The sequence below is a fragment of the Aythya ferina genome, assembly GCF_964211825.1.
Source record: "Aythya ferina genome assembly, chromosome: 3".
NCBI classification, from domain to species: Eukaryota; Metazoa; Chordata; class Aves; order Anseriformes; family Anatidae; genus Aythya; species Aythya ferina.
In genome coordinates this window covers 23,775,291-24,010,926 of record NC_140298.1, presented here as the reverse complement: position 1 = coordinate 24,010,926, position 235,636 = coordinate 23,775,291, and the positions used below count along the sequence as shown (strand labels likewise).

General features: G+C 40.7%; 2 protein-coding genes across 13 annotated transcripts; one reads left to right on the top strand and one right to left on the bottom strand.

Moving 5' to 3' along the window:
- Positions 1–3,178: 3,178 nt before the first annotated feature.
- KCNH1 (potassium voltage-gated channel subfamily H member 1) lies at positions 3,179–188,258 on the bottom strand. 5 transcript variants are annotated; one of them, XR_014690875.1, is made up of 12 exons: positions 188,126–188,258; positions 176,453–176,576; positions 176,100–176,206; positions 164,431–164,559; positions 155,870–155,988; positions 148,690–149,082; positions 135,496–135,925; positions 99,008–99,207; positions 95,117–95,369; positions 79,793–79,989; positions 9,032–10,069; positions 3,179–5,246 (listed from the first exon to the last, which is right to left on the bottom strand). XR_014690875.1 is itself a non-coding variant. In XM_084512990.1 (11 exons), exons 1-11 carry the CDS (start codon positions 188,196–188,198, stop codon positions 9,221–9,223), a joined length of 2,874 nt encoding a protein of 957 aa, XP_084369116.1. In that variant the 5' UTR covers positions 188,199–188,258; the 3' UTR covers positions 7,681–9,220. The 5 variants fall into 5 exon arrangements, 4 of the variants coding, with proteins under 4 accessions (XP_084369116.1, XP_084369117.1, XP_084369118.1 ...); XM_084512990.1 differs by lacking the exon at positions 3,179–5,246 and having other exon boundaries at positions 7,681–10,069; XM_084512991.1 differs by lacking the exons at positions 3,179–5,246; positions 9,032–10,069 and adding an exon at positions 45,282–45,438.
- A 14,493-nt stretch (positions 188,259–202,751) lies between these two features.
- Positions 202,752–228,889, top strand: RCOR3 (REST corepressor 3). Of its 8 annotated transcripts, XM_084515150.1 has the most exons (12): positions 202,752–202,927; positions 203,230–203,286; positions 208,457–208,534; positions 210,008–210,060; positions 211,797–211,958; positions 212,319–212,443; positions 213,986–214,082; positions 216,680–216,898; positions 218,501–218,578; positions 219,344–219,401; positions 224,726–224,967; positions 225,398–228,889. In XM_084515150.1, the coding sequence occupies exons 2-12, from the start codon at positions 203,238–203,240 to the stop codon at positions 225,740–225,742; spliced, it is 1,506 nt and encodes a 501-aa protein (XP_084371276.1). In that variant the 5' UTR covers positions 202,752–202,927; positions 203,230–203,237; the 3' UTR covers positions 225,743–228,889. The 8 variants fall into 8 exon arrangements, with proteins under 8 accessions (XP_084371276.1, XP_084371281.1, XP_084371282.1 ...); XM_084515151.1 differs by lacking the exon at positions 202,752–202,927 and having other exon boundaries at positions 202,968–203,286; positions 213,986–214,064; XM_084515149.1 differs by lacking the exon at positions 202,752–202,927 and having other exon boundaries at positions 202,968–203,286.
- Positions 228,890–235,636: the final 6,747 nt, after the last annotated feature.

Sequence of the window (235,636 nt, the reverse complement as noted above, 5' to 3'; positions counted from 1 at the left end):
GGTTTGAAAGCGATCTGTGTTTTCCTTCATTGTAATCCACCGCTTGCAGAGAACCAATTCTTGCCCAGCTGCTGAGCCCACAATAGCTCCCAGGTTTAATACCGCACTCAGTGTGCTACCGCTGCTGAACATTTCTCTCCAAATGGTGACCCCTGCTGAAGAAGAGGCCTTAGTCCTCTGTTTATGGAAAGGCCACACTTGACGTGGATCCTCCAGCAGCGTTTCCTTCTCCCCAAGTTGTGTATTTCAGCTATGAGGAGGGGATGTGGAGGCAAATCCCTGAACCAATACCCACCTCCCTTCAGATTCACATCTACAAATGCAGTGATGGTCACAGGTGCAACACATCCCCCTAGGCAGGCGTTAACAGCAAAGATGTGCCTTCACTTCATGCCTCATCCACTGGGACCGAAACTTTCTCTGGTCATTTTAAGTAAAACTGTAAAAGTGATTAAAGCTAAAAAGAAAAAAGTAAAGAACAAGGAAAAAAAAAAGGAAGGGAAGGGAAGGGAAGGGAAGGGAAGGGAAGGGAAGGGAAGGGAAGGGAAGGGAAGGGAAGGGAAGGGAAGGGAAGGGAAGGGAAGGGAAGGGAAGGGAAGGGAAGGGAAGGGAAGGGAAGGGAAGGGAAGGGAAGGGAAGGGAAGGGAAGGGAAGGGAAGGGAAGGGAAGGGAAGGGAAGGGAAGGGAAGGGAAGGGAAGGGAAGGGAAGGGAAGGGAAGGGAAGGGAAGGGAAGGGAAGGGGGAGGAAGAAACTGTGGAGAACAAGAGAAATGTGTCACCTCACAAGCAAGCTTTCTCTGAGGTTGTTCCTGCACTCCCTTCCTCCATCTGTACCAGGTGGGATTTCTAGGGTGAAAAGCTGAGAAGTTACCCTCATGGACGAAGATGCTGAAGTTAAACTTGTTTTTAAACCTACACCTGTGCCATGGGGGGGGAGAGGGGGGGAGAGACACACTTAAATTTGAACATGGCTGGGCTGTAGGAGGGCTTGAATTTGACCTTGATTAGGAAGGGGGAACAGGAATGGAAAAGGAAAGAGGATTAAAAAAAAAAAAAAGACAGCCCTGAGCAGGTGTATTTTGCAGCTGTACCTGTGCACAAGCGTCCTCATATTTGCTGCTGACAAACACGTTCGGAGTTTGTTTACTCTAATGCCTTCTCTGTCTCCCTCACTGGTTTTTACTCTGTCTGTCTTTGAGGAATAGGACAGATTATTTCCCCCAGCCTCTTCATCCCATCACAGAGGCCGTGCTGAATTATAATGAAGGGAGCAGAAATGCAGGTGAACAATATTTGTTTGCTGTTATTGTTCCTACGCCCTACGCCTGTTGCCTTTAACGCCCTGCCACAGCAGGCAGCCATGAGCACCATGGCACCCCCGCGTCCCTCAGCATTGCCCCACGGGACGGGCAGCTTGGCCGGCCAGCCCAGCCTCGGTGGCACACCAGGCACAGCAGCAGCTGCAAAATGCAAAATTCACAGTGGCCAAACAAGATAACACTGCCTCCCCAGCAGCTGCAGCAAGTGGGTGAGGGGTGCCTGGCTGGGATGGGAAGGGAGGGAGGTGCTGGAGGAGGTCACTCGGCCTGGCACAAGTGCCAGACCAGAGCTCTCCTCCAGCTACCCACCGTCAGGTGTCTTGGAGGTGCTGCCCTTTGCACATGAGCTTATGCTAAAATAGAATAGAGCAGGACCTCCTTTTACTACTCAGACTCTGTCATGTGCACACTGAGGCCAGGACATGTCTCCCCTTGCACAGTCTCCCTCCTGCCAGAGGTGGCTGACAGAAATCTCATGAAGTTCAACAAGAAGTGCGGAGCCCTGCACCTGGGGAGGAACAACCGCAGGCACCAGGACAGGCTGGGGGCCACCCAGCTGGAAAGCAGCTTGGCAGACGAGGACCTGGAGGTCCTGGTGGACACAGAGGGGAACACAAGCCAGCAATGTGCCCTTGTCACTAAGAAGGCTGATGGCATTCTTGGCTGCTTTAGGCCGAGTATCACCAGCAGGTCAGGGGAGGTGGTCCTTCCCCTGTACTCGGTGTTGGTGAGGCTACATCTGGAGCACTGCATCCAGTTCTGTCCCCCAGTGCAAGAGATGTAGTGGAGGGGCCACTGTAGGGCCACCAAGATGATCATGGGGCTGTGGGGCTGGCAAGGGGAGGGCAGCAGGGACAGGGAACATTGTCTGGGCCATGCTATCTGTCCCTGCATTAAGTCGAGCTTGCGACACCACCAGGGAGGCTGCTGAGCACATAAAGAGCCTAAGCAAAGTAAAAAACTGAGAGATCAGAAAATGGGAACAGCAGCCTTCAACGACCTCAGAATTAAATAAAAAAGTGCATGCCTTCACTCTGTTACTCTCCCCTGTTCTAAGTACAGGGAGCACAGTATATATAACATCAGGCAAAATAAAGCTGAGACTTTCATGCTGGTCAGTGAAATAGCAGCAGCTGAAGATCCAGTCACAGCACACACTGCTGTGGATGCAGAAGTGATGGTAAAAATAGCTTCTCCTTGTGCTCCTTGGCTGTAGCTAGTACAGTTTAGCCTCAGCCCTGTAGGCTGAAAGCTTTATGCTTTATTGCTGTTCCTTTGACGATTAGGTTCACAATCCCATGAAGTATTGCTGTGCAGGTGACAGCAGCGCTCACCAGACCCAAAAGGGTGAGGAGGCAATGGGCTAAGATCATGCTGCAGAGAATGAAGCACAAACAGAGGTGTGAAGCTCACGGGGTCTAGGCTGACATCCTGAAGAGTAAAATCCTGTACACATACCCAGACCGGCTGCTGGTCGCAGGAGCAGTGATCTCGGTATGGATTTGCTTCACCTGGCCCAGGCTGGAATCCACAATGCAGGGTGCTAGGATGGTTGTTCCACAGAAAACCTGCCTCCAGCTTCCAGCGGCCCTGCAAGTGTAAATCCTGGCTGTGCTGATATGCAGCAGGCCAAAGTCTGAGGAAACAACCTGAACCATTTACAGCTAAAACAGTGACACCAAACTTCTGTGCTGATAGCACTCCACACACAGAGCAACAGGAACAAAACAGTGAGCCAGAAGCTCTAGAGAGTAAATTAAATCCCCTCATTGCTCTAACACACATATATGCTACACACAGAAAAGCACACCAAGGCGTTTATAATGTATAAAATAGTTTATTACTATAATAAATAAAATTAAACTTTTTTTTTTTACAAATATTATTTGTGCTTGTTTAAAAATGTTGAACAGGGATATCATTATGTAGGTGGCTGCATTTGTAACTGAAACATTCCCAAACAGCGTGTATACGTACGTACACACACTGTCTATCTACTGGCAGCTGCTTTGCTGACCACAAAAATAGTATCTACTTGTTCTCTTTGTCTAGTCATGCTTCATTGAACAAAGTGACAAATGCCAAGAAAAAGAAAGAAGAGTATTTGGTGGATTTCAGAAAGGATAAAACCAAGTGAAATACACTTAAAAGCGCCAAAGCGACTGCATTAACTGCATATCAATAAAGTGTCCATGCAGTGGTGGCTAAATATTGAAACGCAGACAGGTTTCCAACAGATGTACAAATATTGATTGTATGTAGGTACAATAATATAACACATTCATTAGAAAACTTCGTATTTCTTTATATAGCAGTTCATCCTGATACAAGATTATTGAACGTCTTTCATCTACAGCTAAAATGATTCTTTTTCTATGTTAGTGGTCACAGATTCAGTGGGAAGAAGAAAAAAGGACATTAGCCTTTCAGAACAGAGAGTGAAAACCCCAAACTGCTTTGTTAACACCAGGTGTTTAAGTCCACCTACAGAGATGTCCTGGGATTACACATCAAATATGTTTACACAACACTCAACAATCAGTTTGAAACAAATTACAGTTGCAGGTAATTTCACATTAGCGTTGTTGAACTGTAAAAAAAATCTTTGAAACAAACACTTTTGTGATATGACGGGCTGGCTCCCTGATGTACAAAAGTGTTTAGACAATAATTATGTATCTTGGTTTTGTAAGGGGAGAGGACTATTGGAGTAATTTATTATACCAAGAAGAAGGCAATAAGTGGAAAAATAAATGTGATTACCAACAAGTGATTTCCATCAGATTTAGAAAGCTAATCAAAGTGCTTTATCTTTAGGCAACGTTGTAAATACTACAGAACATTAAGAAGGAAGGAGAATGGAATCACAGTTTGAATTATGTCACTTATGAAAGGGTCTTAAGGCTAAATGTCGGATATATCTTATTGCAAAAAGCTTTATTTTCATTTAATTGAATCAACACTTGCCACAACAATGTGGTCAAAACTATGTCTGATTAAAGGATGCAGTAATCTACTGCACCTCACCTCAAATTTCTGGAGCTTCCCTGCACGGGTCTCTCTCTAAAAAGTTTGTTGCAATGAATCAGAAGTGCAGCTGAAACACAGACTTTGTTATTGCCAAAACACCCACAGGAGACTACGTGGAAATGAAGAATTCAGAAGGTGCTCTTCACCACCTAATACCAGGACAAGAAAGCAGAGGTGCGGTGACTGCATGCCACAGAAGGATAGGCTCAGCACCTTTGAGACATCCCCTGGTACCAGGAAAAAGAAATCCGCCTGTTCCACAGTCCCTCTTGCAGGAGAAGCCACGAGAAGCGATACCAGGGCAGCTTAGCTTCAGAGACATTGTGAGTGAGCAACAAATGGTGGCTTATGAGCCGTATTCCCACCAGCTATGATACAGCATTTTTCCAATGTCACACGGTTTCCTTTTCCTATCACAGCATCTGCCAGATCTTCTCTCAGTCACAGCTAGCCAGACTAACAGGATAAAGTTGAGGCCTGCTAGAGAAACCAAAAGTCTTGGCCTTAGAAATTCAACATTTAACAAACAAGATACTAACTAGGACATTCAGTGGGTAGCTACTGGGAAGATTGAAGTTCCCATCTTGAACTGTAATCATTGAATGAGGGATGTGCTTTTACGGAACAGAAACACAATCCATAGACTTATCTGTACATAGATATTATATATATGTGTGTATGTACACGCATTTGCACAAGTGTAATCATACACGTTGTTTATATAGCAAAGACAAATCATGTATTAAATTCTTTCACAGACTGGTTAAGAGTGATTGAAAATATCACCAGATATTCACAGTAAATATCTTGTTCGGTTCATTAAAGTGAAGTACTGTAGAAGCAGAACATCACCTTCGAAGCTGTTAAACAGGGTGCTCGCTGGGATTCAGAGCAGCACTGTGAAAGAGATTTAAAGCAAGAAGGGTGTTTTTAAAAGTATACAGGTAATACCAGACAGAAGTTAATGTATCTGAACACAGTAGGGGTGAGGGTTGGTTTTCGCTTTTTTAATCCTGTGCTGCATATTGGTATTCTGGTTAAGCACGAACTTTTACACGTTTCCATTTTAACAATTCATAACCCAGGCTCTTTCTCTGAACCACCAGCTTTTGACTGAAATCTCATTCGAATATAGGGTAAAAACAGAATGCATGATCACTTTTTGATTAATACAGGCTCTTTAGCAGGCTGTTAAATGGTAGAAGCACTATGCCAGAACACCGTTAAAACAGGGGCTTTGTTTTTTCTATTCTCTTACAGACTGTGTAAACATTTGCTAGTGAAGGGGCAGAATCTCTCATGCTCAGAGGTCATTCATTTCTAAGCTGAAAAATAATTTTATTGAGGAGGCTTGCTCAACATGTAGGGAGAAAAAGGAAAAGCTGACAAAGAAATGGAAGAACAAGTAAAAATTACCATGGGTATGTACACCACCCAGCCTTAGGCATCCAAGTTTAAGGCTCAATAGAGACAGATTTGCAACAGAGGTGCTTTCAATCACTCTCTAAAGGAGAATCACTGGATCTACTGAGCCAGGGCACTACACTACAGCTCCAAACCAGTCTGAGGGCCAAAGCAGTCACTGGTTCCACAGCAGGCAGAGTTGTGCTCAATTTAATCACTAAGTAGCCCAGGTAATCCAAAGACCAAAAGCTCATTCTAAATATTTTTTCAAATTCTCTTACAATGCATACTGGTTACTGAGGGATGATGCAGTCTTCTAGAACTAGTTTTAGTACCTACCAGTTCATAAAATCATAATAAAATAGGTCTGATCTGTTACAGCTGTGCAAATGTGAATGACATTGCCTGCTGCCAGTGCTGACCTGCAGCAGATGCCTTGAAGGTATCACTGGAGGGAGCAGGGTTTTTCTGGAGTTTCATGACTGTAACAGAATCAAATCTGGCCATATTCTTCAAAGACATTACATTTTAAGTGTAATTCCGTAGTATATTACAGTCTTTCAAGGCTTTACAAATGGATTATAAATGGCTTTATAGGCTATTATGAAAGCCTCATAAAAGCCTTCGAAATGGGCTCCGCTACAACCACCCCTTGCTGTACGGCAGGCAGCAGCACACCAAATCACGCTGAATTGGGCTGCACGAGAGGTGCCCCCAGAAGATGGAGACTTGGGCTCCCTTACAGTACTACAGGTGGCAGAGGGGATAACTGGGGGATTCGGCAATCAGCAGCACCAGAAACACCTTAAACACATCCCTGAGGGCACATGAAACATACCACTGAGAAACATCAACAGAGTGCCAGCAGCAAAGGGCCAGGTAACCTGCAACTGCACACATAACTCTATGCCTGCACTGCGATGCTTGAGATATCAGGCACGTCCTTTGGGGGTTATAACCATTTCCTCCCCCATCTGCCTCAGCTAAGCCAATTTTCATGTTTATCCAACTGCAGGGAGATGGGTACCTGCTGAGTTCAGCAAGACTTTCAGCCTGTCACAAATTTTCTGAAGGAAACCCAATGTTGGGAATATAATGCTGCAGAGCACTTCTTCACCTGGATTAGAAAACTGACACCAAGGTAGCCTCTCAAACCCTGCTGGAACTTTTGGGCATCAATTAGAAATACGTACATACTTGTAAACCTGTGGTTTATTCAGGCATAATTTCACTGTTGGATGAATTTACTGACTGACGAGACTAGAGAGAAAAATCACGTAGGAGTTTCTAACTGAAAAAAATGCTGTGTGGATTTCTTATGGTAATCACGGCATAGCTATTGCAGGTAACCATTGCCATTGACAGTGATTAAAGCACTGCACGCACACACACACACACACTGTGATTTGGTCAAAAAGAGCTTTCTGCAGTACTGTACATCTTCGGTACATAGCTGTCACCACTGGAAAAAAATAAACATGAAACCAGAAGTAAATTCAGGAAATAGCACCCCTGTTTCATAGCAAGTCACCTCTCTAATGCCTTTTCTTGGGAATGGGGGAAAGAAAGCGGCATACAGACTTGATCCTGATAGATGTTTCTCGGGAATTTTTCAGTCCTCGGGTAAGATTTTTTAATCTCTGGGCACTTCTGTAGTGGACAAGGGCCTATGACTCTTGAAAGCTAACCCTAAACCAGCTTCAAACCACAGTGCTGCTCTGAATAATCAGCATCTCAGAGCAGGGCAGTTACTGGAAGAGCAGATATTAACAGATATCCTGCCTCCTGAGCTCCCAGCTTGTCACAGCACAGCCCCGACGCTGTGCCACTTCCTCAGGGCACCTTGCACTTCCCCAGGGATGACTGGCACAGTTCTGCATGGCCCCATGCAAGCATCAGGCCACCCGAAATCCTTTCAAATTGGTCATTTCATTTACGTTTTACTTACTTAACCTGAACCAAATTTTCTTCCCCCAAAATCATGTCATATATATATATATTTTTTTTTTTTGAATTACTTTGTACCATAGAAAAAGAATGAGAACTACTACTGAACTGTATCGACCTACTGCCATTAAGAATGAAAACCCCAAAAAGTGTTGCATCATGCTTCTGTGCAATAACCTACTGATAAATAGTGAACGTACCTGATCAGTGGAGAGAATTTACTGTGAATACACACCTCTATCCCAAGCCTTGATACCATTTGCACTACCCTACTTAGTGAATAATGAACAGTAGTTTTGGTAAAGTGCTTCAATCTTCCTCCAAAGAAGTTATGAAAATATAAGTTTTGGAAACATCTTTAAGAAGCAGATCTTCTTGTTTCCTTGCTACAATAGTGCTTGTATACAGTAAGCACTGTATTTCTACCTCTATTATCCATTTGCTTTCTAGCTAGATAAGATCAGGAACAATACATTTGGGCGTAGAGAAAAATGCCACAATCTAAAACCTCTAAAAGTTCTGTGAAAGCCTTTGGCTACAGTGAACATTACCAAAACAGAAACTTCTGAATAATAATTTAACAAGAACTAAAAGAGCAGATTCATAGCAAAAATGGGACATAAATGCCACAGTACATTTTCCCAGGGAGGAACATCTGCAGAACAGCTACTGGCACCGATGCACCACGGTACGTTCTGCAGTGGGCAGGACACATTCTGCACATTCAGTGGCTGGAGTTAAAAGCAAAGGTAACAATATTCCATAACATCTGAGGCAGAAGGTAAGCTTTTGTAAACCAGTATCCTGGCTCACAAAATGAGAACGTGGATGATCCTGTTTATTGACTGACCTGAAATGCTATCCCTGTTTCTGAGGATGTTGTTAAATGTAATTGGTTGAGCAATATGACAATTAAGAAAAAAATGTTCATTTTTTCAAACTTTTTACAACTCCCTTAACTCCCCCAAATGAACTTTGGTATCAAGTAGCACATGTTCATTCTACTGCTCTTTGCTTTATTACATGTATATGAAAACATACTGTGGCATTTAACAAGCTGAACAGGTGACTGAGACAGTGACAGCAGCAGAAAAAAAAAAAAAAGAAAGAAAGAAAGAAAAATGCTGAAAATGTAAGCACCCTGGCAAGTCCTTATTCATATAGGCAAAACTGAGCTAACTACATAAGGCATGCTCCAAAAACCTAAGAGGTCACCTGGCGCTCACTGGGATGGCTGCTGCTTTCCGAGTTCTTATTCCAACATCCTGAGGGAGAGAGGGAGTGGGGGGAATGGGAACCAATGCAGAAAAGAAAAACTTTATAAACTGTACCCTTGCTGTCAAAAAGGCTTCAGAGTCAGCTGCCATCTTGACATGAGGTTGCAATTCCTGCTACCGTACCTTTTTAGACACAGGGAACATGCTTAGTGAATTGGTCCCTCACTCGTTTTTGAGATTAAATTTAAAATGTTAGGGGGGTGGTCTGTTTGTTTGATTGATTGTTTTTCAGAAAGAAACACCTCAGCTAGCTCCAAACATGTCTTTTTCTGATTCTGGAGACTGGGGCCTTGATATTTCAAACAACTCCTGTGGTGACTGGGAGCTTCTTCTTGAGGTTAATATCCTAAGTATCTCTGCAAGCTGTTTTTCTATATTGGTCATTTTTGTGTTTAAAGCCTTGATGTCCTCTTTCAACTCGTGTTTCACTTCCAGCATGGTAGCCTGAAGAGTCTGTTCTGGGATAGGATAAAAGGAATGCTTGACCTCGGTAAGGACCGGGCTGCGGTCCTGCGGGCTTCGTGTCTCCCCAACATTATCCAAGCGCAAGTCACTTTTTGTGATGCCACTGTCACAAGAGTCTGTCTTCTTCAGGGTAGCTTCTCCCGAAGCTTTAGTTCTCTCAGGTAAAGTCTCCATGGATTCTGCTTTGGAGACTTTGTTCCAGTCCTCACCTTTGCCACAGGCATCTTTGAATTTGGCCCAGCCTTTCCGTCGAGGGTAATCCCCCGACGCTTTGCACCCTGTGTACTCCGACGCCGGGGCCTGCAGCTTTGCCTGGTCGGACGCCCCAGACGTCGAAGCAGACTGGTAGGAGACGGGGGTGGCCGGGCTCTCCCGTACGGTCACCACGCTGGCTTTGACCACCGAGCGGGCCGAGGAGTGCTCGCCTAAGACGTTGCCCTTCTCCACATCCAGGTCATCCGGGTCTCTCCCTCTCTCTGCCGCGAGCCGCGCTTCCTTCTGCTGCCTGAAGCGCTGAAACAGCCGGCGGACCGGGTGATCTGGTGGTAAAATCAGAGGGGCTTCGTTCTTCCTCTTCATTCTCTCCTCTTCTTCACGTTTCACGTCGCTGATTTTCCGGAACACAATCTACAGGGGGAAAGAGATTTTGCACAGTCATTAACTGCACCCTTCCCGAGGGGGAGAAGTTGTAGAGAAAGAATTATTTGAAAGAATTAATTATAACCAACAAATGCACAATCTTTGTGCATTTACAGCAACACTACTGCAGTTTTCAAGTGTCTTATTTTGTAAATGTGGCTTATTTCATTATTTAAGCTTATCTGTCTTACAACATCAGAAAAAAAAAAAAAGCTCTCCAGTTCTGAGAAGTCACCAAAGCAGTGCCATGGTACATCTAATGACCCCAGGAAGAGTTACTTGCCCTGCTTTGTCTTACAAGAGACTTCTTGCATTTGTTTTGCTGATTCTAGGATTGAGCACCAATATTCTAGTATTATAAAGAGCCACTCCCATGTCTTACAGTGGCCTCATCCCTGAGCTACACTCAGGGTGATGTGTAGCACCACTTGCTACACATCATGCAAAAGTTCTGGTACTATTTTAGTTCAGTGGACTTTTTTGCACAAAGAAACATTAATTTTCAGTTTACTTTCCTAATTATACCTACCTCAGCCTGTAAGCTAAGCAGTCCCTGTGGGAGCAGCCTAAATGTCTTTGGTACCAATGAAAACGTCATGGTGCCAACACAACCCCAAAACACAGCAAGGGAGCGTTTCTTCCCTGAACTTGATGGTAACACATTCTCTTAAAAAACTCCATGTGCTTTACATTATTATTGGTATTTTTCAAGGAAAAAAAAACAAACAAAACTCCTATGGGGTATCAAAGGTGACCCAGCAAGCAGTTTGGTTTGAAAATGGCAGATCCCCATAGCTGAGGGTCTCAGTACGGAGCATAACTGCTGTATCCCCCAGCTTCTACTGAGCACTGTGCCACCTGATCTCTTCAGCTGCCTTTGGGAAAACCTGCTCTGAATCCTTATACTCCAGTGCAGAAATAGCTTTCAGGTTCAAATCATTATTAGCAAATGTGTAAATAAACCCATCCCTCTGTTGCAGAGAGATTTGAATTAAAATAAACATCATAAGCACTGCTTCACTGGCACACATAAAATGCGTGTTTCTCTCGACTTCAATGCTTCTTGACAGTTCTGTCATTGTGAAGCAGGGAGAAAACAATATCTTAACGCTGCCTATTTGGAAAGAAGAAGTTGTCAGACTTGGCAGCGTTTCCCAAATGCAAAAGAATAAAATTAGCGTGAAGGATATTTTATTTTCAAGCCGCAATTAGGAATCTAAATGTTAGATAAGAATAAGAAAACTGAGTACTTGACAGTACTATTTTTTTTCCCCAGGAAACTCGGTCTGCAGCAGGCTCAGTACAAAGTGGACAAAGAAGCATAATCCTTAGAAGTGAAGGAATACATGTAGCACTTACTCACAGGGTAGGAAGAATCAATACAGTGCTCCAGGCTAATGGCTTCGCACACTGGCAGTCCCCTGCTTTAACTGAAGGAAGGGTGTCAGCCCAGTGCTCGGCTTGAGCTCAGCCTTGCCAGGCAGGGGCTCGGGGTCATTCCTGCAGAAGGCTGAGGCTGGCTCTGGGGGCACAAAGCCCCAGCGAACCAAGGCAGGGCTCCTACCACCTCATGCAGCCAGTAGCACAGGCTCCATGCTGCAGGACAAGAGAAGCCAACTCACCAGCAAACACAAAGAGGTGAGCGCTGGGCAACATGCTGCTGGCAGTGCCCATCACCCCCACGGGTCCCACTGCTTTCCACTGTGCTGCCTGGACGAGACCTGGCGGTGCTGAGCATACCTGGCCATGCAGGAGCTGCCACCAGCTTTCTCCCTGTGTGAAGCTCAGCCTCGGGGCCCTGACCATACCCACATCATTACCTTCAGGGGATCAGATCACAACAGAAGAATGAGCAGAGGTGGAGGGAGCAGTTACAGAAGATACTGCCTTTGTCATGGGTACTGCTACCATGCCGAGGAGATCCCTCATTTCCATTTTGTGTATGAGGCCTTATACCAGCGACAAGGCAAATACACCACGGCAGCAATCACCTGCATGGACGCAAAAATGCAGCCCTCAGGTCTCCCATCCTGTCCAACACACATCTGTGTGACAAGCTGCGCTCATGCAATGCAAATCGAATCTACGTGCATTTTCCAGGGCACGCAGCCTCCAAATCTTGGGTTGGCTTCTCTTACCGACCTCGTAAGACACTGGATAAATACCTGTCAGAGTGCAACTCATCTTTGGGAAGCCCAGGAAAAGCTGCCACTGGTCTCGTTTTTGGCAAGCTCCCCAGTGCCACATTTTCTTAAGAGAAATCCATAGTTATGGATTAAGCAGAAGTTTTATAACTATGCAAAGCTCAGCAGGAACTGAAAATACTGCAAAACTGCATTTTGGATTTTTGTTGTTGCTGTCTTTCTTGATGTTAAATGCAAGTCCTTACACATAAAAATACCCATAACTGCTTTAAATGGACTGCTTTCTTACAATTGTTGAGGAAAAAAAAAAAAAATGGTAAAACAGCCAAAATAAAAGGCATTCAGAAAACGTGGTGGTTATGCTGACATATGTATACCTGCCCCCACAAGCAGTCGGAGTACAAAGGAAGTGAAAATAGTTTTATTTGTTATAAGGAAGAGAAGTCCAGACCTACACATCAGTTTTCATGTGGAATTTGTTAGGGCTACAAATATAAATTTTAATCGAAGTTAAATCCCAAAATGTGGCAAGGCTCCTCAGACAGTTTTTTAGTTCAATTTCTCTTTATCGCTCTCTCCAAGCATTCATTTTTTTCTGAGAAGGGATAGTGCAGAAGTTATGCATACAGAAAAAAACTAGTGGGAACATTTTAAAACTATGTGAAGACCTAAATATGTATGAAGAACCTGAACTGCGATGAAGTAGCAAGAAATACAAACACCAGGCATAAAAATGCACGCATCACACATCCATTCTCAAGTCTGGTGTCATAACTCCATCTTTATTAAACAGGTGCTGCATCTTGTAGCTCCACAGGAAAGACTCACAAGCCAGAAACATGAGTACTTGGGTACTGTGGGAATATTAGCCTAGAATTGCAAAATAAAATAAAATTAAATTAAATTGAAAAATAGCTCTGTTCGGCACAGATTACTGCAGTCACCTCATAAACTCATGACTGAGGTATGCAGTTATGATGACTCAGTAACAATTTTATTTGTGGACAATGCACTCAGAGAAGTAATGCACGCATATGTCCCATTGACCTATGACAGCATAAACCCTGCTGCCACATTCCTGCCTGAACATGAGCAGTGTCCAAGGAAGAAAGACAGGATTACACCCAGAAAGATTTCCTTTCCTCAGTATTAAGCAGTTGTGAAGATGCCACAGTCTTCAGAAAATCTGGGGACAGGTTCCATCCTCTTTTTAACATGCAACAAGTTTTCAAGCTGCATTTGTAGAATCGATGCCTTTAGAGATTAAGGTCAAGATTTATCCCCAAAGTATTCAAAAACTCAGATGGACATAAATGAACACTCAAACTACTTATTTGGTTATCAAATGCAGAGTGCCCATCAACTATTACTTGGATTTTCCTGGGCTCAGCACTGAAACACAAGCATCATTTCAATAACACATCATGGGCATTTTTCATTGCTATGACTTCCGTAATTTCTTTACAATGGGACCAGAGGAACAGGCTGCAATGTGACTTCCAGTGTAAGGTAGGTCCCAGGATTGCTCTGGAGGGGCATTCCCTGAAGGCCACCTCATAGCAACGAGATTACATCATTTAGAAAAATACTCCATTTGATGGCAATGAAGAATCCATCACCACGTCTTGATAAAAGATGCCTGCAATTTTTGCTTTGATACTGAGTTTGTCTGACATCGGTGACGCTTCTGTTCCTTCCTCCCTCACACTGTAAAACATTCGCTTTTAGAAACTGATTACAGAGTCTTATGTTCAAAAATCTCTTCAGAAGTAGTAGAGCTAATCAGGTACTACTGTGAAGGGTTTAGACAATGATGTTTTACTGATATTAAACAGCCAAAGTCCCAATGTTTAGAATTTTCAATTTAACTCTAAGCCTTCCAATTTTAACTCTTCAAAGACATTTGAATTCTTCCTTACCTTCCAGCATTTTCTATAGTCAGTGCTTAAATTCTCACTCTTGCTCATAGCTGGAATATATAGTTGATTTAGTGAAATACGAGGGTCCCTTTAAAAAGGCAAGTAAAACAACTAATCCTACAACGAGTCTTTCAGCTGTTTCCCTCTGCTGTTTCACTGCTATCCATTCCTCTTCCAATCTCACTATTTGCACTGACCTGATGCTTCTCTAGCGCTATCCAGTATAGCTCCAAGTTGTTTCTCCTGGGCCGTAACAAAATGGGAATGGGCACAGGGCTGCTCACTTTGTTTCATGAAGACACTTCTGAGAACCTATCCCAAGTTGGCCATTGCAACACGATAAAAGCCTGACATGCACAACAGACAACAGTGTCCTCTCATCAGAGCAGACTCAAATATAGGTACAGTAACTTAAGTGCCTCCTCCCTTTACACAAAGACTGGGGTTGTGAGGTGAATAATAGGACGGGGGTATATAAAATCAGACACAACACAAAGATGAGTAGGCAAGGATCGATTATATACAGGGTGATATGAAAACATATGAAAGCAACAACAGTGAATGATAGTGGAGTCACATTAAAAAAAAAAAAAAAAAAAAAAAAAAAAAAAAAAAAAAGTTCGTGGTTCTTCGCCTGAATGCAGTAAACATGAAAAAAAGCTAAGAAAGATATTCTGAATGCAAAAAGGCTGCATGGATTCAGCTGGAGAGCAAGCAGCTACTTGGTAGAGAAAGGCATTGAGGGCTACCAAACAGACAAAAGTGGTAACCTGCTCAGGAAATCTCCTCAGTTAAAAATAGTTGGAAGCTGCAGGAAGTTATTTGCAGGAATTGTCACAAAGAAAAGCATTGTTCTTATTGCTTCCTTAGTTATCCCTAGGCAACCCTAAATGATTATATAGGTCAAATCTGGAACTGCTGCCTCAGTACCGAGGAAACATTTTCAGTGAAGGTGATAGAGGAAGTGCCAGAGGGAAAAACATCAGAAGAAAATATAATAAAGGCTCAAAGATCTGAACCTTAAACATTTGAGCAGGCTGTTCACGTATTACAGACAAATGTTTGCTCTGATTGCACCCTTCACTTGCATATAGAGAGAGGCAGGACTAACAAAGCCATTAGTTTGTGGTACTATGTAGATTTGACACAGCTTTGTAACTTCCTCAGGTTTGAATGAAATGACCAAAACTGGCGTGTTATTTTGGTACAACAGGGAAGACCTCTTGGTGCACACGGGAAATTAAGAAGTCCACTGTCTCCAGCTGCTGCTGTAATGAACAGCTTACTGGGGGGCTTCGCCATCTCTGAGCGGCTGGAAGGCTGCAAAATACACCACAGCAATGCTGTCAGCAGCACAACAGCAATTCATTTTCTTTAACACTCTGCCCTGAACGTATGCACGGTCCCTGGAAGGTAAAAAACAGAAGAGTGAGGCAGAAGTAACGTGTTAGCAGCTGTATTCTGGTCTTGTTGTTATCTGATTGTAAATGCAAGCACTGTGCCAGCACTGCATGAGACAGTCTTGAAGATCAGGGGGAGCTTCATTTAAAACACATTATGAATATATTACAAACCTTATCCTGTCAGAGGCTAAAAAAGACCTGCTTGCATCTGAAGTGGAAAGGATTGTTCAGTCTTCCACAAAAATACCCGCATTTCTTTGCAACTTTGATTTGTAAAAACTGATCCAAGACCCACGGGAATAGGTAGAGATATGGATTTCAACACGTTTCAAATCAGACTGTCATCACGGAGTTACAATTATGAGGCTCCCAGCCACAAAGCTGCTGCTATTATTAGCTCTGCAAGCTTCCCTTCTTTCCACCTCTACAGCATGCATGAATACTGCAAGATTTGGCAGGTTGTCCTCAGCGTTAACAGCAAGTAGCATCGCAGCATTTTCCTCTGGTGCTTAATAATTCTCTTTCATGGATACAGAAACATTCACAGAGTCTGGAAGCGCCAGATATCATAAACAATTAAAAGCTTAAAATTACTTCATACGGTGCTCACAGAAAAGGGACTTAAGTGTGAGGAAAACAATTATGAAGAAGGCATTTATTACTATGCAGCCCATCTAGCATCTGCCAGGAACTGATGAAAATATCTTCGGGCTGATGTTAGTCCAATGAAAATTGGATCCAATCTTTTTCCTTTTTTTTTTTTTTTTTTTTTTTTAGAAGAAACTATGAGAAAAAATGATAGAGACAGGCTTGGCAAAAATGCTTTTGACACTGACGTTGAAGAAGCTAAAGCTGCATGCGATCAACATAGTGTGCAATGGTGAAAAATCCTTATAGCAGCACATTAGCAGATCACAGGGAAAATGGTGGAGGAACGAGACTTTGTCTTTTACAATTACAAATTCAGTCCTTAGAAAGGAGTGAATTAACCTCTCACGTAATATAGGATCGAAAGGGCAGGCTCATAAAGCTTCCCACCAAAATCTGCAATGGATTTCACTGCCATTATCTAGATGATTCCTGGGTTAAGCACTAGTCTCAGTTGCACCTCTAGGGCATAAAGGGAATTTGTGTGAGAAGGTATATGAGTACACAGGTCACATTTATGACAGGCGAGAGAACAGATTCCATTATGCACTTCAAGCTTCAAGGCACAAGCCACAAAATAGAGATACCTGTTCAAAGGCTGGTGCAAATTACCCAGTTTGTGTGTTGTCTGGCTTTGACCCTGGGTTTTAGCAGATGATTTGTATGTGGGACTTAGGGCCATGCAAAAACACACATCTGCAGTAACATGGCAGATGTCAGTAGGTCCTCCCCAGGTTTACTGGCTGCAACAGCAAGATTTGGGTTTTGCTTCTGAAGAGGCACAGGTTCCTCTCCAGTTAACGTCATACTCCTCCCAGGGCACTCCCAAACATGCCTATTTCTGAAAACTCAGAGCAAACCAAGGCTTGGAAGGTCCTGGTGGTGGGGCTGTAGAGTGCTGTTATTGGGGTGCTGGGCCCAGGAAACCTCCGCTGTCCCTGGGGCAGCCCAGGAGCCGTGGGTGGGCACGGCCCCCTCCATCTCCAGGAGGGCGTTGTTCTGTGGGGACTCAGCCCTGCCCTTCAGGCAGAGCACTACCTGCTTACTCTTCAAAAATCAGACTTCTGGGCACAGCTAGATCATCAGTATGCAAGTGTTTGGAAGAAACGCTAATTCATAATTTAACGAGCACTCATGCTATACAGCTGAATAGAGGTAACAAGGTTTTTAGTCTATACAGTATGACATCTGGGATAACTGCTACTGTCATGAGCACCAGCAGCTTCAACTGCACTGAAGCTCTTCCCTGTGACAGCATATTTTGTAGCCTAGTTACAAATTGTAGAAATACTGATTTGAATATTAGCGTTTAATCATGTCACTATTATTTATTTAAAAGTTCTGCACAACTCAAGGCTCCGCTCCTTTCTGTCAAACTCCTCATTCTAATTCATGTTTACAGGCTATGCTAGCGTGAGAGAAAAGGAAAAAGATTTTACAAAAGTACTACTGAAAATAAGGCGGAATTATGTGTCCAGAGCAATCAGTGGAAATAACAGATTAAATCTGGTTATAACCTTATCTACAAGCCTACACTAACAAGTTTTGAGCCTTCAAGAGATGCCTTTTCCCCAAAGTAGGATCTATCCATTGGTCAATAGATTGGATATCCAAAAATTCACAATTACGGAACATTTAGCAACCTTGTTCACTAACTTATGGGAAAAAAAAAAAAAAAAAAAAAAAAAAAAAAAAAAAAAGTAAAGAATAATACAGAAATGCACCAAAATATATATTGCTAAAGATCTACTAGATCTTCATTATTTGTGAGAGGAAAAGTACCTGTTACAAGCAAATACTGAACGTGTGGGCAAGGGCTTTAGGGAACTTGGGCTAGATCTGAGTGGGGAATGTTACACCAGCTGAGGACTGATACATCTGCCAACATTTGAAGTGTTCTGCAGAAACTTCTGGTTTGTAAATGAGGAAAAAATAATGTTCATGCTTCCTGCCTAACAACTGTCAGTAGTTTCCAGCAGCAATACTTAGAAATTACTGTTTTCATGGTTGTTTTATTTATTTATTTATAGATATATACATATTTTTGCCTTCTTAGCACATGTGGTGCTGGTGTACACACCCCAGACACACAAACAGCTCAGGGAGACTCATTTCTTCTTCTAGACCAAGACACTACCCTCATTCTTGGGCAGACAAGTCTGCCTCAAGAATTGCTTTAAGGAGAGCCCAAGGCACAGCAGGAATTTACCTCTCTGTCACCTAAATTACAGCTATACAAAATGTCACATAATCCAACATCTAAAGAGTACAGCATGCCTTCTCAGGAGTCAGAGGCTGTTTCCCCAAACCTCCCGTGGCTTGCTGCTATTTGTCAAATGTTTTCTGAAAAAAATCAGGAAATGTGTGTGAGTCAAGGATTTGGGATTTTTCCCCCTCTAACACAGAGACATCTCCACCTGAAATCTGAAATGGATGCAGAGGTTGTAGAGCTGAGGAAAACAATTATGTGTTCAGATAATGGTTAAATTTTGCAGTTTCAGTATTACATTTTAGACACCAGCTTCCCAATAAGATAATTTTCTCTTAGCCAGTGTCTCTCTTTCATGCATTTTTTTTTCCTGCTTTCATTTGTCTGCATTCTGTCATTAGACTTAAAGTGATTGACAGGTATTTTACTTTCCAAGAGGGTATCAAATGTGTTTTCAGATGTATTCAAATCAATCAGGCAACATCAGTCCCAAGAGCTTACGAGTCATTCAGCTACTTTTGAATGCCCACTCATAAACCAATCCACACAAACACAATGCTCAAAGTCCCTGATGTACAAGGCTTGTGCAGCTCTTGAAATTATAAACTGAGAATTACATTAAGCTCAGCTGAAAGTTCAGTGCATAAATTGCCTCAGCCAGAATACTGAAGATAAACAAACTAACCTGCAGCTCTGCTTAATAAGAGAATTAATCCTTCTCCAGACTAGCTAGCCCAGCGTGGCGGCACAGCCGTGCACATCCAAGAGCTCAGTCCCACTCAGCTGGTCTGTCCCCTCCCTGTTAAAGAGCACTCTTTGGATAACGTTACGCAAGAAGGAAGCAAACTGTTAATAACCGAATGAGAATCAGCAATAAAAAGTACATTGCTCGCTATTTCCCAAAGCAGCTGTCAAAGCTCTTCAGCCCTAACTAACAGCCAAGAGCTTAAAACCTCGAAAGAAAGAAAACAGTTGACTGTGGCAAGTTGTCTCAGATCTTCTCATTACCAGGAGCTCCTCTTCGCCAGCAGATCCTGGGAACAGGTCTCTGACAGTCTGCTGCCGTCCGGTCCATCTGGAGAGAAGTGACGGCCCTATCTTCCTTGTCAACTGTCAAACCTGGTACCTGTCTCCCATCCAGAAAATGCACAGATGAGCTAATTAAAATCACCAAGAACTGACAGATCCCTCCAAATAACTTCACGGAGAAACCTTTAGAACTGTACTTGGTTTTGTTTCATGTATTTTCATTCTGTAAGAGCAGACGCTTAGGTCCCGTGGCAAATACAGACTCAAATGCTGATAGAGGTAGATGCTTCCCATCATATCAGTGTGCTTCATTCACACATCTCTAAATGTTTTACAATTCCTCAATCCTTCAAATATGACCAACTCCATTCCTTTTGTTTATTATTTATACAGTAGTGATGCTTAAGGTTGTATTATTCTTTCAGTTCATACACACACACAGAGCAAAATGCCATTATTAAATGTGACAAAATGGCCCTTTTCATGGGGAGACATCACAGACCCAACTCATATTACAAAATAACTGATGTCAGCCACACAACAATTTATGAGCACCTTGAAATGTTAATTGTGCTAGGTGTCCCTTTCTGCTATGGCTGGTAAAGGTTCACCCTTAAAAGTTACAGGGAAGAGATCCTGAATATCATTTGTGAAAAGACTCAGGTTTTTAAACACAACTAACTTGAATATTTTTGAGTTTCTCCTGAAGAAAACAGTTGCTCTAGAAGAGGTAAACACAATAACACAAGCATATTGTTTCCCAGCAAGCAGACTGAAACAATTTTAAAAAATATTTCTCATCAAATGAGTTCAAAAAATGACAAAATAAAATCCAAATATTGCAAACCTCTACAGGAGCAGTAGCAACTGCAAACTCAGAAATCCCTGGCACCATCAAAAGAAAGCCTAAAATCTGCATTTGGCCCACCCTTTGCTTATATCACGCCTCTCCTTGCATACAGATATAAGCAGATAATATATATTCAGAATAGTTTATTCATCCCCAAATGCCACTTCAGTCATCACACATTCAGACTGTGCTTGCAACTACTTTTGTTAAAAGATTCTGTTCAGAAAAATTATGCCTGTATCAGACTCTTGGACTACACAGTCATGGTGTTGTTTCCCATTTTCTTTGTAGTTGAGAGCACTCACAGACAGCAGAGAACAAAGTCACTTTTCCCCTCTGCCAAAAGGATCTGAACACTTTCCTTTCAGGAGCGTGCTCCAGTCACCATGTTAGGGCTGCTCAGCCAGCACAGGAATTAGTTAGCTTCAGAGGCACCCAGAAATGCAAGGAAGGAAGCTCTCCTTGCCTTCCTCCCCTCGCCGAGCTTTGCACTGTGCCAAGAGGAGCCCGTTCTCTGCAGCAAGGCATGGGCAGCAATGGCTGAGGTAAGTTACTCTGGGAAAGCTGCTCGTGGCCTCCCCTGCCATTTCACTTTGGATGCACAACAGAGCACCCTGTCTTCAGGGCTGCAGAGTCAGTCTCTGTCCTTTGCACAAAATACATTTCCAAATGAGTGAAATGAGTCTAAAAGCAAGGGCCGAAGGAAATCCTCCTGCCTTTAAAAGCAGGGATTTGAACTAAGGTCCCCCATCTTCCCTGTCAGTGTCGTATCGTGGGTAGTAATGGGCATGGATGTGTCACTCTCATGCTCTGCTGCTGGAGCTGCTCTGCTTTTAGGGACAGCCAAGTATGTCGAGGGCAAGAGGGAGCAGGAGATGGCAGAAGTGGTGCTCCTGCCTGGAGATACAGGCCTCACCAGAGAGGTGTTGTCCCCACACTCTGGTTTCTGCTCTAGCAAATGCCTCCATCATTGCTTCAGAATGGAAAGTCTCTGCTGGAGAGGCTGCAACACCTCCTCCCAGAACTCCGTGATAGCAATTTTACTTTTCTCCTCGTCTTCTCTGATCAACAACAAAATGAACTTCCTGAGCCTGAAAGTTATCCCAGTTTCATCCGATAACCTCTTCGTTCTGCTTTGCAGCTCTAACCCTTCGTTTCCCCAAACTAAGCTGTCTCATCTCATCTTACAGGCAATATTTCATTTAAGCTTTCACCTCTCCCCACATTTTTCCATGTTACTGAGGCAATGCAAAACATTTAGTTTTTGTTTGAGGGGCAGATTTGAAGAGTTCAGCTGTAGCTTAGGTGAGGTAGAGTACAGACTCTACCTTGACGTGGTTACGTGCTTCTGAGTGATCAATAAGATATTGATCATTTAACTATCGTGCTTTGCCATCTCCGCCTCTTTAATGTCACATTGGGATAAACTTAAACACCTGCGGTGACATCTTCTTGCTTCCTCCTAAGGGACACTGAAACACAGTTCCTCCTTATTCCACTGTTCTGAGATGAGAGAAGAAGGAGATGTGACACAGATCTTGCCCTTGCTGCAGCTTTATATTGATCAAGCTGTCTCTCTTCCACTGGTAAAACTGGGGCTGTAATTAACTTCCAAGCCTTGCTGAAACGTGGTGTATTTTGAGTTTCAGAGTTGTACCAATATGCAGGAGAGGCCACCACCAAAGCTGTACCTCAGGTAAGGAGGGAAGTGAAGCCTTGTAATCTCAGCTTCACAGCCCCGCTTACACTGCCACAGGCTTTGTAGTTGTCCACGTGCATTTATGGTTCATATTTACATAGCAGAAGTTTATTATCTTTAAAACATGAAGGTATTTTCAAGGAGGCTGTCATACTGTATTTTATACTACTCATTTTCTGGTCTCTTATTTCACACAAACTGATTCTCATCCCAAGTGTAGGGATATAAGGCACCGCCACCCTGGCCAGAAGTAAAGGCTGGAAGCTGCAGGCTCTACTCTCTCTTTCCCCCAAACTGGAAGAACTGCAGACATGGAGAACTTGGAGAAGCTTCTGGAAGCCCGGTGGGTTTGGTGCTGCTGTAGCAGGTGCAGTGACCTTCTGCTTTGGAGCCGTCACGTTGTGTTCCTCTGCTCAGGGAGAGGAGATAAAGGTTTGCCACACACCTCATGCAACTTGGGGTACACAACCCGGGCCTTATGCCCTTGAGACAGAGTTGGGAACAGTTCCCACTGTAAAGTGTAACCTATAAGTGGACGCTTCAATAGGTGCTGTAAATGTCTTCTGTTACAACAATTACTGTACTTGACTAGTGTACAAATTTGTTTAACTGTTCAGAGTTAAGTAAACAAAACCAAAATTCACTCTCCTCCTGCCTCCATGAGAGCTAACCTCTCCTTTCTGCTCTTTCTTATGCCTTTGTAAGACATCCAGCCTGCTAGAGTTACTGGTCCCAAAACTCACTTAAACATGTTCAGGTGAGAAGATAGATGATCTTACCACAGGCGTAAGCTGAGACATGAAATATATACACCCAGAAAAGGAAACTATTTCCTTAGCAACTGACGGCTGCAGCAGGCACTTCAGCAGTTAAGTGCGTATAGAAATAATACCAGACTGCTTAAGGAGAGCGTTTCAATACACTGGGAATTGTCACTTAATGGAGTACTCTAATTAGCAACAAAAAAGACAGTATTATGCAAACTCATGTTAGAATGGATCTAAATTCAAGCAATGGCAACAGTAGGTATAGCCCAGTTTACCAGTCTGAACCTGAATAACCAATCTGGGCATGCATATCGAGCAATGACACAGTCGAAGAATTTAACAGAGAGCCTAGGGAAAATCAAAGTGCTTGCACTAACAACAAACAACACCGAAGAACCTCTTCCTGATGTTGTTTTCAACTAAACACAGAGTGAGTTGTCATTTTACAACTAGCACCAGAGACAGAAAGTAGGATTTTGGCAACAGCTTCAGCGTTCCACATAAAGGGAAAGCGCCCGTAGTTTTTTTGCACAACGACGTCCTCATCGAATGGACTGCTTTTAGGACCATGTCCCATACTGCAAAATAGCCCTGTTTCTCCATCAATTGCATTATTAAACCATAAATTAGGATATGTCACCTAACTTCTGCATGCCCTTTAGAAAATCCCCGACTCCTCCATGAGCAGCCACACCGAAAGCACATCTCTGAGCAGGTAGATGTGAGCCATCACGGGGTGGGGGTGGGGGGCTGGAAAGGACTACCAGATTTTAGAGGACTCACAGGCTTGGCAAGGATGCATCTGCTCCCCCACCCCCACAGTCCTCTCAAATGCCCCTGAGACCTCCCACCACGTGTCTTCATCGCCAATCTGCCCATGGCACAGATTTAGATCAGGTTGCAAATTAAAGTCCTTAAAAAGACTTCATCTGGCTCCATGCTACCGATGGCACAGGGGCTTCGCTGCAGAGGTTTTGGCACTGGCTTCATACAAAGAGGCTACAGCGCTTCTGGGTTTCGAGCAGGTTTTCAAAATGCCAGAGGAGCAAACACTTTCTCTCAACAAGAAACAACATAACCCTCATGACTCCTGGTGCGGGCACTCCACATCAATCCCTGCTGAAGCCTGGGCGAGTCAGTGCAGAGCAGGTTTACATTCTTCCTGATTTATTCATTTTCCAAAACTTCAAGCTCCTCATCTATTCTAAATCTATAGAAACTCACTTCTAAAAGTTGTGGCTTCCTGCCCCTCTGTTCCCAATTTTTATCTCCTACTGGACTTTCTAGCAAACGTTTGACTACAAAGGCACAGAACGGGCAAAGAGATCGGCATTTGTTACGCAGTGCACGGGCAAATTTGCTTCATATTCAGATGGAAACCATTTGGCTCCGAGGCACTGCTGCTCAGTAAATCAGCAATGATTTCCATTATTCGCATTGTGCTGCCGAGGCATCCAGCCCACATCGCCTGTTTGGCTGCAGTAGATGGAAGCACCAGGCAACTGCCAGGATCCAGCTTTTGCTCTTCAGCGACAGAAGGCTCTGGAAAACGCTGTCAAAGAGCGCATGGCATTGCCGGCAAGGATCGTTTAATCCCCCTGAACTCCAAAAACCACTCACTTGTAACTTGGATCTGATGTCAGCCCTAGGACAAGAGTGCCCAGGCAGGACGCCAGTACTGGAGCATCTCTCGATGTGCCTGACGCCTTGTCTGCATGGGAGAGCTGTGCACCACCTCAGCAGGTGGTAAATGAGCAGCCCCACTGCGTGCCTTGCCTGGGTGGCCGTGCCTGTGCTCAGAGCAGAGCCCTTGGGACTGCCAGCTCCTGGCATGGTGGCACATGGGGCAGGCAGGACATCCTCACCACAGGGCAGTGGGTGTCTCAGACTCCTGGGTGTCTCATTGCCTCTGGAAAGTGGGTGAGGACAGCAGATGAACTGCCTTTGCTCCCTCCTGGCTGGTTGTTGCATCAGAAGAGGTGAATAGTTACCATACTTAGTCATTGCCCTCCCTTCTTTTCGCTCCCCGAAGCTCAGCAGCAGAACAGGGGACAAAGGGCAGAGGACAAAAATCTCCCCTCACCACACAGCTGAACCCACAGAGCCCTTCTCTCATGGACAGACAGTGGGAAGTGCTGGATATCGCCAATATCTCCTGAATATCTCCTGCTCTCTAACACAGTGCCAAACGCTAAACTTTTTAAAGGAGTTTTCTTAAAATAAATAAATAAGAATCCTGTACATTTGACCTCTCGACTTTCAGAAGGCCCTTGGGAAGATCTGTCAGAGATGTGCTGCGCAGACTGAACATGGGTGCTGGGAGGAATGGGAGACGTGTCACGGGGGCCTGCTGCTTGGGTGGGAGTGACGCGCGGAGCGGCGCGAGGCATGCAGAGCGGCGCCTGGCTGCAGACCAACAGGACGTGAGCCCAGCTGCACGAAGGCATTTGCTTGCAGACAGACCCAGGAACCTCAACAGCAGCTCCAAGGAATAAGGTGGGTGTCGCATGGGATGCTGGACTACACAGAAACACCCTTTGAAGATGCACTGTCCAGGAGACTTCTCAACTGTCTGTCCAAATCAGTCTTCTCCCCCAGAATAATTTTTCTAACCAAGTTAGCAAAAGGCCACCTCAGCTTCTGTTAGACATTTCTCTGAACAGGGAAATTTGTCAAGTCCAACATTTTAAACAGATTTTGCCTTTTATACTAATTGTATTCCTTTTACTTAGCCCTTGCCATTTCACATATGACTTCTTAGGAAATAAAACATCTGGTTTATTAATAGAGAGGATTATTTCTACAACATTAATTTTGGTTAAAACAGCTGACATTCAAATTACTGCTCTTCAGAAACATCATCCATGGACCACTGCAAGTTGAAAAGCTGTTACTTAGTGTCATACATGTTTTTCGGCATTTATGTGCCGTACAGCTAAGTATTATCACCCGTTCTGCAAACCAGATGCCCTCAGCACATGCTGGAACTGAGTTTGCTGAAAATATGAGTTACAGCAGCATCATTTGACTTTTTTTTTTTTTAACTTTTAACTTTTACATCACCTGCATTCAACCTTCCAGCTTTGTCTAGGTGCAGAGATGGTTAAAAGAAGATCCTTCTTACTTTGGTATTAGAGCTGCTCACTGGGAAGAGCCTCAGGTTGGCCAGGGAGGGCTGCAGAGCTGGCCATGAGCAGCTGGTCGCCTGCTGCTGCTACAGCATGCAGACCCAGAAGGGTTTAGCAGAGGCACAGGGTGCTGCAGTGATAACTGAGCCAAGTTACTTCACAGGAGATATTTTAACTCATCAGCACACAAAGCTCATCTTTGCCCAGCTCGAGGGAGCAGGATGCCTGAGAGGGAAAGCAGGGAGTTTTTCACCTTAATAGCTATTTGGCACATTATGTTGCATTTCATTATCTTCTTGAATCCATCATTCACTGGACACATCTAGCACATCAGAGCTTTGAAGAAGCAGTCACCGGGCAGATGAGATGATTTTGCTGACTGTGAGAATACCTTAGCCCATACACTGGGGGCAGGGAGAAGCATGGCCCTGCTCTGCACCATGTCCAAATGCTGGGTTAGGCCAAGCCTCCGCTCTCCGAAAACACTTGGCCCTTGTACACGAATGTATTTGTTATTTAAGCCACATCTTGCCAAATGATCCCCGGCACTGGTGCAAAAGCAGTGAGTCACTCAATTGCCTGAGCATTTCCAAGGTATTTACATGCCTGAGTACAACAATGCTGCTCTCCGAGAGGCTTCCTCGCATTCAAAAACTGTTCAAGGACAAAGCTACCGACAGCAAAGCGAAGCGGGTGACAAGGAAACACGCAGTTCTTTGCTAAGGCACTCCCAAACTCGTTGTTGCTGTTGGCTTTGTCGCTGTTCCTGGTTTTCACGCTCTCAGAGACAGACCTTCCCTGTTACTGCTGTGTCCAGCACTTTAACTGTGTTTACAACCCCAGTGGGCATCAGGGCAAGGAAACAGCACATCTCCTCTCCTGCCAGCTCCATGCAGCAGTTCGGCGACCAGTCACACAGCACAGATGTGACCCAGCTGCTCCGAAACATCCAGCTCAGCCCCGACGAACTGGGGGTGCTATGGCAAGGCTGCTCTGCCTCCCTGCTGGTTACCTCAGGAGACACAAACCAGCCTCCTGCACTGCATAGAAACAGCCTGGTGACTGGGGTGGCACCTGCCAAACAAGTGAGATCAAAACTGGGAACAGAGCACGTCACCCTTCCAGTATACACAGCCCATTAACTCTCCTAGCCATGGGCCAGCAGGACGATGCCATATCTGTTTTATAGACAGAACAGAAGATGGGAGAAAATAAATGATTTATTAAAGGCCACCAGAGAAATTTCTTGCAGGGCAGAGAAATGGACTGATATCTCCCAAGTCTTAGATTAATACTACACAGAGGTCCTTCTTCCTCTTGTTGGCCTGGGGCTGGCTGATGGAAAGCTTTTTGCGCAGCAAGTAGTACCAGCCACTGCAGAGGTCCTGCAGGACCTAACTGCTGCAGAGTGCTGCATAATGTCAGTGGGCTGAGGAAGGAGCATGATGATCCAGCTATGCCTTGCTGGATTTGTAGACAGCCACACACACAGAAGCAGAAGGTTTCTGGCTAACCAACGCGGCTCCACACACAGCAACAACTCGCAGACCAAACATCCAAAGGGAAGGCTGACTGGCCCGTGTCCTCACTTTAATTGCAGAAACAAACTGCGAGAAATCTGTGAGAGCACGAGACACTGCATTGAGATGTGTTCTGCATGTAAGGGAATCGGGACTGGGACGGCTCAGACTCCCCGTGGCTGATGGCAGCTGCTTGGCTATTTTTGTTGCTTGCCCATCTGACCTGACCAAAGGCACCGGAGTCAGGAGTCAGGACTGAGCTCAGCTTGCTCCTGGGGAGGTCAAGCACTCCTGGGCAGTGGAAGATGCACTGGGAAAACTCATCATCTCTGATTAGGCCATTGCTCTAATTAGGTCTTCTAAAATCAGATATTTCTAACAGGAAGCTTAAGGGCCTGAACAAGAAAGGGTGACGGATCTACTCTCTTTACTTTGTCAAAGCTGAGGCAGGGCCTGAAGTTAGATGTGCATCTTCCCCCTTCCCACAATCCTCTGCCAGACTGAGGCTAAGCTTTGTGCCTAGCCACAGCTGATGACACCCTGTTAACACCGGCAGGGTTAAGCAACAAGGAGGTGCCACCACGGCCTCTACACGCTGCTGGACGTAGCTTTAGAGCAGCACGGTTTTGTTGGAAACATTTCCAGTTTGTGTTAGGATTACAAAGTCAAACAAGTAGAACAGAGGAAAGTTCAAAGTGTCTTACAGATAACAAATTTGGTCTAATAACATATGGGAAGTATGTGCCATAAGCAAAAGGCTCAAAAAAACAAATCCTGTTCTCAGATGAAGCAACAGGCATCACCCGCATGGCTTCAATTCCTGGTCACTTTCTATCAATTCTGTAAACACCCAGCAATTGAAAGTCTGCTGTGCTCTGTCATATATAGACAGAGAATATAGAGAATCAACACAAAGATAACAGTGGGAAGAAAAAAAAGAAACAAAATGATTCAAATAAAGTAAGTGTTAGATTGTGTTTTTACAGGTCATTTGGTATTAACACTAAACACCACACTTAACCCCCTCTACAGGACATTCACAGGGTATGTAGTTTAACTTTTTAGTCCTTTTTTTTTTTTTTTTTTTAAGATGAGACCAAAAAGCCCTAGCTATAGTCTTTAGGTCACATTTTCAGCAGCTGCTGTCCTCCTGGCACAAACCTCACAGAAGGCTCCAGGACACAAAGCATTCGGAGTTCCTACTGGTGTGATGGCATTGTGTGTGAAGGAAGACAGCAGGTATATGGGAAGCTATTCATTTTAACAAAACATTTTAACATTCATTTTAACAAAAACATCATTTCTCTCCTCCTCTGCGACAACAAAATAATTTCATGTTTTGCAGCTTAGCAGATAGCAAAACCATGTGCTTCTGAAAGACAAAATACTGGCCACTGGCACAAGCAGGTTACCTGACTAAATGGATCTGTCAGCTGCTATATGACCACTGCTAGCAAGACCAGTAGAGTATTTGGTGCCAATTATAATGATAAACTCCAATATACTGCAAGTAGCACAATTAGCTATTGTTTTCTTGTGCAACAGGGTCCAAGTACATAACCATTTTTGTCCTACATCTGCCTTCTACTTGACTGTACATGTATATCTTGTTAACTACAGAAGTAAGGAATTAATTGAAGAAAATAAAAAGCAACATTATATCTCCATAGTCTAAATGTAGGGTGTAAGTACCAACTCCAGAAATTTTTCTTTTCCCAAGAGGAAAAAAAAAAAGGAAAAATCTACAGTTCCATAAGAGATACCATATTCTTTCTTATTTTAGAAGATCGTAAATGAACTTTAAAGTGAATGGGTCCTGAAGCTATTTTGCATAGCAGGTCTCTCAGTAAAAATCAGTATGATTTGATCTGAAGTTTATAACCAACAGTCAACCTCACTTATTTTTTGTTGACTACCTATCTAGGCTGCGGCACAAGCTTTAGTATCTGCCTGAAACAGATATACAAACAGTATCTGCCTACTTCAATACCACCTTTTACCTGTGAATCTCAAGTAGGTTCAACTTCATAACAGGTTCTGAGGCAAAGAAAATATTGTTTCTTTTGCTGCCTGCATCAGGAGTGAAAACAGAGCATATTCAGCCTAGTCTTTACACTAGATGCCTGCAGGAGAAAGAAAAGCAATCCCAATTATCCTGGTAATGCAGGATGTTCATTGCAAGAACAAATATTCCAAGGGTCATATATGCCTGCAGAACAGTTATGTACAGCGCATTTAATTATCAGTGCTGTAAATATATGATTTTGACTTGTGTAATGCAACAGTAATATTCTGGTTGACTGTGATCAGTTGCTTTCAGGCAAGAAGGATGATGGTGAAACCGTGATTCTACCTGCTACCACTGTAAGGTAAATCGGGGTCAGTTTATCCTATAGCATTAATGCCTATACCTACTAGACTTATGTACAGAAAAAGAAAAATCACTTGAGGTAAATGCAAATCGATCTCACTCGCACAATGTTGTGCAGGTCCCATCAATTTGCATTACTGTAAAGAAACTCGTATTGTCAGACAGTCCCAGGCCAAGCTTCTCAGGTATAAAATACTGCAGACATAAAGTCTGTAATTTGCATATCTTTCCATCGCCAGATGATGATACTTCAGCTTCTGAGTGCTGGGGGATTTCAGCAATTCCAAAATCAAACCCAGATGGATTTAAAAGCCTAAACAGAGATTAAACAGCTGGATACTCAATGGAGCTGAATGCCCCCAATCTCTGTGCAGCTCAGTGGCTACGCAGAGCGCTTGGCACCAGCACTCAGCTCAGGTACCTCTCCTCGACCTCTGAGAGCAGCCCCCCGATACAGAAAACTCTCTCTCCCAGACTAAAGCATGCACTCTCAGAAACTAACTGCACCGACACAAGGCTTGTGCAGGGCTGGAGTGTTAAGAAATCCCAGGTTCTGGTTGCCTCTGACAACTCCCCTTTTATGCCACGGTCATTACTCATGCAGCCACAAGTGCTGCCCTCTAACCCAGGGCTCCTGCATTATGAGTGGTGCTGAGTTCATCACCTGCTCTCTTCCACAGCATTTTGCACAGCCGAATCTCTCAACCACAGGCATCCAAAAACACGTAGCATCCAAACCCTGCACAGCCCAAAGAGTAATTTCCTTGTGGGCTTTTTTCATTGCAGTAGCTTTTTCTTTTCTGAAGGTTAGCGCATTCTTCTCAGTGCCCTGTGACATTACAATGCATTGACCTGCAGAAGAAAGATTGTTTGAGTGCTCCTAGTACCGACTTGTGCTTAATAATCAAGCCAGACTGGTTCTTTAATATCAGTGCATGTTGTTCATCCTTTAACTTAAAACAAGGATCAAAATGTGTTATGATGTCTGTGCATACAGAAGCACACAAGCATTCAAGCTTGAAACAGTCTTTAAAGAGCTGTATGAATTAGGTGGTGCCTGAAGGATGACTTTGTCAGGAGCACAGAAAGTTGCACATTTTTGAATAGTCAGAAAAGGAGGGAAATGTCATAAGCCCCAGCGCAAGCACATCTCTCAAAACTGCTGGAAAGTCAGTAGGATTTTGGAAGTGTTTAAAGCCTATTGTAATTCAACACTTACACATACATGTCACCCCATACTCCTTTATATATATGTGTGTGTGCGTGTGTGTGTGTGTGTGTGTTAATTAAGGAGAACTCATCAAACTATTTTTTGATCTCTTTTTCTATAAGACGGCTGTTTGCCATTTTTTTTTCTAGGCAGCTCTTTAAGGAAGTGATAGATAAGAGGAAGAAACAGTAGTCTGAAGTAAAGGATTTCCTGACATGAAAAGTCTGTTTTCAATAAATAATAATTAAAAGAAAAAAAAACAGAAGAAACAATGCAGTACATGCATTGAATTATTTTTGTTATGAAAACCAGTGCTGTGAAAATAAAGTAAAATAAAAAAACTCTTTGAAGATCTTCGTATGCTAGGGCAGTAAAATTTTCCTTGAGTCTAAAGAAAATTCGAACAGAGACTACCTATGACTCAAGAAAATATATCTTCTAAAATGTCTGGTTTATCATCTTGATACATTTACATTGAAGAATTCCAAAGAAACTGTGCAACAGAGCAGGACCATAAGAGGCATGAGTCAGCAGTGAATTAGGGCAGGATCCACCTATGCTTTGATTCAAAAGAGCTGGAAGAACTCCTGAAATGTAGAAGCTTTCAGAAGCAAGCAACTTGAGGAACATTATGCTTTTTTCAATCTACCCAATGGGGAGTAATAGGACAGAATTAATGGTGCTCTGCAAAAGCCTTGCAGTCATAGTGAGATTATTGGTGCCATGTTTTTCTTATACAGCATATGTGTATGGATTTCTGTATATCATATTTATGTGCTGTGTTGTATTTACACAGTAAGTCAGGATTTCGTGCAACCAGAACAAGAAACCACTTCCTACACTGAGAAAATATTGTGCCATTTTCATTTTGTGTCAATGCACCGGACATCAAGCAGAGATTGCTCTGCAGTGCCCACACTGTGCAAAGCCACCCTCACCCTGAAAAGAAGGAATTGTCAACTTTCTGACAGATACCTGCTGTAACTCTGCAAAACAGGGATGACATACTCCAGCTAGTGGGGATTTCAATAAAAACAGACAAGAAGAAGCTCTGAGCTCCACTGAAGAGCCACTTCTACCACTGACAACCATACAAAGGAAGAATATCCTAGACAGATATTTTTGATGAAGTTATCCCATACCTTTTTAATTATTTTGTACAAAAAAAAATTACAAAATTTTGGGCAAAAAGCTTACTCTTTTTTGATTCAATTGCCCATTATAATGAAAATCTTAGAGATCATTTTGCCTTGGCTTCACTCCTTTAATTCTGCAGAAAAGGATAAGGATGCTGAAGAAGTACGTTACAAGCCTAGGTCCATCAAGGTCTCCTTTGGTGACAGTGCTGTGGGCAGAAGCTGTAGGCTGCCTTCCTGCATGGCTCTTTGCAGACAATCACATAAGAAAACCATTCTGGACACAAAGTGTATGAAAGACACAATACTGGCAACATGTGGTACAAGGTCTGGGATTTTGTCATGACACAGACAGGGCAATAGGTCTTTAAATTTCATTATGGGCCATTCCTGCCCTTAAAATTTAGGAGCACACCCATGTCCTCCTGATCACATCATTCGGAGGTGCAAGTTCAGGATAGCTTCAATGAAGTTACTCAAACTGCCTGATGTTTCAGAGTAAAAATAAATCCATACAAAAATCCAGCAAATGAAAAAAAAATCTCTGTAATTTTGGAAGACATTCAACCCTTACGTCACTTCAGAGTTCAGCATCATCATATTTCTCTTACCAAATTCTCTAAAGAAGATCTACAGTATCTTTGTAATTACAAGAATAAAGGTTACAAAACATCTTTAGAGCTTTAGTTGAAGTAAATTCCATAGCATGCTGAAATTGGGAGGCCAAGTGCTGAAAGTGGCTGTAGTTGGAGCCATACAGGAGCTCTGAGGACACCTGAGCCACAGCACTTACAGAAGTAAGTGCTGAAGAGCTACAAACTTTTGTAGTGCAAGCTTTCAAAGGGCCTTGTGACAAATTAAAGGAAAGATTAAAATTTTCAAGAATCTAACAACATCATATGGAGATGTTCTGAAGTTGTCTACATGCAGTCATTATTCTGCCTTCATTCACTGACCCATGTTACTTCCTTACTGTGCTACAATACTAAAGCCACTGAGAGAGTGCAGCCATTTCACATTCACGTTTTGCTCAGCCTGAATCTTTAATATCCCTATTTTACCCTCTTAGATAAGTAAAAAAGCCCTACTGAATAGCAGCGCCCAAATGAGCAATACCACTGCCTGATTTACCCTTGCTTCCTTCACCTTAGTTACGCTTTAAAGCCTCAATCTACGTTGGGGTCTGCAGTGCAAATCCTCTACAAACTTAATGCATTAAGGTTAAATGCAAGCAGCCAAAGTCTGTATTTTCCAGAGAGGTAGCTCTAGGACATGTGGAGCATTCAGGAACCTACCTAATACATTACCATTTTATCCTTCCTTTAAAATCTTATCAAGGTCAAGAGGAAGGCAAGTACCTGCGCACACTTCAGGGTGTTCAGGGTGTCTAGTTCCTGTTCCCATCTTAGAAAGGAGCTCTTCTGGGTTGGGCTGCTCCAAAGCGTAGATGTGGGTGTTCAAAATTTGGCTTTTAGTCAGCTATCAGTAATCTCTGTGCATTGCTTTATGTGTTCTTCATGATGAAGAACAGGCAAATTTCCAGACCATGTGTTTTTCACATTTATGTTGGAAGATGCAATGAAGAAATTAGGTTAACCTGAAGCAGGAGTAAGCATCAATTATATGGCACATTGTAAAGCCATCAGACACCAAAAAGAGCAATTACTAAACAGGTGGTAAATATTTTAATACATTAATGCCAAGGATAAACAGTAGAATTTGTACTTCTATGAGGTACCCCACATGAGAATCACCTGGTGGGAGGGGGGAGAGGGTTAAAACCACATGCATTAGGGGGGTATTTTTTTTATTTTTACAAACTAGAATATGCGCACATTATATTTGAAATCAAAATAGAGCAGTCAATAAAGGTATGTGGATTTATGGCATGCTTGTGGGTTCAGACCAAAAGACCATATTAAAACACTTTTTCAGTTTTTCTATGCCATAGATAAAATCTTATTCCACTACCGTTCTGGTGACTCATAGGAATACAATGCCAATTTTCTTCAACTCAAGATTCTTGCATTAGAGCAGGTAAAATATATGGCTCAAGTTCAATAAACTGGGAAATACAGGCCTTGATGCTCATCCTTATGGGACAAGCAGAATGGATATAACTAAGCTGGTTTTATAGCACTGCATTTGATCAATCACAGCTGAAATGGAAAGCTCTTGTTCGAAATGTACGAGAAGTTCTCTGCATCATTTGCTCTCATTTCACGCTTAAGACACAGTAAGTGCTACTGAAACAAACAAACAAACAACAACAACAAAAAATGACTAGAAGAGAGAAAAGCTAGCAGACATCACAACTGAAACAGTAAGATTGTGCCTGCATACATGACCCTTATGCTAAAATACTGCATTCCCTTCTGCATGATGCCACCCCATAAAAAGGTCAGATATACTGTATTACCAACCCATAAATAATTCAGGGTTATAAAGCTTCTTATCTGATGTTGAACATGCAGAAGGCACACAAGAGTGCTCTTTGAATAAAGTCTTCATAAACTTTACAGATCGGGGTATATTAAATTGTGCAGCCTTTCCCAGAACACTGATGAAGGATGCATTGTTCCCCCAGCATACATCATACTTCAGTGGCAGGTCACTGGTGTTGTCTGCACGAGTTTCCAGTGAACAGAATAAGACAAAGAAGTTCAGCTACCCCAGCTCCTAATTCACAGGCTACTCTGGGTTCAGAAACTGGAAAGAAACCATTTATTTACACATGGGCTCTTGCACACCAGACTGTATAAGCACAAAATACTAGCTGGTGTTTTCCACAATGAGCTTTGGTTTAAATATGCAGGAGTGAAAGATACGCTTTCTGTCACCCTAGTCCAAACACAGATATCTACCAGAAATCAGAATAACACTGACTCCATACTTCCATGCTCTAAACCCACACTTTGCTGCACCTGCAAACTGGAATGTGCCAAATTCAGTGAATACATTCTGCTGACAGCTCTGACGCCCCTATCTGTACACTGCCATATTCATGTAATGCACAGCTTGCTTTCTCTGTTTCTCTTAGTAAAGAGATTTTAAATAGTACTATCAGAATTTTTGTATTCACAACTATTCTAAGTAATTTAGCATATGGCTTTTCAAGTTGAAGTAAACCTGACATTAAATACCAAAACACCAGCCATTCTAGAATCTCATCTTCTGACAATTATTTACAAGAATTAAATCATCTTCTTTCTTCTTTTCTTCACTCATGACTTAGAAAGCTCACCCTGCTTCTGTATAAAATGAACAAGTAAGAAGATGGCTTTGAAATGACTGGACTTTATTAGCTATATCAAAGCTAAACATTTTTCTTTCTAGATGACATTTTAAAATATTTGCAATAAAGCAAAAATATAAAATTAATCTGTTTGAAACTATTTTATTCTTTAAATATTTTCCCCTTCTGTTTTTATGGATTAAAAAGACAGAAAAAAACACTTGAAGAAGAAACATCTGTTTGACCTTAAAGCATACAATCTGTCCATTGTCTCCTATGGAAAACAGAAATTATATTGATTTTCCAGCTTTTTTTTTTTTTTTCTTTCTTTCTCTGTAATGGAAAATTGAAAACAACTTCAGCATGCTTAGAAGACCTTAGCCCAGACCACTAAGATCCAGCTGGCAGCTCTGTAGGTCAAATTGATCCTTCAGGATTTTTCTACCTGCACAGCTACCTTTTCCACTGAAGAGATTGGGAACAGCTGCAGAGAAATGTCTTCTCAGTGCTGACAGACGGCTGTCGCTGCTTGCGTCTGTACCTATACCTCTACGTACAGCCACATCACTCACTGTGGCAGCAGTCACTATGCACCAAGAAGGGCCTGGCACTTAGGAGCGCATCAAGAGGAACAGGAGAGATAGGGGGAGCCCTGATGCACTTCTGACAGTTGCTGGGGATGGATCTGCAATATTATTATCTGCATATGTCATTATCATTGCTGATCGTTTAAATACCAGTCTAAAACATGCAATGTGCTATATGTGCAGGTATGAAGAAAAACCTTTGACTTAAGGGGAGGAGTGACATCCTGTACTATACAGCTACCGTAAGATCACTTAGAGACATCCTTGAATTGCATCCTCACAGCTTTGAGCACACAGGTAAAGCCTGTCTATCTAATCGGGGCAAAATTCAAGGGACCCCATCCTCAGTTCCTACCCCACACATCCAAGCAGCACCTGGGGAGAAAAGAACCAATAGCCAGGACAGATAACAAATGCAGCGTTTCTCCTGGAGGCTGCAAATTACTATTTTTTTGGAACAAAGCAGGGAGTCATAATCCTTTTTAAGGTTCTGTGAGAAGCAGCACCACTATATACTGCAATTTACAGAAGGACTATGAACTGTGACCAAAGGCTGTACTCTCCAAGTTAAATCACTCCTCGTACAGGACTGAACTCTGCAAAGAGACCTACTGCAATCAATCAAGTTCTCAGAGAATAGGAAGTGCAGAACATGCTGTGGCAGCAGGGCAGTACTGCAAACAGGAGGGGGAGAAGGAAGAAAGAACACAAGGAGAAATTTTCATGACTTTCTTTTTTAAATATTATTCTTCCTTTTTGCTAGTTTGTCTTGAGCCAAGATTCTTATTTCTGATATAAAACAGGAAAGCAAGTTTCTAATGCATCTTATAGATACTTCAGTAATACGGCCTTAAATTTAAAAAATGAGTGCTTACAATGTTCCTTTCATTTTGTTTTGGTGAGAGAAATAATTAATATTAATGCAGGCAGCACATTATCAATTTACATTCATTTTGTTTGCTGTTTAATTGCTGTGAATTCCCCACTCACTCTTATTACTCATCTCTGTTTTCCTGCTCCCATGGTAGCTGTAGGAGTGAACTTTTGGCTGCTGTCTGTCCGCAGCACGTAGTTGTCTCTCAGTCAGCTTTAGAGCATTAACAGTGATGCTTTGATAAATCTATCGTAGTAGGAACAGGATTAGGCCTTATGTTACTTTAGTAGGATCAGAACTAAGCCTTGAATCCTTGCATATGTTACACATACACACAGAAGCAAGCAAAATACCTTAAGTGATTCAAGAGCCCTCTAGTATCTCAGCTTTGCACTGTTTGTTATAAGGACTATTAGGCATTCTGTCAACAGGAGTCTTGGTTCGTATTAGTCATGGCCTGTGTGGTGCTGGACATGTAGTTCAAATGAATAATACCAAAGGAGCCATGCTGCAGTTCCACAGCAGAGCTGGGAGAGCACCCCTGCCCAGGGAAGGTATGGTAAGTGATGCTGAGCACAAAGCATCGTGCCAACAGCCTGCTGGTCTCCTTGGCCACTGCCACACACCAGAGATTAGCCAAAGTAAAGCTGAACGCAACGGGCAGCAAACAGCCAAAAAGAGACAACTAGTTTAGGGAATGGCTGCAGTGATATTAGCTATGGACTGGTTTACTGGTTTATGTGGGGCTTTCCGCTTGTGGTCCTGTGTCAAACGCTTCCTGCAGCCCTGGCCCAGCCTCCTGCCATGGGAGAGGAGCACAAAGGGACGCAGCCCAGACATCCCTTCTGTATCAAAAGCTTTGCACATACGTGTTCTTCACACATGTGAACAAAAAATTGCCCTGAGGACTCTCACTGCAGCTGTACAAAGGGAGAGGCTGCAGTGCAGGCCTCAGGCTGCAGGGAGTGCTTGGGCCTTCCTCTCAGGGAGGCTGAGAAGGAATTACATAGCTGGTTCCCAGGGCAGCCTGCAGTGGACCTACAGCCTGTGGCCACATGGCCAAAAACTCCCCCACTGGCACGTGCAGAAGGGAGGGAGGCCAGTAAAGCAGAAGAATGGCAGCTTGCCAGGACCAGCAGGAGAAAAAGGCTTGCCCCAAAGCCTGAGGTGCCACTGCAGAACCACTTCACTGCTCTGCAGATGGAAGAGGAAAGACCTGTCACATCAGGAAAGTCAATGGAAGTCAACTAAGTAAAGGCAATGGGTGATTGTAGTAGATGACTCTCTTCTGAGAGGCACGGAGGCACCCATTTGCTGACCTGAGGCTCTCTAGAGAGCTGTGTTGCTTAATGGGGACCTGTATCAGGGATGTCACTGGGAGACTACCAAGCCTTGTACAGTTCACCAACTATTATCTGCTGCTGGTGTTTCATGTGGCCACCAGTGACACAGCCAGGAGCAGTCTGAGGAGTATCAAGAAGGACTAGAGAGCCCTGAGAGCGGCGGTAAGGGACCCTTACCACCTAGAGCACAGGTAGTTTTTCCATCAGTCCTCCCAGTCAAAGGGATGGGATTTCAAAGGGTCAGTTGAATTTGATGAACCTACAAATGGTTACAGGACTGGTGCCGCAGCTAGGGCTTTGTGTACTTAGACCATGGGACTTGCTTTGAGAAACCTGGTCTAATAGAGCTGATGGGGTCCATCTGTCAGAGGAGGGGAAGAGCATCTTAGGCCACAGGCTTGCCAAGCTGGTGAAGAGGGCTTTACACTAAAGTTGTTGAGGGAGGGGAACCTCGGTCCATCCAACTCCTACCGGTTTGATGCCAGTGCCAGCAATAGATGCCCGGAGCCTGGAGAAGTCAGGCTGGGGGAGTTGGGGTTGTTCAGCCTAGAGAAGAGAAGGTTCTGGGGAGACCTTACAGCGGCCTTCCTGTGCCTAAAGGGGGCCTGCAGAAAAGCTGGGGAGGGACTCTGACGGGGAATGGAGTGATAGGACAAAGGGTAATAGCTTTTAACTAAATGAGGGAAGATTTAGATAAGACACAAGAATGAAATTCTTTGCTGTGAGGGTGCTGAGGCACTAGACCAGGTTGCCCAGAAAAGCTGTGAATGCCCCATCCCTGGAGGTGCTCAAGGCCAGGATGGATGGGGCTTTGGGCAACCTGGTCTAGTGGGAGGCATCTCTGCCCATGGCAGGGTAGGTGGAACCAGCTGATCTTTAAGGTCCCTTCCAACCCAATGCATTCTATAATTCTGTGGTTCATAATTTTCCAAAGGTAACTAAGGCTTCAGGTAAGCACAGATAAGTGTAACCCCCAGGGGGAGCAAAACTGCAATTGCAACTGTAAATAACAGGTAACCTGCCTTAGCTAAGGATGTCTCTTACATTACAAAACCAGACATATATATAGAGAAATGATTATAGCAATACTTAAAATAGAAACGCCTACTTTGTGCAAAACACACAGCGACAGAGCAGCATAATAGGCACATCTACTCGCTCAGTTTCAAAGAAAATCTAATTTTCTGACATTCTGAAGCACTTGAGAAGACAAAGGTAAATCCTCTGTCACCTCTAATCAGCTGAGCTGCAGCCCTGGAATGAGAAATGACACCAATGAATGTAAAATCTAGAGCAGTTAACTGCTCAGCCAGGTGGACTGTCCATTTTTAAGTTTATCAATCATGTTCTTTTTTTTTCAAATGTAGCTGAGAGCAGACACATAGGCTCACCACAAGACCTGGAAAGATACCGTCCTTATCCTAAAGTGTGTGGCTAGGATACCCAGTTAATCTTTCCATAGCGACTTGTGAAACTGAAGATACCAGATCAGTCAACCTTTGCTGAAACTCTACAGTGCTGGGAATCCACTGTTTCTTCATTATAAAGAACAGTATTATTAATATATGTCCTAAAAGTTGTATGCTTTATTGTATATCTCTAGATGGAAGTAGTCATTGCAACCACTATTTAACAATTCACTTGGTCTTGTTCTTAAAACCCTAATTTCCAAATAAATAAATAAATAAATAAAATAAAATAAAATGCATTTGTATGGCAGATCCCAGGTGCACGGCTGGCTTGGTGACACATTCCCTCCCAAAGGCAGTGCCTGGTCTCTGTTTTCACTATTAAGACTAAAAGTGCCATGCAGCTAAGCCATGCATAAGCAACAAGTGCCTGAAGATCCATTTCCACTGACATTTTGCATATTAAAAGAATCATTAAACAAGTAAAAAAAAAAAAATCACCAAGAAATGGACAGCTTTAGAGTAGCATGAAATGAAACTTTTTAAGCTCCCTCTTCCCCCACGAAAGCTATTTCTGGCTTTCCTTTAAAACTGGCTGAAAGATGTCAGACATGCAAATCCCTTCCCCTGGCACCTACTCCACCAGAAGAGCTTCTGCAACAGGAGAAGCAGACCACAGCTGAGCATCTGCTGCACCAAGTGGGAGCTCTGCAGCCCCCGCAGCTCTCTCTGCTCCTTCCACACGCACCACCTGCCTCCACGAGCCACTGCTGGAAGAGATGGCTCCCTCTTCTTCACTTCTTCCAGTCCCATGGAGGTCTGTTCCTCTCCTGCATTAGGGAATAGCTACTTCCCAGTCGGCTGACAAAGCCCTAAATAGACCGTGTACCTTTCTCAGGAAGAAAGGAGCTGGCTACCACTAATAGAGCAGAAACTACTATTGGACTCGGGAGCCATTTAGGAAATTTCAAAGGGACACTAGGAAAAGGGCAAGCAGAAAAGGGGACCTCAACTCCATCTGATTTGTGAAGTCTTGGGCTGAGTGTTGCTGCATTTGCTGTGTCCTATTTTGGGGGCCTGTACATGTGCAGGGATAAGTATATGACGTATGTGCACTTTGCTCCAGAAGGCATCTTTTCAGGGAAAATGCTCAGTGAACTTCAAATAAGGTAACTGTGACTACAGCTGCCATTGCTGTCCCCAACAGCATTACAGCTTCCATGCAGGTCACCCTATCAGCTACCGAATTCTCCTCCTACCTCTTCAAAATGCATGAAAGCCTCACTCCATTTTAAAGGAAGGCAACATCAATTTTCATATTAGACAACACCATACACCACCCAAATCTGTAGAAATTCAGTGTTAAACCTCACTCAGAAATGTGTATGTCACCTGTGCATGCATTCAGCATCTAACCATTAGGCAACACACTTCCATCAGTGTGTGACTGAAAAAAACAAACAAACAAAAAACATGAAGCATCTCCCTGCTTTCTAGCAAAGCACTCTGCAGACACTGGGAAGATGCTTTCCTGGCCTCCCACAGGAAATGCAAAGAACAGCAGCTATTTTTCTCAGCTCAGTGGCAGGGTTTTAGAGCGTGAAAAAACTCTTAGACTGCTTTCATACCACAGAAAGGACCATGAGTATCCTTCTCCATGTGCTGACTTCTGAAGCATATGCCGTAGTGGTGGCCTTAGCAATTGGGGATCAATTTATTTCTCTTCAAAACAAGGAATGGAAGACTGATGAATCTAGCTTCTGCTTTTCATATGAAGCAGTTCAAGAACTATCATGCTCCAGTGAGAAGCTGCTCACAGCTAACTTGCATCAGGACAAAATGTCATGGAAAAGGGTGTTAGTGGAGAAAAAAACAAAACAAAACAAAACAAAAAACAGTAGAAAACCTTCCACCAAGGGAAGACCAACTGGAATGAGAAACTGTGGCTATACCTTTGGCCATCTGTAGTGCAGACCTCAAGGAAGACAAGAAAAAAAACGGTTGGAGAAATTGGGGTGTAAACACACACAAACACACACACAGAGTCATACCTCTAGGTCTAGAGGAAAGTCTAGAGGAACCACCAACTGCCACCTGCCACATTCTCCAACGGTCAGCACAGGTTCACTACCTGCCACTGATATTTCATTCAGAGTACCATAAATAACTGTGTATGTCGTTTCTATTGCACTGGTCAAGAGCTGACAGCTCTTGCTTATAAAATATAAATAGAATAGAAAACATTAGGATTAGCTCAGTTTCATCTAACTCATCATTGTTAATATCTTCCATAAAAATGCACTCAGGATTCTGCACTGCAATCATCCAGGCATAACTTTGTTATCATGAACTAATTATTATAGACAGTTTGCAACGGCTACACATTTCTGTCTCTAGTAAACAGATTAAATCACTGCAAGATGTCTACAGCAATAATCATACAAGACTGTTACGGTGAAAACTCCATTTGCTCGGTCTTTCTCCTTAATGCTCTGAATATTACAATCAACTGATTGAGTGGTGAGGCTGCCTGTAGGACTACCAGTAAACATGCAGTACAAAAGTAGTGCCATAGGGAAAAATACTGGTATCTTTCGTGGAAGAGCAGAAGAAAATATAACCTCACTTTTGCATTTTTCTTCTTGCAGTAAGAAAGCAGTAGCTCAGTGCTGCACAACACATCAAGTTAAAGAAAGTTCATCCCCTCCCTCTATGCAGGTGGTCAAAAAGAACAAATACCAGCTGAAGTATAGGGCAAGAGAGAGTGGACAGCCTGCGGTAATGCAGGACACTGCTGATAGGCAACAGATGTCAATGATCTATCTACCAATTTGCAGTGATGTAAATGAAAACCCATCTCACTGATGGTTGTTTTTCTTACCTAGGCTCATCACTCTCCTGTAAATTCTTTCCCAGAATTTACTGGAGTTGGCAACAGCCACAGAGGCAAAAAGCAGACACATCAGCAATACAAATCTTTTAAAAAACAATTCTTTGCTTCTGGTGCCTTGGCACCTCCAGCTGACTGATAATAAATCATAGCTGTTGGGTGATTCTGTGATTGTTTTAAATGCCACTGTCTGTAAAAACTCATACCAATTTATTGGTGCTATGCTCCAATGAATGGAAGTCAACAGTGTCCAAATCCATTTTGAAGTGAAATCTTTACTGTTGATATTTTGTAAACAATGTTGAGGCTGATCTGGTTACCAAAAAGGGGCACGTAAGTAGTTTCATACAGCACTTGTTGCAGTGGTTTTATAAATAAATAAATAAGTAAATAACTGTGTATATACATAGCAATTGCAGTTAAAGATCTTGGTTGATTTTGTTCGGTTCAAAGTGGTGCCCTTCATTCTGTGAAATAAAATTCAGGCTTGTAGGAACCTCACAGTACTGTCACAGAATTTAATTGGAAACAGCCACTTCCCATTTGATTTGATGATCTCCCACAGAAGTATATTTTGCTCCTGGTGACAAGCTGAAATCAGTGCAAAGTTTCAGAGATTACGGATACACATTTGCAGAGCCTGAATTATAGATATTGCCAATATTCAAAAAGAAAAAGACAGAAGCAAATTATAAACACAATGAACTAGCAGCTTTCTACCTTGGTCTAAACATGAGGACTGAAACCAGACTGGCTAAACTAAGATTCACAAGTCTTTTCTAGCACCACTTTTATGAAGAGGACAAAAAGTAAATTCAATTGAGTATAACGGAACTTGTTTTTATCACTCAATTGCTTAGAAATTACCAGGTACATTCATATTAGTGTTGGAAACCTATTATCATTAACAACCATATTGATTTCCATTTACAAAGATGTCTTTGAAAGAGAGAATTGCCCTGTTTGACTAGACAATTTCCTCTTAACAACATATAGAAATCTGTGGCATTATGACCCTCTACTCAACTGGTTGTTCTCTGCATAAGCTGTGAGTGAGAGAATTAGTAGAGGACCACTTGCTCTTTTAGTATTTTGTGATTTGTGGTATAATCTATGCAACGGCAGTGCTTTTTCTTTTACTGCCCTTCTGCTATGACTCAAATCCAACTTGGAAGAACTGTATGTAATATTTCTGTCTGCTTAAACTGCGTGTAAACAAATTACATCCATTAACACCATCAAGTGTCCCTATGCTTGTTACAGCCAACTCACAGTTCTTTTTCCGTGATGTAGCTTTGCTTGAAAATGGGCTTTTTAGTGCTGTTCTGCTAGCCCCTAGTCCCTTAAGAGTGGATACTGAGACCTCTAAGGTGCGATGCTGAAACGTTTAGGGGTAACCTACATGCACCGTTCAGATTTCATCAAAAGGTCGGAACAAGCTGTGCCACTCTGCCACGAGGTCAGTAGCACAGTGGAGCACATGTCCAAAGGTCTGGGGTGCTGATCACAGAAAAAAAGAAAAACAAAAACAAAGGCAAAAATTGCTGCTGTCTAGTGACGACTGTCTCATCCGCAGGTCAATTGATTCTGAACTATTTGAGACTGAAAGGGTACATAACAGGAGAAGAATGACCCCCAGCTATGCCAAGCCAGGGGCCAGTATTCTTCTACTAAAATAAAGTTGGAAAGAAATTAGGGATCTCCCTGTGACTAGCTCTCCTCTAGAAATAAAACTGATGTACAAATTTGGAAGAAGAGATGAGAAACAGCGTCACAATATTCAACAAGGACAATCTGCCAGCACCTTCGAGACTCTAATTTTATCATGAAATAATTTATTTAAATTGCATTGCAGATCCAACAGTTCATAACAGATTTCTCTCAATTACTGTGAGAAAAAGCTTTCCTATCACTTCTCTTATAATGTTTGTTTGTCTTTTAACTAGTTCTCCTGCAGTCATATGCTACAAGGTGAATTTTCATACATGCATCTTAAAAGCTGCATGCCTGCAGCTACCTTAATGTCATTCTTTATTGAAGTCAGCACCGTCAAATTTATCCTTTTACTGTTCATAATCTTCAGACAGTGGATGCAACTTGCACCAAGATCCAAATGCATTTAATTCTAACACATCCAGGATTAAGCCATTTATTTTGCTTGACTGCTGCTTGTTCTACACAGGAACAGAACTAAGCACCCTTCTAGCAAATCAGCTCTTGACAACAGTGTCATTTGCTATTGTTCACTGAATTTACTGGAGTTCTCAATATTTAAAGTTGCTTAGACTAACAGGTCCTTTGGGCTGGAATTTTATTCTTTACACCAATTTGTTCTACAATTTATAAATCTTTACTTTGATCCTGAATGGGACACCTCGGTATGAGGTAATTGAAATATTTCAGTTCTTGTAGATGTAAGGATTTACCTTATCCACTTCTCTGTCCAATATGGAGCCAGAGAGATCTTATTCTTCAGGGTTTCTGGAATTGTATTTTTCAGTATTTTAAGCCAAGACCTTGAGTTCTGCTTTTCTGTGTAAAATTCCCTAGTCATCCTCCTATCCATCAAAGCCATTCAAAACTTCTACTGACTTCTCTACCCATGCCATCACCTGTACTGACCCTCTCTAGTTACGTGACACAAATCAAGCGTTCTTCTCTGTTTTATTTCCCCTACCAGAATTACTTCAGACTGATGAAGAACACAGATGGATCTTTCCAAGTGAATCGGTGAAGAGAATCGGTGCCTAGGTATTCACTACAGTTCTGGCCAGTGCCCCACCATAAGGAACAACAGAAGGAGAGATGACTCTTGTGATTAAGGGATGTTTCAGTTTATCTCTGACATTTATTTGTCCACATTCGCCTTTTGGTGGTCATGAATGCTTCTATTCTAAACATCAGCTCTTTGTTGCATTAAATGACTGTCCGTTCCCAGCACTAGCAAGCTCTGCAATGTTTTGTTTCCCAAGGCAGACCCCAGGTTCTGTAAAACAAGTGGAAACAAAGAGCAGATTTGAGGGACTGAATGTGTTTAGGGAGCTGTGTTCCCTACAGTGAACAGTTCATGCACACACTTCGGTGCTCTTCTGTCTGTAATGTAACAATGCTATTGGGAGCACTACAATGGTCACTGTTAAAAATGGATTGAGAGCTACATAACTGTTTTCTTTGCTGGGCCATGCTTTAAATAGGCTAAATAAAGATTAATTCATTTTGCAATCAATGGAGATTTAAATCACCAAACAGCTTTTTATCATCTCTTCATCAGGAATACTTCTCCATCACCAGAACATTACAGCATACACTTGAAGTTAGCAAACAAAAGCTGCCCTTTTTAATGAATGTTGTGCTAAGATTTCTTTTTTTAGCAGGGCAAAATCATCAAGATAAAGGCACAGTTAGTGCTGTGGCAATCACAGCATAAATCAGAGTTTCCTTTCATGTTGACTTTTCCAGTCATAGGCAAGTGACAAGAGAATCATTTAGCCTTTTAAATGCCAGCTTTCCTAAAACCTGAGCTAGTGTCACTGTTTTCTCTGAGACATCTTTGATTCCCACTGCAATAAAGCCTCGTTTCATATTAGCTATCAACACAACCATATCCTGAGATTAACTCTTTCCTCCCAGGAGGAGTTAGAAAAACTTGCCATATTGCAATACTGCAACCTCATCAATGAAGCTAATTTTTACTAAGCTGTTGTTTTTATTGTTTGAAATCCATTAGTACTGTTATTTAAATAAAACATACATTATTTTTGCATTTTAAAATGTTTCTTTAGAGAATGTATTAAGTTGTAATCAATTGAGAACCTAGCCCAGGCTATAGAGTATCCCATCTAACAGCAAAATGGCAGACTAAAACCAGACTAATCTATCCTTTTACTCTGTAAGAAAAATATTTTGCCTCTTTGAAGTGTACTAAATTAAAACAAAATCAACAACAAACCTTGAGCTTAACCTTCTTGTGGCAATAATGTACATTAGAGGTAGATGCAAATCAGTGGTACCTTTTCAACCCACTTCCACTGCCCAGGCCAGACACTCCACTGGCAAGAGGCAGATTTAGCACAGGGGTGAACTCTGTGACTCCCTGACGCCCCACTATAGCACCATCACACTGAAGGTGATGTAGTGGCTTCCACTCAAATTGATTTGGGCAAAGGAAGGAGTTGTAAAGAAGGGAAATGTCAAAGGTTCTCTGAGGCCTCCTCTGGCTCTGCCAACACCCCAGATTCCAGACTTTGCACCCCAAGCATCAACACCCTCACAGAGGCACAGACAAAGCCCACCTGATTCCTTTAATAACATGACATAAACATAGCAATAAAACAATTCTTGCAAGTGGGACAGGGGAACACAGGCTGAAGACAGCTCCCCAAGCCCAGTGCTGTGCTATTATAGACAACTGCATCCTTTCCATCGGCTTGGCAAGTTCTGACTTAGAACTACTCTGACTTTTTTGTCGTTTTGGAAGTCAGTTTCATTATATCACTCTTTCAATAATTAGAAACCTTATTTTGAATTCCATCTAAATTTAGCTTTGATCAATGCAGATCTATTTGGCATTAGCCTTACTCTTTTTATTTTTTTTCATAAGTGATGGTCCTGAAGTCCCGTTTTATTTCTTCTTTACCACTATAATATTTGAGCTCTCTACTATAATATTTTATATCAAAAGCAATGTCATGCCATTTTCTGCCTTCAAATTAAAGAAAACATATTGGCAGAAAACTATTTGACCACCAGCTCTAAAAGGGCTGGAAGAACAGTATGTCTTAGAGATGAGCCCATGAAAAACAAGGATTACTGATGGATGCCATATTGACCTGAATCACTCTGTGAAGCATTCATGGTGGCCAGGAAAATGTTTTCAAAAAGGCAGATATGTCCGCAAGGGCAGGCTCCCAGCTGGCAGGGAGGTTGTTCCATATCTGTTAAGAAGCAGTACCCTGTTTCCTATTACTTGGAAACTTTTTGGATTTCTCTCCAGTTTCTCCAGGTAGCTCTTTTTGGTACTTGTCATTCTTATCAATTATAAAGGAAGGACCTTATTCCTATCTTGTCATAATATGTGTGGTTGTTATTCAAGTAAATATAGTAGTTGGCAGTCAAACAAAGGTTTAGGGCTTTTTTCTGGACTGTCGATATATCAGTAAGTCTAGCAGGGTTTCTATTTAGCACCTTAGGCAGTTAGCCACAAAAGATAATTGCACATACATTTAAAAAAGTGTGTCATACTTCTGTGTCAAGTAAAATGTAGTTTTTCTATACGAGCATATGCCTACATCTTTACAACAGAATGACAAAATACATTCCTGTGCAAACTTTTTCATATCCCAAATCTGTAAAGAAAGTCCAGTAGCTTATGACTTGTTTTTTCTCCTTTCCTTAATTTCATACTGAAGCAGCTATTTTATAAATAGCTGCTGTTAGATGTTAAAGCAGACAAAACTAAAAGTTTTAATACTATTTTAGTGCTTGTGAAATTATAGCCTAATTTGAATAAAAATAAAATTGTTGACTTAAAATATATTAGTTATATATGGAACAGAGGACAAATAAAAGACCCTGAATGGCAATGCTAAGAAGAGCATAAAATAACCTTGTTGGTTTTTTCCTGTTTTTTTTTTTTTTTTTTTTTTTTTTTTCATAACAGGGAGAAGACAGTGTTATCAACATTGTTATTGCTTTCTTGCTATCATAATCAATAAAAAGCCATGTGAGAAGCCTCAGAATTCACAAAATTAAAAACCAAAAATACCCTGCTTTTTAGGATTTGTACCAGACACATTTCCAAAGATTTATAATTCTGGGATTCCTGAATGTATGAGTTGGGTTTCTTACAAAGAAGCTTGTCTCCAGGAACTGTGCCTTAGAGGAAAAAGCACCAAATGGACTATTTTCATGAAATTACAGGAGCTGGCAAGCATTGTGACTCTTGCTATTTTATTGTGCATCTTAAACTATAAAGTGCCTTTTTAATGGCCTAGTTCTCAGAACCAAACAGTGCCTGCAAATGAAAATAAGTTCAATATGCAAAGAAAAAAACTAACTGATGGTCTACAACAGTAGGCTGGCTAGCACTCAGAAGTGTTCGCTTAAATGTGCACTTACAAAATTAAATTCTTCACCATCACATAAAATGAGATTTTGGGCCCAACCTGAACCTTTCATCTTAACCCATCTGCTCTGTTCCACATCTCCTCTCTGCTCCGTGTACTCTCGAGAAAGGAGCTCTGCCCTCACATTCGAAATGAAGTAAGATAGAAGAGATGCATGCTGCTGAACATCGGACAAGTGCACTTGTTTCTTTTCTGGATCTTTCATTAATATCGCTCATTTTCCCAACATGTGGTACATACAGATAAACAGTCAAATACCAGACATTTATAATTTGGAGACTGTGCACAGAAACTGTGCTTTTTTAACAGAGGTAAACATGAAAAGTCAATCAGAAAAAAAAAAAAAAAAAAAAACAAAACAAAACACATTGTGAGTTATCACAGCTTCAGAATCTGAAAAATTCCAAGCAACCAAGCAACCACAGGGAAAAAAAGGAACAGCCTGGGGAATATGTCTGCAGATTCATTACACTTTATTCAAGCAACATAAGTAAGCCAGCCTCAAGTGGATTTACAAAAGGGAAATATACCTTGGATATGGAACCCATTGAGAGCAAAATCCAGCTCTGCATTAGTATTAGATTCCATGCAGCATTCCTATCTCAGCATAACCTGGAGGTTAAGCAGCAGCAGACGACAGAAGCAAATGGGGGAGGAAGAGCAGGAATACAAGAAGAGCTTTATCGTATACTACTGGTATGCTGCTGTCAGTCTCTGTGTGCCTCGCAGTTCATTTGGCAGATCTCAGCGAGGATCACACTTCTCTATAATTTCAAAGACGTTTTACCCTTCCTACAAATTACAAATTTAAAGCTAATACCAAAAAGCAAACCATTTATATTGCAATATTTTAATTTTACTCTTCCCTACTTTGGGAGTTTCTCAGCACTGAGGCTTTTAAAATAATATCAAAGAGAATTATGACTATATAAGCAAAATCATGGGCTTCACTGTAGAAAAATGAAGTCAATTAAGCACTTGAAAACCAAACTGAATGCTGAGACACTATACTGAACTGCACAATGAATGGAATAAACTAAAAGCAGGTTGCTACACCATTCCAAATATCATAATGAGGTACATTTGGAAGAGAAACAAATTAAACCCATTTCTGCTAACATCAGTGGCTTCAGTTCCACAGGAATTAGTCAAACCAAGCTTCCCATGGCTGATCAGTATATATCTACACTGTTAAATGCTCTTAAATTACAACATTTTAAGGGCCAATGTTTCACATTGTACATCATTTATAAAAGCCGCTAACATGATTTCAAACACCTTCTTAAAAACAAGACAATCTCCAACTTTTCCAGCACCAGCTTCTCTGTAGGATCTCCTAACCTGGAAAATATGCATGATAACAACACAAAGCACAAGTGGCTCTAGGTAGCACTAAGAGTTTGTGAAGGTTTTAAAGATCTAATTGTCTTAAAAGTTAACAGCGCCTGCCACACAATAAATAAGTCTAGGATAAAGCTCACTTCTCTAAGCATTATAGACCACTACTTCCTGCGTGTAGTAGGTTGAATTTATCAGGAAAAAAAAAAAAAAAAAAAAAAAAAAAGGAACAAGACTGCAGTAACGACAAAAACCTCTTAGCCAAGCTGGCCCTGCTGAAATTTGTGGGAAAGTCCAGTCCACACCCTCACATTCAGAAATTTAAGCTAGAATCATGGCAGCTTCTAGTCATGTTATTTTTCATCCCTTGGTGGAATGGCAAAAGGATAGAAATGCTTAGTAAAAAGATCAAGGTTACTAGTAGCAATTTCCATAAAAGTTCTATAGGGTTCAATCAGGGGACACCATGGAGAAGTTATTTAGAAGACACACGTGCAAGAAGGGAAGAGGGGCTGGTAATATAAGCGGGAAGCAGTGCTGGAGTTGCTGTCATTGTGGGAGAAGCAGGGCCAGCAGGGCCAGGAGACAATGACTCACGTAGCGTGGTCACCCACCCCCAGCATCTGAAGCCTTGAGCATCTGACTAAACAGGATGTACTCCAGTGATACTGCGGGGGAAACACAAAAGCACTTATCAGCCAAAGTCTTACAACTGGCTTTCTTATCGCTTCTGGTTGTGCAGCAAGATGTTAACAAGAGCGCACTGCACACAACCCTGCATGACCTGGGACTTGGCCATCCTCTGTAGCAGACACTATTCTACTCAATATTCTCCAAAAATGCCTGAAGCAGCTCTTTCACATCATATCATTTCCTTCCCTCCAGAGCTTCCTTCAAAGCTCTAGTTTCAGTCTCACTAAAGCCAAAGACGATCCAAGCTGCTGTACATTTTGTACATTTTTTTAGTATTGTTGAGAAAACAACTCTGATTCTAATACTACTAACTGTAATCAAATTTAATTCATTCATTACAAATTTCATTTTGTAAATAAGCATTTTGTTCTTGCATTATTAGATGCTTTTAGGAGTAATAAATCAATTAATAAACACAGTAAGTGCCTTTCTTTTTGTTTTGATGAAGTAAAAAATTGGTTAAATTTAGATGTCAAAGCCTATCATTAAAATTGTAGGCAAATTCTGCATAATAAATACCCAACCATCACCCTTAATTCCAGTGTAATGTTTGCACTATGACACTGTGCTTACATTTGAAAAAATAAGTTGAAAATTATCCCTGCTGTAATTATTTATTCTGAAAGAAATGGGTGAAAAAAAGGCAATTCAATATCAGATTTTTCATTTCATTCCTTATGGCTTAATAATATTACTTTGTTTTTCTTAACAAATCTTACGTTTTTCACTGAAATGTTCTTATGGGAAATCACAGAACGTATACATTGGCCAAACAACTGTAAGGAAATTGTTAGTAAAATTGGTGAGGAGAGCACTAAACATGCAATTTAATTACAAGTATGAAACAACTGTGTGTTTTCTTCTGTCTGGAAATGTGATTTGCAAACACTGGGGCCAGTAACATGGTTCCGACAGGACATTTGTATCCCACAGCAAAACAGATATTCACATTCTACCAATATGTATTTTTTTCCCTTTGGAATTAGGGAAAGAAAAACTGTAACCCAAACACTCAAAACCAGAGGATAAGTCAGCAGTTTGTCTTTTTATGCAAAGAAGACTTAGAACAGCCCATACTTGGAGGAAAGTGGTACAAAATGGCATCACCAGGTTATACAAAAATATCTGCATTTGAGCCCCTTGTTCTGTGCACTGTTTTCATATTTATTTCAGAGAAGTATTTTCTTATTCTTGACGAGTTGAGGCTGAACTTGGCTGTTAGTTAAACCTATTCCTTTATGCCAAAAAAAATAATAATATATACATATACACGTATATAAAATCTGTATCAATAACTTTTAAAAATCTTCAATGAAATTGATACCTATGTATAGCACACTTAGCTTTCCGGCACAATATGATGCATGAAAAAATCATCGAATCATAGAATCACAGAAATATTAAGGTTAGAAAAGACCTTTGAGATCATCTGGTCCAACCATCACCATACTACCAATGTCACCCACTAAACAATGTCCCTACGCACCACGTCCAACCTTTCCTTGGCTACTAAAATGGTGAAGATGTATGAGGAGCGGCTGAGGTCACTTGGACTGTTCAGCTTGGAAAAGAGGAGGCTGAGGGGAGACCTCATCACAATCTACAGCTTCCTCATGAGGGGGAGTGGAGAGGCAGGTACCGACCTATTCTCTTTAGCAACCAGCGATAAGATTCATCTCATCAGGTTTCATAGACCTGTACCTGTTTCATAGACCCGTCTCCTTCTTGTTAGCTGCATTCCTTCTTGGTGCTTCTTTGGACTGCATTGCTGTCCTCGCACACCAAGCAGGGCTGCTTCTCACCTTGCTGCTTCTAGTCTCCTTCCTGCGGCGTACACTGGCTGTCAGAGGACCTAGTCGCTGAGTGAGTGGTGGGCCAGCTGCAGGGGTCCTGTTTTATAGGGCCTGAAGCAAAGGCGGGGCAGTGGTGGCCACTGTGACCTCAGCAAGCCTCTGTGGCCCAAGCATGGCCAAAGGCAGATGTGTTGGGAGCAACCTGGACGATGCCCTCACGTGGAAGAAGGAGGAGGGTTGGGGGGCTGAGGGCCCCTTTTCTGGGGCTGGCTCCCCCAGGTCATTTGGCTTGCCAGGGAGAAAGGCTGCCCCTCAGCCACAGGGACTGCCCTGCACCTCCCATCCTGTGCCCTGGGTTTATTGTTAACACTGTTTTTTAGGTAATTTCATTCTATTATTTATGGAAAAGAACAGAAGCAAGGGTCATCTTCAGCCCTAATTCCCATGTGTGCTTTGTGCTCTGAGCGAAGAATTTCTTCCTCACATCACATCCAATTTCAATCTCCCCTCCATTTGCTCAAAGCCATTATTCCTTGTTCCTTCGCTACACACCCTGATAGAGTCTCTCTTCAGCTTTCTTTTAGGCCACTTCTGTGGGTTAGGTTAGGTGGCAAAAATGCAGGACCATGAAAATTGTAGCTTTATCTACCTTGTTCCACATGTTCCACATGACCTTTTCCAGCTCAGGCCCTAGCCTCTGATCAATGTAACACAGAATCATAGAAACATTCAGGTTGGAAAAGCCCTCCAAGACGACCTGGTCCAACCATCCCCCTACCATCAATGTCACCCACTAAACCATGTCCCTAAGCACCATGTCCAACCTCTCCTTGAACACCCCCAGGGCAACCTGTTCCAATGCCCAAAATCTAATCTGTTGCTTTTGTCTCTGAAACTCTCAATGGCATAACTCAGAAGCAACAAAAATAAGCCCAGGAAATGAATTAGACCATCATGAACATTTTATGATCGTTAGAATCTTGTGCCTTGTGTTACACGGGCCATATATTTTTCAGAATTGGACAAATTAAATATGACAGATATGTTCAAAAATACTGCTAAAATTTAATTAGCTCAGAATTAATTTGGGGATGTAGGGAAGTAAAACTTTTCATTTAGAAGACACAAGAATGAAAACTTTTGGGAAAACAAAAACGTAACTTGAAAGAAGTATTTTGTAGTTTCAGTATATGTTTTCCTTCAGTAATTTCCTTTAAGTTTTCTTCCCTGCTCCTGACAAGATTTACCAAAGAAGTCCGGTTTGCCAGTTTTTTAGGAGAAAAAAAAAAAAAAGAGAGAAGTAATGTGTTAAGCAGTCTTTCACTTTTAAGTGCTAACTTGTGTGTTAAGATTCGCTTTTAAGAGTTACTTTTCCAAACTGTCTAGCTTCCCTAATTTTACCAATTGAAAAACAGCTGAAGTTGGGGAAAGGGGAGATTTTTTTCTCTTCTTTCCAAATTTTCTTTTTTTTTTCAGCATTTCTGTCTGTTCATTTTCTCTTGCAAGAATTGACATTTTCAAATAGAAATATATATATATACATATTTCCTTTGAAGACTTCCAAGGAGGAAAGAAACCTTTTTGATCATTGCGGCACTGAATCTATAAATAAATTAAATATTGCAACTGCAATTACTCTCACAGCTCATACCATGTATGATTTCTGGTATCTGCTGATAAAGCATTAACTCCTTGGAAGAAACCACCGCTAAACATTAAGCTGTTCATGTCTCAGATATCCCCAAAATGCTGATTAAGCCTTCACTTTAATGAATGGTTACCTCAAAGTACAATATGTTTCCAATTAAAAAAAAAAAAAAAAAAAAAGTGATAAATTAAATGTTTGCAATGAAGGTGGTAGAACATCTGTACTCTTCAGTTCTTCAGTGTATGCTCTTCCCACTATGCAGTACAAGAAAGAATAATGCTGTCCTAAGCAAAGAAAGAAGTGGAATCATGAATGAAGGTGACTGCAGCAGGAGCTGAGCCACCTTGGCACTCTGTCAAGGAGGCACACACAGACACTGCAAGGAGGAGAGGTGGTTGCTGAAGTCCTGCCCAGAGGAAGCACAGAGGTAGATGAGCTGGGGGAAGCACAAGCTTTTCCACTGCTACCACCAAGCATGAACTACATTTGTGGGCTCTGATGCATCTTTGTGTTGGTTCAGCCAAAAGCACACATAGCTCCTATACATGCAGCAAGAAGAGCAAAATGGCTGCTGGGCATGATCACTATTGACCATACTTTTGTGTAAAAAGTGCCAAACTTTAAACACAGCTAAATGTGTTCGTCCTGGATTATAAACTGCTGAATAGCAGCAAGGAAACACATTCTACCTCATTAGCCATCCAACGTATTTAATCACCATGTGATGAAAATTGAAGTCCACACTTTTGGTATAATTTTATTTCACTGAAAATACCATTCTGAATGGTACAGAGTTGTGATATTCCCACCTCAGTCTTCATCTATACAAAACTAGTTATGTTGGCTGCCACCACACTGTTAAAAATAGAAAAGGGAAAGGGAAAGAACTATCCATTCCTAAGCCAAGGAAATGTTTTTGTTGCTTCTCTCTCTCTCTTTTCTTTTTTTTACAGTACATGCAATGCCAATGCTCTACCCAGAATAGATGGGCACAGTGATTTACATTTCTTTTGTGGTACTTCTTCATAAACTAATTCATTCTACCAGTAATGACCTAGATAATGCTTGAAACTATTTTTGCTACAGGAGATAATTTGCATAAAATAATCAAATGAAAGAGGTTTTTCTCTTGTTGAAGCTCTACTGAAACATGGCACAGAAGAAAATCCTAATATCTATCATGTTACACAGGAGCATCTGTCTATCTAGGAAACAATCTGGACCCCACAAAGTAACAAGCAAAAGTGGTTGTCCCCAGCCTCTATTACTATTTGTGAAAAAGCAAGCTGGGAGAAACCCAACAGTTGAAATCTGCTGGCTTTGAACTATGCACTCATTGCTATTCACACAATTACCAGCCAATATGTGCATTTCTACTTTCATTTCTCCCTGGAACTCATCTCTGGACTGAATCACAACCACATGAAAGATGACTTTTCCAAGACAGCAGCATTTCAAAATTTATCATGCACATCAAACCCTGCTTGCTTAGTTTTATCCTACTGCTTTTACCAAAATCCTCTCCAAATTACTGCAGACTATGCCCTGCCCTCTTTGCTGTCCTTATAGCTGGTGAATTCCCCTGCAAACCACCTCATGATGAAGGAAGAGGAAAGAGTTTGGTCAAAAGGTCATTTCATGATGTTTGTCACCCTTCCTCAGTGACAGCAAGCAGATCTGATTGCATAAATTGGCTTCATGGGCAAAACCAGCCACAGTCTCAACCATGTCATGAAAATTATACTGGTTATGATGGTTTCAATATTTTAAAAGAAAAGAAATACGTATATTCCGAATTGGAAGAACAACAAAACATTCTCCTGAAATACAAAACAAGGTCTCTGCTTTGACAAACCCACTTGCATTTCCCACCCAGCCACTTCATCTTTCTGGTGAGACTTAGGAAAAGAATGGCTGAAGGTTAGTCAGGCAGCACCCAAAACCAGTTACAATTTGTGTTACAAACCAGTAACCAGTTTGTGTTACAAACCTCTGCATATTCACCCTTTGAAAGATCCTAGGCCATACTGTAAAATATTACTAGGCCTATAGTTCTATTATCCATGTTGGGTTTAAAATCAAGAAGTAAATTGATAAAAATATAAATCTGAAAACAACAGCAGGCTCCCAAATTATCCTCTGCTGTCCCACTGACACACAGATCATTTGCTTTTAATTTCCACCCGGTGAGCTGAAAGCAGAACCCCCTACACGCACGTCCAACGCCTGTGTTGCCCATTCCTTGGAGCAGCTTTGTGCTACCAGCTCTTGTTTTTCAAAATGCCTCTGCTGTGTGAAAAATAAATAGCTTCCCTACTCCACAGCACTATTCCCTTAGCATTGTGGGGTTAAATAAATATTAATATAAGGCTAGACTCGGGCTCTTTTAATAGCAGTAAGTGGTACCTTACTCTGCAAATATTTCCATTCCCTTTAACAGCACGAGGTGCCAGGCTGAAGAAGGAAGGGCAGCAGAGCCCCGCTCAGCCCTGCTGCATCGCCTGCTCCTCTGCCCCCAGCTGGACTTGGCCCCGGTGGGCTCACACGTGGACATGCTGCTGCCTCTCTCTTGGAGGAGAGCCAAGGACGGAGACAGCCCTGCCAGACCTGGCACTCAGCTCCACAGCACCCATACAGCACGGCCCATCCACCACTCTGTCGTCCACAGTCCCTTCCCACCCACTTTCCTCCAGAAGTACACGTCAGCATGGCCAGTGCACAGCAGGCTGGGCCAAAGCCTCTAAAATACAGCTCACGTCTCACCTGAGCTTGCTAAACACTTGGGCACAGGATCAGCATGCCATGAGCATGCACATTCATGTATCTGCACCTTTTTTTCCTTATGGTACAAGAGCAGAAAACAAACCCCCTCACTTTTCAAAAAAGGGAACAAAATCTAATTTGGAGTTATCCAGGCTTGTAGCAACTTACTCATCTAGCTGATTTACCTTGCTGCATATTATCAGTTTGTAAAATACTCTGCTTGCTTCAAAGATTCTTCTTAATCTTCTTTTCTCTGTGATACTTGCAGTGAAAGTGAAACACTGTGCTGCTCTGCGCTATTGTTCCACAGTAAATAGATAAATAAATAAATTAAATGCTGCTCTTGTTTTCTGATGGTTGGTTTTTGTTCTTTCTTGACCCCAGTTTATCGTTTGAATTTTAACATATGCTGTATTGAAAGACTTTATTTCTTATAAGAAATTGTATAAAGTTGTTTAATCATATGTCACACTTCATCTATTCCCCATCTAGCAGTATTTCTGGATTTTTCTCACCACTTTGTTACGCTAACTGCTCTAGAATTTAAGCCCCCTCCCCCCATTTTTTTTAAATAAGGGGGCTCTGACTTGTCACTTCAAGCTTTTCAATATTTTACCTATCACTGAAGAAACTGAAAGATGCTTGAGATGCACACCAATGTACATACATATAGAGCACAACTACTTCCCTATACAAATCTAAACATTTCCTCACCATCAGGTTTCTCATACTTTCCCCCACTGCAGTAACAGCTTAACAAATCACTTATTATCAATCCCCGTATCATTTTCTTAAATGTTCACCCTCTGTGCACTTCCAGGAAGTTCTAAATGGACAAAATCTGCTGAGAGTCACTAACTAAAAAACTCTCACTCCCCTCATTATGTTTGTTATTGCAATCTAAAACATAATTAAGCCTCAGAACAGTTATTTTGCTGTGGAGCAGATGGCATAATTTTCCTATTTTACCTTTGTGTAAACTAAGTTAAAGAAAGGTCAGCCAACATTTCCAAAGCAATCTCTGTTTTGACTGTGTCCATTTTAGACCTCTGGTTCGAGACAGGTCTGATGAGAGCTGCAGAAATGTCCCAGTTTCTCTGATAACCAAGTCCCAAATGTCTCAAACCAGACAATCAAAGATTTGGTCGCCCCAAAATTAGAAGTATCTGGCCATGAAGGAGTGTTCGAGTAATCTCTATGGAGACCACTGCCACAGTTGCTAGGAGCCAAATAACGTATTCAATTGCACAGAATTTCAGATTTATCAATAAAACCCATCTATCAAAGCAAATTAATACCACAGGGCCACCGAGAAGTTTTGATGATTCTGCAAGTTAGCTATAAAGAGATTAAAGCTAAGTGGAGGGAAAAAAGCTTATACCTGATGACGTACTTGTGGTTTCTGAGGTTGAGCGTTTGTACTTTGGAAGACTAAAATTGCCTTGTGTCCATATTTGTCCGTAGCATTTTGGGAGGTATTGCAGTATTTAAAAAAATAAAAATAAACTAGGTCCTTTGTGCATTATTTTTAACTTTTTAATAAGCAGTTAGACTGAAACTTTAAGAGTTAAACTGATGATTAGCCAGAGTCCTTAGCTAGCTGTTAAATCAGTCAGAAAAGGGTATGAATCCAAACCAGAAGCATAAAAACAAAGATCCTCTTCTACCAAAACCTGCTTAAAGGCTGCAGGGAGAAACACTTCTTCGTAGTGAAATCTGTTTTCATTTCACCCTGTGCACACTGGACCCTGGATTTTGGCTAGAAGCTGGTGTCCCACTGGCCTGGCTCCTGCTGTGGAATGGGCACAGGTCTGAAGGTCTGCAGAACTGCGAGGCACAGCAAGGGCTGGGAGAGGAGAGTCCATTTTCCAAAAAGAGGAAAATCCTGTTATCTATCTTGCCCTGTGCAAACTCAAAAAAATGCTGTTTTATCATGGAAATAAGCTCCTAAAAAATCCTCAAAAGATCTACTTTTAATCAAGCAAAAATGCTCCATTTCAAAGCTTTTATTTCCTACTTATATTGCTCTGTGTTTCCAAATTACACTTTTATGAACTGAAACACCTGACTTTGAAAATGTTAGAACAATTTTACCTCATCACTTTTTGTAATCATGCTTTATTAGTCAAATTCAGAATGAAATTGTGCACGACAGGTAGTCTCACATTCACCTTGGGGGTGGAAGGAGGAATAGAAGAAAGGAAAGGAGGAGAAGGAACGCACAGAGGGGTCTACAGAGAGCTACAAAATCATCGGTGTCAGGGCAGAGGACAGGGAACAGTTGCTCTGATATAAGAATTGGGAGTATCAAATAACATTAGCAGGTTCAAAACAAGACAGGCAGCTCTTCTCACATGCCTTGCTACTAACCTTTGGATCTCCTTGCCATGGTACTTTTGAATTTCTTAATTTCAGCTTTAAGGAGATTCAGAAGGTACAAGGACAAATTCACAGAAGAAAAATGCACAGAGGGTTATTAATACCAATGCACTGCTTCTGATTCCTTTCCTTAATTATTTTTTTTTATTTTATTTATATTTCCTTAATTATTTCCTTAATTAAATGTGAGATTATCCCCCAAAGTACTGTAACATTGGTACCTTGTATTTTTGCTGTCCTGTAGGCGGTACCGGTGGTTACTGTCCAACACCAGGCACCTGGTTAGCCAGACCTCTGGAGCAAGCTCTTTACAGTGGTACCCATGCTCCAAAGGAGGCTGAGTAAATATGTAGTTAAAGATACCAACCCAACTAGAGCCACGTAACTGGGGAGTCCAAAGGTACTATCTCAGACTACCGTCATCCTTTCTTCTGCTTTACATACCTGATAGAAAGGCAGAGATCTCACCTGTATCTTCATTGGAAAAAAAAAAAAATCTTTGTCTTTGCAAAACTGCATTCTCCCAAAACGAAGGTGGTTTAGAAACCACAACATTCAAACATATTCATGAAAGATATGCTTGTAAAAATGTAAGCACAACCAAGACAAACTAAATGATTGCATTCACAGTTCTGGAGTACAACTGCACCATGTCAATGCTTGCAAGAGTAAATGAATACAGAGTAAACCTGGAGTTGCCTCTGCTGTGAAGTTTGACTGATAATGCTGTAAGTCATGTTTTCATCACGTCCAAGTTTCTATATCCATAAAGGTTTTAGGACAAACAATTATTTGCACTTACCATGTTGAGACACAACATAGTTTGCTGAACTATTACATCAGAAATTCAGCAGACTGGTAATATACAGTGGATTAAATATATCCTAAGAACTTGAGAAGAGCTTTTCAAAAAGGTAATTAATGCAAAAAGGCAGATTCCAGTTTCAGCAACAGTACGTTAAAAATTCCAAAGAGTCTTGGTAAGGAAAGAAAGAGAAAGGAACCCAAAGTCAGGGATTTAGACTTAACAGAGTTTATCTTGACATGTACAATGGCTCTTATCATGTTGTTCTGCAATACTGAAATTCTAATATGAAAATATAAACCCTACACAAGAGCTAGAAGTAGGCAGCACATGTCCCTAAAAGATCTTTGGTATTTACTCCAAATTTGCTCCTTCTGCCCAGGCACAGAAGCCAGAAAGAGATGTGATTTATTTATTTTTAACAGCTTATAGATCTACTAATTCTCAGTGAGCAACCATGTGATCTCAGAAGCTACGTGCAATCGCTCAGACTTCACCACAAATCCTTCCTTATTTCATTGCTTACAGTCAATGCAGTGTCACCATACAAAAATTTGAGAGGGAAGCAGAAAGATGCTGCACCAGGCACAAAATTTATGAGGGATTGTTATCTGGGCTACAAAAGAAGAGGCATAACATAATAACGAAAGATTGCAGGAGCATCCAATTGAGATTTTTGATAGAATAAGGAATACTTAGCATTCAATCAGATATCTTTACAGTAACGCAAAAGAAGAATGCAACACAAAGGCGCAGAAGCTCTTACTATTCAGGCTGACGCACAAGGTTAGAAAGAAAATCACATTTCTATTTTTGGTCTCTGTGACGTTGAGTAGATGGGGCGCATGTAAGCCTAACAATTCCCATTTACTGATTGCAAACATTTAACGGGCCTGCTGACAAACTCTTCATTGTAGCTCTACAGAGACAATGCCATGAAGGAGACTTAGTAGGAGAAGGAAAAGCTGCCTGCCTCCTTGCTCCGTGAGCAGAAGGGACGCCTGCAAGCAGCCCCATCACTCCAGCTTCTTGGACATCGCAGCTTGTCCTCAGGACAGAGAGAGCTACATGCATGAGGGGGTCCTGTCAGCATCCCAGAACCTGCAATGGGATGCATGCAGCAAGGGGCTCCTCCAAAGGTCCCTTACCAACCTCAGCCAGTCTGTGATTTGGTGAGCAAGTAAACTGAGAGGAGAGTCACCAAGGTACAAGGGATGCGTGGCACATTCCTGTATTCTGTAAGTAAGCCTGTTCCCACAGAGGAGGCTGTAGGTACTTTCACACCCCTGAGAAGGATGGTGAATGGAAGCTTGCTATGGAAAAACCCAGCCAGCCCTTGTCCTGCTCCTGATGGGCCCTCCGGAAGCAGAGTATCACAGCTGCATCTGGCACCAAAGAAACTGTCCTTGGAGGTCCCCAGATTGAATGACCCTGCTCTAGGTAATTAATTTTCAATCTCACAGCATGAATGCAAAAGAAATAAAATGTAATTCAATGTAGTGGCTGCACTAGAGACAGCAGAACTGCATTGCTTGGAGCTCACTTGGAGCCAGAGAGCACAGCAGAACTCTGTCTTGGTGTCTCAGCTGTACCCAACCTGGCAGGATGGCAGTCCAGCCAGTCCATATGGAAACCTCTAAAGGACACGGTGCCTTTCTACTTCTTGAAGCCAAGGTCAAACTGCCACAGCAGCACAAGGAAACAGTGAAATTCAATCGCAGTCCCTCACTTCCCCACTCTCTGAAACTTTACCACGAGATAAATGACATCCCCACAAATTAGGAATTGTGGAAGTATATAATTAAGTCAAGGTCAGTGATCTCTACATAGGGTTCTCTAGCTAAACATAGGATTGTGGTTAAAATAAGACTCAGATTTTCTATAATTTGAGATTTTAAATGACAGTTTTTAGTCATATGTCACTATACAGCACACTAATGCTGTGTGAAAATAGCTACAAAATGCAGATTTACTTTGTAGGTTTCTAGTCTAAGCGGTATCATGGCTTGCTGGAAGTGCGACTTGACTGACAGGCTCTTTTCAGGATCTAGCTCTCAGGTATGTCAGCCCGGAAAGTGCCTAAGGAACTGGACTGGGAATCCAGCATCAAGATTTAGCTCCAAATTCTGCCACAGATTGCCTGCGTGAATTTGGGCAGGCCATTTAATGTCACAGGATACAAAAAATGTAGAGTAAAATTATTAAGGTTAAGCAACTTCTATAGGAAGCTGGACCCTGACAAGTTTAGGAAATCCTGCAACATACTGAACATTCTGTAATTCCAACCCTTTGGACAGAGAGAGATTAATTCCCTGTTTTTACAACTGGAATAATGCATCCTCATCTATAAACCTTCCTTTTGTTTCAGATAAAGGTCTTTGACACGCTGACTGCTTTTGAGTTTGAGGGTCTCAATGTGCTAAGGGCATTTAACTATTACTACATAGAAAAAATGAAATTTCTTCACAGCCACTGAACTCAACCCTCAGGGAGGGCACAGGTAAGTAGGAATTTTTCGGCACCTTGCAATAACACCACTGCCTCAAAACAACTTTTTAAATGTTAGTCTGGAACAGACTTGAAAAGCAAAACAAGCTCATTCTGATTGGTATAGCAAAGTCACTTCATCTGCTCAGCAGCAGTGGATACTGCGAGCAGCACTCCAACCATCTCAGCTGTCTGATAGAGATTCCATCCCTACCTCTCCAGTGCTGAGCTTATTTACTCACCTCATGGTGTTTCTTAATTAGACTACAGACTGATACACAACACAACATTTCTAATTAGTGTAGACCACCTACATGAATCCTCAGTATCATTTTCTGCGGTGATAATATCACATACAAACTCAACTTTTCATTAAATTCCTGAGGAACATAAAACCTTGCTCAAAGTTTCCCATCTTCTCTTCATCTCTGTAACTTCTAGGAGTATGTTAAAGACCATTTAATTTCTAGAGGAAAATCCTTGCATAATACTCTGCTTATTGGTGTACAATGACTTTATACTGTAAATGTTTAATTATGCAGGATGCTTCTTAAAGATCAGAACCATCACATATTCTAGGAACCTCACAAATCTTTGAACTTTCAGTGTAAAGTTGATAGCTCTTTCCCTGGCCTTTTATAATAAAAATGATGCCACACATGCAAAAAAAAAAAAAAAATACTTATTGAGAACACCCAACTCTCCCACAAGGGAAGAGAGAGAAAAAGCATGCTGGTCATGCTGAGGGATGCCTTAAGATGGGAGTCAGATCCTGCTCTAACCAGTGCAATTTAGCAACCCACCCAGAATCAAAGAAAATGAAAGGGACAGAGGAGGAGCAGTTCACATCAAGAATCTGCAGAGCTGGCAGAATAGGCAGGGGAAGAGGCCAGCAAGAAATGGCAAATGCTTTTTCCTAGAGAAAACTACATACGACAGTTGAATCTGTCAGCTGATTGCTGCCAAAAAGGGAGAGGCTTCATTAATCTGCTTTCCACTCCAGCTCCTTCCTCACCCCTTCTACCCAGCCATGTTGTCCCTTGCTGATACCCAATGGTATGCACTAGACCAGATTACAATAACACACCCCATTAAAAAAAAATCCTCTCTTTTTTGCCAGGTATTGAGTGGGCTTGCAGAATGGGTTCTGGACAGTCTTGGAGTTGCTGGACACAGAACAAGTGACAGACAGGAGCACGAAATGAGAAACAGGGAAGAAGAGACAGAAGGAATTCCCCCCTCTCAGCTACTGGGAACAACCAGATCAGGTCAAGTCACCTCATGTAACTTTCCAGTACTTGAAGCTACACAAACTTCTAGACTATAGATTGTCTTTCAAACGAAGTCTCTCAAAGTACAACCTAAGACCTCTGTGTAGCTTTTTGAATTAATACTATATTCTAGATTCAAACAGGACAATGCATTTTTTAAGAAGACTGCAGCACTACTTGAGTGCAAAAAAACTATCCCTCTGAAAAAGTATACATTTTTTTTTCATATGGTTATAAAAAGTTATCCACGTGCCACTCTTCAGTGGAGATGCAAAGCTGTTTTTTTTTATGAATTATTAACATCCTTATTTCTATATGTATGGAAAAGTTCAAATTTTCTCAATATTTGTAAAACATCCTCTAGTACTGAATCTCATGGAAGAAGTTGCATGAAGGGCTCCTTACCTTTCCTGGAAAAGTGGAATGCCTAATAGGGCAGTAAGAATGGTAATTGGTCTCTGGCACTAAAGAAATGATCACAGATAATGAAGAACTGTTCTAGGAGAGGAAGATAATTCAGAGAAGACTTCAAAGTGATATCCTTGCAGTTCCCAACAGTATTAATGGATGATAAAAAAGAAACTTGAATGGAGATAAGACAGATGAAACAAAGAGGCTGAAGATTAAAGAGCTACTAGGAATGGAAAGCACAGAAGTTAAAAGCTAAAAGAAAAGTGATTATCTATATCTGCGCACAAAGTAACAGGATATTTATTGAAATAAGATGTGTCAGTTGTTCCAAGAGACACCATCTCTGCTGTGTTTGCTCCAAGAGTCAAACATTACCTGGAATCATCATTAGGAAGAGAAAAGAGCAAGTACCCACAGGCTTTCCTTGTTCAGCTCAGCTCGACCAGTAGGTGTCACGGCAGCCAACGTTATCATTGTACAGCGACTTCAATCTACATAGGTATCTAGTTTGAAGAGAGCTAAATTATAGTAGTTAATTCAGGTTTAATTAAAAAAAAAAAAAATCATTAGGCTTTTCTATGGCTTTTTATTAGATGTATCAAGTATCCTTAAAGAGCTTGGAAAATACGTAAAACAAACTGATTGCCAAACATGTCAGCAAATACCACCACTCTTACGCCTGCACTTAGAGCCTTTGTCAGACATTAAATAATCCATGCTGGCACAGGTAAAAAGAACAGAGATGCTTACTGCCCCGTCCCCAGCTGTATGAGTGAACCTAATGGGCACACAGTGCTAGGGTTTGTTCCCAAACATGCCCAGTCTGTGAACCAGAGCCAGCAAACGTCAGGCTGTCACTACAGTAACATAAAGCAATATGATGCACAGAAGGAAGAGAATTTCAAAGCAATTTTATATGCTGTACTTCAAGAGAAACGGAGAACAAACACATCTGAGAGCTGCTTGTTTTTAGCTTCCTTGTTGGTGGTGCGTATTCTCCAGCAGCAAAACTTTGGGCTGAATGTTTTCCTACCCTTCCCCAGCACTAAGGGAAACAGATGGGCTCTAATCATGCTTCGCTATAGCAAGGAAGAAGAAAAGCATATGATGGCATCCCCCATCAGGAGTCTGCCTTTATGCTTGCCAGTCAGCTGTGCACATATAAAGCGATCATGACTTTGTTTGGCATTTCCTCTGGAACATATGGTGATTTACTGTGCTGTTTCCAGCATGTATTGACACTGTTTTGAATTGCACTTAAATCCTCATCTACTGCATACACAAACATAAACACACATGCTCTACGTTTAGGGGCATGTCTACCTGATAGCAGGAAAGGCCTGCCAATAGCTGCTCAGCAGCTGCTGAAAGCCCTCCTGTCCCCACTATGCAAAGCTTTAACTGGGAGGAAATGGCCTGGTATTTGGGGGTGGAAGGGGATGTGGCAACCTGCTACAAAGCAAGACAGCTTTAAAGAGATGACCTGCATGCAGATGATCCCCACTGCTAGGCTGAGCATGCCAAAAGATCTGTGTTTATTGCCACCCCAACCTGCCCTATCCCCTTCAGCTTAGTCCCACTAACTAGTGGATTGCATAATGATCCAGAAATAGATCAGTAAAATATGAAAATTATTAGACGTACTTAATAATAATCCCTGCAGCTACAACATTTTTCATAGCAGGCAACCGCCTGGCAGGTTACACAATTTAACATCCAAGATGTGAGTCAGAGCAAAAAAAGAGGGAGGTTATAAACACATCATTTAAAAAGCCCCACGGATTTAGGCAGCACTGAGTTCATTACCAAGATGCAGCAACTGAAAAGAGAGGATCTTCAAAAAAACAGGGCAACTTTGGAACAGGTAATAGATTTCTTTTCTCTACAGTAACTGAAGAGAACAGCCAACAATTAGTCCTCTCTTCTCCCAACAGAAAATACAACTGTCTACTTATTCTTTTTATTTAGCATTAAGATAAAGAACATACTTTAGATCTAGCACAGTCAGGGCTTTCATTTAAATGTCACAAAATCAAGAGATATATCAAATACTACATCCTGTGGAGGACCAAGATTGGAATATTCTTTTATTGTACGTTTTTCTTAAAAGAAAACAAATACCATCAGATTGCCACTGTGTTGTCTGCTAATATTTACATAGTCATATTCAGTAGATTCTTGAAACACTTAAGAGAGGAAATGTGGTTTGTCTTTTTAAAGACAGAAGTAATTCCACGGAACGATCTTCCAGCCTTTCACTCTCAGGGAAATGAATGGAACTGCTTGCGAGATGCATCTCATTGAGGAAATGTAGTAATGTAAAATATTAGATGGGGCTCGACTTCACCTCGCTTTTAAGAAACTGCCACCAATTGCTGTTCCCAGGGCATAGGCTCCACCTTCTTTGACAAAGACGAATAAGAAACCCTACCAAAACAAACCACTATACTGAACATACATTTACTTATTCATGGAAAAGAGATCCAAAATAAACTACGTGTGGCAGATGCTCAGATGTTAGTGCTTTTGCTTTATGTCTCACCAGAAGATGCTCAGATAACATGGTGATAAAGGCAGAATAAGAACCTCCACAAACCTGAACAGAACTAAGTCAAATTAAAAAATAAATGAATAAGTTTAGCAATTGTTATTTTAGTGGTTCAAGAAATAAAACTAATAGGGTGAAACTGTTGTCTGTAGGTTCGTGCCCAGAGTGCCCCACCAATAAGCACAGAGTCGGAATCCACATGAAGGCTAACACAGGTTATTAATAGCACTTCTAGAGCCTGAAAAAAATGTTACCCAAGCAAGAAACTTGATCTTTTAACATCATATCTCAGAGTGAATTAAGAAAGCCAAATAAAAAGTACTCATGAGTTAGTCTGTGTGCTTAGGTTAGTGGTTCACTTACCTGAAGCTCCCACGCTTCTGTGAAAAGCTGCTGACTACTGGTTTCAAAATTCGAGATTTACAAAGGACCAAGAATGATGTGAACAAGAGTGCTTCAAAATATCATGTTCAGTCATCAAAACATGGGCTTTCAACAATGGACTTACCAAAACAGTTAGATTTGTAAATTAAAATTAGACTATTGCTGTCTTCCACAGCCCCTGTATCAATCTCACCTAACGCTGCATGGACACAGATTCACACTGGAGAGAGAAGAAAAGCCTCACTGTTCTGCATTCAATAGCTTTCTGAAGACTAGGCATATTCCTGTAACTCAGGCTCTCACCATATAACTCACTCCTGGTTCTAGGGCAAAGACATTCTCTGGAAAGCATGAGTTTCAAGGGAAATCAAAGCAGGAGTTTGGCTGGGGCAGCAGTGCTAGAATCATAATCAAGGAAATAAAAGAGGCTTGACGGAATCCAAACAAGCATGAGTCAACGTATTGCGGGCTTGTCTGCCATCAGGAAAGGCAGAGAAGCTCTACCAGTGCCCAATATGAAGAACAGTTTAATTTCCAAGGTCTAGTATAAGCAGCTTGTTCCAAATCTGTTGTTTGCTCCACTAGAGTATAAAACAAAATCAAAATTAAATCATTTGCCCGTTTCTCTAAATCACTTAGGATATCTAAAGGCAATTGAAGTTGTTTAATAGTAAATAAAAAATATTTGGGTTGCAAAGGGACCTTTACCAATTTATGTTACGCTATTAAAGTATTTCTGAAATCTTCTCTTTTTGATTTTATTCCTGCATTAAGTGCAAGTTACAACACAGTCAAAGGAAAAAGAAAATGGGAAACTTCCTAACACAATGTTGCATTAGATGGTGAATGTCCTAAGATGGGGGAACAAAAGAGCTGCTGATCCAACAACAGCCAAATAGTGCCTAACATCAGCTGCCTTTACACTACACCCGTTACAAAGGCAATTAGTTTACCTTATTTTGTCATTGCATTAACAGACTTTTTCCAACTCTACTCCTCCCCAGACTCTCTTGCCCTCATTCTGACCGTGCAAAGGGTTGATTCAGCATTTACCAAAATTAAGGGACAAGAAATTACTGGTGAAAGAGGGATGAGGATGTTCTTAAATAGAAAGACCAAGCACACAAGATGGCCCTGAGCTGGAGCGTGACTGCTGCCTTCCCTGCCGCAGCAGACGTGACCCGGCAGGCACGCTCCAGCAGGGGTAGGCGGCCCAGTGTGCCGAGGCTGGCTCGGCACATCCCGAGCCCGCGCACGGTTGCTAAGTTAAGTCTGGATAGTCTGACAAACCCCCATGTGGCATTCATCCAGGAACTGTGGAGCAGCAGCCTCCAGCTTGATCACACGCTTCTCTGCAGTGGGAGGGTTGCAGGATGCAAGTGCCACATCTCTGGTCCCTAAAGCAGTTCTGTCACTCGTGCTTACACGGGTGGAGAAGGAGCACCAGGATCAATCATGCCCCACTTGGGTTCTCATGCAGAAATACTGAGCAAGATTGCTTTTGACGATCATCATGACGCAGGGAGAGGTGGGCTCTGTAGCCACGCCACACAGCTTCTGAAGAAGCGTGTTGGGTACACCTGGTTCTAGCAAGCTTTGTGATGGTAAGATACAATGCAGCCTGTGCCACCATGGTCTCACATCAGACTACCTACAAGGTGCTGTGTTGGTAGGGTTACACTTGGGTACTAGAGTGATCCTGGATTGTCAGGGTAGCTGAGAAAGCACCTCAAGTACCATAACATCACTAGAAGGTGCTCTGGACTTCTTCATGTTGTTCTCTTGGCTGCTTTAATAGCATTCCTCAGGGATCATGACACTGTGGATGTCGTGTTGCAACTTCTGGCAGAAAAGGATGGCAAATAGAGTAATCGGAAATGTTTACTTGATGGCCAGCTAGGGGACAAGTTGTTGAATAAGACAATTTCAGGTCTTAATTGCTTTTACTTCATCCACATGGTCTGGGACGGTCCTTATTATTCTACAGAGTATGCCTTCCTGGACAGCTCTGTAATGACACTGATTGGGTTTGGATGATCTTACTGACTGGAAAATATGGTGAAGCAAGCAATACACAATATTTAATGATAGATTTTCAGAGAGCACGTTAAGAATTTCCTCAAACTATTTTCAAAATTATGCCTTCATATCACTAACAAATATACTGCATACCATAAAAATAACAGAGCAATAAAAACCATAAGTATCAAGATTTTCAAACTCCCTTCATGGTTGCATCTGTGCTAGAGGGTGGTGTGGGCATAAACAATGAAGGTCATTTCTGCACTGCCTTGATTGTCAAAAACAAATTACAGTTTTGAATGTTACTGACAAAGAACATCATAATGCTTTATGTGAAAGGATAGAACTGTTCCCAAATGACATCCCAAATCAAAGCTTTTCATTATTACTTCTTCCACTTAGTCCAATGAATTTGTCATTGGACTAAAAGTGAATTTCCTCTTTCACTGATAATCACTGAATGCATGTAAGCTATTGAACTGCCAGATACAACTTTTAGTCCTACAAGACTTGCTGCTTGAGCAATTTAAAAACACTGGCAAGAGAAATTAAATATATGTTTCTAGACAATACCACAGTTCTAATAGCAAAGAGTAAGGGTTACACCATCCTAATAGTTCAGTTCTAGTCTAAACTATCTTATCAAGTATGTGATGGAAGTCAACAGCAATTTTGTGTTCCTTAATCAAGATAATAACTGGCCATAAATAACACTTTTCCTGCAAAGTAACAGTGAAACCTTGAAAAACAATTAACAAATTGCACATCCTATTACTTATAGGAAGACTGCAACATGCCTCACTTCTGCAACAGTGCAAAAACGCTGGAGTTGACATTATTTATTGAAATTCTGTACAAAATAACAATAGCCATCAACCTTGAAGACTGGAGAAACAGATTCATCTATTCTGGTGCAGCTGGGTATGTCATTAACTTTTTTAAAAAGTAATGCCCTGAGATTTTTGCATTTTTTAAGAATAAAGGAAAAAAAAAAAAAAAAAAAAAAAGGGGGGGAACATATTTCTGCATTGTCACAAAAAAGACAATGTTTAAGGCAGTTTTCAAAATAAATCATCCACTGTGTTACAAAATGATTTTGGCAGAAATTTTCTTAGATCCTCTGATGTCAGCTCTGCAAATGAATCACAAAATAATTTTGTTGCATGGCATGTTTATTACAGAGCATATGGGAGAAATGACCAAGGGTGAAGCTTATCAGGATGGTAGAAGCAGATCCTCCGGAATATCAAGATGAAGGTGCAGTATCTTAGATGAATTGCAAGAAAAGACCAGGTTGTTCTGAAGCTACATGGTGCCAGGGAACACGTGCTATAGATGTTTCGTAGATGGGGCCTGACAAAGTACAAAGGCTTAGAACAAGGCATGTGTTGAGCTTTTTGCTCTCTGTATTTCAAGAAGACCCCAGAAGGTGGTTACAAAAAGAAGAAACACCTAAGTGTATGGGAACAAAACCATACATTACTGGAATATCAAGTACTATTTTAATTGAGTGCCAGGTTTTCACATTCATAATTATGTATTAATTAAAAATGGCTTAAGCAGATACAACTCCTGATAAAAAGCTGGTGAAAATATTATGCAGTCTCACAGCTAACTTAGGGAAGAATAGAGAGATAATGGATTTGAGCATGTGGTTAATTAAAATCACTACATGTCCAGCTGCACAGTTGTTGGGGATCATGCTGTACCTATTTCAAGTTCTATATGGGGACAGTAAGTATACCCAGAGTAGCCAACCACTGTAGGCTTCACCTGAGGAAGATATTTCTAAACTCAGTATAAATGCAAGTACCTTTACACAGGACACTGACTTTCACACCTCATTTTGGAATGTAATAGATGGAAAGAGAAAATGAATTGGAACAACAAAAAAAAAAAAACAAGTGAAAGCAAGACGGAGAATAAAAAGTGTTCTCAGGCAGTGCTAAGTCCCCTCTCCAATTCACTGATTTAGAAAAATTATCCTAAAAACACTCAGTACATTCATTTGTACAGGGCTTTAATATTCTACATCAGTGTCGGGTATCCCATTTCTGTTTGAAAATCTGAATCTAAACAAGAATTTCATGTGATAATGCACTTTCTTTTGAAGAGGCAATCACACACAATTCAAGAAGAAAAAAAAAAAAAACATGGTTGCCTGGTGCAAAAATAATACCAAAGAAAGAGGGGCTGATTCATGATTGTACTCTCACCATATTTCTGTAGGTTCTTGTACTAAGCCACAGCCCAGTACAATGCCTTCCTTACCACTTGACTTAGCTGTGGCAATAGTGGGTAGCTATGGTCATAGCAGGCGACTGGCAAAATGCCACAGGCCGTATCAAGTTTTGTTTGCAATTGGTTCATTCCCATGATATTAAAGCTTACTGTATTTTAAAATCAAAAACCTTCGCAAGGCCACACCTAAAGGTTACTCCACTTCATGGTCAGCAGTCAAACACTTCAATTCCACATAATGAAATGGGGCAGCAGCCTGCTAAGCAGGTTTACATCAGACACCGCATCCCCTGTGTTACTCTTCTGAGGCAGGCTTGAGACTCACGAATGTGGTGCAGTCCCAGCTGCATCCCTTAAGCAAGATGCGTGTTCAAAGACAACTAGAAAGCTGATTCTCAGGGATGCATATAGGAAAAATAGCAGGTGTATAATCACATAGGATAGTTGAACACAAATGCTGTAGATACCTCCCAGTGTTTATAAATCAAGCTGGGAAATGGCTTTGTTTAAAAAGAAGCCTTAACATTTGTCACGTTTAAGGTAAGCTACTTGCTCTGTGCACATCATGGTGCATAACAAATTGAGTCCTTGGAGGTGGTATCGAGACCTGACGCAAGTAGGCAAAGAGGAAAAGAGCTTCATTTGTCTTGACGGGCAATAGCTCACAGTTAAAATAAAAGCCTCATAGTTTAAGAAAAACTTCCTTAATTCTCTCTCTTTTTTTAAAAGGGGGCAGCTATTCCAGCTTTCACTGGAGAGCTGAAGAAAGGACCCATCTGATCACTTTGACCATAAAGTTTGATGCTCAGGGATGTAGCTTTGCCGTTGTAACTCAGCTTTCATATCGCACAGCTAACAACATTCTCTTTCCTTCATGGAGTAGCTTGAGTGGATTGAGTGTTTGGACTTGCAGTACCATGAGTTAAGCTTTTAGTGACCTTAGAGAAGACCACAAGACCGAAGCTGTTATGTCAGGAAATCACACCCTTTTAGTAAGAGTTTGTCTTAGAGTCAGATGCTTCCCAGACCTATATTCCTAGACCACAGACATCAGAGATCATTTTTAGAGTTGAAAAAAAAAATATACAGAAGGATCTTAGGTCACTGTTTTGTCTTTTGCTTGGTCAGTAATGCTCAATAGTGTGTGCAGCACCAGGGTGAAGGCAATCACAAAATACAAGGGCACAAATGTTACCAAGATATTAAAATTGTCAGTGCAGTTATGATCTAGAACATGGCACAAACAGGCAGAAGCCTGGGCAGCATTGGTAGTTAGAAAATGTGTCTGTTATGTGTTTGATTTACCTGAGGATCCAGCAATAGGTAGGCCAGTCATTATATATGTATATACACACATACATAAACAGGGATGACAGGCACCATAATTTAAAAAGGAAAAACAGAGATCTAGAAAGTACAGCCACTTGGTTATGGTAAGCAGAAGACAGACTTGGAGCTTTGAAGAAAGCATAGAAACTCTTTGAATTTGCCTGGAGCAACCCCCTTCTCTGTGCCAGCATAGTCCAAAACTGGACTAAATTTAACTACGCTTAACTGAAAGCAGTGGCAGTGCAGTGTGTGTGCATGCTGAAAACAGGAATCACACTACACAAAGCCTCCCTTATATCCAAATTATGCTTCTCCTATTTATATAGGCAAACACAATAGTGAGAAAAATACCAGTTTAAGCTAAGTACTGATCCTTCTTACTGTAAAAGTACCAGCAAGAATTTCATTGTTTTTGCAATGAAGACCTGATTCCCAGACTGTGTAAGAGAAGCTGTAACTGTCCCTTGGATTATCATCTTCTGTCCCAGTTGGTGGGCCAACATTCAGAATTCTCCTAGAACCTAGGAAATAAATTTTCTACTTTAAAAAGCACCAGGAGAGCTATTCTGAGGAATCCTCGTTCACACTAAGTAACCTTTATCTATATTAAAACTATCTCTATGCTTTAGTCTGTGTGGGTGGAGGAGGGGAGAAATCAAAGTCATACATTTTCTTCTCTTGGGATAAACGAACTATTGTGGGTGGTGGTACATGTTAAAAATGAGAGAAAACCATTTTTTATGTTAACTTTCTATTACTCATTTGAAAATAGCTTCACAAAATCAGAATATGCATATTTAAAAGATTCAAATATTCTGAAGATAAATTATATTTTAATTCATCAGCTGGATTTTTCATCTACTCAGAATAGGTTTACCATATATGGAAAGCCTTTGTAAACACTACATGATTTGTAAAGGTCAGAATTCAAATTCAGAATTCATCCTTACCAGCTTTTCCACCAGTTTCATTTATAGATGGTTATTAATACTTATTGATCACTAGGTTACATTAGTTTAAAGCAATTTATTAGTGAATGACCTACCAAAAATTCACCAATTTAATATTCCTTTGGGGAAATACACTTTTTGCTCTGTTACGATAAACTAAGTTACTTTTTTTATAACACTTACACAGACATTATATTGCAGCATCCATATGTGTGAAGACCCGCTCATTATTAACAGCAGAAGAAGGCATCTCAAATAAATGATGAATTTATCTAATCAATTTTGAAGGGATTAGCTATTTAAGAACATTTTAAAGAAGCATTTCAATACTTACCCACATAGATTAATTTAGGTTACAGCTAAAAGTTACTTGAAAATGTGTTATGTACTAAATGCAAGCAACAGACCAATTTTGTAGTCTTATAACTTCCTACTTTGTCGTGCTATTGTAGATATATACATTCTCATTACATAAAATACATCAATTGTTTGTAGCCCAGTCCTTCTCTGCAGAAGCATAGAACCCTAAAGCTCAAGGTCATAGAGATTTAAATAGAACAGAAATAACTTTAGAGTTGGAAAGTTTTGGAAAGTAAACTTTAAGGTGATGTCTCTGAAAGGTAATGGAGTTACTCTGGTCTGAATACTTAGAATCACTGTAGAAACATGAATAGTAAGTGCTTGCAGTTGGGCAAATCCTCTCAAACTCTAGGTATTAAAGCTTTACCTGAAGGGTTCCAACAAGCTGCAGGAGATGAGTAGGAAGAAATTGAAGGGCACATCATCCCTAGAGCATGGGGCTTTAATTCATTCAGTCACATTGTTTAAATAATACACAGCAGATGTGCAAACCTAACAACATGTAAGATTCCTCAAAGCACTTCAGGATCAGGGCATAAGGACCATTTGCACAAAACTCTATGAGCTAGATAGACAGTTATCTGTTAAGCAGAGACAAAAGTTAGAGTAACGTGTCCAAGGTCAGAGAGAAAATGCAATATGAAGTACACCTATGAGGAAGCAGAATAAAATAGATTTTGCTTAGATTGGCATGGAGAAACAGGGAATATAAGAACATTCAACTACTTGAATAATTTTTCATAAGCACTGTGGGAAAGAACAGAGTGAGCACTTGTGTTTATTTACATTTAGACATTTTTCTTGGGAAAATGACAGTTTTTCTTTCTGCTCAGCAAATATGGCGTAACTCCCAAACCACAAAGCCATGCAGACATTTTAGCCATATCGAATGCTCTGGATTTTCAGTGCTGTGAGAGGTATGCCAGTCAAGAATCAAGACCCTCATCCCGCAGGGTCTGTGGGGTTATTTCAGTGAATACAAACAGACCAGAAAGAAGAAACCTGTCAGTTTGACAATTCTGAAATCCATCAACAAATGGGCCAATATTCTAAAATAAAAACTTTTCACTCTTTTCCCTTATTTTAAGAAACTTTTGTTAAAATGTTCCAGCAATTCAGTCTTCTATATCAGAAAGAATTCTAGGATACCATTTTGAAGCTACATTGTGAAAAAAAATCAGAAAACTTGTCACGTGGAAAGATAAAATACAAGGCCATTGCATCTGCAAACACCATGCTGCCAAGCCCCATGAGATTTCAAATCATGACTCCAAGCACTCCTAGCTGAAATGTTTGATCTGAGAGAGGTCCTCTCTCAAGTTAGACCTTAGAGTATAAAAGGGAAGAAAAGTGAAGCCAATGCTGAACAAGAAAACACAATTATATTTTAAAATAGCTTTTAGAAGGGGTGGCAGGAACCCCTTCCATTGGCACAGTTGGGATGGCATAGAATACGCACACCACTAAATGTACTAAGGCAATCTGATACCAGCAGGGAGACTCTGTTGTAATCACTGCTTTGTCAAGAAATATCTTCTGACTAGGAGCTCTGGCTTTAAATCACTAAATCATGCTTGTTTTGTAAAAATGGAGTTTCATTTGCCATTTCTTTCAATCTTACAAAATTCCAAATAATGTACCTACATGCTACTGCATGCCTTATTTTATTCCAGGCCACAAATTTAAACTTCTGGAGAAACTGCTTTTGACTTCTATCATGATGCTCCAAAGAATTCAGAATTAGTCATTTAATCTCTATCCAGGCTAAAATGGCTTACTAGAGAAATCTCAGCTTAATAAATTATGTATAAGAATTCTCTCTTTTATGTAGCATGTACGATCTTTTGAGCTATAACATCATTTATGGTTGCAGCAGAATGAACTGAGCAAATACACTGTGGTATAAGTAAATATTGGTTACAAAGCTCCTACACGCGAAAAGAAACAGCTGCCAAAAACAGAATGCTGCAAATGCTGTCAGAGGCCCTTCACCTTTCTACAGAAGGTGCCTCATCCCAAGAAAATAACAATAAGTTGCTATCATACAAGCTTCTTATGGTTCTTCTAACTGGGAGCTATGGAGTCCAGGCTGGAAAGAAGTGTTTAAATATTTTTGGGGAGAAAACAGACCACTATCCAGCCTGCTGCCCTCCAAATCCGTAATCATTCTTTGTGTAGTACAGCCTCTGAAAGGCTGAGCTTGTCACTTGACCATCCCACATATCCCCAGTGCCTACACTCTGGTTCCGCTATGAAATTCTGAAGAGAGAAAAAAAAAACAAACACATTATGTTAACCTGCTTTAATTTCACAACATTGTTACAGTAGGAAGCACACTGAGAAATCCTCTGTCAGCTTCCTCTCAGCTGCAAAACCCTTGAGCCTGACACAGCCACCTGCAGCCACAGCCTGCAGTTTCAGTTTCTTAAGATGCTGGAGCCCCAGAAGCGGCAGCTGATTCTCCCTTTGCTTCCATTTAGATGAAAATTTTAATGACTGGCAGCAGAAAGAGTTAATTAGAGATCTCTTTCTCTTCCCTTTTAGGAAAAATAAATTTTTTTCTAAGTCTGAGCTCCAGCCAGAGGTAACTAGACAGCTAATAACTTTGTGAGGGATTTTAGCCACTTGAGGAAACTGCTCAGGGAGTCACCTGACAGTGGACTGACAGTTTTAGAAAGGAGAAAGTGAGTGAAACGAAACTTTGCAGAGCACGGATGCTGACAGCCACAGTACGCCAGGGACAGAGCACTGGCAGTGTTACACTCAGTCACAAAGTCCTCAGGCCTGACGGGCGATGGCATTTCATAACTGCAGCCACGTGCTAGGGAGGGGGTAGGAAGCATCCTGGGCTCCCAGCTCAGCACCAGTCATGCTCCAGGCCAGTAGGAAAAGCAGCACAAGGAATGGAGAGGGAGGTGGAAATGGGAAGGTGCTTTTTACTTTGCCTATCCAGCTTTTTACTTTGCCTAAATCCAGCCCTAGAATTAGCTAAGACCATGACCAATTGGTACCTTAGAGCTAAGACCATGACTGACTGGTACCTTACAACTAAGACCATGACCAGCTAGTATCTTACAGCTAAAACCAAGATGGATTGGTGCCTCACAATGCCTGCATGCCTACTTTTTTCCGTCACAGTCATTAGCAGGTGGGGCCAGAGCCCGGTATGTGGGGGGAACACCTGAAGGGTCAGCCCCGCTCACCAGCTCTGCTCTGGGCCACAGAGGCTCAACTCCACAAAGGGGTCACTGCAGGAGATCCAGCAGCCAAGAAATGCGTGAATATGGTGAAACAGTGGGCCAATGCTAAAGCTCACTACAGCTAAGGGAAACCTGACCAAGAAGCACCCTGTTCCATGCAATAAGACCCAGCACCATGGCCAAGTGAAGGCAGATGCACCCTGGAAATGGGGACACCTCAGAGGAGTCACCAAGACTAAAAATATACCTGAGATACAGCTGGAGTGGGGAAGGGAAAGAAAAAACAACCAAAGCTGTTTTTCCATTTGTTTGGAAGCTGTATGAATACATTTGGAGTGAATATACAGTATCTACCCTTCAACTAGTTGAAGGTTTTTGGAGCTTGGGATGAAAGTGTTTATTGAAATGAAAAGTGTAATTCTGGTATTTATATTCTGAAGGACATGCAATACATCACAAATGTAGCTCACAGAAGGCACCGGTTCATCTGAATTCTACAAAATTCCATTTGCAGAAATAGACCAGGAGGAGTGCTAGAAGCGACAAGCCAGGGAGCTATTTCTATTTGAGATTCTCAGACATTTAAACCAGATTAAATTCCAAACTCTAACAAGCTGCCTTTTAATGTGCATTATCTTCAATCTCTAAGGTACTGTAACGTCTGTGCAGTTCCAATAGCATACTTTATTTATTTTATTTAACATTTGCATTCTGATTGCAATCAGTCTTCTTTCAATAAAAGAAATAAATTTACAGTCTGCTAACCTAGAACCATCAAACTCTCACTTCCATTATCAATCAACGCCACTTTTCTGCTGACTGCAACTCAATTAAAATCCAATTATTTGAATAACTGGATGGAAATTGCTCTCATAAAATGTACCTTTTTATTAGGAACATTTGGTGAAGAAAACTGAGAGCACAGGAACTATGATACTGTGGTTAAAAAGTGATTTGTAAGATGGGCTGGGAAAAGCAACATTGATGAACATGGAAGGAATGAGCATCACTTCTGGAGCAGGCATTTGATTCTCAAACCGGAACTTTTGGCTGAGAGATGAACCAAAATGATGTGCTTCTGCTAGCCTTACTGTGAGCGTTAAAGGAGACAGTCTTCTGTGTTACAAAGTCTGCTAATTCTATTGATGTTTAAGAAAAAAAAAAAAAAAAGTAGGCATTCTTAGATCATCTTACTACATTACCTATAGTGTTATTTCAGAACATGCCAAAGTCAGTGATAGAGATACTTCAGATGATTTCAATACTCAAGTCGTTCATTGCTTTTATTTCTCACATTATTAATACCAGGTAAGTAGCTGTCTTCTCATTGTCCTGAAGGAACTCAAAATCATTTGACAAAATGTCTTATGAAGAAATCCTCCAGTACATAAATTTGCTTCTTAGTTTTTAATTATATAGATTTGGTACCAGAGGTTTGATTTATTTGACCAAAATGGAGATAGTAGATGGAGATATGTTGCATATCTCGAAAATGGAGATATGTTGCATTGCCCAATACAAAAGCTAGATTCTTTTATATTGATAATATGCAGATAGAAAACATTACCATACTATTTTAATTTCAGTGTGCCAACACTAGGTAAAAACAAATAAACAACAATGACAACAACAACAACAACAAAATGATACTCTAGGCTTGAAGTCTAATTTTCCAAACAGACTTCAAAGATGAAAAGGTTTCTATTTTTTCAGGTATAATTATCTAGGCACTTACTTGGCACCTGGAAGTTACCATGGAGAACTATCAAGTATATTTCTTTAGATAATCTCAGGTATCCTTATATTTTAAAATTCTTTTAAAACAAGTATAGCTGCTCCAACTTATTTTCATTGTAATATTATTGCCTTCTATGCTGAACCATAATATCGTATCGACTGAATTACACTTATTACAGTCTTAATAAATTTCTACAGTAGTAGTTCACCGAAGATTACACAGAGAATTTAAAATGGAATATTTGCTTATGATGATTCACATTTGACAAAACACCTTGAACTGGAATACAGGAAGAAATTAAGACAGCCAAAATATCAAGGATAAGAAAATGGAAGCATTAATTAGATGGGCAAAGTAATTTCAAAACGTGATTGATAATAAAAGAAAAAACTCTTGATAGAATCAGTCATGCTCCTATTACTTTTTCACTGTGATTGCAGTTGTTGATTTTTATTTTACATTATTAGATTTCACACCTTCTCTTCCACCTTCCTTGTAACTTCAGGCAACACCCTTAACATCTTTGTAGCTGTTTTACAAATTAACGTAGTTAACACTATTTAATCATAAGTACATGACAGTTTGAAAATATGCTGAAATCTGCCCAATTCATAGAAAAGTAAAACTTCCAGATATAAACAGACCATCTCCCTTTAAAATTAGCACTGGAATAAATGCTTGTGGCTTTTGACTGTATGTGTTAGCCACGTCACTTAAGCAAGCTCTGAAAAAATATCTTGAAGAGAGGCTACAAAGAATGCCAGATTTTGCACAACTTAGGTTTTCATACAGACAGTGCATCTTTTATATAAAAGTGATCTTTTATAGAGCATGTTAAAAATCAAATCTACTTACCCTTTTTCTCAAGTTGTAAGTCAAAATAAGATTCCTGGAGAAGGAATGTGAAAAGGCTGTATAGAACTCCAGCACTTTCTGCAAGGCATCTCTCTTAATCACATGAAGATCACAGTAGGTCAAAGCCCTTACGTTAGCACAGGACTGGGCAAGGGTAGACTCCTTCCAGAAGACATCACCAAAAACATCTCCTTTGCCTACAGAAAAGAAGCAGCATTGCTTTCAATAATGATGCTATTTCTGCCAAGAATATAAAAGAACATACATTTCCTCTATGGGGTCAAGGTTCTTCTATACTATGCACTCAGAAAAAAAAATCTGCCTGGAAACAAAATCAAGAAAAACACTTCTTTCTTGGTTCATATTCTCTTCTGATCCCTTTCAAATAGATTAATCGAGAAGAAATTCCCTTTCCCTTTCTTCCTGTAACTGACATGAAAAGGGTTTGTTTCTTACATCTATGTTGTCAAGTTTTCTTAACCTGGCTAAGTATCACCCACTACTGTGCCAATAAGCTCATCCTGTATGTCAGTGCACCTACGGGCTGTAACAAAACACTACTATACATCAGTATACACCAGAATTCAGGTAAGCTTGGTCTAGTTTGCTAGATCATCAGTGGAATAATCCACCTTTACCACAGCTCTGGGGGCTTTTCAGCTGGTACGTCACAAAAAAAATCTTTCAGTAGCTGTGCATGTGTGCACTCTACAATACAGTGAAGATTTAAGGTAACAAACAGTGTGGTCCAAAACAAGTACAGGTGATGTTATTAAAGTAATACTGAGGAGACAAGAATATTCAGTTATTACATACGGAAAGATAGAAAATAGGCCATTTCCTTACAACCTTCTCGTAAGAGTCCCCATGTCTTAATGAGCTTGGAGACAGCCCGTGACATTCCTACTGAGAAATACTACAGCAAAGACATTTGTACCAATCTAGGCACTACAACACGGTGCAAGTATACCAAAATCTGCCTGAGCAGAAGCCCCCAGTGAGGATTTCAATGGTTATACCCCAGCTCAGGATGGGCACAGAAGGGGTGTTTAGGAGAAAGTTACAAGCTGCTTTGAAGGGCAATGGTCACTATTTTTCCCATTTTCTGACATATATTGCTAACAGGATAAGAATATTCAGCTGTTCTCTTGATAATGAATAACTACACTGTTCTCGTTTTGAATGGTGCTTTTCTCTTAAATCTGCTGTGTTATGTCAGCACTGCAAATCTCTTCTAAGACAAAGCAACAAAAGAAATGCACTCACAACGTCTACTAAGTTGTGGTAGGGATGTGTCAGATGGTCCCTTGCCTTGCAAGTAATATTTTTGCCTGTAGTAGTTCTTAAAGCCAAAGCATCACGATACGTATTAGTTTATTGACTTCACCTGTGTCTTTTTAGATGTTATTCCCTAAATAAGTAGTCAAGCATAAAAATCTACATGAAAATCAAGAGAACTATCATGAATAAAGAGGTCAAGATGCCTTCTAAATTTAACCCAGAGAGCCCAGGTCATCTCTTGAGCTGTACCTCCACCATTACGTGATGTCTTCTTCAGACACTAAGCATCTTCTCTTTGAGGAGAAGCTACCATCCTGATGACATGCTACACTGTAGCATAATAACTGTGCTCCCAGTCTTCCACAAAATGCCTGTGCAATCCACCTGCCAGGGACCAGTTTTTCCTTGAATGCTTTGTAGGAGTGTAATGTCTTTCCTTTTCTAATGCATATATCCACTGAAACCACCTGTACCAGAAGCACATTTTTCCCCACAAAGTTGGGCAAAAACACCATAATGATATCCTTTTTACCACTGCTCCTTTACATAGGACAGTGCCAACATCCAGAAATACTACAAAGGCTGTGTATCAGTAAAAATGGTGGTAGTGCAATAGGTCAGTGCAGTAAGCAACTTTTCATTTTTAATGGCATTGACTTTTCACATTTTCAATTATTTAAACACATGCTTTTACAGTAGATACCTTAAAAATTGTAAAGAAATGGAAAAGAAAATTATAAAATAGCTTCCATGCACTTAAAATAGATCATCGTCCACGAGGCATTTAGACAGAAACACACAATGTATTCAAAATTGAAGTGAAACGACTTTTATGCACCATAAAAACTGATATGCTTCACTGGATAAAAATGGATTGTTTGCCTTTGGAATAAATATGCTTTTACTTGCAATCTTCCAGGCAATTAGCTAAACAACTGTTTTAATTAACGCTCTGGAATCTATCAAGTATAGAAATGTGCCATCACTGATGAGCAACAGTCAGAGCTGGTAGTCCAAGCATAACGGAGTGAAATTCCAGCTTGTTTCTAAGCCTCAATCTTAGTATCTCCAGACAAGTTTCCCTACCTTAAAATGACAATAGTTATTTTACTGCCCCACAGCAGCACGAAGACTAATCAGTACAAGGCAACTACAAACACTACGGTGCTGCTTTGCCTATATAGGAAATGACACACCGCACACAAGTTAGTTAGGTTTTACCCTAAAAATTTAACTTTGCTTTTTACAGTCATGCCCTTTGCCTGTGCCAGCAGCCCCAGTTTCCCCTTGTTATATGCAGTTTTCCCAAACCTCTCTGTGCTGTGGCTGCCTGCCACCCCAAGGAAGGCGCTCCCAGCTGCTTCCCACTTGCAGCAAGGAGCAGCACACTGCATCTGCTGGGTGCTCACTTAGCCAAACCAGAGTAAAGTAACACGTGAGTCAAAAGCTGAGTCAGATCACAGAAGCCTCACACTTTAAGAAGCAAAGCAGGCTAAAACAAGAAGTTGTACAGTTTTCAATCATTAACAATTTCCTTGAAGTTAATAGAGTTAACAGCCAGCGCTCTAGATGAAAATCAATGCGACATTATGGTTAGATTTCCAAAGCGAGGCAAACTTGCAAGCATCACACTACTTTATTTCTGTCAAGCACATCTTTAAATGATGCATAGTTAATGCATCAGTCCCGATTGTCAGACTCTAAGAAAACTTGCAACATTCATAGAAGAGTGGGGGCAGGGGAGAAGGAGCACTTGGAAATCTTTTCAGTAAGCAGGAATTAAATTTCCACCCAGAAGTATCTGTTCTGGATTATAACATTGTCCTCCTGCATGTAATAAGGAAGTGTGTACCACCTCCCTTCATTTACATGTTTTCCATAAAGAAAGAACAATCACTTGGAAAAAGGGAAGGAAAAAAAAAAAAAAAAGAAAAAAAAAAAAGAGGTCAAGTGGCTGTTTTATCAAAAACATTTGCAATTGGAAAGAAAGAAGAGTAAGGTAGCACTTCTAAACATGTCAGAATGTGTTTGGCAAAGTCTAAGGCATCATTAGAGAACCTGAATGAAACGCCTACGTTTACATACAACTCCAGGATTTTTACATCTCGCCTTACCTCTGAAGAAAGATTAAAAAGCAAGGGAAATGCAGATGGTCATTTGTTTGTCAGTACTTTGCATTTCTCATTCCCAGTTCGCTGAATTCCAGGCCTTTGCCAGGAACACTATCTGTCAATCACACTTGAAGTTGATGATCTAAGCTTTTACCATCAATCATTTATATTCCCTGCTGGATTTGTGGGCTGAGAACCTTTTCCACTGTCAGCTCAGCATGAACTGGAAAAACGAATAGCTTAACTGCCTTTCATGTTTGCTTGTTTGTGTTAATTATAAGTCCCCAAACCCTGATAAACTTAAACTCTGAGGAACTATTTCATAAAACCAGCACTTTCTGTTTCTGTACTTATTCTCTCCAAGTCTTTTCCCCATAGCAAATTTACTGTTCACCTTGAAGCGAAAGGAGGATTTCTGTTACCGCTGCAAATTCACCCTGAGTCAGGCAAAAGGTCAACCCAAATTCACTCTCCTAAAAGCAGCACACAGAATCAAGATCTCATTATTGCAATCTAGCCAAATTTTTTGCTGATTCTATTCAACAACAGAAGCATGCTTTATATATTGCCATGATGTGCCTACCAGACCTACACCTATCTTCTTCAGAAGTGCAAATGTGAGGTATCAAAGAGTTCTCAAACAGAAGATATTCCACTCTACTCATAAAATATGACCCAATGTGAAATATTTTGATTGACAATACACATAAGATCACCTTCAGGTTCTGGGTGTCTGGGAGTTGTGGTATGGCTTTGGTGTGATGCTAATAATAGGAGCTGGGTGAGGAAATGTCAGGGATTTGTACACTGAAGGTCTTCCAAGTCAGCATGGACTTTCATGGGATTCACACCAATCCAAGGATTTTCAGCACATCAACCAAAATATTTATCTTAAAATCATTCTCAAATCAACAGTAATAGCTGTTACAACAGCTCACACCAGAATCTGGCACAGGTCCCTTCTAGACTTGCCTTCATTAGGCAAGATGCTAATGAAATTTAAAAACAAGAACAACAAAAACAAAAACAAACAAACAAACAAACAAAAAACAACAAAACAACCAAAACAAACAACTTGCTCTGATTTTCTCTGTTTTTGTTGTTGTGTGCTTTTGATTATTTGTTTATTTTCAGTCTCCTGAGCAGGTATGAACAGAACTACAGGATGTGAAGTTATCCCATAGTGCAGGGACCTACCAGTGGTATTCAAGCAAAATTCCACTAAGGACAGTATATTTACCCCTGGTGTTCAAAGCTAGTGATGCAAGACTTGGGTCATCCCCTCAGTGACTAGCACTTGTCTGCTTAGCTAGAATTGAAAATCTTCCCCTCTCCTCTCTTCCTTATCTGAACATGACATGGAAATTAAATTTTCCCATTTTACAGAGAGAAGAAAGATTCAAGGAAAGCAGAAGCACCAGAGCAAAAATAAATTTTCCTCTTGATGGTGCATTGTTTTAGGCAATGAATAACTGCCAGCCAGAAGAAACAGAGCTAGGTGGAGCACACAGCACGTGTCTCACAGATAATGTGCACATTTCGACAGCCACTGAATAGCCTGTAGTTTGGTCCTCCAACACACTACATCGGGCAGGAGATGATGCATGGAAGTGATTTGCTGCTTTAGATTTTCTTAAGACTTCTTAAGTTTGGACCAAGACATGTGATATTATTTTTCATTAACCAGGGGTTTTTAATCACTCTTTTCCTCTAAAAAGCAGGAGGGAAAATAACAACAAAAAATGAGTATTAGTCCCACTGAAATCAAAAGAAATGTTACAGTGATAATAAACTAAAATTACATTAAACTAAAATCCTACAGGAGGCTCATTTTGCAGTATCCTTGGGGTTCTTCTCTGATGACTTAGAAACAGGTTTTATGCTATAGCTGTTGCCTGAAGCTTACTTTAAAGCCCTCACGTTTGAAATTCTTGTTTCTTTTTTAATTTCAGACAAAAGCATTCACAAGCATTTAAAGTGGATTTTGCCTTCTAAAGTACATAAACATTTTGAAAAACCCATAAAGTTCATAACTATAGTATATTTCACTTTTATTTAATATTTCTAGCATCTCCCTGAGGTTAAATTTAACAATATTGTTTCAGAAACATAAATCTGAGAAAGGTTTTAATGTGAAACTTGGAGAAAACAAATCAAAACATGCAACTGTTCCATGATTTATTTGTTTTCCTGTTTGTTTTTCTCTAAGCTCTTCACACCTGTCTTTGGAGTCTGTATACAAACATGGTGGATAAGCCTTTCCTAAGCCACCCTGAGATATCAAGGAATATGCAGAACAGAGGGTCTCATCTTCACCATATCCCAATGTTGGCTGTCAGTGAATGATCAACCACTGTTGCCAGTAGCATGCAAGGTATTACCGTTTTCAAAAGGGGGCTTCTTCCTCACATGGTGGTATCAGACTATTTAAGAGTAGCTGGCACGTTCTGCAAAAGTGCATTAATTTGTCACAACAAATCATGAAACCATAGAAAAAGTCATCTGATTTGCAGTGTCAAGAAGCTTGCGACTGAGGCCTCTATCCATGGTGTGTCCCCTTTCTTCCCAGGTATTCCAGTAGGTCATTCATTAAGTGGTTTATAAACCATAAATTTGTGTTTCCAATACTTGCACAGGTCCAGTTTTAGGGCATTTATAGATAACAGTGGACAATGGCTGTTTCATAATTCCTACTTTTGATGCTCTGCAAAAACTAGACATTGAACAGGTAATGTCATACAGAAGTCTCAAAATAGCCAATTCCTGATGTCAATTCAAATATCTTCTGGATGTCTTGAGTACAGGGAAAAGGAATTCTCTCTCCAAAAATACCATTTGGAGTAAATCTGTACTTCTCAACAAGAAGTTTCCATGCTGCTCCACCATGAAATTAAAATGTTTTATTACTGTAGACCTTTATTATGCTATAGTTAGATGGTGTCTTTTTAAAAGTTTGGCATGATCTCCACTTCCAGTTCTTTTCCTATCAGTGTGTTATTAGGAAAAGTATCCTAACAGTGGACAGGCATTGAGGAAATCAGCTCTAAAAATTGTTTCTTCAGTTGATATTCACTGTATCATTTTATAGAAATATACAACTTGTCCAACCTGCCTATATATGTCAACCTGAGTAAACCAGCACAGTAGAACTACTGAAGATAAAGCTGGATTTTAATCTCAATCTCTCCTTTTTCCAAAAACAGAAACAAACAAAAAAAAAAAGCGCACAATTCACATCACGTTATTTTATTCAATAGCACAAACAATGCTTTGACATTAGACACTGTCTGAAAATATTAAGAAAAGTCTAATACCATCCATAATCCAGCACTCACTCCTTAAGCCCAAGAGCACAACAGCTAGACATTTCTGACACAAAGTCAGGTTTACCTGATTTTAAAGCTCAGATAAAAAATAAAGAAATAAGGGATTTTTTCAAAGACTTGGTGTTAAATAATCAACAGGCCCCAAAGGATACACATTCTGAAAACTGATTTGTCCACAAAGCAGTTCAGTCTAGGAAAATCTGAGTGAGCTCAGGTACTGGAGGCAGTATAAAGATAGTGGTTTGGCCTTAGCGCAGTTAACCTCCAACATTTTCAAGCCTGCTGAGAAGCAATCTCCACATAACTGTGTGGAAGATGCAATGCTTTGCCACTGAGAAGGCCTAAGACAGACAATACTTCTGCATTGCTGTTTCCACTCCTTTAAAATAAACCATCCCTCCTGTGCATTTGCCCTTACAATTTGGACTGTCCTATCTGGATGCAAATCTGCCCTGCCAAAACCTGAATCAAGCCTCTTGGGTCTACATCTGAATGAAATTATGGCTAGATGAGTAAGCTAAAACAATTGTGAAGAAAACAAACAATTGTTCTTATAATGCTCCTTTAAGATCGCAATTAGATAAAATTAAATCAGCAGGAATTTCTCCACACAAAGCAAATGGAGCATTTAATATCCTGCTGAAATAAAACATGGCACACCAAGCTCTCCTACGATATCATGTTAAAACCACAGGCTCCAATCTAGTCAATGTTATAGCTTTGTAAATAACAATAAAAGATCTGCTCTTTCAGGACATTCAATTTTCACTTCCTCCAATTTACATGGGACCTTAAAAGTAAATCTACATGCGACTTACGCAGCTCCCCACCTGCCCCCCAGTGAAAAAGGAAGAGATAAAGATGGTATAGATACAGATTATAGAGAAATAGATGATATATCCATATCCCACTTACCCTCTAACAAGTGGAAAATAATGCAGTCAGGTCTAGACTACAAATTCCACTTCCTGACATTCGGTTACTGCATATGTTACTCTCATAATTATGTACTATCCATATTTTGTTTTCCTTTAGCTTTGATAACAGCAAAAGAAATAGAAAAAGCAAACTGTCCTTGTGGAGGGCAATGATTTTCCCTCACAATAAATTACCGCCTTGATTTCCCTTCCTATCTCATTCATGTTTACCTGCCAGCTGAAAGCAAATTATACTCCATGTATGGAAAAATAAGTGTGTGGCCTCCTCCCCTTGGACTGAAAGGGTACTGCCATTTCTTGACAAGCATATAGGAACAGAAGCTAAGGCTGACACATGGCAGGGAAGGTGGTTACTTACACCTACAGGCAGCTGTAGTCCTAATATTTCTGCTTGCTTTCGTGTAGGATTCTGCCACAGGTTTTTAAGATGGGGACAGGGAACCACCACTTTCTTGGGATGGTGGAGTAAACCCAATAATTTCTTCATCGCCTCTCCATTTAATATGTACACTGTGAAACAGGATCCAACTCATTTTAGCAGATGCCTTATGCAATACCACCAGCCACTGTACACTTGCAGAGACACACATGTACGGTGCAGGGACAACACTGTTCCCAACTCATCGCAGTCAAGGCCATATCTGACATTCAGCCATTGAAGTCCCTCTGCACTATTACAGTCATGATCATTTTTTTCAACTATAAAAAAGAGGAAATTGCTGCATTAGTTGGTCAAAGACTACAGAGCAGACAAGTACTACAGGGTTCAAAATTCAGGGATGTGCTCTTGTGGATGGCTACAGCACGTCTAAGTCTAAAAGCAGGTCAACAATCTTAATGGCTTTCCATTAAGTCCCATAAACTTGATTAAAAAAAAAAAAAAAAAAAAAGAGAGAGAGAGAATGAGGAGAGTGCAAAATGGCTCAAATCCTTCCCTCTTTAGGCAAACAGATCTGCCTCAATCTGTTCAGTGCAATCCAGGCTACAAACAAGCTAGCTACAGCATGCAATGGTGCAAAAATCTCTTCAGCCATGATTAATCTCAGCTGAACCCAGTGACATGAGAAATAAATAAAGTATTCTATTCTTATTCCCCTTTCCCATTCAAGTTCTGGGGCCATATTACATAAGGGGAAATTATACCTAGTCCTCTGCTGATTCCATCCCTTATAAACAGCCATTCACAATCAGAATGCATTTTAGCAGCACACACATCATGCAAATAATGTTTTCAAATTCTTTCTCAGGCCACTGTCAGTTACAAGTCAGCCAAGCCTGTGGCTGTACCAAGGAGACCTGTAGGCATTCCTGAGTGCAACTGTACAGTAATGCACTCAGAACAAGGCAGCCAGGAACCAAATTACAGGACAATCCACAATGGGGAACAGTCATTTTCTTGTTGAACTGTGATGCTGGATTAATAAATCTATTTTGAAGCTTAATCTTCTTCATGTTGTCTTATGACTTTTGGATGACTTACTATGACAGTCATCAGGCTGTAGATCAGCACACCTCAAAAGCCGTGCACAATTCTCCAACCTGCCGATGAGACTGGGACTCTTTACTCTTGTTCAGGACAAACAAGGAAGGATCCTATCTACCTGCCTGAAATCTGACAAATGTTATAAGTGTCTCTTGTGGGAAAAATAAATGTACGTACAAAGGTCTCTATTGACTTTTTACATCACACATCATTCTACTAATACTAATAGCTGATCTCTAATCAGATCTGATCAGGGTCCACAGACCAAATTTTAACACCACTGTGGGACAGCATGGGATGCAATTCATTAATACTCTTTGCTAAACCAAAAGTCAATTAAAAAGTTTATTCCTTTGAAAGTTCTTAGCTCAAACAAGGATAGTAAAAACACAATAAATGCAAAACAGCTGGGATGCAAGGCCTGGGAATAAATTGCTTTACTCTTGGGATAAACTGTTTTCTGTGGTGGTTTTGTTTTTCTTTTTAAACTAAACCTTCTAATAAATGTTATTTTTCTCATCCGTTGCTCAGCTCTGAAGACCACAGTGGTTTTATAGGCTTCGTTTTTAATTGTTAAACAAAGGCTTAAAGTCTCCCAGTCTAATCAAATCTTTACGACTAACCTCACTACCCGTGTACACAGCCCCCCCTTGCAGTTCAGCAACTTTGAACAACTCACAGAAGTGAAGAAGTGCTGCCTAGTAAGGCCCTCTGGGAGTCATTAATTGACAGCTTTTGCAGCAGTCTGAAAATTTAAGGACAAGACGCTATTTTATAGAAAAACAGCTCGTCACCCTAATTTCAAGGTTCATCTCTCAGTTTCAGTCTTTTACTGAAATGGTTTTCCAAATGTCAAAGATGACCCCAGTTTCAAACAGAATGGGTCGGATCCAACCTGGGTCAAAGAATCAGTTGTTTCCTACACTAGGATTTTCTGTTCAATCTTGGAGTACAACCAGGTCAAGCAGTTCTAATTTAGAATTGATTTTCTACTAAAATCAAAAATGGCACTCTTGACCATTCAGGTATTTGTACATTTATATCAACACAACTTAAACTGTTTTCTAACAAGGCCTCCTATCCTCTCTTTCACTGTATTTCTAGAAGATATTTATATGAAGTTAAGTTTACTACTATTTCACGATTTTATTATTATTATTACAGTTTTATATAAATTTCTGATGCACACATGCAATTGGAAAGATAACACAAGAACCCGTACTTCCTCTTATAATTGTGAGGAGAGATTAAAAAGGTCCAGACTAGAAGGCCTCAGGAAAGTGCCCTGTCAGCCTCAGCAATGGCATATGGCATCTGCTCAGCCAGATTTCTAGCAGTTTCTTGATTACAGCAGTTCTAACAATTATGTTATCATGCTGAATTAAGGAAATGCATACCTTCATAGTGTAAAAAATACAAAAAGTGCATTGAAAGACAGTTCTGATTCTCAAGCTTCCCTAAATTAAGAAACAACTGCTAGCTAGGCTGGCATAATTCATGCTCTTACTACCTTTTTGCCTGCATATCTCAAAGAAAGCTGCAGCCAGATCTTATGGCCTCTACCCGAAACACATTTAATTCAGGGGCAATCTTTTCAAGATACTCATTACATTAAAATCCAGCACATCTCTCCTGAGCATGAGTAAATTTTAACTTTTCAGTGACCTGTGACAAGGTTAGGTTTTCAGAAGGCCAGGGGATCGGCCCGAAGGGTCTGCTCCAAAGCAGAGAACCCAGCGCTGCCAAATGAAGCGCATAGAAGTGGCTGATTGTTTTTTAGCAGCGACAAAATAACCCATTTCCCCTAACTGCATTTGGATAAATGGGGAAGTTTTTAAGCAGCAGTAGTTCAAATAGATAAGTCCGTCTCAGACGGATAAAGCAGCAACAGCCCAAATGGGTAAGGCTTAGAAAAGTTAAAAGCAAAGCCAAGTTGAAAACAGCCTCTTAATGGAAGTTCTGCATGACCTATGCTTTGCTCGGCTCTCTTCAGGGCAGGGACTGGGTGATTTGTCTCTGCCTTCGTAAAGTGATGAGTGCACCTCAGCGCTTCATCCTAGGCAATAACAACCGTATAAATGGAAGAAGAGAGAGCTACAGAAAACTGAATTGTATTTCATCCAGGCTGCTTCCCGCTAGCTAATCATCACTGCTACTTAATTCTCCTCATAACCTACACATTAACGTAAAAAAACACAGCGGTACAGTGGCTTGCTTTGCTACGTCTTGCTTTTTTTTCCTCATTCATATTAAAATGAATCACAATACATAAATCATCTTGCTTAAAAGCAATTTTCTATTGGAGGGGGGGAAGGGGAAGGGATTGTTTTGTTTTTAATTATTTTTTATTTCTTTGACACATCAAGTCTAAAGACTGTGTTACATGACTGTTAGTAATTTCTTTACTTCAGTAGAAATTTTGGATAGAATCAAAAAAATGCATCTTTCATCCCAACAAATCAAACCTAATACAAAATACCTCAATTTGTTCAAACTTTTACTGTAAATGTTGCAGAGAAATTTTTTGAAGTTTATACATTTTGTGTTTGTCTCTTAGTCAAATTAACAAGGAATGCAATCTAAGGTGACACACATGCAAAAAAAAAAAAAATACTTTCTTTTTCATTTCTGACCAAGTACAATTTCTTCTAACTCAAGTATTAACCCAAGTCAGTCAAAATCAGTTCTTTGTTATAAGAACATAAGCCTGGTCTGAGAATATACCTCTCACATGGGTATTAGAACCAAGCTGGATGGACACAATCGCACACATTACACTCCAAACTCCAAGGCTACATGACAGACATTTATATGCTAGTCTGCAAGGCTACATGATTTCAAAACTTGAAAATTTTTCATATGAATTGGATCCTTTAAGGCTTAAGTGTAGTTTACCTTTGGTTTATATAACACTGTGCAGCAGTCACACAGTAATTTAGAGATGCAATTTATTTCTCTATTGTATGGAAGATACAGGCTACATTACAAATTGCAAAGGTTGCTTTATTAAGTGACAGCCAAAGCTGAGCAAATAATTCACCTTGGATAATTTATACACTTTATTTTTATTTCAAGAATGTCTGTGAGGAGATTACAGTCACTCTGACGTATCTGTTAACTGAAATTACCGTACAGAATTCCTCACGTGGTTAGCTGTTACATGCCAGATGTTCAGAGCTGTGCTTCATTGTGACTGGCAAACAAAACTTATGGAATTGGCTGTTCTGGCTGAATGATCACCAACAATCATGTTTCTTGTACAATGCAGAATTTATTTTTTTTCCTTGAGTGCTCGTTTTATCTGGTGTGCTTTTATCAAATGCTTGGCAAGTTTAGCTGAACATGAAATTTAAAAAAAAAAAAAAAAAATCATTGCTGTTCTACTGATAAGAAAACTGTGACTGAACAGAAGTTAGGCAGGAAATCTTGGCCTATCTCCTGCAGCATCCTCAGTAATGTGGTTCTTACATTACACGATTCTAAAGGAGAAAACTCCTACTGATTCAGAATAGGGAACAACTTCAGTTAACTACATCATTTCTTATTTGCATGGAAAAATCTCCAATGGATGGCTTCACAACCTCTGTGTGTGTGTGCACACGTGAGTGAAAGGAAAAAACCTTTCTTAGACCAGAAGAAACTGAAACACAAAAATTGATATACACTTACCCAAAACAAAATCTTGCCAAATCACACTGAACCCACTTCATTTTGCTTTTATTTCTGACTACTAGATTTATACAGAAAATGACAGAGCATCAACTTCCATGGGAGCCAGAGAACTGGCTCCAAATTTCCAATAAAAGGTGTGGAGAGAAAAGGATCAGTTGCTACTGTCCCAGGAGAAAAACAACATAAAATATTTCTATTCACTCAAATACCAAGGGATCGGCCTCATTTATCTGTAGCCATCACTCTGCAGCAGCAGAGATTAGCAGTTCAGGTTTCCTTAATGTTGATTTTACAAGGAATCTGGGCTGAATGTTTTCTAAACTGAACATTATGATAAAACATGGAAAGTACTGTTAAAGATAAGGAGGAAACATATCTTTAAAAGGCATTTTGAAAACCCTACTTCAATATTTTTTTACTCACGCTGATTAAATGGAACAGCAAGTTTTTCCTGAGCTTTTCTCCCTGTGATGGACACAGGAGGAGGCATTGTGGGATACAAAATGACCCAAACTGAGAGGTTTTAATTTGTTCTACATTTGCCATGTTAATTCATGGCAACTCAGAACATTAAAAGGTAGTAAGCTTTTGACGTCCAACTTAGAAAATCATAGAATCACTAAATGGTTTGGACCAGAAGAGACCTTAAAGACCATCTAACTCCAACTCCCTGCCATGTGCAGGGACACCTCCGACCAGACCAGGCTGCCCAAAGCCCCATCCAGTCTGGCCTTAAACACCTCCAGGGATGGAGCATCCACAGCTTCTCTGGGCAGCCTGTGCCAGTGCCTCACCACCCTCTGAGTGAAGAATTTCTTCCTTACATCTAATTTAAACCTACCCTCTTATAAAGACATTCCCCCTTGTCCTGTCACTCCATCCCCTGACAAAGAGTCCCTCCCCAGATTTCCTGTAGCCCCCCTTTAGGTACTGGCCACTGTAAGGTCTCCCTGGAGCCTTCTCCTGTCCAGGCTGAACAACCCCAACTCCTTCAGCCTGTCTTCATATGAGAGGTGCTCCAGCCCTCTGAGCATCCTCATGACCTCCTCTGGACCCATTCTAATAGGTCTGTGTCTGTCTTGTGCTCTGGGGACCCAGAGCTGAACGCAGTGCTCCAGATGGGTTCTCACAAAAGTAAAGTAGAGGGGATTCAACCTTTGATGCAGACCAGGACACATTTGGCTTTCTGGACTGCAAGCACATGTTGCTGGCTCGTGTTGATTTTTTAATCAACCAACATTCCCAAGTCCTTCTCCTCAGGGTTGCTCTCAATCCATTCTCCGCTCAGCATGTATTTGCACTTGGGAGCAGTTGTTAGTATCAAACAGCACTAAATTACACAGCTGATTCCAGAACACAAAAGAATTAGTTACCCCACTACTTTTCACCTTTTTAGATTCTTGTGTAGTACAAAATATCATGAACTTGATTCCTCAGGACATGAAATTCACACTATGCTGTATATGCAATCCTGTTCAGAAGTAGAGGAAAAGCGAACTCTGCATATTTATTAGCTTCCTCATTTTCCAGTAGACATTCCTTTTATAGTGGCTGTATGTGATCAGAAACTTTAAATTTAGAAAGTTTTCATCTCTTTTGCCAGGCTGCCATGAGTGACAGGTACTGGATAAAGCCACTGTGAGAACTTACCTTATCACAAAAGGGTCTGACAGAATCAAAGGATAAGTATCACCTTTTCAGTGCTGTAGCAACCCCATCATTTATCTATATCTATTGGATAATCTCACTCTCTTCTCCTAGCTTTGCTTCAGAATGTTGTTCACAGCACTGTCAGCTTCTTCTGAGAGCCTCCAAACTAAAATTGTCATTCCAAGTTAATGCAGATCAGCTTTAAATTTTTATAATATATTTTATATAATGTATATTATATATGATTGTATGTTGTGATCATTATATGTATTGGTTATTATTATATATTCTATATTTCATATATTTTATATTATTTTGTCTTTAAGAGATCACCACATAATCTGAAATCAAGCTAACTGAAAAATTTTCAGCAAAACTGGATTTTTATCAGAGGAGTGGCAGGCCCAGCACTTTAAGTTCTTCTGCAATCCTAAGTGGAATTTCTGATGAAGGGAGATGCGGCAAGGAAGAAACAACCCCAAGAATGTTCAGTATCTCAGTGCTCAAATACAGCTGCCATTGACCAGAAGAAACAGAGTTGGAGCAATCCGGAGATGAGATGATTGCCCTTCCTATTTACCTATGTGGAACAGGAAGGACAAGCCAATGACTTTATGCAATGTTGCAATGTTCCTGTATGACCTTAAGCAAGTATTTGTTCCTTTCTCTTTCAATTTTTCAACAGACAACAAATGTTTAATGTCATAGAGCTGCCAAGTTCATTAAAATATACAGGCTGTGGTAAAGCTTACCTGACTGGAGCTTTTTTAAAGAATAATGTAAGTGCTTGAGTAGAAGAGGCTATAAAAACACTCTGTGCATCTATACTTGTACACAATGTGTGTATCAGCTGTGAAACTCACCCAATATAGCAACGACTTCGTCATCCTGGATTACTTCCAAAGACCCTGAAACCACAAAGCAGAGGCTGTCGACACTCTCGCCAGCATGGTAGATCAGGTCTCCTGGGGCACAGTGCACTGTCTGAAACTCCATGGCAAGCGCTCGAAGGCACCCATCACTCGCCAGCCTGAAGGCTGGGTGCTCCTTGAAAACTTTACGGTTCAGATGCACGCAGATATCTGCTCTCATGTCCTTAGGGCATATCTGCAAAACCTGAAAAGGAAATTGGGCAATCAATTCCTGTACGTGGCTTAAAAGTGCCACGTGATTATCCCCGTTTTACTACACAGGTTATGAAATGCTTTTCTTCCCATAAGACCTCTAATCTCAGTCCATATTCCCGTTTCTATAGGTACACATGTGCCACAATACTCAGTCTACTTTACAATACCTGAAGGAAAATAATGTTTGCATCTCAGCAACATGTTCTGATGGATATTGAATTACCCTGATAAGGCCTCAGGTTTTTAAGACAGAAAAAAATTAGCTGTACATCAGTAAGGGAAGTGGTGGAAAAGAGCCTGCTGAAGGGATCACTTCTAGTGGCTAGGTCTCTATTTATATAGATATATTCTATGAAAAACCAGCACAAATTTTCCAAGTGTGAGAGTAGTTGTATAGAAAAAAAAGTATAATCTCATAACCCTTTCCAAAAAAATAAAATAAAATATATTGCTAGTTTCATTAGCTCGTAATATTGAGGTTTGCAGGTAGGTGTTCAAATTCACCTCCTCAGTGGCAGTACCATATATTTTTTTTCTCACACAAGAAGGGACTTTAAGGTATTATACTGTGTTGCACGACTTTTGGCAATTAATGATGTGTGTTCCCAAGGGTACATAAATCAATGCTCAGCACAGTGGTGCAAGTCAGGACTATTTCTGAAGGTTTTTAATATAATACAGAAAGCTGAGTGGAAAGAATACAGAATCACTACTACATGCACAGATTAAAAAGTTCCTGGCAAAAACTCTGGAAATGCATGAACATGAACAAGGATGACAAAATCCTTGGAAGATCAGGACTGTGATGAAGTACTTCTCGAGATGCATTATTTGCAAAAAACTTTCTGAGTAGTGTGAGTCTGCCTCATTTTTCCCCAGTAATAACTATTTCATCCAATTAAGGAGCACCCTGGGTGAGCTTCAGATTTACTCCCACACATTTTTCCTGGATGGAAGGAGATGGCCGCTTTGATGCAAACACTCCTGGAAAACGTGAAGGTAACACATGAAGCACAATGGCTATGCCTACACCCTCAGTGAGGCTCTGTGTGATCTCTGAGCAAAGAATTAAGCTCATAACTGCAAAAGGCCGTGGTACCAGGTGTTAGGCCTGCTACTCCAAGAGCAAATGGCTCTATCACTGCTAAAATCATCTTTAGCCCACCTTCAAGAAGACCTGCTATATATCACTTCTGAAAGGGATATTTCTATAGCAATTAACTGTAGGTCATTCATAGATGATCTCTCTCACCCGCCCTACAATGAGCAGCCTCCAAACCTGCCAATTCTCAGACTTCAAGGCTCACAAGAATGGGTCAGGACAGAAAGACCAGCATTAAACATGGAACATAGGCAGTATGGAACATAGGCAGTGGCTATCGCTGTCTCTGCAATTACCTCATTTATTCTGGCAGCAAAAACATTCTGTATTTGTAGATGCTTGCCAATATTTGGCTCCAGAATTATACACAAGTACACTTCACAGTCATTTGAACATCACACACACAAAGGGCTGCCGTAATAGAAATAGTAATAAGAAAACCTGAATATACAAGAGAACATTTAAAAAGAGACTCTTATCCAAAAACCTCTTGGTTTCTCATTCTAAGAAGAAGTTAGCTAATTTTCCATTCTCCACTTAAGAGAAGTTGTTTCCAGATTTCATAAAAATAATGAGGAATTAAACGCATCTGAAAGTTACAGACAAACAGCAGGAGATATTCATTTATATGGGAGGTATAAACCAGATCATCATGGCTTAATTTTAGAATCTCAGCAGCTCTTGGTTACATTTTGTTGTACTGGCATTTACTAGACTTATAGACTTTGCTTTCAGCTGATTATTCACTCCTTGGCATACCTGCAGTTAACACTGAATTGACAAATTTGTGGCCTACAAAATAGTGTAAAGATTGGTTTTGTGTTAAATTCATCTTTAAATATCTGCCTCACCTGTAGAAAACTGTATTACATTACACAGTGGCACAACTACCACTGTTCTGTCGCAGGAACAACACATGTTTTATTCATTGCATGGCATCCAAGGAGTTATACATAGGCATCAAACCAACGGAGCTCAGACCCGAGCGTTTACGGATTGGCAGAGCCATTAGTCAGACTTACATTGTGTTGGCTTTTGCAATGCAGATGAAAGTTGATTTCTTGGTTTTACAGTCATCACCAATGGCAGTTCAGCTATGCACACACTAGTTATTGAAATCAACTCTGTGAAATATGCTCTTTGATGCTTTGATAATTTGAGACTTTTTTTTTCTACTTATTAAGGTAATTTTCAAAGGCTACAGTGAGTTGTGCTTGGTTTGGTTCTCCTGCTGTGTCCAAAGGCATTCCTAAAGCATTTCTCCTCTTATCAGAGGAAAACAAGAATGGACTTTGAAGATAAGCTAAAACAAATTTGTTTTACATAGCAATTTTTTCTTGTTGCTACATTAAAATGATGATAGAAGCTTGTATTGAGGAGTGAATGAAAACACCAGTGTTCCTTACACTGTGTATCTTCAGGTCTTGATTCTCCACCTTTCCCAAATGTGCCTACCTCGATGCTCACAACCGAACATAAAGATATTTTGTAGGAAAACAGACAGAGCAGCTTCTAATCAGCACTATCTAGCACTACAATACCATTTATTTCTGAAAGCTGGTGTTAGAGAGTGCTTCCCAAAATCACAGTCTGGGATCTAAATAGCAGATATGCTGAAGACCACTGAGGAAAGCAAACAGTACCTCCTGTACCCAGCAGTCTCCAGACAGCACAGTGCAAGGCCACATCTGCTCTACTCTTCCCCAGCGACACTTTAACAACTAGACAGAAATGACTTTGTTTGCTCTTTAACTCCAGCATCTACAGGTCTGAATACAGAAGCAAGCAGCCAAGCAGGAGGCTGGTGACTGGAGCACTGGTCTGATTTCCTGAATGCATCACCTCCCAAACTACATCTCTTCACAAGCAGAAGAAAAACAGTATCTGTCCCCACAAAAGCTGGCAAATAACAGGAGAGCAGAAAGTAGTCACTTTGCACATTTGTTCTGGTGAAGGGCCATTTACTACATTAAAAAACACAATGGGAATTTTACTTGTAAATTCGGTGAATTAGGATGAAAACATTCCTCTCAAATAAGATATCTTTCAAACAATACATTATTATTATTAATGAAATCTGGAAGTGGCTATTGTATCTCTAATATTCCAATCAAATTCTACCAAGACAAAACAAATTATACTTTGTATTCAGGCCCACATACCTGAAAACCTCTAATAACAGAAAAATTGCATAAAAATCTCATGCGAAGAAAATCTGAGGCTGTGTTAGAACTTGGAACTTACTTAGTTATTTTATTTATTTTCTGAAAAACAAGCACTTTCATTCGTTTTTATAGTACTTCGTGCCATATCACCAACGACACATATGCACTTTTACCACCGATGTAACTGGTGATATGACAGAATGGCTGAAATGCTGTAGTTGAGAGTTTACAATGAAGGGAAGCTGCTACCCCGTACTATTTAAAGAATATTTGTCGTCTTTACTAAGGAAGTACCTCCTGTTTATTTTAATGCAATGCTTTCAGGATGTGAATTGCTTCCTTGCAGTTTAATTCACTTACCTTCTCAGTATCTATTCCTCTGGACATTGACCAGGTGGAAACAATGTAATCCATCACACGTTCACTCAGTCCTTTAGGGACCTGGTAGAGCTTTAGGAAGTCTCGGACACTGTTCAGCATTTCATGGTATCTGTTCGTATTAGCATACATTTGCTGAAATATGGTTGTCACATTACCAAAAATGGTTGCATACAGAAGGGCTGAAAAAAAAAAAAAAAAAAAAAAAGAAAGAAAAGAAAAAAAAGAAGTAAATAAAAAATATAAAGAAAAACAATAGGTATAATATAATACTTTGTGTTGATTAGCCTATGTTCCAATGTGCTGTAAAAGACAAGAAATGCCAAGTCCATGGAAATTAATGCAATTTTGGTGCTTCATTAGGGAGGCCTGATGAGCACAAGCATTTTTTGCAGGTCTGACTTAGCATTACAAGCAGATGACCTCCGCCTGCTTTTGTGATGACGAGTCCTGCAGCACAGAGTTCCCGAAGCACAACTATTTGTCTTTGTCCATCAAACAATTCAGTAGCATCCAAACCCTTACGGAACCACAACAGAGGAAAATAGAATTTTGAGACAAATAGCTTGACAGCAGACACTTTAAAATTTCATCTCTGGTTTATAGTGCCTGTGTCTAGTTGCCATCAGTGACAGATTCCCAAGCTCTAAGTGCATTACCACAGTAGTAAGCCGAGTCATCATTACCCACCTCGGAGTGACAACAACAATGCATCAAAGCAGAAGATGGAATATGTAATAAACAGCTACCATGGGTCAGTGATTTATAGATGTAAGTTTAATAATACATAAAAACTCACATTATGTTTTATATTCTTCAGGCAGAAGAACAGCAAGGCCTGAGGCAAGAGCTAAAGCCCTCAAACACAGACCGCCACGCTGCTCTTCTGACTGCACTGGGCACTGACACAAAGCCAGCCAGTGGATCAAAATGTGTTTAATGTGTTTAATAATGAACACAAGATAGAAAATAGGCAGTATTTCCAGTAGTGGAAGGAAGTAGATGAAAAGGCACAAGGCTCAAGGAAATCCACCTTCTGAAGCCCAAGATGGGACAGGATGTTGGTGGCAGTCTTGGTGGTTGTGTTTTGATGTCTTGCAGAGGCTGGGGCTGTTTCAGCTAATCCAGCTTTGAATGAAAGGGAAGGACAGGAAACCTCACAGGGAGCTTTCCTGTATCAGGAATCAGGCTGGCGATAAGCAGGTGAGAGACTGACTCTGCAGCCAGGGAGAGGAACGGTCAGACAGCAAACGTGCTGACAGCCACCAGTAAGTGCTCTGGCTTGCTGAGGACATTCTTCCTCTTTATCATTTCCTGTCCCCTAAAACAGGCACTGAATTGTCAGTATCATACGTGTTCCACTCTGAGATAAAAATAAATAATTGAAAATCATATTTATTAAAAAAAATAGTTTATTGACTTATCTAAACCCCCTTTTTTTCTGTTACTCCTTCCCTCACCCCATCTTTTTTAATATATATATATCCTCATTCATTCCTTTGAGTGCAGCTATTTATTCAGGTCAGCATTGTAGTCAGATATCCATAAGCCAACTAAGATGCTTTAGGGTTTTATGACCAACAACAACAACAAAAACTTTAATAACGTGCAGGAGAAGCTTACAAGACTGTCTTTTCCCTGATCATCGAGAGATGCAATTTAAAATCAGACTAGCTCAAGGTCTTTACACAGCTGTTCCTCTACAGAATTCCTTCTTAATGTTGTATAACTTCTTGATTTTCATGAGTTCCTGCCGAGACCAGCTCCCCCCTTTTCCCACTACCCCTCTGTACAGACAAGTGGGAGCTTGGACCTGGGAGCACTTGCCTGGCTTAGTCACCACAACTACCTCTTTGCTTCCTCAGTCCCCTAAACTGATCAGGATGCACTATGAAGTACTAATATTTGTATCCACAGTGCAAACTCTGAGTGAATTAAATCTGAACAAGGCTCTCAAGCCCGGTGGGCTCCATAACACCTCAGGAATGCTAGACAGGTTAAAGGCTGCACAGGAATCTCAGGTTGTAGCCAATTGCAGCTATTACTGTAGATGTCGATCCAGGGATTTTGCTATCAGAAATGGCACAAATAAAAACAACTATTAAGAGGAGAGCAAGGTACAGAGCTCAGCTTTGAGAGACAATTCTAACAAATCCCAAACTCCTCTTTCAGGACCAATTCATCAGTCTGCCTTCAAGTGCCTGATGTGCTGGACATCTGCCATATAACTTACTTGCCTTGGAGCAAATACAAAAACTGGTATTTAGACACACAGCTTGTACTTAAGTATCTTTGTCTCCAGTGGCTGCATAAACATTTCAGGGATAGTCCTTGATTTTCCATGATTTTACTTATTTCCTAAAAGATTATCGCTAAGAAATCTTGGTCTGATGTTTTATCCTGTTCAAAATAAAGCTTTGTTACAAGGCACCAAACACCACTTCAGACACCTGTGCAGTTTTTGTATTGCAGCTGATGATTACCTTGCATTTTAGGGTAACAAGCTGCAGCATAACCAAGGTAAGAAAACAAAGGGCATTACCTAAAATAGCAAGCTACCATCTAACAACCCTGCTTAACATGCAATATCCATCCAGAGCTAAAACAACAATGGTCACTCAAACTACAAAAGATGCTAAAACTGCACTATTATTTTAGGATATGATTCTGTATCCTCTAATTATCTGTATAATTAAGGTATGAATTTATGGATATGATTACATTTGACCTAGAATGACCTGAATGGTCAGAGAGGTTGAAAAGGCAGCTCTGCCTCAGCCCCGTTCAGTTGGTTGGCACTGCAATATTTAACCTTGTCCAAGACATACACCTGGATAAAATATCTAAAAAAAGGCACTTTCTCATAGTGAGAGGCCCATATCAAGGTGTGGAATTTGAACTCCAGACCTGCTTTAGAAGTTTTCTTTCCACCTAGGAGGCTATTCACACCAAACCTCACAGACAAGTACACTTAAAAATTCCAATCTAAACTTCCCCAAATAAGCCCATCAAAAGAGACTCAAGCCTCAAAAAATGAATGTGAGTCAAGGCTGAAACACTGAATATGAGTCAAGGCTGAATATGAGTTTAGGTCTCTAACTAGGTTTCCACAGAGTGATACCTTCTTCTTCCACATATGTCCAGAAAACTGAATTCCACATGGAGTTGCAATGAAGTTAAAAAAGATCTTAATGCACAATCCTAGATTTAAGTTAGATTACCTTTCTCCTAAAAATTCACTTCTTTTGGCAGGCTCCTGAGCTGCTTCTGCAGGAGAACAAAGGAAGTCCATTTAAAGCCTTGGCTGAATCTCATAAAACAGACCTTCCCCTCGATTTTCAAGTGCAGCCTCATCAACTCAGACTTGCAGAAACAGATGGTAAGAAGGATTTACCCCTTACTGCATTTCAAATGTTTTCTTCTGTTGAACAACAACAAGATATCAACTTCCTTTGACACATACATACAAAAGCATGCCAACTAATTTTTTTTTTTAAAGTAGAGAATATTAATAGGGACACAGGGACTAGCAATGTATAGATTATTTCTGTTTAACCAATTTAGCTCAATTTAGGCCTGAGCTAAGCCATACCTGAAACTCTGATGCTATGAGTCCTGAAGAATGAAGAATGCTTCAGAGAAGAAAAAACAAACAGACTTACTATATACGCTCCTTAATTTATGAGTACTTTGTTTTAAAAACACACATTACCTTTCCCTTACTATGTCCTGTGTTGCCCTCTGTCATGCAGATGCAAACACACCCCTGAACCATTGCTATTTACACAGACCTTTACCAGGTTCCCTACAAGAAACCAAACCAGGGCATCCAAAACCATGCAAGTCCCACTGGTTGGACTCTGCAGCAGGGAAAGTCATCCAGAAACATCATTCTTCTGCCAGCCAATACAATGGTGAAAACAGATGACAGATTAGGCACAGGGTCACAAGAAAATTCTTATCTGTAGGTTTCTGGGCCACCATACTTGTGAGCATCTGACTGTCTCATGTTCTGGCAAACAGCAAGACCTGCTGATTCAATGTCTAGGAATGTAATAGGCCTACGCCAGCAAAAGTAAAATGAAGGCTCCATCCACCCCTTTACTGTCTAGCTACATGAAACCTAAATAAAAAAAAAAAAAGGACATTTTATTCTTCATTTCAATTATTACAAGGTGAGCAATCCTAGAGCAATTTCCACTGCAAATTGCAGCTACAATGCTCCAGTACGACAATTATCTTGGCCAGAAAAATTATTGCTGCCTACATTAATTTTTCATCAAGAAAAAAAAATCCCCAAATTTACAATGCTTAATTTATCATTAGCTAACCACTTTATTACTATTAAAGACACATTAAAGCCATGGATATTTGCTGCCTAAAATTGGGTAGAGACATTAGCATATTAAACACTGACCTTTCCCTGCAAAGAAATAGTTAGCTCTGTCCCTTTCCTTTCTTTCAAGGGAACAATGAAATGAATCCACTGCAATACATCACAGCCCCAGAAACTTCAGAAACAAACACTCTCCTCCCACAGGAAGAAAGTTGGGGAATTTACGACAGAGCAAAACCTCGAGATTCTTGTTTCAGGACTGATTGAACACTGTGACATTAGACCGCTGCCCTGTAACAGTGACAGTGCAGGTCGTATGGTTTCATGTCCAACATCCAAAGGTCCCTGGAGCTGTTTGCTGCAGTTTGTGGAGTTGCCTTATGAACTCTGTAGAAATTATGAGTTCTTTAGTAGTCCTGTGTGAAAGGGACAACAGAAATAAAGAAAAAGGACTGGGGGAAAGGAGGGGAATGCCCTCACAGGGCATGGATTTGACTCAAGCAAGGCCACAAGTGTGCCACATAGGAAGGTTGCAAATTAATTTGACCCTAAAAGCTTCTTTGGATGCATCACTGGAAGGAGGCAGTGTGGTGGGTTTTGAGAAACAGTGTCTAAGAATAAACCTGTTGCGACCATGTCTACACATAGACCAAGGAGAAAGTATCTTCTGCAGAACAAGCAAAAACCTGTTCTAGCACTGCATACAGAGCTGCAGCACATCAAGCAGAGAACAAACACCTCCTCTCCATGAATGTCAAGATCCCTCACAAAGAACAGAGGATTTTTTCTCCCCACCAAGACATAAATATTCTTCTCTGACAATAGATAAAGAAAAACACATTGTCCTCAACAATGTGGCCACCCATTTACAATGCAGTCTGTGTCACCCCATTTAAGCCAGCGTTTAAATAACGTCAAAGATAAAAGCATAGTAATTTCAATAGCCAATTACCTGCATGAGTGAATCATGAAGGTCAGATACAGGTTGGAAAGGTCACCAAATAATCTGCTACTTTTAATGATGTAACAAATAAGAATAGAGAAATAAATACAAGTCACGGTAGGTCTCAGTTACCGTGGATAGAAGACCTGGGAGCTGATTTTAGAATTATAAGAGGAAGAATTTCTATCTGTAAGAATGAGAGGTTTGCAATTACCCCAATTACAGATGTAAGTGCTGCATACGGTTCCTGAGATGAATCATCAGATTGATGATGATTTGTTCAAAATGCACTCATCCGAATCCCTTGCATACAAAATGTGTGCATAAGGACTAGATAGCAACAAGTGAGACCAAAACCAACCAGCAAACAACCTCTCACATCTTGCCCCTGAGACTTGCAGTTCTTCCTAAAACTGAGCCGCCTTCACTTGCACTTTCTAGAAAGCTGATCCAGAAAGTCTGCCTGCCTGCATATCAGTTCTATTTAACAATTTTTAAAACCTCTAAAACAAAGCACCTCTCTTTCATACTTAAGGATTACTCTGTGCTACTCTAAATAGTATTCAGAGAGCAAGCACCTGGGTTTACAAACAGTAGATGACTGAAATGTATAGCTGCACTTTGTTTCACTGACGGGTTTCTAGTGCACATCAAGTTCATGCATGAGTTGAGAAAAAACACAGCCTTGAAAACTCATAATATGTCACTTCTCACTGAAGAGGAAACATAACAGTAAATTAACCACAAAAAAAATGCACGTCCCAAAGGCATTTTTCAGATAACACATTGTGAGGTCACACAAAATAAACATTGATCAGATAAAAAGAAAAGCAGAAATTAATAACTGTATGGATTATAACATAATCATATGAGGAAAACACATTGTTTTTAAATGTGCAATTAGAACAATGTAAGAGCTTATAATTGCTTGAGATTAGGGGTCTTGATTAGTGGTAATTATTCCTACTTAAGGGTAGAGAGTATGCAGTTAAAAGAAAAACACTGCACTGTTAATTACAGCCAGCAAGCAAATACCAAACTGAACAGGTATCTTATCAAGGCATTATTTACAGCACTAGTTTAATAGAATTGTTATTTGTAGACTTGCAACTTTCAATCGGAGCATCTAAAATAAGATTTACTTATCTAGTATCTATATAACCTTCTAGAACAGTAGAGAATTTAAATAGGTTGCACCAGTTTCTATCAAGACAGATGCAGAGCTGCTTAATTTGGTTCTCCTTAGGAGGCTTTGTATTTTATAAATATTTTTCTTACTTGTAACCTTTTGCTTTAATAAAAAGATAAAAGCTAGGCAATGTATAGATGCATCATTTCATTCTGCTAGTAAAAACACAAATGTAAACAGCCATAATCTAATAGGTCAATTAATATTATGTAGTTTGTGTATTTTCACAACATATTTGCATAATACTTTCACAAGATATAAAACAAATTACAGTTGCTTAGCATGTACATGAATTCCTGCATTTTACAACTTGGGAAAAAAATGTTTTTGAAGTGAGTTTCCAGAGGAACTGTCTCTCCTGCTGTTCCAGTGCCTGTTCGTGCTGGCTCTTCCCACGGCTCTCTATTCTCACAGACTGAACTGATGCACTGAACTGCTCCACCTCCCTCTGCTTTCACTCCACCAGCTTCTAAATTTCCCCTCAGTTTAGGTACCCTACAAGCAAGAGTAGGGTAGTAGCAATGGCAAAAGCTGAAGGACTGGCACACAATTATCAACTGAGCAAGCCCAAAATCAACGCGATGACAAAGAGCAAAGCAGAAAGTCTGAATAGGCCATGTGGGACATGAATGAGCATCAAGCTATGTGGCAGAAGCACTTCTAGGATGAAAGGTGAGAGACCACAGGCAAGTTATATCAAGCTCTTAGTCAAATCCTACTGCAAATCTTCTCACACTTGTCATTGCATTTGCTGCCATCACACTGCTCACAACAGACAGAGCACAGGAAGAAACACCAAGCCCCAGCTACAATGGAAATGTCCCCATGCAGAAGGACAGGCCACTAGTAAGGAGACAGCTGAGAAGGGGTAAACAACAGAGCATTACAGACATCATTTTTTCCCTTCCCATCCCCCCCAAAAGAAAACCAACCACATAGACCAAGAACTGCCATGGAATACAAGTCAAAGGCATAAACAAGGGAACAGCTGCTCTAAGAAGCCACTTGAGCAACTACCAAGGACTGCAGTCCCAGAAACATCTGTGCACCTTAAAAATAGGCTGTCTGCAGTGCGTAAGGGCACAACAGGAAGAGTTAAGAGCAGCTCTGGAACAAACACCACGGGCAAGTCCCACTCCTCCTCTCCTCGCACCCTTTCCTAGCAATACAATATAAAGGCAGATTGCTACTACAGCAGCAGATACCTAGAGGCAAATAACCTCCTCTTACCTCAGGGACTTGACACCACTTACATTTTGCCAGTTTAAGGCTTAACATGGAGAAAGAGAAGTAAGTGTTGGCAAACCACCAAGCCTTCCGATGACACTGAACCCCAGCATCCCTAAGGACGTTTCAGAAGCGAAGTTTCTTGATTTTGATTTGATCTGGCAGCACCCACGCAGCTGGTAGCTGCAATCGCAGGTGTTTTGGCTCACAAGGATTTCACAAGCCTGGGCATCGTGGGCACCGCAGATCTCTGACTAGCTTTGCTTTTGCTTTCAGCATGTTTGGGCTGAGATAAACAGCACGGGAAAACACAGACCAAAACTGATCAGAGCAGCGATCAGAGCCAAAGCGAATAAAAGCCAGTAAAACAAACTTCGGCACGAGCCATGCGAGAGCTCTCCAACACAAACAGCTCCAGAGGAGGGCCAACACCAGGCTGCACTCTGTGGAAGGCTGCTCCTCGGATCCAAGATCCTGCTTCTGAAGAGGGAGGATAAAAGGCCCCCAGCAATCTGTGCAAAGGAAGGGTGGGTATCGCCTCCAGTGCCAAGGCCCAAACTCCTACTGGTGTACAGCAGCACCCAACTGAATTAACACAAATTAACACTGTAAGGTCTGGATTTTGTCAAATTAGGAAGCATCTAGACAAGTAAAATGGCAAGAATTCTGATGCACAAAACTCGTCATTCATTTGTTTTGACAGTTCAGTGTTGTATTTACAGTGAAAGGTGCAAACAGCCATCCAGAGGGGGATCTAATGGCAGACCCAGACTCCAGTGCAGCCAAGATGCTTGCAGAAAAGCAGATTACCAAAGCAACCAGATGCACAGCAAGTGGGAGCTAGCCTGTGAGGAGCTGGATGTATTCCTGGTTGCACAGAGAAGTGCTAAAGAGTCTAGTTGTGTATTACAGTTCTGCTGTAAAGGGCAGCCAACATAAGACACTAACACGACACTGAAAGGAATTAGAGAAGAGCATCCTGCGTACGAGATGTCAAGCCAGGGGACTTTGAATCTCCAGCCACAAGCTCCTCTCACATTCAGGAAAGCTGGCCTGCAGGTTCTTATTCTCTTAACAGCACTTGCACATCATGGAGTTCACCTGACTCTTCTCACTGAAATTATCTGAAGGGATGAATATTTCTCTAAGGCCCTGTACTTCGCTTACAGGTTAGGCCCAATGGGATAACATGGCTTTATATCCAAAGGTTTATCATAAAACAGCTATGAAACTACATGCTCTGCTTCAGCTTACAGGTAAATTCTTAAACCTGCATAATTGCCATGACTAACTCCAAACACAGTAACGCCTGAAAACTAATTGAAATTAGGGCCTTAGCCTTTGACACCAAAAAGACCTTGAGAGGGCCGCTGCAGTTTTATCAATGAGCCCACAAACAGCTCCTGGCAGAATCAAATTTTATTTCAGTCAAAATACAACAATATGGAATAGCAAGAGCAACTGGCAGAAGACAGGCAAGGGGAAATGTCAGCAAGATTACTAAAAGGTTTCTGTAAAACTAGAGAAAAAGAAAGATAATTCCACAGAAATTGTACTTTCCAGTTACCTCTTCATGCTTTATCCCCTGTAACACAGGTTCATCTCTGATAAGAAAAGGCAGAACAGACAGAAAATGTCCTGATTTTCACAACTAGTTAAAGGGGGAAAAATAACCCAACAGCTACATTTCCTATAAATAGTCTTCAGGGGGTCAGGAAGGGTTATAAATGCAGAGCAGTATCTTGATGATGCTCTAACTTTTAAGCATGTGTTCTCCAGCGAATGCTAAGCCTTGCTCTAGACCACGCCAATTTGATTATCGAGAGGAAACTAACTGCACAAACAGATTACAGCTGCAAAAACCATCTGTATTCCAAACATACGAGGCCAGATTCACCACTGGGACACTTATCAACATGGGATGACTTTAGCTCAACATACTCACTAGCAGGTTTCATAATGAGGAAAATTATTAAAATAGTAAAATCTGATTAAATCCTCTGCAATTTGCAAGAAAGGACACCATTTTACTATTTTGTAGAATTTTATGGACAATAAAATTTAAATTGTCTAGAAAATTGAAATGGATTTCCATTTCATTTCACAGCACTAATGAACAGATCACTATTTAAATGAAGACTGAGCCATTTAAGGGCATCATTTTTCTTCTACAATTTATACAGGGTAATGCATGGCCATTTTCAATTACTTGGTTAAAATTAAATCTCCAGATAGTCTTTATAGGTTTTTACTGATTTGTACCCATACGAAGGCTTTTGCTTTGAAAGTTGTTTTTTATCTACCCTCAGCTCATCTGAAATGGTTACCCTCAATTAGAAGCAAATTCAGATTTTTTTAATCTATTACTGAAATAGACCTGCACATAAAGAAATAAATAAAAAATAGGAAAAGATTAAAGGAAGAAGGAAGAGTTGTTATCTTTTCATGTGAAACTGGTTACATTTGTGGTTATTCTAGCTCCTGTTTATGCTATTTCCTCTGTGATTTGTATGAAGTTTTCCACAAAGCCTGGGGGGAGGAAAATAAAGGGGCTTTAGGAGGCAGTTTTTTACCCAAACTTTCTGGCCCTTTTCCTACTATCCTGCTGCACATCAACCAACATTTACATTTACAATCCTAGACTGTATTTTCCTCGACCACATATGCAACACAAGCATATGCTGGCTCCAGTCACTTGCTGAGAAGTGCCCCAGCAGCATTCTTCAGGATTCTCATACTTTAAAGTGAGATATTTACATATACATTTACATTCACAATGATAAATGGATTCAGGTTGATTCTCTCTACTCCAACCAGAGTGCCCATGTAAGTTCATAGCTGGCTGCATTTCATGTGGGTAAGTTCAGATCTGCATCCAGCAGTAAGAATATAAGGAGGAAGGACCCAAGGCCTCCCCTGAGGCTGCAATGATCTCACTTCTTATTAGCAATGCACTTAAACATAAGCTTTAAACACTATTCTACAGGTGTGAGCATGTATGCCTGCAATTAAAGTTAAGGACACTGTTAGGAGAAATACTGAGACAAAGAAGCTCCCGTCGACCACTAGCTTTCAACCACTAACTTAGAAAAGCTTTTGCTGTTTATGCAGCAAGTACATCACAGTCTTTTTATAGGTTTTGTCTTCTCTGGGAAAAAATGAAAAGGTAAGATTTTAATGCCTATTAATTATCCCAGGATAAAAGCAGAGTGGGATGAAGGCACTATGGTTCCATTGTGAAGTGAACCAGAGGTGGGTGGCAGAGAGCTGGCCTTACCCAACGAGCTGATATAAAAATTGTACATCTCTTGTTCCACATCACATTCCACAGAGAAGTGACATCCCCAGATTAGCTACACTGTACCCAAACCAAAAAGCTAGTTAAAGAAAACCCTCAAAACAAAATGTCCATTTGAGAGAAAATCTGGGTCTTCTTTAGTGTACCTGGCCTTCATTTACCAGCACCTTGGAAGCTAACTTTGCTCCAGGTGGTCACACTGCAAAACAACCCATGATCTATACACTGGCTGCACAGAGAGGTTGTGTTAATCATCAAGGAATTGTCAAGCCCATTTAGTTGACAGGCCTGCCAGCTGGAGTTAAGAGCACCACTGCACTTGACCTGATAGTGGTGTAGAGAAGGATGAATGGATACCCAAGTTAAGAACAACAACTAATTCTCACTTCAGGTTCACTTTGCTGTGAAATTAAGCCCTTAAAGCTATTGCACTTAACTGGACTTATACGTGACTGCTTGGCTTCCCTGCAGCTTGGGTTCTGAGGCTTCTGATGCAATAACCTTGGTAAGCCAGGTTCCCAGAGTAGTGTTACTTCAATAACCCCAGAAAGATTGCACGATGCTCTTCAGCTGGCACTGAGTGACCTGCAAATCCCATCTTGCACACACACACATTTTACTTCTGGCTGCAACAAGTACAAACAGGTTACGTGACTATATTCCACACCGGGTTTTCAAATGCTTCCCAAAGAAACCTAGGGACAAACCAGTCTAAAAGCTTCCCTTTTCTTATGTCATTAAATAGCTCCAAATATTTAATGTTGTTTACAACACAAATAAGAATACTGAAGTTTTTAATTACGTTGGGTAAGCCAGTGAGGTCTGCAATACAGATGACATTCACAGGTGAAGACTAATTTGAGCTGGTTAAAGACTAATTGTCACCAGAATGACTGGGTCTGAGTCATGCTCCTCCCACACACTAATCACAGATGTGCTTGCAAACCAGCATCAATAGGTGCACACAGTGTGTGTGCAAGAATGTGAGACAGGAAAAGTTCACAGTCTGTGGCTTCTCTAGGGGGCCTGCTTTACTGATGAGTGAAATGACGGATTAGCGAAGACGTAAGTTATTAAAAAGTAGCTGAAGCAACCATATGGGTTTTTTAATGAGAAACCATGGATGACTGCATGTGAGAAGAATACTTTTCTCTGGAATGGTGAAGAGGGTTATAGCCTAATTTTCAGAAATGTGTAATCATTACTGTCCCTATGACCTCAATCTTGAAAACACTTGCATTCCAGGCTGACCCTGCTGTTTACCAGAACTCAGCAACACTAAAAGCAGCAGAAAAGGCAGGCACATATACAGCTGGATGTTCTATACCCAACTTCTTAAAAAAAAACATCATTATACTCAGGGGGTAGATGTAATTGTGTAAAGGGACACTGCCTAATTTCTTTCTGAAGTAAACATTACAAAGAAGTCACCTATAAAAATCTATAAAGCATGTCAGGTACCTGAGCCTTGTGCTTTGGTGAGTGTGATAGCAAACCAGCACAAAACAGAAATATATTTGCACATATACCAATGTATATAGTGAAAAGTAATGATGTAGTATTATTAATTAGAATGGGGAAGGCAGATATCTTTACACATAAACACTTGCATCTCTGCTCTCACCTCTCTCTAGAGTTACATATTTTCTGGCAGGCAGGAAGCTTTATTTGGCCAGTAGCACAAGAGAACACCTACAACCCTAGCACTCCCAAAAGATCCTAGGAAAAATATTGGTACTTTCTAAGGCCTGTGTAAGTGGTTTCATGTGCATGCATCAGCAAAATCACAGGAACCACAGGTATATAAGGTGGCTGTAGCAATTGGTAAAGGTATTCAGAATCTCAAGTTTTATGTTAGCCCTAGCATGTCATCAGGGCTCACACCTCAGAAGAAACAGTTCATCATCACGATACCGGGCAGCTAATATGAGAACAGTGACTTCTCCTGAACTTAAACCCTGATCTTTGGATTCCAGAACAAGATGTCCTGACAGTGGAGATTCCTGCTCTCTGCTGACGCTATATACCACATCCTGCTTAATTTTGCACTAGTCTTGAGGCTGTCACTATGGAATTTTTCCCCAATACTTCTAGCAGATGGAGAATCATTTTCATAACATCAGAGGACTTCCAGAAGAGGAGTTTTTGCAGTTATCACAAGTCTTTCCCTTGTTTCAGCACTGAAGCACTTGTCTTCTGTAATTCTCTGCCACATACAGTATCATCCAAATAGCATCTACCATCTCCTCTTATATCCTTCCTCTCCACTGACAGAGGACATAACAAGATCTTACAGCTCATGCAGTCATTGAAGACGAACAATATGATTTGGGCAAACAGTCACTGTAAATAAATTATACGTCATTTACTGGCATTGAAGTTATCAAATTATAAGGAAGTAAAAATGCAGGAACACAGTTTAGCACTTAACAAATTGTGGTAATAATCTGCATGCTCATCTTTTAAAAGCTATGTGAAGAACGATTTGTAAGCTGTGCGTGTTACTGTGAATATTCATTTATTCGTCTTAGGAACAAAGCACAGATAGAAAGCCTCTCAGCAGCCAAGATGTTTTATACTATATAGCTACTACTGGCTGACAAATATTAATGATTCTTGACAGAATACTTATCTTTGATCTGTTGCTGTAATCAATCAGCACATGAGCACCAGGCTATTAAAATATTTTTCTGTCTAGCTCACTTGACGCGGTTTGAAGGGAACACAGCCTCAGTTTTTGGTCTTGTTTGTTTGTTTTTAAATTAAATAAGAGAATCTGCCTGCAAACTACACAGCTAGACTTTCTGGATAAGTGTATCTTGTCTCCTAAATATTGCTCCTTATGCTGAGCTTTCTGGATCTGGTCACCACAGTTTCAGCTCCCTCTGACAAATGTCCCTCAGATGGATAAACATTTATCCTGCCTTTCTCCATATACCCTATGTAAGAGCATACACTCTTCTTTAAACTGTTTCCCCCTATCAAATTCTTGTCACCTGCCCGGCCCAAAAATATTCTTCATGCGTCCTTCCAGGAGTTCTGCCCTCCTATTTTGTCTCACCTCTTCCAATTTTCTATTCAATACTCTGTCTTCCTCCAGCTTCTCAGAAACCTGTCATGGGAACAGTGATTTAGCAGTCTCTCTGCACCACAGAGCCTGCAAAATTTAAATCAACAGCTTAGCAGACCCATCAAAGAGGCTGCCAGACCTTCTTGGCCTCACTAGAGAAGCCTAATGACTAGGAGGGAATCAAAGTTAAATTAGATGGTCAAGAACAGAGAGAGCCTTCACAGGTTGGAGAGGGGGAGGGACAGGGATGTGAGCCTAAGTAAGAGTGGGGACAGAAGAGGAGAGAAAGAATCTACACGAGATTAGGAGGGCATGGAAACAGAGAGAAACAAAACCTGTCATAAGTCACATGGAACAGAAAGCACCAGATGACAGCTGAACCTGTCAACAATAGAGAGAGAGTTTAAACATCCATTTTTTTGGGCAGGCTTGACTTCGGTGGTACCAAAGTCCTCGAAGTCAAAAAGACACTTCAGCAGCACTGCAGAGCAGGAATAGCTGCACAGCGATACGGTATGCTAGAAGACTGTAGGGCTGTACTTGCAAGAAGTGCAAAGCAAGAGAGGCAAGGCCTGCAGAGCACAGACACGGCACAGTTGGCATCAGGTCCCACGGGACAGCGTGTGCCGGAGCTGGGAACGGAGCCCAGCCCAGCCTCTTCAGGCCCACTCCCCTGTGCACCAGCCCCCACTGGCTCTCACTGCACTTGCAGCATTCTTCAGCATCAATGTGATAAGCAGCAGGGTTTCTTTGACCTTTTTCCCATCAGCTTATTTCCTTTGCAGGCCATAAGATCCATTTTCCATGTGTCCAGAACCTTCTGCAGCTTCTAGAGGCTAACAAGCATCGACTGCATCCAAACGTGAGGTAACCAGCTCCCGGTAAGACACAGAAACAAGTCTCTAGGTGAACCGTCATTTCTCCAGGAAAAAGCGTTCATACCAAAAGCCTGCTTAATGAAGAAACAAGTCTTATTCACTAATATTAGCAAGTGAAATGCAGAAGTAGTAGGCTGAGCTGTGCCTAACAAGCATCCCTAAAAGTTCTGTGTCAGTACACTGCAACGCACGACCCTTTAGACTGTGCAAGTCAGCTCAGAGAAACACAGTGGCTGTAATAACAAATAGTGTAGTGAGAATGTTGTCTTTGCTAGAGGCTAATGAAAATAAATTGCTTTTTTTTTAATATATATCTTAAAGCAAATATTCTATGATTGTTATTTACTTTTCTCCATTTTTTTTTCCAATGCTGAAAGCTTAGGTAATAAGTCAGAAAGATGAAAGAATAAACACTTTAGAACAAGTCAAGGGGAACAGACGAGAAATCCAGACAGATTATCGCTGAGGGCACTAAACAGAACAAAAATGTTGGGTCCTAATGGTATCGTCCATACAAAGCCTAAGTAAACAGGTTGTCACAAGCAGGGTGTGAAAGGAAGGGCTGACGTCCTTTGTGCTATTCTGCAGTCTGGCAGAAGGAATCTTCAAGAGCTTCTGAACAGCCACAAGTCTCTTAACAGCATTTTCACTTACCCAATTCCTCCTTAACGCTGTGCCATTAGGGACAGCATCCATCCATCTAGACATCACTGCTCTGCAGTTGGAAATTGAAGAGGCACTGGTTCTTCTGTGTATGCTGCTGATATCATGAACCTTTTTTCCTCCTCAGTTGTGTGGATCTGTTTTACTAGAAGCCTTCCCTATTTGTCATTTTTCTGCCACTGACAAAGCAGAGCTGTCAAATTCTGAACAGTTCAAAAATGCTACCTCATGCCATGCCTCATGTTAGTGAGGTCTGAGAAGGGCACAGGTAAAATGGAAACTGCTCAGTAAATCATGTTTGACTGGATTCACCATCAGGATTCCCAACCCAGAACACTCAGGACTGCATTTTCATGTTTCTAATCCAAGTGCAAGAGGGAGAAAACACATGTGCGTTGCACAGAAGGCAGAAGATTCTTAGAATTCTTCTTATACTTCACCTTACACATCAGTAATATGTTTCCCCTTACAGACACTGACCACTGTGATCTGAGAATCACCAGCAGCTAATTCCCAGTCCTGACTCCCTCTGCTTGTACTCAGTCTCCTCTTCCTTAGCCTTGAAGGGGAGCAATGTCTTTCCCTGCTTTTTGTTTACTTTTCCAACAGCAGTATGATAGTGGGAATGTGTTGTCACAGCAATCTCATGAACATTCATAAGTATTTTGTGAAATGTTTAAAAATACTTTGGAATGGTCAAGTGTTCATTATCACAGCTTTTTCCTTCACGTATTATACTAACTTTGTACCATCAGATAGACTCGGGCTTCCAGCTAGACTAAACTTAGAGCAGTATTAAGCTGTAATGAATATAGATCCTTTTCTTAATCCAGTTTCATACTCCACATAAAAAAGACAACCGCTAATAAAAGTCCTTAAAAAAAACATGACACACCTTCATCAACATTAAAATAAGACTGAAAGCACAGAAAAAGCTCTAAATACTAAAAGTTGCAAGCTGGAAGTGTGGGAACTCATTAAAAAAGCTCTGCACAAGAATGCTCAAGGCAAATGCCATTCAAACTTTTTCTACTCTGAAGTTATTTAATCGTCACAGCAATCACAAGGGATAAGGCAATGTATAAAGGAATTGGCTTCTGTAGGCTTGCTGCTGTTCAGTCTTCTGGAAAGGTATTCACTGTAAAAGTGCCATCAATTTAAAATGCTTCTCAGTTCTGAAAAGCAATCTTTCTAACCTGAGGCTTGATACTTCAAGCCGCACAGCACCCTCAGCTGTCACCAGCCAAACAGCACGGGGTTTCTGTGTGCCCCAAAAGACCAGAACCCCCAAACAGGGGCAGTCCGAAGCATTCAGAAAATAGAAATACTGTTGAGAAGCATACAGCAACAAAAAAAGCTACATTCCTCCTTTTGTTTCACCAATTCCAAAAAATCACCATTAAGATAACACAGTTCTTGCATTAACGCCTTCTGCTCATTCCCAGAGCATTAACAACGAGGCCTAGCTGTGCAGCACCAGGAAAGCCGTTGTCTTCATGTAATACATGTCTGCATGGAGCTGCCTGGTTTCCCTCTTCACTGGACTTACAGTCACTTAGACCATTCTGCATAGACTGAATGATAACACGCTACAAAATCAGCACAGAAATTTTTATAGACACTTAGATGATCACAAATGCTACAAGGCTGTGGAAAAACCACTCCTAGGCATGTGCTGAAGCGTTCACATTTCAGAGACCTGTGGTCTTCTAAGAATGGTATAATGGTATTTATGTTGCCATAGGACTTACTCCACCAGGTCTTGAGTCTTTTGTTGCTAAAGTAACCGTTTCTTCATTGTTTTCTGTCAGCTACCAATCCATACCAAAGTTCTACATCTCGCCTTGCTTTCAGGAAAGCCACGGTCTGGCCCAGCTTTCCCAGCTACATGGTCAATGTGCTGCGAGGTGGCACAAGTATGGTTTGCTCACAGGTGCTGAACTGTCTCAGATCAGAAACTACTGTCCAGGCACAAACTGTTTGTAATGCCTTTATGTAAAATACATCTCACTTCTAAACTAATACTCCCTCCCCATGTCCACACCTTCTTATCCCTCTAAGTTACTGTCAAAATACCCCTGGTGAAGGTTTGTCAGTTCAAGAACTAAATCAATCCACCATGTCATTAAGTGACAGAGTCTACCACCAGGCTCCCATTTAACAACCCAACATTAATAGCATGTTTGAATTGCTGTTGTCTGCTCTAAAACATCAGCCCAAACACTGGCACTTTCACACAGAGAAACAAGTATACAACACGATGAGTGGGGAAGGAAAGGACTTTCTTCCCTAACCAAGTCCTTCTCCCTGTTCACAACATCAGCCAGGCACCCCTCAGCTGACAGACACTGAACAGCTATGCTGACTCTTGGAATCACAGAATATCCCAAGTTGGAAGGGACCCACAATGACTATCAAGTCTGTCCCAGTGCCCGAGCACCCTCTGGATGCAGACCCTTTCCCTAACCCCCAGCCTGACCCTCCCCTGTCCCAGCTCCATGCCGTTCCCTCGGGTCCTGTCACTGTCCCCAGAGAGCAGAGCTCAGCGCCTGCCCCTCCGCTCCCCTCGTGAGGGAGCTGCAGGCCGCCATGAGGCCTCCCCTCAGCCTGCTCTGCTCGGGGCTGAGCAGACCAAGAGACCTCAGCTGTTCATCATGTGTCCTGCCCTCCAGACCCTTCACCAATTTCATGGCCCTCCTTTGGATGCTCTCTAATAGTTTTATATCTTTATAAAACTTCTGCGAAGGGAATGAACAGCCACTGCAACATCTATGTTCAGAAGATAAAGGAGAAGCAACCACAATTGAAGAGCACAAGACTAAGTCAGTGAGGCTCTGTCATTATCTACTTCCAAAAAGTCAGACTCTGAATTTCTCTACCTTGAAATTAATAATATTAATAATATGGCTCTCCACTGAAATTCCTCATCCCTTATTGATTTACACCAGATCTCTGCAGACATTCTAAATAGCAAATACACCAAAATTCACTACTTATTTCAATACAGCTACCAAAGATAGAAATATCTTGTAAAGCCCCAAGCCAGTACCTTCACTTACCTATCATGCCATGCCACTGCTGGTTCTGCCAAAGCTGACTCTGAGGTTCTTTATGGTACAGCTCCCAAATCCTACCCCTTACATACCAACAGCTCTGCAGAACAAGCTGGGATACAAAGCAGCTAATTGTACTGACTAAATAAATATATACATAAAAATTAATGCTACACCAGCAGAGCAAGACTTAATTTTTCTCTCAGGGTTTGTGCATCCAGCACTGCACCTGAAGGCAAATGTGTGTAAACTGGTGCAAAAAGACAGCTCTTCTACCACCTTGGTGAAGAGCCACACTTTCAAGAGCTTCCCAAGAACAGGAATATGGAAGCCAATCAATGGCATTCAAAATTTCACAACAAGGCTTTAAAGAGAGAAAGTTTAAGACTAAGCGAAAGAAATAGTCTAGGTGACTGTTCACCAAATTCTGCCAGACCAAAACAGCAGGGTTCAGAATGACCCCAACTGAGGGGGTGCCTCAAGGCAGATGATTAAACAGATGCTGTCCAGGACAAAGAGTTTAATCAATGCAATCAAAACCATAATTAGGTTAATTGCAGCATGCAGACATCAACAATTAACTCAGATTGCCAGTCCCACACATCTAAAAAAATCTGTGCTTGCAATAAACAGCACACAACACTCTCTTTGGTATCACAGTGGGCTAGAGAGGAACTCAGCAGAAGGGAATTTACTCCCCAAAACATGACACAAGGTAGGATGTTTTGAAGGGTCTTAGCAAACAAAATAATGTAAAAAAGGTTCAACTTTATACAACTCATAACACCAACAAGTCACTCTTGGCTAACACACACTGCTAACACACACCTGTGTTTAGTAGCACAGCTCAGGTGAGGTCTAGCCAAAACTGAATGTGCAGAAAACCTCTTTGAGAGGAGCTTACAGAGAGAGGTACCAAGGATCAGCTTTTTATGCATGTTTTAAGAGCAGCATTCTCCAATAGGTCACCACTTAAAGGTCCTAATTTTTTTGGTCTCTTTCTTGAAAGATTCCTTTTTTTTTTTTTTTTTTTTCTCCAGAACTTCTCTTCTATGAGTTTCTCATGCTGCCAAATTTCAATTTCCAGTCCTAATCTTCTTATACATCTGCTCTCAAGACCAAAATCTGGCTTAGTTAAATGGACAAACACCACCCTTGTTCTCAGAAATGGCTGGTCTTGGTGATCTCAACTTGAAAACTGAAAGATTTAGAAAGTTAGGAATATGAGTCAAATGGAAAATAGAAAGAAAATGTGTAGACAACTCTAATTATAGACGTCGCTACATTCTGTTTCTAATACTATCATGATGGCAGCAGACAGATAATAGCAGTAAAATCAGAAATGGTAGGAAGGACTCAGAACACAAGCAATAACATAAAACACATCATCAGCCTGTGGAAGGCACAAAGCCATCAGTAAAAAAGCTCTTTGTTTTGGGGTTGAGTTTTTTTTCCCTTTCTAATGAGAAGACACTGGTCCAATCAAGCTGTTTTGAATTGATGATCATAGTTGTTATGCTCTGTTTACTTGTCTGATTGTAATTTTAAAAGTCCACAGTCTGAATTACAGCACACCCAGTGTATTCACTGCACAAAGATAAAACACAGAAACAGCAGAGAGATCATGCAAGGAATACAGAAGCACAGTATGGTTTTGTTGTTGCGCAGATACCAGCGCGAAACTTATCAGCTGACACTGTGAAGGTGCCTTCACCTCTCACTAGAGAGACCACATATCTGCGAGCTGCAGCTCCTGCCTGACAAGACCACAACAATTAAAACCAGCACTGAGAGTGCAGTTGTTGCCACAAACCACTCAGGTGTTCAAGCTGGAAGAATTAGCCTATGCTACCAGGTTTCACTATTAAAACTTCTCATTCACATTTAAGTTTCACAATCTCATCTAGATTTTCTCTATTAAGCATCCTGTTTAGGTGCTGTTGACACCTAGGTATGTACATCATTAACTTGAAAATTTGTATACTATTATATCCACTCCCTGTCTTCCAAGGTCAGGGTTTTCCAGTAGAAGATACTTGCAATTCTTAAGAGCAGGTTCATTGTTTTGTTTGTTTTTAAGGTAGCTCTATTTTGTGTTGGGAGCTTGGCAACCTAAGTGAGGTTTGCAGTGTACTGAGTGGGGAAAACCAGAAGTTAACATACAAATTATCAGGAACCTACAAAAAGAGTGGCTAAAATGACTTGCCAAAAATAAAAGAAAAAGGAGGTGATAGCACATGAAATAGTGTCCGATTCTGTCAACAGGCAGTTTTTTGTTTGAACATTCAAGTGTTTCCATAATTTGAAAATCCGCCCCAATAATATTATGTAAGGAAGAGTAAGAGCATTTACAGGCAGAGACTCTGAGTCAAGCTCAGAAGAAATCCAGCCCTTCGATGAAAGATGTTTTGTCCTCCTTTACTGCAAAAATTCTCAAAGTGGAAACAGAAACACTGGCAGCTCCTGCAGGACCAGCGCCTTCCAAACTCCTCCCAGGACATTTCAGGAAAAAGCACCACTGCAGTCGGTGGAGGAAGAAACCTGTGTGAAAGTAAAATCTGCTCCTTAGGGTAAACATGTTTTGTGGATTGCGTGCTGATTATTTTCTTCAGTTCGGCACATTTATATGCCGCCCTCTCTCCTGGAGCACCTGGATCATTCAGAAGCAGGACACAAAAGAGCAGCTTGCTTTCTCTATGTACCCTGGACACAGGCTCAGCACAGACTCTGGAGGAAACTTGCTGTTTTTCAGCTGTAACTAAAGCAAGTGCTCTTTTTTTTTTTTTTTTTTTTTTTTTTTCAGCTGAGCTGAATCTACAGCCTTTGAACTGTGAGAAGCATGCACTCCCATAGCATTTCAAATGACCATTAATTAATGGGCATTTCAAACAGCAGGTTGTTGGGAAAGAAGTCCAGCTTTATGGGAAGGCAATTGGACTACCAGGCAGCCAGAGACTGATGGCAAAATCCTCTAGAGCTGTTAAAACAGAGGTATTAATGGGTAGCCGGTAGCAACTAACTATTGAAAGACAAAACTTTCCTGTGAGCAACCAGCAGGGAATTTGGCTGTGCAGCCTCAGGCAAACATTACCATCTATCAACCATTTTGTGCACTGCTGCATAGAAAATGGTACAAAACCAGATACTTTCCTCTTAAAAGTAGAAAGCAGTACTCTCCTGCAGTATGAGGTTAGAGACAGCAACTACAAGAGGAAGGCAAGGGTAGCAGCACACACACACAAACACACACACACACACAGCCATCCCAGATTTATTTCTTTTTCTCCACTGTACTGCCTCCTTCTGGGAAGGTGCTTCTTTCACTATCCATTTACCCAAAACTTACTGAACGCGAGCCACCCTGTGCTACCTTAAACCACAGGACTACAAACCCAGTCCCCAGATCCCCCCAGGTCTCATCCAGGGACTTTAGCATATTGCACAGAGACCTGGCAAGAGCCAATGTCAGCAGCTTACAGGAGACAGCACTTCTCCTTCTCGTGCAGCAGTCAGGTGCTTTCCCAGAGTCCTTCCACAGCGCTCATCCTCTTCTGACACTCTCCCACTACATCTCTGCTGAAGAAAGATCACAGCCATCATGTGGTTTACAGAACAGCTGTAAGGAAGGATGGAAACCCCATCACTAACTGCTTCTACATGGACAGTATTAATAATGTCACCAAAAGTGATTTACATGTACACACGTTTGCTAAGTGTACAAGGCTAGAAAGTTAGTTCTGCTCCTGAGCCGTCCTACCATCACCATTCCCTCTGTGCAGGAGGGATGGACCAGCCTTGCAGCAGATCGTGTCCTTCTCAACTCAAGGCAAACTGCTGTTGAAAAAACGTGGCTGCACTCAGGTTCCTTTACCTTCCCTGCTTTTCTGTATGTCCAACCTGCTCCGGTTTATCACCAGCCACTGAACTGCTCAGCTGTGCTGTGGACCCTTGCAAGCCTGCCAGTACTCCATATACCAAATCAACCAGTCATGCCTTTCTGTTAGAGCTGCCTGCTGCATCATATTTTCCATTTTAATCCAAACTGGTAATGGCTGAGAACATTTTCTTCATGTCTGACTGCCTGGTGATAAAACACAATGATCCCACAAAATACTACTCTTCCCTGCAGACCTGTGCATTATTGAAGTCTATGGCTGAATCAAAGAGAATTCCATTCTGCACCTGAACTACACCCTCGTGCAGTGAGGTATGTTTTATGTTCATATAATTGTGATCAGAACACTTTGTAGAGTAAAATAATCCTGATAAAATCAGCAGTCAATTGACTATACTTACCTCATGCCCTAGCACACTCTCTTCTCCAACTAAATAAATATATCAAATTGCCCTTCTAAGTCTTTGTCTGCTTCAAAGCATCATGTTTCAAACCATGCTCTTTCAGCCAAGAAGACTGAAGAACTGAAATATCACTCATCAATTGGACTGCAGGTCAGTAACTAATACAAAGAAACACCCATCTTAAGCGTTCACCATGCAAGATTCTGTTCCCTCGAAATCCGCTGAAAAACAAGCTTAAAAGTTTGAAAATGAAAAATACGAAAAACGAGCAGGTCAGAATAGCATAAGGAAACAAAGTCATGTAGCTAGATATTCTCCTTTTAGCTGCTCACAGTCAGTGTGATAGCTACAATGACATAGTGATTTGCTCAAAGTAATTTGCCTGTTTGGTAATCCCTCTATCATTATCACAGGAGGCTGCTAACTTTATGTGGAATAAGCCTCCCTTCCAGAAAAGTGTTCATTTTCCCCTCCCACATTCTATTGCCGTTGCCACATTATTAACCTGTAGTCAGCTTATTTGCAAAGAGCATGAGAAAGCCAGTTCCTGGAAATTTTAGTTTTGGCAGAAATTTTAGTTTGGGCATAATTAGTTCTAGATAAAATTCATTTTATGGCTTTCCCAGTTGTGTGAAGAAAGGCTTTTATGGAGAGAAATAAATCGAATCAAAAACATTCAAATCAAAGGCAATTAAAAGTGAATCAAGAAAATAAGCCTACTTTGCATATTTACACTACAGAAAACCACCTTCCTGTCTCCTTCCCCTTCATTTAAATGCACCAGGCTGAGTGAGAAGCTTAAGGTCCAACAGAATTAATGGGTAAAGATGTTCAAGGAATTATAGTTTATGATAACCACCCTCCCTAAAAGCAGAAGAGGAACAAAGCAAGTTGAATAGCTTTTCCAGTTCCTTATTTCTTATTAAATTCTCCCTGTGCAAAAACAAACAGGATGGCAAACCTCAGAGCAGTGACAGACCAAAAAATGAAGGTTTGTGCAGGGAAGTGAGAGAAAAGCAGGAGGAAGAAACTGGAAAGAACTGGAAACAGGAGAACAGACACATTAGATTTAAGGTGTGCATCTGTGAACTGTTGTCAGCAGATACTGTGTTATTTTCACTAGCAAAGTCATTGACAAACCTACGTTTGAAGCAAAAAGACACACTGTCAAGGAACTTGCATGCAAAGTGCCAGAGTAGAGAGGATCATTAGGAGGTAGAACTCCAATCTTTTGCCCTTTGAGAGGGCTGACAGGTTTTTTAAAAGGAAAATTAAGATAAGGTTGGTTCAAAACCCCAGTAAACATGCAACTTATTGTTTAAAAAAAAAAATTGTTCTCAGGCTACAAACTGTCAACAAGCGATACGGTTATAACAAGTGAGCTTGGGGTTATCACAATTCCTTAAATTCACTGCCTAGAACCTCTGAGACTATTTAAGGTCTTCTTGTGCCAGAGATGAACCAAAACCTTTCCATTACTTTCCAAGTTTTTGCAGTAAATCTTAATCTTACCAGAAAAAAAAAAAAAAAAAAAAAAAAAAAAAAAAAAAAAAAAGTTCACAATTACAAAGAAATTCGTTCTTTATCTTAAATCCAATTTTCTCTCTTTCAGTTTGGCCTTTGAGCACTCCAGATATGTTACCAGTCTCCAACTCCCTTGTATCTTGTAGTGAAAATCTCCCGGGATCTTTCCATTAACACTGAAGAACTACTGAACCATGACCATGAATCACCCCACTCACTTGCCATCACTTCTCAAGGCAGTGATTTTTTCTCAAGGTTTGCCCATTATCTGACCAGAAGCATCTAATTCCACAACACCCAGTGCAGTTACTGGTTTGATTTTGAAAAAAGGATAAAAGCATTCCCAGTTCACATTGATGTGAGTAAGATGTCAGGTTTTAATACCTAAACTATAATACCTAATACCTAAATCATAAGTCATCTTATGGTAAAGGCTATGGCACTTAAGACTTCAGACCCTACTGGCTGTTGAAATCCTTCAGTTAGAAGAATAAATTTTCTATTTTCCTTCCAGGTAAGAGAAGCTATAAGTTATTTGTCTACTTACACTTTTTTCACACCAGTTGCAGCAAGAGTTACTGTACTATGGATAAAAGTTATTGACATTTTCACATGCAGACCATATTTTCTCAGAAGATCAGAATTTCTACCATCAGACTACTGCTTATGATAGAATATATGTTCAGACTGCAACTCAAGTTCAGCACTAGAATATTTCAGAGCTTCAAGAAATGAACTGCATATGACCCCCTGCAGCACCTACATCCTATGGAAAATTACTTATCCTTTTCTTAAAACAGAAAAATCCTTTTTAAAAATACAAAAACCAGCCAAGTGAATTAAAACTCACTGATTTGGAAAGCGCAACTAATCCTTATTCATTCTTAAGATGTCATGGGATAGCTCATCTGAGTAGTTAGGGACACCTCATGATCCATAAACCACTTACACATTACAGCAATGCGAGCTGTCTCTACTCCAACATTTTGTAACCTACAGCAAGCCTTTGAGTCCAATAGCAATTAGCCAGTGAAGTAACTACATGCTTTTTGAAGATGATGCAGAGGTGAAAGGTGCTTAGAAGATGCTTCAGGTCTTCTGTCATATTCCATTTAAGATGAAAAGTGGCACAATGTGTCATATGACTAGGTGCTCTATTTTGCTGTTTTTTTCCCAAGCCTGTCTAATTGGATTTTTCTTAGGCAGGAATGGACTTTGAAATACAGATTACTCTTATGCAAAACCAAATCCTTTTTCAGGATTTCTATCCTTCAGAAACAGAGCTGCTGCTTAAGAAAATTCTCCTGGGACCGGAGAAGAAACAAAATTCTGTCACGCTTTTTTGTGCACGACTGGTATTTAGCTAATTTTACAGGTAGGAATCGAAAATAAAATTCTGACCAGACAAACTGCACTCTTCCAGGGTGCCTCAGTAATTTAAAGCATAAAACTCATCTTTTATGTTATACCCCCTGTGTTACCCCCCTGTCTGAAGCCCTTCTTCCTTTCCCTCTCCTCTCCCCTTCCAGCCCACATTCTGGACACATCAGGCTCTTCCCTCTCAAACATGAACTTGAGTAAATGATGTTCCTTTACAATCCAAAAAAAATTACAAAACAAATCGGTCGCACATGCTGACAAAAGTTTGAAAGAGCCACCAGGTTTCAGTGTTTTAAATCTACTTACAGGAAACAGTATAAGAAATGGCCTAAGAAAAGCAAAATTCTGCATTAAGAAGATTACAGAAGCCTGTGATATGAAAGACATCAGGTGATAAAGACACCTACAGCTGGGATACGTATTTGTTTTCCTCATTCTCCTCATTACAATTAAATAACTCAAGGTACAGATTTAGAAACACTCCACAGCAGAGAGAAAAAGCAATTATCTATAACATTACTGTAGTGTGAGCTCTCATCCACAACTTCAAAAAAGCAAACAAATGATTAACACTTTACAGCCTTCATCTTCTTTCCTTTCAAATAGAACATTTTTTTCTCCATTTACTTTTACAGCCCTTTCAAAAATTTCCAGAGGTTTCGAGATCCAGGCTAAACTCTGTAGGAGAAAACAGACTGTAAGGACTTTTTGGGTTAAAGCTTTTCACAAAAATCTCACTTCAAAAATTATCCTGATTGGATTAGCATTATTCTGACGGTGATTTGGAGTCAAATTTCCTGGGACTACTCTAGTAATTAAATTCTAGTGTATTCTGAGGTACAAACATTCCCTAAATCCTTCAGGCTGAAGCACAGCCTGAAATTTTTGAAGTCACTACGGCAAGACGACACATCATGGGAAAATTCATCAAGAATGTTGTGATACACCTCTGGATTTTTTTTTTAATTTTTATTTTTTCCCCACAACCAAATGTATGTGGCAAATTTACCACTGTCATTTGCAAATTGCCTTCTGCAGGGAGTTCAACAGCAAGAATTTCATCTAGCTTTAATCTTACACTTCAAATAACAAGAAAAAGAGTATTGCTTATTCAATTTTGCGTCGTATGAAATAACAGCTCACACAGAGTTAGTTTATATTTCCTAAAAGCAGGCCAGGAAACAAAGTACTACCAAATTAATATACTCACAAAAACCATTTTATTTCTTCTATAAATATTGCCCTGAAGTATGTTGTGGTGAGGAGATGACTAACCCCATACGAATGGGGCACTGCTCATATAGCTACGGTCGTTAGCTCAGACAGATTTATTACAGGATTAGCACCAGCGTTGTGAACCTGAAAAAACCTTTCAGCCCATCTTAGCCTGGAGACAATGATTTTTGTAGGAGTGAGCTATTTACATACGTGTCACCTAGAGCCTGCCCTTTCACTGGCTTTGCCACCAGTGTTTTATGTTGCAGTAGTAGTGACCCTTTAAAAGTCTGCAGGCCTCTGATGCCTTGCTCTATTAGGGGGCAGCTTTTACGAGGTGCAGCTCTGGGTTTGAGTTTGCTGTGCTGTGAAGTCTGTCAGCACCAACCGCATCCCTCCAGCGTGTCCTGTCTGTGCTGAATATCAATTATGTGACTCTGTGCTGGCCAGATCCAAACGCTTTACCTCATCGGCGGTTTGGAGAATGCCACCGTGAGCTGGTGCGGTCCCTTGCTGGCTGATGAGAGGTACCGATTCTCTCCACTGAAAACTGCATCCCTCAGGACTCAGCTGAAGGATTGTTTATAAGACCAAAAAGCCTACAACGATGTCATCTATCCACTTTTTTTTTTTGTTGTTATCACAATGACTTTGATGTTTGGGGTCTCATTGGATTGTTTGTTTGGGTTTTAGTCATTTATTTTCATTTGGTTTCTGTTTTTTAATCTTTCTTTACTCTTAACAGGAAAAAATGGGGTATTTTCATATTTAGAGATAACCAGGCCAAATTCTGCCCTGGCAGCCAAAGCCTCCTTCAGAGAAACTCTATCCAGATTTGCTGTAACTTGATGTAGCTGAACACCATATCCACGACACATCTGGTGGTTCTTTCTACTGGAGAAAGCATCCAAGGAAAATAACATTCAGAAATCCCAAACAGTTGCTTAGCAATTATACCAATAACACACCAGCTCTTCAAATACCATGAGCAGCTTCAACAAACAACCAATAAAGCAGAGCAGAGGGGGATGAGGGAATAGATCTGGAAAGACTGCCCCTACTTATTAAAAAGGAAAAAAAAAATGAGGAATTACTAACTTGACTTGTTGCTCATAGCTAAGACAGAAGAGAATGGAAAGCAACCAAAGCTATCAGCCATACGGGGAGCATGCCAACTGCAACCACAGTGGCTAGCAAGAAGTCTGTGGCATCTAAAAGATCTTTGCCACATCATCAGGGCTAGTGATGAGGAACAGAGACCCCAGAGACCTTTTTTTCCAGGGTAAGGTTCCTTGTTTCTTTCCCAGCATGTGTCCAAATCAAAACAGCATACTTGCAATAACCATGTATACAAAAGATGCTTTGGGCTGGAAGACCTTTGGGATCAGCCCACGAGTGATATCCTCAGCAGACCGAGCCAGCAGTTGGCACGTGGCTGGTTACTGACCTCCAACAAACCAATTTCGCAATGCCCCTGGCCTCCAACACCTGAAAGGGTACTGGTACTACATGCTATCTTTTGCTAGAGCTCTGCCAACATAACTTGCCTCTTCCCTACTCCAGATTATAGAGACAAACTCCAGACGAAGAGGTGGAGTTTATCAAGGTAACTGCATTGAGGATCTAGTCTTGCATCTGATTTTGAAGCAGTGTCACTACCGAGGGGTAGCACAAGCAGCACAGTCACAAGGAACCATTCAGTGTGTGCCCTACGCATGCTTCCCTTACAACTAGATAAACTGGTAATAAGAACATAGAGCATGGCCACATCCATTTGTCTAACAGCTGAGGAACTGTATCACAAGGGGATGCCTCAGTACCAGCACCAAACATGATGCTGCAGTGCGCCTGTTTCTTGTTTGGGTATTTTGATAACAACAGTCCAGTTTTCATCTGTTTCTGGCTATCTTCATTCACAAGTGCCTCTGAACACTTTCTGTCCTGCTGGGGGTCACCAAAGCATGCTACTCCCCTGTGAAGCTGTGAAATGGCGACACTGACCCTGACCCGTGTCAGGATAAAAACCACCACCATTTTCTTATAGTTCAGTGGGATGTTCGCACTGCTAGGGCAGATTTCTGTTCCTTTCAGCAAGACCACTGTAAATAAGACTACTTTCAACTGTACTTAATGCTATCTTAATTCCTTTTTTTTTTTTTTTTTTTTTCCCTTTTGTGTAATAAGAAGCTATTCACAGACCTGGGATGTGCATCTACCTTAACCAGAGACAACTGCTGAAGTGCAGCAGGGATTGCGTGATGCTAGTTTTGCACAAGATCAATGAAGATGAGTATTTTTGGTGCCTGCTCTGTTTTGATTAATGATCTCAGTGGTTGAAAATTTATTACAGTACGTAAGCATGCATGTGCTTCAGTCTGACCTTTTAACTCCTACTTTTGTTCTTTTTTCCATCATCCCTCTCACTACCTGGACTAATTAGAGTGCTCACAGTGAAAATTATGATCTAGTTTAGCACTCAAACATGTGTCTTTTCCTCGGCGAACTGCCTCCTTTGGATGAGTCAAGCTCTGCTGTTCCAGGAGGTTCCTACTTCCTGGGGATAATTTACCTTGAAATGGTACTAAAAGCTTGGGACCTTTCAGGGCAACTGAAAACATTAGTGGGAGGCTTCCAAAACAAGTGTGATAGATTTTGCTCAGTCGCTCAAAATCCAGATAGGCAAACATCCATCAATATTATGTTATAAGTAGAAAATGCAAAGCATTTTTAGAGCTGCTCATCCCTACTCTACCTGCAGAGCAAGGTGATTGCTGACACAGTGCCCAGATATGAAAACTGCAAATGAAAGTCCTCGCATTTTTGCTATTGCTTAGAAAAAATAAACAACACACAACCCAACCTGACAGCTTCACTGAACAAAATATATGAGAACTGTTATTTTGAGGTATATGCCTCCACAGGGGAGAAACTAAAAATTGCATTAACTTTTTTTTTCCCCACAAATATTAAAAATGGAAAATATGTGTCTTTTCACAGCCACAGAAAGTGGTTTTAAACTTGTTTTTATGTGGCATCAGCCTCTCTGAAAGATCTGTCTGTAGATATATACCCTATCAATTAGAAATTTAGTGCTCATCTGTGAAAAGGGATAAGCAAATATGTTTTGATTCATCTACATTGAAGCTGAGGAGTTAATTGCTTTTACTTCCAGTAATGGCACTCCAATGACTATACATATATATATATACACATGCATACACTCAATAAATAAATAGAGGCAAAACCATGCAGGTCAGTTCACTGACAGATGTGGAGACAGAGCCTGTTTTACAAAACTATAATTTCCATATGTGCAGGAAAGCAGCTACATAGCAATATGAATTGCTGCCTATCAGAAGCAGCAAGCATCCACAGAACTGAAATCCTCAAGAGCACACAAATGATACTTCACATCTATCTTAAAATAATTTGTTCTTCCCAAACATATGTGCATTACTTGAGGTCAAGAATCGAGAGCATTTTTCACCCACCCATGTCTCCCTTTGGTGGGGTTGACCAATGGACCGTACATCCCCAGGGCTACATGATGAGCATACTGCAGTGCCTCACAACTCCAACCAGGGTTTGCACCTACCCATGTTGAAATAATGAGTAAAACACCTTCTCCCTGACACTTGCGGCCACCACGAGGTCAGCAGGACCCTGCATTTCAGAAGACAAGACCACCTCCAGCTCTGGCTCCCAAGCAGAGACCAGGGCTGTTGCGACCAAGGCACACCAAGGTTCTTCTGCTCCGCCCCAGGTGTAAAACCAACCAAAGCAGCCGGCCCTGCAGGCTCAATGCCCATACACAGCTGTTTCACCTCAACCAGCCCTTCCAGTTTCTATGTGCTGCTAGTGAGACAAACACCCACCCTTCCTTCCACGGGTTCACATACCTTAAACTTTTTACTTGACCAACATTTGTGCTCATTCAGCCAAAATTCCCACTGGTCTGGGATAAAATACAGAGATACGTAAGTGAAGTTAATTAAAGTTACTTGGATTTATTAGTTACCGTAACAAAAGACTGCATAAAAAGGAAAGTTACCTATTTAATATTTATAGCAAAGTGCTATTACCAATGGTAAATGTACCTACAGAGAGTTAACATTACACAACTGTATTTCTGCCTCAGGATCAGCTTTGCAAGAGTAAGCAGTGAGCAGAAGATCCATCAGCAGCTGAGCATAAGAGAATGAATTCCAGCACTCTTTGCATAAGCACATTAAACACACATGGAGGGAGCACTAGTTAAAAATTGCTTATGCTTTCTAATACTTGTAATACTCTGAGCCCTTCTGACACCAATGTCTTGGGTTTGATTTCACCATAGTCCTGTGCTGACAGTACCAGGAGCCTTTCGGTCAGCTTTCCATTGGAGGAGACAGCAACACACATCCTGCAATCCCTTGTTTATTTACACAGTAACTCCTCTCCTGAAAACCAAGAAGCTCAGCAGACAACAAAACCAAAGGAAACAGTATCGCTGCTGCTCACAACCTTCCTCCTCAGAAACTATTCAAGACACTCGATCAGTAAATCAAACCAAATCAAACCAAAAGCCAAGTTTGCTAGAAACGAGGACAAGACAGCCTGCAAAACTGCACGACCTGGCAATGCTCCTCAGAGCAACACACACCATGCCAGGCCTTTCCCAGAGGTACATGAACATTGCACAATTAAATCCACTCTATTTAAAATCATTTTAGAAATATCTATGCAGAGGGAAAAAAAAAAAAAAAAAATCTCACACTCCTTTTCTTCTTTTAAACGTCATAATAGATACTCTCTGTTGGGCTGCATGTGTATACATATATGCTACATATGTATGCACATATATGTATGGAATCACAGAATAGTTTGGGTTGGAAGAGACCTTAAAGATGACCTAACTCCAACCCCCTGCCATGGGCAGGGACACCTCCCACCAGCCCAGGCTGCCCAAGGCCCCATCAAGCCTGACCTTGAGCACCTCCAGGGATGGGGCATCCACAGCTCCTCTGGGCAGCCTTTGCCAGGGCCTCACCACCCTCTGAGGGAAAAATTTCCTTCTAACATCTCATCTAAATCTCCCCTCTTTTACTTTAAAGCCCCTTGTCCTATCACTCCACCCCATGACACAGAGTCCCTCCCCAGCTTTCCTGTAGGCCCCCTTTAGGCACAGGAAGGCCACTGTAAGGTCTCTCCAGAACCTTCTCTTCTCCAGGCTGAACAACCCCAACTCCCTCAGCCTGTCTTCAGAAGAGAGGTGCTCCATCCTCTTGATCATAATAATAATTATAATAATTTATTTCTATGTTCACTGAGTCAGAAGAGTTCACACTTCTAAGAGTAAATTCTTGACTTCTCTTCACTTGACGCCACCCTCTGTGCTGCAGAGAAGCAGTTCTGCAATGCCCCTACCACAGCAAACTGAAGTCAAGACCCTCCACACCACAAGTGAGAAGCAGGGTGCCAATGCAGTGCTACAACCCAACTGGAGGCAGGGAGAGCACCTCGAGGAGGTGCTCCATGCTCGTGAAGTCCCTGGGCCAGCCACCAGCAGGAGGCAGGTGCTCACCACGCACGGGTGCAGCACTGGTGCTTTGACTCTCTGGTGTCAGCCCATGCAAAGAAGGTGGAGGTCACAGACATCTTCACGTGTTGACCACCACCTCTGTTTCAACAAAATTCAGTTTCTTTTACAATAAAGAGTGGATCAATATTTCAAAGGCCGTCTTGCCAATGAAATTGTGACCAGGGGCTTGGCTGGCCATGGCATTGGTTAACAAGCTGCTAGTTTGTTGGCACAGTTCTTATTGCCACTCTAAAAGTGCAGAGGATAAAACCCACAAACAGAAGAAATTTCTCTCACTTCCTTTCTGATCAGCTACATTTGTCCCCATCAGACTAATGGAAGTTGTACTATTCATTCACAGTTTGAAGGCTAATTGGTCCAAGGGGAAAAAAAAAATCCCTCCTATCTAATATTTCCAGCCTACTTAAAGTAAAATTTTGCTGGAATTAATTTGAAGTATTAATGCTGGCTGTTATACACTTGTCCCCAAATATCCATTTTTGATTACACTATTGTGGCAGTTTGGGGATCTCAAAAACGATGTTGTTAACATATTGGCTTACTCAACTAAACAAAAATGATAACACCCTCAAAGAAGTGCCAGCAGTGTTTCCATTTCATACACAAAAGGTTGTAAACTGACTGGCACATATTTCACTTGACTATTTAAATATACAGATATGCATTTTTGCCTATACCTAGCCATTCCAAAAACAAGACAAATGTGCACACTTCTTAAAGAAATCCTCTAGCAGGGGAGAAGTTAACAGAGTAATAAATTTGAGGTCGGACTGCAAATCCCACCTATCTTCAACTGGAGTTTTAGATGGCCAAACAGCTAGGCTTTCTCTGCACCCTTCACAGAAGGAAAATGGCATTCCCCATCCTACTGAAAGATGAGAAGTGAACTGTTGCATTACACACCACTCAAGCACGGTTTTGAGAGCTAGTGTGCACCTGGATGCTCTTAAACTTGTGGAAAACTACCAAATTGATGAAACTGTGGAAAAGAGGATTTTCAGTGTAATCCTACACTTTTGTGCTTATTTGTTAGTGGAAATAGCTTTTTCCTTTTCCACTACAGGCCATAGGTCTAATTATCACCCCAAGCACACTTCATTTTTTATGTATGTAGTTTAAGGATATTCAGCAAATTGCAAGATCTGAAGACTGCATCTGCAGAAAGCATATAAATCTATAGACATCTGTGGTATAGTCCTCTGGCTTTCAAGGCTTCTGCCCTTTGAGTTCCTAGCACAACTAGATCTGAAGTGTCAGGAAGATTACCTCAACACATTTGCCTGACCTCTTTTAAATCTATTTTCTGTCAAAGTCAGAAACCTTGTAATACAAACTAACTTGGGTAGGAAGCTTATTAATTATTTTCTTTCATCATTTTTCACCCCGAACATGTAATTTATTGTATAATCACTTTTATTAATAAACAATATGAAGTTTTCAGCTGTTTGCCAAATTAATTTATTTTGAAGTTTACTTGCAAAAGACTTTCTGGCTAGCACATGTATATCTGACTCATATAAGCACACCCCAAAATCTGTAATGTTTCATGTTTTAGAGATCTGCATCACTAAATACATCCTAAATTAATTGCAGTGTCAATGGTAAAGTGTTAAAAGAGATATCACATACCCTGCACTTTTACTAGTGGACAGTAACTTCTTTCCAATGGTTTGGACATGCACAGATGCTATCCACCCCATGTGCAATTCTATGTGATCTGACACAGGCAAATTGGGGAGCATAACAGGAACGTGCAGCCACCAACTGTGATACGAGTTACAAGCTCAGCTCCTAGCAAACATGCTACTTGGCCAGGTACAAATACAGATTTTCCTAAGTGACGTACAGAAGTTCTAGCCAGGAGACACCTTTTCCCTTCCCCATGTCTATCCCCCAATACATTTGCTACGTATCTTTTAGGTTCAGATAAAATTCTTATAAAACTACCCTAGTTCAAGTTCAGATCAATGTTCAAGAGATTAGTTCTAAAGACAAAACAGTGTTATTTTAACATGAATTTTTACAGTGGAAGAAACCTTATCAGCAATTAAGCTCCAAATAGCTGCAAGCTAAACAAATCTGTTTAGTTGACCACAGCTCAAACCATCAGCATGTCAAAAGCAATCAAGAACCTGCAAAGTCCAGAGAGGTAAACTGAAGGACTGGATGACCTAGTTGCCATTCCTGCAAACACATCTTGTGAACAGTCCTAATGGTTTCCAAGTAGTTCTTCACAAGATAAAGATGCTCAGATACAGGGACGTTTATAGGGATACATATTTAAGGTTCCAGAAATCCAATCAAATACAAACGAAATTGTCAAATATTATTTTGTTCACAAGATTTAAAATTGCCAGAACACTATTTTTTAAAACTTACTGTAATTAAAGCTCATTTTAGAATTCAGAGCAGATATCTATCAATTTTCACCTTGCATAAATTCAGTTTCTTTCCACCACACTTTGAAATGAAGAGTCTGGAGGAGGGACAACTCCAAAATATCCCCACATACATTCTTGATTTTTTAAAGGTTAGGTCTATCCAGTATTCACAGTACTGAATAATAATACTGAAAAGTACTAGCTATTCTTGTCTAGCTAGTATCACGAGCATAACATAATGAACAGTAAGCCAAAGGTCAGGATGTTTCCTATTAAAAAGATACCTTCATCACGAAATATGTATGGAAGCCTGTTTTGTACTCCACTGCTACATCATCTAACTTATTCTCATGAGAAAACTGAATAATTGCCTCCAACTTTTATGTGACTTCCACTTCTGTTACCACTATGTTTTAACACAATGATGGGACTTTAAGCAGTGGAAAAAGCTAGGAGAATGAAATTAACAATTTTTATAACTAAAAAATCCCAATCCCTATTCAATCAGGAATGCTTGTCTTTCTACTGATGGCCTTCAGCCTGCTTAACATTGCATGTGTATTTCAGTACTGCTGTGAAATGACACATATATCAGAATCAAAGCCACACGTTGATATAACACGCACTGTGGTGCTAATTGAGTTTCATTATATATTGGGTTTTAATTTTCCGCTTAGCAAGGGCTAACTTTTTTTTTCCTCTAAATGTACTATCACTGTACAACAGTTTCTCTTCCTCCATAACAATGTATTTTTTTTTCCTCCTTATTTTGGTCCAAATCCCACCCTTATGCATAAAAGCATGACCGAGGGTGACCAAAGTACAGTCCTTAACTGCAAGCAGCTCTCCAGGCACTTTGAGTAAGATCTTGCACTGAAGTGACACATCATGACCAAAAGCTGGACAGCTTGGCAATGCGAAACCCCTTGCAACAAGGAAATATGAGCCAGAAGAGGTGCCCAAGGCTCGTATTATCTTATTTGCTTCAGGATTTGATGTATGCTCAGCCCTCAGTGGAGCTGATGGCTTCCAGAGAGCTACTATTGTCTCCTTCTTGTGAGATGCTCCTTGACCTCCCCCAGCTTATACCAAAGCAAGGCGGAAGAATTGTCTACGCTCACCCTATTAATTTTTAATACTTCAGGCTTTGTACATTTTCTTTTTTACTTACAAGAGAATATTGAAAGGATATTGACAGAATATTGCTTCCAAAATGACAGATTTTTTGCTAGTCACAGCAATGTTCCCATCTGTGATTTTAAAACTAACCAGTTAGAAAGCGTGATAACTATATTGCCACCCTGCCACCCAAAATATTTCAGTTTTAACTGTACAATAATGTTCAGCATGATTCTAGATGTTCTTAGGATACTCAGAATTCATGGCACATGGCTATCAGATGTTGCGTGAGAGAGAGAATCTCTAATACTTACAGCCAATCATCATCATAGCAACAGCAAAGATCTTCTCCCCATCTGTAGTTGGAGCGATGTTACCAAAACCAACACTGGTGAGGCTGGTCATCGTAAAATACAGTGAGGAGATGTAGACGGAGTCCTTGCTTGGCCCGCCTTCCCATTTTCCAAAGCCTGATGTGTTAAAGCGGTAAGGTGTTCCTATCGACATTCCCAGCTGATAGAGCCAGCTCTCAGTTCGGATCGTGTTTGTATCCTCATCAATAACTTCATAGTCTCCTATGCTGTACCAAATGCAGGCCAGCCAGTGTGCCGCAAGACCAAACACGCACACCAGCAGGACCAAGACTGCTGCTCCATATTCAATGTAGTGGTCCAATTTCCGAGCTACACGACCGAGTCGAAGTAGTCTGACCACTTTAAGTGAACTGAAGAGGCTACTGATGCCCTAGAAGGATAAAGCACAGCAGCCATTAGAATCAAATATTAAAGCAACAATATTCATAACTGCAGTTTGCAAAGACACAAGGTGATCTATCACAAGTAGGTGTCCATCAGACAAAAAGATTGTGAAACATGAACAGCTTAATGACCCTTTTAAGGGATGGATATGTGCCTTGTCTTCTCGCACTAACATTTTGTGGGTTGCTCTCTGACCTCCCCTCTCGGATGTTTTGAATAGGTCTACAAATACCTTTGCAAAGGCTCCAGACGATAGCCTATTTACTGCGAGCCCAGTTGTGCAAGTGAACTGTCCCCGAGTATCCCGATGCTACTTTAGGCTGACTGAAAATACATATGGAAGTCACTGACCATTACATTATACAAATCTAATGTTTGAGAGGAACATAATAAGACACCTACTGAATTCATTCCAGCATCTGGATTCATTAACCTCTTACAGCTATTTCTGACTTTCCCATCAACTCTCTTTATGATCCAGGGCAGCACGCGTGCTCTCATTTCTCAGATATAACACAGTTTGCAGTATTTAGCTCACACATCAGCAAGATAAATAAAGGCAGCCAAAAATGCTGGAAGTACCTGGTGATTTGTAATTTTTCAGTGTAAGTGCATTTCCTGTGACTTTACTTTCATGTAAGCATGCACTCACTATCAGTCTTATGACATTTCTGAGACGGACTACACAAAGATTAAGTATTTCAAATATCTCACTGTCTAATCCCCCCATTATTTTATTTTTGACAGCTTTGCTATCAATGTAGTATTTCTGTGCTGATACTAATATAGCCCCCATAAAACAGAATTAAGCCAGCATGCAGGATTTTACATTGTTAACTTTTAGACAGATTTGTACTCCCAAGCTCAAGTAGTTAAATAAAAACAAAAATTCAAAGCCATTTCGGAAACCAAAATATCTGAACAGCCTTTCATAAAACCCTTTTTTTTTTTTCCTGCCCTCCCTCCTCCCTCCCCCCCCCCCCCCCCCCCTTATCAAGATGGTTTTCATACATAGAAGTCTGATTAAAATTTAAGCAGACTGGTTTAATGAGTATTTCTGGAAATGTATAATTGCATGCTTCTGGTCACCAGCTTTTACTGGAAGTTTGTTTATTCCTGCATAAATACAACTGCTTCGGTATCTCAGGCTGGTTCAATGCACTAGAAGAGATGTTTTATTAAATAATTGCATAAAACATATTGACTCATGTTCCCCAGGACTGCAGCAATGTATTTCCTCTTTATTTCATGAATTTGTCATGATTACATTGACTCATTTTCAGAGACAGATATAATTTGTTACCTGGGAACACATTATCAATTTCCCTCCAGGGGAGGGAACGTAGGTACTTCTGAAGACTCACTACGGAGAGGGAAAGAGGGGAAAAAGACTTAACAACAACAAATTATAAAGTGATAACCATATTTTAGAAACCAGACATGCAAGTCCCTGAGTGATGAGCATGCACAGTCTCTACAGTCTAAATATCTGCATTCTGATACTATCGCACAGCCTTCCAGCCTTTTTCCTCAAGACCAAAACCCATTTCTCCCTCACTCCTTTACAAACTTTAACTGGAAAGCTGTATTGTACTACATTTTAGGAAGTATTCAGAAATGACCTACCTTAAGCTTTAGTCTCAAAGCCAAACTCCTTAATCAGAGTCTCAGGCAATGATAAGAAAAAATTATAACCCAGAATTCTAAAGACTAATTTTATTTTTGCCCAAGAATATTGATGCAAAACTTGTTCGATAAATTAAAGTTTATTGCTGGATTAAAAAAAAAAGGGGGGGGGGGTAAAAAAAAAAAAAAAAAAAAAAAAAAAAAAAAAAAAAAAAAGTTGTTTGTCATTTAGAGTCCTACCAAAGAAAAACAGTGATTCAGGAAGGACTTGGAATTTTTGGAATTTGGTTAACTCTTAATCGAATTAGTTTGAAAATAAGGATTAGAAATACTAGGGGAAAAAAATAAAATCACAGAAAGGGAGCTGAAACTAGGAAAAAATATGAATACAATGTTTGAAATCAGATGAAAAAGTTCAAAGCAAGCTACTTTGCTTTCAGAGCTTCAGAACAGATTATTTGGAGATCGCTGTACTCTTATCCTAATTTCCCTTGTGAAATATGCAAAAAGGAATTTTGTAAAACATTTCAAAAGTGATAGAACTGTATCACTTGGGAGAAAGGCATTCATACCAAATTCTGATCAGAGGTAGAGAGAATTAATTTTTTTGTACAAAAAGAACTTGCTTATTTACAGAAAATAAATGCATGATTTGGTTGCATTCAAAGGATGCATTTAATATTTAAATCAGCCACAGTATTTCATGCGACTGCATTGCCAATAAGATTCTAAAAGTTCAGCAAAAGCAAAAAAAAGAAATCATGATTTTAATCTTAGCATTAACGGTATTTTCTATTTGATTTCCTCAGGGAAGAAAGGTTTTGTCTATTCTAAATGGATCAATATCAAGATGAAGAAATGCCCAGGGAGGTAATTATTTATACAATTCTCTTAAAGATTCCTAAGTGGCAGAATTTTAAACGGGTATAAACGATGGAAACATTTCTTAGATTATATAGCAGGAAAAAAAAAAAAAATCTGATCCTTTCCCAAGACTTTAAAACAGTATTTTTTGTCACTAAATTTAGCAAGTAATATTGTAACACTCCCAGGAATAGATCCGCTGGATTCAAAATTGGCATTTCTAGATTGCCCCTTTCCGAAAGAGAACTGTGCTTTTTGATTACTGTCCATTTTAATGCTCCTATCAGTGCAGATTATTTTTATGCTTTTATCATACAGATGGCTCCACGATGTCACACAAAAGAAGAGCCTGAACTCAATTTACTCCCCTTGATGCACATCCCATCCTCCTAGCTCTGCTGCTGCTACAGCCTTTGAGTTGCAGACTAAGAGATGCTCAGAGCTACTTCTGCCCAAAGGAAACCTTGGTTCATAAAGAGCTAGAAATTGTACCACGGGTCCCAGACTGCCCAAAGAGGCACCCTCAGATGCTCTGCTGTAAAAGATCACCAGGAGGCACTTCTGTGTGTCAGCCTAAGAAAGGACAAGATTAAATACCATCCCACAAAGTCCTACCTGGGCCAGATTTTCACATACACGGTTCCAGCTGTTCATACTCTACCCAACAGATCTCTCCTCATGGGGGTATGTAAAAGCTAAGAAATCTGGTCCATGGCCAAGGCAGAAAAACAGTACATTTTTAATATATTTTTGTTACAGGGGAAACTAGGGTGCAGCACTAACGGAAATATGGCATCAAATGCTGAATTTCACATAAGTTTATATGTCAAATTGTTTGAAATAACCAAATGAAACTAAATACTCTGCTGATGATACCCACATATAGTTGTGTGCTGGATTTGACTGGGATAGAGTTCATTTTCTTGAGTATGGTGCTACATTTTGGATTTGTGACAAAAACAGTGTCGATACCAGATAAAAGTTTTAGTAATTGCTGAATAACACTTGCACAGCATCAAGCTCTTTTCTACTTCTCCCACTGCCCCACCAGCAAGGAGGCTGAGTGTGCAAAAGAAACTGGGAGGGGACAAAGCCAGGACAGCTGATCCCTGATGATCAAAGGGATATACCATACCCCATGGTACTGTGCTCAGCAAGAAAACTGGAGAGGAGTTTTCCAAGGTGGCTGTTGTTCAGGGTCATGCTAGGCATTGGTCAGCTTGTAGCAAGCAACTGCTTTTTCTATTTTTATTTATTTTTTAATGATTGAATGGTCTTTAACACAACCCATGAGTTTCTAACATTTGCCCTTTTCATTCTCTTCCCCCACCCCACTGGAGGGAACATGAGCAAGTGACTGAGCAGTACTTAGCTGCTTACTGGGGTTAAACCACAACAAGTTGCTGACATTTATTCAGATATTTAATATGCTGGTAGTTTTATTTCATTGCTAGTGATGGCTGATGCATGAAAATTGAAGAATCTGTAGCAAGTCCCCTCCAAACCAAAGGGCAAGCTCAAAGCGCTGACAGCCAGAAGAAATAACTCTGTGTTCTCTGACTGAGCAAACCTGTCAAAAGTGCTTAAAATAATAAATACAACCACTCCCTCCCCTTTCCTCCTATGCAGTCTTTGCAGAATAGAGCTACACTTCAAAACCAACAGAAAAACAGATCAGTTTTCCTTAGTACTGGAGGAAAGCAGAACCCACATTTTACATTAAAAGAGAATGCTTCAGAAGTTTATCCATGAAATACTGCCAGAACTAAATTTCCATGCATAACTTGTTGTAAATTTGACTTACTCACTAGATACTGTGCATATTTACACATAGATTTATTTCTGCATCTCTCTGTTTTCTGCAAGACCTGATCTGTTGTCAGTGCACCCCATGCCTTGCACTGATATCCCAGATGTAATTCTCTCTCAAAGCACAGGATCCAGGATATCAATGTTTCATTTTTAGCTTTGCATCAGACAACAGAAGATTTATACCATTACTTCCACATCCATGGAAAGAGTTGCAGAGATGAGACACTGTGATGAATTACTTTGTGAAGGTTTGTGAAAACATAAGGGCTGTAGTAGAGTAATTATTTGTTTCTTATGTCATTACAGTGCCTATGAACAGCAACAGTGGACACTACAGTGCTAGATGCTGTACAAATAAAAAGAAGTTACTGCTGCTCGTTTGCTAAGCAAAATGAAATTCAATCCAAAATTTACTGAATAATAGAATTGCGCCTAAAAAGAAAAGAAAAAAAAAGTGTTTAAAGAACAGCAATAAAAATGATCTACAGACCCCCCCCCAAAAAAAAAAAAAAAAGAAAAAAAAAAAAAAAGAAAAAATTATTCATTTTCCCTTCCAAACAAATAGAACATAGAATGAACAACTTTTGGGAAGAAGTAAATTGCAACTTTCATCATCATCATCGCAACTTTCATCATCACCTACACCTCCTAGTGTTGTACTAAAGCTAGGACTTCAGTAGGATTCACTCTGCATGACAGTACAATAGTATTCACTTTTTAGGCCATTGTTTACTTTCCACATGTACAGAAATAAAATGGACTTCATGCAACCATTAAGATTTTTTTCTAGGCTCAAAGGAAGTATAATTTATTTCTTACCTACTATCTATTTTTAAAAAGAAAAATATTTAGTATTGACACAAATCTGCTCTAGGTTTTCCAGCACTTTCTTCTCACTTATAACAGCTGAAGCTCTGATTTTACCTCAATTAAAGGGAGATGAAGGAGACTAAAAGCTAACCACTAAAGGAATGAAACAGAACAAAAAAATAAATTATTTATCCAGAAAAGGAGACAATGAACCAAATTTATCACTAGCATATGTGAGACATGAGACACAGAAAGCAACATTTTGCTATCTGGTCATTATTAGGACTTCTCATTTTTTTATTTCCCTCTTCTGATTTTCTTAATCAGGTTCTGAAAACATGACCTTTCCTACAGATTACCATATTTAACATCCAACAGATGAGGTAACATTACGCACACAGGTCAAAAGCAATACCTAAACTCTCTGGTTACTGCTGTGGTTCTCAGTACTGATGAAGGCAGATCTCTAAACTCACAATGCTTATTTTAGTCAGACATTTCCCAGCTTGGTTAGATTCCAGGGAGAAACAACAATAATTCATGCATACGAGCACAGGGTGTGGGAAGAGATGAAAGGGTTGATTTTTCATTTATAAATCTATGTCCATCCTTGCCTCACCAGAAAACAGCAGACCCAGGAAGCAAGCACTTTTTAAAAGCACTGACTCCGAGGAAGAACATGGATAAAGATAACACATAAGTAATCTAAAGCTTCAAAGTGCTATTCTCCCTCCCACTTTCCGCACTACCAAATCAAAAATTTACCCCTAACAGACACCTATCTGTTTCCCCCAATGGTTGTGCTTCAAAGAACCAGCCTGTTCCAGAAGCTTTTTACTTACCTCAAATATGCAAAACACCCAAATAAGATTTAGTGTTACTGGCATCTAGTACCACTCCATCTTAAATTCTAATCCAGTCCCTAATATGAAATAGACTACACAGCAACCATTTAGCTACTCAGATAAATACCCTTTGCCAGCTCATCTGACTTTCTGCCTCAGATCAATACAAGCATGCTGAACTGGGGAAAAAAGGTAACTGATCCCTGTCTCTGAAACATGCTTCCCTTTATGTGTAGCCTAAGTATCACTCGAACAGCAGCTTTTTGAAATAATTCAGAATCTAAGAAATTCAATTAGCTCTCCTTCTTGGACAAAGGCTATCACCATAGATTATCACTGAAAATGTAATTCAGTGTTTTAATTCTTTTAGCTTTATATAGATTGAACAGCTTATGTAGACTACTATTCTGTCTTTAACAGCATGATAAATCATGGCGTGCTTTTCAAAGCTAGGAAGTAGCCTTGAAACGTAATCACACCCTTTCCTATCCATGACACAGAAAAAGACTACTCTGAACATTAGTAGTGCAGAAGAGCTAACCTGCATCATAACAGCCACAAGCAGAACCTATACAGAGGAGGTGTATGTGCCTACACATATAAAACCAACACAGTTTGGAAAACAGGGTTTAGAAGAAACAGGCAGCCTACCCCTCGAGTTGGTAACATAAAAGAGGTACTTCATTAGTTGCATGGAGGTTGGCTTTTTAGGAGTTTATCCTTTCCCACTTCTGTCAGCACATCCAAGAACCACACTTTACCAACATTTCTGCAATGCCTGGCTCCTACTCTGATATATAGCTGCTTTGTTATAGACATTACAAAGAAAATAGGTTATGACTGCTTTAGCTCTAATTAGTCACATAAAAAATACTAATTCATTACCAGATTTATCAATAGACTTGCATCCAAAACAGTTACAGTATTGCCTAATAAGACAGGCACAAACAGGAGAGATGAACTATGCAGTTTCAAAGACTTCAAATTATATAGCTGTTTGCAGTTTAGAAGACTTTAAAAATTTTTTTCCAGTTTGCAAAATTCAACCAAAATTCTTTATGGACCCCTGATTATTCAATAAAACTATAAATATCGTGATCATTTATTACCTTGCCCTTTATTGCAAAAAAAAATGGTAAAACAAATCAAGGCAATTTGCATGCTTTTCAGTATAGCTACTTCAGCAATTCCTAGATAGCCAATTTGTATTAGCATGAGAGATTATTTCACTAATAAGGTTTTAAATTAATCTATTGCAAAAGTACTGCCTCACATTTGCCAAAAATCTGACAAGCAACACATTCATTTTTTCCTCTCTTACAACTCACTGTTTACTTTCAAGCTGCATCATGCTCACTTAGCACTAAATAGCTTAATTTTCTTTGATTACTTCTGTATTGTGTTTTTCCTGTGACTTTTTTATCATCATAAATTTTGTTGTTTGAAAGCTCTATGTCATCTTTGCCTAAATGCTAGCTTCTCTCTTTTTCATGCACTTAAGTGAACAGTAGATCACTTTTATTGAATACATCTTTCCTGATGATCTTTCACTATGCGTTTATTTCTTCTCTACCTGGTGTAATAAGAATCACAGAATGATTTGGGTTGGAAGGGACCTTAAAGACCATTTAATTCCACCCCGACCCTGCCATGGGCAGGGACACCTCCCACCACACCAGGCTGCCCAAAGCCCCATCCAGCCTGGCCTTGAGCACCTCCAGGGATGGGGCATCCACAGCTCCTCTGGGCAGCCCATGCCAGTGCCTCACCACCCTTTGAGTGAAGAATTTCTTCCTTATACCTGATCTAAATCTAGCCTTGTTTAGTTTAAAGTCATTAGTCCTTGTCCTATCACTCCTCCCCAGCTTTCCTGCAGGCCCCCTTTAGGTACTGGAAGGCTGCTGTAAGGTCTCCCCAGAGCCTTCTCTTCTCCAGGCTGAACAACCCCAGCTTCCTCAGCCTGTGTTCATCAGAGAGGTGCTCCAGCCTCTTGGTCATCTTCATGGCCCTCTTCTGGACCTGCTCCAGCAGGTCCATGTCCATCTTGTGCTGAAGAGCCCAGAGCTGAATGCAGGACTCCAGGTGGCATCTCACAACGGGAAGAATCACCTCCCTTGACCTGCTGGCCACACTGCTTTTGATGCAGCCCAGGACACCATTGGCTTTCTAGGCTACAAGCACATCAATCAATGTCCCCAGGTCTTTCTCCTCAGGGCTGCTCTCAATCCATTCTCCGCCCAGTCTGTATTTGTGCTTGGGATTGCCCTGACCCAGATGCAGGACCTTGCACTTGGCCTTGCTGAAACTCATGAGGTTCAACACTGCCCCACCTCCCAGGCCTGTCCAGGTCCCTTTGGATGGCATCCCTTCCCTCCAGTGTGTAAAACACATCACACAGCTCAGTGTCATCAGCATACTTGCTGAGGGTGCACTCAGTCACACTGTCCATGTCACCAACATAGGTGTTAAACAGTGCCGGTCCCATTTCATAAGAATAATATATGGTTCTCACTTTGGTATCAGCCAACAGTTGGTCAGTGTTTGATTCAAATACATATAGGGAGTCGGTAGTAAAAACTGCTGTTTCAGAGATTTACATGGTATTGACACGACTGGATTCCACTCCTACCATGAAATTTCACAACGGTGTCACATGTAACATCAAATTTTTTCCAATATAAATTATATCTTATGGTATTACAGCTGAAAACCACAGTATAAAATTGCTCAAGCTGACACTGCAAAAAATACTTCAACTTGCCTTTGGAATTTGAAGACTTAGATTGCATTGTTCTTGGCAAAAATTGTGGAATTTTGTTTAAGCCTGTCTTTTATTAAATCAACTGACGGATGTCTGAACACAAAAAGATAACATTATCCCCCAAAGTAGGTGGTATTTCCTTACGTGAGGAATAATACTAATTACTGTAAAGGATCACTGACAAATGTTATTGTCATTATTTGAATCCAAAAGATATTAATACCACATTTTAAGAGCTGTGTAAATTTTAGACCAATGTATTCTTTTCTTACTCAAACTCTACTACAGCATGTTGTATTGTTTTAACAGGAGAAAGATTAAGCCTAGCATTATGTTGACTCATCAATTAATGGAATATATTCTTGAAGTTCTATGAAGGTGATGAAAGTAATTTCTATTTAACTGTATAATTATCTCATCATATACAAAAATTTAAAAAAATAATAATTAAAAAAAAAAAAAAAAAAAAAAAAACAGGAGAAACATTTATAACTTTTCCTTCATTTGGGTACCAATGGAAATTTTTCTGCAGCTACTTGTTTCTTCATTTGTTGGATTCTGCTCACGTCTGAATATGAGATGCTGCACTCTCCTTCAGTACAGCACTTGAGATAAAAAATTTCAGATATTCTCATATTGAGACTCTCAATTCCACATCCTTGAACAAAGACATTACTGTTTTTTCTTTCTTCTTCCGCCTGTAGAATGTGGTTATTCATACCTAAGTTCCTCTTGTATTAATTGTAGTTGTTAATAGTTGTATTGATTAATAGTTAATGAATTCAAAGATTTTTTATGGAAAAAATATTCTGAACAGTACAAAGAAGAAAGTGGAATTTCAATTATGTTTTAAAAATGTGAATGGAAAATATAGTAATGTTCCAAATTGTAATAAACCCAATAATTATGAAATAGGCTTAAAATCATTCCTTTAAGTTTTATATGAGAAATGAGGTAAATTTGCAAAACAAAAAGTTGTTTCAAAATAGAGAAAAAATCAGACTTCTTTTTAAATGAGTATTTTCCTGTCAAAAATATCGATCAACTCTAGTTTCATATGTTATAATTAATCTTATATTAAAGGAACACCTGAAAGAAGACAACAATGGCTTCACTACTAATCTATCAAGAGCTAAGTGTTGGGACAGTCCCAAAGTTACCCAAAGACCCAAAAGTCTCAACACCCTGTCTACACTGCTTTTTACTTCATCAGGTCCAGATCCTGTGTCCACTGCAAATTAATTCAACGTCTCTTTCACAGTAATAATGTCACTCTTAGAAACAAACTGACTTGTCAAGTTAGTTCCTCCATGACGTCTTCAGTGGTTTTGGTGAGGTTTCTTTTAACACAAGATAACAGGCAGAAAAAACAGTGAATTTTAACCTGCCCCAGTCTACCTTTATTATAGAGACTGCAACAAAGCCAGGATTATATTTCCTCATGTTTAAAATCACATATGGAAAACACCCACAAAGGAAAGTTGCAATTCATAGTCTTTATCTCATTTTACAGCTGCTGTTGACAGTAGGCATCATTTAATCCCTGAAATTTTTTTTGAGCGTGTTCACCAGAAAAAAAAACTCACGGCAGCCACAGCCACCCACTGACTGCACTGTCATAGTGCCAAGGGAATTACTTTTAGCAAAGTCAGAGTAACACATGGATACCAACCCAGTCTGGCCACTTGTAACTTCAGCACCTCAGCCCTGCAGCTGACTTAATCCAACAGCGAAGTAATATGGTGTGTAAAACGGGGTGAGAGACAAGTAAAATTTAAACCACCAAGAACGAGAGAAAGGCAGTTGGCCCAGAAGGGAATATTGTACGTGGCAGATACTATATAAGATAAGGCCTTTCTGCTCTCAAGACTCCTTGAATGTGGCTTTTTTTTCTTCTTTTAATAAGAGGTTATCTTTTTCTCTACAGGCAGTTCACAAACCAGCGATCAGAATGCACTGTCCCAAATCCCCACCTGATGTGCACTACATTATTCTGCTGACGTTGCTGGCAAAGCCCCTCAGGGCCTGTAAACCAGTCTACGAGCCCTTAAGAGAAGAGCAGCAATTTACAGCAGTGGAAACTCTGTTCTAATGGCCCTACAATGATTTACACCAGTTAAACGTCAGAACTCACTAGGGAAAACAGAGATGAACAGTCTTGAAAGGATAGCATCAAGATTTTTTTTTCCTTGGGCATGATGGCTAGAATGACTAAAACTAACACTTTTATACTGATTAAGGAGACTGTTGAAGACCCACAGGAAAAGTGAAGCACCATTCAGCTCCTCGTTGTTACAATGCAACACGGAGACTAAGAACCTGGAGAAATTCAAACCCTCAGAAGAAGAATTTCAGAGCAGGGAGTCTGCTCAGCTCAGGGGCTTGTGTGGCCTCTGGTACAGCCATTTTCCCCAGGGATGTTCTGTAGGTCACATCACCAGTCTCCAGTTGTGAAATGTCCCTCCAGCAAAATCATTAGCAGGTTGCTACTATTTGCAAAGAGTGAAAAAAAGCTCCCTCCCCGCCCCCCCCCCCCCCTCTTTTTTTTTTTTAATCTTTCAGTCTAAATGTCAGAAACTGATGTATGGCCACTCTCTCCATTGCTTTATCAGTGCCATGGTAAAGTAACATGTGAAAGCCCTGAATCTGCAGCCTGAATGCATTTCATGACAAACAAATACTTAAGGACAGGTCTCACAAGGCTTTTTGCATGCTCTCATTTGTCTTACTTCAGCCTGTAGCTTTATATAAAATGAAAATCTCTCTAGAGAGATAAATATCAAATAACATCGTTTTTGTTCCCCTATATCCAATAGTCTTCCTACTTATCCTCAAGTCATAGAGAAAAATATTTTAAGTTAGATAAACAAACCATGTAGTGTATTTTTATAAAAGCAAAATCTTTATGTTTTTACTGAGATATTTTCCTGGGTATAATTTTCTTTCAACAGCTAGGTTGTCCTTTATAATATTGGCATATTTCAAAGACACTCATAAAAAATAAATATTACAGGCTAAATATTAAATACTAAGCTCTGATGCATATATGTTACAGGTTTAGCGTCACATAGGAATATAGACACCTAACAAGTTGATGATACAGATTTTATAAGACATAGTTAAAAAGTAGACTGCTGTAGTCATCAAGATTCTGTTAACTGTTCATTAACTCTCTGAACTAGTTGGGCATGGTACTTTCATGTAACATTTAATTTAGGAAAATTTTCTTGGCAGCTTGATACAGAAGGAAAATAAGCAGTTAAATGAGAGTAGTATTGTGGTTTAAGTGTTTGAATGTTAGTTCTTTTGCTGGCTTGTGACTTGTTCTCAAATAAATGTGCAAGAATTAAGGAGGAGCCTAGATTTCCAGTTTTCTCCCTGCTTTTTCCTCTAATTATGTAATTATCAAACAAGCATCAAATGCTTTATCTTCCTCTAAAACAACTGCTGCCAAACAACATTGCAGGGATCACCGGGCACCCTCACAGTACTTTCTGTTGATCTAAGATGTAGTCAGTCACTGCCTGCCTCTGCCACCTGCTATATCACTTTAGAAGTAGCTGAGAAAAGTGCATTCTACTTCCCAATTGTTCATGTGAAGAATTGCCATTAGTGAACATACCCTTATCGGTCATCACTGAAAGGAAGAGAATCCTGCCCTAAGAAATCATCTTTACACACCAGTTCAAGCTGTTTATGGTAAGTCTCATGAAGCAGTTTTCCTCAGTGCTGTACACAGGTTCTGCCACCTGCTTCTGCCTGTCCTCCTGAACTCTCAGGATGCAGAAGGAAGGAAAATAAATATGGATTTCTGACACCAAAAACCTCAGCTTCTCCCATTCCAGTTAAAGATGGACCCTTCTGGCTAAGACTCATCAGCAAAACTTTTATGTGTGCTGAGGGAAGCTACTAGAGACATAGGTGCACTAATCCAACATATTTAACTAAAAGCATCCATTTCTTTCTTCTCCCCTCCCCAGTCCTGAACGTTAAGTTATAATTAGGGGGTGGAAGTGGAACAAGTATACTGACCTCATCAACATTCTCAAATGCATTGATGACATCATATGGCAAGCATGAGAGCAGATCGATCACAAACCAGGTCTTCAAGTAATTCATACGAATCAGCTTGGGGTCAGAGATCACCTCTCCTGCTGGTCCCACAAAGGTGGTGTGGAAATTAAGCACAATGTCTACCAAAAAAATGACATCTACAATGCTGTCCACTACTAGCCAGGCCACATTGTTCTGTTTGGTTTTAAAGGAGACATTGTAAGGGACCAAAATAGCGGTGTAGAAGGTTAAAATCAAGATGATCCAGTCCCAGGTAGTCTTGAAAACACAATAATGCAAAATTATATGTGGCGGAGTCTTTGGTGCTTCTTGTTTGTACTGAGGGAGGATTTCAGAGCCCAGCTGCAGTACCTGTAGTGACAAGGATTTCAAGACAAAAAGGAAACATTAATTTTTTAATGTTAATTTTTACGTTTCAGAATCTTGAGCTCAGTTGATAAAAAAGACATACTCATTAGCCTCTTTGAAAATTAGCAAGTGGTCAGGATAAGTATTCTGTTAAACAAATCAGCAACCTATTTCTTCTAATGTCATTAATTATTTTTGGACTATGCCTAATGTGCTGAGCATCCAAGACATACAGAGAAGAGACAGCTCCTTCCGCAGTCTAAATAGTCGAGACAGATAAATGATGGGAAGGAAGGCGATTGCAAACAGGAATCAATAGCAAAACCAGAAGAAGACCACAACATCTGACATCCAGTCCAGCACATGGACATTGCTTCTCAACACTGGTCATTTAACTCTTCCCTATACTGTATCTGCAAACAAGTCCTGCACTACAACCCATCACAAATGCACAGGCCTTTGTTCCTCTTCTCCGAGCTGTGCAGGACTAAAGTTCATGGATGACTATCACTAGCCTCAATAAACTGAAATTTCTACTGGATGAGTTACAGGTGAAAATAGAAAGGAAGATGGAGATTGGCTCAAATGAGATTTGTTTCCTCATGTCAAACACACAGAACCTGAGAGAAATATTTAGAAGTGTTTTACATTTATTTACATTGTAGTTCAGAGCAAGAGGAAGCAGATGTGGAAATTAAGTGGCCACTTTCTCTGGGAAAAGATCAGAGAGCATACCTATAATAGGAGGATGTCTTCTTTTCATGTTCATATCTCAGCATCTTTAACATCAATTATTTCAACACAGATTTTTACCTCCGGGCTTTTCTGGGTACTTTTTTGTGTGTATGTGTGTGAACTGGTAGGCTTTTTTCCAACAGACTAAGCCAAAAGGGACAAAAAAGAAAACAATCAGCTACAAGAGTCCTATTTGGACAAAACAGCCTCAGATCAGGTTCCCTGCTGCTTTGAACCTCACATAATCAGTTACTCTTGTGCACAACAGGGGTCAGACACTGTCAGATCACAGTCCCTTGCACATGCGTAAATGACTATGAGAGCTGCAAGGCACAAAACAAGCCTGCTGACTTTAAGTCCATTGTGTTCTCCAGAAGAGAAATAGCATGGCCTGCTCAGATAGAACTGCGGATTAGCTTAAGGGCATCAACACTTAAAAAATAAAAACAAACAAACAAGAACCCTTAAGTTTGTTTTGCTAAATTTCTAGAATCACAGTAAATAAGGGAATGAAACACTTCCCCCTAAGTAGAACCCTTGCAGACAATACTAGGACTCGGACATGGCCACTGCAGCATTAAGTGGTCTGCCAGTCCCAAAGCTGATTCACTCAGGTTCTCCATTCTAGAAACAAATGTTGGCTTGTGGTGTGAGGAGCTGAAAGCAAGCACCAGACTGAAGCAGTCTCTTTCCTGCAGGAGGCACTGGCCAGCCAACACAGTCCCCAGAAGTTGCTGGTAGTGACTGCAAGAGGCATATGTTGTGTACTGTGCTGCTATGTGTACTCAGGGCACGTGTTTCCTTCAGGGCTTGTTTGCAGTCCCAGCTACAGATGTTAGAATGTCTTTTCTAGCCCAATATCAGTATTTCAAATACCTCCTGCCCTCCCTTTTGAACATTGCAGCTATACCTGGATCAGCTGGAAAGCTCTGAGCTTCTGTGCACAAACAGCAGCTCTAACGTAAGACCCCAATCCTGAAATCCACTGAGACATATTCACTCACTGAAATAACTGATCAGCAAAACCAAATACTTTCAATCATGTAGTAACATTTTATCACCCTTTAAATATAGGATGAAACACGATTTCTTCTTTTGCCATCAGATGACTCCTAGAGCTGATTTTTTTGGTCTCACTGATACTTATGTGAAAAAGTCAAACATTTTGATAAGGATTCCAATCAGTACAGGAAGCTCATCCACAAAACACTGAAAAAATCATATTGTAAGTCCTTGTCTTCCGATTGTTTGTGTCACACACACACATTTAAATTCTCAACTAACAATTGTATAATGCATCCCATTTTGGCCACCCCCAGCCTCTTTCTGCTCCAAGAACTTGTGGAGATTTTACATCCTCCATACTAAAGCTACTGTAAAATGTACTAATGGATTCCCATATATCTGAATAATAGAACCAATGGCAAGAACAGTCTCTCTTTGGCAATAAAGAAGGAGCTTAATTATGGAGTCAGTTATTTTGCTGTAAATCACAAAAAATGCCAGTAAAGCCAGTGGAACTGCATGGATGTAAAACTGAACTGCGTGCAGAGAGAAATAGACTTCTGATTTCAAATCATTAGGAAAATAAACAAATTTGCTGCCTCAGTGTTTTAAAATGTCATCACCAAGCAGAAAGCACTCTCCACTAGCTTGTTGGAGACCCAAAAGGCTACAGCACAGGAAAGTAAAAGGATCAATGTCTCCTTCCATTTTTATTTAGAAAGTAAATGCACTCCAAACTATCTGAATGGCTAGATTTATTAATAAATCTTTTGAGCTTCCACTCTACCAGCACCTATTTAAAATGAATTGGGGGCAATTGCTTTTCCCTGTCTCCAATGGAAGGATGTGCACCAGCAATGTGCATGTGGACTTCAAAGGGCAAGAAGAGCAAGGGGAGGGCAGGAATTAAGGAATGACACAGACATGACAATCAAGGAATCAAGGAATGACACAGACATGACAATCAGCTGCAAGGTAGAGAAATTCACCTGCAGAAAGCCCAGGGTGTCTTCAGCCTTTTGTTCAGGTGCTTGGGGTGACAAATTCTAGCCCTGGCTCCCTTTCACTACATCACTAACGCACACATAAAACCACTCCAACATCTTGCTGGAATTGCCAAAAAGATGAATTATCATTTTACTGCCTGAGATGGAAGAAGGGTGCTGGCCCCAGCACACTACCTCTGCCTTCAAAGGTAACTTGCTTAACAGATTAGCAAAGGTCTTGCATCCTCCAGAACTGCCAGCCAAGAGCTTTCAAAGTCGCCAAATTATCCTTTTAATTGAAGGAAGGGGAAAAATCCCCTCTAATGAAACTTAATTGCCTCAGAGAACAAGTGTGTGTTTTTAGCGTTAAATACTACAAGAGAGCTCAGTGCTACACAAAATAATGGAAGAAGCTCCACAGAGCCTAGGGCTAAAACTCTACATCATAGTTCTTAGGTTGCTGCATTCAAGTTGGGAGAGCACTTTTGCCCACGTGTCACACCAAGGGCCACACACAGGCTACTTATTCACCATCCTTCCAGACAAGCACACCACCACTGGGTCACCTGGAGACTATAAGCTATAAACTCCACTCTCCCACTCTCTCTGCACCATACAGCAAAGCTGGGTAGATGCAAAGAGAAGTACTCTGTGATTCTGTACCTGCTGCCCTACTCCAAACCACTTTCACTGTACTCTAGCCTCTGGGGAGAATAGTGCCAACCCAAAACAGTATTTGCTGAAGCAGTCGTGTGTGGTTCACCACCCACATGAACCAACTAGATTCAAACTGCTTGTAAAGATACTTCCTGAAGAGGTAACAACAAGAGAAATATGAAAGTAATTATGAAGAAAATGTAAGCAACTATACAAACCAACATGCTGAGCCTCCACCCATGTGCAATAAGCAAATATTTCATTAATATCATTTGCTAAATAACTGAAACAGCCCTGGTTTTGGAGAATTTTTCTCCATTGCACAGTAAAAAAAAAAATAAATACTTGTTTCAGAAAGTTATTAATGGAAGTATTCCAATTACTTATGATTCATCAGCGACTACAGTCACATTATCTGTGTTTATTATTTGCGGTAATGATGCATGATGTTTTAATCATTCTTTAAAGCCAAAGAATATTACTTCAAAAGCAGAAATAACAAATTTCAACAGTGGTTTCACAAGTCTGTGTTCTTTCTTTATTAACATAAAACACATTTATCCTAGATTTGTTAAAAAACAGTGAATATACCACCAGTCAGGACTTACAAAAGTGCATCAACAAGTGGTTACGATGATTTATTTTTAAGACTGCATGACCGGGGAAAAAACAATCATTCATTTTCAGCTTAACCTCCCCCTTTCTGTGTTTGCAACTGCATGTTTGCTCTCTCTAATTCTCCCTTGCTTTTGTTCTTACAGGCACCCACACAAATTGCTCCCAAGCCAAGAGCTAGATGCTAAGTCTCTACTTGAAGTAGATACTAATGGCAGTTATAAGTCCCTGGTAAACAGGGTTTACAAAAAAAAAAAAAAAGGCAGAAAATTCTTGATTAGGCAATGCTGCTAAGCACCATTATAATTTTTCTGCCTTTATTCCTCATAACTACTACATTTTTAAAATTATGGCACAATCTTGTTTACCCAGAGCTTCCTGGTAAGTGTACAGAATACATCAGCTAATACCATGGATGCAGAGGACACACACACTCTACAATGACCAGGAAACATTGGTTCCTACAATTAGTTCCTTAGTAATAAAGTCACAAAAACATATTAACTACTTTGTATTCTCATTGCAAAATGGACTCTCGGAGATACCTAACACCCCTGCAGTAATTGCATAATAAATTTATGCAGTTTTTTACATGATTGCTAATAGGCAAATCATGCTAGACAAATCTACACACCCTGCCAAAAAACAGTGACCGAAGCTTAACAGTCACTGCTTGTATTATCCATGGCCTGTGGATAAAACAAAGCTGTTTTTCAATAATCCCTTTTTAAAACTAATTTATCATAAACAGTAACATAAATTGTAATCCTTCATGGCAGGCTTGTGTTTTGTGTTTGTACAACACCTTGCCCCACTCAGCTTCTAGGACACAACTGGCTCCTCAGCTCTTCAAAAATATAAGTAATAATGGATTAACACTAATAATTTTCCAATAAATTTTCCAAGCAAAGGGAAGATGTATGTGAAATGCCGTAGTAAATAGATAAAAGAAATAGGATGCACACTCATTTTAAAATAGGCCACTGCAGAAATGAAGGAAAAAAATAAGAAATTTGAAAATACAGTGGGGAACAGTTAGAGATCCCATGTTCAATATTATGGGGAGAGCTTTGTAGAATAAGAAGCCTGCCAACCCTTGTCTTCTCAGGAAGAAAAGTGTGCTTGTCTGTGTGATTATCTGCACTCTGCTTTTCTCTAGTGCCATTCTATTGACTTTAGTGGAATTACAGAAGATATACTACAAGGTGCCTAACATCACAGCTGGGGCTAATGTTCTTTTTAAAATAACGACTGCAATATTCAGTCAGCAATTACAGAAACTCATTTCAGACATGTAAACCATACACTTGCCCTTTATTATTTGTAATGAATCCACTGACTGTGCCAGTTAGAATACTTGCGAAGTCTTGTTTAACATATCAGCCAGCAAGATGTTTGAGCTCCGGACTGAGATTCAAAGAGCCAAACAGAATAACCTCAGATTCTCTGCCTTACATATATTCTACTGCCTAAATTTTAGCATGAACTAAAATTCAAGGGCAAACATCTAAAGAGAAAGAAGGATTATTTGCTGCTAAATCTTGAGTTAGATTATGAGGGAGAATGTCCCAAATTCTAGTACACTAGAACAATCTAAGGGTGGAAATGTGATAATCACATGGTATTCCTACAGCATAGTGCCCATGTGAATGTCTGCCCCTCCCCTGTGCTAGCACAATCTAAGCTATTTTCTGCAAAAATGCTCACAACAGAAATCAGTTTTCCACTCTGGAGTGCATCTGTATTAAATACAGAAAGGGTAAGCTCCTGTCCATGGGAATTTCATGGTTACAGTGTGATAATAATGCAGGCTTGAGCAGGAGCTGTATGTTTTGCACAGAAACCAAATCATACACAAGACAAACTTAAGGAGTACTGACTATATGTAGACTCATGGAGCCCGTCGGTGGCTTTCATCTCCAGCTACAAAGAAAGACTAAGAATTATGGTCAAGAATCACAGCTGCTGTCATGGCATTGACAGCAATAGGTGATACAGGAGTGCCATGTTGTATTGGTCATACTGTCATTAACACCACAACAAGACTTTCCCCAATCTTCTTTTTTTTACACCAGGAAGACCCTGCTACTGGTCCTAGAAACAACTACAGGAAATTCAGGACAGTCTCTCCCCCTCGTGGCGAAAGCCCTAAAACCCTGGTACTTCAATCAAGAAGCCTCTTTTCTGCCTATAGCTTTTCACAAAACTTCCAGAGTCTACTTGAACTACAAAATTTCATTTTTCTGTTGTCTGCAGTATTGCTTGTGTCACCTTATAGCTGTTCTGCCCACAAAAGCAGTACCTTAAACACTTTTAACCAATTTGTAAAGCACGTTGGCATCCTACTAAAAGAGAACTATACATATATGAATGCAGAGAACAACTGTGTCAATGATTCTCCAGAATTTCTTTCTGTGCTAGTCTTAGTTTTTCTCACCTCAATTTTAAACAAGCAAATAGCTCAAGATCCTACTAGCACTGAGATCTTCAGAAGAAAGGAAAGTAAAGAAAATGTATTATTTTAATAATAATGCCATTGTAAGGCTTTGTTGAGATACAGAAGCCAAAACAGCAGTTAGGTTTCATTAAGTCTCTTCTAAACACCAGTTTCCATTCCACAGTCACAGCACACATTTCACAGCACATGACATGCTGCTGAGCTCTTGTGCCTGCCACCAGGCTTCAGAATCCCAGGGCAAGAGGGACAGAGTGTGTTCAGCTCATGCGGAGACAGCATACCCACAAAAGCTAAGCACCTTTCTTTGCTGTTTCTTGTGAAAAGGAAGCATTACCTCAGCAAGTCGTGAATGCTTGTGAACGTTCTCTCCTTTCTGCACGCTTGGAGCAAGCTGCTGAAGCACTCCTCGGCTGCTTGTGAGGGCACGGGTCAAGCGAGCAAACTTTCCCCAACCTCAAAAAAACATGCAAGATTATACACGTTACAAAAAAAAAAAAAAAAAATCTGGAAGTGTAACACAAAGTTTATCTTTAAAAAAAATCTGTGTTAGTATTGACCACAAGGGAGTATAATTTAACCATGTATCAGGTAAAAGCAAGACACAAAAAAGGTGGCAGGATGGTAAAGTAATAAAACCCACAATGACTGCAATGACTTTGTATTCAATGGCTCTACACGAGTGCTGTTACACAAACTGCCTCTTTTGTAAGGATAAATGTCCACTTCACAATAATCTTCTATTAAATTCGATGGCCAAATTTGGATCTCACAACCCTGCAGAAGACTCTCCAGACTAATAAAGATGTAGGAATAGAATCAGGCACAATGAAAATTACAGCTGCCTGTAACAGAAGTGAATCTGGCCTCAGATGTACTGAGCGTAGTTCTGGCAAAAGCAAAGCAAAATACATAACATTATAAAAAGCAGAGCAGACAAAGTGAAACAAACAAAATCATTAATTTTATCCTCTGTAAACAAAAGGGGAAAATACACAAATAGATTTTCTCAAACTCTAATAAAACATTTAGCATGTTCTTGCAGAGAATTCAAATGGTGAATTTTAATTCAGAATACTTTCACAGTCATTTCAAATACCCTTCAAAGCAGAAGGCTTGAATGACAGTCACAAGAACTAGTTTTAACTATAACCTTTACGTGTAGTGCTTTGGCATAACAAAAAGAGTCAGGCAGAGTATATGTCTGAATATTTTTGGTAGTCTGAAAGGAAAATATCAGTGCATTTGGTCCCAATCTTGAAAAATGCTAGCACCACCTGGGAACTGTTGAGCAGTCTCACCTCCTACTCCAACTGAGGATGTTCAGCACTTTGCAGACTCAGTTCTTAATGAGATCCTGCTTCTGGAAAAAGTTCTCTCTACATTATAATTTCATCACCAAAAGATACAATAATATTAGCAGTGACTGTTTTTAAAGACCAGTCTGGAGTTTAGCCTGCAATGGTCCACGACAAGTAAAGGAACATGGGCGGTTAAAATACCATCCAGTACATTGAACATATCCTTGCTTGACATCTGTGATGGAGGTTGCAGAAGCATATTTGGTAATTTGAGAGGTGAACACAAAAAATTAACAAATTGCCTGAACTGGCTATTGAATAAGGTCTTCCAAACCATACCTGAAAAGAGAAGTTAGCATTTTCTCCTTTAAACATATTCCACACAATGCATTTATTAAAAGGAAGAATAATTTCAATCATACCTCTCTAAAAATCAAGAACACAACTGAACATTTTCTTAGATCTTAAAGCATATTTTAAAGGAAGTCTGGCACGAGTAATTTAATAGCCAAGTTGAATAAAATTAGCCCACTCTTTTTGGCAATATTCAGCAACAAGAAGATTGTGTGATTTCTACCCAGTAAGCCAAGTTTTCCTGGTAAACCCATATAAGATTAGCTACTGTGAAGCAGTATTTCTCAAAGAAACAAATCAACATGGCAGAACCTCAACTGAGGTCAGTCTGTATCTGTTGTAAACCTGAGCCAAAGCACTTTAATTTCACATACATTTCCATAGAAGGTGGTAGATTTTATTTATTTCTATGTAATATAGACTTATAAACAGTATTCTTCATAATACGTGAAGAAATCCAACCACCACTGATAGGCTGAAGCATGAATGCCTTACCATGTTCTCATTAAAGGTAGCAGAGGTTAAAGGAATGGATCGGGCGGGATGATCTTCAGGTGATGTAACCAGAACAGCCTTTGTGAAGCCAAAGCCATATACAGCAACTTACATTGCCCCAAAACTTTGGCTTTCACCAAACTTCCATGCAACCACTGCAATGTTTCCCTCCTGTTTTGCAGGACCAAGAGAGAAGACCAGCAGCACGGGGAGGCTTTCGTTGCTGTAAATGTGGACTGATGAGGCCCAGGAGGGGCTGGTGTAGGGGATACGAGGAGGAGAGCCGTGCTCCAGGCCGGGAGAGGAGCACCCGAGCCCCATCCCCGGGCATGCCCCGCTCCGGCCGGGCACTGTCCGTGGTGCTGAAGCGAGGCCCCGCTGCTGGCCAGCGCCAGCCCCCGGGATGGAGCTGAAGCTTCCTTCGGGAGCTGCTTGCCTCCCCATCCAGGCACACGATAGCTTGAATCCCAACTAAAATAGCCCCTTTTACCAACCCAAAACAGACTGATAAGCCATTCTGCTCAAGGATGCAAAATTTGATTCAAAAACAGAGGGCAGACTTTGCGTGTCGATTTTCTTCCCATCAGCGGGATGTCTAATAACCAGGCTATTTTGGCATAAATACAGAGATGGAGGAGGAGCACCTCACCTGGGTTATCTTGCACAATAACACTGCCAGGCACCTCTGTGGACATGGTTTGTGGCTATGAATGCTGAGCACCGTCATGTACTCTACCCAATCTTCTTCAATCTCCGTTCAAAAGGCAGAGTGGCAGAGCTTAACTTGTTCCTCTGTCTCAGTACCTCCTGTAAGCACCTACCCTGTGCTTCATGCTGCAAATTTCTCATCCGTGGGTGCCTAAGTGGTATGCAAATGAGCTGTTCTACAAACATGCTAGCTCTTACCTCATACACCAAACTCTGACCTGAAAATGATGCAACTGTACAAGCAAGAGACTTTGTCAACAGGCAGGGCTTTTTAGCTTTTTCTGAACCACTGCTGACCTGAATTCAAGAGGCTTGGAATATATACCTGTGTTCTCCCACACGCTGGGTGAGCACACAGGAACCCAGCATGAAGTAGCACATGACATTGTATGATGAAATGTGTAAAACTGAGTCACCCTGTCTGTATCCCAGGTGTATGAATCTCATCTTTAGGACGGGACATTCTCCTTCTTGTATTGCCTTTTCTTTTTTTCCTCTTTTTTTTTTTTTTTTTCTTTTTTTCAATGAAAGGAAGAAAAAATTGTGGGAACTCTGAAGCATAATTATATTGCATCTACACATTGTGACATAGGGGAAAAAATGGAAAGGAGATGGAAAGTCAGCACTAATCCTACAGAAGGATAACTTCTCTAACACTACTTGAAAAGACAATAGTATGTACTGCATGTATTACAATTTATCCTTCAGGATGCTAAAGGCAGACACAACCTACAGCAAGAAGTGAAGCAACCCACAGCTGTGAAGACTGCTTCAGTGAACACAGGTCAAATACTGGACTTGAGCCACAAAAGAGAACGTAAACATTATTTTCTTAGTGTTACAGGGCTGATTAGAGAAATAAAGAAAATAGGTTCCACAACGGTGTAGAAACATATTGATGTTAGTCCTGCTAAGACTAGAGGACTAGATGATATGGATTACAAGTTCTCTTTCAACATAATCAGTTAGTTGCAAGATCCCTACATCCATTCTCTTCCTCTGGAAATTGATAAAATAGAAATTAAACTGAAATCCAATGACTCTATGGGATTCTTATATAGGTATATATATTCCACAAACAGGCAAGAGCTCACATAGCTTCAGAGAAGACAGCCTGGAATTCAGGAACAAAACATAAAAGCTGGATGCCAGCGCCATGGTTTTGCATTGCCTGTGCTTCTTCATGTCTTTGATTCTAACACATTTTTTATAATTATTGGTCTCCTTTTCCACTTCTGTCCCTGCATGATGTTTTCTGCAAAGCAATCAGATGGCACTCATGTCTCCAGCTTCAAAAGGATGAAGAGCCTTCAAGATTCCAGCACTAACTTCAGCTGTCCTGCATTCTGTGATGCTCTTTCAAGTCTTCCACTATTTCATAGTAAAAATGTAACTAAAAACTGCTCCTGAAAACACACAAGTCAACAACATGCTTGCAACAGGGATAAAAGCTGTCCCTTTAACTTTGTTTCATGGGGAATCATGGCATCGGAATACACCTTTGGGATATTTTACACATCAATATCTCACTTCATTAACAATCTGTTCAAGCCAAATAAACCAATTTTCTGCATTTTGAGATGAGTATGATCTGTTGATACTCAATCCACAGCAACATTTATTATTTATTTTAGGTAATCATTTGTTGCCTATAAATATCCTCTATTTGATAATAATGACTCACAAATTTAAACATTAAGCACCATGGCAGTTACAGAATCCTTGTTACCATGTTGCTGATTCATGACTGTTAAACCATCCCTAGAGTGAGACCAGAAAGACATGACTGCTAGAGAAAAAGTAACTTTGGCCACGTCTGTTGTTCACATAGAAATGTGTAAATGCAAGCAAATCAGCATTCCAGCAGTTATCACCTCCACTGGTACCACCATTGCTTTCTGGCATATCAAAGGTCCCTGCTTACATCCATCATGCCTCTCTGCAGTCCTAATGCTCCTTTCCTTTGAAACTTCATAACTTAAAACTGTGTTATTTTTCCATCTGGACTGGAAAAGCATACTGAAGTTTTTAATATACTCACTGCTTCCCTTTCATTTGCTTCCTTTTTAAGAAACCAATTAATCTAGATGAAAGTAAAGTATAACAATCAAAATATTTCAAATACTGGCTCTGCTCATATAAATACATCTTTAAAAACAGAACAAAAAAAATTAAAAACAAAAAATAGAGAAACAAGAAGAAAAAAAAAAAAAATGAAACATTAGGCTGGAGTTTTCCCTGAATTGAGATGAAGGAGGCAATCAAAATACTATTTTTTGTGCAGCCCTGCTTGTGATGCAAAGGGGAGCTTAGCTGCAAAATGAAATAAAGCTTCAGCAGAGGAGATAACTGATGATTGCTACAAAGCACAGGAGGTTAAAACAGCTATGAGGCTAACAACCATTCTCTCATGTGATTCAGTGATGTTGAACTTGACAGTACCTTTTTTTAAAAAATACAATATATATAGATATAATCCAAAGCACAATTCCCAAACTTTTATAAGGCAGCATAGATGCATCTCATTATGTTCTCATCATATTCACATGTGCAAAACCTGTTTCCTACTAGCTGCTCAGACTGCATGCAGGCTTTATTTGTTTGCACAAGTTATTGTTTTCATAAAGTGATGCATTCTGCTTTATACACTATTCTCAAATGTCTCATACTTGGTGTGTTGGATCTCAAATCAAAAATGACACATACAGACAGACTGTAATTCCAGAACATAGCATATACTCTAAAATTCAGCTAAGATGGTGACCTATCACTTCCCAAGACAAATTTAGCTATGATATCACTTGATTTTGCCTACTTCTTCAAGGTTAGTTTCACCTACTTATTTCTTCCCAATTTGTGTTTTCTTTTTAAAGGAGAAAGTATACAGGGAAAAATGGAAAGAGGCTGTTTAAAAAAAAATTATATCATCAACATCACTGACATACTGTTTTTAAGTTGTTTTATTTAGAACATACTATTTTTAAAGCATCTGCACTTAAAAGCAAATTTACTTAACTTCCATAGCAGTCATAAAATAAATATCTACTAAATTATCTGAAACAACACAATTAGTACCTACTTTTTGCTTGACTTTAGAAATATTGTTTCATCTATTTCAATCTCTGAAACTATTAATTTAAAAAAAAAAAAAAAAAAAAAAAAGGATTTAGAATGATAAATGGTACTAGGACCTTCTATCTTTCTCTGAATCAGCTTTGGATAAAAAATGACTATTAATTTTTGTGTACAAGTCAATCACCTTTCATTATGGTTTAATACTTTGCACTTCAGGAGTGACTGCATCATTTGTAGATGAATAGTCATGCTTAAAATTGCCAGCAAGTGATAGAAAACTGAGATATAGTGCAGCTAAGCAGGCTCAGCCTGACAGATTAGCTGTTCTTTAAATGAACCATGTTCTTGTACTGGATAATGTTTTTCTCTGCATAGACATACAGGCATTAATTTTGAAGAACTCAAATACTTCACACTGTGCCACTCAGCAACTACGCAAATAACCAGCGTTTACAAAATTTCTGCATTTGGAAGCATCCTATTATATATTAACTGGTCAAATACACGAGACTGATCTCATGTATAAACACACTAAAAGAGGAGTAGTTGATAAAAGCTGATTGAAAGTGAAAAAGGAAAAATAATTGGTTTAGTAATCAGTTTTCAGTTTAAATTAAAAACAATAAATATGTAAATTCAGTGTTAAGTTTCAGACTGGGAGCTCATTTGTTTCCAGAGTGTTAGGGATGTTCCTACAAAAAATGCTGTCCTTCAAATATATGCTACAATCCTCCAACGTGACGTTGTATATGGTGCAAAGAATGTGTCCTCTGCAAAGCTCAGGTTTGTAAAAGCAGTGATTTTAAGAAACAGCTAATACAATTTTACCTCTTTTGGAACTTCCAGAAATATTCTTCCCCTCCATGAGTCCCAGAACGCATTGGAGACAATCAATTGTCTAACACTCCACACCTGCTTTTCCCACCCTCACAGTATCCAGTTGCACAATGAGATCTGATATTAAAGACATGGTCATGCATGTAACATTCTGTTTGGCAAATTAGTTTTTATTTTACAAGGAATTGCTCATCTAGCCATCAAGTGACTGGCATAATATCACTTAATAAGAGCACACAACAAAATTGCAAAGCTAGCCTATAGGAAGTAATTTATAGAAGAGAGAAAGACACAGGATAAATTAAGGATTAGAAAAGAATGTGTGATTTCATTTGTATCACATTTGATTTGCATATACAGCAACAGAGAACTCTACTGGCATGAAACTGGTGCAACTTCAGTAATTTTAGGAGATTTGGAAACAACATTTGGAACAGTTATTTAGTGCACAAACTCTTCCATACATAGAGTTGTAGTGCTCGGGGAGGGAGTACAGAGCTGTCAGTAAGTGGCCGCTAAATAATATGTCCAGTTCTTCTGCTCTGTCCGCAACTTTCAGTAGTAATTTAGCAAGTTTTCATGGGCCACGTGAAGAAATTTTGCTTAGCACCTCTGCAAGTTAGTGCATTTGTACTTTGGCTTAGTCATTATGTTATTTTAGATATGGACCTGCCAATAATACTATGATCACTGCAAGAATAGTGTGATCTCAAGATCCAACACAGGAGATAAAAAATAAATAAATAAATTCTTCTTTCAATATACTTCTCTTGAAACCAAAAAGAGGTTGCAGTGTTTCCTGTGCTGAAAGTGGACAAACTTCTCAAAAGAGCACAGGTCACTACTACAGTAAGGATCTTCTGCAAAACCAAAGAGAAAAGGCAAAGCTGCCACCCCTGAATGCCCTGCTTATCAACTGACTACCTCAAGCAAAGGCCTTCACTCCCACCAAATAAATGAGAGACAGCTTTACTGCATCATGCTGATTTATCTATGATGTCAGTCCTCATCAGGATTCAGTGAAGACAACTAGTCAGGGGAAAAATATTGTAGACCCAACCTTTCCAAGAAGACTCATTTTTTTTCATTTTATTAAAGCACTGAAAACCGAAACAAATAGTATTCAAAAGGAGAAAAAAAAAAAAAAAAAAAAAAAAACTTAACTTGGAAGAGGGTATGTTTGTCAAGGTTGTACTTCCTTTTTCATGGTAACAGGTGTTTCCACTTCAAGAAACTGCATTTTTAAAGACTAATATTTTGAGAATAAATGTAAATCAGTTCACCTTCACAGTAAGTTTCCTGTTTAATTTAATACGACAAATATTATTAAATACTACAAAAATGCAAACAACAGGAGAACTTACGTCCTATTCCCCCCCAAAGGACGCAAGTCTCTGTAATTCTCCATGTGGGTACAAAAGGTCTGTTTTTGACAGGATCTGAACGTGAGCGCAAGTTTATGCCTCTCTCACAGCTGAGTTTGCTTCCAGGCTTCTAGGGTGTAACTCAGTAAAGGGTTAACAGCAAAACACAGCAGCGCTACTTCACTCAACCTGACAGCTTGAACCTGATTCAATTTAAGACTACAGTAATCTTTTCACAGATGTAAAAGGACACTAGTCCTGAACTTTAATATAAGAATCCCATAAGAATGCTAATTCACGTCAAGACAGGCAGAATGAAATAATTCAGATAGTGGTTAGACTCAGATAGGGTTAATATCTCCATTTCTGCATAAAGTGTCATACTCAGTTTGTACAGGGCCAATACCCTTCAATTCCCTCTGAGATCAAAGAGACTGTTAAGCAACACTGTGCTTGAAGACTGTGCTGACCTGGGGATTAATAATGAGTTTAAACGGAAGAGCAGCACCTATTTGCTAAGTAAACTCTGCTTCCTGCAGCACTTGGGGGTTTCATTAGCAATGACCCGTTCTAGTGCAGGCCAGAGCCAATCCCTTTAGGAAACCTGCAGCCATTCTTCGCACATATGCAGTCCATATTGGCATAATGACAAGTTATTTTAACATCTAATCCTTTGGCTTTGGTATTTAAAGGACTTCATCTCTTTCAAGACCAGGGCAAACGAACAGAAGCAGCATAAATATATAATTGTGAAAAAGACAAACCTTTACATGAATCATCTTCAATTGGCTGCTTGAAAGCCGTTATGTCATTGAAAGTGCAAAGAAATAAAACCACTTTATCCTGCTCATTTCGGATTGGAGCAATTTTCACAAAGAACCAGACAGGTGTTCCTGGAAACAAACATATCAAGAAGTTGGTCAATGGTAGGCAGAACAGTAAGTGTGCTAGTTTAGATTTGTATACATCCAAATCAGCCTTCTATAAATGTTACTTAAATATTTTGTGGTTTTTTTTGTTTGTTTGGTTGTTTTTTTTTTGCAAACACCTACTAGAAAAAACAACAAAGCAGCTGACAAGCATTAGTTAAATTCTGTGCTCTACTTCTGATTAGCTTTTTAATCTTCAGGAATCACTTACTACTTCTGGGTTTCATCTACAAAGCCCATATGTGAACTTATAACATACTTTGAGATCTGATAGGAAAGTTTTCCCTATCATATACCTACACATACACAAGCGTGCACACAGCAGTCTTGGTAGTTCTATGCAACTGTTGCAGAGAGGCCACCAATGCCTAGACCATGACCATAACAGAGTCGCAACTCAGGAACATGACTGTTTTGGTTGATTTTAGTCTTCTCTGCAAGCAGGGAGCACCATACCCTAGAAACTACGTCAGCTCTGGCCTTGTCTGCAAATCCTCCCATGCAAGGGATATTCTTTGCAAGCTGACTTTGACTTTCTCCTGAGCTTGTTCACAATCACTCTTAGTGTGAAGCAGGACTCCACCAAATTCAGGAGAGAATAAGCCATCAGCACCAGACCATGGACAGGAGTAAGATGTACTGCACATAACCGTACTTTTTTAATTACTTCAGTAGGAAAACTCCTAGTGAAAACGGCTTGAGAGATTAGAGCCTGCACATCACAGAAAAAGATGCTCCCAGATAATGATCCTTCAGATGCTGCTGTCAATTTTCCTTGATATCTGTCCACACAGATCACCTTGAGGAGAGAAGCTGTCAGTCAGCCCTGCCTTTCTACATTTCTAGCTGTTCTGCTGAGGCTGCTGGAAAGGCAACAGTGATGGCAATGAAGTTCCATTTATCAAGACTGTGTCTACCACTCCCATTCCACAGGAGTCACTACAGCAGTGTTGGTAACACTTCAGTATAACAAGGTTGAAGGCATCAGAAAAAAAAAAAAGAAAAAAAAAAAAACAGTTGTTTCCCCTTTTATCCTCCCCCATATCATAACATGGGCTTCTTGAAGGCACCAGTTTTTCTGTGTAATCCTAACTCTGGTGTTAAAAAGATGGCTAATTGTACATGAATTTTCAGACTGTCCCTATACCCTCAGTGACCGCAAAGAAAATATTCTTCATTGCTTTTGTGAACCTGAGATGTAAGAGCCAAAGAGAGGATTCAGGCTTGCTCGCTGTGAGCAACATTTCTCTCAAGTTTCCCTTGTGAACTACACTTGACAGAAGGATCCACATACAAGGAGCCAATACCAGCTGTAAAAATCAGCAGACTTTGACCATCTGGGAAAACCAGAACAAACAGCACTACATCTAATTTTTTGCCACTTGTGCAGGACAGACTATTTCATAAAGGGTTATCTCAGAAGATTATTTCTTTTCTGTCCTGACCACAGGGCCCTCATCTAGGCTAGAGACCAGATTCTCTTTCACTTGAATTACTCGATATTTTAACGTGAGTACATTTAATAGGGTGTACTTCATGCCGTAGTTATTTATTACTAGGGCCACTTGTGTTCTTACTGTCAAAGGATCACCAGGAAACCTCAGGTATTTCACAACTTACTCTTCAGCAAAGCGAGCAAAGGCAGCATTTTTCACCTACGTTAATATAACAAAGCATGTTGCTACCAGTGCCTCACCTGGCTGTTTCCCAGCCTCTGTACTTAGCAATCTTTTCTGGACACAGAAAGCCAAGGCATCTCCAAGACCCATGGAAAACTTCCATAAATTAAGCTTGATTCCCCACTGTGCCTGTATAGCACAGGCAATTTCAAAGCCTGGCTGTGTTTCCATGCCATATGTACAGCCACCTCTATGAACAGCAGGGTATTTGATGCAAGGAGCCCTCCACTCAAAGAGCAGAGAAATCCAAATGGAATCACCAATGGACATTTCTGGAGCATGCCTGCATAACAAGAAGTATTCAGGGATCAATACTGGTGTGTGTGTGCATTTTGTTTGTTTGTTTTTAAGAGCCAGCATTCCTGAACAAGCCCTTCCAATAAAATATAATTAAACAAAAATGCTAAATGAAAGAAAAGATTCAAAAGAGTAACTGTGCCAGCAAAATCATCACTATAGAAGACACTGCTGCAAAGCAGCCAACAGTAATTTTCAAGGCAGCAATGCCCTTTACACTCCCCTTTCTCACAATCTCCTAAAATTGCCCGTCTCCATCTCTTCTTGCCTAATTGTTCTTCCCAATTGCGTATGTGAACTCTTGCGAGGCTGATCAAATCTGTACGCTGGTTTTACTCTGACACCTTGGTGACCAATTACTTTTTATTTTACCCACTTCAACAACCTTCATTAGCACTGCAACTTTTTTAATCAGTCAGAATCTCTGTCAACAGCCTACATGCTCTCACTTTTTTGATTAGGGATTTTTTCCATTCCCAAAAACACTTTGTATTGTTTTCTTACTTCAAGCAACAGCCATTCTGCTACAGGCTACTTGTATATTAAGCCTATAGCTCTGAGGCCAGATTCCACACTCAGCTGCATCTCTGCTTCTCACAGCTATATAAATTACTACCCTGCTTTTGAAGATGCTGTGCACATCACAGGAACAGAAAAGATGCAATTCATCCTCTTATTCTGGCTATTTGTCAGATGCGTGCCGTTATTTCCTCTTTGTGATTATGATATGATACATTGCTGCATGACTTTTCCCATGTCCTGAATGCAGCAAGAGGAAAGACTTCTCCTGACAACCTGTAGGAGGCTGCTTCAGGGCAGGGGGCTTACAGAAGCAGGGTTCTCACCTTCTGACTCCTTCAACTCCCACTCCCGTGCTGCATTATTTCTATAAAAAAGGAAAAAACACAACTCTTTTATCTAGAATCAAGTGTATATCTTCACAATCTGCCCACTGGCAATGAGAAAGAGGCAGATATCCTTGCTAACTAGAAGTTTTTGATAACTGTCATTATCTGGGAAACCTTATCGTTTGCAGAGTGTCAGAGTGCCATGTACAGTCTGTGTTGCAGGTAAGAGTATCAAACCAAGCCGGTACACAGGACCTGTGTAAATCATCTTGCAGTTTGAGCTCTACATAGTAGCAGAGCAACAGCAGAGATAGGTAGATGGAAAATTCTGCCCAGCCATCCTATCTACCTCCCCCAACACTAAGCGGAACTTCTCCCTGCAGTATGTTCATCACCATCTTGTCAGTCTCCTTTGGGAACAGAAGACAAGTGGATACAAAAACAAATTCACGAGGTGAGTGCTCGCAGGGCTGAGCTACGTGGGCTTTCTGCAGTACTCTGCAACCAGGACTTCATTCATCGTGGAACTGGGATCCGAACTGTGGGAACGCACCGAGAGGCTTAGCCAGTATGTGGCTGTGCTCAGCTCTTTCCCTGCATACTGGTTTAATTATCAAAAGAATTTTACTTTTTTAAACATTAAACAGTTTATTTAACTATTAAACAGGAAAGCTTGAAGTATAAACCAGTTATAAATCAGGTCGGAAACTAGAATTTCAACCTCCTACAGGCAGCCCTCATACTCTTGGTGTCAAAGCGGATGTCCTTGCTCAGCCAGACAATCACTGCTGGCAAGAGGCACAAACCAGGCTATTCTAATGAAAAATGTGATTTTCAGATTCAGTCCATGGGCTATTCAGGCAGTAAGAGAAACTGCAGAATGTGTTTCAGAGCTCTCGTAGCAAAACAAGAGCAACTTCCCCTTATGCCTCCAGTGTGCCTTGATGTACAGCCACTCAGAGACTGTTTACCAGCGTCTCCAACAATACATCTACTTTCATTTACATTTTGTGTTCAGTTCTGGCAAAGTCTCTCACTGGTGAAGTTCAATGATAATGCCAATGCACAAACAAAGAGGTAAACACTCCTAAGCCATGTTGGCTTCCATTAGATTTGGAAGCAACAGTGAAAGAATCCAGAGTTTTTCTGATGGCGTTGGACCAATCCTGCTAGGAAAGGAATAACACTCAAAGCTGGTGGAGAAGAAGTGAGAACAAATACTAAGAGGTTAAAATCTACAACAAACTCCTGACAGTGACCTGTATCACCAGCCTCTTTTGCAGTACCCATATTATCTAGATAATTAGAGAATTAACAGATGCAGCTCATCATGGTCTTCACTGGCTTCAGCACAGGACTTAGGGTGATGCCTTAAAGGCAAGACAATTTTACAAGACATAATTCAGGTCCCAAATCTTCTCCAGACCAACATACAGTAAATATCTCCACACCTTATCATTTCCCATCTGTAACACAAGTACTAATGTCTCTTCCTTCTCCTGTTTTCCAGCCCTGTGTATTTCACCAGTGATATATTCCCCCCCCCCTGCCAGGAACACCAGCATTCAACATGTGATTTGACTTTGGCTGAGGTCCTTCAGAAATTCAATGCATGGAAGTGAATGAAGCATTAAAGGTGTATTCCTACTTCTCCCCCTGAGCATACTGATAACCTCCCCACCCCTTCAGTTTTCCCTCCTCTCAAACCAAAATAGTCTATAATGAAAATCAAAATCACCATCTAAACATGCTCTGCCCCATACCTTGAACCGTTTAACCAAACAGGTCAATTTACCACCTGTTTTTCATAACTACAAAAAGCACATTGTTTAAATAAAACTGCAATGAGCAGTTTTTCTTTCCACAAAGTAGAATGAAATTTATACACAGAATAAAAAAAAACACGTTTGACTATTCAGCTGATGTCTTCACCCTCCTCACTGAATGGGGTAAGTCTCCCCAAAGCAGTACAACTTCTGTATTACTTCATGTTTCAATCAAGTGGTCATCAGACAGCTATTGCCCTGAACATAAACAGTCAAGCAGTATGGCAATGAAAAAGCTAGAAGGACTCGCTGTGTCTGCAGCAATTACTACGTGCAGCGATGCAGACAGCAGGACTTCAGTTATGTAAACAGCACAGCTGACCAGTACAGTCACCCTTTTTGGAGTTTCACTTATGCCCAGGTCACTGTGAGATTGTTTCTGTCTACCACCACAGACCAAATAGTTTGTCCTACACCAAATTAACACACAAACTGATTTGGAAGAGTTTGGCAAGCCACTATATCCACATAGTTTTTAAACTAGAAACACAGAGGAGTCTCAGGCATCTGACCATACAAGACAAAAAGCAAAAGTCTTCCTATAGACTTTACCTTTCAGCAGAGGGTGTGCGCTGAGTGAGAACAAGCCAGCTCGGTATGTGAGAGCTCACCACGCTGCGCCAATAACAGCAGACGTTACAATACATTTCCATCATTTTAAAAGATATTGCCTTCATGGCTCCGTACCTGGTGTTGCTATGTACCGACAGCTAATGCTTCTAAAGGTCAGACCTTTACATGCTAAGATAAAGAAAATCAATTTCAGCCCCCAAAGGTGGAATTGCTATGCACAGAGTTATCCTACAACACTGGAACAACACCGTATAAAAAGGTTCACCACACACCCTACTGCCACTGTGTTGATATGATTTACCTGTTCTTCAGGGAAATCAAAACCAGAAAGTGTGTATATGAAAGGGTAAGACACAGGGAAGCCTGAAAATCTTCTTTCCATTTACTTCAGATAAAATATTTAAGGAGTAATCTTGGAAAGTCTCACTGTACTGACCATGGAGGAGATGACAGCAGGTCTTGCTTGCCAGCACATTTGAAGTCATCAAGGTCAATGGAAATTATAATTTTAATGAATCCAGAATACTTTGGTTTAACCTTCCTGAGGGTAAGTGAACTCATGCAGATGGATTTCACAAAAGGATGCAGACGTATAACTTTTGAAAAATACGGAGCTAGATTTCAGTGGCAGGCTCAGGAGGTTACATGACAGTGTATGCTGGCTCCTTTATTCCTGTTTCTAGTCCTATGCAAACATTTAGTTTATCAATGTATATACCAAAAGTATCCATCTGCAGACACAAGAAGCACAGCACACACAAATATAAATTATTAAATGGTTTAAATCAATACCAGTTATGAGAAACTCTCCCTAGCAGTGGGCAATCAAAGATCTACCACCCCCAAAGTGAATTTTGCTCTCTATAATTGGAATGTGTTGAGTTGTTCCTTTTTAACTTGTTTTTCTACCTATGTAAAAGCACTGGTTACAAAGGTAAATGCAAGCAGAATCTGCCAAATCACTATTTTGGGCTTATTTATCATACTTTGACATCTAAGAGTATCAAAGGGTGCATGTGTCAGGGAGGTTGGGGAAAGAGAAGAGGCATGTTTAAAAAAATCAACAAAAAAAAAAATAACCAAAAAAAATCTTTGTAGCATTCAATTTCTTAAGCATTCAAGAACCCTGAAAAATAGGGAATTGAACCTGAATTCAAACTGGGAGTGAGGCCCGGCCTTTAGGACATTGCTGAGTACACATGTTATGGTGAGAGCTGCTGCTTATCTGAACCATTTTGTAACGTGCAAAAGAATCACCTGCAGCCCATCCTTCAGCTGCTGCTTCCACTGGCCTCACCTTCAGAAAATACCTGAGGGAAAAATAATAATTTTTAAAAAGGTGGTTCTGCAGCACTGCTGTAGACCATGAGCAACAGGAACATCTCTGCTCAAACAGAAGACACTTGGAGCCTCTTTGTAACTCAGTGTGGATTTTATGCACCATTTCACAGACCCTCCCCTGTGTAGCTGCAAATTAAGATAACGAAGGCCAGTGTGCTAGCTAGAACCATTCTTTGTCAGCCTGCTCTGCTGTTCAAGCCTGCATTGCATTTAGCTCTCAGCCCACTTCTGATCCTCTTCCACTGAAGCATGACTGAATAATGCAGAGAAGAGGGGCTTAGATTTGGAATGGGCATCACCTCTTCTGAGGCAGAAGGAAGAAAGTAAATTTCCATTTATACCAAAATTTACTTCTGCAGTAATGGCGGCAAGTGCATCTAGAAGCTGCCTGCCTTTGTGCTGCTTGTAACCCAGCCCTTTGCTGTAGATATGGAACTAGGCAATGAAAGTCTAAGTTTAATTTACTAAGCCATTTTTATTTATCAGGCCAAGTGTAAAGTACAAAAACCTAACAAATGGCTTTCAAAGTCTCATGAGAAATTACACTTTCAAAGCTGCATCAGTTCAAATAAGTTAAGATATGACTAAGACCAGGAAAATCTTTTCTAAAACATCAGGCTTTATCCTTCCTTGGTGTAAGTTAGCATAACTCCACTGATTTCATTGAGGCTCAGCATTGTTTTGTCTTTCCCATATAAACATAAACAATACTTCCAGAGTCACAGGACACTCACATCTAATCAGACAATGGAAGTGAAGCTCTCACATGAAATTACTGTCAGCATGTCTGCTGTCATTTTGCAGTCCAGATTAAATAAAGCTTTCGCTTTGTCTCCTTCCAGGTATGACAATGAATCGCCACCGAATGCAATGGGATGGCACCAGGGCTGCAATGACAAAAACTTGGTGGCTGTGCACCTGCTTGCTTCAATTGCTTCCAATTATCCTGAAGGTGCACCACATTTCTAGGAAGCAATTTTTTCTACAGAATAACAACAATCATCACATATCTGCTAAGCAATCATGGAGACCAGGATAGAGAGAATGGCCATAAATGCAAACATTGTGAAGGCAGAAAATTCTTCTGAATACTACAGGCTACATTATTTCTATACCTGATACTGTGATCTGCAACTAGGCTGGTGGAACACTGTATCAACATCTGGATGGAGCACTCCTGTAGTACAACTAAATGCCAGCACTTGGTGACCACCATGGAAAGTGTCAAAAATGTCTGTTGTTTCTAGCAGCATTACTGAATGTCACAAACTATTGGTGACATGTTGAGTGTAAGATCAGGACGTAATGGTTATCCAGAAAGAGAGGGATGATTCTTGCTCATAAAGATACAAGATGAAGATTAACCTGCAGTAACAACAACCTGGTTCACTTGATACTCGTGCTTTATTTTCCTTTTTTTTTTTTCTGAAAGAAGATATTGTATTGTTAAACAGCTAGAAGTATATTAAATGTAAAGGCTGTTGAAAATTCAACAGTACAAAAATGGAAGAAAAAATTTGCTATTTACCACAACTGTTAGTTTAAAGGGAGGGAGTGGACAGGTAAATAACAACAAAAATCTATTTCCTGGCTAATTTGTTGGCTAATTTGAAGAAAAATGGAATAAGTGAAGACTACAAAGAGGGAAAAGAAAAAAAAAAAAAAAAAAAAAAAAAAAAGGAAGAGCAGGCAAAAAAGATGCCTAACAAAATTCAGATTTCTTTCCAAAGCCTTCAGAGTAGGCTGAAACCTATCATGTTCATTGCCCAAGCAAGCAATCGCCATAGTTTCAGGCAGAGGTTAGGTGACCACAAGGACAAAGGAGGCAGCAGTGTGGGTGCTAAAAGACTGGTAAACAAGACAGTATTTTCTGTGATGAGGTCTTTCTCAGAATAAGTCACAAGGACATCCCTTTTTTGGTACTACTCAGTTGCAGCTCTCTGGTGTTATTAGTCAGTCTTTCTAACAGTAGTTAAGGTACCTTTAAAGCTGGAAGTCTAACAAAAACAAGAGCACTGTGTTTTGTTAAACTTAAAGTAAGCTCTGTGCTTTCCTTTTTCCCATGCCTGTGACCCTCCATGTACGTAGCAGAACCATCGCAGCCCTGCTTTTTGGCATGTCGCACAACACAGCTCCTGCACAGCTGGACTTTGTTCTAGGCCGCCTCTCCTCAGGGAAGCGCACAGCGGGGCAGGAAATATTCCTCACTCCACAGTTACCTTGCTCTAAATCTGCATAAAAGACGGAGAGGCCCCAGGCTGTACTACAGGCCATATGCTGCAGCAATGACAGAAGAGGAGCTGCAGAGCCTCTTGGTGCCAAATCACTGCTAAGAGAGAATTCCACATCCTCCTAGATCCCACACTGCAGCTTATTTACTTGGCTTTGGATGCATAGAGGTGAGCTGCATATGTCCCTACAGCCACTAACTGAGCTAGGAACAGAAATCAGCTCTAAGAAATAGGTAAACGTTGGAGGTGGGTAGCACTGAAGGGCATGAAGCATAAAGCAAGGCCACCCAGACAGTGCATGCAGCTTTTCTAATGAGTTGGATTAGCAAAGCTGTGCTCCAGAAAAGCCCTGAGCAATGACATCGTGTCACAGGTCATGATGCTTTGAACAGGATAAAAAGACTAGAAAAGAGATGAAGACAAAATCTCTTATGGATGTCTTTTTTCCTCTAAAGAAGAGAGAAACCAATTCCTTGTACTTTGGCACCACCAGTTCTTGAAAGAGCAAACAAATTCTGATAGAAAACAAGCAGTTCCACACATCCACAGATGAGCATTACAGCACACACATGTTGTCTTAGCTTCCTGAGTCCCTGTGGTTCTCTCTCCAAACTCCAATGACCATAGAACAGCTTGGGTTGGAAGAGACCTTAAAGACCATCTAGTTCCAATGCCCCTGAGATGCCACCCCTAGATCAGGCTGCCCAGGGCCCCATCCAACCTGGCCTTGAGCACCTCCAGGGATGGGGCATCCACAGCTTCTCTGGGCAGCCTGTGCCAGTGCCTCACCACCCTCCGAGTGAAGAATTTCCTCCTAACATCTCATCTAAATCTCCCCTCTTTTAGTTTAAAACCATTCCCACATCCTTCTTGTGCCTGGGGCTGCAGACCTGGACACAGCACTCCAAGTGGGCCTCACAAGGGCAGAGTAGAGGGGGACAATCACCTTCCTCAACCTGCTGGTCACACCTCTGTTGATGCAGCCCAGGACACAGTTCACCTTCTGAACTGTAAGCACGCACTGCTGGCTCATGTTGAGCTTTTTGTACACCAGAACCCCCAAGTCTTTCTCTGCAGGGCTGCTCTCAGTTCTTCTCCCAGTCTGTTCTCCTGTCTGGGATTGCCTTGACCCAGGTGCAGCACTTTGCACACTTGGACTTCTTGAACCTCATTAGTTTCACATGGTCCCACTTCTTGAGCTTACCCAGGTCCCTTTGGGTGGCATCCCTTCCTTCTGATGTATTGACTGCACCACTCAGCTTGGTGTCATCTGCAAACTTGCTGGAGCTGCACTCAATCCCATTGTCTATGCCACTGATAAAGATACTAAACAGTATAGGTCCTAAGACAGACCCCTGAGGGACACCACTCGCCACCAGCCTCCGCCCAGACATAGAGCCATTGCCTACAACTTTCTGGGTGTGACCATCAAGCCAACTCCTTATCCACTGAATGGTCCACCCTTCAAATTCATCTCTCTCCAATTTGGATATCAGGATGTCATGTGGAACCATGTCAAAGGCCTTGCAGAAGTCCAGGTAGATGACATCCGTTGGTCTTCCCTTGTCAACTGATGCAGTCACATACAAGGCCACCAGATTGGTCAGGCATGATTTGCCCTTGATGAAGCCACACTGGCTGTCTCAGATCAGCTCCTTGTTTTGCATGTGCCTTGGTACTGCTTCCACAATCATCACTAGCTGGTCATTTCAACAGAAAGACCAATGGCTGCACGCACAAAAGTAGGTGGGATTATGTTTCCTTAGAAAACTGTTCCTTCTGACAAAGAATAAGGTAGTAATTAGGTTAACTGTTGAAAATTGCATCATAGCAGTTTATGTTATACTTACCATTATTGCTGTACTTTTTGGTTAGAGACCCCGAGCCCACTACAGCAAGACTGATCAAACTGATCATCACAGCATCATAGTAATGGGAAGAAGTTGCTAGCAGGATGCTCCTGCAAGGTACCCTGCCTTGTACACAGACACTACCAGTTTCATGGTTAGGAAAAAAAAAAATGTTAAGAGCGAAATGAAAGTAACAGAACACAGCCTTCTAGCTTGACATTTGGCCAGCCTGAAGACACCAGTGAATTTGCACTTCAGGTCATGTTGGGTAGATGAAAATAACTGCAATGCCATAGTCATGGGGTGGGAGAACAAATTTGAGGCAAATAGTTCATCTGCTGACATGTGGAGTTACAGACACACTAAAATTCCTAGAAAAAAAATCATGCTACAGTTAACGAGTAGTTTTATCCAAAGCAAAGACAGTTTCATCACAAGGCATCAAAAGGAAGTGGTTCAGCTTCTAAAACAAAATATAGCATCCTTTTATTATGAAGCCACATCTAAACACTGGTTTTGCTAAATCAAAATTGAGAAAAAATTTAAAAGTACCTTCTCTGTAAGAATAATCGTTTGCATAAACCTAGCTTGGACATCAACATTGCTAATGAAATCTTGAGTGTCATCATCACACACGAATTGCTCTAAAGGTCAGAACAAATTAGAGCTTCCTCTGCCTCCATGAGTGACTTTCACCCCTAATGTTCTCATTTCTCCCTTGTAGATCAACTGGCAGAACAGGGGTTTATGTAGCCCTACATAAAACACAGTACTATGGGCTGGCAGACTTGTAGCTCGTGTTACGATTTAAAACAATTTTCCACACCTACATTAACAAACAAACCAATCAACTACTTACTGTTCTTCTTGTACATCAGGATTTCAAAGGAGTTCATCTCATAGTTCTCAAATGTTTGTCGGACCTTGTCAATTGTATCTTTGTCTGTCAGCTCTCCATACATAAAACTGCAAATAAAGCAAGGAATTCAAGTCAGATACAAGACAAAGACACAAAGCCATTTGTTTACAGTGTGAAAAGAACCTATTTAGAAATAGCCCTTCTTTGATTTTGTTTCACCTGAAAAGCATATTTGACAGATGCAGCCCCAGGAGATAAAAGACAGAATTGGGATAAACAGATTACTGTTTTCCTCAAGCAAGAAGCACAACACTACAAGCTATTTAACAGAAAATAAATCTGTTCCCAAATACCTGCAGGTGCTGCTTTTTTGCATAACTTCTGCTCTGTGATATCCTGATAGCTTGCAAAATCCATCGTTGCTGTACACAATGGGCCAATCCACTATCTGGGCATTACCCAAGACAAAATTAGTATCTGTTTGAAAGAACACATCAGTTAGACATTAGACAAGGCTAGGGTTGCATCAGTAGAAAGACTCATTTTGGGATCCCAACCTCATTGCTTCCGTTCCTGCATGTTTTTTTCCCAGATACTATTCTGAATGTAGTCAACAGGATTATTCCTTGCTTTAAATCAATTTTTATTTTAAGAAAATATTAATTACTCATGCACAGACAAAGAGGTTGATTTTATGCAAATAAAACACATGATGTTAAGCCGGTAAAAGTCATTCCTTGACTAAGGAATGGGCAGATTCATCAAACTGGTTCCCCCTGTGCCACATGTACTGATCCACCATGACACTTGAGTTCGAATGAGAAGCCTCTTCACAGCCAAAACAGTACAAGAGGTATTTCTCATTTGAGCATATACAAACTTCACTCGTGGCCACACAAGCTCAAATACTCCCGGTAGGATGTGTATAGCACAGCACCCCAAACTAGACACCAGACAGCTAGGCTCCATACTTACAACAGCAGAAAGACCTTTCTGTTCACTGTACAAGCTAGAATGAGTTTCAGCCAGTAAGGAAAAAAAAAAAAAAAAAAGAGCAGGATTCAAACCTTCATTCTCACTGGCTCTTTGAATGCTACTTTTCTATGATTAATATTCCACTCAAACAATGAATATACTCAATCCTAGGCCCAGACCTTGCTTCTCTGCTGCACTGGCTACACCTGTGCTTACACCAACTATCTATCTACACCTGTGCCAAGACAGACAGCAGCATTGGTGTCTGGGCACTGACATGCAGGAGGAGCAGGAGATGGCGGCTCCTCTCACAGCTGCAGAGACCCCCCAGCTTTTTGACAGAAGGCATAGGCAGCCACATGAGATTCAAGGCATTCATATCAAAGAGTAGTCTCTAAGGGTGTCCGCTATGCTATCTGCTTTTGAGGATCTGCCCCCAGCTGCTCAAATATACATAGCTGTCATCAATGGTTCCTGCAACTGAGAGACACAAACAAGACTTCTTACCTATTAATTGCAAAGAGTTTTGTTTATTTTAACTTCCTCTTGCAAAAATTTTTGTCCTGTTGCAAACTTCAAGCGGGTTTAAATAAAACATTCCTGTTGCTATCTAAATCCATTGCCCAATCCCATGAGCAAGATTAAGTGTATCTTTATACACTCTTTAGAGTGAAATATACCAGTAGTATAACTTCAGGACATTTTAACTGCTTTGTTTCTCACAGCCTCTTCTAAATACCATGGTTTTTGCTTGGTTGAAGTACTTTGTTCCAGAAACAATACATGTCTTTTACCCCTTCCTACGAATAAGTAAGCCAAGTCATTTCTCATTGCTAAAGCAAGTGCTTTTGAGTGTCTATTATAAACACTGCACTGCACTGTTAGGATATTTTTACATTTTCATCAGGAAGTACAAAAAAAAATATGCAAATATAAATTTTAGGTTGTGTTCTGCCCTGATCTGAATGGTGTTGATTATTTCACGCATTCAGTCCTCACCATCTCCTTCTCAAAAGGTAATTTACCTTTCTCTCCCCTTCTTCAAGAGCTCCTTGAAGAGTTTCTATTAACTGAGGCAAAGACCTTCCTTGCACACTTAGATCTCAACATTGTCTTTAGATAAATAAGCACAGTTGTTGGTGTGTTGTGTTTTTTTTTTTTTTTTATGAAACGCTATATAGCATACTTTTCTGATGGCCATTACCATGCAGATCCTACTTTTACCAGAGAGCCCATGAGGTAGGACAGTGCTCATATCCCCTTTCTACAGGTAAAAGCAAGGCACTAAGTCCACATGGGGATTTAAGCACTGAAAGCCAAGACTGCTACAGCCTAGATCCTAGGTGCCCAACTCTCATATTTTAAGATTGAGGTTTTTTCCTCTCTAGTAGTTCTTATGATGCCAAATATTTTAACGTAAGACCACTTCTTGCAGATTTTATGTAAAGCCAGCTCTCACGGATAACACCCAAGATTCTCTGCTACTACAGCAGGAGCTAAAGAATCACATTCTCACTCGCCTACCTTTTGGCCAATGAAGCCTGATTTTTTGGACCACCAGAGTTTCCAAAGGATGCTTAAAGAACATGCATACATTTCCCTCCCTCCTGAAAGCCTAGCAGTTTGGGTGTTCTCCTAGGAGATGTGGGGCTACCTGAGGGAAGTGAAAGCTCAGCCTCCATAACCATCAAGCTGCTGAAGAGAAGGTATGCTAACATCCTCACCACATGAATTTTTAAGTCAGTGTGGCTTGATTGCTGTATTTTATGCATCCATATGAGGCAATCCTGTTAGCCTATATTGGGTGAGCCTTTCCAGGGGGGTGGGAGTACAGTGCTTCATCTAAGAATCCAGGTTGGGTTTAGATGAGAGTTACAACCACATTGAGAGACCTTTATGTAACTATCAAGCTTCAACAGCAGAAATGCGTGCACTTATCGATTCAAGGAGCAAGTCAGATATTATGAGGATTCGACTGCTCACTAAGTGTCTCACTTCTAGCAAGTTTCCACTTCATGTACCTTGACCCACTGTCTGTGGTCCAGGTCTTACCTTGCTTTGACACAAACACACAAAGTAAATACTGAAGCAGGACCAGCGCTCTAGAGCTCCCCGTGTTCTGGAAGACTACAGAGAAGCCATTTGCCCTGTGAGCACAGCAGCCAGGCCACCAAGAGAAGCTGGAGCACAGCAGCACCTAAACCGCTAGGCCAGGGAAGAGGTTTCCAAGCCACCGCTCTCTGCCTGCCTTCCTTGGGAAGATACCAGGCTCATGGTGACCAATTCCTCGTTCCCGACACTGTTGTGAGGGTGACAATCTGTACTAGTGGTTTCCCAACCTCATGTACCCATTTCTTTTTCCTCACAGGCCCCAGCGTCCACACAGCGTGTGGAGGGGACAGATTCTGCCCTCACACCACACAGTAAAGAAGGGGTCTCAGACACAAACAGGAATTTCTTTCCAGTTACTCACTCATCTTCCCAGATCTCTTTGAAGACAAAACAATGATACAAAGGTGGTTCTGTGCCTACGTGGAGAGCACGCCTGCATTTCTTCTCAGACAATGGTGTTTTGCTTGTGCAAATGTTGGCAAGACACAGCGTAAAACAAGGACTCCCACTTACAACTCCCCTGCATAGTTTATTCTGACAGATAACCTGGAGGTAGAAGGGCTGTTCTCATTGCTATCATTTACATTCAATTGCATTGACATCCCTGACAACGTGCTGCTTGGAGACAGCTCATAATCTGCTAAACAATTGTTCCTAACATAAGAAAACATTAAATAACAGCCACTGAGGCAGATATTGCCTTTCTATCTGAAGGGACACAGGGTCCCAGAGGCCAGGAAGCAGCTGTGGCTTTGTTGCAGAACGAGCACGAGGGATGCTCTGGTGAACTCTTGGAGCATCACAGAGCAAGGCCTCTACAGTACTCACAAGTGGGTCAACAAGGCCAGGCCAGGAGCTGATCAGAGGAAGACCACGAAGGAGAAATCCACTGCTAAATTCTCTTAAAAGATGGGATAAAATGCACATGCAGTAGCTGCGGTATTCAAACTATTTAGTGACTTGAGGTACCTCTCTGAAAGGACTCAAAGGACTCCCTTACCAGGAAATCAGTTTCTAACACAATGCCAATCAGGTTAGCAGTATTGCCCAGCCCAAGGAGAAGCTGCAAGCCTCGCTGGCTCCTCTTATCAGCCCTGACAAAAGTTGAGCTCAGAGCTGGAGAGTCTGAGTGCATATAAATAAGGCACGGGGTTCTGGCTCGTGCTGCATTTGGCACAGTCTGAGCCAGACACTTGGGAGGCACAGAAACATGTAGAGGCACAGCACAAAGCACCTCCTGCTGCAGAAACACCTGTACGAACTGCAGCATCTCACAGGCAGCACAATCACTTGCAGAAGTAGGGAGAGCTTCTGTGACCAGGGTCTGCAGGGCTGGCTACTTTGTGAAATGCCCCACTTCATATTCTCTAGCCTGCGTTTTCCCAGGTCAGCATTTTAACTCCTTCCACAATGTAAGGATGAATGTTGCTCAGTCACAAAACCCACGCTTTCTTCCACTTGCAAAATGCATCATCACAGAAGAACCAGAAAATATCTTTCTAAATAACGTGGTTCCTTTACCAGCAGTGACAGCAACCCTCTACAACACCCAGCCTCACCAAAACTCCTGCTACCTGCAGAATTGTGTTGCTTTCTACACTGCTCTATTTAATGGAAACTGTCCATCAGCTCTAAGCTCTGAAACACCTGAGGACAAGAGGCGTCTCACAGAGACAGCTGGTCAGGACTAGCTCGCTGAGGAGAGATTGCTACCCTATCTGTGGCCACTGGGGATAGAGGCAGGGGATACAGCCTCCTTAGTTACTGTTCTGTTAGCTGGGCATCAAGCAGCTTAAACTTAGGTATGGGGGACAGATAAGTTTCCAAACAATCCTGATATTTGCAAACTTGTGACCTGTATCACCAGTAGTATCATTCTGTCATGGGAAAGAAAGAGTTGGTTTTGTTTCTTGTAAGGAACCCAATGCATGGAAATAGACTGCTGCTTATAAGTACACCTGTCAAAACTGCTACAGCCACAGAGCTCATACATATAATGTTTTTGCTTTAACAGTTTGCAAAGGAAAGGTATGTGTGTATTGCTCGTGTTTAGTCTTAACTTTTGAAAAAAAAAAAAAAAAAGAAGCAGCACTTAGTCACAGAGACTACTTATGTTGTTCAAATGTAACTTCTGAGGTCAAAATACGGCCCTCGATTAGTACAAATTAAGTCAAAATGAAAAGCATTTCCACCACTTATTCAATCCTTTCTTTGCACCTACATGATCCAAGGCTCACACTTCAGGGACAAATACACAAGACTCAACCAAATTTGCACCTTAACACAAGTGCTGTACCTGCATTCAAAGAAAGTACAAAGCTGCTCAAGGCACCAAAAAACTATTCACTTAGTAGAATAAAAGTAATAGGACAAAATCCTGCTCTTCCACCCACATACTACTATGGAAGTCAACGATGTTACATGCATACATACATTCACTCAGTACCTCCTAGCATTCATTTCCTAATTTTTTGTTTTTAATATCCTATTAAAAAATGATTTCTCTATAGAATAATGGTATGGATGCCTCAAAATTGTACATCCTTAACACTGAGACCAAACTATTTTAAACCATATCATCACTCTAATACAAAACAACATACTACAAAACCCTATAGATAAGTTCATTTTAGTTTACATGTTTTATAGAAGATATTTATAACAAAATATTTATTTTAGAGGAAAAAAAAAAGAGAGAGAGAGAGAGAGAGAAGACTCACTGTATGAAGAGCATACTGCAAGTACAGGCTGAAAAGAATTATTAAAAAACGTATTTCATCATACTTACTACAAATGACAGAGAGACACCAACTAAAACAACAACTTCAAGTGACTCACTTTGAATCATTACAGAAAATGAATGCCAATTTCAGCCAGCAGTGTAGATAAAAAAGTGCCAGTTCCATCTCAAAATTTATTATTATGCCTTATTATAGTATTTTGCTGTATGCCTCTACCACAAGAAAAGTTTAAACTGAAAAGAATAATACATCCTACCAACACTAGTAGCTGTAAAATCTTCTAATTATCTGTATTATTAAAAAAAAAAAAAAAAAAGAAATTAGAGAAGAAAAATGGAAGATGAATAGCTGAAATGGGAAGTGCACAGAAGCTGTCATATGTAATTTATGCACAGCATTGTTCTTTGCCTATCTCTGAAGTACTGACCATACTGAAAAAAAATATAAAAAAAAAAAAGACAAATGTGACGTTAGCATGAGATAATGTTCAGTAATTAGAAAGTTCTTCAGCTGTAAAAGTCATGCACTGCTCCATTCAAAATACTGTTTAACAGCACAACTTCACTGCTTAATTGGTCAGGTTTTCCCCCTCCAGTTTGATCTTAAAAGAAATTCAGGGAAAAGCATGATTTGGTTGCATCAATTATAGGGGTCTTACATCAGTTTAAAAAAGCCCTTTGATTTATTGATTATAGCTACAGCCATCAAGAGCCTTAAAAGCATTTGACAAGACCTAACTCCCTGCTCACTTTTAGCTATACGAGTTACAAAAATGCATTAACAAATTCTCCAATGAATGGGTTTCATTAAGATTTGTTTTACGACCTTGTTCAAGGATTTAATGCAGAAATGGATTGATACGTTGAATTATCACAGTAGAACTTCTTGAGCTTTCAGAACATTAATTTTAAAACACATTATCTATCATCTCTGTGTTGTACTTTTTTTTTTCTTACTATCTATAAAAGTCATTTTAAGGAAATCTGGTTGTAAATGCATTTCCAAACGCATAAAGATGTGCTCACAAATTTAGGAGCTTCTGGCCTAATAACAGCTAGCAAAGAAACATTTTATAATCAACTCAAGTTGTAACAAGGAAAAAAAAAATTCCAATAGTCAGTAGTCATATTGATGTACCGACCAGTTGTACAACAGCGTGGATGAAAATAAAGGTGCCTCCATAACTGGTAAGTTAGAAAAGAAGGAAGATCAAGAAGAAACAAACTCCTTTTTTCTTTTGTTTCATTCTCAGTTTTGGAAAATGTCCTTAACAGAACCTACAAGTTTTTCCCTTGCAGTTTTTGAGGGTTTGCTGCTTGTCCATCTCAATGTCTTGTTTTAATCTTGTTTTAGGGATATGGTTTAGTGGGGACTGCTAGCGTTAGGTCAGAGGTTGGACTCGATGATCTTGAGGTCTCTTCCAACCTAGAAATTCTGTGATTCTGTAATCAGTGCCAACAGACAGACCTGCACTCATGTGTTTTTACATGAAACCTTGGATATGCAATCTTGTAGGATTAGATATGAAAGGGCACAAACTCGAGTTCAACCACTGGATACCAGATTTGTAGAGGATAACATTCACTTTTCTTTGCCCAGGGCAAGCTGTAGTAAAGGCAAGAGAAGCAACAGAAGCTAACGCCACTCTGGACATACACCACCATCTTACCCAGCAGTTTTGCAGCCATCTTTTGCAAAGTTTGGCTTTGGCAAAGAGCTTTCTGTACAGGGTAAGAGGAGTAGCCTCTCTGCAGACCCATCTATTCCACTGCCATTTTTTATGTTGAAGTTAACCCACTGAGGTCAGGAAAATAGATGAGCCTTTAACTGAGAGCATGCAGGAGAAAGCCTCCTGGAGATCTGCTCCAGGCTTCCAAACCAGCTCGTTTGGGAGCCTTGACAATTAGGATAGCTTAACCTATTCAAGACACTCATTAGGAAAGCCTCAATATTGCTCTTCCCTGCACCCAGTTAAGTTTGTCCATTTCAGTACTTTTGTCTGAAAAGTCACTGCATTACATTTCCCTACTCAACAGAACCTCACTAGCTCACACTGGGACATAATTTACCTGCAGCACAAGGCTTCCGAGCTGGTCCTCTGGAAAGAATGAATTTCACCTAGTGTTGCTTGAGGACTCATTGTAGATTATGGAAATTTATGAACTGGCAGGAAACCAAACATATTCTATCAGAAGGAAACAGAAAAACCTGCTCCACCCCAAAACTATGCTTCCTTATTTCAACTGCAGCACTCCTGTTCTCAGAATGAAAATACTTTCTCAATGCCTGACGCTATTTACCAAAGGTGTTGTGGCAGTGTAAGGCAGCCCAGTGATACCAAGGACAAGACTACCCTGGGCACATCGCACGCAGAAGAGCGATGCAGAACATGTCATGTCCATACATACGTACCCTTCCAATGTAACAGCTCAGAGTCTGGAAGTGAACAGGCTAACACCTAAGCTAGTAAACCCTGCCATTGGGGCAGCATGCCTGCACTTCTTCTAGACCCAAATCAGATGAGCTGCAGCCATGTCTCCTCCTCCAGGCTCATGGGTTCAGACCCGGAGGCAAGCAGCAGGGCCAGGCTGCAGCAGAAACAGTGCCGTCAGGTTAAGGATCCTTTGCAAACATTTCATTTAAATAAACATTGTGCTAAAGTGCAAAAATACGAAAATAAAACTCCGTTTTGTTCTTCATTCTGTCGTAGATTCCATCCCATTTGTCTCTGACTGAACACAAAAACAGGTTGTTCAGTTCCAGGGCTGTTTATAATGAAGTTAATTTCTCTCCCAGGTCTTGGGCAGCGGTACAAGGTTAGCAGGCCCAGGTTGCAGAATGTTTATTGTACTGGGACTTTACAGTCTCCAGTGGAAGTAATGCTGTAAATCATGGAAATACCTGTTACTCTCAGGATTTGTGTCTCAGGGTGCTTTTTTCTTTCCCTCTCCAGGGGACTCACTCCATTCCCCATCAAAGAGCGCAGGTTTGCTTCCACACCTGGTCTCTCCTTAGGGTGCTCCCAGGGGAAGCAAGACTAAACCCGCACAAGCCTTACGCCCTCAAGCCTCCCCTTCTTCCAACCTCCTTGTTTTGTCAATAAATCAGAAAAGTATCTGTGACTTCCACTGAAATTCCTAAGCCATGGAAACACAGGGCTGCTCTCTTTTGCCATCCTCACACGCACTGAATTCTCATGCACCAAGGAAGGACTGCAGATTCCAGCTGCTATTTATGTAAACATAAAAGTATTTTTGCCTCCAGTTATTGATAAAACATTAGAATATCACAAAATCAGTTCTCTCTATAACATGCCACACCGTTTGAATTCGGTGCCTTGGCCATGAACCAAGATTATAACTGTTATTGTTACAGTGCTTGTGTACTGGGGGTGTATTACATTACCCAAGAAAAACATTAATATCACATTAGCAGTAACCATCAGAGGCTAGCAATTCTTTACGTACTGCACTGTTTTATGGCACGGGCTCATTTTCTGTCCCATTGGGTGCTTGGGCCTTTAAATATTTCAATGCTTCAAACAAATTTTTGTCGACCAAGCACCACATGCAACATTTATTTTTCTAGAGCTACGTGGCTAGTTCAGAAACAGGACTTTTAAACATTAAATACAGACAAGCAGGGTTGTAGTGTCCTTGGTTCTTATTTTTTTCCTCCAGACTTCCAACAGGAAGGATGTCAGAGATGCTCATTTCAAAGGAGGAAGAACCACAGCATTCACACTTCATTCAAAAAGTCTTGTAAGAAGTCACAGAGGACCAAATGAGGACCACAGGTCTAGACTGATGACATTTTATATATTCTTTCCCATGTGTGCTATATTAAGGTGATCCTATCCCAAGATGGGCTGACAAATTCTCAGTTCCTTCTCTACTGCAGTTTGTGGAGATTTTTTGCAGCTTGTAATCCTCGGACGGTGATTCTGGCTGGCGCTTAGCTGATGAGAACCCGTCTCAGCTGATTTGCGACCTAAGAGGAAACTCTCATCCCTAAAACTCATAAGAAGACTTCGGACCATTGGAGTTTGAGGTACATCTTGCTGCAGATGGTGTGATATGAACAAATACTAACCCTAAAGGAAAAGCCCTGAACTTGCATGCATATAGATACTGCTGTTACCTCTAGCTAGTGAAGGTGCATCAGCTTACCAGTCTCACACCTAATACAAAAGGCTGTCCAAATAATTACTTGTTAAATTACTGGTTAAAATGGCATCACTTCTGCTGTCCTTAGAGTAATGCTTCCAAAAGTGGTTGCATGCCAATGATTTTTTTGTTACAATAAGCCTCTTTCACTGAGTTAACCCTCCCAGCACAACTTGGAGCAGGAACGTATTTTTCTCACTTCACCTGTGACTGTGGATGCACGTCATACACAAGTGCCTTCAAGTGAAGCACTTACTCGGATATACCTGCTGCAGTTCCATGAGCAAATTCCTCTCCTTTCAAAGGGAATCCTCCCCAAATTAGCAACACAGCTATATATGTATCAATGCAATATCTGTTGGCACTACTTAACTTGCCCACGGGTGCCAGCCAATGAAGTTTGACAACAAGCCCGGGGTTTATTTGGCAAATCCCAAAGGGGCCAGATAGTTTCACTGTGGGTCACGTTACTATCCAATCGAATGAAATCAAGAAGGGGGAGCCAAACCTCAAAGTTTATGGGCCCGTTTAAGCGCTCTTCCCATGGGCATCTCAAAGGTGAAGCAGGCAGGCACCACAGGACCGGGCTGTTCCCATGCCATCCCCACGCTGGATGACACGGCCCTGCTGGCTGAGGAGAACGGGGACACCATGCTCATCTCCTGACAGCCACGGACGTCAGAAGATGCTGATGGTCCCACGTTAGAACTGAATCATGCAGCGCTTGTATGTGACGGCATCACGTTACAGCAAGAACAAGAAGGCACATTACAGGAGAAATGGGCTGCTAAACCTGAGTCACTTCCCAAAGCTTCTCCTAATATGTCTGAAGGGTGCATCACTTCCTACCAGGCTTCATCTAAAAAACCTGTATTTATTACAGCCCGCGGGACTTGCTAAGCATTTGGAGATAGGAGTGCTGTCATTTCACCTGTGCTGCCTGGCACCACGCTCTGTTACGACACCTCCTTAATAATGGGGGAAAATAGGAAGAAACGGAGCAAAGCTTCTCCTGCAATCCCCCCCATCTCCAAACCTCAATCCATTTATTGCACTTTGCCATGTTTTATTTCTCGACACCGAGAGCCAACAGAGAAATTTGGTTTTTAATGAAGGGAATTATTCCTGAACTCAAGCCAGTTTTGAGAAAAGCCCTAGCTAACCGGTGTTAGACGAGCAGAGGAGCAGCACGAGCCTGAGGAAACGTTAACATCTTGTACAAAGAGGGCAGGCTTGGCTACGAGGACGGCTAGTATTTTTTCGGGAAGGCAGCTGCCACCCCCTTCCACGGGGAAGTTGCAGAGAAAGGCAGCCTGTAAAAATAGCCTCGCGATTCATTCCCTGCGAAAACATGTTCCCACCAAAGGCGATTTTTTTTTTTTTTTTTTTTTTTTTACCCCTCAATAACATCCCGTAATTGAAAATAATTGAAAACCACTCTTTAGATAATCTGAGGTTCTGGCTGCTTATCGGGAGGGTTAATTGTCTTCGCCTTATCAGAACCGGCTGCCTGCCGTTTAATTAAGCCCTCTCGCCTGGGCTCGGAGCAGGGCTCGATCCTAATTCCCGGCGGCACCACAAGTTCCCAGCCCCGTGAGTCCGAGGCGCCCAAGTGCACGGGAGCCTTAAAGATGGCAGTACTTGGGGCCCCCAAAAAGCCACCCGTGCCCGGCTGCAAGCAAGCACACAGCCGCGATGCTTCCCGAGGACAAGTCCCGGAGCGCGACAACCTGGGCACGGTTAAGGCACGTTTACACGGCCGGTGACACCGGGGGCGTTTTGCACCCCGCAGTTTCCCGAGAGGGACAAATAATAATAAAAAAAAAAGCCATCGCCGCCTCCCCGCTGCCCTCCCCTCCCGACCCCCTCGCCGGGAGCCTTTCGCCTCCCAACTCGCCGCCCCCAGCGCCGGGGACCCTCCCGCAGCCCCCCGGGCTCCCGGCTGCCCGCTGCCCGCCGCGGGGGCTCGGCTGGGCTGGGCTCGGTGCCGCCGCACCTGTACCGGCGGGGAGCCCCCAGCCCCGCTCCTCACCGTTAGACCTCCGCACGATGTTCTCCAGGAAGGTGTTCTGAGGAGCCACCAGCCCTCTCCTTCCCCCGGCCATAGTCGCTCTGCCGGCGGCGTGGCGCGGCGCGGAGGGCTCGGCTCGGCTCGGCTCAGCCCCGCTCCGCCGCCCGCCCCATGCCTCCGCCGGGACCGCGGGCACAGCCGTGCGGCATCAGCCCTCCCGCCGCCGCCTCCCGCGCACCGCAGCCCCGCGGCCGCCGCCGCCGCCGCCGCCGGACCTCCCCGCGGCGCCCCCTGCCGGGCAGCGCCCCGCACAGCCCGCGCCGCCGCCGCCTCCAGGCCGGTGCCGCAGCGCCATCGTCCGGGCCTCACAGCTCGGGGCCGCCTCAGAGCGGCTTCCCCCTGCCAGCAGCGTCACCCACTGAACCGTGTCCCCCAAGCACCACGTCCAACCTTTCCTTGAACACCCCCAGGTGACTCCACCACCTCCCCAGGCAACCTGTCCCAGTGCCTGACTGCTCTTTCTGAGGAGAAATGTCTCCTCATTGCCAACCTGAACCTCCCCTGGTGCAACTTGAGGCCATTCCCTCTAGTCCTATCACTAGTTATCTCTGAGGCCGACCCCCAGCTCCCCACACCTTCCTTTCGGGCAGTTATAGAGAGGTCTCCCCCAAGCCTTTGACATATGTAACCTCTGACAGGTCTTAAAGCTCTGAAGCATTCAATTCACACAGGTTTTTCATTCAGGGATAAAACTACTTCGTTCTTTTCCCTTTACCCACCTATCCGCAAACAGAAAATACTCAGATCTCTTTAAACACCTATCAGCTGGCACTGACGCTTGCTGTGACACCTCGCTAACCGCAGCACCATCGGGCTCTGCCACTTAGGGCACATTTAAGATGTGAGGATGTTTCACATGATCATACGCATGTGGAAAAATCACTCCCCACAACACTTAGCAAGTAAAGCAAGGCAATGATGATGGTCCAAGTCAGACGGGCTTTTTAATAGCTAGCACTGCTCCAACAAAATTCTGGCACTGACCTCTGAGCTCTCTCTGGGCAGTGCTTGGGCAGGGGCCGTGGCATGGCCAGGGATCGTGGCACAGCCAGGGATTGCAGCCAGCTCCAGCTGTTTGGGAGGAAGGAGCACTGAGATGGGGCCAGAGAGCTGTGCCGTGGCTGCTTGGCCTCCGGGCTGGAAGACAGACCCCAGTCTGTTTGATCCAGCTGTGCCACACGGACTGTGGTTGTCACCAAAAAGCAAAAAAGGCCAATTCTGCTGCCACCAGCCTTCTGCCTCCCACAGTTTTTAAGTCATGGGACACACACTAAGTACTGGGAGGAGCTGAGCAGCAAAGGCAGGTAACAATGTCAGTGCAGCAGGAGCTACAGATGCAGTCCCAGAGTGTGCTGGTGTTGGCAGCCACAGCAGCCCCTCTCACAGCAGAACAGATGGGTGACTCCTAAAAGCCCAGCTCATGAAATAGCTGTGCCATGGGAGCCACTTCTACACCATTCATTAACTTTCATTCATTCAGTACAATAGCCAGAGAACCAGGTTAGGAGAGCACCTGAAGTTGCAAATAGGGTACCAAATGTCCCTGAACCTTGTATTTTGAAAAATCCCATGGAAATGTTCACTGGTATCTTTACACATCTACCCCAACAACTGTGCATACAGATTCCCATGCTGTTCTGCTCCTGTTAGCTTCAGCAGCACAGGACAAACCTGATGACCATTTCCCCAGTAAAATTGTAATGGTTACCTTTGACACTGAATTTGCACAACTCCTAATAACTAAGAGTGAGGTTTTGAAAAAACTCGAATCTCAAAAGACTTCCGTTATTCCTCTAAGCCACTGTGCCAGAGGGCATGCTATCTGAGTCTCTGCAGGGCTCTGCAGGAATCTCTAGGTCTTGGAGACATCCAACAGCTGGCATACATTACAGAAAAGTGGAGGCTTTTTTTTAAAAAAAAAAAAAAAAAAGAAAAAGAAAAAGAAAAAGAAAGTTAAACTGAATCAGCAAGTATGCAGAATTAGGAGCAAGGGGACACAGAGTAAGAAGGAAAAGCCATATATTTTCTGGAACTCCATGAAGTGTAGCTGGCTGAGTTTTGTGTTGCATTTGTTCCCCTATCCATTCATTCATTTTACATGTAAAAATTTGGACCAGCCTCTGATTATCTACCTCTGATAATCTGATTTTTCAGAGCATCATGCTGATCCCACAAATTTCGTATGAAAGATATAATTTTAGCTAGGTTGGGGGTTACACCTACCTTGCCATCATAATGCAAATAAATAAAATATTAGAGCAAACAGAAAATTTCTCATTTAATTTCTGTCTTGTTTAGAGTTTCTCCCCATTGCAAAATATGATTCCACCTGGTGATATGAGTTTTTCACCACAGAGCAGAGGGACACTGTGCTAATGTTTCACTGAGATTATTTTGAATTCTATACTCATTTTCTTGCCATTAGCGGTAAATCTTGCAAATAGTACAAAGCTGGAAGCAAGGCCCCACTTGAAGCAGCACAGGTACACTCTCTTTCTGATTTCATTTTTAGATGGTTACCTGAAGGGACCTCTCTGGAGCTATCTTGTTGGTTTTTTTTTGAAAAGCTGAAAACTCAGATCGCTAAATTTGCTTGTTTGCTAAAGCCTGTTGGACAGAACTTACTACCTGACACTTCCACGTAAGGCTCACATGATCAGCAAACTATTGGCCTCTTATTACCCGTTATAGGGAACATTCAGCTGTATATTATTACTGTGCTCTTTCAGACTGTTTTTGTTTGTTTGTTTGTTTTTGTTAGTTTGTGTTTGTTTGTTTCTCTGATAAAGCCCCTAGGTCAGGACTTCCAGCACTCTGGTAAGGGACCATCCTCTAGCTGCAGAGCCTTAAGTACTTTTCCACAGTCCTTTTGAGCAGCTGCTCCAAAAAAAAGTGCCTTCACCTAAGCTGTGCCTATGTGTCACCCCACTTGAACTGAAAACCAGCCCAACAGGAAACCCAGCACTGGTGGTAAATGAGGAAAACCAGCTGAGACCTCCCTTTTTGGCAGCAGCCCATTCAGTAACATGACTGTAAGTCCCAGTGTCAATACACAAAATACCTTGAAAACTCTGCCATTAATAAAAAAAATTAGTTCAATGCACTTATTAGTGGAATGCCACTAAACCCCATGGCACCTATGAAATAAAAATGTAAGCACAGAGGAGAGACCTTCTTTCATCTCTTCGCAAGGTTCGCTCCTGAGAGATACTACTGTAACTTCCCCTAAAAACCTCCTATTCATCAGCCCCTAGCAAATCTCAAGATAAGAAAGCTTTTCTTAAAATACAGCTAAATCATTCAGTCTTTAAAGCTAATAAAAAACTCCTGTGGACACAAAATTCACCACCCCTTCTGCAAGTTTTCAAATATGTGAAAAATTGCTATAATGCTCCTCTGTCTGCTGTTGCCATTTTTAAGTCTGAACAAACCCCCTTCTTCCAAAGTTGAACAGGACTTTTACTGTGAGACTCTGTTTGCTCTCTGGGACTTTTCATTTCACCTTCACAGCACCAAATCAGTAAAGGAACATAGGATGGTTAGGAAGGTCTGACACTCTCAGAATTTAACTAATTTATGCTGAAAATCACTGTTTTTATTCAAGGCCTTTTTAATTTCTACCCTATTTGGCATATAACATAACATAACATAACATAACATAACATAACATAACATAACATAACATAACATAACATAACATAACCCTTTGTTGAAAAAGTTAACTGTCCAAAAATGTAACAATGCAGTTATAACAAATTACCACTAATCCTGAAAATATAAAGAACATTGGAAGTTTACATTGAGCTCCATTTGCTACCATATTCCTTTGCTATTTACTGTCAAAATAAAATACATGTATTGATATGATAAGGAAGCATAAAAGATAACACACAAGTTACTATGCTATATAGATTTTTTTTTAATCTGAATAAAATTTGTAATAAAAAATGTTATTTGTATTAATTTACATAAAATCAACAAAGCAGTCATTAATCTACAAATTCTTACCCCCAACGGTCTGTGGGCTAAGGCCCCAGTCTAACTACTCAGAAGTGTATGTATTTATTTACTCATGACTAACATTATTTATTATGTTATGAAAAGAGCAACAAGAAACAGAAGCCAGCCTTAAAACGAAGATGAGTCCATACTATAACAAGTACAGGCGTGACTATCAGAAGGAAATAATTTGGGAAGACATATGTGCATCTTACTGAAACTTGCATTTATTTTACTCTGTTTAACCAATGTGCTCCAGCCTTTGGTGCGTTTCAGCCTGAGGTTCCTAAGGTCTGATTATTTCCGTACTCTAAAATTAAATGAGGTTTCTAACTCAGAGCAACAATCCAGTTGCACACCAGTCTGTAGATCTGAGAACTGAAAAATGTTAGCAACTCCAAACAGCCATAATAAATTTGTCAGAATATGGACTTCTCCACTTATGGAATTTCTGAATTTCCTCCAGACTTTTCCTAGGGAACAAATATGGAAAAATAACTAAAAAATTCTATGTTCTGAATGGAATAATTCTCAAAATAAAACTGATGAGAGAGTACACAGCCAGTCTTTTATTTATACATCCAACATTTGGAGTGTGGGCTAACGGGAAAGAACTGTTCCTTCTTAGAATAGCTCAAAAGGGCATCGCATTTTTTTCCCCATTTGGACAGTATGTCTATCTCCGTTTATTTCAACAGGAGCTGACACGCTGTCCTTCTGGATTTAGGAAAAAAGAAAAAAACATCCTGATTATGATATCAGATTATAATTCTCCTCATTGTAGGTGTCCCTACCCAACCCTTTCAGCTCAACCCTGCCCTGCCCTGCCCTGCCCTGCCCATGGTCTCTTCCAGCCTCAGATCAGTCAGTGACCAACTGAAATGTTATTACTCAAAGGAGGAAAAGAAAACAACCATGGTTTCTTTGGTTTCAGGTCTGGTAGATTTTCTGTTAATGTTCTTATTGTGTATTTCAGTTTGCTTCATTTTTCCTGTCCCTGGCTCAATACAAATCTAGGCAAACCAAAGCAAATGAGACACAGCTTGCTCATACTCCAACAGAATGCAGGGGCCCTCACTGAGTAATAGGAAAAGATTTCTGTTTGCATCCCCTGTCCACAATAAGCCTAGGAACCCATAGCTCCTGGGTGAATGTTTTTTCTTAAGTAGCAAGGACACCATGGGCTGCGTTACCATAGTAAGTTACTGACTGCATTTATCTCTCAACTGTGGTTCAGTAGTCCATGATTTAACAATATAAAAAAGCTACCAAAATGTAGGATCAAATCCTACATTTTCACAACACACCATGAAAAAAAAAAAAAAAAAAAGCCATTTTCGGCCCAGTTTTGGAAACATACTCCTAGTTAGGAAGATGCTTGTGATAGCTAGCAGGTCTTCCAACTCCTGTCTTCACTCTGGCCCAAGGACATCCACTTTTAGCCACTACCCTTGATCCAAAACACTTTTAGCTTTCTGAATAAACTTTGGATTCTACCATACAACAATTTCCAAGGATCTAATATAAAAAAAAAAAAAAAAAAAAAAAAAAAAGAATTTATAAATAATATGGAAACAGACTCCCCAAATTATAATACATAGCCTAAATCCTGTAGCTTAATTTAAAAAGCAATCTCGAAAAAGCACATTGCTTTTTCTCTGGACAGAAGCATCCTGTGAAACTGACAGTGGTAGACTGCTAGTTTCTCCTTTATGGTAGTCTCTCCAAGAAACACATCTCAAAGAATACCCAGGATAAAGCTACACTAAACACAATGGATGAGTTTCTTGCACAAGGCTTGTAGTTCATTGCTTCTGCCTTACATATGCTTAGAATACTTCATTTTTTTTTTAGTTATATTTTTTATAAAGCTGATCTCTCACCTCAGAACTTTACAGACCATGTTTGTTGCTCGTAGGATTTCAATTTAAGAAGGTTTGTCAACAGACAAACCAACGACTCTCAACCTCCAAATCCCCACACCAGGGGAGGAAAACAAAAACAAAACAAACAAACAAACAAACAAACAAAAAACTCATCTCACTTCATTTCAAAGTCTTACTGAACCCAACATTTCATCGGCTATTTCTCACTTACTGCTCTTTCTATCGACAGGGTGGATTACTCACAGTATTTGCTTTATATGTAGTTAGAATTTTGTTTTGTTCTTTGACAGCAGGAGGGATATGCAGAGAAGTAGCTAAACAACTCAGGAGCACAAGCCTGGGGGAAAAAAAAAAAAAAAAAAAAAAAAAAAAACAACTTTGTTACTAGCTTAGTATCAGGTTGTGTTTTTTTTTTTTTTTTAATTTACAATGAGATTAGTGATTTTCTCATTGTAATCAATCTCTTACTGTTATCTTCTGCAGCTGCGCTGAGAAAAAAAGAATCCTAATTTTCTAAGTTTGATTGTATCTTAATAGCATTTTTTTCCAGGGCCTTTATTGGCACTGGAATCATATCTAGTCCTAGTGACTGATACCAAATGGCCCTAAAGTCTGATGGGCTATTGATTTTTGTAAACACTTGGATACCTGCTGTGAGGGGTTTTTTAGTGCCTTTTCTAATTAAAGTTACTATTTAAATGATATATTCAGCTCAAGCACTGCCAGGTACAATAGTCATAAGAAACATGTGTTTTACAGATGTTCATTTAGAAATATACATGCTCTATGAAAATAAAAGTATTCAAGTGAACAGAACAGGATTCCTTCATGTGCTTCCATTGATTATTGTAAGGCAAAGACAACCGATGCCAGTTAACTGATACAAAAGCTTCTGTGTAAAGTCTCACAGGACAGTGAAATTTCAGGACATTCTTTAAAAAAAGATGCACCACAATATCCAAACCTGACTCCAGTCACCTAACCAAAATATAGTATATGGCACAAAGGAAGGCAAGGTTAGGGAATGAATTGTTGGGCTGGAACACACATATTAGAAGAGTTTATACATGGTATAACAGCAGAAACATTGTCTATCAAAGATGCCTTTAGCAGTACTGCAGTATTTGTACAGAACTATCTCTAGCAGTGAGTTTAGAGAAACCTGAAAACCTCTGAAACCTGAATCATCTCTATTTTTTCAGAAGATTAGATAGCTAATACAAGAAGACATCATAACAGGCTCCCAGACTGTAATGCTCCAAGTTTTCATTAGATCCTTAAACCAAGGATAGAAGCCGCCTTATTAATAGGGATACAATGAAGATGAAAGATGATGAACTATATATGAAAAAGTAGGTACATCACCTGCTCCAGCATATTTAGATGTTGTTTGAGAGTGAACGTGAGGTGGATATTTTTCTAAAATCTTGCGTGGAAACCCAGCTGTAGGTAAGGTCCTAGCACTATTCAGCATTTTCACCATTAAGTTATTTAAGCATAATTTTTTGTTTTACTTCTTGGTTTAAGAAACACACTGGTAGAAATACTGGAAACTACAGAATCATAGAATATCCCGAGTTGGAAGGGACCCACAAGGATTGCTGAGTCCAACTCCTGAAATCTTCCCAAGGAGAATTTTTCCTGGTGTAGACTAACCCTAAATCTATTTGCCCATATCCTCGAATGCAAGATTTCAGTTTTGTGTTTATGTATATCTGCATCAGACCAGAGAAGAGGAATCGTTATTCGTGAAAGCATTATCTAATACAACCTGAAGATATCCAGACACAGACATATAAATTAGTTTCCTTTAACAGAATAGAGATATAAGAGAAATGTATTTACTTGTAGAAAATCTAGTAAACGCTATTATAATAATAAATTTTCACAGAGAAAAATAATTCTTACACATTTCAGAAAAATTAATTAACAATTTTATTTATATCAAAATGTAACCCCTTGCTAGTCCCTCCTAAGCTGCACACTTGAAGTATACAGATCATCAGCCAAACAATAGTTACAGTAGGAAACAACACGGTGTATTAATAGCAATTATGCGTTGGCACCTACACAGTCCAGACATGCTTGTCTCCAATATTCAGCCTAGCTCCATGACACAGGGATTGCTACAAATATAGTATATACTTTTCTACAAAAACCATGAAACCATGACAGACAGAAAAACAAACAAACAAACAAACAAACAAAAAAAAAAACAGTCTTGTAATATCTCAGGAACCTTCTTTTTGTTACATGCAGTCAGTGCTATTTTTCTTTTTTTTTTTTCTTCTCTTAACCACGATAAATAAATAAATAAATAAAAGATCAGCAGGAGATGCCAGCATGCTGTAGCATTAAATGTCATTACAGTCCAAGGCCTGAGACATACAGCAAAACAAGCTGCTGCTACTTGTTACCACGCTGCTCCTTATACTTTTACACGCACCGATACATCATTTGCCTCAAATGAGGTCTGTAGTACCACTGCCTTTGGTTCTTTCAGGTCTCTCGAGATTGCTCCTACAATGACTCCCTGCGATCCTGTCACTTGTTAAACAGGTGGGCAGTACAGAGTTACAGTACTGGTTTGTTCACATTAACATATTACTGATGTTTTCCAAAGTAGCCCTTCCTTGTTTTTCCTGTTTGATACAGTGACTGGATCCTTATTAAATAGTAAACCAAGGGGGATGATTCTCTTTTTCAGGGTAAGGCACACAAAACAATAATGCAGAGCATCATTTTTTCATTCTAGAGTACATTAAAGGATATTTTTCTCAAGTGAGTGTTTGGTATTATAAACTGCAAAGAAAAAAAAAATCACATAATCATGGGACAGTTGACAGAAAGGACCTCTGGAGGTCATATTCTCCAACCCCTCTGCTCAAACAGTTGCCCAGGAGGAAATGTTCCTCGTGTACTGTTACTTCACAGAAAGAAAAGATGGAGAAAAAACAGGAAGGAGCACAAACTTTATTAACTCACAATAAATGGCCATTTCTTCAGGTACAACAGCAACAGACACATGGGCAGGTAATAATAAAGCAAGAGTTTACCATACAGCTCACTAAGTGCAAGAAATCAAAACACAGCTGGCAAAAAATAAAAAATAAAAAAATAATAATAAAATGGTGCCTGAGAAGTCAGACATCCCATTGCTGTGCAGAAGAAAGAAACAATATTTCTTAAGTCATGGATGGACCAGATTATCTTGAAGGTCTTTTCCAACCTTAATGATTCCATAATTAATGATTCTAAGTCCACCATCTTTAAGTATGGATTTGGTGAGAGTGGCTTTTCAATGAACAGTCCAGTGAGAAGCAGTTTACATAATTGTATGCAAAAATAAGACAAGACCAAGTAAACACCCAATGGCTTACCAGAGAAATTATAATACCCACATTTTATTTTCTTTTGCTGCGGGAAACAACTAATCCTAAAACAAAAATTATTTTAAAGAGAAGCTGCCATTTCAGCCGTGTGCATGGGGTATTAATAAGCAGACTGAGAATCTTCAGACAATACAAAATGCTAGTGTTGTGATTCAAAGACATACTGATGTACTTTGAAGAGGACATGGACAAATTTAAGTAGCAAAATGATGCCTGACTTTCTGTAGTGACCTCTTGTCCCAAGTTGTCTATGTAACATAAGGCTAAACCAGTTAAACTGAGGCTTTTCCCACAGTCCACCATGATAACCAGCTAAACCCAGAACCCTCTTTACTTTCTGTAAATGGGACAGCTTAACAGAGATTTAGGTTACCTGTATAGAAATGAAATAATGAAGCTGAAAATGCTGAGCAGGAACACCTGTCTCTCCTGTCAAGAAAGAGATTGTATTTGGAATTTTTTTCATTTTTCTATTAAAAGAAAAATAACAGAAAAGTCATCCTACATTGTCAGTGGAACTCACTGCTATAGCAAGTCACTGGAAGAAGAATCTACAAATACATAAAGCTGGAACAGATACTTTCCTAATGGATCTAGAGGATTCAAAATTGTAATTATCTTTTTTTTTTATTTTCAAAAGATATCAAGCTTTATGCTTCAGAGCTTTAACAAATCTTTAAAAGACCAAGAATAGGCTTCTTGCCAGGGAGGAATGCAGATTATGGCATCTGCCCCAAAATGAATTCCTCTGCAGCCTTTGCTTTTAGTAATTGTCAGGATCAAAGTAATGAACAAGGAGGACATTAGTACTAACCCATTACACTAGCTCTTAGATAAGCCATCCCATAGTGAAATAAATGGTTTCAAAATACTATTTGTAACAGGGTGAATAGTCCAAACATTTCCAGCTTCATTCAGCATAACCACCACCATCTTCCAACACAGCGTAGCCTTCAATTTTAGCAAAGGTTTCAGAAGAGTACAATTTGATCAGCTGGTGGCAGGTATTTAAACACAGACAAGTATTTATAATTGCTGAAGTTCTTAGACTTCTCGAAGAAACTGCAACATGATTTTCTCCATTTCCCACGAAGAAGTTACTGACTGTTCTTATTATACAGACTATCTATATTCTAGGATGCTAACTAAACTAAAAAAATAAATCTGACCAGATCTGGAGAGCAGATAGCTTTTGAAGCTTATAGTGGGAAGACAGCACAATAAAAATAAAGCAAACACAGCTGAATTCCCGAATTTCAGTTGGGAGGTATTAACAGCAGCAAGTCAGTTAGCAGATGTTTTATTGCATTTCACTGGCCAGTCATAGAACAAAGTTTAACTTCTGCACTCTTCACTGATTTCAGCCTTAATAAAAATATCAATACTGAAATTCAGAAACACTAGCAAGTGTCCAGCTTAAGAGTGACGGTGTGATTTTCCAGAGCTGTAGAAAACCCATGGCTTCCAGGATCTTCCAGTGGTTCCACTAAAGCATGGAGTTGCTGGAAAATTCAAGAATGTTCCACGTAACAGAGCAACCACCATCAGTCTGAAGAAGCTAATAAATCTCACCTTATCCACTTCTAAGCCTCCCACTTAGCATCCAGCCAGCTGAGCTGTGTTTAATATAAAAGAAACATAGTACTTGACAAGTAACACCTATACATTTTCCAGCAGAGCAGCGAACAGACTCCAAGCAGTGTAATTTATCTGAAATTACCTTGATTCCAGGCATGCTTTCCTCAATGTGCTTAGGGAGACAAAGAGCATACTTTTCTTTATGAAACGTTCATACCAAAGGAAATTATAAATCTCTGCATTAAAGGACAAGTTTCCAGGCTGGATATTGCCAAAAGGGTTCGTGGTCATACCATTTTCTCCCTGTTTCACTCAACACACTCTATATTCACAGATCTTCTGAAGAACCAACACAAATTAATTTGACCTGTTTCAAGAGATCTAGAAACACATAGACATTAAACTGTATAAAGTGGCCTTCTCAAGCTGGGGAACAGTCAAGATACCCTTTGTAAAATAAATAAATAAATAAAAATTAATAGTGATGTATAGACTTGTGACTATAAGACAAAAAGGCCAACCATGTGATCTGCAGTACTTCTGAGGTGCTAGAAATGTCAAAGGTGAGATGGACCCAACATAGTAATAAAAGCATGTGCAAAGATCCAGTGTTTCAAGAAATGATTTTGTTCTGAATAGCCAGCCTTCAGCTTCCTACAGCCGCTCCCCAAACAGTTAATGTTCTCATTATCCCTCAGTGCAAGGACATAATAATGAATTGCAGAAACCCACAGTCTAAGAGCCTGATCTCAGACTGAGCAACAGATGCCAAGAACCTGCTCTGACAAAGATGATTACAAGAGGCCTCAAACCTGTGTGAAACAACCTCAGAAGCCATATGGGTTAGAAGAGCAGCTAATTCATGGCTAGCAAACGCTGTTTCCTTTGATCTCCTGTTTCTGCTAATGCCTTTTAGTAACTCTGCTGAAAGGCGGAAGCAACTACTTCACCTTCTTCATTTGCAACGTTTCTTCATTCCTCAATTCCCTTCCTCCCTGTTGCAATCCACTTTGTACTCCAGCAGTCCCTCCCCTCCTGCCCAAACACAACCTTTCCCCTCCAAACTCTAACTTGGGGATGTAAGAAGAAACACTTAAATCTTCAAGATTCAAAAACTGGCAGGCTCATACAAAGAATTCTTCGACTGCATAAATATCGGTATTTTAAACTTTTAATTTTTCTGCTTTGGGAGAGGACAAAAGGAGGCCTAAGCCATCTTTTCTGAGTGCTTTGGCTTGATCACCATGCTGTCCTCTGTAGCTTATGTGTGGAAAGAAAAATTAAGAATAAGGAAACACATGATAAATAGTCCTAACCAATTTCTTATGCAGACTTTCTAAAATAAAGGAAGGATTCACCTCACAAGCAAGTCTGTGTTAGCATACAACATCTAACCTGGGATTACTGAATGTGACAGAGGAACTATGGAAAAAACAATGGAAGGCTTCCATACAAGTGAAAGTATTTTAGGAGGCAAGGCAACTTTAAGATTGCATGGGGAAAAAAAAAGCTCACTACAGGTATTTGCTAACTCTTTAAAGAATCTGTGGACTTTGTGAATCTGTGTTGTGTTTTTTTTTTTTTCATGTCAGTTTTGAAATGTAGTTTTAACACCAGTCCTTTGGAGTAAACTCTAGACCATCCTCCTCCCAACCCTCGTGACAAGGAATCTTTCTTCTTTTCTGGTTCCCCTCACAACTTTTATTAACAATTTACTAACCTTGAAAGCTGTGTTAACTTATAATTTTCTGTGGCTTTATAAGTTAAGAGAACTGGCAGACATACACAGTTATAACTCCACGTGGATGCCTAAACCTCACATCCTATCAAAGTAAAGCTAAAAAGCCTCAAATAGTCAGTTCTGGAAGAACTAAAATTAAAGCAGCCCAACTTCCTGCAGGTTTCTTTATTGATTTTGCATTTAAAGTGCAAACCCTGGCTGAAGATTTTCCTGTGGTTCTGGTATTTGTGAGTGCTTTCTCTACTGTGAATTCTTTTGTGTATACTAAAATATGAGGTGACATGACAGCTTTTTCCTCAGTTGTTGAGGTACTTGCAGGTACCCAACTACCTTCACAAAGCTGGTGGGAGCTTAGTTATCTTTGAGACCTCTGTTAATTTGGGGTGGAAGATGCAAACAATTCCAACATTTCTGGGCTATGAAGGGCAATTGAACACACAGAGTGAGCTCACAAACCTTTCACAGGGAACTAGTCCTCAAGGAAAAAAGATGACATCTTGAATCATCAGCAAAATTCAATCCTTTCATCCACATCAGATTTTTCTTCAGTTACCTTTTCCTCAGTAATACTTGGTTCTTCAATGTTCACCATGGTTCTTCCAAGAAAACCTAGACTGTGGTAAGGAACACGGCTTTTTCTCATCTTTGGGTTTCTGTAGTCTCTTCTCCACATTCTCCTGATCCACGATTCTGCAGGGGCTTCCTACTTCCTTACTTCTCCTATAGTCTTCCTTATTAACTCTTGGAGAGGGTGAACAGTAGGCATACAGGAATCAGAGGTGTTTTTCTCTCTTATGTTTGATGCTCAACTTCCAAAAGTTGTGGCAAAAACAGTTCTTCTAAGACCACGATATTCCCCAAATTGGAAAAATCTTGACGGTATTTTTCTGTCATATTTCAGCAAGCACAAGTAAATCAGAGATTTTTTAAAGGTTTCTAATTTGACCATAGTGGGCTGATTTCAAGACCAGCATCAAAAGACAGCTCCCTGCAAACATGGCAATCTGCATCCCGTTGCAATCCTGTCACTCACTAACAACACTTACCTAGTCATCTTTCCTTAACCTCACTGAAAGATAGCAGCTACACCGTTCTCACCAGCACTCTTTAATGATAATAATAAACTTTGGGCAGGCAGCTGGCAGGATGAAGTTTGATAAGAATGGCTAAAACGTGACAAAGTGTAACAGCGACTGTGCCAGACAGTCCCAGGCAGAACGCGAGACGTGACTGCAATGCAGAGCAGGGGCAACTTCGGCTGCTCAGCTTACGCTTTTTTAACTGAGGAAATCAGACTGACAAATTATAACTAAAGCATTAAAATTTTATTTATCGTATATTGAAAATATGGCCACAGTGATATTAAATGTGTACGTGTAGAGAGAAAACGTGACAGACACATCCCTGGGTTCACTGCCCTGACTGCTACCACATCTCCAGCTCAGCCTCTCTCTGGAGCTGGTCTCAGCCGTTTTTCTTAAAAAACCGGTTATTTTGACATGACGTGGACGCTGACGTTTGGGAGCACACTCGAGCTGCAGGAAGATAAAAAATAAAAATGTTAAATAAGCAATTTTTTTTAACAAAAAAAAAAAGCACCACACACAAGCGAATCACGCCACCAAGAACTACCTGCCGAGCTGCCATTTCTGCATCCAGCCCCCCTGTGCCCTCATTTCGCCTCACCCCGACCCGTCCCGGTACGAACCGCCCCCCCCCCCCACCCGCGGCCACCCCCCCACTTCCCGCGTGGGCGACAAAAAGTAGTCCCCGCCCCCCCTCCCCCCCTCCCTACGGGGGAGCCCCTCAGATGCTGTGCTGCGATAGAATCCTTCCGCCGCTGGGGGCTCCGCCGGCAGCCCCGCCCTCCCGCCTAGATCCGGCCGGGCCGGCGCGGAGGGATTCCGGGGGGGGGGGGATGAGGGAGGGAAAGGGGGCGTGAGGGGGGGAAGAAGGGGGCAACATGGCGGCTCCGTGTTAACACCGGGGGGGGGGGGGGCAGTGCTGCGGCCGCTTTTTCTCCACACACATCCCCCCCCCGGCCCGTGTCGCGATGGAGAAGGGCTCGGAGCCCCCGTGGGGCAAGACCCGGGCGCCCCGGGGCTTCCCTGTGCCGCTCCCCGTCCCCCCCCCAGCTCCCCTTCACCGCCCCCGTGCGGCGCCTGAGGTGTGTGTGTGTGTGTGTGTGTGTACGGGGGGGGGCACCGCGCCCGCCCCCCGCCCGCCGCCGGCCCCATTGTTCTGCAGAGCCGCCTCCCCCGACCCCCGCCCCTTTCCCCGGCGGTCGCCGGGGCTTCGGGGGGGGGCTTTAGGGGGGGGGCCGGGGGCGGGGGCTCGGCGCTGAGCGGCGGCGGGGGGGCTCCCGGGCGGCTCCCCCCCCCCCCCCCCCCCAGCCGCCACACGGCGCTGGGCTGGGACGGCGCGGCCGTTAACCGCCGCCCCCCCCCCCCCCCCCCTCCTGTGTTGCAGATGTAGGCATGAGGGTCGGAGCGGAATACCAGGCGCGCATCCCCGACTTCGAGCCCGGTAAAACGGCTGCTTTTATCTTTAATTCTTACCTCGTTATTATTTTTATTTCACCAGAGTGCGGTGTGTGTGTGTGTGTTGGGGGGGGGTGTCCTGAGGCTTTGTGCTGGTTGTGGGGGGGTTGTGTGTGGGGGGGGGCACACACTTAATTAGCAGCTGAGGCAGCGCAAGGTTGGGCGCTCTCCCTGAGGCGCTCGCCCTTCGCCACCCGCTATTATTCCCCCAGAGCGAGGAGGTGGCGATCCCCAGAGCGAGGATGCGCCTGGCCGGCACCTCTGCTGCAGCCCCAGCTGCCTTCCTCGCCCTCCTCACCCTCCTCATCCCCCCCGGGCCCTGCCCCCGGGGGTACGGGGCCCTCCCGCCCCGCCCGGTGCCCGGTTCGTGGTGCAGCGGGCGGCGAGGTTTTGGAGGAGGGCTCCTCGGTTGTGGTTGCTGAAGCCCGTCTACTTTGCTGTTCTCCAGGCAGGCTCCATTGGTGTCAGATGATTTCCCACCGGAAGAGGATTGGGCCGGAGCTGCTCGCACGGTGCCTCCTAAAGCCGGAGCCCCTGTTGATGGGCACGAGTCCCCACAGGCCGAAGAAAGGCCAAGGGGAAAAGAAAGGGGAGAGGGTGGGATTAAATGGATGCGGGTTCTTGGCAGAAGGGAATGCCTTTCCCCCGGAAAGGGGAGCGTAGCCCAGGTCTCTTTGTTGATGAGACTAACCGCTTACACCTTCTCTTTTCATAAAAATAAATAAAAATGATCGTTTCTAATGTGCAGCCTGGGCTTGTTTTTCCTACAGGCCACTTAGAAAAATGCAGAGCGTTTGTTTTCCCTCTGATTAAAAGGGCTTTTCACCCCGTGTAGGATGACTGGGATTCTGTAGTTTCAATTTTGTAAACTACATATGGGTCAGGATCATTGCACTGGTTACTACAGGACTAATTTTATCCTCTCTTATAACCAGGCATCTTGGAGCTTGAACATGTTGTTTGGGGGGCTAGCATTCAATTGATGCTCCCTCCCCCAGCAACTGGGATTAATGCATACTCTTTAGTTTATCAGAGCAGCTCCTTAATGATGGAAACTTTTCTTTAAGTCTTGTAGAAGATGTATAATATTGTTCCTCATGCACAAATTTTGATGATTGGGGTGACAAGACTAACTTTCTTGGAACTGCTAAATCTTTTATATGAAAAATAACAAACTAAAAAACTTCAGAAAGTATAAAAATACAATGCATACCACATTATAAGATTAGCTATCTGAGGAGATCTCAGCAAGATCTCATGCTTTCATATTTTCTTTCTGATGACTCTCGAGGCAGCATCTGTGAGAGATACTGGGCAAAAAGCTGCGCTCTTGTTGTCTTCTCAAGTAGGCACATAGATGATTATTTTTTCATGGCACAAATGATGGCATGGGCATTCCATCAGGCGTCCAGGTTTGCATATATGGATGCAGGCACTATCTCTAATTTACTAATTTTAATGTTTTTTCTTCTTGGGATTGTTTTAAGGCCCTTTTTTCTGACTGTTTACCAGGTATGTTAGAGTATGTATTTATTTACAGTATTTTGAATGCTTCTTAGCCCCCTTAAATCAAATAGGTGGAAGGCAGGAGTCAACGTCAGGTGAAACTAGATAGTGTAAGGTACAAAGCCTGCTCCTGGTACACGTACAGAATACTGAGTAGAACAAATAATAAGTCTTTGGCCTTGCTTACCCGGCATTTATCAGTATTTGTGAGCAATGCTTTGCAACAATATGTTGAGGAACAAGACATTCATGATTAAGGTTGTGACAACAGTAAGTTTGTTTTAACCTGAGTTCGTGTATAAAATAAGAAATGGTTTAAGAAAAAAGTAATCAACTCTTTGTCAGCCTCTTGGGGAGGACAAGTGATTGAAAGCAGCAACTAGGAGAAGTTAGCTGAAACATGCTCACTCTTTCCACTTTCTACATAGCACCCCCATTTTACAGGCAAGCCTTCAGACAGAGCTGTAACAAATTGCTATTAGATGTAATGACAATTAAAAACACCGAGATAAATTTGCTTGCTGTGAAAAATGGTTTTAATAAAATAAACCCCCTAGATCTCCATACCTAATTTACTGAGTTAATAAACCATCTCCTGCACTCCAGGTTTTGTCTCCTCCTACTATATTATATATATTCTTATATTCTTGAGGTGAAATTATTTCTGCCTCTGCTTTCTGCCCCACCTCCTGCTGTAGCAGGCTGTTAGGGAGCTGGTGTCCTTGTACTGCGGGCCACCACTGGGGATGCACCATGCTTTGTGCGATCCTCATGAGATGCTGCTAGGGAAGTTTTGTTTTACTCCGAATAAAGCATGGCTGCAGTCCTAACTCTGCCAGGTCATGAGCTCCCAAAGGCTTTAGGATGAGTTCTGCTCGCTTGATGCAGAAATACGTCTTTCCTGCTCTTGTGGAGAGGGAGGGTATTAAGAGGAGTGCGTTGGTGGCATTTAAGGTCATTTATGGATTCCATGTCTTTGTACACTCTTACAAATTTTCTCCTAACCTCTATATGAAAACAGACTATTAAATTGAAATTATTAAATGGCATGGTGAAGAATATACAATTTTCTGTTTGTTCCCTGCCATCTGTCCCTGATTTCTTTTTTTAAGATGTCCAATCCTTTATTTTCAAAGCTTAGTTCTTTCTCCTGCTAGTTTCTGTGGTTTTATTCCTCAAAAAGCCTCAAAAGCTTTCTTAAGAAGAAGATGGGACTTTCTATGCTGGAAAACAGCGTCTTTTGAATTTTCCAAGCCCCCCCAATGCCCTTGTTAAGTAGTATGTGCTTCTAGGTACTTACTTTATTCTCAGTACTTGTAATCGCATACAGAACAGCATTTTCCAGGCATACCTAACTTCTACTAATGCTAAACTGAGATCGAGCATGTGCCAAGGTGTTGCTGCAGTGGTGGAAGCAGCTGGAGTGCCCGTGGGTCACCTCCAGCCAGCCCCGTTCCCCATGGGGTGAGGGCAGGGGCACAGCAACCGCATGCAGAAACCTTTTCTGAAGTGATTTGGATGTGGGTGGGAAGGGAAGGCTGTGTCAGAGGTGTAGCTCGTGGGCTCTTATCTTACCGGCATGCAGCTCTGCTCCTCTAACCTGTGTGGGTTCCTGTGTTGCCCGGTGTTTCCAACCTCTGTCCCCAGTAAGTCTTGCAGAGAAGGAGCGCGTCACCTTTGGGAAGCAACGCGGCCTTCTTAGGGGTGGGAGGGGGCTGCTCGCTTGCATATGCAGGGCACAAAGGACAAAATTCTTCACATGAGGCAGAACCTGGGCGTGCTTGTGGCACGGGGTGACCTGTGCCGCAGCCATGGATACCCTGGGTTGAGGTCAGGATGCTTTCCTACGAGTACCAACCTCCCTGTGTGCATCCCAAGCTGCCTGTCACCTTGCTTTCCTTTCAGCAACGTGGAGGTGGCACCTGAAAGGTGCAGCTGTCTGACTGCTGCCAGAGCACAGTGCTGCTTCCCAAGGGCGTACTGCTGGCAGCTGGCACCCTGAGCGTGGCACTGCATGCGTGGTGTCCCGCGGGTGCCAAGGAGATGACAAATTAAGTTTTTTACCTCAGGACTTGAATACCTGAGAGCTGGTAATGTCCATGATGTAAACGAGTCTGCAGGTGTCTGTCTGGATTTTTTTTTTCCAAGGAAAAACTGAGGGTATGCTTCCATTAGTCATTTTATGTGCACAAATGGAAACTGGTAAATTCGTGTTTTCTCTTGTGGTCATCCTATTCTCTACTCATCTCTTACTGAAAGAGTAGGGTACATAGTAACTGTCATTTCCTTCTGATAAAAACTGACTGGATGAGAGAAATGATGTGACTGGAACAGGTTTGCATCACTCTCCACAAAAATACTGCTTTCCTAACGATGAACAGTTGCTTACTTTCCTTATCTGAAGTAGAATGTTATATTAAGGAATCTCTTCTTCTACTAAACTTGGAAAGGTTGCTCCTTGCTTGTTTGTTTGTTTGTGGTGTGTAGCTTATGCTTTGAAAGTGTTGCTTTATGGCTTCTCTGCATATTCTTAAACTTGTTGCAGTTACTTGTCATACAGATTTTAGGCAACACACAAGTTCTTTTAGCATTTCTCATTAACTCGTTCTCAAGTTCACAATCATAATGGATCTAAAGACTGCAAAGATGATAGCAACTACAAAATGCTGCCAAGCTAAAGAGGGAAGAACAACAAAGCACAGTACAAGATTAGAAAGCACTAAGTAGTTATCTTTTCCAAAGCACTGTTGGTTTTATTGTTGTTCTTTTATTTCCCTCAACAAGATGTAGAACCTAAATATAAAGGGTGAAAGCTTAAAATGGAGTGAAAAAGTAATTATTTCACTGGGGAAATAAATCTGTCTGTCTCCAGGAAAGATGCAAGCTAGGTTCTTCTGGGGTGCTTCCTCGAGGAGTTTATACTGACACTAGTGTAAATGCTCCGGTTGTTGAGCAATGTCTTAGCAAGAGAAGCTGTTGTAAACAAACAGACCATAAGAGCTTTTCTGTACTACCACACAGTTGTAGAATACTCATGGAAGATAACTATTAGTTGATGCTTTTCCAATATTGGGTAATTTATTTTAAAATCTGTTCTTAAAATCAGAGACTGTGATTTAGTGCTTTTTACAAAGTTGCATTGGTATTGCAAAACGTGCTTTGGCCTCCTGATAGGTGGCTTAGGCTGCTTCCCTTGCTGCATTCAGGTGGAGGAGAAGCAGAAACAAACAAACAAAGGCTCTTCAATCTAAATACTTTCTACAGCAATTTGGTTGGCTGTGAATATCAAAATTGCATGGCTACAGAAATCAGAACTGTCTGTAGTGCTGGTAGACAATCAGAATCCCTAAGAACTGTTCCAAAACAAGCACCTTTAAACTTGGCATCTATGCCAACTTTAGTAACGGGCTTTAATGCTCAAATTGTGGTATGTAGGATCTTATCTAGCAGTCATGAATGAACCTTCTTAGAGCAGTGCTGAAAGTCAGCTATTCAATGTCTTAAAGAATTAATGTGGAATTAATGTTTTTTTCCCCCTCACTTTAGTTGGGCCGGACTTCTTAATATGGTTGACTTTTACTTCATGTCCCATGAATAGTTGCTCCGAAGATCGTATTTATAAATACTAAGACTTGCTTGTTTTCTTACAGGTGCCACAAAATATACTGATAAAGATAATGGAGGGATGCTCGTATGGTCTCCATATCATAGTATTCCGGATGCCAAGTGTAAGTCCTGCCCTGCTTAGGAATTTGAATGTTGAAATTAAACTATGTAATTGTTTCTGGTATGCTTGTTTGCTCTTTGCTTTATACATAGTGAAATTCCAAATTAGTAAATTAAAATAAAAGAGAAACGTTGTTTTTATTTAGAGAACCATAGGGAAAAGAAAGATCCCCTTCTCTTACTTTGTAGTCAAGTCTTTGTTTCAAATCACGGTGCCTGTGTTACATGTTTCAGACCAATGTCTGAAACCTTTTGATTATTAATAAAGAAATAAAACACCTAAACATGGGGCACTTGTCACTCTAAATTTCTTAGAGAAGTAATTACAGTGGATATGTTCAGGAAAGACGTGTTAAGGCCCTGTTCAAGGGAATATTATTTTTTCTTTCTCATCAGGAAAAACTGAGCATTTTCTCTCTGCAAAAGTGACGTGAAATAGTAGAATCATCAGAGTAGAATCATCTGACTAAACATTATTTTATCTGCTTAATTCAGTTTCAAACTGCCTCCTATGATAGGATTCCCCATATGTAGTATAGGGTAATAAACTTTGAGGATGCAGTCATGAGAATCTGGTCCTCAAGACAGTTTCTACTATTACCAGTAATTAGAGGTTTGTGCTCCTCTTCGCCTTTGAGGGAGTGTACCTTATTCTACTGAAGATCAGTTAGAAATAAAATACAGGTCTGATTACTGAACATTTTCTTCATTCATTTAAAGTGCGATTAACTCTTTGCTGCGGCAGTTCATAGCAAGGACATCTCTGTTTCGTTTGAGTAATGAATATACAATTATTTCCTTTTCTCAATTATGCTCCCTTTTAACTTAATTTAGTTGTCACTTAATTGTGAACTGCAATGGGTGAATGGGATGAGTTCGTTTCTTCAGAAATAGAGTACCTGTTGAAGATCAAAACTAGCAGGACTTCCATCAGACTTAATTGCCCAATAGTGGAAAATGTTCAACTCAAAGCTGGGTCTAATATACAAAAATATGATTTTAAAAAAATATTGGTGAAGTTAGTGACTTCATTGAATGTTTGTGTTCTCTATTGAAAGCTGACTTCATGTGGCGGTTAAAATTGATGTTGGTCAGTGAAAATTATGTTAGCATCAAGGATGTGCATAGTTATTGATCTAGAATCTATTTACATGATTTTTTTAACATTTGTCTGGGCACCCCCATTGTGTCTGTGCTCTTAGGAGAGGAGTGGATTCCAAGAAGACAGCCTGTCTCTAAACAGCTAGTCTCTGATTAGTGTATAAACTTCAATACAAAATTAAATGTATTAAAGACAGCGAGCTTCTTTACTTTGAATAAAGCTACAAGTACATTTATTGTTTAGGGAGTCCAGGGCCTATGTAGTGTATTAAGGCATGGGAAGCCTGTCTTCCCTTTCTAGATGGCTAATGCTGTGTGACCTTATAGCAGAACTCTAAGTACTGAAGAATAACTTTGACATTGCTTTGTTACAGTGGATGAATATATAGCAATAGCAAAGGAAAAACATGGATACAATGTGGAACAGGTAAGTGCCATGAAATGAGAGTGCTAATTTAAAGGATTTGTTAATATAAATGTATAACACGACTCTTTTTTTCCCCTTGGTTACCATTAATTAACGCTGTTTTTCTTCAGGCACGGCAGCAAACACTGCAGTTAAATGGATCTGCATACAGTTGTGCTCTGGATTCTCTGCAAAAGATTGAGCTCTTTGTTTTCATGACATGCTCAGCTTGTAATGTGCACTTTTGAAAGGTTTGGTATGTTTCTTGATACACTGGGCATGTCATGCAATTGTGTGTGTATATTTAGCTAAAGAGTTTCTTAGGGAAGTAGCTAACAAAATCAGTGTTTAATACTAGAATGCAAATATGGTACAATTTTAAACCATTAATTGGGATAGGGACAGAAGTGGTAAGGTCTGGTGCATATTTTTAAAAAAGCAAAACACCTCTAAGAGTTTTTTTTTCTCCTGGATGCAGGAAAACAGAATCAAATTCTGTGTTTGAGAGTAACAAATAAGATCATTTTAATATTTTTTAGTAACTTTTAGTCACCGTCCCATAAAAAGTACAGGTTAAAACTTTGCTGGTCTGCACATAGTTCTGTTGTACATTAACTAATTTATGTAAAACTGAGACTACATATATATATATATATAAAATTGATATACAAATAGGAACATGGTGTATGATCAACTTTTGGAGGATGAAACCTCATGGTAGCAAAGACTTACTAGTTGTCCGTCAATTGTTAGCCGAAGAAGATGCTGCCACTGTTATGGTGCTGAAAGCAGTGCAGTTTGGCAATGTTTATTTATGGCTTGGCTTCTGTTATGGGAGAGGGAATGGAGGGATCTCAGAATAAGTCTACAAACGGACTAGTTTTCAAACCAACATATAGTACAAAGTATTTTGTAGGTTGTTCACAGTGGAATAGAAATTCTCTTTGCAAGAGATGCTTGCTGGTTGCCATTTTAACATGAGAAGAGGTTTGTTATGTCCAGGTTATTAGAAGGTGTGTTGTCAGGGGGTCTGGAGAGCTGATGAGCAACTGGCGATCATGTCTGCACTGTATAGTTGAAACTGAGTGGATTGCGTTTCCCAATTCCCTTGCCAGACTTGATGCCAAGTCTGTCATTGATTCTCTGGCAGTAAGTCTAATTAGTCTAAAATTCTTTAAGAATACGAAGAAATGAGCCATGTAAAAAAAAAAAATACATTTAAATTTCCATTCCTTGTTAGGTGCGTGTGACATGGGAGCAGTCGTGCTGTTCTGTGTGGATTGGAGAGTTGTAGAAAGACCACTCTCACTTTGAACTGTCAGACTTGCATTTTGGATGATCCTCTGGCTGATGAAAAGTATTTTTATTTTCTTTTTTTTTTTGAGTAGGCTGGTAATAAAGGCCTGAATGCCTATACGGAACTATGTAGGTGACACATACTTGTGAAGGAAGAAAGCAGGTCAGATTTGAGCCTGTCAACCTTGTTTATACTATTTGAGAAGTACTGCTGCCATGCCGACCTTAAATTATCTAGCTGTCATAGCTTTAATAAAGTACAGATGTGCCCACTCTTCACACCATCTCCAAAGAGAATTTTTGTAACCTATAAGTACATAGCCAATAAATTGTAAATACATTTTGAGAATGGGTTCTGATAGTGATTTTTATGTAAAATAAATGCTTGCCTCTTTAATGTAACTTGTCTTGACATTTTAGAAAATTGACTAAATCCAAAAAGGGACTATTTCTCTTCAAAGGCTCTCGGCATGTTGTTCTGGCATAAACACAATATTGAGAAGTCCCTTGCGGATCTCCCTAACTTCACTCCTTTCCCTGATGAATGGACAGTTGAAGATAAAGTCTTATTTGAACAAGCATTTAGCTTCCATGGAAAGAGCTTTCACAGGATCCAGCAAATGGTAAAGTAAAATTTTGATCAGTAGCATTAAACAGTTCAGATGCATTTGGAACAAGGGCTCCCGTTGGGCTAAAATTTCATCTTGATTTCTGCACAGAAGCTTCAGGCACAACTTAGAATGTAAGATTTAAGTTCATTCCTTCGTGTCTCCTGAAGCTATAGCTTTTCCTCTCTAATAAAAAAGTTCCTCCTTGTCTCCCCCCCCAGCTTTTTAAAAATGCACACAAAATATATCCCTTGTTTCAATCTCATCCATGTGTTTAAGGTATTTGGGTAAAGGTGGTTGTAAACAGAACAGAATTATAAACTTCGGTGGAATGTTAATGAAAAATTATATTAATATGTTAACAAATTCTTCTAGCTTCCAGACAAGACTATTGCGAGCCTTGTAAAATACTACTATTCTTGGAAAAAAACTCGCTCTAGGACAAGTTTGATGGATCGTCAGGCTCGAAAGCTAGCTAATAGAAATAATCAAGGTGACAGGTAAGTTTTGTACTCTTAAGTAGCTGACTAGAGACTTGAAGTCTTTCTGGTAAAGATTTTTTAGTAATTTCCAGACACTGTGCTTAAGCATGAACTGTACTTTTAGGTTTGAGCATCTGTGGTATCTCTGCTTTTAGCAAGGGGTTTGATACTTGTGCTTTAAGAACTATATTACTCCGGTCAATATCAGTTGTTATAACACACCTGAATACTTAATTGATAACTGTAAAAATGGGTTTAAAGAACACAAAGTTTGGGAATGCGGTTTAGAAATACCACTTCATTTGGGAAATGTAACCCTATCTTTTATTTTATTGGGAGGAGAGTGTGTGGGTGCAAGGCTTTTTTTGTGTGGTTGGTTTTGTTTTTTAAACTAGGATGGAACTATAACTAAAAGCTCAACTGCTGTAAAGGTCTGTAGCAGTTAGAATGCCTAAGTACTATTTTATAGCAAAACTTTAAAACGTTTTTGTATAAATCTTATTTTCAGGAGACATAAAACTATTATGAGTCAAAGAGAATCAAAGCTCAAAACAGCATTAAATTGTCTTGGTTAAAGGGGAATGACATTTTACCTAGTTATTATGAAATTAAAATTACATTGCACTAAGTATACTTTCGTATTATCCTTCACCTTTTTTAAAGTGGTTTAATAATTTCATTGTGTGAGTACCATAATCATGTTTATCAGAAGGCATGACTTTTCATGTATGAAACACTGACAAACCAGAGTAAAAGAGTGTAATTAATTATACTCATGAAAAGAAAAACCTCCTGAAATTTAAAAATTCATATGCTTACTTTATGGCCGGATAGCTGAAAAATCACGGAAGACAATCAGTTTGCTTCTAATACAGCATTTTGGGGTTTTGTGGTAAATAGAATGTTGTTTGTTTGTTTTTTACATTCAGCTTAGTCAGACATGGTATTATGTAAATGGCTGGATTGGACTAGGAAAATCCGTTCTCTTTTCAATCTTTTGTCTTTGAATAAATACAGCAGATTGCACATTTCTCCTTCCCCTCCTAAGCTTTTAGCTCTTGAGCACTTTTAACTGGTCAAAAAATAGTCCTGTATTTTCCCATCTTATATTGTCCTCTTCTGCTCCCCACAGACCTAAACAAGGGTTTATTCGTACGTCTGGTGCAGTGACTGGAAAACTGCTCTGTTAAAACTAACATGACAAATGAAAGGTTATTTCTAGCCTTGATATAGCTGACCATCTAAGTGTTCACGCTGGCATAAGTGGTTGAATTGAAGAAAGGTGACATCAAATTTCTTGGCAGTGGTGCCAGTTAAACTGTCTTACAAGTGGTTTTGAAACTACAGTTCAGGGTTGCTTGTTTATCGTAGAAATTATCAGAATTTAGTAAAAGAAACATGCTTGCAGAAGCTCTGTTTTGAAAACTACAAATACCTTTGAGATGTCATATAATGTATAAAGCTTGACTACTTAGAATAGATATTTTAGAGTAGATAATTCTGTCATACCGTTTGGGATTAAAAATTTGACAACGTGACTAGCTTCTTATCTGTCCACAGTGATGATGATGTAGAAGAAGCTCATCCAATGGATGGAAATGATAGCGATTATGACCCCAAAAAAGAAGCCAAAAAGGAGGTAACAGATAACTTAATGGTGAATGTCCGTTTGTTTGTTTTCTGTGTTACTGTGAACAGCATAATTTGCAGTAGAGACATGTAACAATTTAACATCTACCTGTTTGCAGCCTGATGAAATCATGGGGTCTTTAGTTTATTGAGATCTTTATGGCTTCCAACTAAACTTTACTATTTACTTTCCAACGAAACTAAACTTTATACTTTTTTTTCTATTCTGGGGCTTAATGTATGTCTCAAACCTTTGCTAACTCCTGAATGATCTTAGTTTTACAAGAGATGTGCTATCACTACCTGGCAAAACAACATGCCCCCTACTTCTGTCTTGTTACTGTGTGTTTACAGTTTTATTGGTTGTGAATTATCGGAAACTAAACGTTTTTATTGTAAAAGTAAATGACATTTTTTCTAAGAATAACTTTTTTTGTTGTTCTTTCAAAGCCACAGTGAGGTTATGCATTTCAACTGATCTGTGGCTTTATTGAGATGCTTCCTACAAGTAGATGTACAGAAAAATATTTTTGTCTCATTAAATGAGCACTTGCTCCTAGTTTTACGAATAAGTGCTGTGTATGGGGTATGTTCAGGTTATTATTTTTATTTTCATAAATGTTATTTATGAGCAAGACTAGAAGAGCTCAGTTACACATGTAAACATTTGTTTTCTTGATCAACTTCTATGTATTTGTGATTTTCCTAAAATTTGAGTGTTTGTGCTCCTTGAGAATGAGAGGAAAGGACAGTGCAGAATTTCAATATCCCATCTTGAAATAGTATCTTCATAAAGTAGCGTCTAGGATTAGTAATAAAACATTGTGGTTCTATCAAAAATGATGCTGAGTAAGAGACTGGCGGTATTAGATTCCGTTCTGTTTTCCATGACCTTCAGTGTACCACTTTTTCTCTGTAACTACCTTAGGTAGGAAAAAAGGACAATTACAAAGACACCTTTCTGTATAAGAGTTTGATTTTTTTTTTTTTTTACATGCTTGTGTATGTTGTTTAGAACTTGAAATGGCACAAGCTCTGATAACGAACATTTTTACTTTTTATTCTGCCATTATAACAATGTTCTTACCATCTGTTGGTTTGAGTTGCCACCTAAGCCACTTGTCAATAATGGCTATTTTGTTCAATTTACTTAGTTATTGTTAGAATCACGACACATGTTCCAGCATGAAAGTAGCATGTTCATAGACTTCTAGGAACAGGACAATGAGTTTTGCAGTTTCTGAACAGCTATTTCATCCGCAATAGATAATTATGTGAACTAATATTTCTAGTGAGATTTGCATACTTTCACTTCCTATGTAAAACATAAAGTGAATGGGCTACTTAAATGCACAGGGCAATTTTAATTTCTCTTACCAGAGAAAGCTAAAACAAGCCAAACCCTCTAGCCTGGCAGGACAGAAACTTGAAGGAATGTTTTCTCTTTAAATCTAGATTAAACAGCTAAGAACTGCAATTTCACACTGAAAGAGCAATGTTGAACCAGAAGACAAATGGTATAAATGGGCCAGAAGAATGCTTAACCTTGAAATTTGTAGATGTCTAAGGTGTAAGGTTTTATATCAACTTTGAAGGTGGAACGAATATCCTAAGTGCTTTTAAGTTAGCCTCTGTAAGTCCTGCATGGATGTCAGCAGGAAGGAGCAGTGAGGAGCTGTTTGAGGTAGCAAAAAAAGCCAGAATCGCATCTTTGTTTTGGTAGTCAGTGTTGCTCTGAACTGAAAAATCCTTATAGGGACAGTCAGTTTTGCTTTTCCGTTCCTGGTCTGTAGGTAATCTACCCAGTTGCTCTACAAGAGTCACACAGGTGCAGACTAGCTTGTTGTGCAACAACGCCTATTGAAGACAAAGTTGAAACTTTTAGCAAAGGTCTCCAAGGCGTCCAAACATATCAAAAGAGCAGTTATAATGACTTTATCTCCACTTTGCTGTCCCTTTCCACTTAAAAAAAAGTGAAAAATAAAGGCTTAACTTTGCTAAATTGCTTGGATTTTTATAAAGACTGCAAAGGTAAATTAATTTTCTCTTCCAAATCTCAAATCCCCTCTCAAAACAAACAGTACTATTGCTTTCCAAGTTGGAGTACTTGCAGCAGGAAAAAGTGCCATCATGCATTCTTGCCAGTCCTGGTTGACTTTCTCTGATTCTTCACCTTTCAGCTTTCACCTGATATCTCTGTAGCTAACCAGAATGAAATGTATATAAATCCCCTCATTACTTGGTTTAAAGATACAGTGTATATATTCTTTATTTTCTGCTTACCTAAGAGGTTTGTGATTCCAGTCCTCTTTTACAGTATTGATACTGTGATTCTTTACAGTTTACTGTATTTTCATCTCTGTTCAAGAGGGGAAAAAAGAAGAAAAGATTGTAAATTTGACCTTTCTAAGCCTGACTAATGCAGGCTTATCCAGCAAATGGCTAGTATGCTATATTGCTGCATCTGTGAGGCTTAGTTTGGATACTGCATGCAGAGAAGGATGTTAGGTTAGGTTTTCTGGGTCATAAACATGACATTACAATGCTATGCAATACGTTATTCTTTAGAGAAATTGAATGTAAGTTACTGTTATTCTTTAATGATTTATTTCTTGTAAATTAAAGGGCAATAATGAGCAGCCTGTTCAGACCAGCAAAATAGGGCTGGGTAGAAGAGAGTATCAGAGCTTGCAGCATCGCCACCATTCTCAGCGTTCCAAATGCCGTCCACCAAAAGGCATGTACCTGACCCAGGAAGATGTGATAGCTGTTTCCTGTAGTCCCAATGCAGCCAACACAATTCTTAGACAGCTGGATATGGAACTAATCTCATTAAAGCGACAGGTACCATGGGTTATTGGTCTTGTTTTGTTTTCATCTCAAATTGTTCTTGTAATGATTTTATAGATTATAAGATTATTTGTGAAGATTGTGAACCTTCTTTAATGCAAGCCTTCCAAATTTGTTCCACAGTTACCACCAGAAAAGCTGGACACTAGCTGTTCTTCAGTTTTATTTTTTGTTCACGTGTTTTGTGGAGAACATGAAACAAGATGACCCCTTAAAAAGGGGAGGAGGGAAGTATGGCATGAAAACAGTGTTATTGATTTGGGAACAGGAGAAAAACAAAGTCACATTTTTGTCTTAACCTTGTTAAAAAGCATTTATGTGACAAGTGAGAATAAGACCAATGAAGCAGTGGAAGTTATATTTGTTATGCTTAAAATTGTAGCTGTTTTCTTGGATGTCTTACCCCACATCACATGATAGTATAAGGGGGAAAAATCATGGGCCTTGTTATTTCTCTGTTTGAATTGGTGAGCTTTCTACTTCTTGTTAAATTTAAAACAACTGCTTTATAATCTTCACTTTTAAGAGGACTATTGCTTGCCTGCCTTTGCATGAAGAAGTTAACTTGTGGCACTTAAAGTGGAAACACAGAATCTATTCAAGCTTTTAAGGGTACAGCAGTATGTGCATGCTTGCTTTCTAGGAGGGATGTGGCTACAAATTGAAGGCTTATCTCCTGGAATTTCTGCCTCCTTATAGACTGCTAAGAGCTGCCATGTTGCAAAGTCATGGAGTGAACAAAGGGTTTTGTGGGCTTCTTGCTCCCTTGTATTCTTTTGCAGGAGAAATATGCTTCTTTCTATCACAACAGGACTTTGGGACTAAATAGCATAGGTGGGTTTCACTGTTTAGCCTGAGTGTAGGTGAGTTACATCCTTGAGGTTGTCTTTCTCTTCTTTTCTTGCAGTGATCTCATGGACGCAGCCTTTAGAATCCTCCACTGCGTTGTCCGCTTTTGTGTCCATACTTAAAGAACTCTTGTAATAGCTTTGCACCGTAGTTTGCAAAACTATGTTCTCAATGTGTTACCTTATGTGCATCACTGTCAGGTTTGAATGGTTAACAGATATGTATATGTACAGTTTAGAAGTTCTCTTTGTAGACTAAGGTATTTTATTTACATATTTTAAGTAATTTCCTCATTATGATGGTCTTAGATCAATAAAAAGCAGTCTGTCAGAAGCAACTAACTGGAAACACCTCATACTTTTCCATTTTTTTTTCAAAGTGCTTTTTGGAGAAGGAAGAAATTTACGTACACAGTACATTTCACTTAGAAACCTAAGAACCATATATTCTGCATTCTTCTTCAAGAACATATGTATCATTATCAAAACTTGCATTTTATGTCCTTCTTTTAATATTTCTTCGGACTGTTCTTTTGAAAGACTGGCTTAAATATTTTTCTCTCCATAGGGAACTGTGCTGCATCTTTTATTATTTTTTTCTTTAATGGTTAAAAGTAGTGAAGCCTTAAACCATAATATTTCTCTTTCTAACTTAGGAGGTACACTTGTGGCAATCCTAGTGAAGATATATGTGTAAAGTGACCAACTTTCTTTGTGGAGCTGATTAACTTTGTTGTTTTTGACCAAGGTTCAAAATGCTAAGCAAGTAAACAGTGCACTTAAACAGAAAATGGAAGGCGGGATTGAAGAATTCAAACCTCCTGAGGTAAATCAGAATAAATATCAGAACTTGTGGCCTTGCACTTACATTAGTGGGAAGCTACAGAAATATGATTTGCTGCAGCATAATGTTTGCATTTCAGCAGCAGCTTAAACAGGATCCATTGAATAACATGCTTTGGTGAGTCCGTCTGGTCTTTTTACAAGAAATTAGTAGTAGGCTTTTTTATGGCAACTGGCTGAATAAAGAAGCAGAAGAAACTGAAATGTTGTATCCGTTCATGACAATACGGAGCTGAAATTGAGTCCTGATATATTGTTTTTCTGGTTAAAAGTAGTTTATTTGGATTGCTAGCAGTAAATTCTTTGTGAAAACATCAGTATATATAAATTTGGGCATTTGAAGTGTGTGATATTACTACAGAGGTTCTCTTCTTGCTTGTTTTAAGGGCTTGCAAATGAAATGTAACACGAATGCGAAACACTCTCAACAGCAAGTTCTAATTGTTTAGATAAATTTTACAGTTAAATTCAAATTCTGCCCGCATAAAGATCGTTAGCTTGTGCTTTAGTTATGTTGTAGGTGAAGAACTGTAATAAAGCAGAGGAAAAACTGTTGCTGTAGATCTAAGCTCAAATCCTTAAATGCTATGTCCTGTTCATGAAAGCAAAACTTTATGGCTTACAATCAAGAGATTTTTACTTATGTAATACAGTCTGTCATGTGACTAAAACACATTCTAATGCTCAGATATTTTACAGCTGTTGAAACATTTTAATGATCTTTGTGCCATTTTTCTAATTTTAATAGTCTAATCAGAAAATCAATGCCCGTTGGACCACAGAAGAGCAGCTTCTTGCAGTACAAGGTATGTTCATAGTAGTAGCAACTTGAAGTAACAATCTGATGCGAAGGATTTTAAGAGGTGTTCAGGCATATGCTTATGTTTCATTCTAATGAAAGATGAACTTTTATCTGGTCTTATAAGGAAGTCATTGAGAAAACAACAAAACTAGTGAGAATACTTAGCATATTTATTCAAGCAACATGACACTGGTCTTTTGGTTACCTATATTAAATCTCGAATAGAAAAGCTAAGATGGGCTTAACAGCTGTATTAGTACTGAAAAGTCCCTCCAATAGTTTTTTAAATAACCTTACATGAATTTCTCCGAAATGGAAGACTGAGGTAGTGGTTGAAGTAATAAAATTTGAAGCAAAAATTGTTAAGACATCTTTCCATATCCTTAAAGTAGCAAAAAGGCAGAAATAAGATTGCTTTACGGGAAATAAGTGTTTTTTTTTTTCCTTTTTCTGTTCAAGAGGGAATAAAAGAGCAGATGTCTAGCCAGCCTTTAAGAGTCTGAATGGATACTGAACTAACTGTCTTATTGGAGGGAAAAAAAAAAAAAAAAGATGATTTTCTAGCAGGCTACTAATATGGCTAATTTGCTGTTATTTTGTTTATATGAAAGAAAATGGACTCTTGTCCTGCTTCTATGTGCACTGTCTAATCAAAGAACATGCAAAGGAAATTTCTGGAGAGCCTGTTACTGTTTAGAAGTCATCATATGTTGACTGACTTCTGTGGATCGTCTTTTCTAAGATAATATACATTAGCTTAGTTAAACATATCTACAGTATATCCCTGTATTCTTCACACGCTTTTAAATGAAAGACTAAATTTTAGTACCAAACCTTCAGTTGGATCAGGATAGAAGTTTAAAGTTGTCAGGCATGCCATACCTGGTAGTCATTTACCAGAAGACAGATCCTGAAGTTAGGCTTATTTTGAAACGTGAATAGAAATACTGAAGAGAATAGTGTTTCTGAAGTCATGCCTTTCAATTTACATGCCTCTGAAACTGGGATTTGCATCTCCAAACTGTTTTCTGTCCCAAGTTCTTTTTCTCAGTATTAGTAACTAGCTCACTTTTTAGTTTTCTGAATGCAACAGAAGGAGGTGCCTGTCTTTAATATGATTGTCTAGTAGGTAGCATGCTTGCTGCAGAATTGGGGATAATCCAGGTTCATTGTGCCCGCCTTAGGATGAAAGAACTCAAATCATCTTGCATTTTCAGAGTTTAATTATCAGAGCTCTAACCAAGGAACAGTTTGGGAAGTGATAAGAATGTGCTGAGCTTTTGTTAAGCTATGGCACTGTGTAATCAACAACAGAAAAGAGAAAACTGGAGCATGGAGAAAAGAGAAAGAGGATTGGCAATTGCCTGGAGAGGAGTTCTAGTCTTCTGGCCTCTGCCTGAAGGAATGTTTCATGTTTTATAAAGGTAGTCAGCCTCAATACTTATGGGTGGGAAGAGAAAGCATGCCTGCTGGAAGAAAGCTGTTTTCACTGAACTTCCATGAGCTTCTCATATATATTGTTTCCATTTTAGTCCCCTTCCTCGGCCACTGTATAAAATGGGGATGGAAGAACACCTTAGCATGAGGGACAAAATATTCTTATCCCACCCTTACCTTTTGTCTGGTGGTAAATTCTCCCTCCTGGCGTGAGTGTTGTAGGTATTAAAGTCCCATCCTTTGCTTCAAAATAATTATTTGAATTAGTAGCCTAATATATGAAAGGGCCATGCTATCTTTAGCTCTGACTCTGCTTTTAAAAGAAGCAGCCATGGTTGCTGTACTGAAAGCCACAGTAGTGTGTGTTAGGCTTGAACTTGCCAGTTGACTGGAGCATGGGGACATTTAGTTTGTATGCTTGAAAAAGATTTAGTTCATCAAATGCTGATTTATTTTGGCATGTGATTTTAATAATTTTACAGAAATCATAAGCATTATTCAGGTAGGTGGCGTTTCTGGAATTTTTTCACTGTAATTCAGATGTTAAATCCTACTACAGAATCAGAAAAATCACCTGCAGTAACAGTTTTGGTACTGTTTTTTCTAAACATGACATAACTCTTGTAGTCTGTGGGCTAGTCTAGAGAGATTGGCAGTAACTAAAGAGAGGTATTGAAAAAAAGACCTTAAGGTATTGCTGAGTGTGTAATCTTAAAAGTAGCGTGGCTGCCTGCAGTGGGGTTGTGAACTCAGGCTTATGATCTCTGAGCCAATCTTTTGCAGTATAGTTAATCAGGTTACTGTTCAACTTTGTCAGTTCATCATATGAGGTGTTCTTAACTCGCAAAGTTTATTTGTGTATAGGAACCTGTGAGCACAGCCATCTTTTCAAACTAAGATTTCAGCCATTTGAAAATTGTATTTGCAAAAATGTTTTAAGGCATGTTCTAAACAACACAATTTGAATCAAAAAGCAGGCATGATTTTCATAGCATTGCAGTGGAAAACAGTTGGAAAAAAAACAACTCTACATAAGCTAGTTGCCAGGAGCGCTATAATCACACCCCAGTGGAACTGCAGCTGTCATAACCTGGAGGTTGTGGTTAACTGTTTCTGCCTCGTTGTGGTGCTGTATTATATTGCTTTGGGCTCAGGCTGATGTTTTTGTGCGCCTGACAGTGTGTGCTGTGCTGCACGGCATCACACAGCAATAGGAAGCGTAAAACTCAGGCTTAGGAGTTTCCCAGAGTTGCACATCTAAAATGAAACACAGTAGTATTGAGCAAGGTTAAGCGCAGCTCTTACCTGGGTAAAGTTTTGAGGATCTTGAAGGGTTCCCATCAACAGGACTAGTTCCATCTGAGCCAGGGAAAGGGTGCCTGTGAAGTGAGGCTGTGCAGCTGTATTTTGAATTGCACTGGCAGCAGCCTAAAAAAATTAATTAATAACATATTAAACACTTGAGAAATAGCTTGGGTGATGTTTATAAGGACGTGTATGTAAAGCCCGCCAATTTGAAAGGGATGATGAGTTGGCATCAGCTCTTACAGATGTGCCAACACATGTAAAACTCCCATAAACAAGGATTGAACTCCCTCTGTTTCTGATGCAGCTTAAAAATGCTTTACTACGGCATTGTGTATAAGCCATTGTGGTGATGCTATAGCAGTACAAAATAACACTGAAAAGAGTCCAAAATGATAAGTGCTGTGTGCAGATAAACTGATTAAGCTTGTTTTTCTTTAGATGTTTCTCATCGTTGGGCTCTCAGGGAAGGCGCGATGCAGTTTTCCAACTGTCTGCTTGGAAATAGGCTTTAAGACCTTGCATCTGCCAGCTTCAAGTTAGCTAACAGGTTCAGCTGTTTTGCAGGTTAAGGGGAAGGAAGAAATATGGAGAGCATAATAACAGAAAATCCTGAAATCACTAAAGGTCTGAAATAGTTTTCAAGCAAAAATTTGCTTTGTTCTGCTGGACACTTTCTACAGGATGTTAGATACGTTGCTGTAGACATTTAACGGCCATCATAAATTAGCAAGGGTCATAATGACAGGGCAATCAATATTAAAACACCGGTGGGATTGCTCTGTGGGCATGTGCAGCTGTTAAGGGGTTAGTACCCCTTTAGCTAGTACCTTGAACACCTGAGAATGAAAAGCCAAATCCCTGTATTTGCCTTGCCTAGATATGCTCTCTCCCACAAGGCTCTGCTAGGTCCTTTTGTTTTCTTTCCAAGGTTCTGGCAGTCAGAGAGGTTGGATTCTTTTGTATGCCCAAGAAAAGATCTTAAATAATGTAGCCAGGCTCTTGACAGTTGTAGCATCAGCTTCAGCTACAGTAATTGTTACCCTCCTAGAGCTGAAATTTTCTCTTAAATGTTAGAGAGTGTACGTGCCACGTCAGAAAGGCCTATTAATGAAGCAAGTAGAAAATAGCAGAACAAGATGAAGATCATACTGTTAACAGTTAAGATGAAAAGAAGCATAGCTTTCGGATTGGAAACAACTCTCACCTTCTGAATCTTCCGTTTCACTTTCTGAAGCAAGACATGAAATGAGGCATGAGACGGGATGCCTGTCCTCTAAACACTGTAATATATTCTGAATGAGTTCAGCGATCAGGAGCTTCACATCAGGAGTCAAATTGTAATTCACTCATGCATAGCTGGGAGCAAAAAAGAGGCTTCTGTTTATTGAGCCTGGAGTGTGCCTTACAGTACCACAGAGTACAACCATGTAATGTTTAATTTCTCTAGGCTCTAGACCTCTGGCCACTCTATGATTAAAAATAGATTGTACAGCTGTGTTCAAGGATGCTGGAGAGCTTCAGGATTTTCTTCTTAAGCAAGAGAGAGGAGTAACTAGACATGTACCCTAATTAAAACAGAGAACCAATAAAGTTCAGATTATAATTCCAATTTTAGGTTTAAAATTACAAAAGTCTGTAGACCTGTAGTTGCTGTTATATGCAAATGCCATTTTAGAACTTTAAAAAGCCTGTGTTGGTATTTTTGGAAAGGTTCAACAGTGTTTTCTTTTGGAGTACTTGTAACCTACTGATATTGATGTGAAAATGAGTGAAATGAACAATGCAAAGATCTTCTGTCATGCTGCTTTTTGCCGGAGAATTTGATCCTGGAGGCTTGCGCTGGGCTTTCTTAGAAACAGACCCCAATAGCTTATATTTATTTACTTTCCCCTAGGTGGTTGTCCCAAAACTCCAGAGTTGTTTACCCAGCTTGAATGGTGAATGAAAGCTTTAAAAAGACTTTGTCCAGCGAATGCTGGCCGGTTACACTCGGTAGCCTCAGTAGAGCGTTCTGCATATGGAGGGATGAGCCGTGTGTTGTGACTCCCAGAACTCTGCCCCTGTGCGTGGTCCCGTGCCTGCTGCCCTCAGTGCTGCTGCTGGCCAGCTCTCGCACAGGTGGTGGGCGGCTGGCATGGAGGGAACCTATCGAAGCTGTCAATGTTTGTTCCTTGGCATGTCTTGTTAGAACTGTAAACACTTGTTCAGTCATCCTCCCTCTCCCACCTTGAACTTAGCTTGGGCTTCTGCATTCAGTCCAAGCACACTGAAAGATTTACTGCATTTGTCAGAGGCCAGATCTCTGTGGTTTTAGGTTGGGAGGCTTGGTTTGGTGAGTAAGCCAGGATCTTTAAGAAGAGTGGGTAATGACCTTTTAATAAAGTTCTTCATTTATGTGTTTATAGCTATGCAATTAATATTTTTTTTTGTTTTAATAGAAATTGAGGCCTTCTCCTAATTGAGAAGTCCGCCTAATTAGTGAGTCGTTGGTTTGCAGGTCCCGTAGGTTCTCTCTATAAATACATCACACGTAGCTGTGTCTGACTGATCCTTCACAGCTATGTTATTTACTTTGCCTTCCAGGTGTCCGCAAATATGGTAAAGATTTTCAAGCTATTGCAGATGTAATTGGCAACAAGACTGTTGGCCAAGTGAAGAACTTCTTTGTAAACTACAGGCGTCGGTTTAACTTAGAGGAGGTATTGCAGGAATGGGAAGCGGAACAAGGAACCCTGGCTTCTAATGGTGATGCTTCTGCTTTAGGGGAGGACACAAAAAATACTTCTAATGTGCCATCAGGAAAGAGCACTGATGAAGAAGATGAGGTGTGTTTTGTGTACCAGATATAAGTAAGCATGGGTTGAGGAACAGCATTTTATTTAGTGATGTAATGTAAGGTTAACTGGTGTGGAGTGGCAAACCACATTCTAAAGAATGATGATAAGCTTGCATAGAACTTCAGCCAATGTCGTTAACCCGCTGGGAACAGGATGGCACCTTGCATAGTGACGATCACGTTACTGTTTTATTGTTAAAATGCAGATCTTGTTCTAGAAAGAAGACTCTTGCTTCATAAATATTTTTAGTTCTGCTGTCTATAATATTTTGGTTGGCGATTTCTTTTCAGTAACTTCTCAGTTTTTCGGTTTTGTTTGATAAATGCTGTTTCCTGTATAGTGGACAGTGGCAACCCAACGGCACGGCATTCCGGCTGGGACGGCTGTTCATGCAATCTTGTCTTTGTCCTTTGTGCAGGCACAAAGCACTCCGACCACTCAGTGTTTAGGCCCTTCACCTCCAGCACAGGCATCTGCTCCAGCACCTACCGCTCCCATGGCAACTTTAAATCAGCCACCCCCGTTACTTCGACCAGCGCTTCCTGCTGCTCCTGCGCTCCATCGCCAGCCTCCGCCACTTCAACAACAGGCGCGATTTATTCAGCCAAGGCCAACTCTAAATCAGCCTCCCCCGCCGCTCATCCGCCCAGCTAATTCCATGCCTCCTCGTCTAAACCCAAGGCCGGTGTTAACCACAGTTAGCGGCCAGCAACCACCCTCGCTTATTGGAATTCAGACAGAATCTCAGTCCACCCTGCACTGAAGAAATAAAGCAGAATTATGCTAACTCCTACAGCTGAAAAACAGTATCAATGTACTTTTTTTTTTTTTTTTCCAAATAATGAAGGGGAGAAAACAGCAAGCCTTCACAGGTATCAGACCAGTTTTACAGAGGAGCGAGATAATAACCAGAAATGGAACCATGTGAACGACCGAACGACCACCTGTATAAAAATATTTTTTGTAGAAGACTTGTACAGCAGAATAATGCCTACAATACAGCCCTCCTCTACGTGAATAACTGTTGAAGGAAGCTAACTTCTTACATGAATAAACGTTCAACACACCAAGATTTGGTTTAACTGATTTTTACTCTATTTATTTTATTACAGTTCTTTGTAGTCAAACATCTAATTACAGAAAAGTAGTCTGGCAAATCTAGGAATAAGTAATATTGTAGGAGACTTAAATGTAGCGTTATTTTTGTGTGTGTGATTTTTGTTTTTTATTTTTTGTACTTTTTAGTGGATGAAAAAAAAAACTAATGGCCTTAGGTTCAGAATTTTTGGCCCTGTTTAGGTAACGGTAGTAGCATTTCAAGCAATTGTAAAATGTGGGTGTTTCTTCTCCATGTTTTTCCCAGAACATTTTTTCTTGTTTAAAAAAAAAAAAAAAAAGAAAGAAAAGGTACGGTCTTATGAAATAGTCCTCTAAAAGAGTGTTCTAAAAACTCAATGAGCTATTGTACCAAACATAATAAATCTCACATGTGTTCTAATAGAAGTTATCTGAAAACAGGTGTCCTACTGCAATATCACTCTAGGCTGGGGTGGAGAGAAAGGCAGCAACTTTCAACACCCAGGGGGATTACAGGAGAGGAACTGTTTAGCAAGAGCTATTCATTTAATGTTATTCCACGGATTCTTCTAACTTAAGTACAGTAGAATTTCATTCCTCTGAGAATGTCTGTTAGCAGTTCATATGCATTAGCTCATTGATCTCATCTAAAAATTCATTGTGAAAGCACAGAGGCTGGTGGTGGTAGCATACTGTAGGCAATAGGGCTGTCTGCTGCCAGTCCAGTCTGAGTGGTAAAGGAGTATTTCTGATATCTGCTGTTGCTGGCAGAGTTGACTAGCTGGGTTGAGGCTATTGTGGCTTTTTTCTTTTGTTTTGTTCACTACCTAAAACCTGCATTTGGATATTAATTACAGCTCCCAAATTTTAGGAGATTATAAGGTTATTATTTTCCTATGTGTTTGTTAATTTTTTCTTGTTGTCTTAAAACCTTGATTCATACCCAGCAGTGATTTTTTTTTTTTTTTTGTATTTTTTTTTACTAGATGCTTCTACCTTCCAAGGAAATCAGGCTTCAATTTGAGTAGCAGTGTTTGAAACTGTGATCTGAATCAAGCTATTGAAAAACGTTGCATTCTTGACTGTGTAGAAACATTTGTGTTGACTGCCATACTGTTCTATAAAATTATTTTTGTTTATAACTGAAGTGGTGTTTGCAAGTCCTTTTAAATCCATTTTGTTATTAACTAGATTTGCCCTTGACTAAGATGAGACTATATTAGAAAATGGAATGTGCTCTCCCTAGGCTTTTTCACAGATAAATTGAATCGTCTAACGTTCAGTTCAGCAGTTGGCTAAGGTTTTTCATTTCTGCAAAGGGAAGTTCTTACAGCATCAGATCGTGTTTCCTTTTTAAATCTTGTATTAGAGTTTGATATTTGTGACCTGAATTGAAATTAAGGTGCTGACCTTCATAGTTTAGTTCTTCGCTCAAATATATTTCCAGATCAAACTTGATTTTTCTTTCTGAACAGCTATCACTAGTGTGCTGAGGTCTCATACAAAAAAGGGTCCTTCTTAGGAATATTCTTCTGCATCAGAGTAGGTTCTTAGCCACTATGTGAGCATCAGTTGACCTCTCTTCTAAGAGAAGCAGCATCATAGAACAAGCACCAAGGAATTTGTGATCACTTAAACTTTTGTTCTGGAAGTCCTGAGTGTCCCCTCAACAGCTACACACAGGTCTGATATGGCTGCTGTCCAGAATTCCAAACTGATACGAAAACCTTCTCGACAGCCTGAGTATCTCAGTTTAGTTGTTAATAGTGATAGGATAAATCATCAGTATTTCTTGCTCTCTTTTCTTTTATTTTCTTTTCTTCTTCTTCTTTTTTTTTTTTTCTTATTTTTTTTCTTTTAGCATTGAGTCTCCCAGGTGTGCGTATTGTACCTTTGCTAATTTTTGTCTTGTCTCTTGTCGATAGACTTCAGTATGCAGAATGTTGGGTGTTGCAGTAGAGTTGGCCACTGCCAACTGCTATAAAACTGTTCAGTACATTGTAATTCAGTTTAATCTTGTTTAAATATTCTATAACTGGGCGAAGGTGCTGTATTTGAAGGGGGGAGGGAGGGTCAGAGATAGGTAGTATTTTTTAATTTACAAACACTGTAGCACACAGTAGGGATCTCCTAGCATTTGTAGTACTAAATAAGTATGTACATAGCAAAATGTCTTTATTGTGTGCTTTGCAGAGTATGTGCATACAGTTTGCACGTCCTGTTTTTGGGGGTAGGGTTTGTTTTAAGCAGTGTTTGCCTGGAGAGTGATATGCTTGCTGCTTAATCAAAGGATTAAAGTTTCAAAGAAATCTGTGTCTTCTATTTTTATGTACCTTGTAATGGTCTAATATGTTAGGGCCCTTATACTGTGATTCTCTTCTAAATTCATTTATATTTTTTTAAGAATTAGAAATAAAATTATACAATGGTGTTGATTTCAGTGGGGAATTTCTTTTGCCATATCTGGTCTCCTGTTTTTGTAATGTAGTAATGAACTCTGACTTCAAGGTTGGCTTAATTTTGTCACTTTAAAAAATGTAAAATGTTTGCACACTAAAGTTTGGCAGAGAACGTGTATCCTACATTGTTCAATGCTAATGTAACTCTACAGCTTTTTGTACAGTTTATTTTAGTTAATAAAGCAAAACGGTACTAAAAATGATAGGTTTTACAAATGCGAGGCATAATTTGAACTACATGTCTTCTTAGGAACAACACTTGCAAAATATGGATGTACAAAAATATCAGATTTAATTGTTGCACTTTAAATCAGAATGGGTATGAAGTTAAGCAGGTATTTCTGCATTAATAAAAACAATCACTAAACATTGCACATCATAGTAAAGCAGTTTAATTTGTTTTACAGCCGATCACGAGCACAAGGAATTATGATGACCTGTGTCATTAGGTTTTGGTTTTCATCTCTGTTGTTTTTACTTAAGTCATACACCTCTTACTCTGGAAACCACAAAGTTCAGTATGAATTGACAAGAATTACGAAGTTAGAGTTTAGGATGAAGGTTACTAGGCGGCCAGTGTTGAGCCTCTTGCCAGCAAAGGAAGAGAATAGGCTGAAGTGAGAACTGGCGCTAGGCAGAAATGTGGTAGTCAAGATGAAAGCAAAGCCAGGGCAAAGAGAAACTTCTTGAAAGTGTTTGTGTCAATTTGCATTTCAAAATGGAAAGGAAACCATAGAGAAGTTATCAGCTGCTAGGGTGCACCATTTTGCAATGTAGCTGTAAAATGTGCTGAATACAACTCAGTAGTTTTAATAAATGTGGTGAACCTCCAGCTCTTCCTGAGGTTGAAACAGCTAAACCTCAGAGTTTACCTTTCTCGGAGTGAGTTAAAAGCAGGCACCGGCATGATAAGAGATCTGCTCTAAGATCATAGGAAGCTGAATGTGAAATACAGAAGAAAAATTAAATTCTTTAATACCATTTGTAGCCTGTTACTGGTGAATTAAGGATGAAAAAAGCTCTACTCGAGTAGGGAGGAGACAAAGTATACAAACAACAGTATCTGGACTATTTGATAAGCAACTGGCCTGCTTATATAATGGATATCCTAAAAGTGATAGTGAAGTAGAACTTTACAATAAATCTATTTGTGTAGTTTTGCACATGAAAATAATCATAGCAGCAAAATAAATCCTCATTGATGTTACTGACATGGGAAGTTCCCTTAGGACTATCACAAAAGTAGCCTCAGAGATTCAGGGATCACAATCTGCTCCAGGAATGTGACTGTGTCCTAATAGAAAAGAAGTCCTGTGTTGTGCTCACTGTGTATCAAGAGCTGTAAATCAGAAGTAAGGCCTGCACCCTGATACCTGATGGTCCTTTTCACAGACCCTCTGTCACCATGAAGCTACATTCTGGGGGAGTTGAAACATTTTGCAGTAGGCTGAGGATTGTGAGCACAGAAAATGCCTGTCTTGGGAACAAGATCCCACCTCCAAAGAAGCTACTTTAATTATATTTATAAATATATCTATTTATATATGGCAGAAATATAATGCCTGTTGTTCTGACTGATGTCTCAGTGAACTTCCCAGGGAGGAAGAGCCCAGACTCATCAGGATATTCATAAAAGAAAAAATCCTCAATTTTGCAAGGCGGAGTTCTTGGTAAGTTTTTGGTTGCAGTGCTGGTTTCCGCACCTTTGCAGAAGTCGGGAAATAAAAGCAATGGGCAGACATATGCGAGAGGTGAGCCCCAGCCCTTTCATTCACAGCATTAGAAGAATCCTCCAGCAGCTATGTTTTATTACCATTATTTAGAGCATGCTCTTCAGACACTTGAGACAACGGAGCCTGATTGGTTCCCATCTATTATGCTTTTTTGTTCCCGTGCTGGGATGGTATTTTGCCAGCATCCAGCCTGCCGGGGGAGCCCGGTGCGGGCTGAGGCGTTGGGGGGGGGGTCTCGGCGGCGAGGCGGGCGAGCAGCAGCAGCCTCAGGCCGGGCGCAGGCCCTGGCAGCCCCCTCCCCACCATCGGGCGCTGGGGGCGCGGCTGCGCCCTTCCCGGCCCGCCGCCGCCGGGCTCCCCGCGCCCCGCGGCCGCCCCGAAAGCGAAAGCGGCTCCCGGAGGCGGCACCGGCACCGACAGCCACGGGAGAGGCCGGCGGGCAGCGAGCTCCGGGGCAGGTGCGGCGGGGCCGGGAGGTTTGGGGGCGATTTGGGGGGATTTGGGGGCAGGTGCCCTCGTAGCGGGTGTCTGGGAATTGCGGGGTGTGTGGGGTCAGGCCTGCTGGGGGCTGGCAGCGGGTGTTTTAGGGCAGCCCCAGCCGAGCTGGCACAGCTCCCACGCTGAGCACGGAGCCCTGGTGCTCACCTGGCCCCGCATCACGCCTCGCGTCAGCCCCGCCGGCTGCGCTGCCTTGGTGGGTGCCTTTTACCCTCGCCTGAGTCGCAGCGCCTGATGCTGCTGGAGGAGCTGCCTTCGCTGCCAGCTTTATCGTCTCGTGTGCTGCTGTCACGGGGAGAAGCGCTCATCAGGGCCAGGAGCACGGTGTGTGAGCACAGGGGGCCTGCAGCTCGCATCGCGACCCTCCAGCTCTGCACAGCTCAGCAGAAGGCTGCTGTGTGCGGCTGCTTGGTGGAGATGTGAGGGAGAGCAGATGGCTGGCATCCCTCCGAAACATACCCCCTGCCACTACGCGCTGGCTCAGGTATAAGACAGAAAGCAGCATCCAGCCAGAGGTGGTGATGGAGCAAGCGGAGGGAGGCTGGGCTTTGAGAGCCTGGAGAGGAGAACAGGCTTTGAAAGCTGGGGTTTTGGTGCACTGGAGAAGTGAGAGGTGATGTGGTTGTAGCTGTGGCTTAGAAGAATGATCCCTGAGTCATGCAGGACGGATAAATAATACATAGAGACCACGCTACAGGAGAACCAGGTATTTGGAAAGCAGGAGGAGGATGAGAGCATGGACAAGGCTTTTATGTGTGTAAGTAGACAGAAGAAGGTTATGAACCCACGAGCAATCCTGGCTGGTTGTGCCAAACGCAGGTACCGAGGGACTGGGCAGCAGGGGGCCCGTGGGGAAGGCAGTGGGTTGTGTCTGAGCTGGCCATCGTCCCCAGCACAGATGCCGGAGGAGAGGCCCGGAGTTGAGCTTCTGCAGGAAGACGGTCTGCAGCAGCACGGTGAGCCTGCGAGCAGCTGTCAGGAAGCTTTGGCTAAAGAGGTGTTAACTGCCTGGAGAGAAGGCAAGTCAGGAAGGAAGAAAGCAGAGCTTGCGGCACTCGCTGACGCCACGTAGGTCATGGGAAGATACACCGAAGTAGTAATTACGGAGTTTAGAGAGCATGAGAAATGACATCCAGGAGAGAACAGGATTTTAAGGCTAAGAAGCTGTTGTTGGAGACACTGAAAAAAGGAATTTCAAATGAGTTCAAAGAACAGAAGCCAGACAGCTCATTATTTCACCCACGTGCTTGCTAAACAGTCTCCTGAAGACAGGAGCATAATTTTTGCATAGCCATCAAAAGCAGAGAGCTGCAGTCCAGGTCGGGAGCTCCAGGTCATGTCACAGAATCACAGAGTGGTTTGGTTGGAAGGGACCTTAAAGCCCACCCAGCTCCAACCCCCTGCCATGTGCAGGGACACCTCCCACCAGGACAGTCTGCCCAAAGCCCCATCCAGCCTGGCCATCCATCCATCCATCCAGCACCTCCAGGGATGAGGCATACGCAGCTCCAGACAGGGCAGGAACTGTTCATTTTGTGCTCAATATTGTTTGGATAACTTCAGTCTGCTTCAGTCTGCAGCTACAGACGTGTTGGGTGCTCGATCTCCCTGGCTTTATTTGTGTCCTTTCTTTAAGCTAACCCCAGGCCTTTATCTTTGTCAGTTCTTTTTTTCAGAGCCTTTGATTATGAAGAGATAGAGGTGATTTATCTTCAATAAATGGTTGGCTATGGAGAGAGCATTTCTCTCTCTGGCACTCCAGGGAGTCTGTATGAATTTGTTGGGCTCTTAATCTTCATGATAAGTGCAGTGATAGAGGTATTTCCTTTCACCTTGTAGGCATCCCATTCTCTGCAGTGCTGAGTGGCCTGCCAGGAGCAGCACGCCAACACACCCCATGCCCCCTGGGGTCTGTGCCCTGATCTGCAGTGACGGTGTCAGAACCTCGCTTTGCTTTCTGGCCTTTTTCTTCCCAAGTTTCTTGGCTCGTGACCATGAAGAGTTAATGTTCACACTGTTAGTCATCCCACTCTTATCTGCATTGGTTTGGGTTGTACATGCAGTTGTTCCACCTTCTTCCCTCAGCCCAGGAAAGAGGCTAACCTCTTTACCCTGGTGCGCCGCACTGCTTGGGAGGGTAAGGAAACTTGAGTCATGCATATTGTTAATAAAAACATAGCAAAAATTTCCATAGTCTCCACAGCTCAGTCTTGCGACAAATAAATAAGTGTGTGAGAAACTGTCTGCACCCTAAACCACAGTGGTTTTGATATGGGACTGCCCAGAGCGCTTTATAGATAAGCATATTTGTCTTTGTGTGGGGGACTCTTAAAGCAAGTTTGTGTTTGTAGTGGATTGACATCTGCATACCATGTTCTCTATGCTGCTGTGTCTGTATTTTGAGGAAGGTAATACTGAAATGCAAAAGCTATTTATTGTTACTACGCAAAGCCACCTAGTGACGAAACAAGCCTCAAGGAGAGGAGCAATCTGCAAAGTAGTTTTGCCCAAAATAGTTGCTGTGAGGTCTTATCGTCGGTGAGCCCGTACAGTTTTCAGCCTCATCTGCTCAGAGGCTGTGTTATCAGTTTCTGACACAGAGTTTCTGCCCTAAGCCAACAGTGAATCCATGCACTTGAAACTGGAACGTGGTCCTTACTAAATGTGAAAGCAAAATCACAGGTTTCATTTCTTAACGTTGTCCTAGGGGCAGCAGGTATCAGTGGTCACCGGATCGCATATTCAATGACAAACATTATGCAAGGCTACTGGGCACTATCTGTGAAGAAAACTTGTCTGTTTCTTTGTCATTGATGTTAAACCTCGTGTCAGGGCAGTTGTTCCCTGAGGAATTACCAACGTTGACCTTGGTGATGCATGAGGCACGCCTTAAGGTCAGTAAAAACACAGCGATACTGTTCAGTAAAATAAAGCTAAATATATAATATATATAATAAAGCTAAAACTTATATACATATATATAATAATTATATGATGCATATAATAAAGCTAAAAGTGGTGCCAACAGCAAGAACAGGGCTGGGTGCCACCCTGAGCATGTTAGCATCCTTACATGGCAGCTCACCTGATAACGGGCTGTGCGAGAGCACCTCCCCATCTCTACCTGTGCAAACCTCTGGCGTGTCATGTTTGATCTCATCAGGACTTCTTAAGAACGTGTCCTTTCCCCTTTTTTGTTTTTAAGAAAAGACAACAGTGACAATCTCCACTGTCATCACTTCCCCGAGAGCAAGTTCACGGGGTCACTGCTGCCATTCGGTGTCTGACGTTCGCGATTTCCCTATCAGTGAGGACTGTGGCTAAGAAATATATATCTGTATGCCATCAGATGCATGCATGTATTTGAGCAAAATCCACTGGGTTCGTGAACTCCTGCAGCTGGGGTGAAAGAAGTCTTTAACCCCTAGAACTAGTGAGCATTTGAGAAGCGGGTGGCCTGCCAAAATCTCCTGTGTCCTGGAGATCTGAGCAGAATTTGATTTTGTCCTAGTGATTCGGGTAGCTAAACCACCACATGAGTTTATTCAGATTTCTGTGTACGTGCTGATTAAGTCACTCGTTAAGACCAAGTCAGATGCTTGTGTGCTCGGAGAATTAAAACAAGCCTCCTGTGCCTTGAATAGGCACTGATGGCTGCTGTGGCTGAGCGGTGTGTGCCTGGTGGCAGGGAAGGAGAGCTAACGTTAAAAGCTTCTTGGGCCTAGTCATGCAAAACGTGTGGCGGCCTATTATTTGTTAGGAAAAATGAGGACTTAGCTTTGGTTTTGATACACTTCAAGAAAAAAAAAAAAAAAGTTCATTTTCTTGCTCTCCATCCCTTAAATGTTATCTCATTTCAGTACTTTTTGCTTGTTTATGTTGTTCCCACATCTTTGTTTCTTTCCCCTCATTCCTAAGTGCTCTTCCCTTCTGTCTTTTCACCTACTGTCATCCTGTCATGCGTGCTCTGTGCTTGCTGATGGTCCTTGCTGGTTTCCCCTGCTTTGGTCAGTCCTCAGCATTGCACTTAGCTGCAGGAAATCGAGGGCTGCCCATGAACAAGACTGGCCCATCGCCTGCTACTCATCTGCAGAGTGAGGTTGTTTAAAATGAAGATCCTGCTCCTACTCAACTTCTCCATTTGGGGCTTTCCCCAAAGCTTCCCAGAAGCAGATGGCGCTTCCTGGAGCTGCGCTCACTGCGTTAGGCTCCCTGCAGCGCTGCCTCCCAACGGCCCTGGCGGGACAGGTGCTTCCTCCAGAGCTGCCTGCTTCAAGGACAATCCCCGTGAGAGCCATTTCCCTCTCCTGGTGTCAGCCTGCAGAGGCTGTGCCTGGCCGGCAGCTTGACCAAGGCGCATCCTAAGGACGTTGCGAGGACGAAATGATACCTTCTGCTTTATAGAGCTTAAACACAGAAGTGGGCTCAGGCTATGCCTCGAAATGCGTCTTGGAGCAGTTTAATCGATCACATGAAGAAGCAGCATGCCTTCAAGTAGATGCCTTTCACTTTGCCAGCGTTGTATTGACCTCAGCGATGACGCAGCTGTTCCAGGGCTTCAGGGAAGGTTCAGGAAAATGTGGTAAGCTGAAATGCTGCCTGGGAGGGGAGATAGTGATTGAACCAGGTTAGAAACGCTCTGGGAGCAAGCTTAACTAAAGGGAAAAGGGTAAAGAGAGTATGTGTGGCATTTGCTATGAGACAGAAAGGAAGCTTTCTTTGGAATACCCATATTTTAAACAACAGGAGTGCTCAAATGTTTTGCTTTTAGGGAAAATAAGGTACTTCGCGGGGCAAGTAACTGTTATTACTTTGCTTAGTTAGGGGCTTATCTAACTGACCAAGCCAAGGCCCAGTACTCAAGCTGATGGCTTTCTTTGTTAACATACC

What these genes read in the sequence shown, in the direction of transcription:
- KCNH1 (XM_084512990.1), bottom strand. Translation starts at nt 188,198, where the DNA reads ATGGCCGGGGGAAGGAGAGGGCTGGTGGCTCCTCAGAACACCTTCCTG. An exon ending in AGCATTCACGACTTGCTGAG is followed by an intron (nt 149,083 to 155,869) that starts GTAATGCTTCCT and finishes TTGTCACTACAG; the next exon opens with GTACTGCAGCTGGGCTCTGA. An exon ending in CTTACAACTTGAGAAAAAGG is followed by an intron (nt 10,070 to 79,792) that starts GTAAGTAGATTT and finishes TTCCCCCTGTAG; the next exon opens with ATTGTGTTCCGGAAAATCAG.
- RCOR3 (XM_084515150.1), top strand. Translation starts at nt 203,238, where the DNA reads ATGAGGGTCGGAGCGGAATACCAGGCGCGCATCCCCGACTTCGAGCCC. An exon ending in CATCCCCGACTTCGAGCCCG is followed by an intron (nt 203,287 to 208,456) that starts GTAAAACGGCTG and finishes GTTTTCTTACAG; the next exon opens with GTGCCACAAAATATACTGAT. An exon ending in TAATCTCATTAAAGCGACAG is followed by an intron (nt 216,899 to 218,500) that starts GTACCATGGGTT and finishes TTTTTGACCAAG; the next exon opens with GTTCAAAATGCTAAGCAAGT.